The following is a 260277-nucleotide window of genomic DNA, read 5'->3' on the forward strand; positions in this document are numbered from 1 at the left end:
GGATGCTGCAGCCGTCATGAAGGAGCCCTGGTAGTGCAGTGGTTAGAATGCAGTATTGCAGGCTAACTCTGCCCACTTCCTGGAATTCGATACGGATGGGCTGGAGGCTGACTCAGCCTACCATCCTTCTGAAGTCAGTAAAATAAAGACCCAGATTGTTGGGGGCAATATGTGGACATTGTAAACTGGCCAAAGAATCCTGTGAAACACTATGGGTTGGTATATAAGTGCTATTGTATAAAATACATGCCCATATTTCAATCATGTGTCCTTGGGGATCCTGCAACACTTTTAAATGTGAGGATGGCTTCACTTTTTTCAGTGTCATAACTTCCAAAGGTCGCTAAATGAATGGTTGTAAGTCAAAGATTACCTATATATAACATGATTGGACTGGTCTTTAAAAAATGGTTATGTAAAGAATTGTTTTTCTTTTGTCTACTTGTATGTGCGTGAACCACCAGCAGAATTAGGCATTTTCTTACATTTTTGACACATTGAGCCCAAAAGGTTCACCCTCACTGTCATATGAAGCTTTCTGTGGAAATTTGGGTGGCCATTTTTGAAAGACAGAAAGCTGAATTTGGAGCACACCAATTTGATCCAGCCTATCAACTCTAAAAAGCCTGAATACTCCCACCATTAAACACATGTTGAACAACTTGGAACAACAGTGCAGTTTTATTACTTTTCAAATATTACCCTCTTACAGGTACCTGGTAATGTGTTTTAAGTATGTATTTTTTTAAAAAAAAAAATTATACTTGTACATCAAACACTGCATTCCTTTGGAAACAAGATGGAAGGAAAACTAACATAGGTACGCTAAAAAAAAGTAATAATAAATCTAGATGTACATTTGCTGGCGGCTGTTTCCCCAACGTTAACGTTGTGGGGGAGACACACGTAAGGGGGATGAGAACATGTTTTAACTATGCAAGAAGAAAGGCAGTAAGGAAAGCAATATATGTGTCCTAACAGGAACAAAGAATTGGAGAATTGGTTTCCACCAGGACGCTAAATCATCAGTGCCGTTCCGACTGTTGGCTTCATTTCATCCGCTTCCGAGGAGAGACATCTCCGTTGCTTGTGGCAGACTGCTGGGAAGGAAATGGAAGGCTGGAAGGGGAGGAGCATGGCATCTCTTGGCCATTTGAGGAAGTACCACTTGTGTGAATCATGCTAGGGCCTGGGAAATCGTAATACTGTGATGGATACGGAGGACTGTATGATGTTCTACCCCGAATGTCTTTCATGACCTCCAAGATGCCCTGCAGTACGCTGGTCTGGCTGCTTAGCTGCTCCTTCAGAGTTTGATCGCTTGATTCCAAAGCGCTCACGAGCCTTCCAATGTCCTCAGCGCTCTGCTCCATCTCGTCCTTCCTGGCCGCCAGGTCCTCCTTATAAGCACGCTCAAAAGAAGCCACCTCTTTATGTGTGAGGTCGGACAATGTCCGGACTAGTTCACTGGTAGCCTGGGAGGTGACTTCCATCAGCTCTTTCAAAGTATCTCCCCTTCTCTTTCTTTGCCGGCAACGAAGATTACGCATCCTCTCTGCAGCGGTCAGGGGCCGAGGGCGCAGATTTGGCGCTGCAGGAACAAAGATCAAAAAGAACATTTTAATTAAAAAAAAAAAAAAAGCTAGGGGCATCGTGGAGGCAAACATCGGTGTCAGTGGGTATGCTTATAAAAGAATATCCTTCGCCCTAAGAAATCCAGGTTTTATACCAAGGCTGCCCCGTTTATGTGAAAGAAGAGTGAGAAACTGGAACCCAAATGTATTATTGAAATTGTACCGTTGTATATCAACATTTGCTTAGTGCAATCATGTTCTGTTGTCTGTAGGAGGAAGAGTTAGGCAGAGAATGCACACGCTGCTGCCCTGAAGGAGGCAGTTTTACTCGGTTCTCTCTTAGGAATTCTGACATTTATCTGACGGTATTTCAAATACGACATTAAGTCACCTGCCTTTGTATCCAAGCTAACTGAAAAGAAGGCACTTAGAAATCCAGAGGGCTGAAACAACACATTATACAAAACCCGTTTAAAGACACACGGCAAATCCAAGCAAAACTCACCAGTAACTGAGTCATTGGATGGCAAAGGATCGGTGGGAGTGCCAGGACCAACACTACCATCCATGGAAATATCAGAATTTGCTGGAGACGCCACTTGGTTTTCCAGGTTGGCTTCGCACTGCTGAGATCCTGCTGGTTCGGGCAACAACAGACAGTCCCCGTCTGGCTCTTCAAAAGTCCCTTTGTCGCTCTTGCCTACTGGGGATGGCTCATAGGGGGCATCTTGCGCTTCTCTGTGCTCGCGGCGCCGGCGGTCCACAGGAGGCCTCGGGTTGCTCCCTGAAAGCCGTGGAACGACCAGATTTTGCTTGATGCAAAGAAATCGATTAAGTTCTTCGAAATAAGGCCACACGCGGCGTCCGTGGCCCACGTTGCTGTTCCCATCCACTATCTCTTTGAAGCCCCGTCGAAGGACCTTTGCACGTTCGCGGCATTGCTCCCAATCCCTGTTGTAACCCCGGGCTCGCATTTCATCCGCTATCCACTGGAACTGTGCAACTGTGCGATAGTTTGATGCCAGGGCACTCTGCACCGCGTCATCACCCCACACCTGGATGAAGGCCCGGGTCTCCTCGTCAGTCCAAACAGGCTGGCGCCTTGATTTAGTGGCAGAGGAAGAGCCCTGCGAGGAAGCCGTCAGTGTGCCGTGATTCGGCATGGGCACGGTCTCTGGAAGGGTATCAGACAACATGGTGTGCTCCAGAGATGACACGGTGCTATTGGCAGCAGGGGAATTTTACAATGGTAGCAGGAAACGTTTCAATTGATTTGGGCGCAGTAACGGGAGTGCTAGTGGGGAGGGTGCAACAAAGAAGCTCCTAATGATAGAGTGCGGATAGAGATAGATGGGACACTCTGTACAATGCACTCTATGGTTATGCTGGCAAATTCCCACCCCCCCACCCCCACTGACACACTGCATCTCACACAAATGTTACGAGAGACACGCATCTCGCATCTTTGTTCCCACAAGTTGGCCTGCAAAGAAAGCATGTGTGACCGCAAGAAAGTGACTCGGGGGTCTGCATATGAAAACAAAAACAAAAAACCCAAGAGCCAACAATGGTGCAATGCGCGTGTCTAGCGTAATGTGTGAAGCAGTTTTACAGTTCCATCCCTCCTTAACCTTCACTAGCCTAGCCCCTGACCAAAGATATACTTTTAAGAAAATACATCACTGTTGCATAGATATATTCCAATCACAAGGTTTCAGAGCAGATTTATAGACATGGCTGATTTAGTTTCATGGATTGACATGCAAAACAACAATTACTCACCTGTGTAGCTGCCATCTGTTGAAATGTAGGCCGCTCAAGGAGAAAAGAAAAACAGACAAAATTAGAGGCAGTCATTTTTAGATGTCTTCATTGCAAGAGGCCTGCATTCATAGGAAAAAAATAAAGCTGAATTTCTGTACCCATTAACCATGAGAATTGGAAACTTGGCTTTAAAAAAAGAGAGATAAAAACAGAGTCTAAAGCTAGATTGAAACTACTTTGCATGCTAGCCCCCAGATACAGATACAGGTAATATTATGACTATGTAGGTTTCATTTCTCTTGTGAGTCATCTACGTGCCATAAAGACATAAACGATTGACATAAATGTACTAATTTTCTTTTTAAAAAAATCAGATAATGAAAGGAGGAATGTCCCTCTTTACAGCCAGTAGCTCCCATGTTTTACCCTGAACTTCCTCAAAAATACAAGATCTACAACTTCCCCACTTGGAGCAAAACTAAAAAGCACCCAGTTGGAACCTCAGGCAAAAAACACTGTGGTAAAATCTCACTTGCCCAGAGAGGGGGGAGAAAAAAAATGGGAATCACGTCTTTGTTCCCAGTCGGCATTCAGAGATAAGAAAGCCAAGGGACTGAGAAAAATAAGAGGGATCAAAATGAAAAGGCCATGATCATCATTGTCATCATCATCATCAAAGGACCTGCCTTAAAAAAACCCATCCTTCTCAGTGTGGTTCTCTAACTGCTGCTCTTTCCGAAATGGATGTCAGAGGAGCCATTTACCACTGAGCTACTTATAAAGCCTTATCCCTTCAGTGAGTTACTTTTAAAATGTTGGTAATAACATTTCTTCCCTCAAATACCTCTGCTTTATTTTTTAATTTTTTTTCTTTGCAGGGAAAATATTCAACTTCAGGTCTGGGAGGGGGTGAAAAAACGCAACATAATTTGAGTCTACTGAGGCAAATGAAACGAAACAAAATGCTGCATCAGAGCCAGGATGGGAAAACTGAGGCCCTGGAGCCTGAAATGATATTTCAGCTAGTTTTACCTGTCTTTCCCCCTCCTACCCCAAAATTTCCAAAATTTTGAGGCAAGAACAACAGAAACGATAGCGTACAATCTGAAATTCAATGAATAGTGTAAAAAACCTAGAAAAATGGAAATTCCTTGCCCTTCTCATCTGCATGCTGCACTCCACCTGTTCGCATCAGCAACCTAACTCCCATAGCCTATGGGCTCCCCAAAAGGGTGACTCCTACGAACCCAAAAGGATGCTGATCTCTGTATTGGAGGAACTAATTACTGCAGGCACTGCAAAAACCTGGCAGGGATGTGGAAGATGGGTACCATAACAGCCAAGGAGCACAGGTCAAGCCTTCCTGGCCTTTTCATCTTGAAAAACAGGCTGTTCAATTTCTTCCATATTGTTGAGATTCCCTTTTAGGATGGCCTAGAGCCGAGGCATTCCCACCAGGTTTTTATACTTCAGCAGGATAACGGCTTTTTTGCTCTTGAAATTGCTTCAACAAGTGGGCCAGGTTTTGACAAACTGAATTAAGGTTACGGCATTCTAGGGTGCTCCTTTCAGATTTTCCTAATACCGTGTGTAAGTCCATAGAAATTTGGATTCGGTTGAGTTTCCCAAGCCAGCCTCTCACCCAGATTTCTAATTCAGTACTGTATTTCGTTTACAGGAGATAATTCAGACACAACAGAAAAGACTCAGAATTCCACAGCGATGGCCCTCTTTGCTGTCCTTGAAACCATCTTCTCAGTCTCTACTCCAGACAACTAACGGCCAAGGCAAACCAAGGCTGAAAGCTCATCTCTGCGTAATCAAAATAATGGAACCGGAACTAGATGCCCACAGAAATGATAAATTTGGGTCAAGAAACTGAACGCTCAAAACCCCTGGCCCCAAGCGAGGGTGCTGGGAGATAGACTATTACTTCAGAACCATCTCTCCCTTTCAGTTATTTTAACTGAATAAATGGCGGGATATTCAATCATTAATTGTATAACCTCGGGACTAACAGAGTCCTTGAAAACACGTAAGACAAGCAACTTGCCCTGCTCTCAATGTCAAGCAAGCATAATCTCCACTGCAACTAGAAGGGAAGCCAACGTTATCTGAAGGTTTACACAACATGAACCACAGGGATCAATATATAACGGCAAGCAATTGCCCAACTAACTAGATATATTAAGGAAATGACATCTTGGTTTCTTTCTTTTTGTTCTTAATTACAGCTGTGTGCAAAATTCTCAACAAAACAATCATTTCCCAAATCAGGATTACTTTTCCAGGCTAGGGCAACAGTGTTAGTACATCAAACTTAACCGCAAATTTAAGACATCTAATGGACCGTTACAGATTATCCAAAAACTGTAATTCAGGAACTGTATTAATCTTGTGCAGCTGATGGGATCTTTAAGAACTCTAAACAGATTGCACAACAATCTGTTCATATGGCTTTTTTCTCCCCTTGAAGAAGGAGTCTTGCCTCCCCACGCATCTCTAGGACACCTTTCACATGTTGAGATTATCTAAAAGCTTCATTGTTTTTTTTCTACTGGATTGCCCAGAACTGTACCTATTTAAAATGGGTTCAACCAACCCAATACAATAGAGGAATTTTTACTTCTGTGTAACCCTTGAGCTGGCTCAGTTAGGAAGCAAGAACTACTTAGTTCTCTTGAAACACCTTCACTGCTAATAAAGTGGTAAAGTAGAAAGCCTACTAAGGTATTTATCCAGATCAATGTACACCTAGCATAATTATGTCAAAATTACTTGGAGAGGGAAACAACACTAGACTTAACGTTCTCCGCCTCTGCTGGATCTTCCACCCCAAATTCCTACATACCCCTATTGAAGCAGCCTAAAACTATCTTTGCTAATTTTGCAGCCACATCTTGCTGCTGGCTCCTATTTAGTTTGTAATTAAATATTATTTCATAACATATTCACAAACACAATTGTCACATAATTTCTTTCTCCCTCCCAGACATATTTTCCAGTTCCCAACTTTTTGGGAGCACATTACTGAATGAAATGAGAATACACTCCTTTTTAACTTAAAAGAGCCCAAAGGACCCATAAAAAGAAGAGCCAGTCATAGCATAGTGAATGCTATACTCACTGCATCTGTGTCTACTGTAGTTCTTACCATTTTTTTTTAAAGGAAGGGGTAATTTGGTCACAGTGAGGGGTTTCACAACCAGGGCTGTAATAATTTCTTAAACAGATCTTAGCATTCAATATTAAGATGATAATCCAATGATAGAGAAGAGATCCTTACCCAGGGAAGCCACATCTTCACCATTTTCCTCCATGATCTCACTTGCTGCTAAGGCCTCCAGATGAATTCAGCCCCTGCAAAACAGAAAGCCAGTTACCCCCAATGCCCCAGCCACTAATGCAGCCATGAAACCTAGCAAAAAAAAAAATGAATCAAGCTTCAACATGAAGAGGAACTCACACCCTTTGATTCAAATGCAAAAGCAGACAACACCGTGCTACGTGAATGACGCCTCAAAAACCACACAGCTCACTTGGGGATACGCCCCATGAGCATAGGGCATGACGGGGCTGCAACCGACACTGTGTCATGATTGTCCGCAGAGGCGCTGCCTGTTAACGCTGTACCCACAAACTAATTAAACTCCAATGACTGCTGAACTGCTGCCCCAAATGGCACTTACAAAAACCTGGGGCTCTTTCTGTGGCTAGCAACCCATGTGAAAATGTTGATTACTAAATCCTTATAAGCACCCAAAACTTACTTAACATGCAGATGATCACTGGAATGATAGAACAGTTACAAAACAAAATGTAAGCTGTTCAAGGGAAACATTGAAAGGACTGGAAGCTAAAACGTAAGAAGAACAATTACAGGAACTGGGTATGTCTAGTCTAATAAAAAAAAAAGGCCTGGGGGAGACATGATAGCAGTCTTCCAGTATCTCAGGGGCTGCCACAAAGAAGAGGGAGTCAAGCTATTCTCCAAAGCACCTGAGGGCAGGACAAGAAGCAATGGATAGAAACTTATCAAGGAGAGAAGCAACCTAGAACTTAAGGAGAAATTATCTGACAGTTAGATTTAACTGTTAGAACAACTGGAATGGCTTGCCCTTGGAAGTTGAGAGTGCTCCAATACGGGATGTTTTTAAGAAGGGATAGAACAACCATTTGTCTGAAATGGTATAGGGTTGATTGAGCAAGGGGCTGGACTAGAAGACCTCCAAAGTTCCTTCCACCTGCTATTTCTGAGAGGCCCTACAACAAAGTAATTAAAATATGTCGACAATGACCAATTCCTGTAATTCTCCTAAGCAGATGGCAGCATCAAGCTCTTCGAATTTCTCAAAAGGTTAACGCGGGTCAGACCTTCCTAGACTTGGATGGGAGAAAATACAGGACCAGATGCTATACTGAGAAATAGAAGAAGAAAAAAATCCAGGCAAAAGGCAATGGCAACCTATTTCCTCTGTGTTGCTAACAAAACTAAATAAACATATGGATGTAGTTACCAAGATGTGAGCCAAATATAGGGAGTTTTTCATCTCTCAATTTAGTACAACACGAAAAGAGCCAAAATAAAGCTGGCTCGCCTATTCCAGTTAGACAAAAGGTGTCTTTGGTAATTACAGTATAATTGCATGGATTTAGGCACAAAAGTATCTTACATTTGCAATATGCACTATACAAAAATGACCATTCATTAGCCAATAATGCCGAACACCGCCTCTCATTTCCTATGTGAAATCCTGCCATTCAGACTGCGAATATCTAAATTTACTGCTTATTGTTCCTCAATTCTTCTTATTCCTGCTTTGAATTCATATAACATTCAGCCAAAACTATACCTACTTCTCATTCTTGCTCATCTCTACTAGGTTTTTATTCTCTGTGTTTCCATTATGTGGAATTCTAAACTTAAACTTCTATTGTAGGAAGGAGTTTGGGGATAATCCGAACTTGGATCAAATATACGCTTTTGGACGCAACTCACCCTGCAAGATGCTTCTATTATTGCTGTGTAAATGAGTGCTGATAATATCACCTTTCTTTTTTTGTACCTTCTGCATTGCTTGGTTGGCTCTCAGCAGATTACTCACCACTCCTCTCTCTAGTTCTGCCTTGATCAAGCGGGGTCTACCCCAGGCCAGCTTGCCCCCAGCTTGGCTCCCTTCTGGGACTCACCTCGCCCAGCTAACCCAGGCCCCAAACAGCGCAATGGCCTGCGCAATCAGGGGCATTGCCGTCCGGCCCATCAATAGGGGAGGGCAGACGGTTGCGGGAAAGCCGTCCTTTCCGGATGTCAACCTGCCCGTCCGCGTTATCCCCGGGGGTGGGAGAAGCTTTTTTTTGCCCCCGTGACCCGTTTCGTTTGCTGGACCCCCGACGAGGGAAGCGAACGGTTCTCAACATCGCCGCTTGTTGGACCGCGATGCCAAGGCGGCGGGTAGGATGACTCATCGCCCGCAACCCCGGCCGGCCCACCTCTCTCTCTCCTCTCTCCCCCGCCACTGGGGAAGGAGAGACGGCGGGGAAAGCCTCCCCGAAGCCGGAAGTGAGGGTGGCGGCACCAAAGTGGCCAGCCCACCCGGGGGAGAGGAAGCCGAGGCCCACCCAAGCCTCCCCTTCCCCCGCCGGGGAGGACCACCCCCAGCCCCCAATTCCCAGCCCCGGCCGGCTCTCCTGGTGCAAAGCCACCCTCCCCGCCTTGGGGGTCGCCAGCCGGGCAGGGGGGTCTAGAGAGAAGGCGGGGTGGGGGGAGCCCATCTCCTCTGACCCTCCAGGCTGCTCTGCCCGCTCCAGCCCCGCCGGGGCCTCCGAGCCCGAGTCCCCTCTCGACTCTGCCGCCTCCACTGCCGCTCCGCGCCCTGACCTCCCACCCCGCTGCCCTGCGGTTTCGGGGTGTGTGTGTGGGGGGGAACGATGGGCGGCGGGTCTAGGATCCCCACGGAAGACCAACCGTCGTTCGCGATCTCCTCCGCCTAATCCGGGGTGGAAGGCTGGCCAATCGGAGCGGGATCCTGCCCCGGGCAGTCGCCTCGTCGGGCGGCCGCAAGGAGAAGTGGCGCCGAGGCCTGACGGGCGGCGAGCAACCCCAATATGGTGGCCGACCAGCTGCAGAGACCGGATGTAGTCGGGGATGGAAGCTTCGGAACAAAGGAAGCGAGAGGAGGCGAGAGAGCGGAGGGCGGGGGGGGAAACCGCTGCTTTCCTAGGTGCAGAGACCCCTAGTGGTCGCGGCCGGGAAGACACTCCGCTGCTTGAACACGGGGGACTCCGGGGGAGAAGAAGGCCGATTAGTTAAAGAAGGCTCGCGGATAATCTCTTGCCTGGGCTTGGAAGCTAAGCAGGTGCCGACTTGGGGAATATTAAACTTTGAGAGGTCATCACAAAATCCCAGGATTAGAATGCTGACCAGGGTTCCTCAGACTTGGCAGCTTTTTAAGATGTGCGGATTTCAACTCTCAGAATTCCCTACCCAAAGAGGTCAATCGTTTGAAACAATGTTTATTGATTCTTTTCTTTTTTTTTTCATTTGGTGTGCTGCCAGACCGAAAAGATTCCTAGCAGCTCACAGCCACAAAAGTATTTTTTTTAATGTATTTAAAAAAACAAGTTACGATGAATGTAGCTGCATTTTAAGGATGAAAGTGCACACACTAGCATAAGATAACGTCCCCTTTCCGAGGTCCAGAGAAATAATTCTGTTTTGATTGACCCTTTGAATGAATTGTTGCTGGCCTGATCTCTAGGGAAGATGTGTTGTTAGGTACTCAAATGGGCTGTCCTGGGGTCCCTCAGATCTCACCTCATGTGGCCTGTCACTTTCTTATATGGGATGGATTAGTTTCACCTCCATCCTGAGAAGATTCTGCACAATTTTTTTTTTATGAACATCTTTTGAGATTGACTCCCAAAATTGTTACAGCTGGACAGTAGAGAGATAATAAAATGAAGCTGCTCACCCTGAAAAACATAAATCAAATACTTAAACACAGATTCTACACACCCTCGTATTTCTTTTTCTACAGTTCTGAGTGAGGCATCCTCCATTTCAGCGTTCATGGACTGAAATAGTGCCCATCAGCAACTATTTGGAAGACAGAGACCTTATTCCCTATCCAGTCACTTTCCATAGATTTTAGCTTTTTTAAATAAACAACAATATTTTCTATATAAAGGAGGGAGGGAGGGAGGGGGGAGGGGGGAGAGATGGAGCCCCTCTATGAGTGAGATGGGTGGTTAAGATGTTTGATATATAAATAATTAAAAAATAAAATAAAATTCAGTGCTTCTGGGGTTTCTGACATTTGTATGTGTCAAAAAGCCACTCTTACTTCTCAGGGATGTAGTTTATAAGTTTGAAGCTTGCAAGTTACATTCAGAAATGCAAGACACCACAAATCTGAATTTTACTCAGTCATTCAGAATTCCTTCACTCCCATTGACAAAACTGTTGACTGCACAAGTTTAGGTGATCCCATTTTTGGCCTCTTCCCCTCCCTATCTGCTATTTCCATGTGAAATTACCACCCTGCTCTGTTTATTAAACAATTTAATGTGTTTCATCTTGAAGGCTGGACTGACGTTCAAGCGAGAGATGAAGACAAAGCCACAACTCAAAAAACCTTGGGGAATGTTGTGAATGTAGCCAACTCAGAGTTACTCAACAAACGATCGTTTCAGATCAATACATAACTGTTGATCACAGATAACAAGGAACACTGTCTACTACCTTGGGTGAAATCAAAGTGTCAGCATTCTTCAAACCATCCACTAAGCCTCTAATTAGGAAATAAATCCAATTAGGAAATAAAATAAAATAAAAGAGTAACCAGTGTGGTTGAGGTTGTTTTTAATTCTGTCAGACAAGCAGCTTTCTTGTCAATCTTTTTAATGCCTCTAATGCTTCTTCCTCCTCCCTCACCTTACTCCTGTATTAATCATAGACTCATCAAGTTGGAAGGGATCTCAGAGGTCATCTTACCCAACCTTCCATTCAGTGCAACACTTGGTAATGCAATTTTGACCGCTTCGGTTTGAAGATCTGCAGTGAAGGAGAACATATCACTTCATGAGTCGATCTGATCCATTGATTAATACCTCTTTCCATCAGAAGATTCCTCCTAATATATAACTTGAATATACTTTCCTCAAGTTTCAACTCACCTGTCAACCTGCAAAACGACTTCAGGTGAAGCCATACTTATTTCTGCTTTGTTTCTTGGTTGTCATTCAAGGGGGAGAGAGGGACAGCATGGAGGGGGGAACTCGGGAATGTGGTGCTTCAGCCAGCTAGCCATAGCATCTACCAGCCAGTGTGAGAACCAAGGTCATGTCAATGGACAACTGTTGAACTGTTGAACTGTTGAATCTGGATTGATTGGCCCATGTGACTTGAGAGACAAAGGAAGGTGGGGAGGGCTTATTCTTTGAACTATCCCTAAGCGCAGGAATAATTTAGAGCTGGCTTTGCCTTTCTAAGTGCCAATATGATGTACTCAATAAAGGATCTCTTGAACCTGAACGAAGTGTCAGAGTCTTGGTTACCCTGAGTTCATTACTCGGAATGGACATCACTAGTTGTAGTTCTGCCCTCTGGTCAACAAAGAACAAGTTGGTTCCCTCCTCTAGGGGGCACAATGGCTCAACAGTTAAAGACATTGATCTTGACACTGGAGCTCTGGTTCAACACTCGAACTTCTGCCAACCTAGCAGTCTGAAATCAAGCAAATGGGAATTGATAAATAAGTACCTCTTCAGTGGTGGGAAGATAAAGAGTTTTCCGTGGGTCTCAGCATATAGCCATGCTGGTCACATGACCACAGAAATGTCTTTGGACAACACTGTTTCCCTCAGCTAAGAAATGGAGGTGAGCAATTGCCCCTTAGACACGACTGAACAGGGGAAAATGGGGAACATCATCAGGCCCAGGACAGATGAACTCTGTATCTATCACCAGCTTGATATGGATCAGTTTGTATGTATTTTCTGAGTACAGTCTTTCAGTCAGTCTTAGTTGCCACCTATAGCCTGTATGGATATAATGAAAGATTTTGTTGAAGGCTTTGTTGAAGTCAAGGGACACTATGTTCTGTACAATTAAAAGGTGGTAACTCTCCAGGAGATAAGGTCTGCCTGGCCTAACTTGTTATGACAAACCCATGCTGGCTTTTGTTAACTTTTGCATTCCTAGCTAGGTACACAAACACACTGTTTAATCATCCGTTCAAGGGCTTTGCTGGAGTGCAATGTCAACTGAGAAATCTGTAGTTCCCTAGATGATTCTCCTTCCATTTTTGAAGACAAAAACATTTGCTGTCCTCCAGCCTTCTGGGAACTCACCAATTCTCTCTCTTATTATTATTTACAGTTTAAGACAACACAAATATAGCTGCTTGATTGCAGCAGATGTTGTGCGTGAAGGTCACTAGACTCCTATGTGAGATTATGTTGTAAAACTTGCTGGAACCTAAGCCTTGAAGGGAGATTGGAAGGTGAAGAGGGTTAAAACTCTGTGTAGATGTATTATCTTTTTTTTGCAAGAATATGTCCAGGCATTATCAGCCATTTTAATAGCAAATGTTTTGGAGACAGCCTGTCTACTTGATTGTTAACATCCTATGCCATATCTCCTTTTATCTCTGCTAGAGGAATGGAGTGATGGGAGAAGCAAGCAAAATCCATTCAACAAACTTAACTCTTTAGAACAGGGGTCCCCAACCACCGGGCCGCGGACCGGTACCGGTCCGTGGAACATTTCCTACTGGGCCGCCGGTTTGCTGGGCGCCGCCATCTTGTTTGACGAGAAAGTGCTTCTGGGTGTGCTTTTCCGGTTGGAAAGTGGCGTTTGGGTCCTGAAGGAATCCTCGCCCCTTAGTTTCATTGAGGGGGGGCTTCGAACGAAACTAAGACGCGAGGATTCTTTCAGCACCCAAGGCAAGGTGAGCCGAGTGACCGTCCCGAAGCCGTCCCGAAGCGAAGCCCATTGACAAAGGTACAAAGGAGGAGTTGAAGGTGGCGGGGAGAAGCGGGGGACAGCTGGCTGGCCGGTCGCTCGGCTCGCCTTGCCTTGTCATACGTGCTGATGCCGGTACCGTGCCGCGGATCATTTTGTGATGCTGGTACCGGGCCGTGGCACAAAAAAGGTTGGGGGCCACTGCTTTAGAAGATAGAAATGAAGCTAAGGACGTTCAAAGAAAGATGAAAATCCAAGAAAACACTGAACCTTAAAAAGAAAGAAGCCTTTGGAGTTGTTTGGGTATTCAAACATCTTGCCACTTGGATAGCTTCACTGGATAAAAGACATTTTTAAAACAGGTTTGCTAATATTAATGCAATACAGAAGTCCAGATTTCAACATGCTGGGGACTGCCCGAGACAGTCTGAGGTAGATTAAATACAAATATTACAAGATCCAATCTGGTTCCATCACCGGGACCAGAAGTTTACTTTTCCACAAATATCATATTTAATATTTGCCTTTATAAAGCCCTTCAGTCAAGGATTACTTCAGACAAGGCTTTAAGGACGCATTCCAGTGTTGCTATAACTACAGCGATCATATCTTCTTGGGGGGAAAAAATAAAGGCCAAACCTGAAAAAGGGACGAATCTGAGATAGATTCGTTAGGATAAAAAAAAAATTGTTTTACAAAATAAAATTCGAGGGCAAACCCTAGAAACGAGATAATGGAATCCAATAAATGCAAATGACAGTTTTTTGAAATACAGGGCTAGAATAAAGGATATAGAGTTACTGTAGATGTTGCTACCCCCATAAGGGAAAGACTCAGGAAAACAACACCCTTTTGTCTGTAAGGTCGAATCCGTTCCCCGTCCCCCGCCATTGTGAAGGCAGAACACCTGAGTGAGTCAAGTTCGGGGCAGGGAGGCAGCCGGCCAGCAGAGGGCGCCGTGCTCTCACGACCAACGAAAGGAGGCGCCGCCTCCACCGCTCCGTCTGTCAATTACCGACCATTTTAGACGCAGCGCCGCCTGGTTGTCCCGGGCTGGAGGCGCTTCGGCTTTCCAGTCTGGATCGTTAATTGCTGCTGCAAAAAGGAGGAGAGGCGAAGGTACCGGGTTTAGTCAGGGAACTCGATGGGAAACTAGATTTGCCGGCTGGTTAAGGGCTCCTTATAGTCGCAAGCCGGGTTGATCGTGATCGCAGAAGCCAGGCTAGTCGGTGTGTGTGTGTGTGCAATGTAGTGGGAGGTCGGTGGAGGCAAAGGGGGGCGGGGATCCAAGCTATGGTTGCTTATTTTGTGCACTGATCGTGCATTAAACCTGGACTTTCCTGCAGGAGATGCACAAGATGCTTCTTCTCTTTCGCCTTTTGCACACAACAGCCCGGTGAGGTAGATCGGTTGGTAAAAAAAGAGGTTGTCACTGCACAAAGTGGACTTGAACCCTGCGTCTGATCCAGCACTTTAATTGCTCCGTACTCCCTGGCTGCGCTGTTGCTTGCTGGCTGCCTTGGGGAGCAGAAGGACAGCTTTGTGCATTTCTCCATTCTTTGCTTTGTCCCTCTTGTGTGGTTGCTTGTGCTTAAACCATTAATTAGCTGCCCAGAGTCACTGGGAGGTGTGTGTGTGTTTGTTTGTTTATTTAATGTATTCCAAAAGACCAAGATCCTTTTAACATGCATTAACAGCCAAGCCAAGTTTCCCCCATCTTATTATCTTCTAATCTAGAGTATTAGCCATTCTTTCTTGGGTTGTGTGTCATCTACAGATTTTTATAGAAATTCTCAATTATCTGGGTGATGGTTGTCCCAAAGATGCTTTTTCCAAAAGGCAAGGGTCCCCCCCCCCCCCACTTTGAAAACATTTCCCTTCTGAATCTGAAGGATTTGAAAGAATTGAACTGAAGAAGCTTTTAAGATGAGAAATGCAATGTTTTCAAAGGAAAAAGAAACCCCTAAAAAAGTCCAGTTCCTTTTGGGAAAAAGTACTTTTGGGTCATCTGCATATGTAATCTTCATCCCCTGAACCCATTCATCCAGGTTATTAGTAAAAAGGTTGAACGGCCCAGGGCACACAAGCCCTCTGGCAGTCCGCTTGATATCACTTTCCATTGGAGGTACTGTCCAGATGCAAACATTCAGCAAATGAAGTCATCTATCTATTATCTATCTCCCATCGCTCATATTTGACTCCTTTATTAATGAGAATATAATGATGTTATTTATAAAAAATAAAGGTGGGATAACAAATAAATAATAGCTCTGTCAGAAAAAAAGAAAAGATTAGTTTGACAAACCAAGCTGGCTCTAATTAATTATTGCATTCCTTTCCAAGGACTCAGAGGCCTTGTTTAACCGTCTGCTTCAAAACTTTGCTCAATATAGACATCAAGCTTTACAGATCTGTAATTTCCCAGATTCTCTTCTCTCCCCACCCCCACCCTTTTTTTTTTTTGAGGACAGCAACATTGGCTACTTTCCAGTTTCCTGGAATACCAGTTTTACAGAAGGTCACAAGAGCCACAGTTGGCAGTTCTGCTTAATTTCTGTATTCTAGGGAGTAATTCACCTGGTTCTGGAAAGCTGAAATTTGTTAAATTAGCTCAGTGTTCTTTTACCCTCTTGTGTACCTTGAATTGCAACTAAGATGAGGTAACAGATTCTACCTTCTTATCATAACCTGTTATCAGAGCTCAGTGTTCTTTTACCCTCTTGTGTACCTTGAATTGCAACTCCCTCTTTCCGTTTGTGGTACAATAACAGTGGCCAGTTAGGCCTTTGTTTTCCTTCTGAGAGATGCGAAATGTAAAAGATGAGGTAACAGATTCTACCTTCTTATCATAACCTGTTATCAGTTTTACTCCTTTCTCCCGGCAACAGGCTGACAGCCTCTTGGCCTTTTCCCAAATTTCAGCACATTCTGATTTAGCTGTATTGAAGTGTTCCAGTAATATTTGTTGACTGCCTTGTATCCTTTGGTTTTATGTCCTTCTTTCCATTTCCTATAAATGTGCCTTGAAAAAAATGCCCACACAGATCTCTTTAGATGTCTCTCATTTTTTTTTTTCCCTTTTATCAAGGATTGCTAATTCTGTCCCATGTTAAGTGGATATTTGTACTTGGTCCCCAGTCGAAGAGGTAATTATTGATGGGATTGAAGAGGTTTGGCATCTTTCTGTCACATCTTGCTCCCTCTCATCAGAGAACTAGCTACCACCAGAATACAGGTTTTTTTCCATGCAGGATTTTTCAGTTTACTGGGGCCCAAGCACCTTCTGCCCTATTAGGATTGATAAGACTTGCTTATGGACTGTAAATTAGCTTCTTGAGTAGTGTTTCTCAACCTTGGGGTTGAGAACGGGAGCTGAAGTCCAGACAGCTTCAAGCCACCAAGGTTGAAAAACACTGTAATCTAGAGCAAGCATCCGATACCGATTGCTGAGATTTATTGGACATAAATACTTTAATTTTTTTTGCTTCTTTGAAGAAAAGCCAATAAACCAGCTGTTCTTATTTGTAAATAAATCTTAAACCCATTGACTTATATAGTATACACATGTGCAATTCTGGATTCCTTGGGGGAATTTTCTCTTGTTTAAAAATCCTCCTTAGGCATCTGGGTTTGATTGTTGGAATTGTAGTATTACTATAGGACTAATGGAATTCATCAGCTGTGATATAATAAATTGTTTCTTCTCTAATTTCTGGGCAGATAAAAAGTTTCAGTCTCTGCTTCCCTGGAATACTTCCTGTTCTTCTGTCTGGCAAGATGGAACTTCCTCAGGTAGGTCGTTTTTAATAGGTCTTTATTTGGCTTTGTTTTGGAGAGCAAAAATGCCTAAGAAGGGAACACGGTGGCTGCCCTCCTTTTATCCTTTCTGCCTATGTGAGCAAAACTGGGCTCCACGGGAAATGTTCTTTTGGCTAAGAAAATCGATATGTGTAAACTAACCCCAGGTAAACTTATTTCATGACCCTTCCAACAAAAAGAGTGTATTTTCCATACACTGTGAGAATCTCTAGAAAATAATGTATTGCTTTAATAGAACAATAAATCCAGGGGTTCAAATATGACAATATGGAGCCTACGTTATTTTTTATTCAGCTACATGTACCCTGAAGATGTACTCCAGTAAAGTTTAACAGTGGGAATAATGCCAAAAGATAATAGATTTAACATTCACTAGAGGCTAGACAGTCATCCATTGGAGATGATTTTAACACGATTCCTGTACTGGAAAAGGATTGCCTGTGTTATTGTTACAAAGAGGTGAAACAGCTCCATTATTACAGCAAAGATTATGGCCAGAGACTGACGGTGGAACATACCAGAAACTGCTCCTGTGGAAGTTCCAATTCAAGCTAAATTGGAAGAACAAAACCAACTAGTTTTCAGATACGATCTAGAGCGCTGATCCATCATTTTCAAGAAGAGCATCAGGAATTTCTTTGAAGTCCTGAATCTACTTGGTCGGGAACAGGAAGAACTATGGAATGAAATCAAATAAATTGTTAAAGGTTGAAGGTGAAAAGAGGGAGTCAAAGAAAAGAAAAAAGAAAAGAAAGCAAACTGAATGTCAGGCGCGGGAGTGAAAATTGCTAAGAAGAGAAGGAAAACCAAAGGAAAGAAAGAACAATGATCTCAGGAAGAAACTTAAAACATTTCAGAGACTGTTAGATGAGGTTTATTACAACAGCAGTCCCCAACCTTTGCGGATTGGCAGACCTGGTTGGAGGGGAGAGAGGAATGGTGCCACATGAGTGGTGGGCTGGCACACACGCACGCACGCAGCTCCACTCAAGTAAGAGGTAAGTTTTTAGGGCGCCACTCATGGAAATGGAGCTGTGCATGCACATTGGCCTGCCTCTCACGCGGCCTGGTTCCAAATAGGTTCCAGCCTGGTAGTGGGCCATGGCCCAGGGGTTGGGGACTCCTGCATTACAACATCACAGACGGAAACATTCATGGGCGAAGACAAGGAGAACCTTGCAGAAGATCTCTGAACTTAGAAGATTCTGTTCTTAAATTGGCGTGCTAAGGACTCTTCATAAATAGATAATACTTGGTTGACAGAAGGTCAGACAAAGGAGTTTATTGGAATTCTGTGTACGGCAGTGGGAATGTCAACATTCAAGATATTCCCTGTTTTCCAGATCTCTAGTACTAAAAGACAAGGTTAAATCAACACTGCAGTCATTACCAAGTTGGAAGGCTAGAAAAATATGGCAAGCTTTCAAAGACAGGTCAAGATTCTTAACCAAACTCTGCCAGCATATCTGGACACAGTGGCCAAAGTCATGAAAGAAGTCAACACAAAAGAAAAGAGACTTAATATAGTATGTAAGCTACAGACAGTCCTTGACTTATAACCATTCATTCAGCAACTGGTCAAAGTTACAATGGAACTGAAAATTGCTTTTCACACACTTACAACTGTTGCGAGGATCCCCACACTCATGTGCTCAAAATTTGGATACTGGGCAACTGGCATGTATTTGTCATGGTTGTAGTATCCTAGAACAGTGTGATCCTCTTTTGCAAACTTCTGACAAGCAAGGTCAATGGGGAAGCCAGACTCACTTAACAACTGTGTAACAACTGCAGCGATTCACTTAATAGCTGTGGCCAGGAAGGTCATAAAATGGGCAAAACTCCATTTTTCTTGCCTAGCATGAGAAATTTTGAGTTCAATTGTTTACGTAAGTCAAGTACTACCTATATCAGAGGTCTCCAAACTTGGCAACCTTAAGACTTGTGGGCTTCAACTGTTGAAGTTGAAGTCCACAAGTCTTAAAATTGCCAAGTTTGGAGACCCCTGACCTATATTATACAATACGTTTAATTTCACATTCCAGCAAATTAATAGAAATATCAGTGAATAAGTATATGACTGCCGTGTTCTCTTCATGTTGGTGACCCATTTTTACAACCATCACAACCGATGACCTTGATGTATAGACTCCATTGTGGTTATCAGTCAAGGACTCCCAGGGCAATTATGTGATTATATGATTTTTTTTTTTTTTGTTATTCACTTCTACAGTTCTTAATTCTTAGTTCGTTCAGTTGCAAAGTATACACTTAATATCCTGCCTGTATCAGGATACAGCAAGATAAACAACCATTTGGCCTGAACTATATCTAAGCCCTAGCGCTTAACAGTTGTTTTCATAATTTTGCAAACTTCCGCAGTGGGCTGTGATTGTGTTAAGGGTAGGAATAGTAGCTCTTTTGTTGTGAAATAAAGATGTCATTTCTTTGTGGTGTAGGTGGCATTTGAAGAGGTTGCTGTGTATTTCACAGATCAGGAGTGGGCCTTGCTAAATGTTGGTGACAAAGTCCTCTACAAGGATGTCATGCAGGAGAATTTTGAACACGTGATGTCATTGGGTGAGCATGAGAATTCTTGTTGTTTGCTGCACCAGGGATTCTAGATCAGGGCAGGAGTGGGCTTCAAAAATTTTAGCAAAGGGTTCTCTGCCTGGTTGCTGAGTGGCCGTGGCCATGGTGGGCGTGGCCTAGTTGGCCTCCTGCACCACAGTGGGGAGGGGGACTTTTTGCCCTCCCTGGGCTCTGAAGGCTTTCCTTGAGCCTCCAGGAGGGCGAAAACAGCCTCCCAGCCTCCGGAGGCTCTGTGGAAGCTGGAAACGGGCCCATTTCCAACCTTCCCGAACTTCCGGGAGGCCTGTTTTTTTGCCCTCCTTGAGCCTCCATGCACGCCCTGCACTTACCTGCATCCAAAACAGGCCGCGTGGGGACTCCTGGGAGGGGAGGTGTGGGGTGGGCAGAGCCAGCCAGGAGTGGGATTTGGGGGTTGTTCGAACTGTGCAGAATCTTAGCTAGGGGCTCTCCCAAACCCCTGCAAACCCCCAGCAGCCCCACCCCGGGTCAGGGTTGTCAAACTCGATTTCATTGAGGGCCGCATCAGAGTTGTGTTTGATCTCGGGGGGTGGGGGTGGGGGGGCAGAGTGGGTGTGGTCAAGGTGGGTGTGGCCTGCTCGATGTCACTCATCGAGATTCCGTTTTCAACCATGACTGCTTCCTGCACTCCTCTGCCAGCAAAAATGGAGGGCGCAGTCTCTCCGGGCCTCTGTTTCTGCTGGCAGAGGGTTGCAGGAAGCCGTCGTAGCCAAAAGCAGCCCCAGGGGGGTGGGTTGTGCATCCTCCCTGAGCTCCATTTTTACTTGCAGAGGCACTGCAGGCGAGTCCTTTGCTGTTTCCAGGGTGGCCCTGCAGGCCAGATCTAGGCACTCCGTGGCCCGGATCCAGCCCCCAGGCCTTCGGTTTGACAACCCTGTTCTCTTTTAGAGAGGCATAGCTGAACTAGTTACTGTCTCGTGTTAATGTTTTCTGTAATTTCCAGGCATCCTTCTTGCTCTGAAAGAAAGCAAAATCGCGCCTTGTCTACTTTTGGTAACACCCTATTCTAGCTCTCTGGCTTTTCACCAGGTAGGCGTTTTATATATATGTGAGGCTGTACTTGGGAGAACAAAAATGCAAACACAAGATGTAGAAGAAAACGTGTGTCTCTGTAACATGCTTTAGTCATGTGAAAAATGTTGAAATGTGCTCTTTCTGTAACAAAACATAGTTAACCAGGCTCAACAATCTGAAAAGGAAACACTAGAGGATATTTTCCTTCCTTTGCGCTAATTGTTTTTTTAAAAATGGCAATTTTGGCTGCAGTCAGACCCTTTTTAAATAAGCCCTATTAAGCCCTATTATGTCCCAGGGGCTGCGTGTTGACCCACATTTCTGGAAAATGAGAGGAGAGAAAGTTAAAAAGTGCTGCTTTCTATGTTGCAGCATGAACACTACATAATGGGTTCTCTATTGACTTTTAAGCTACCTCCCCGGTAACTTAAAGTGATTAAAAACAGTATTTTTGAGGAAACTTTCAGTAAATTCACCCATGCCTCTTGTTGTTCTTATTATTTTTCCCAGCTTTGATTTTGTGTTTGCAATTTGTATGGTAGGTTGTTTAAATCATGCAGTTTTTGTATTGCGATATTGTGATTGCCAAGGATAAAAATAAATAAAAAAACAAACAAATAAATAAATAATATTTATCCATATATACTCTAATTAGAGCTTTGTTTTCAGCTGAAATCATAACCTTGATCCTTGGTGTTGTTGAATTTGTGGAGCAGGAGAGGGGGGAAAGGAAAGATATGGCAGCTGAACTATATTATTCAGTAATGTTAAAAGCAATTATGATTCATCTTCCAATTCCTTTTTCTGCTCAGAGCATATTCATTTATTTTTTTTATCTAGTAATAATCTAATATTACAGATGCACAGCCTGAGACTGGAAGTCCACCAGCTACATTTTAATTTTTAATATGATATATAATAAAATATTAAATACATGATTGGGAATTGATCTTATCTGTATTCAATTTAGAACATATGTATGAACAAATGAAATGCAGTCAAATAGAATTTTAGTCCTGGCTGCGCCACACTGTTTTTTTGTGGCCCCAAATCACTCAAAGCGTAGCCTCCAGCCCAGAAAAAGTGGATCATACCCTGCTGTCAGTCATTATGAGCAAAGAGAAAGATGCTGCTCTTATCACCCTACTGCCCAGATCGTTTGTTGGATGGAATCTTTCCTCAGTTCTTGGCCCCATTCCAAACTTCCCTGTATTTTCAGATTGGGTAATGTATTGGGTAATGTATGGCTGTGAACTTGCTGGAAGGGTCTCTCGGGAATTAAAGATGTGCCTATTTCCAATGTAGGTCTCATTTGAGGAGGTGGCCATGCATTTTTCTGAGCAAGAGTGGGCATTGCTGAATGTGAACGAAAAAGCCCTCTACAAGGATGTCATGCAGGAAAACTATAAGCATGTATTGTCCCTGGGTAAGTGATATATGCCTCCCGTCATCTCCTGTACTATTAAAACTTGGATTTTTTAAAGATTCTGTGTTACATGGTTTACATAAACAACCAATCAATCAGGCAATGATACACATGGACAAGATTATGAAGGACCAGGACATTTCAATTTTAACAAAGATCAGAACACGTAAAATATTGTTTTTTTCTAGCTGTAAATTATTATTTATTTTATTATGTTTTGAAACCGTCCATCTTCACACTTGGGATTGGCTGTGAAAGTTGGAGTCAGGGAAGGAATGGGAGAAATGAGATAATAAATGCCTTTGAATTATGGTTTTTTGGAGGTGATTATTAAAGCACATGGATTGATCGACAACTGTTGATCAACCGTTAATCAAACAAAGGCCAGTTGATCTTTCGAAGCAAAGATCAACAAGCAAAAACTCACTTATTTAGACAGATGATGTAAGGGAATGAAAGGATAAATAGGGTTATTATGCTTGACAGGGATGAAAAGACAAAGAGAAAAGGAAGACATCAGATAAAAGATCAGAGGTGTTAAACTCAAGGCCCACAGGCTGCATCCGGCCCTTGTGGTGCTTAAATCTGGCTCTAGGAGCTGGCCTGAAAATAACAAAGGACTGGCCTGCAGTGTCTCTGGCAGCCACAATGGGGTGTGAGGAGACCACGTGCCCCCCAATGCCCCTTTTTCAGTCTGGATGACCTCCTGCAGCACTGTGCTAGCCAAAATCAGGCACAGGGGGCCATGTGCCCCAACACACCCCATTTTTGGCCTGGACGGCCTCCACACTTTGTGCCCCCCCCCCCCCGTGCCCTGTTTTGGCTGACAAAGTGCTTCAAGAGGCGTCTGTCCCATTTCCCCCCCCCCAACTTCCTGGGCCAGTCCACAGGAGAACTACAGTGCTGATCCGGCCCTCAAAGAAATCCATTTTGACACCCCTGAAATAGACGATCAGGATCAAGAAGATTTTTGGATTAACTTTCAGATATTGCCAAAGGCAGGTTAAGACGGTGAGCATTTGGTCTTAGAATCACAAGGAGTCAAGCTTGCTTTGACGGCACCTAACTAACTTTATTAAAGGAAATGCTTTCACATCACTTTATATGTCCTTCCTGATCTTTTATAGGTCAACTGCAAAGTTTATTGATATTCCTCAGCAGTTCCTAATAATGTACGCTGTTTGCAAAGCCAGCTAAAATTGGTGTGTCCCGATTACAGCTACCGTAGTCCTCGACTTACAGCCGTTTGTTGAACGACCGTTCAAAGTTAAATTGGCACTGAAAAAAGTGACCAATTCTCACACTTACGAACACTGCAGGAACACCGCAGTCCCACAGTCATGTGATCCGACTGCTTGGGAACTAGCATGCATTTATGATGGTTTCAACATCCTGGTATCCTGGAATTCTCATTTGCAACCTTCCTAGAGAACTTCTGACAAGCAAAATCGATGAGGGAAGCCAGATGTCAAAAGTTCTGACTAAGGAACCCAACCAATTCAGCACTCAGAGACTTTCAACTTTCTCAAAGAATTGTTTTATTGAGTACATCATTTCGGCATGCATGAAAATAAAACCAGTTCTAAATATTTCCCGTGGTTTCTGTACAATTAAAGAATAGATAATTCCTTCCCCCAGTGTCACAGGTCATATCGTTCAATTAGACTCTATGGAGATTCTCAGTCATCCAGGTCATGGTTGCCCCAAAGGTGCTTTTTTTTTTCCAGAGGCAACTGGACTTTCTGGTTTTTCTTTGAAGACGGTTTTACTTCTCATCCAAGAAGCTTCTTCAGCTCTGACTGGATGGTGGGGAAAGGAAGGATTTATATACCTTGCAGACAGCTGGTCATTTGCATTCTTTTAGCGGGTCGTTCAAGTCACCTGGAGGTTTATCGTTAGGGCCACCTGATTTCTGCAAATGGGTGTGGAGCCTTCTTGGGACTGTTGGAAGGACTGTGTTGTAGATTGGAGATAGATGACGTCTATCCCTCCCCTGTGTTGAGAAGGGGCTGTTCAATTTGCAGATCTGTACATTGAGGAAACAAAACAGCCACTTCATAAACGCACGGCACAACATAGGAGAACAAACACACCAGGAGTAGATTCAGCAGCCCATCTGCATTTAAAAGACACAGACCACAAAGAAGACAACAAGTCCATATTTTGGACAGACAGGATCGCTGGTTTGAAAGAGGGGTTAAAGAGGCCATCTATGCCAAAATTGAACAGCCCTCTTTCAACAGAGGAGTGATATGACATCATCTATCCAGGGGTGGGCTTCAAAAATTTTAGCAACCGGTTGCTGGGTGAGCGTGGCCACAGTGGGCGTGGCCTAGTCGGCCTCCTGCACTACGGGGGGGAGGACCGTTTTCACCCTGGGCCCCAGAGGCTTTCCTTGAGCCTCCGGGAGGGCGAAAACGGGCTCCCCAGGCTCCGGAGGCCCTCTTCTGGGAGGCCCATTTTTCACCCTCCTCGAGCTTCCATGCAGGCCCTGTACTTACCTGGGATCCAAAATGGGCCATGTGGGGACTCCTGGGAGGGGCGGGGTGGGGTGGGCGGGGCCAGCCAGTCATTGGAACTACCGTTTCGGCAAACCGGATGTAAAATTAGCATCCGGTTCTCCCGACCTGTGCGAACTGGTAGCAGCCCACGCCTGCATCTATCTCCAATCTACAACACAGTCCTTTCAACGGTTCCAAGGAGGCTCCACACCCATTTGCACTATTCAGGTGACCCTGAGGACACAGATCAATCTCCAGGTGGCCTCAACGACTCGCTGAAAGAATGCAAATGACCAGTTTTCTGCAAGCAGCATAAATCCTTCCATTCCCCACCATCCAGTCAGAGCTGAAGAAGCTTCTTGGATGGGAAGCGAAACGTCTTCAAAGAAAAACCAGAAAGTCCAGTTGCCTCTTGAAAAAAAAGCACCATTGGGACATTGTCCAATTAGGTGTTCTGGGCATCTCTTTGGCAACTCCCTTTAGCCTCTGGCCAGCACCTGTGGAGATGACCTTGTTTTCCACAGGATGGTCTGTTGTTGCTGCCTGGTGTGACATTCCAGACCTCCCTCTTCCTTCAATGTGTGGCAAGCTGAGAAACGGAAAGATGGCTGTGACAGGCCTGATCCATTTCAAAGTTTGCTTAACTTTGTTTAACAACAGCACTTAACAACTGTTGTCATTTGCTTAACAACCATGGCAAAAAAAGTCATAAAATGGGGCATGATTCACTGAACAACTGCCTTGCTTCGCAAGGGAAATGCTGGGCTCAACTACCTCTAATGTTCCCACTTCCTTTATATATTTTATACTCTGTTTCCAGGACGTGTCCAGTGAGTTCCTGGTGGTGTCCCATTTAGGGGATGATTGGTCTCAGTCTTGCTTCATTCAGCAATATGACTGCCTTGCATGCCCATTTCAGAGTTTGTTCGTTAGGGTGGGATCTGTTTTGCGGACAGGGGAAATAGAGGGGGGAAAATCCTTTCCCATGGCAGTTCATGTCCACTGATCTGAAAACGAGTACAGGAGGTGGGTATTACACTGCAAAAGTAGACTAGCTCCCTCTGAGCAGGCTTCCCAATTGCTCAGCCTGGCATGGCTACCCATACAGAGCAAAGGGACGGGCTGTGGAAGTCAGACTTTCAGGACTATTGGAAGAGCCAGTCCTTGACAAAATTCATTCCAGGTGAGGCAGGGCTAAAATAGTTCAAAATAACAATTACATTTTTACTCCCTCTGTTTTGCCCTCATGCATGTAATAGAGGGGACAAGAAGAAACGTGCACATAGGAAAGTTATGGTTAAAAGTGCATTTTCATTCATTATAGGAGCTATCTGTGTATGTATATAAGGGGACAGTAGCATCATTTCTGTGCTATACATTACATACAGGTTGTAACCACAGTGAGGCCTGCCCAACTCGTAACTTATCATGGGTGTAAATCAGATGACCCACATGATCAATCCAATTTTATGACCTTTTTTTGTGGCAGTCATTAAGTGAATACCCCAGTCGTGAAGCAACTACATGGTTGTTAAGTGAAGCCATGGTTTGTTACGGGCCAGTTTTACTGAAAGTAAAATGGGGTCATGTGATCGTGGGACCCTGCAAATGTCGATCTATGCAACCTGGTTGCCGAGTGCCCAAAGTGCGATCACATGGCCGGGCGGGCACAAATGTTGGGACTTTGAATCTGAGTCCTCAGTACCCACTCCCAGTTAGGCCCCTTGTAACTTCTAACGGTCACTAAGTGGCCAGTTGTAACTTGAGGATTACAGCTGAATATGTATCTAGTGCAGGGGTGTCAAACTCACGTCGTCACGGAAATTGGGCGTGGGTGTGGCCAGCGTGTGATGCAGGCCTGGAGTTTGACAGCCCTGATCTAGTGGCACCTTAATTCTAGATAACTCTGGTAGTTGTTTCATTAAACAACATGGAGAAAAAAATAATACTTTATAGGATAGATATCAGAAGGTACCTTACTTGAGTAATACCCTTATTAAAATAAACAAACAAGGCACAGAAGAATGTGCAAGTTTTTGATTGCCTCGTGAACTTTATAAATAACGGAGTGGAAAAAAGCAAGAAAGAGTAAATATTAGGCCGGTTCTTCAGTCATAAAAGTTTAAAGTTCAAGCTTAGTTTCCAAATGGAGATTGTAGTCAGAGCATTTCATGGAGAAAGAAAGTAGTTGCCTCTCTCGTCTCTGAAAAGCCAAAAAGCAAGTTATCTTGCATGCAGGCAATGCTCACGGGAGTCTGGCAGGAAGCAAACAAATAAATATTTATATTAGCGATTATCAACAAAGTTGGAAGGGAATATTGGCAACATGATTGGATAAAAAGTAAGTTAAACCAAACTGTGAATTAGGATGGACCTTCAGGTGGTACAATCCTCTTAAAATGGTAGGAAGCCTTTGATGTCAGGCTCCATCTTGGTGGTCTACTTCAGCATTTCCCAAGATATAAAAATTAGTAGTTATTTTGATTCAAGAAAAAAGCTCTCCATAATTGGGAAGTAATCTAATTAAGAACAATTAAAATATCAGAAGAATTTGCTAGCTTTCCTCACCAGGTGGTCCTCGACTTGCAACCATTAATTTAGTGACTGTCCAGAGCTACAACGGCACTGAAAAACATGACTATAACCAGTCCTCACACCTGTAACCGACACAGCATTCCAACAGTCACGTGATCAGCATGTGGCTCCTTGACATCCGACATTTATTTACAGTGGTTGCAGTCATGTGGTCATCAATTGATGACTTTCCCAGCCGGCTTCCGGTTAGCAAAGTCAACAGGGCAAGCCAGATTCGCTTAAAGACCACATGATTCACTTAACAACTGCAGTAATTCACTTAACATCCCCAGCAAAAAAAGGTAAAATTGGGCTTAACTCATTTAACAGCCATCTTGTTTAATAAGATAAATTCTGATCTCCATTGTGGTTGTAAGTCAAAGACTATCTGCATGTATAATATCAACCTCTTCTTGTGATGCGTTTGGAGTCATGCTGAGTTATCGAAGTCCTGCCTTGCTTTATGTGAAAGCTTTATTTTCATCTGACAGTCTCTTGTAGCAGTGGGAAATCTTTGGCTTTTGGGTTACTGTTTGGTTTGCAAGTGTGCTGAATGAGGAAATGGGGTAGGAATGTTTTTGATCCATAAAGCTGGCCTCTTGGGCTTTGCGCATGGTCTAAAAGTCCAAAAACTTCCTTTGCAGGAGACATTTCTCAACCAGGAAGCCCCACTACCACAACACCATTTGGAAGATTGCTGGGTCATTTACAAGCCACGGACTCCCTGAACTCTGACCTTCATTACCACAGAGAGGAACTCCAAGAGGAGAATCAGATCGTGCTGGGAAGATTTGATGAAACTGTTCCTTCAAGAAGAAACATCCAGGCCCCAGAAGGCCCTCCGGCTGATGTAGGAGAAAGAAAAGATTCTTGCCTCAAATGTGGGAAAACTTTCTGTCACAAATCGGCGCTCACCGCTCACCTGAGGATCCACACTGGAGAAAAGCCATATCACTGCCAAGAGTGTGGGAAAAGCTTTAACCAAAGCTCGGCCCTCACTCAACACCAGAGGATCCACACTGGAGAGAAGCCCTACGCCTGCGTCAGTTGCGGCAAAAGATTCAGCCAGAGCTCTGCTCTGACCCAACACCAGAGGATCCATACCGGGGAGAGGGCGTACACCTGCCTCGACTGCGGGAAGAGCTTCATCTACCAGTCAGCTCTGATTCGGCATCGGCGAATCCACACGGGAGAGAAATGCTACATGTGTCCTGATTGTGGAAAAGGTTTCAACCAAAGCTCCAACCTTATTACGCACCGGAAAATTCATAAAGGCGTGGAAGGTTGGTGATCCCTGAGAGCATTGTTCTTTTTCTGAATGCAACTTCTGAAGGCCAACCATCCTGCTGGTTGGTTGTTCCAGTGGTAGAACAGCTTGCCTTCAGAAGTTGTGGGTTCCCTGGAGATGTTGAAGAAGACATTGGACAGCCATTTGTCTGAAGTGGTATAAGGCAGGGGTGTCAAACTTACGACAACACGTTGTCACATGACGTATTGCAACTTTCCCCCCCCTTTGCTAAAACGGGGCTGGGCGTGGCCAGCGCGTGACGCATCTGGTCTGCAGGCCACGAGTTTGGCACCCATGGTATAGGGTCTCCTGTTTGAGCAGGGGGTTGGATTAGAAGACCTCTAAGGTCCCTTCTAACTCCATTATTCTGTCATTCCTAGACAAGTAGTCTTTGACTTATGAAAGTGCATTTAGTGACCGTTCAAAGTTACTACGGCATTGGAAAAAAAGTGACATGGCTGTTTTTTCACACTTCTGACTCTTGCAGCATCCCCATGGTCACGTGATCAAAATTCAGATGCTTCACATTTATGACGGCTGAAGTGTTCTGAGGTGGTGTGATCATGTTTTGCAACCTTCTGACAAGCAAAGTCAGTGGGGAAGCCAGATTCACTAATAACCATATTACTATCTTAACAAATGTAATGATTCACTTAACAACGATGGCAAGAAAAGTTGTAAAATGAGGCAAACTCACTTAACAAATGTTTCATTTAGCAACATATATTTTGGGCTCAGTTGTGGCTGTAACTCAAGGACTTGTGTTTTTCTATTGCAGTGGCCTTCTACCTGGCCAGAGGCCCTTCAGATGAGGGGAATGCATCTCCCATCATCCAAATTGGGAATTCTGGGGGTTGCAGTCCCAACACATCTGCTGACGGCCATTTTAGGAAAGGTTGAGTGAACTAATCCCCAATGAACATTTTATTGAAGATTTTTACTTCATACGCTTGGCCAGTAGGTTATATAACCATGATAATAGCATCTGCCTATATCCCAGGTTCTTGGGAAGGACTTGATAGTTGGATAAAAATGCCAAATCCATTCTAAATACCTGGCTGGCTGTGTGACCAACCATTTTTTTTTTATTTACATACTGCCTGACTTGCTGAATGGCTATTGTTTTATTGCTGTTTTTAATATCATGTTCGATTAATTAATTCTCAGCCTTCCCTCTAATATCGAAGATTGTGGCTGATCTAATTAAGTCAGTGCCATTTCTATGCCATTTTATCCTCTAATTTGCTCCTTAATACAGAAGCCATCAAATGATATGGTAATAGCAATATACATTTAATATATTTGACTCCAAGTATCTGGAGCATTCTGCAGAAATGATTTTTTTTTCAGTTAAATTTTTATTTATTTAGAAGATGTACAAAGTGACCAAGTTGTGTAGTTACGATTCCAAGCTATGTACATCAAATCCAGATCAAAACAGAAAATGGAGATTACAAATAAGAAACCTTACAGAGTCAAAAGAAATTAAATCCTGTAACCAGCACAATAGAAATAAAATAGACTTCTTGGTTGCTATGAAAGGTTTTCAGGAAACTTACATCAATAGTGGATGATGTAATAGTGTAAGGGCAGTGCAGCCACCCAAAACTTTAGATCTAGTTATTTATTTTATTTTATTATTCAAATATCTCATCATTTTTACAAATACCTCAAGACAGCAAACATATATAATGCACCTTCCTCCCCTTATTTTCCCCACCACAACAACCCTGTGAGGTGGGTTGGACTGAGAGTGAGTAGCCCAGGGGTGTCAAACTCGATTTCATTGAGGGCCATGTTAAAGTTCTGTTTGATCTGGGGGGGCAGGTGGGGCGGGGGAGCATTTCTACCTCACTCATGTTAGGGGTGCCTGTGGTGGCCCGTACGCTCTGCCAGCGAAAATGGGCTTCTGAGCTCCGTTTCAGCTGCAATGGCCTCCTGCAATCCTCTGCCAGTGGAAACAGAGCTTGGGAGGGCTGTGTGCGGCCCCCGCAAGCTCTGTTTTTATCTGCGATGGCCTCCTGCAACCCTCTGCCAGCAAAAACGGAGCTTGGGAGGGCCGCACACAGCCCTCCCGAGCTCCGTTTTGCTGGCAGAGGCACTGCAGGCTGGTCCTTCGCTGTTTCCAGGGCAGCCTCATGGGCCAGATCTAAGCACCCCATGGGCCACATCTGGCCCCTGGGCCTTGAGTTTGACACCCCTGGACTAGCCCAAGTTCACCCAGCCTGGCTTTCATGGCTAAGGTGGGACAAGAACTCATCATCTACCCACTCTCTAGCCTGATGTCTGCTAGGCCCGTAAACCAATTATACGGTGGCTTAAGTGTAGTTTTTGCCAAACTGGATATTTATTGAATTCCCAGCCATTGTTGAGCATTTGATTGGAGGGGGAGGGTTGCTTAGCATTATGTATGAAGGCTTCATTTGGCGGTGAGATAAAAAAAAATTAAAAAGAAAGGATTTCCTAGCCCAAATCTCTCCTCCGCTTCCAAAAGGAGTGTTCTATGAGATTTCTTATATGAATCATCTCTGCTCTAGCAATAGCTGAACATTGGAAAGACATAAAAATCTGCTCCCCTTATTGTTTTCTCTTTGGAGTCTCATACAGTTGCATTTTTCACCAGTTCCTTGACACTGAACCCCAGACCTGCATGCAAAATGTGTCACTGAGAAGTGATTCTCATAATGAGCTGCTATTGCTCTATTTGCACTTTCTGTCTGGCATTATACTTACCTGGTTGTTGTTGTTTTTTTGTCTGTTTATCCTGAAGGTAATGGAACAGCCTATGGGAATGGCAAAAAGAGTGCTGAGCTTGAAAAACGTGTGCAATTAGAACCGCATAGCAACACTTATAGGACATTCCAGCAAGTTTGTCCTCAGAGTTCTCCTTTGGAAAAATGCCTTTTGGACTGGAAAATTTCCAAGAGAAACCCTTCAGATCAGGCCCAGGAAGCACCTGTGTCTAGCACGGGAAGTGTGATATCTCAGAAGGACACTGTAAGAAAAGTAGGCATTCCTAGGGTGAAACGGCCACTTATCTGTCACGTCTGTGGAAAGAATTTCAGGTACAGCTCCCATCTGGTCAACCACCAGCGGATCCATACAGGAGAGAAGCCTTACCACTGCACAGACTGTGGGAAAAATTTCATTCAGAACTCGGCGCTCAAAAGGCACCAAAGGAGTCACCGAGGTGACAGGCCCTATCGGTGCTCAGATTGCGGGAAAAGCTTTAGTCGGAATGCCCATTTGGCGAAACACCAAGGGATTCACACTGGGTTAAAACCGTACGAGTGCCTGGACTGTGGGAAGAAATTCAGTGTGAAGATGAACCTTGTGATTCACCAGCGGATTCACACAGGAGAAAAACCGTACATTTGCTTGGAATGTGGGAAAAGCTTTAGCCAAAGGGCTCATTTCATTATCCACCGGAGAATTCACACGGGGGAGAAACCTTATGAATGTCCCGACTGTGGGAGAGCCTTCCGTGTGAGCTCACACTTGGTTACACATCAGAAGATCCATATGGCAAAGGCTTCTTTCATATGTCCTGACTGTGGGAAAAGTTTTAATGGGAGCAAACAGTTCGTTCAGCATAAGAGGTGTCACACCACTGGAGAAAACAGGCCCCTGCCAAATTCAGGGGTAACTATTAAGTGTGAACCCTGAATTTCCTTATTAGAAATGAATTCTGGGTTCAATCAGCCCTGAAGTTGAAGAGGGCATTTCTATACGAGGGAATCAAAGAAGGCAAAACGTCTCCCAGCCGCCTCTTATAATGGCCAATTATGAGCCTTTTTCTGTGTGCATAGAGCTGGAATCAAGGCAGTTGATTCAGAGAGGAGATTTTTCTCAACTTTTAAACTGTTGGGCAGAACTGAAATCCAAAGACAGACAATACAATACTGGCATGGGTGTGGAAAGACCTGATTTCAGCCATAGGATTTCATTACACAAACTAATCTTATTAAGAAAATTGAGAATAGATGAAGTGGAGAGAAAAAAAAGCTTGGGTTTACTGTCTTTGAATTCTTTAGACCAAGAACGGAGTGCCACAAATAAGGTGCTGTACTATTTATTTCCAAAAGAGAACCATCCAGTGGAATCACCAGACATCTCCATCGCGCCCATTCTGAACAGCATCCAGGGTAGCAAGGAAAGGACAGAAGAACCAGGAACAGCTTGGTTTCCTGAGAGGACAGTTCTTATGATTGCACTGACTGCCAGCTTTGGAGAACAGAAGGCACGCTGATGGCATCCACCAAATCGGCCTTTGCATTGAATTGAAGGGTGCATTTGTGAAATACCACTAAGGCTGGCCAAGATATTTTATTATTTGAAGTGAAGAACAAAGTGTCTGGCCCTCATTCTGTTTATACCACCTAAATTTTCATAGCTGGATTTTATGTCAACCTTGGCAATTAGACATCTTTTTGTGCTAGGCCAGTAGGTGGCAGTCTAGCTTAAATGGCAGAGGAGAATCTGGGGAGGAGAGCTCCTTGCTGCCCCAATCTGTAGAATTCGTGCACTGATGACGTTACCTAGTTGGGTAATGAAACATCTGCAAGAAAACAACCAAGCTCAGAGAGCACTCAAGGATCCTCAGTCTGTAGAATGTGTCTCCTGAGAAAATCTGCCGAGCCTCGACTTTCCAGGTGTACAGACAGAGGCACCAGGGATGCATGTGTCTCACCAAAACCTAGCATATGCTTTCCACTTCCAACATTTGCCAACAGATTGCAACTGTTAGCATAACAGAGAGGGGAAATAATGATACGAAACTAATTTAATGTAATTTTAATTATATATAAACTGCATTCTATCCTATTTAACTATTGTCCTTGCCTAACTGTTGTCTTTTGGGCGTGGACGCTGAACTGCAACCAAGAAGCCAAGCACAAGCATTGGCCTGAGAAAGGGTGTGTCTCTCTGCACTGTACCTAATAGTAGTGCAGATCCTACTTTAATTTAATTATGACATAAATTGAAGTTATTTCTGTCTCATGAATTGGATTCAGAAGTCTGCTCCAGAGGAGGGGAAGGGAAAAAAAAAGAGCCTCTTTCATTTAGCATGACTTTGTATTTTGTCTTTACTGTCACCAAGAAGAGAAAAGTAGCTTCTATACTTGTGATAAAATGGAACTAATTTGGCTAACATTTAATCTGATTGGAATATCTATTCCCAAATCCAAAATGTTGTTTTTTAACTATTACTGTATTTTAATGTGTTGTAGGGTTTGTTTTTTTTTGGCCATTCAGGAAATCGTTGAGAGAATAGAATTTTGTGAAAATGATCCTTTTCAGATTTCTTTTTCAATGTTTGCATATGTTTCAAAATGTATTTGTGAGAACTTCATGTGGGTCTTGTTGATATATAAAAGGAATCAGAGTGGACAAATAACACCAACGTTTGGTGCTTATTTCAATGATTTCATAGCCATCTGCCTGCCTGCAATTTGGCAGTTCGAATCTCACCAGGCTCAAGGTTGACTTGTCCTTCCATCCTTCCAAGGTCGGTATAATGAGGACCCAGATTGTTTGGGGGGGCAATAAGCTGACTCTGTAATCTGCTTAGAGAGGGCTGTAAAAGCACTGTGAAGCGGTATATAAGTCTAAGTGCTATTGCTATCTATCATGCAGTGTACAACTTTGTGCAGCTCAGCCAATGAAATTAAAGGGCCAGTGGTGTAAGAACTTTATTAAACAGTCAGGACTGACACAGGCCAACTCTGCTCTAAAGGAAATTCTCAAGCTCCTTCTCATTGTAAAGTTGTCACTTCAAAGATTCCACAAGTATTACTATGACCTACTGAGAGAAGAGAATATTTGTAGCTCAGATTTGAACTGTTTTAAGCTTGTTTTTTTTTCTTCCCAAACTATCATTACCAAATTTGGTGACATCATCAGTGCACTGATAATATTACCTAATATGGCAATGAAAATAACCAGGCTCAGAGAGCACCAAGGACCCCACATCCCATGCCTTGTTAAAAAGAAAGCACGAGACTTCTATTGATGGCTATCAGTCTGAAAACTTTTATAAAATTATTTCCAAAGCCTTAGCCCTTCACAAATCCACAATCAAAGCTGAAAAAATGACTGAGACAATAGTCACTCTTATCAGGAATGGCTGTCCTGCCAACACATAGTCCTCAACTTAATAACTACAATTGGGATGGAATATTGTTGCTAAATAATTTGTTGTTGGTTTTACAACCTGTTTTCTGTCATTAAGCAAATCTGGCATCCTCCATTGACATAAATTGTTGGAAACCAGCTGGGAAGGTAGCAAATAGTAATAATGTGATTCCAGGATGCTGCAAATTATATGTTGGTTACCAAGTGTCTGAGTTTTGGTAGTGTGATCGCAGGGACACAGCATTGGTCGTAAGTGTGAGGACTTTTTTTTGATACCTTTATAATTCTGGACACTAAAACGAATGTTGTAAGTCAAGGATTATCTGTATAGAATGGCATAGCAGTTTTGTGAATATTTAAGATAACACAGTTCAGATGAAAATATTAATCATTGATTCAAGAACATATTTTTAAAGCTAGAATACTTGATTTATAATAACCATCAAAAGCAGCGGGGAAGTGAATTTGCAAAAAAAGAGAAAACAGCAACCTTAAAAAAAAACTTTTAAACTTTTAAAAGCATCCTTTATCGTCTGGCAAGGAACCAATTAAGAAATGGCCTATTTAGCGGTAATAGTTTTTAGCATTAGTGAACGAATTCCAGCAGGGTAGGCATGGATTGGCTCCCTAATGCAAAAATCTAAGGAAGCCTAACTAGTTCTGACAGAATGAAGTTCTACAGCATATTCTAAATGTTCCTCAAAATAGGTGACTTGTTTGTGGTGGCAGAAAACAAGATATACAAGAAGGGACATTCCATGTTTCTGTAATGGATGCATACTCCTCTGACTGAATTTGGTTTCATCAAGTATTCCCAGCCTGGATTATCTCATTTTTCTTGCTTTCAGATTTTACACCTGAATGTTGTTTAAGAGCTGCACCATTGCTATAATATAGATCTTGGCTGCAATTTTAACCAGTTCCTTTGAAAGCTAACACTGACTACAATATCCTTAAGGTTTCAACAACAATAAAGTTAATGCTTTTTGGATGTGAAGGTTTTTTTTTATGTTATGGCTGAGACTAAAACTGGTCTTGGCACATGTTCCTTCTAACAGACTGTGGCCCCTTTATTTGGATTGTTCCAATCGCAAAACAGGCCAGGTTCAGTGGTTTGCAGCTTTTGTTAAAATCATTTTTATTCATGTGTAGATTTATGCAGCCAGCCCAATCACGCTGTCTCCCCCCTAAGTGTTTCAATAAAGCAGCCTTTTCCTGTCAGAAAAATGGGTAAAAAAAAATGGTTTTGAAAACTCCCAAACTGCTGTTTCCCAGGTCATGATATTGAGATATTTTAATTTCTCTCTCAGGAAATCTTAACACCAGGGACTGACCATTGATAGAATCGCCTCTGTTTTTCAGCATTCCTTCCAATGTTTTGTCATCAGTGCCTGCGTATCCCTTGGCAGGTAGCAACCTTTCCTTCCTGGATTAAGTCCCAGACGGGTTGAAATACACCTGAGAAGGGAGGACAGTGGCACCTCTACAGAAGTTACTGAAAACAGTAGCTTGTGTTCTTGAACAAAAGGGGTAATTCATCTAAGCATCCAGGAAATCAATGCAATCAACACAGAACTGGAGCTGATTCAATGTCTGAGCAAAATCTGATTGGCAGTCATTCCTTAATGAGGCTTCTGATCACCCATAAAGTCTTCTTAAACTCAACTCCACTGCTTCTCCAGCACTGTCTCCCTTCCAAAAAACAAATCCCTTCTGACCCTGCACAGCTTCTTCTGAGATCATTCAAGGCTGGTAACGTGTTGCTACCTGCATGCTCATTGTATAGCACCACTTTCCCAGGAAAATATGCCCACATACTATTTATTCACATAGGTTCAAACAGTTCATTTAACCATAGTGTATTAACAGCTGCGGTGGGCGCAATGCTTAGAAGGCAGTATTGCACGTTGACTCTGCCCACAACCAGGAGTTTGATTCTGACCGGCTCAAGGTTGACTCAGCTTTCCATCCTTCCAAGGTTGATAAAATGAGGACCTAGGTTATTGAGAACAATATGCTGACATTGTAAACCGCTCAGAGAGTGTTATAAAGAAGAGGTCCTCAAACCCTGGGCCTCTGCCCACAACCAGGCCATGTAAGCAACAGGCCAGCAGGCATTTGCGTGCATCTCAATTCACGTGTGTGCTGGGCCGGCGTGCACATGCATGTGTGTGCAGTGCAACTAGTCAAGCTGTGTGTACATGCACATGGATGCCAGCCTGCTGCTTGCACGGCCCGGTTCGTTTCCACCCCACCAAACCAGGCCACCAGAGCTGCAAAGATTGGGGACCACTGCTATAAAGCACTATGGAGTGGTACAGAAGTCTAAGTGCTATTGCTATTAAACAAGCTACCATTGTCTGGGTCCATACGCCACCCTAGGCCAAAAGCAAACACATATGAAAGCTTGGCCCAATGTGTGAACCACATTATAAATGGTCCTTGACTCATAACCATTTATTTAATGATCTAAGTTACAATGGCACTGAAAAAAAGTGGCTAACAACTGGTTTTCATACTTATAACCATTGCAACATCCCCATGGTCACATGATCAAAATTCAGGTTCTTGGCAACTAGCATGTATTATGACAGTTGCATTGTTTCAGGATCATGGGGTCACCTTCCCAGCCAGTTTCTGACAAGAAAAGTCAATGGGGGGAGCCAGATTTGTTTAATGACCTTATGATTCACTTAACAGCTGCAGTGATTTGCTTAACATCTGTGGCAAAAACATCACAAATTGGGGCAGAACTTACTTAACTGTCTTAAGTCAAGGACTACCTATACATCAGTTTCTTTGCCATGATACCGTCAAACAAAGTTTTCCAATGATTTGATACTTTTAACAGCAACAGAGTTATCATTGTGTGTCAGCAAAAAATTAAGACCAAATCACTAGCAATTTGTTATATTTGTGAAATTAGGAACACTGGAATGAAATTAGTTTTGTAATGCTTAAGGCTACATAGCCCGTGAGCTCACAAAAATTAAAGAAAGCTAGGCCTTATTGGGGGACACGGTGACTCAGTGGCTAAGATGCTGAGCTTGTCGATCAGAAAGGTCGGCAGTTTGGTGGTTCGAATCCCTAGCACCACGTAACGGACTGAGCTCCCATTACTTGTCCCAGGTTCTGCCAACCTAGCAGTTTGAAAGCATGCAAAAATGCAAGTAGGAAAATAGGGACCACTTTGGTGGGAAGGGAACAGTGTTCTGTGTGTCTTTGGAGTTTAGTCATGCCGGCCACATGACCATGGAGACGTCTTCGGACAGCGCTGGCTCTTCGGTTTTGTAACAGACATGAGCACCGCCCACTAGAGCCGGAAACAACTAACATGTATGTGCAAGGGGAACCTTTACCTTTAGGTCTTATTAGGGATTTAGTTTGGGGGCAATTCATTTTATTTTGCACATCTTCATCTTCCTTGGTAGTTTAAATAAAAACTGTTAAGGTTCACACATTAGCCTACACTTTTGGCAGCCAAATAAATGACCATCTTTATTTACCATAACCAGCCTTCAACACTCAAGCAGCTTACAGCATAGGAGCTACAGCAGAACTAAATCAGGTATTTTAAGTTCCAGCAGTATTTTGAACTATTTGCCTCACAGCTGATTGATTGGCACTTCTTGATGACTATCCTAAACAACTGGAATCCCCCAGATGTGTGACTTTACAAAAAAAGGCCCTTTCCCTACTGCTACCGTATTTTTCCATAATTTCCATATGCTAGGTTTTCACAATATGTTAAAAATTAGCATTTTGCAATAGCAAGTAAGCAAGTAAAAGTATGCAAATATACATTTTTTGTGTTACATTATTTTGGAGAGAAAGAAAAACATGCTTGTTTCCTTGTTGCAGAATTTGAACTTAATACGTCTTCCTCATCATATTCCGTTCTTAAAAGAGAATTTTTTTAAAAAAATCAGGGATCTTTTAATAATGAAATCCTTTCATACAAGATATGGCATACAGGTAGTCCTTGATTTACAACCATTCATTTACTGCCCAAAGTTACAACAGCACTGAAAAGACTGTTTTTCACACTGTTGACTGTTACAGTATTCTCATGGTCACATGATCAAAATTGGATGCTTGGCAACTGGCATGTATTTATGACAGTTGCAGTGTCCAGTGATCCCCTTTGGCAACTTTCTGACAAGCAAAGACAATGGGGAAGCCAGATTCACATAACAATCATGTTACTAACTTAACTGCAGTAATTCACTAAGTATTGTGGCAAGAAAGGTCATAGAATGGGACAAAATTTGCTTAACAACTGTCTTGCTTAGCAAAGGAAATTTTGGGCTCAATTGTGGTCATAAGTCTAGGACTACTTGTACATTCTTTGCTATCTCATGTCTACTTTCATTTTTACCTTCTTTACTGCAAACATTTGGACTTTCTAGCAAAATTTCCCCAAATATTTATCTTCGAAGCATCTTGAGTTCAGAATCCCATCCACTGTGTTTCCTACTCAGAATATTTCAAGGACGTCTCTCTTTCATGGATTTTCCGATGCTTTGTAAGATTTGAACTTACACTAAAATTTTTACCACACTCTGGGCATGTGTAAGGTTTCTCTCCCGAGTGTACTCTATGATGAGTGATGAGATGTGAATTGTTTCGGAAAGTCTTCCCGCACTCGAGACACGCATACGGTTTCTCTCCTGTGTGAAGCCTCTGATGACCCACCAGGACTGAACTGTAAGAAAAGCTCTTCCCACATTCGGGACATTTATAGGGTTTTTCTCCTGTGTGGATCCTCTGATGGGTCACAAGGTGGGAGTTCGTGTTAAATTTCTTGCCACAGGCGTTGCACTGATAAGGTTTTTCCCCAGTGTGAATCCTCTGATGTATAATGAGGTCTGCACTGCGGCAGAAGTTTTTGCCACACTCCAGGCACAGGTAGGGCTTCTCGGTCATATGGATTCTCTGGTGACTCAGGAGGCCAGATTTCACGCTAAACGTTTCAGGGCAGTCAGAGCACTTGTAGGGCTTTTCCCCAGTGTGAGTCCGCAGGTGCATGACCAGGGTGGAGCGTCTTCCGAAGCTCTTCCAACAGTCCTGGCACTTGAAAGGTTTCTCGCCGGTGTGGGTCCTCTGGTGAGTCACCAGGGTGGAACTCCGACTGAAGCTATTCCCGCAGTCGAAGCATTTGTAGGGTCGTTCTCCCGTGTGAGTCCTCTGGTGCATGATCAGGTTCGAGCTGCGGCTGAAGGTTTTTCCACAGTCAGAACATTTGAAAGGGGGCTCCTGGGAGTGAGTCCTCTGGTGCCTGTTGAAGTTCAAGATCTGATTGAAGCTCCTCCCACAGTGAGGACAATAGTAGGGCTTTTCCCAGGTGTGGCTCTTCTGGTGGGCAATGAGGTGGGTGCTCTGGACAAATCCTTTCCCACACTTGGTGCATGTGAAGGGCCTGTCTCCCGAGTGGAGTTTCTGGTGTCGGACAAGATCTGAGCGGCGGCAAAAATTCTTCCCACAGGTGGAACAGTTGTGTTTCTTTTGGACCGCATGTTCCTCAGATGTGTTCTGCACTTCTATAAAGTCCTTTAAGTGGGGGTCGTGCTGCTGTACCTTCTCCTCTTCTTCCTGTTTAAAGGTCGTCTTGATTTCCTGGGTCAACATTTTGTTAACAGCTAAAGGGAAAATAGATGGAAGATGTTATTCTAGGAACCACAGTGTGATCTATCCAGTCCCACATTTTCTGATTTCAAAGGATTCTGAACATATTTATGTTCTTACTCCTCTGAAGATTTGTTCTTATCAAATCTGACACATACATTGTTTGGGCGATGTGGAATGCAGACAAAGTAGCAAATGACAATTATTCTCTAATTCAAAGTACATGAAAGTCAAGATGGATTTCAGCTGTTGAAAATGCAAGAGAGCAGAATTATGTAAGAGTTAGAAAAAGGAATTCACTGGAGCTGGTTTATAGATTGGGAATACAGGTAATTTTTGCATTACGACCATAACAGAGTCTGCCCATTATGGTCGTAAGTTGCAACGGTTAGAAAATGGAATGGTCATGTGACCAACCCAATTTTACACTGTTTTTTGTGGCAGTTATTAAGTGAACTCATTGTTCACTATGACATGCTTTTGCCAAAAACAAAGTGTCCATTTTTGGCAAAACCATCATAAAACATGGTCACATGACCATAGGATGCTGCAAATTGTGTCTATCTTGGCTAGACTATTGTAACAGATTCTGTGTTGGGCCACCCAGTAAACCACTCAGAAAGTTTTATGATATTTTTGAAAAGGATAAAGTACTGGCTTCATGTAACTATTTAACTATCATGATTTTAATGGCTGCCAGTTTCTTTGTGGGTGTTGTCAAATTACAGGAAGTGGTATCAATTCCCATGTGAATCTGCCTGTCTTTAAGATCACCTGTTGTGTCCTAACGTTGAAAGGGCTTTCTCTGTGACAGCAACCAATCTGCAGACCTCACTGTCTCAATAAATAACATTATTTCCTTCTCTGCTTGCATAACATCAGCAATCCAAGGTGTTTTATTTAAATAACTTTAAATGTCTTAGGCTTTTGTTAACACTTTACTGCCTGCTGGCCAATTTAATTTACTGCCTGTTGGTTTTGTCTATTTGTAGCACTTTTGATACTCCTGTTGTTGTCATGACAGATTACAGCATGATTCCTTTTATTCCAATTTGCAAGTTACCGCAATGATTGCTTTTTAAAAGGACAAATGTGCAACAGGTTTTCATCCACAGCTGATACCAACCCTGGTATAATTCTGTAGAACTTTTGTCACTATTTAGCTTAACTGATGTCTGGACTCAGCCTATCTCCAGGTTTCAAAGGTATACATGAAACAGCTGGCTAATGATACCTGTTTAATTGAAACATATCTAGGCTGTGGACCAGACCTGGATCCCCAATGAGATGATTTAGAAATTTTATATCTCTTTCTTCTAAATAAGAAACTGGTGGGTCATTACAATAAATGGGTGGCTTTTTAAATTTAGCACTGGGGCTTTTTAAGAAACTCTGTCCTCAACACTGGGCAGTATATTACTTACACACGTTAGTCAACTGGACCTCTTCATCTAATCACACTAAACCAAAATGGGGTTGGAAAGTACCTTGTACCCAAGCCTCTCATAAACTCTGACACTCTTTTCTGCACTTTCCAATTCCTCAATTTCTTTATGATTGTAGTGTCCAGAACTATTGGTAGATACAGTATTCCAGTCTAACCAATGTAGCATAAAGCAGAGCTAACCTTTCCCTTGATTTCAACACTGTAAATCGGTTGCTGCAGTCTAAGATTGCACCAGCTCTTTTGGCAGCTGTATCACCCTGTTGGCTATGTTTAATCTATGGTCAATGCCCAATCCTTCTCTTAAGTACTATTGCCAAGGAAGTATACTTACCTTGTTCTTGAAGATCTGGTTTTTCTTACCTAACTACAAAACTCTACATTTCTACCCACTTAAACTGTTCATGTTTCTCAAATGCTATTGAACTCCCAGCCTGTATTTTGCTGCATTAACCATCCTTTACAGCTTGTGTCATCTGCAAATGGGATAAGCATCCCTTATATCCCCTTGTCTAAAGGGGATTTATGATTTATTATTAAAGAGGATTTATGATTTATTGATTTATGAAACGTGGATGAGCTCCAGGTGTGAAGCCTGAGGTATTCTATCATTTACTTTCTTTGTGGCACTGTGGCAATCCAACCACTGCACTTTTAAAACCATGATTTATATGTTATTTAATTTATATCTCGAGTTTATTATTTTCAGCATACTTAATACTCCTTCCTCCTCCTATTTTCCCCATAACAATAATCCCGTGAGGTGAGTTGGGCTGAGAGACTGTGACTGAGCCAAGGTCAGCCATTCTTTCATGCCCAAAACGGGACTATAACTCAGGCTCCCAATTTCTAGCCTGATGCATTTAGACCAAACTGGTTCTGGTCTCTACCTCAAACATTGTTCAACAAATCACGGCTTAGGGAGATCAACTCCTGAAAGGGTCAGATAAGACTTAGAGAGGGCTGTTAAGCACTTATGAAGCGGTATATAAGTCTAAGTGCTATCGCTATCTCCAAAATCCCTCCCAATCTTTACATTCGGTGATTCTCGGAGAAGCGCAACCACAGAATGTCTATTGTCTCTCTGTATCCAGCCCAGATCAGATTTATGAAAGCGGTATGTGTTTATTTATAATTCTCCATTGTCTCTCTCCCCGTTTCCCGATAAAAAAAACCCCAATTTTCTGCCCAGATGATTCCTTACCTCTCGTTCGCCTTGGGTGTTCGACAGCCGCAGCCCGCCTACGCAACGGCGCAGGAGGAATTTAATGGCTGCCGCGGCCCTTGGCTAGTTCTCACTCCGGTCGGGGGAGGCGACGCCGCGGGACTCTGAGCAGACCTGCTTGCCTGGTGCGTAGGGCTCCAGGAGTTGCCGCGTACCTCCCTCCGAGGTTTCCTAAATTCCTGCTTGAAAACCTGAGGTCAGCCGCCGACCCGCCTGGGAACACAGCGAAGGAAGGGGCGCCTGGACTCCCTTCGCCTCCTTCTCGATATTATAACCCGAGCCCTCTGCTGGCCGCTGCCTGTCTGCACAATTATCTTGAGCTTCTAGAGATCCAGGGGGCGAGTCCGTTTCGCTAACGGAAAGACAAGGCCGGATTAAAGTGTCGGACGGATGCAGAAAGACGCCTGCCCTAATGCGGCACGGGAGCGCGTGAAGTGCAGCTCGACCCTTCTGTGGTCTGGAGCGACAAAGTCCAACCCTCGTTTTCTCCATCTAAAATTGCAAGATCTTTTGATGCCCGAAGTTTATTTTTATTTTGGGGGGAGTTGTTTTAGACTTCTCAATCATACCTACAGACTTTTGATCATCCAAGGACTAATCAGATCTGACCCTAATTAAACCTTATCAAGAGCAGCCAAAATTTACCAGAGGTTAACAAGACTTTTCAGCTTGTAGGAACTACAATTCTCAACTTCCCAGAAAGTCCAGGTATACTTCTGGTCCTGTACACCACACTGCACCAGTTACCTATTTCTGAAAGATGCTTAAACTAGACATTTCTTCTTTTCCAACAGAATAAGCAATGTTTTTCTTTTCTTTTTAACATAGTTTTATTTTTAAATCCTAACTTTCTAGCAAAAGATCTTCAAGGCAGTTTATACCTTGGCTCAAAACTATACAGCATTATTAAATCTGTATGAATTAAAGAACCAATACAGGACAATGCAGGAGCCCTGTCAGATCAGACTAATATCCAAAAGGTGCTGTTTCTTACCCTAGCCAACAAAATGTTTCTGTGAAGCTCAGTGTGCTTTTTCACACTCCTCCTCTCCTCTAAAACTGGTATTCAAATAGCCTTTTCTTCCACAAACTTGTCTAATTCCCAGCTAAAGCTGTATGAATGAGGGACTGTAACTTCACTATGTTTTGTGAGAAATATTTATCTTTGCCTGCATTGTCTTGAGAGGTTGAATGTCTTCAAGTCATACATTTTTACAGGGGAAAAGATGTGTTTGCTTTCTCCAATCCATGCATCTTTGGGTAGGCATTCACATTTCTCTGTGCTTTTTTCTTTTTTTCAGACTGAAAAGTTGCCAATCTCCTTATATCTTTGGTTGCTTTTCGTTGCACTAAGGACCCCCTTCAAAATTCAGCAATACAACTGCTGTGTTATGAATCTGTATAATGGTGTTAAGGATCTGCAATAATGGCACAAAGCAGTTTCATTTTTCAGATCCTTTCCTAAGGAAGTTTAATGAGAATTCATCTTTTTCACACTGCATCAATATTGCAGGTCACATCTATCACAACCTCTAAATCTTTTTCCTGCCCAGTCAGGAACTGCCCAGAGCTATCGCTGTGTAAATGAAATTTAGGATTTGGGGACAAAAGTATGTTGTTTTATAATCTCCTTAATCGCCATAAACTGCAATTGCCAGATAAGCTCCATTGACAAGTGGAGTTTGACCTTGGCTCACTCACAGTCTCTCAGCCCAACTCACCTCACGGGATTATTTGTTATGGGGAAAATAGGAGGAGGAAGGAGTATTAAGTATGCTGAAAATAATAAACTCGAGATATAAATTAAATAACATATAAATCATGGTTTTAAAAGTGCAGTGGTTGGATTGCCACAGTGCCACAAAGAAAAGACTCGTTTGAACCTTTTCGCGATTCCTATTTACTTACACTCAGTTAAAGAAAAGGGCGTTGCCCACAAATGTTCAGCTATCCTAGGCGCCTCTGATTTTATCCGCAAACTTGTGCGCTTGTCAATCCTTAAAGAGAGCGCTGTTTGTGGAATCGTGCTGGTGCCAAGGTGCCTTCCAAGTTTAAGCCCTTCAAAGAGATTCGCATTAAGCTTTTCTCGCCCTTTGCTTTCCAACGGGATTGGGATTCGTTGAAGCCAGCAGAGAGCAGTGTGAGATTGCACAGACGAGCAAAACGTATTCCGCTTCCGGAGAATTTGCACGGGCCTTCCACGGGGAAGGGAATTCTCGCGCGAGGCCCGCCGCCCTGCTTCTGACGTCACGCTTCTTGCAATCGGCAGCTGGTAAGATCCCAGGCGAAAGGCGATTGATTGCTCGAGTGCAAAGGCAAGGCTTTCTAGGAACAAGGACGCGCGAAGGAATGTGTGGGTCAGTGCAATCGAGCCCGTCGGCGGTTGGAAGAACCAGAGCGGCTTGAAATAACTTTCCACCATCCCGCACCCGAGGAACAGTTTCCTCCAAGCCGATGCCGTCAAAATGTACTGGATTTATATTGTTAAATCTGCCTTAGACGTTGCAAAAACAAACCTGATAGCGATCTGGAGATGTAGCCGTTCAGTCAGTGCCCTCTGCTTAACAATTAAATATATTGTTATTATTTTAAGGACGATGTGACACAGCATGTGTAACGCGGCGAAGTAAAAGATCCAGCAAATGCATTTGCACCATTTGTTAAAACTTTATTGTGTTAGCCAAGGTTCGTTCACCGCAAGGTGTTAGTGACTTGACTGGCTTGATGTCTGAATAGGTGGGGAACCATTAGGGAATTCCCGGAGTCGTTGGCTAGATGTAAACGTTGAAAAATGAAGAAAGTGAAGTTCACTGTCATAGCATTGTCAAAAGACAGCTGTGTGGAAGAGATAAGGGGGGGCAAGTTTGATTGGAGATTTATTGGACCAACCCAATCCACATGTTTAATTCATTCTGTAGTTTGTAAATCCAGAAAATGGGTTAATTAGATAACCAAGTCAATAGATTGTGTCAACATGGCCATTAAGTCCCATGCGTGCTGTTGATGCTACGTTATTATGATGTGACAGAATGGGGTTAAAGCCAGTTGGGGAGCTTTATCCTAGCAATAAACATAAATATAAATGTAAATGTGCACAACTCATAGCACAGCGCTCTTTTGAAGTTGGTAGAACTTCTCTGCAAATACAGGGAGTCCTCGACTTATGACCATTCATTTAATGATTGTTTGAAATTACAATGGCACTGAAAAAAGGGACTTACAATCAGTCCTCACACTTACAATGTATTTATGACAGTTGTAGTGCCCTGAGATCATATGATCGCCATTTGCTACCCGCCCAGCCAGCTCCCAACAAGCAAAATCAATGCAGGAGGCTGGAGCTATTTAATGACCATGTGTTTCACTCAACAACTGCAGTAATTTGTTTAACAGCTGTGGCAGAAAGGGTGGAAAATAAGGTGCAACTCATTTAACAACTGCCTTGCTTAGCAACAGAAATGATGATCTCAATTACTGGTAGTCTTTGGCTTACAACAGTTCGTTTAGTGACCGAAGTTCCAACGGCACTGAAAAAAATAATTAATGACCGTTTTTCACACTTATGATCGTTGCAGCATCCACCACCCCCACTTGTGATTTACATTTGGATGCTTGACAATTGCCTCACATTTATGACGGTTGAAGTGTTCTGAGGTCATGTGATCATGTTTTGCAACCTTCTGACAAGCAAAGTCAGTGGGGAAGCCAGATTTACCTAACAACTGTATTACTAACTTAACAAATGCAATGATTCACTTAACAACGATGGCAAGAAAAGTTGTAAAATGGGGCAAACTCATTTAACAAATGTTTCATTTAGCAACATAAATTTTGGGCTCAATTGTGGTCGTAAGTTGAGGATTTCCTGTCTAATCAACAGTGGACAACCTGTAAGGGTACCCTTAGTAAGAGGACTTGCTTTTCTCTCCTCAGAGCATTGTGGATAGAGAGGATTGATTGATCCACCAAAAAGCATACAGACAAAAGTTAACACATGTACAGGCTGTATTTATACAAACATAAAAGAGATGACAAGTCCCATCCAAGACCTGTGGGGTTACATATGGGGTTGATTAATTTGGTATAACAAGGACATTAGAATGATTCTAGCTTCCTTTAAATTCTTTGCTGGTATGCTTGCCCATGATAAAAAAAAAAACCTAAATTATCCCCGCATTTCTCTGCTGTGCTTGCTTTATACTAGGAGAGGCGCCTTACTCTGAAGAGTCTTCAAAAAATCTGATTCTCCTGCTATTTATTCTGCTTTAAGAATTCAAGGACAGAATTCCATGCTAGCTGTTAACCAGTCCCACGTACTTTTCACAACCAGCATGTAAGGTAGGTTGCTAACGAGGATTACCTGTACAATCATGCATTAGTTAATTCAGTATTCTTTATTATAGCCGTGATAAGCTCCCATATGCATTAAAAGCATTTCTTCCAGTTTCCCTAGAAAATTGTCAAACTCATGTCGTCACGTGATGTATTGGGGCTTTTTCCCCATTTGCTAAATTGGGTGGGAGCGTGGCCAGCACGTGACACATCCGGCCCAATGGGCCAGGAGTTTGACACCCCTGTTCTAGATGGTTCTACAGAGAGAAACAACTGAGCATATTTTATATTCAGGAGCTTTTTTTTTTTTTTTGCAAGATCCCAAGAATCAGGGAGACTGGAATTGACTGTGATTCCCCTCTCCCACTTTCCACCCCCTCCAGTTTACTTAATATCTTTTCCAGGTGGCCAAAAGCCTTAGAGATCCATCTGAAAAAGAATTCTATTTTTGTACAGTCAGCAAGTGGTGGTGCTGAGGAGACTCATATGTGTTATAGTTGGAGTTGAAGCAGATAATTTTGCACAGTAACTCTAGCATCTACCGGTAGTCTCTGCTCTTGAGGTTCCACGGACCTAGAAACAAATGTTAGGAAGTATATTGTGACACAAACTGGGAGACTTGTTTCTGTAGAATTGTCACCAATCAAATTTAGCTCTATGGAGGGTGAGCGCTGTTGAGGTGTAGGACCGGGTTTCTTCCTCTGGCTGTTCGCTTTTCATTTAATTTAAGATTTTGCTTTTGATCACTTTAAATCTACTCTTAATTCTAGGCAGTTGAGTGGGATGAAGGTGGCTATGCTAGTAATAGGTTTATAGAAAAAAATGGAGAGGATAAAGGAGAGAGTACTGTTAAGATGTGACCTGGATGTTGAACAAGTAAAATCCATGATTGGTATCTGGAGATTAAATTTCCTGGAATATGTCCTTATAGTCATTAGAAGTTAAGTTTGTTTCAAAGAAAATATTAATATATATCTATACACCGATTTAGGGACGTGGTGGCTCAGTGGCTAAGAGTAAGTGGCTAAGACTTGTTGATCAGAAAGGTTGGCAGTTCGGCGGTTCGAATCCCTAGAACCACATTATGCACTGAGCTCCTGTTACTTGTCCCAGCTTCTGCCAACCTAGCAGTTTGAAAGCATATAAAAATGCAAGCAGAAAAATAGGGATCACTTTGTTGGGAAGGTAACAGCGTTCCGTGTGCCTTCGGAGTTTAGTCATGCCGGCCACATGACCACGGAGATGTCTTCAGACAGTACTGGCTCTTCGGCTTTGTATGAGCACTGCCCCCTAGAGCCGGAAACGACTAAAATGTATGCGCGAGGGGAACCTTTACCTTACTTATACACTGCGTTATTCCCAATTGAGTAGAGCAGAAATAAACATACCCTAATACAAATTATGTATTTTGGATGTAATTCCCTCAATCCCTTGCTGTTGGCCCTGAGGGATGAAGCCGACAGGACTAAACCTGATTGCCTAAATAAATATAGGAACTAAGGGAATGTGGCAATGTATTTCAAATTAAATTGACTTTCTGAATTTTTGCCAATTAAGTCCTTTATCTGAATTTTCTAGCTTGGCAGGAGATCACAGAGGAAGGCATGTTTCATCTTGCCCCTTTCTGGCAACGGTTCTAAAGAGGCAAGAGAAGATGTAATGACCTTGAATGAAAGCTAATCAAACAAAGAAATACTTTGATCATGCTAGCCAAAGCGTCATCTTATTATTCTCCGGAAAACAACGCCATCATTTACTGATTCTTCTTTTTTATTTCATGCAAACACTTAATTTTTATTCCACATTTTTTTAAAAAATAGAGGAGAGTAGCTTCTTACCAATTTTTGGTACTTAGAATTGCATAACAATTGGTGAAGAAATTCACAAGGGATCCCACAATGGGAGAAAAATGCTTGCGATGCCCCAACTTTGGGGAAAACCTTTTGGGCAAGTCAGATCATTCCGAACCTCAGCAAGTCTGCCCCACAGATAAACTGTTTAAGTGCCTGGAATGTGGGAAATGTTTCACTCACAGTAAGAACTTCAGCACCCATCAAAGGATCCACACTGGCGAGAAACCTTACAAATGCCCCGAATGTGGTAAAAGGTACGGGGCCAGTTCAACCCTGAGTAGACATCGGAAAATCCACATGGAGGAAAAGCCTTACAAATGTCCAGACTGCGACAAGAGTTTCAGTTACAAAGCAGATCTCATCAAGCACCATCGTGTTCACACGGGGGAGAAACCTTACGTGTGTGGCGAGTGTGGGAAAAGTTTTAGTCAAAGCTCCAATTTTGTGACTCACCAGAGAAGCCACACGGGGGAGAAACCTTATGAATGTCCTGACTGTGAAAAAAGTTTTAGTGTGAGCTCGAGCCTTATAGAGCACCAGCGTGTCCACACAGCTGAAAAGCCCTTTTTGTGCCTGGAATGTGGGAAAAGTTTTAATCGCAGCTCCCATCTCAGTGTGCACCAGAGGATTCACACAGGGGAGAGGCCTTTTCAGTGCCCCGATTGTGGGAAGGGCTTCACCATTCTCTCCACCCTCAGTAAACACCAGAGAATCCACACAGGAGAGAAACCTTATAAGTGCCCCAAATGTGAGCGGAGTTTTCGGGTGAGCTCCATCCTGACCCAACATATTAGGACCCACACGGGAGAGAAGCCGTATGTTTGCTCCGAGTGTGGGAGGAGCTTCAGTCAAAAATCACCTCTTATTGCTCACCAGAAACTTCACAATCGTCAGAAAACCTGGTAGGTGAGTGTGAGTCAAGCACTGGACCAGGCTTTGAGTGACCAGATTACAAAAAAAGGAAGGCTGGGAGAGTTGACCAGTTTTATGGGATGAAATTGGCAACTTAAGCCAGCATAGGCCTTAAGGTTTCCATTTTGCCTCTTCATCTCCCGAGCCCCCAAAGCATTCAGAACAGGGGAAAGTAGAACTAACTCATCACAACAATGTTGCTCGTGGTCTGGATGTAGCCCATGGCTATACTTTTTGCCTACAACCCAATAACCTGCAGGCCAAAGTAATCCTTAAAGATGAAGGATGAAGGCAACAGAACTGCTCATCCAACTCCTATTGGGCCCCTACTGGGCCCCTACTGGGGTTTCAGGTGGGGTGGGGAGAGAGAGTAAATTGTGGTTCTTAAATTTCCTTGACTTTCTCTTTGATGATGGCCTCATCCTGGACCAATGGGAGACAAGGGATGGATGTTAACTCTGCAGCCAGTGTGCATCTCTCTTGTGAATGAAAGGTCTTCCATCTCCAGACATGTAAGAGTTATAGGGACCCCAAAGGTTTTTGCAGAGGATGGAAAATATTACCTGACGTTAGATTTCCTCCTCTGAAGGTCAACATAATTTTCCGCTCTTGGAGGTGATTAGAATTAGAACTGGGCCCCTGGAATCTTCTCCCATTAAACTGAAGAACTTCAAGCTAAGAAATGGTTGATTGTGGTAAGAGTTTGGGAAATGGAAAATTATAATCTGCTTTTCTTTTTGTCCTGTAGAAAAGTGTTGTTGGCTAAAAATGGCATCCTTTCTTATTACTTTAAAGCCCATCTACAATCCAGCTGCTGTGTTCTTGACTGAGTCCTTGGGATGTTAGAAGTCCAAATTTATTATGCCATGACAACCCAGGATGAGTAGGATAAGGAGTAGGAAAAATATACTGTATGTAGATTCTGACACTAATAAACATTTTTTGTAAAAAAAAAATGTCTTCAACTCCAACTCAGAAATAAATTAGTGCCTTTACTGAATAGTTTGTCCAGCAAGATCTGTTCCTTTCTTCTTCTCCATGTCCCCTTTCCTTTGTCTCCTTTCCTAATTCTCTTCCATTGCCCAACAAGATATTCTTGCCATAGTGTTAGATCCTACTCTTTAAGATTTTCCAGCTTGGTGCTTTCAGACATTTTAGGATACAGCTCCCATCATCCAAGCTCCAGAAGGCAGAATGGGAGTCATAATACAGTTTATTTGAAAGAAATTAGGTCAGGAAAATTTTAATTTTTTAAAATTTTAAATGAGTTCACAGACCATTTTTTAAATCAAAGGGTAACAAGGTTTGCAAACTTTGCGTGAATATACAGTATATGAATGTATATAAGTACAGGTCCTTTACAAAGTCTTTGGTAAAGCATTCACAGAAATGGAACAGATTTATTTATAACTGATAAAAGTATCGCAATTTTCAAGAATGGTGACTGAAAATGTTCCTAGTACATAAATTAGTATAAAATTTGTCAGATTCTAAAGTGGCATTTGTGTTGGTCATAAAGAGAGGATTGCACTGTGTACAGTTACTCTAAAAGAGCAACAGATTGATACTAGCATAGGCTGTTGTGGAATACAATTCACTTTGTAGGGAAAATGCAGAAAGGTATGCAATAGAATCCATATACTTCAGATTGCGTTCACTTTCAGCCTTTAATTTGTCTCTATGTGGATTTGATTTCCAGCTTGTCAATATGGCTATGCTCTGATATTCTCTGGAATAAGAGAAAATAGTTAAATATGTTCATACAGTTGAGCATTCATCAGCTCTTTCTCAGCTGTCTAGTCCTGCCAGAAGCATGTGAATCATTTCAGCCACATAGTTCTCAACTATTGACTGGTTGCTTAGTGTCTGAAGTTATGACCAAACTAGTAAAAGGGACTTATGATCCAGTTTCGAAGTTACGACAGTCGGGCCCCCACCACAGTCATATGACCAAATTTATGGCGCTAGTCAAAATGGCCATAGTTATGGCCATTTGCAGTGTCCCACAGTAACATGACCGTGTTTTACAACAGTTTTGCTTTTTGGCAAAATTCCGATTTTGGGGGAAAACTATATCCACAGTGAACCATTAGTTCGCTTAACAATCTGTGTTTGCTTAAAACTTTGCAGCATTCACCTAATGACCATCACAAAAAAAAGATATCAGTTTCATGACTATCACAACATGCAACTGAATACATGATAGATACTAAAGCCAGTAAAATCAATTGTGCATTCTGGGTTTTACATTTGAAGGATCCCTTTTCTCAGCTTGCTGGACTGGCCTTAAATAGTACAGGGTTTTCAAGTGGTGGGTTTAAAAACTAGAAGTAGTGTTCTGTGAGAATTTGATGCAGTTACGGCAAAAACTATATATAAAAAAAGTTCATTCAGATACAGCTAATTTTCTATCACTGGAGCTTTGCATCTTAATCAAGGATTGTGGGATTTTAAAAAAAAGATTCTAAAGCCTAAAAAAGATTGAAAACCAATGAACTAATTATCTATATTTGCTTTCTAATATAAGTACTGTAATGACTGTATTTCCCTTCAGTTCTCTGCTTTTTTATTGTTTTTGTTTTTTCATTTAAAGGGTTTGTAGGTTGTTTCAATCCACAGACACTGAGTGGCAGATAATTTGTTCAATCCTCAGTGTGGATTGCCATAAATACATAATAAAGATTTAAAAAGCTGTCATACAAAGAAGTTGTGAAACATTCCAAAAAGATATCAAAAGCTATTAATCTATCCCCCAAACTTGATGAAATAGCTACATGAGAAGAGCCTCATAGCTTTAGTTAAGGAGAAAAGTGACTACAGCTGCAGGGTGAGGGGGGAAAAGGCAGCAGTCAAGCAGCAGTCAAACCCGCAAGCCTTTTCCATGTTCTGGGAGTACCTCACATCTGGAGCTAAAACTATCTGGTTTATTTCTCAAGACCAGTCCTCCGATGTTGTCAGGACTTAGTTCAGGTATAACGAAACTAGCCAGAAGTATTGGTTATTTCGCTCGTCTCACTTTCTTCGTGCAATGACATTCCGTTGTTGTGCAGGAGGCCGCGTAACTGCAGGCGCAGCAAATCAATAGTTCCGCGTGAAAATCAGGGTGGCTGCCGATCGTTTTTCCTTCGAGATAGAAAAAAATCCAAGGTGACAGGTGAGAATAATACAGAATGAGAATCTTTAGGCTCGTGCTCAGTCCTTGGACTCTGGAATTCGCGCCTGGCCCGAAGCCGCTAGAAGGCAGTAGGCAACTCTTTCCCTCAACGCCCCCCCCCGCCCCCCCGGTTGTTGCTTCTGTTGCTAAGGTGGAGGAAGGGAGAAAGCGTCGGACCTGAGTGAAAACTTCACTCTGGCTAAAATCAGTTTTCGGAGTTAAATGGCAGAATACAGTATTGGCTGTTCCTGTGAAAACTTGATGAGGGTAAAGGAGGTCGAGCAAGGGAAAATATAGGGAAGAGGGGAAATGAAACATTCCCGTTGATGTCTCTTTTGTTTCTGCTCATGAATTGCAATCAAGGACAGGTTGACTGCTATTGTGAAACAAGGCGGCTGCCGCCCTGCGTGGTCCTAACTTTGGATATCGGTGGACTTCAGAGAGCCTCTTTTCCATATCCCGTGTTTCCTGGACATTAGTTCCTTATCAGAAAAATATAGGATGACGATAGAGAGATTCCATATAACTATCCCAACCTCCAAATTTGGTGTCTTATATTTGTAATTCTTTTTCCTCATCAATACCTTTAATTTTTTTTCTTTGTCATTTAAACTCATTCTTTTTGTGGAGGTGGATATAATCTATTAGCATCAACATAATTAGTGTAATTATTAAATTATTCATTTTAGTATTTTGTATGATGTCAATTGCGCTTAAAACTAAGTGAAATATAAAAGTCCAAAATTAAAAGTCCAGTCATAGGGGAAATAGGTGGCACAAAAATTTAATAAAAAACGTCAAAAAATACTAAAACAATATATTCAATCTGAGGACTGTATACAAAAATCACAATACAATCGAGGCAGCTCTATGATACAATAGTGGAACATCAAACAGATAAATGCTTTGCCGTCAATACAAATAAACTAGACTAGACCTTTATAAAACTTGAAAGGATGACCAGAGGAAAAGAAAGTTAGTGTCTTCAAAGGTCTTTTTTAAAATTATAAAAAAAAACACGAATAAATAAATTAAAATTCGTTGATATGTTTGGTTTTTTGTTTTTATTTTAATAATAAAATATTCTATTCTGCCAAAGTACTGCAGATTGGCATGAATACAGTACACGCTTCCACGTCTTGCTCGTCCTTGCCTTCCGGCTCTCCGTCGTGCCCTTGCCGAGCTCTTTCTCGCCGAGCTACCACGAGAGGGTTTTCTATCTGCTGGATCTGAGTTTCTGCGGGACTTTCAACAGTCTCTCTGCCTTTAACGTGGCAAAGATGCTTTCGATTGTTTGCTTGTCTTCCTCGTCAACATAATCTTGCTCTCCCCATGGCCAAAGAGAACAAAAATAAATAAAATATTCCGATGTTGAAAATTATGCTGGCCGCCAGAGGCCTCTCGATTTCAGCTAGGGAAGGCAAGAGGAAGTCTACTCTCTACTGAGGAACATCTGACTTGGTCAGAGAGGAAGCTGCGACAGCGTCGCCTTGGAGGTCTGTTTCACTTCGGCGGTTGCTGGGAGTACTTTGACCGACCGAAGTGGAGACTGAGGTCCTTCGCAAGCCGGGCTTGGAAGTTTCTCCCTGACTTAGGAACAGCCTTTGGTAGGGGAAAGAAAAAAGGTTGAACGGACCCACAGATCCTTGGTGGAGAAGAAGGAAATGCTTTTGGAGAATAATTAAACTGGAAAATTAAGGAGGATCGGTGTGTGTAAAGGGAAAAGGAAAGAGGGGAACTATTTTGACCGAGTTACATGTGGAGATGTAATGTGTTAGATTCTGTTCTGTTCTATTCTATTCTTATTCTTATGTATTCTCAGAGTCAAGTAGACAATCAGATCTCATACTTTTTATTTGCTAAATTGTTAGATTTGGGGTGGTGGTGGATGTGGAGGAACATTTGTTCAAAATCTCTAAGGTACTGGAAGCTTAGGGAGTAGGAGAGCAACAGTTATAATTCAACAAATCTATATTAGGAGGAGTTAAAATCAATAAAAATCAATAGAAGCACACTTTTAATCTATTGCAATTTTTTGCACGAAAGCTGAAGCGTGTAAGGATTGTTACTCTCCTGTCAAAATACGGTAATAGCATGCCTTGTAACATCTTAATTTATTATAAATGTTTTTGTGAAGTGTAGTCCATGAGATGTGATCCCATCCATATATTTTATTTTGTTTTGTCTTCGTTGGTAAGTTGGAATCATAATTAGTCATGAACATTTTTGCATGTACCGTAGATGGTTCTGAGTGTGATTTCTCACAGTTTCATTTAAAAGGGATTTTGGGGTACCAACTAACCTGGAGGGCTTTCTGCTGAAGACAAGATTAGAACTTATGGTTTCTTGGTCGCTGACCTGGTACTTTTAACTACCATATCAAAATGCTACTCCTAGTGTTACTGTACATAACCTCAAGTCATCTTTGAGCCAAGTTGAACTCTTGGTGTCTTCATGAACATGGCTATCTTATTTTCTTGGCAATACAGTAATACTGAAGTGATTTGCAACCACCTTCTTCCAGCATGTTTTTAGACTTCTCAGTCCAGTCTGCAGCCCTGAGATTTCCTGGCAGTTTCCCACCCAAGTACTGTTTAAGTCTGATTATGCATAGGTTTTTTTTTTTTTTGAGAGAGAGAGAGAGAGAAACAGAAACCAAGATCAATCAAATGCATTTTATTAGCCTGCTGCTGATCCAACTGTAGGGGGCAATACAGTCCATCCTGTGATATTGTCCTTTGTCTTTCTAAGTGCTGCATTTCACCCTTGTAGCTCATTCTCTGTATGCTAATTTTATGCATCCTACCACAGTAAGATTTAAAGGGGAACTGTATCAATCTTCATGGAAATCTCAGCTGGCTGCACATCATGCCAGACGCAGTACAGTATTCCAGTTTGCCCAAATCTAATAGCTTTCATGCATTATACAGTTAGAATTCCCAGCACTCCCAGCCAATATGGCCATGTTGGTTATTAATTTAACGAATCAGTAGAAGACAAGGTTAAGAAAGCATGGCCTTGCATAGTCAGGGGATATGGCACAAGCCAAAAGATCATCTGGTCCAAAGACAATCTCACTATTGTACACAGGGATCTAACAGCACAACAGTCGCTGCAAAGAAAGCACTTCAACTTATTTAAATAGGGGGAAAATGATGGCACTGAATCCGCCCTCAAATATTACCTAGACTTGAAGCCAATTTTATTTTACAGTTGTTAGCTGATGTTTGCAATACAAGCCTTTTGAAACACATCTGGTACAAAACCCTCAGTGATTCTTTAGCATAGAAGGAGGGAGTTGGTAAAAAAAAAATCTGATGTTTTGTTGTATAACAATAACAATAAATGACTGTTCAGCTGCAAAACATTCAGGATGAGTGTTCAAGTGATGGGACATGCTAATTTAATCCAGAGTGGAGAGTCATGCTGGGTCACAACATATAGAGGCTCCCATTATTGACTGAGCTGGTTGGGGTTGCACAAGGTTATAATTCAGCAAAACCCCTTTGTACTCTTTATCTTTAAATTGACACTTTTTCAGAACTAAAGATGTTATGTCAATTATATTCCCCTGCATGATACCTGTTTTTTTTAAAAAAATCAAAGGTATCTTGCCTGTAGCATTTTATTTAATGAGCTGGTTAGGGGAAACCTATCAGTTAAAATTATGCTCTTTTTAATTGTCAATGATCACTTTGCTTTTACCCATTACATTTCCTACAAGAATGGCTTGATTATGGTTGATCTAATGAAATGTAGTACTGTATTTAAAGTTAGAAGGCTGCAAATCACTCAGAAATTCATCTCTTATTTAAACTATAAACTTTTCAGTTACCATATCTAACTCTGGGTAATACTTAAATTGAGTCTGACCCAGAGGTGGTATTCAGCAGGTTCTGACCAGTTCTGGAGAACCAGTAGCGGAAATGTTGAGTAGTTCAGAGAATCAGCAAATACCATCTTGGACTGGTCCTACCCCCATCTATTCTCTGCCTCCCGAGTCCCAGCTGATCGGTCGGGTCTTCTTTTGTTGCCCTGCACAGGAGAACAGAGCTGAAAAGCAGGTTAGTGGGATGGGGACGAAATGGGATTTTGCAGTATCCGTCCCCTGCCACACCCACCAAGCCATGCCATGCCCACAGAACCTGTAGTAAAAAAAATTGAATCCCACCACTGGCCTGACCTGTTAGTAGTTGGGTGGGAGACTTCCAGGGAATCTTAAAGCTATAAGCAAGACTGGGGGTGGGTGGGATTTGTTTATTTGTTTGATTTTTGCAGAAGGTGGCAAAGACAAATCATTTCCAATGTACATGTTCTCAAGAATTGAATTTAGTTCATGAATTCATTTTGTACTGTGTTTTAGATTCAGCAGGGAGGTATGGAGGAGGCAATAAATTGACCTATTGTACAGATTTGCTTGAAATAATCACCTCTGGAATGTTGTATATAGTCCCCCAAGTTCAAGAAGATGCTTCCTAGATACCATTTATGATTTGCTTTCCCCCAGATAGGTGATATGATGTCAAAACTATTTATTTTTGCTTCTATTCCAGCCACTGGACAAAAAATGGAAAACACTTCCAAGGAGAAAAATCCAGGACAGATACAACTACACAGAAAAGTGGGAGGAATACCCCAAAAGAGTAATTCCCAGGAAGAAGAAACTTCTAAAAACCAGAAGAGAACAGAGAAACAAAATGTCAAAAACTCTGGATCCAGAAGAATAAAGTCCATCATATTGCAAGGAAACTCCAAGGAACAGCCAATTCAGCAAAAAAAGCCAGCGTCCAAGAAACAGCATCCATGTCCTGATTGTGGGAAAATCTTCAATAGAAGCTGTGCTCTCAGTGCCCATCAGAGAGTTCACACAGGCGAAAAACCCTACAAGTGCACTGAATGTGAGAAGAACTTCAGCAAGAGTTCACACCTCATTGCTCATCAGAGAATCCACACAGGAGAAAGACCCTACACTTGTTTGACCTGTGGGAAAAGTTTCAATCACTCTTCCCATGTGATTATCCACCAGAGAACTCATACAGGGGAGAAACATTACAAGTGTTTAGAATGTGGGAAAAACTTCCGATATAGTTCTGATCTCATCAGGCACCAGATTGAACATGCAGGTGAAAAACCCTTCCGGTGTTCAGACTGTGGGAAATGTTTCAATCGGACCTCCAACCTCCTTATCCATGAGAGGATACACACAAAAGAGAAACCGTACAAGTGCCTTGAATGTGGGAGAAACTTCAGTTACAGCTCAGTTCTAATCAAGCACCAAAGAGTGCATACCTCTGAGAAGCCTTTTAAATGCCCGGACTGTGGAAAAGGTTTCCATGTGAACACAAGCCTTCTTACACACCAGAGGATACATTCAGGACAGAAACACTATTCATGCTCAGAGTGTGGGAAAAGCTTCAGGTGGATATCACATTTAAGTAGGCATCAGAAGACCCACACTGTAGAAAAGTCTATATAAATTTGAACACTAGGAAATCATCTATGAGTTCTAATTTAAGATGCACTCTATTTTTGGATGCCATATTTTTCTTTTTTCCTCTAACCAAGATAAAATACATTGTTTTGATCTAATGTTTAGATTGTAAGCAACCTGTGTACAAGGACATTCTTTTATGAAGTAAAGTTAATAAGCATAACATTTCCCTGCTCCACCTTACTTTTTTAAAATATTTTTTTAATTAAAAAGAAACTAAATGGGAAACTGATAAAAGAAACTAACGGAAAGCTGATATTTTTATTTTAATTTTAATTAAAAAGAAACTAATGGGAAGTTGATATTTCTCAGGGCACCACCAAAGCTAGTAACATTCTAATTTGATGGAATGCCATGGATGTTATAAAAACTGTGAGCATTCTGAGAAAATAAATATACTGAGAGATTGTAACCTAGTTGTTGCTGGGCATGGGTTCAATCACTCCTCTTCCTGAGTTCTCATAACAGAATATAAAGTTTAAGTTATTTTACTTATCCAGTCTCAGACTGTTACTAAACTAGCTTCTGCCTCCAAGAACAAGGAAGTGTGGGATGGGGAACACACCAAGGAGCCCCAAGAATTTATTGCATTGCCTCCAAGATAGAGAAGTCATTCTAAACACAGCCCTTTGCACCTGCCTTGGCCTGGAAAACATAAATTGCTGGGGGAATATAGAATTCCCAATTTATTGGCTCACCCACAAATCAGCATTTCTATTCACAAAAAATGTTTTCAATAGGCAGCCAAGAGCAGCCTGCATAAAGTTTGCAAATTCTATATACTTATCTGACTGGATAGTAATTTGATAATTGCCTTTCCTCCCTTTTTATATGGATATAAATCTAACCATAGAAATCAGGAGACTGGCTGGGTGACTTTGGGAAGGTCACTCTTTCTCAGTCCAACCCACCTCAGAAGGTTGTTGTTGCAGGGAAATAGGTAGGAGTATATAGGCTTGCTGTTTTGAGTTATATATTAAAATGGCAGGATAAAAATATAATATAGGGATAATAAGTGCAAGGCATCAGACACCAAGAATCTTTGATATGCTGAGATTTTTATTTCACCACAGGGATGCATCCAAAAATAGCTCCTTCTAGTGAATATGGAAACTTCCTCATAATTCTACTGTCACATTTTAACATTCTAGATAATACTTACATATATAAAGTGCATTTTATATATAGTATGTTAGTAATATTAACATAAAGTGCATTTTATATATAGTATGTTAGTAATATTAACATATCTATGTAGTAATACAATATTATTTTACAATATAATAATTCCCTTTTCACCCTTATGGGTGGTCTGTGTCTTAGATCCTCTACCAGAGGCATGGAAGTTGGAAGGTTCTGCTTAGAATCCTAACTGTTTTTAGTACTTCACTCTTCTGAACAGAGAGCTTTGAGTTTGTTCCTGAAATATGTTGGATGTACACTCTCAATTTAGGAATCATAGCCACAGGAGCTCCAACCACCACTGGGATCGCTTTGGTCTTCTCGCTCATTAGGCCTACTGTTGTAGTAGCATCCATCAGTTCCAGATCTCTTGTCTTCTCCATGTATGGTTTTGTTCCAGTAGCCCAGATTGTCCTGGTTCCTCACAACACCTGACATGTTAATCCATGTAACATCTGAGCCAGCATGACAATCCTAGTTTGTATAGACATGAAGCATTAGGGGCTCTTGCACCAAACTCCCTTACTGATAAGGTAAGTACCTGCCCAGAATTTTTTTTAACACACACACACTATTCACCAGACTGGATAGTACATAGTACTTATAGCACATTCAAATGAAACATAATATGGATTTCTGAATAATCAGCATAATTTTAGAGGAGCCATGGTGGAAATTATGTTTTTGAATGTAGTAGTACCCTGCCAGTAAATAGCAATAAAGATCCCTGAAAATTAAAAACAAACATTGTGATGTGGAGCTGGCAAAACAATTTCTCTTGATGTACTGTACTTGCTTTGTACTGTACTTGCCCAGGGTGATTTTTGTACTCCTCAATTTGAAGAAAAAGGCATTGGTAATTTAAAAACCTTCTCCTGGGCGGCACCTAAAATAAGTGGTTTTTCGGCGTAGAAGAAGCTCCTCTTCTATCTTGCCAGGAGAGGGCTCTGCTTACCGTTTCCTAGGAAGTATCTGAGCTTTTCCATTTCGCTCCGCTGAGCCAGGAGGATGAACTTCCTGTAGTAAATAGATTTGCCGCCATCGTGAACGCTGCAAGATAGATAGGACCGAGATAAGTGGGCCAGCGGACATCGAATCAATGCTTCATCACTCGACCAGAGTGAAGACTATCATCAGTTCCGAGATAACTCCGAATTAAACTGGCAGCGGGTCAGGTAAAAGGCAGACTGTAAGGTGGAATGTAGGGAAGAAATACTTATCGCAGAAAACCTTTTATACTAGGGGTCGACTTGTATCCGGTATTTTTTAACCTGCCGCTCTGTTTGGAACCTGCACTCTATACAAATATTTTTATTGATATTTAGTGAATTAAACTGAAGCACGGAGTTCCTGTTTAATGACACAAACTGAAGCGATTCTTTTGGTTTGTCAGGTTGGGGGTTGCTTGAGAATACAGTATGTTGTTTTGAATGAGCCCTGTGAGCAAAATCTGTTTCATCTGGCATTCCAGCCCAGACAATGGCCAGCCAGTTGATTGTAGGCTTTGAAAGAAGAAGCCTGCAAGCAGAAAAATGAAATAACAGGTGCTGACTGTTCCTGCTTCCCTATGGATGGTGTTATTAATGGATAAGCAGTCGATGGTTCACTTGACATATCATCATGCAGACCTTGGCCGACCTTGTCAGGATTTGGAAGCTAAGCAGGGTTGGGTGTGAGAAATATTGCAGAAAATACTCTGGAAAATTGAAAGGCATCCCAATCAAATTACCTCCATGTTGTTGCTAAGAAAACTCAATCAGGAGTTGAGCTCTATTTGATAGTTTTTTACTTTCTCTAGGTCAGTGTAAACAAGCAATTTGCAAGACTGAAGCAATTAAGTTCAAGGGCTTTTGTTTTTGTTTTGCTGATGTGCTTATCTCCTCCTTGAATTCGCACCATATGTTTTTAGCAAATGCATGAGGGGTCCTTGGTGCTCTCTGAGCTTGCTTGTTTTCTTGCAGATGTTTCATTATCCAAACTAGGTAACATTATCAGTGCACCAAGGACTCCTCATGTCAACCCTGAGCTACAAATATTATCGTGATACTAATAATCAGCAACTGCAGTTGATGGACATGAGGGTACCATTCTAGAGACTAATACTTTAAGTATGCAAAATATTTATTTCACCAATTAGCTTCATGGAATAATAATGAATTATGTTATTGTATGAAATAATCTAAAATCTTTCTACCAGTGCATAGTTTTAGATATATCACGTTTTCTCTTATTTCCTTTTCCAAAGAATAGAATCTCTAGATTATGTAAATTTTCTCATAGAGAAAATAAATCCTGGATAAACCAGAATTATTTTAATGAAGCTTTCAGCTATTTGTAATGATAAATAGAATTGCGTGAATAGTGGTCTCTAGTCCCACATGGATCACCATTTTATTTATTTAATTAATTGATGGTGCTGAACTTAGTTATGACACTGGAAAATATACAATAGTTAAACAATTTTGAGACAAAACAATATGAAACAATAATTTCTTTTCTGTCATCAGGTCTGCAACAGAGGTGAGATCTCAGACTGGGAAAGAAACAGGATTATCTCAATATTATTGACAATGAGCTGATGGATATTCCATGATCAGCCTTTTTAAAAATTGATTTGAAATGGTGAAATATTTAAAAAGTCTGCACAACACCCCCAAAGCTTTAGTGTTTATGCAGTGGAATAAAAAAGATAAATCTGTTGTAGTAATTAAAATAAACTAAATGTGGCAAAAGAAAAAAAACTAACAGAAAAATCCATATAATATAAATAAACACAGAAAATTAATCCAGTTGTTAAGTAAATATAGGCCATATGACAACATATGCTCATCTTACTTTTAGAAAACAAAGGCTTTTCCAAAACAGGTAATTCACATCCTTAAAATCAGGAAAGTATGTTTCTGTCCAATTATTTAAAATTATCTTCTTTGCCTTACCTCAAGCTCAACATTCTTTATGAGACAACAAATCCCATTTTAAGGATATAATTCAATATCCCTTTGAGATCCTTAATATTTCTTCCCAATATTACATAAACATACTTTCGTAAATCTAAATACAAATAAGGCTGTGACAGAACAAGACCAAATCATATGCGTTAAAGGGTCTTCAAACATCAAGGAACATGTCTATCCTTTTTAAAATTGAATGGTCCAGAAAACCCCAAATAATGTTTTCTGATGAATATGCTTTATTTATGAATCATAAGATGTATATTTTGCATTTTTTAATTTTTAGACCAATTGATTTTCTAAAACTGGGTATTCCAATTTTTCATTCCAGCTTCAAATATTTAATTACCTGTGACTTCCATTTCACTTTTTCGGTTCAAACATTGCATCTTACAATGAAGCTAAACTTACAGGTAGCCCAGAGATTGTTAAAGCATTTCAGCCAAACCGATTAACATATGTTTCAACTGAATATATCATATTGCACATAGGCAGACACATCAATCTCAAAAGGCAATTTCTCAAAATAGTTAAAACCATCATTAGTAATCAACTGATTTAAAGTATTAATCTTTTGTGTAATCCAAGCATTCCACCACAAGATCTTCCCTTTTATTTTCACATTTGAGGTATTCAGTAATGTCAATTTCTTGGACAGAGTGCCATTCAAAGAACAAGAAGTTCAGACAATTTTTGGATTCTTCCACCCTAAAGAATTCATTAATAAATGAGTGTTAGAATTTGGCTTATACAGTTTGTAAGGTGGCATATTAATTTCTTAGCTTTTGGCAATAAATCTAATTATCATCTTTCTTTTGGAGTACTACTCTGCTACTGCATGTGTAACAGTATCTCTAAAGGTATAGCAGAGACATTTTGAAGAATACTGTGGGAAGAAGCAGTTGAAAGCGTTTGCTTATGGGCTTTTCAGAGGTGTTTTTCATACTGCCTCAGAATGAATTTTCAAAGGAAAATAGTACAGATGGGGAGAGAATTTCAGCTTTCCTTCCACGTTACATACATCATCCTCATCAAGTTGTTTCCTTTGTGGTGCAGAATTGAGATTGGATCACCTGCTTTCCATTTGTAGTCTGTTCCTATTATATACTTAAAGGAGTTAAAGCTGCAATAAACAAAGGCCAGTCCCTTGGGGATTTATGCTAATTATCCTCAGGATAGTTTCCAGTGACTATGTCCTTTTGATGTATAGCTAGAGACATGTAACTACAGGTAGTCTTTGCTTAATGACCATTCTTTTAGTGACTGAAGTTAATGTATGTACTGAAAAAAGTAGCTTACAACTGATCCTTGCACTGAAGGCTGTCAGCATCTTCATGGTCATGTGATTGTGGTTCAGGAGCTTGGCATCTGTCTGGTAACTATGACACTTGCATTATCCAAGCGAAGTGAGTAGAGAAGCCAGCAGAGGGTCGCAAGTCGTGGTCATGTGATGTCTTGTTTAAAGACTGCTGTTGATTTACTTAATGACTGTGGCAAAAAGTGTCAAAAATCGGGTAGTCAGATGAAGATTTGCTTAATGACTACACTGCTTAATAACAATTTTTCTGATCCCTATTGTGGTCATAAGTTGAGAACTTCCTGTAATGTAAGTTCTTGTTTGTGTCTCTCCCTGCACTTGCCTAATTTTGATCCAGGTTGTGCCAATTAACTATGTGATATTGGCTGTTGTTTAATAATGTCAAGTTATATATTTTTTCTAGCTGAACTGAGTGGCACATGTTCTTGCTTTGATGTGGATATAGGGATTGCTTGAGCGCATTCTGGGTATAAACTGGAAATTATCCATGTTTTCCAACACCACAGAATTGCATCCAATAAAATTTACTTACATTCCCCATGGATTATTTTAAATCTGATACTTGGAGTATGAAATTATGTGTACAGAAGTTTGTTTAGAAGATCCTGCTTAACCAGAAATGCCAGTTTCTGAATCTGGAATCTTAGATAAGCAAACATTCCCTAACAGTGTTTATTATTCTGGTTATTGTTTTAAAAAATAAATACAATTCTTTGTCTAATCGTCCTTCAGCGTGTGTCAATGGAGTACAATGGAAAGATGGTGTTGGCTTTCCATACCTCAACTTTATTTTCCTCAACGTATAATTGTGCATTTGAAATTTCTACTACTACTACTACTACTACTAATTGACATTGCTTTTGCTGTAACATAATTTTGGAGATTATTCTTGGGTTAGATTCAATAAGTAATGTCGTTTAAAACTTTTAATGGATTCCTTTCTTTAATTCCTATGTTATTACGGGTGGAAAAGACTGAAAGCCATCTTTTTTGTTTAAAATCTGGTTTACTTCAACAGGTGATGGGATGGCAACCAAAACTGAGAAGCAGACAACCATAAAAGAAGAACCAGAGCATGTAGAAATGCAGGTGATGTTTAGAGGAGGATCTAAAGAGAGTAGCTCTCAAAGATGTAAACAAGAGAGGGGGACTGAAAGTCACTACAATCTGCTGCCAGAGAGAAGAGAAAAAACTGCTTCTGATAAAACACAAGGCAAAGCTAGTCAGTGCAAGGATGGGAATTTAAAACGTCTTGACCAAATACTAATCCAGCAACTGATCCACATCGAAGAAAGTAAAATTACCCCTAACAAACAGGAAAATAGCTTCTGCCACAATGTAGGCATTAATAGACCTCAAATTCTCCATTTAGGAGAGAAGCCGTATCTCTGCATCATTTGTGAGAAAACTTTCCGCAATCACTCAGGACTTATGGTCCATCAGAGAATCCACACAGGAGAGAAGCCGTATAAATGTCCTGATTGTGACAAGAGCTTCAACCAGCGATCCCATCTCACTTCTCACCATGGGACCCACACGGGCGAGAAGCCATTTAAATGCTTTGACTGTGGGAAGAGCTTCAGTTACAACTCTGGGCTCATCATACACCAACGAATTCACACCGGGGAGAAACCGTATAAATGCTCCAACTGTGAGAAAAGCTTCAGCCAAAAATCTCATCTCCTGTCGCATCAGAGGACCCATATGGGAGAGAAATCTTTCAAGTGCCCCGACTGTGGGAAAAGCTTCAGTTACAACTCTGGTCTCATCATACATCAACGGATCCACACTGGGGAGAAACCATATAAATGTTCTGATTGTGGAAAGAGCTTCAATCAGAGATCACACCTTATTTCGCATCAAGGCATTCACACAGGGCAGAAACCATACACATGTCAGGATTGTGGGAAGAGTTTTAGCTTCAATTCTGGGCTTGTTATTCATCAACGGCTTCATACTGGAGAGAAACCATATAAGTGTCCCAGCTGTGGGAAGAATTTCAATCAGAAATCGCACCTTATTTCTCACCAGAGAATCCATATTGGGCAGAAAACTTAAATTCTAAAGACAATTCTGTATAGGTTATTAATATTAGCACCATCTTTGCTCTCTAAATAGTAGCCTTTTAAGAACAATGTGTGTCATCATCTGTATGTCCAAAAGTAGTGGACTTATTTTAGGATTTTGAAATTCTATTTGTACTTACATGTTCAGTATTTCAAAATGGGTAGAAAAAGAAAAGTCACAACCAAGAGCAGTGGATAAAACAAGAGGACTGAGGTTAGGGGTTAACAAGGCTACAATAAGTATAAAAAAGCCAGAAAGCTAAGACTTTAACATTCATTTTTTTAATTTTATGAGAAAATAATACTGTAGTTTGAAATGTAAAAGATTAATTAGTAATAGGAAAATGCTTTAAAATGAACATTAATATGTTAATATAGATTCTTTGTCTGTATGAAATATATAGCCCTCTTTCCAAAGTCTCACCAAGGCATAGAGAGAAAAAGGATAGTTGGATCCCCACTGCTGAACACATCCTTGATGCTTTGTTCCTTTTCGGCTTGGGAGTTTGCTATGCTTAGATTTGAAAGTGAAATCTTGTATTTCTGCAAACAAAAAAAGTCATATAACATGGAATGCTGGAATAGAGATGTGATACAGAGGTAGTAGCCATGGGTCAATCTTCGTTCCTCTATAGATACTAGACTATATTGTATGGAGGCAACTTTGGAATTTCAAAGAGTAGTAAATCAAGAATTCACCCTTGTTAATCTCTAGATTTTCTCTTAATGCTTTTTATAGGAGGTTGCCTGTGCAGACTTTAGTATTTAGAGAATGCATTAAAGTTACAAATGCAAGTTAAAGTATGGTTTGTGTAAATTAATACATAGCTTCAATTTTGTTCAATTTAATCAGTTAGACTTGCTTCTGAGCGTCATCCAAAGTGCTCCCAATTGGCTCTACATTATTCAAAAAAAATTGCCATATGAGGCTGTCCCCTGCAGTGATCCTGAGGAGTCCTGTTATTTGCCCTTGTGTGACACCAGTATGTGTAATTCCCTGCTCCAAGTGATCTGTTGACCCTTTATTTAATAGTGGTCAAAATTGGTATTTTAAAAGAAACATTTTGTTCTACTTCTCTTTCCATGCCTTTTGTTATTCTAATTTTTGAATATTTGATCTAGGTTCCAGATCGTTTATAAATGGTTGTTATTATTCTTGTTATTACTACATTGGATCCAGACTTAGTCACACTTAAACACCCCCCCCCCCCCACTGAAACCAGAGAGGGTTAAGATCACTGTAACTAACCTGTATCACTGATTTGAATGTGCTTATGTGTAACTATGACAAGTGTACGGGTTTCTTCACAGTTGCTGAGCTCCAATTTTCAACAGCACTTGGCATTACGGTCACCAGTGAGAGATGGTGGAAATTGCAGCCTAACAATATCTGGAAGGTCACTGGTTACCCAGTCTTGGACTACTTTAGTATTTGGATGCTGTCTGCTGCCTTGAGACCAAGGGGCTGAAAATATTAAATGTAAATATTAAGTCAGTTGTAAATATTAAGTCAGTCAGTATTACATTTTCAAACATTGATCATTACAGCTTAATCACAACTCTTCTGTACATATAACATTGCTGATTAGAATAGTGTATGCCGTAGTTTTTAAAGTACTGAAAATGTTTCCTTGCAATAAGTGGGGAGTATACAATGTTAAAATGCATTTTAAAAAGATATTCTGATCATGGTTGTTTGCTTAGATGTTTACTTTTTACCATTTTCTCTCCCTCCTGTTAGGCTTAGTCCAAGGTTGACAGAACAATTCAGCTGGAGTTCAGTGCTTGATTTGCTTACAGCTAATAGACAGAATCTTGCCAGACCAAATCCTTACTACTCTCACCTTAACAAATATACCTTCAGAGATCCTAAGGAGTGGCTATTCTTACTCTCTTCCTCTGTCTCCTATCCAGCCTCTTGGGCTGTGCTGCCTCTTGTCTCGCTCGTCTTTCTCATTGTGCTTCCTCCTTCCTGAGAAACTACCATTGCACTGTCGTCCATCACACTAACTCCCCCTTTGAGGGCACTCTCTCTCTCTCACTCCTCAAAATCAAATGTAGCCATTACAACCCTAAGGCAATTTACTTGCTTGAATTAATTTTTAACAACACAAGTTTAAAAAAACAACAACCACCTAGAACCATGCAGGAGAAGTCACTTTTCATGTGCCAGACGGTTGAAACTTTGACAAAGGTGAATCTTCAGAACAGCTTTTCCTGCTATTCTGAGTAGTCAAGTTCATAGCAAGAGAGGCGATCCCATAGATCAGGGGTGCCAAACTTGATTTCATTGAGGGCTGCATCAGGGTTGTGTTTGACCTAGGGGTCTGTGTGGCCAGGGTGTGTGTGTGTGTGACCAGCTCGATGTCACTTGTGTCAGGGGTGCCTGTGGTGACCTGAGTGCTCTGCCAGAGAAAACGGGCTCCTAAACTCTGTTTTCAGCTGCGGAAGGACTCCTGCAACCCTCTGCCAGCGAAAACAGAGCTTGAGAGGGCTTCACACAGCCCTCCCGAGCTCCGTTTTCACTGGCAGAGGCACCGGGGGCCAGTTCTTTGCTGTTTCCAGGACAACCACGCGGGGCCAGATCTCAGCACCCCGGCCCAGAGGCCTTGAGTTTGACACCCCTGCCATAGACTATCAAACCCTAAGCTGTGTAAGATTTTATGAGTCATTACTACCCTTGAATTATTCTTTAGTTTTAAACATAACTTTTATTAAAATCTTTATACAAGAATACCTTGAATCATTCCCAGAAAACGCCAGCAATTGTTGATCTTTATTACAGGAATCATATGATTCCTATACACTATGGTGGTCAGTAGTCTAGCTGCCTCGCCTGATAGTATTTGCAATTTCTAGACCCTTTTCAAGAATAGCCTCACATGCAACACAGTTAAGGCAGATGGTCAACTTTGCCACAGTCCAGCTGGCTCAGGAAGGGTCGCGGTTGATGCAATGGCTTGTAATTCTGCAAGCATTCTTCTTGCCAAAGTTGCTGTCTACAAGTCCGGTGACAGATGGAGATCGAGGGGCACTTCCAGACCCCAGCCTGCTCCCTCTGCGGGTCGCAACCCTGTGCTGAGCAAGCTTCTCTCCAATCCCAGAGTCCTACCTTTTTCCATACCAACAGCAGGTCCGATTTGTCTGGATTTAATTTCAACTGGTTTTCTCTCATCCAGCCTACTATCGGGGTTAAGCAACATTGGGGGTTACTGATTCTTTCCTTGAAAATTGGATACATTAGAGCATGATTTCCTTAACATATAGGTAGCACCTAATTTGAAGACTCTGGATGAATTCCCCGCTATAATTTCATGTACAGATCTTAGTAATAAGTCATTGTTTGACATTAAAACCTATTTTCCATCTATTTGAGTGTATGTGCGCGCACGCAGCTGAGAACAAGAAGTGCACTGTTGCCTACTGAATGCTAATGTATCTCAGCGTTTCTTTACTCAGTGTCATTTAAATCAGGGGTCCCCAACCACTGGGCCCCGGACCGGTACCGGTCCGTGGAACATTTTCTACTGGGCCGCCGGTTTGCTGGGCACCGCCATCTTGTTTTGATGAGAAAGTGCTTCCGGTGAGCTTTTCCGGTTGGAAAGCAGCGTTTGGGTCCTGAAGGAATCCTCGCGCCTTAGTTTCATCGAAGGGGGGGGGCGGCTTCGAACAAAACTAAGGCGCAAGGATTCTTTCAGCACCCAAGGCAAGGCGAGCCGATCGACCGTCCCGAAGCCGTCGCGAAGCCCATTGACACAGGTACAAAGGAGGAGTTGAAGGTGGCGGGGAGAAGCGGGGGACGGCTGGCTGGCCAGTCGCTCGGCTCGCCTTGCCATGCGTGCTGATGCCGGTACCGGGCCGCGGATCATTTTGTGATGCCGGTACCGGCCCGTGGCACAAAAAAGGTTGGGGGCCACTGATTTAAATGGTTGGTGGAATATGGAAGTTATAATTCAGCACATCTGGAGAATACCAGATAGGAGACAGCAGCATAGTAAATATTTCCTGACATAACATTGTAGGAGTCATACTAATTATCCTATAAAAGAATTAAACGAATGCCAATAGAAATATACATCTGGGGAGAGCATGTGATTACTTTTTAGCATTTGTTTTTTAATTCTTCAGTGCATGCTATCAATTTTAGGAGTCAACCATGTGTAGCAATGAGTGAAGAATCCAGGGTACTTTGACATTTATAAATAGTCCTTAATTTACAACCACAACTGGAATTTTATTGTCATAAATTGGATGGTTGTAAATCAAGTCATGACATGACCTAACTTTGACCATTTTGACCATGGTCGTTGAGCGAATCCTGCTTTCCCAGTTGATTTCTTTTTGTCAGAAATCAGCTGGGAAGGTCACAAATTGGGATCCCATGACTGTAAAATGCTTTACCTGGTCATAAATGTGGGGATAGTGCAAAATCACTTCCCCGCCCCCAAGGCTGTCTTAACTTGAAACCATCTTTAAATGAACGGTTGTAAGTTCAACCATTTACCTTAGCAAGATACTAAAATATAAGTGACTACATTATTCTGACCCTAAAGTGTAAACCCTTGGAAAATTAATACTAATTTTAAATGGTCTTTTCACTGTGTCTTGTCAAATGCAATGTCTTGGATATCTTGCTCAATAAAAATATAATTTCTTTTTACAGTGTTGGATTTCTTTGGCTTTTGTCTCTATTAGCTCATATCCAGTAGCGCTCTAAGTAAAGAAGTTGGTTTTGAACAAAGAATGGTCTTCTTGGAAGAAGCTAAACATACTGTATTCTACTCTTATCAGAAAGGCTTTTTCCTGCAGATGTAATCTGAATGATGCTGTCAATCCTCCTTTCTGTCTGTCAATCCTTCTTTCTGGTGAGGCAACTGTGAGTACTTTAATTTTCAGATTAGCTAAATGGGGCATCCGAAATGATAAAAACTATTTTTTCCTGCACACACATGTTCCCCAATAGATTAACTGGGTTAGGGTGACAAACCATTGCACGCTGCAATGAGATAAAATTTGTGTGAGCCAGTGTGGTGTGGAAACCCAGCTGTTGCCTTAGCATATTTATTTATTTAAGAAAATTTATATGGCTTCCCAAACTCATTCTCAGTGACTCTGGGCAGTTTACGAGGATAAAAGCTCAATACAGAAACAATAAAAAGCAATAACCCCACACATCCTTACGATAACAATCAAATGAACCATTTGACGGGTTTCCATCGAACTCTGGGGTACACCCAAGCCCATTGGCAAATCAGGACTCCAGGCCCTTATGACAGAGCAGGGGGTCCCCAAACTTGGCAAGTTTCAGACTTGTGGACTTCAACTCTCAGAATTCCTCAGCCAGATATGCCAAGTTTGGAGACCTCTGTGATAGAGTGTTAAAAGTGGAGGCTGATCCTATCATCTGTGGGATGATGTTCCACAGGGAAGGAGCCCCCACAGAGAAGGCTTTTCCTTTTGGTCTCACTAGATGGACCTCCTTAGGAGAGGGGGACCCATAATATTCCCTTGGCCCCCCACTCTGGTGGGGTTGGGTAGGTGTGTCTGTCCTTCAAATAACCTGATCCCAAGCCATGTAGGGCTTTAAAGGTGGCAACCAGCAGCTTGAATTGGCCCTTGAAGCGAATTGGCAGCCAGTGCAGTCCTTGCAGGAGAGATGACACATATTCATATCTAGGCCCGTATAAAACCACGTGGGCCACTGTATTTTGAACCAGTTGAAGCTTCCAGATACTTCTCAAGGCCAGCCTATGTAGAGAACATTGCAACAGTCAAGACAGGAGGTAAGTAGAGCATGGGTGACTATGAGTAGGGATCGTTGGTCCAGGAAAGGACATAACTGGCACACAGCCCAGTTGCACAAAGGGCCTCCAGCCACAACTGCCACCCTGCTCCTTGAGCTGGGGTCATGAGTTCAGGAGAACTTCCAGAATACGTACTGGATTTGTCTGGGGCAGTGGAACCTCACCCAAGACCAAAGGTGGCAATTCTCCATGAGCCAGACAACCCCAAACCCAGAGCCATTCCATTTTGACAGGGTTCAGCTTCAGTCCATTGCTCCCCATCCAGCCCTTAATATAGCCTCTAAGCACTGCAAGGAGATAACAGGATTGCTTAATTTACCATGGGCTTAAGATAGCGTCTTGACAGACTTGAACATTGGGTGCTATCTAATAAAATGAGATTCAGTGGTGAAAATAGTAAGGTTCTACATTTAGGCAAGAAAAACCAAATGCACAGGAATATAGTAGGTGGTACCTCGCTCAATAGTAGCAACTGTGAGAGGGATCTCAGAGTCCTAGTAGACAACCATTTAAGTATGAGCCAGCAGTGTGCTGCAGCTGCCAAAAAAGCCAACACAGTTGTAGGCTGCATAAACAGAGGGATAGAATCAAGATCACATGAAGTGTTAATAATACCACTTTATAATGCCTTGGTAAGGCCACACTTGGGATACTGCATCCAGTTTTGGTCACCACGATGTAAAAAAGATGTTGAGACTCTAGAAAGAGTGCAGAGAAGAGCAACAAAGATGATTAGGGGACTGGGGGCTAAAACATATAAAGAATGGTTGCTGGAACTGTCTAGTCTGATGAAAAGAAGGACTAGGGGAGACATGATAACAACGTTCCAATATCTCAGGGGCTTCCACAAAGAAGAGGGAGTCAAGCTATTCTCCAAAGCACCTGAGGGCAGGACAAGAAGGAATGGATGAAAACTAATCAAAAAAAGAAGCAACCTAGAACTAAGGAGGAATTTTCTGGCAGAACAATTAATCAGTGGAACAACTTGCCTCCAGAAGTTGTGAATACTCCAACACTGGAAGTTTTTAAAGAGACTGGACAACGATTTGTCTGAAATGGTATAGGGTTTCCTGCTTGAGCAGGGGGTTGGACTAGAAGACCTCCAAGGTCCCTTCCAATTGTGTTATTCTGTTATATACAGATGGGGTTCACCAACATATTGATATCTCAGTCCATGGTGGCAGATGATCTCACCCAGCAGCTTCATGTAGATGTTAAGCAGAAGTGGAGAAAGTACTGAGCCCTACAAGACCCTGCAAAACACGGGCCAGGCTTCTTGCTTCTTATCAATACCGACTGAGAATGACCTCAGAGGAAGAAAGGGAACCATGTTCTGTGAAATGGGCCATCACATTAAAACATCATATCGTTCATCATAGCAAGTTATATGAACACAGCAATTCTGTTTTTTTTTTTAATAACTTGGCTTTGGATTTGCTGTGAACTCAGCCCACAAGGGTTTGAAGAGAGCCACATTCATTGCTTACACATATAAGAGAGATTTGGAAGGAGAAGCTAAGCCAATTCCTTCCAGTCCAGCATTTTGTTTGCAAAGCAGCCACTTAGTTGCTTCAGGGGAGGTTATCAGTACATGTGAAGGCAGCAACGCTTCTCTATTGATGGTCTCCACTAACTGGTAGAAAAATGAAGCCTGCTCATGAGGATTTGGAAAGGAAGAGTTATGAATGATACATACCTAGCATATACAAACACATATACTGTAGGGCTGTGATGGCGAACTTATGGCACACAGGCCGGAAGCGGCACGCAGAGCCATCTCTGCGGGCACGTGAGCCGTCACCCCAGCTCAGTTCCACTGCACATGTGTGCACGCCTCCTGCCAGCCGATTTTCTGCTATCTGCTGCGCATGCGTGGGGGGGCAGAGCACATGTGTGAGATGTGTGCGCATGCGCAGGGGGGGCGGGGGAGCGCAAGGGGGTCACGTGTGCATTGCATTATGGGTGCAGGTATGCCAGGGGTGGGATTCCACCAATTCGCTAGAACTGGTTGTTAACATTCTAAGCAGTTCGGAGAACCGGTTGTTAGAAGAAATTACTGGCCTAATCCTGTAAGGAAGGAGGAAGGAAACATTCTGGTGTTGCTTACAGAAACTGCCTGTTAACCCTTATTACATTCTTGGCAGGACTAGACTTCCTGTCTCAGGAACTCCTCTGGAGTTTTTTCCCCCTCCTTTGCTGGTACTTTGCTTGTGTGGAGTGACCATTCAAAGTTACAATGGCACTGAAAAAAGTGAGTTATGACCATTTTTCACACTTACGACTGTTGCAGCATCACCACGGTCATGAGAGGCCAGGCGAGGAGATGCATGCCTTGATGTGAGTGATATTGGCCACACCCAGCCAATAACATGACCACCAAGCCACGTCCACCCAGTCACATGACCATCAAGCCACGCCCACCACCTAAGCCACGCCCACAGAACATGTTGTTAAAAAATTTGAATCCCATTCCTGAGGCACGCTTTCGGCACGCGACGACAAAAAGGTTAGTCATCACTGCTATAGGGAGTCCTTGACTTATGACCATAATTGAGCCCAAATTTTCTGATGCCAAGCAAGATAATTGTTAAGTGAATTCTGCCCCATTTTACGACCTTTATTGGAACAGTTAAGTGAATCACTGTGGTTATGTTAATAATACGGCTGTTAAGTGAATCTTGCTTCCCCATTGAATCTGCTTGCCAAAGATCATAAAAAGGCGATCACATGATCCCGGGATACGGCAACCATCATTAATTGTGAGCCAGCTGCTGAGCGTCTAAATTTTGATCATGTGACCATGATGATGATGATGATGATGCAGCAATAGCCGTAAATGTGATAAACAGTCCTAAGTCACTTTTCGCAGTGCCATTGCAACTTGCAACGGTCACTAAATGAACTGTTGTAAGTCGAGGACCACCTGTACGAACAATACTCCATTGTGAAAATATGCAAGCATTTTGTTCTCCAATACCTGCTCTCCAGAAAGAGCCCCAAATAAGCAGTCAGCTGGGTATGGTTGTCAAGGAAAAGGAATGATCCTATCCATAAGCTACTGTAATGTCTTTTCTAAAGTTTCTTTTCTTGTTCCAAACCAAACCAAACCATCTAGATGTACATTACCTCTGTTCCACAGGATGAGCAAATTGAGGGAGTAGGTGAACCTGGCTCAACCTCTTAAAGTTACTATTGAAAATCCCTGAATTTAGCACTTTAGAAAGCACCCTTTTTCCCCCCCCTCCCTTCACTTCCTCATAACACATCTTTCCCATTCAAGATAAAGTTTTATAGTTGAAAGAGAGACAGAAATTACTTGCTTTCCTTGGATTCCAAGAAGACTCCAGCCCTCACTTTCTGTGCAGGCTGAGAGAGTGGCAGCATCCTGCTGGCCACACGCAAGGCCTCTGCCACAGATGCCACTGCGTCAACCATTGGATGGAGGATATCCCTGGTGCGCTGAAGCTCGGCTTCAATCATACCGAGCTCCTTCATCCTAATCTCTCTCTCCAGACGGTTGTCCCTAATCCTAACCTCTCTATCCAGCTGGGCTTCCCTTGCCCGGGATTCACGGTCTAATTGGGCCTCCCGGGTCCGGGCCTCTCTGTCCAGAAGCATTTCCCTCAGCACTGCTTCACGGAAGTCCCCAGCATTGATTTCACTTCTCTCATGAAGAGCCTCCATGGTCTCCCAGGTCCTCCTGTAGTCACTCATGATCTCATGCATCATCTCCTCATGCGACCGCCTCTTCCTCTCCCGCATAGATGCCATCCTTTCTGCTGTCGTCAGGGGATGGCCAAAGGACTTCTCTCGCCTGCCTCTACCTGTTGAGAGGGAAATGGGTTAAGCATCCGGACAATATTACCTACTGCTTAATGTCAGCTGGCCCGGCAGCAGGGCAGCAAAGGTGACGTAGCCTGAGATTGCTGGATTCTCTTATTTTCCAGGAACAGGGGTTGAGGGCAGTCTACAATTTGATAAGAGTTCGAGTAAGTTGGAAAACGTCTTCTTCCTCCTTTTTCCCCCACAACCCTATGAGATGGGTTGGGCTGAAAGAGAATGACTAGCCCAAAGTCACCCAGCCAGCTTTCCATGCCTGAAGCGGGACTAGAACTCACAGTCTCCAGATCTCTAGGGCAGCATTTTAACCACTACATCAAACTGGCTCTCCATGTATCCATCACACAAACAATCATTTTGACAAAGTAGAACTGAGGCCGCAGGGAAAACAGTTGATTGCTTGCTGGAATGAAAAACTAACCACCTTACCAACTAATTTTTACCTTTTTTGATCTTGGTTAAATGGCTCTTGTCCTCCTTCCTTCCACTTTTTTTTTTTTTTAAAAGTGCATCAGAAAAACCACAGGTTCATTTGACTCGCTTGGCATACTGAGATGGGAAACTTACTTTTAGCCTGGCTCCTTCTTTGAATTTAAATCTCTGTCCACATTTACTGTATCTCCCCACCTGTATCTAATTTGGGCTTCTAATCAGGAGAAAATTCAGGTCATTTCTCTCTCTTTTTTTTACAAACCAAGAGCCAATCTCTATCTTTGTGGTATATCAGGCAAGCTTCTTAGAGATTCTCACAACTAAATTAAACCCAAGATCATAAGATGGCTGAAGAGCTAAGAGCACGAATTTAAAAACAAAATGCCATTGAGGAAAAATGGCTCTCGCTCACCAGTAGCCCTGAGGTGCCCATCTTCACTGCAGCCTGGAACGGGTTGCCCACAAAAGGGCACCGGCTTCTCTTCAGGACCTTCCTCAACTATTGTGGTTTCAATCACGTTGGGATCTACCACTGTCACTAGGCCTCGTATGATCCCCACGTTCTGTTCGGTTTCCGTGTCTGTGTCTGCATCCATACTTGAGAGGGTGTTTGGGGGTGTCATTTGGTTGCTCTCTTCCTCGGAGCCCTGGGCCTCCATGTCTTTTGCATCCTCTCTTTTTACCACCACCTGCATGGATCCATCCATGCTGGCCAAGCTCCGGTTGGTGGCCCTATCCATTTCGCCTCCAAACATTTGATCCAACTCTCGGAAGTAACGGCAAGACACGGGCTCAGCTCCAGCACAGATCTGGGCATCTTTGGCTCTCCGATAACTTCGCTTCAGATCCCGGGCTCGGTTCCTACACTGCGAAGCGTTGCGCTCGTGACCCCTGGCTATCATCTGGGCGGAGAGATCCTCGTAGATGTCACTGTTTGGGGGCCGGTTTTCAATCCACCTCAAAATCAGCAGTTCACCCCAGAGGGCAAGGAAATCTCGAGTTTCTTTCTCTGACCAAATTGGAGCTCGAGGCTGCAACCGTTGGCGAGGGGTATGTGGCATTTCTGCTTGGAGCCTGATTAATGCAAACTCCACAGTGCCCAGCTGATCTAGAAGCTACCTTTGGGTAGATAATAAACAAAGGTGGCATAGAAGTGCAGGACCCAGAGAGAAAGGCAAGATGGAACCTTTTGCCTAAAGGAGTGTTCACACGAACAGTTGTTAGTCAGGAGTAACGTCGTGGGCGGAGCTTCGATCCGGACTTGGAAGGGTCTGTTTTAGATACTCGGAAGAGCCAATCCCCGCTTGCTACGTCAGAACCACCGACCATTGAAGGGGTTCTTGTTCGGGAAGGGTGGAAACAGCCACGCCGTGAGCCAATAGACAAAGCGGGGAGGTGGAGGGAGCTGCTTCTGCAAACAGGAACAGGAAAGCGTCGCGGCCAGTGTTTCCCAAACAGCTCCGTCCACGCGTGGGGTAAATGCTCAGGCCTGCGAGGTGAACAGGATCTTTCACGCGAGGGGGCTGCCTGGAGAGTTTATTTCCCATTTCCCTACATTATGTGGTCTCTACTGGGCTTTCTCCAGCGTGGAAATGAAGATGGTTGTGATTTCGAATTGTTATCGAACTTTTGACTTTCGAAAACTCTAGGAATGTTCGTGCGTGGAATCCGGCCTGGCTTTGATCTATATTTAGGTAACAGCAGGGTTGCCGAGAGCTTTAAAATCGCGGTGCATGGTGAAAGGCTGTATTTTTGTTTCCACGTTTGAAGGGATTTGAGGAAAACAAAATATCGGGGGAGTGTAAGAAAGAATGAAGGCGAGTGGAGATGGTGCTTTTTAGAACTTCATGGAAGTATATTAATGCACGGGAATGCGCTGTTCCTGCTCAAGTCTCAAACTTTTCTGTGGCTAATTTTGGCTGTTGATACCGCGACTGTAACCAGATTGCCTCTGTTGTCGTACCTTGGGGTTCTCTTTAAAAAAGGACCATGGGGGGATTAGATGCCAACTAATAAACTACAATTATTTCTGATGGAACTTCCAAAACAAACCTTCTTTGAGAATAACTCCCCCCACTCCCCCGGGTTTATCAAACTTGTTCATTCAGAAAAATATACCTCACAAAGAAGAGCATATTACCACCTGCATGAGTCTTTAACTATAATATTTCTGCAAGAATGGATTGTTCTGAAATGCTGAGTTGAGAGGACTAAGTGAGGTCCAGACCTGCTTAAGTGTTTGGTTGGGAGACTACTAAGTAATCCCATAACTTTAGGTTAGACCAGAAAGTTGAAAAAGCCAAACAAAACATCCTATATTACTATGTTTTTATTCTACCTTTGTAATATATAACCCAGGGTGGCAAACATTTATCTAACTTATATAGCAGCCCAAGTGTGATTCTAGGCAGTGTACATACTACCGTATAACCTATAAGTAGGCTCCACTTGAGAGAGTAACTGGCCCAAGGTCACCCAATGTTCATGGCTAAGAACAATCTAGAACTCAGCCTTCAGATTTCTAGGCCAGCACCACAGTAACTAGTTTTCAAGAAGGCAGTGGCCTGCCTACTCCAGCAAGTGCTCTTCAAAGATAGTCCTACTGCTATCAATGCTAATAGCAATAGCACTTTATAGCCCCTTTTAAGCTGTTCACAGAATCAACATAATGCCCCCAATAATGTGGGTCCTTATTTTACAGACCATGGAAGGTTGAGTTTAATGCAGGTAGTCCTTCCAATAAAGGAGAATAGTCCTTCACTTTTGACTGTAATGGAGCATGACTTTTCCATTGTAAGTGATGACAGTTCTACATTGAAATATCCACATAATTGGACTGGATTGTTACCACTATTTTTGCAGTAGTCATTATGCAAATACCACAAGTGTAAAGTGAACATGGCAATCATTAAGCATTGTATTCCCATCAGTGTTTTTTGCCAGTTTCTGACCAAATAGTCATAAATTGTGGTCACATGATTAAAATGCTGCATTTAATGCTGTTTTCATAAACGTCATTGTCTTTATTCACCTTGTTAATTTTGTGCTTTTAAAGAAAATACAACCAGGCTAGATCAGCCAATCATACCATTCTATCCAGGAATCTGCTAGTGTGACCTGCTAGATGTATTTTCAAGCTTACAAGCCTAGGATAACAGCTGCTTTCCCAGCAGCTTGTATTATTGAAGGCAGCTGTGATTCACAACACAGTAAGTAGTTATCAATACTGGAAGTTATCAATATATCAAAACATAACTATCAATAACCATCAATACTGGGAGTCATTGATAGCCTGATCATTCATGAAACTGAAAAGTTTATTCCTCACTGACCACCATTATGATAACTGCCAGCAGCTAATTCCACAATCTATATATTGTGGCAATTTTTTTCTTTTTTGGGGAGGTGGGAGATTGCTTTACATTTGATAGCTGACTTTGATGGATTCTAATATTGGGCATGACAAAGAAACCTTAAATGTTCTATTGTTCCAAATATTATCATGTTTCATCTTATGTTCCCTTGATCTAACCTAGAGATTCAGTTGCTGTTTACAGTATTTAGATGTTTGTTTAAATGGATGCTACTCCAATCTATTAATATTTTGGTTGCCCTTTTTGCACCTAATATTTGTCAAAACAGCAGTGATTAGAAATGAATAAGTATAGGCTCACCATTGGTCAGTATGATAAGTGCAATTCCATTTTTAGTCCTCATCTGTGTACTAATTGTACCTTGATGAAGTTGAAGAAAATACCAGTGTTGGAAGGGACCTTGGAGGTCTTCTAGTCCAACCCCCTGCTCAAGCAGGAGACCCTATACCATTTCGGATATGGATGCCAATTTAAAAAGAAACAAACAAAAACAATGAACCCTGTTATAATTCAGGGATTCCAGATTGCACTAAAATGAGAGGAAAGGGCAAAACAGTCTGTGGCAAACGAGAAGTTGCCCTCGAGGATACTTAACTTGATGGATTGATTTATTATTTATTTAGAGCTAGAGAGCGTAACTCGGAGAAAATCTGTGCAGTCGCTAGAAATCGAAAACGACCCCATGGCGCATAATCAGAGTGTTGACTACGTAAATAAGCCAACTTCCTCAGTTCAGTTATCCAACTTAAGTCGAATTTGGCTGATTCAGCGAACAGTAACTCCAGGTTCATACAACCTGCCGGCTACGCCACAACGGAACGTCATATCCCGCCTGGGTTTTTAAGAACGCCGAGCGCAGGGCAAGCAGGACTCAGATAAGGGCAAGTGGCCTCATTGGAAGAGTCTGAGCGTGCTCAAGAGCAAGCGGGCATGCTCAGTAGAGCCCGGGCAGGACTTCGACACGTCGGGGGCTCGGACGGAGCTTCGCTTTAGGGCAACATGTGAGTTGCAGGAGACGGGGCGGTGCAGGGACTTCCCCGCCGAGGGAGAGTCCCCTGGGGAGGAGCTGCTTCTCGAGGGGGGGACGTGGGGACGGGAAGCGGCTGCTGCTGCAGAGCTGCACCGACCCGGGGTTCGGGGGTTACCAGTCGGGGGCAACGCTAAAGCAGGGGCGGCATATTAGGCTGCGATGTTGCGGGAGGTGGGAGGAAAGAAAACAGCCCTGAGTCCTGCGTCGTCCCCGCCCGCGTCGTTCCTCGGAGCGGTTGCTGGGATGGATTTGCGTGTTCTCACAATGGCTGGGTTCGGGACGACTTGTTTCCCCTGGGGTCGGGCTGCATCTTGAGTCCTGAAACTCATTTACCACCCGGGCTGAGGCTTACTCATAACATGCTAGTTTTGAGAATACAGACGCCTAGGAGGTAGTTGTTGGGGTGTCTTGGCTCAAGAATGTTTATCAAAAATGGCGATACAGACTTGTCGTCCCACAACTTTCCTGGGTTAGGTGTAGGTGTACACCTGTCTGCGTGGGTGCCTGCGTGCACGCGCACGGCATAGAGAAAATGGGAAAGTGAACTGTTCAGATGAGTATAATGTTACAGAACATAGAATAAGAGAGTTGCGAGGGTTCTGGGACGTCTTCTAGTCTCCTAAGTCAGAGACCCTAAGGTTTCAGGCAAATGGTTGTCCAATCTCTTCTTTAAAACCTCCAGTGATGAAGCATCCACAACTTTTAAAGGAAAGCTTTTTCACTAATTATTTTCACTGTCAGGAAATTTCTCCTTAGTTCTAGGTTGGATCTCACCTTGATGGGATTCCACCCATTACTTCTTGTCCAAGTGATTCGGAGAATAGGTTGACCCCCCTCTTCTCTGTGACAGCCCCTCAGGTATTGGAATACCACTGACATGTCACCCCTGGTCCTTCTCTTCCTTAAACTAGACCTCCCCAGTTCCTGCAACTGTTCATTGTATGTAAAATGTTTACTCCGTAGCAATTGAAATAAAAGACACTGTTTGATGCAAACAATTTTCTTATATTAATATATAAGAAATTATATATCCTTGTTGTTACAACCACAACTGAACCCAAAATTTCCACTGCTAAGCAAGACAGTTGTTAAATGAACCATGCCCAATTTTATGTCTTTTTTTTGCCACGGTTGCTAAGTGAATCAGGCAGTTGTTAAATGAATCTGACTGCCCCAATTGACTTTGCTTTTTGGAAGCCGCCTGGGAAGGTTGTACAGGGCCATCAGAAGCCCGGATGCTGTCAACTGTCATAAAAATATCCTAATTGCCAAGAGCAATTTTGATCACACTACCATGGGTATGTTGTGGCAATTGCAAGGGCAAGGACCCATCAAAAGTCATTCAGTGCTGTTGTAAATGGTCAGTAAACAAATGATCATAAGTTGAGAACTACCTGTATTTATGTTTGTCATTTTAGAGCTGTCACTTAAGTGAAATGGTATACAAGTCTAAGTGCTATTGCTATCCTAAATTTTAGATGCTACTGAATTAAAATTAAGTAATTTATTGTTTTGGTTTTAATACTTGGTAATTTAATAGTTTTAGAAATGCTGTAAAGCAATTCTGTATATTTTAGATTTTTAAAATCAGATTTTCTTAAAATATTGTCCTTTTGACTCCTAACCTTAATAAAATTAATTTAATGCATTTAATTATTTTGGCTCATTATATCTTTCCTGCTGTTTGGAATACCACTGCTGATTTCTAAAGGAAATTAAAGTGATGAACATAAATGACATTCTTAATAAATGTAACAAAGTGGTTATCTAATTCAGAAGTATATGTATGAAATGTGGTTTATTCTCACCTATCAGTATTTTGGATGTCTTAATGTCATATTTATTTTTTCAAGGCCTCATAGGACAGAACTATATCAAGATACTCCATCCACATGCTGGCCTATTGTATATTCACCAGATTACAACATTTCATTTCTGGGCCTGGAGAAACTGCATCCATTTGATGCTGGAAAATGGGGGAAAATAATACATTTCTTGAAAGGTAATAAAAACAAAATAGTGATATAAATGTTATTGGAAATTAAACTAGTCCTCTGTTAGAGAGGTCAGCTTGCAAAAAAGCAAACAGAAAAGTAATAATTTTTATATCAGATATTTTCAAATTAGAAAATAGAATATCTTCACATCTAGATTGTATGATATACAGACAGTACAGACATTCATTTAGTGACAGTTCAAAATTACAACAGCATTGAAAAAGGTCACCTATGACTGTTTTTCACACTGAAGGCCATTGCAGCATTCCACGTCGTCACAGGATCAAAATTTGGTTAACTGGTATGTATGACAGTTGCAGTGTCCAGAAGTCCCATGATCACCTTTTGGGCCCTTCTGACAAGCGAAGTCAGATAACAGATAATCAGAGTTGGAAGGGACCTTGTAGATCATCTAGTCCAACCCCCTGCCCAAGCAAGAGACCCTATACCATTTCTGACAGAGGGCAGTCCAGTCTCTTCTTGAAGGCCTCCAGTGATGAAGCTCCCACAACTTTGAAGGCAAGCAGTTCCATTGGTTGATTGTTCTCACTGTCAGAAAGTTTCTCCTTGTTTCCAGGTTAAATCTCTCCTTGTTCAGTTTCCATCCATTATTCCTTGTCTGGCCTAGAGGTGCTTTAGAAAATAGCTTGACCCCTTCCTCTCTGTGGCAGCCCCTCAAGTATTGGAAGACTGCTATCATGTCTCCCCTGGTCCTTCTCTTTACTAGACTAGCCAAGGCCAGTTCCTGTAACCGTTCTTCTTATGTTTTAGTCTCCAGTCCCCTAATCATCCTGGTTGCTCTTCTCTATACTTTTTCTAGAGCCTCAGCATCTTTTTTGAGTCAGTGGGGAAGCCAGATTCACTTAAGAACCATGTTACTAACTTAACTACAGTGATTCACTTAACAGTTGTCGCAGGAAAGAATGTAAAATGGATCAAAACTCAATTGTCTTGCTTAGAAACAGAAATTTTGGGCTTGACTGTGATCATAACTCAAGGACTACCTGTAATCGCATGGGAATTTCATCCTCTCCCCGGTATAGAAATCAACTCTTATGTTTCTAACAGATGGCCATTCTGTTTAAATACCAAAATAGATTTGCATTTATTAATTTTTTAGAATTTTAGATTACTTCAGTTGTACAATAGTTACATAATAATGAGTTCAGAATGTTTTGCAAAAAAGAGGTAGGGAATATATATTTGCAGGCTGTGCACATATTTCTGCTTGCTTCTGTGGCATTCATGAGGGAAAGTAGAGCAGGAGGAACAATAGAAACTTTCTGAGGCTGTGTTTGAGTGGCATTCATCCAATTTACTGTGAAGAAATGATATATTCATTATAACCATGATATGCTGTCAGTTGCTTTTCAGCCAATCCAGTTTATAAATGCTGGTCTGATCAAAAGACTGGATCCTGGAACCTTGATACTCGCCACCAAAAATCTGGCTAGGTACTCGCAATACACCAGGCTAGACTAAATGGAATTGGGAGATTGTGATGTAGAGTGTTAATGGGAATCCAGATGTTGCTTTAAGTAACCCGTTCACATTAAATCATAATATGGTTTATTTATTTGGGATTAGTGCATCATGTGAACATAGCAACTATGTTTTACATGAACACAGCTTTTAAATAAGAAAACCTGGTCCCTAAATTAGCTTATCAGTCAACTTAGTTGCCAAACATGGCACTGAACAGAAATTGTATGAAGGCCTGAGACTAAAATTGTTCCAACAAATCCTAAAATCATACTCTCTACATTTCCTTCTATTGTTCCATGATCTCCCAAATAAGTTAGACTACCGCTTCTTTCTTCCCTAGCCAGCTATAGGCATCATTGTCTGGGATAAAAGTGTTGAGATATTTGTCTGGGGAAATCTGTGGTATGCATTTAAATTATGATATTTAGGAACGATAGGATTCATTAGAGATCGTCTCCTTTGGCAGAATCTCAGAGCTGCCCTTGGAGAAGGATCCCTAACCTCCTAAACATTCTCTGGGAAGCTGCAGAAATGTGCTGCCAGGAGAATTCCAACCTTAGAACAGCCAAAAACCGAGCTGGCAGGACATTGGAGTCATTGTATTGGCAGGATCTTCCGTTTCCCTGGCCTGAAGGTCAACCCATGCTTAATAGATGACCTCATTTCTCTCCCGTAGACTCAGTGGGCAAGGGCTGTAGCGAAAAACACATCCCTCAAGCACTTAATTTGTAGATTGATCTATTGATTTGTACTGCCAACTTCAGAATGACTCTTGATGATTCACAGCAGTGAAAGTATAAAAGCACAGTGTCATAAAATCATGAATTAAAAAGACATTCGCTAATTAAATACACCCAAATAGGCCCCATCCTACAAGGGTAGCAGGTGAGCCATGTAAGACGCGAAGAATCAGCCTTCCTGAATATAATTGCAGGTGGGAGTCATAGGGATCCCTGGAAGGGGAGTGTTCAAGAAGACAGAGGCAACCAATGCCTACCTTTGGTCCCCCTCTCCCCAAAACTAATGGGGGGAGGATCTGAGGCATCCCCTTCATGGGGAGAATGCAAGTCACACACGTTCCATATGGGAGAGATGGCCCTGAAAGTGCCTGGGAATCGAGTAATAATGAGCTTTCAAGGATAAAATCAAGCTTTTTGAATAGCACATGGAAACCTGAAAATACAGAAACACCCGTGGTTAGGCAGGTTTTTTTATCTGATCCAGCACATGTTTTCTTACCTAAAATTTTTTAAAAAAATTAGTACGGCTTGGCTTTTAAAGTTTGAGAAGTGAATCTTATTTGTTGTATCATTTATTAACCCTTCCCCATTTTTGTTTTTTAAATTCAGAAGCAAAGTTAATTACAGATGACTTGATTGTACAGGCTCAAGAGGCAACCGAAGAGGATCTTTTAGTAGTTCACACAAGACATTACTTGAATCGATTAAAGGTATGGTGTCATCTTCTTCAATGAAACTTTTTAAAAAATCTCTCCTCCCTGACATATTTGCATCTCTCTCTCTCTCTCTCTCTCTCTCTCTCTCTCTCTCTCTCTCTCTTTCTCTTTCTCTTTCTCTTTCTCTCCCTCCCTCTCTCTCTCTTTGTTTCTTTCTCTTTCCCTCCCTCCCTCCCTCTCTCTCTTTCTCTCTCTCACACACACACAGAGAGAATCTCTTACATATGTACACTCTTACATGCATAAAAAACCATGGCAATTTTAAATTACCTTAAAAGAAATAGAGATAACTACAACAAAAGTATTTTCTTTCCAGTTCTCAGACTCTGATCTTCTTAGGGGCTAGAAATAGAAAGGCAGCAAGTAACATGCATGTACTACCCCTCTTAAAACTCTTGATAAATTGTAGATGCGCATGCAACTTCAGAACATTTTTGCAGAGCAGAATTGGCAAGAGACCTATGTAGTGCTTCATATCACACTTCAGGCAATGATGAATGGCAGAGTTTGCAGATTAATTTTGGTTACAAGTTATGCAAGATGTTTGAATACTGTTTAACTTGTTTTGCATTGCTTACAGAAGCATATATATATTGGAAACTTTTGAAGGGGTATTCTAGATCACATTGTGCTTTTGCCGTACAGTGAGAAGTGCCCTATCTTTAAAATGCAGCTGAGTTACTGGTATTTGTTACCTTGTCCTTTCAGTTGTGCTGTTTGCTACATTAGCTCCATCCAGCAATTGAAATCATTGTCATTATTCATTACTGCTCAGTAACTCAGTGTCTTTGCAGAAGGTTCTTGCTGTTAATATTTTTCTTCGCTAGTTAAACTCAGTTCTTGAATTATTTTATTGTAGTTGGGCATAAGGACATTGGATATTAAGGCGTAACAAACATTGTTCTAAGCTAAATGGTCTGTCTGCATGAAAAAAAAATTACATAATATAGTTGTGGGCTGTGTCAGGTGATTGAATAAGCAGAAGGCAGCTGAACTGGTGGGTTTTTTTCCTCTTCCTTTTCCTCTTCTTGTGTGGCTTCTTGGATGCTTATCTGCTCGATGTGGCTCTAGATTATATGGGGGCCCTCTGCAACAAGGGGGAGATGCAGGAAAAAAAGGGGGAATTATCTCAAATCAGACAAGGATTTTTAGACAGACATTACTACAGGCTGTCCTTGAGTTATGACTGTAATGGAGCCCTCCATTATGGTTGTTAGAGTGGTAAAAGGGGTTGGCCACATATTTGTGGGATTTTAGTTAAGTGAGCGTGGCATTCGTTCAGCAAATGCAGTGGTCATAAGTATAAACCCATTGTCCACTGTAGGTGTGATTTTGCAGAAAAGGGAGGGTTACATCCCCTTTTTCAGGTAGGATGTAACTTAGTGACTGGTCGTAAGTTGAGGACTACCTTGTAAGGGGAAGGATGGCTGAGGAAAGTCAGGAACTTAAGTCATCTTCGCAGGCAGCTCAAGAATCCAGCCTTAATCCACTTTTCTTGTTTGTTCATCAACATTTTACGTCGCTGTAAGAATGTTTTTTTTTTTTGTGGTGATCTACTTCGTTGAAATAAATAAATAAATGCTTTTCCTTTGCATATATTTCATGTATTCATAACTATGTTTATACTTATACCTGTTATCTTATAATCGTTTGACAAAATAAATAAAATAAAAATAAATATAGCTATAGTAATAATGTTACAGTTGATTTACTAGCCATTCTTATTGAGTTATCCCAGTTTGACTGGATTGGACTTACTTGGAGTCAGTACATTTAATGTATGTTGTAAGCAGGCCTGTCAATCTGGTGGCCTGCAGGCCAGATGCGTTATATGTAAGCCATGCCCACTCCGCAAAGGCGATAGGTCATGATATGTCATGTGACGTGATCAAGTTTGACACCCGTGTTGTAAAGGGATCATGTATGCAGGCTCTCATCCTACGAATGCTGATTGTGGATAAATCCCATTGACTTGAATAAGTGGGACTTGGATAAATGCATAAATGTATTGACAAAAATTAATCTTGAATCAGATTTGGATATATATTTTTCCTGCTTCTCTTCTAGTGGTCATTTGCAGTGGCTACGATTACAGAAATCCCTCCAGTCCTTTTTATGCCAAATTTCCTTGTTCAGAGGAAAGTGCTCAGGCCTCTGAGAACCCAAACAGGAGGAACGATAATGGTAAGCATGTCTTGCTTGGTTTGTAAGGCTGAATAAATCTGCACATTGGTCTGAGGACTCTAAGCAATAAGAAGGAAATGATCGACTTGATGAAAGAAACGCTTATAAAACTCAGATCTTGTCCCATGTCAGCTGATACTGCATTCACATGGCAGAGTGACCCACCAGTAACTTTATCATTGTTTTCTCAACTTAATCCAGCTTTCCTGATTTTGCATGACCCATTGAACCAGAAGTGAACAACAGCTGAATTTGATATGAATTATTTCTTATTCAGTGCATCATGTAAATGCAACCATTTTAAAATTCTGATTGCTAGTGGCTCTCCAAATTTCATCTACTACCTGATCTTTTTTTTAATAGCAGATACCAGAAGCATGCTGTTACATTTGTCACTTTATCTAGTAGTGTTTCCCTAATAATTTCTGCAGGTTTGATATTGTGAAAGTCCAAATTGCTATGTAGTTCTAAATAAGATAGAAACATCGTTTTGGTAACCCTTCCAAGATTAAGAGCACGGAGATAGCCATAATTCACAAGGAAACTAAATGAGCATAGGATTATACTTGGATTAGATTATATCAGATCAGATTAATTAGTTTAGGTAGAAAAGGCACACCGTGGGTACCAGCAGCTAAAGACCTGTGTTTGGCGAGTCCCAGTAGACATGCCTTCTCTGCCGTGACACCTGCCTTATGACACAGCCAAAATTAGATTAGCTCCATCCCTTTTAACATTCAGGAAGGTGCTCAAGACCTGTTTATGTTATCAAGTCCGGGGCTCCCAGGTTACTGGGATCATATTTAGATCGTTCCATTGCTGAGCTGGCTTTTCTTATCCTCTCTGCATCTAGGGTTTGTATCTCTCTCTTTTTTTATAATATTTACTTTTTAAAGTGATATTTATTTATGTTTGTTTTGTATATGGAGTTTTATCTGTACCAGAGTTGTCCTGGGTGAGATGGGTGACCATATAAATTTGATAAATAATTTTGGTATAGTGGTATCATGTTAGAGACTGGGAGACTGTCAGATCTGCCACTACTTTTTTTAAATTTTTTTTTAAATTTTTAACATACAATAAATCCATTCGATTTCAATCGTGTGTGGATTAGTACATATTTCATGTGCTTAACAATTACTAATAATATTCTTCTTAACAGTATAACAGTATAATAATAATCACATTCCCATATATATATCATCTAGGAATGGTAGTTGTTTGTTTAGCTGGTTGGTATTTATTTAAACATCTCATGGAACTAACAGAACACTGCTTAACCAACACATATTTCATATACAAAGGACAAAGATACAAACAAATTGAAGGAGCCCCTATGGGATCACCACTGTCACCCGTCATTGCAAACCTGTTCATGGAAGAATTTGAATCCAGAGCCCTGGCCAATGCCATCCACAAACCCAAACTATGGTTAAGATACATCGATGACCCATTTGTGATTTGGCCCCATGGAAAAGAAAACCTAAACAATTTCCTAACACACCTAAACAGCACACACCCCAAAATCAAGTTCACCATGGAAACAGAAACAAACAAACAACTACCATTCCTAGATGTACTAATCTACAAAAAAACAGATGGCACACTAGGACACACCGTATACCAGAAGAAAACACAGACTAACCGCTACCTCAACGCCCAATCCCACCACCACCCAGCACAGATAAACTCCGTGGCTAAAACACTAATTACTAGAACCAAACGCCTGGCAGACAAGACACACATTAAGACTGAACTATGCACCCTGACTAAAGTACTGACAGCCAACGGCTTCCACAAAAGCAAAATCACCGGCTTGATCCACAAAAACACACTGAGACATAATAGAGACCCAGAAGATGAACAGACCTATGGAACAGCTGTCCTGCCCTACATAAGAGGTACTACAGAGAAAATTAGTAAGATACTACACAGACATCACATCAAGACTGCCTTCAAAACAGACAGAAAAATAGCAGCCATCCTTAGAAACCCCAAAGATAAAATTGACCTGGAAAACCAAGGCATATACGAAGTCCCTGTGCATCATGCCCGGCCACATACATTGGACAGACCAATAGAAGAATAAGTACCCGCCTGGATGAACACAAAAATGCAGTCAAAAAGCTGGAACACACTTCCTCACTAGTCCAACACATGGAAGCCACAGGTCATAGCATCAACTTCAATGGCACCAAAACCCTAGCCACTATAGAAAACCCCAGCCACAGAATAATCAGAGAAGCCATAGAGATTGAAAAAAGATCAGAAAGCATGAATAGAAGAGATGATTCCACCAGACTGTCAATCATTTGGAAGCCTGCACTCACAAACAAAAAAATCTCCACACCACAAGTCAGGCAAACACCTGGGCACAAACAGATCCCCCCTGATACCTCCAGCTCAAACACACCCCAACCAGGCACCCAGATGAAACCTAGCTTCCTAACTAATGATAGCCGTCCATTTACCCGGAGCCAAGCTGCACTAAAGGCCTCCAATAAAGTAACACAATGTTGCCAGCCAATCAAGATACAAAAAGAGCCAAAAAACAGACAGAAAATATTAGAAACACCAATCAAGCAGAACACAGCAAACTCCAAGACCAATAAACACAGACCAAGACTCCCAACCAATCAGGATGAAGAAAAAACCATTCTGGCACAGCAATAGGCTGCCCCAAATTTAAATCTGAAACCACTGTAAAAGTCTGACTCACAGATGAACACTATACAGAAGCCTGATGATGGCAGATGAGATTCTGCCAAAACGTTGCTACAACTTTAAAAGCACAACTACAATGACGTGGGAAAATACCCGAACAAAGCTGAATGCCATACATACATACATACATACATACATACATACATACATATAATATTCAGTATATCTAGTTTCTCTTATTGCTTTGTAATTACGTCTAATTCCTTTTAATTAATTTTATTTTCTAGTCATTTATAAAACAAGTCCCATACCATGTAATATTCAGATTTTTCTTTTAATTTCTAATGTTAATCTCTTCATTTATGCACATTCAAATATTTTTTCAATTATTTTTCTCTCTATCGGTATCTTATCACTTTTCCAATTTTGAGCAAATACAATTCTGGCTGTTGTTAATACATGTATAATTAAGTATGTTTTTTTCTATACTGTAATCTTCAGATACCATTCCTAATAAAAATATTTCAGGCTTCAAATCTATATGTTATTGAATCATTAGACCTGCCACTACTTAAACCTCTAAATAGAAATGATCTTAGGCTCCAATTGCTGAGAAAGGTATAGTGTTATCAGAAGTGAAGTGTATTATAGTAGTGCATAGCCAGAACTGAAGCTCATGTGCCAAAATCCCTAAGTTCCACTTCTCCCTCCCTTAACTGCTTCACATTGCTGACACCCCCTCTCCCCATGACCAATCAGATCCAGATGTTTTGAAAATGGTCAATTCAAGTGTAGGTTGGTATATGCAGCTGCCTTCTTTTCCTAGCTGGGTGACCTTGAGGCAGCATCTAGAGGAGATACAGCATTTACTTTTGTTTTTCCCCAAGTATTCCCTCTCTCAACCACCCTCCTCTGTGTTCATGGTAGACTATCATCGCATGGTGACAAGGCACAAGTAAGCGTAAGGTGGCCAAGAAAACTGCAGGGACTTTCCAGGCAATTGCCTAGAATCAAAATTGAATCAAAGGTGTGAGCATACTGGATCAGTTTTAATATATAAGGCATCAAAGAAGTGTGAAAAGAGACCTGTTATGGCCCTCAGAGCTTCGTCCAGTGGGGGTGGCCAAAAATATTGTCTCCTTTTTAATATTTGGGGGTGTTTGAGATGGCTTTATTAAACGGAATGACATCTTAAATCTTGTAAAAGCTTAAGGCACCCATTGAGTCCTTAAAAATCTCTCAACTTCTTCCAAAAAAAGGTTAATAGAAATTTCACTTTGAAATTCAAAATCCCTTGCATTCTGGTTGAGTAAATAGCAAAGGTTTAATTTCATATCAGTGCTTAAACATTTGCAGAATTATTTGGGACTCTACTTCTCCTAAGCTAATTCTTTTTTTGTCTCTTTATCTTAAGGCAGGGAAACTGGCTATTGAGCGAGGATGGGCAATTAATATTGGTAAGTAGGACTAGATTTACTTTCTTTATCACAACTAATTATAGACTATAATCTCATTGTCTCTTATCTGCTTACAGCCATCTTGTGTGTGTGTGTGTGTATAGTTGTAGATATATAGATACACTTCAGATTTTCTACTTCCCTTTTCAGGTGGTGGCTTCCATCACTGTTCAAGTGATAGGGGTGGAGGCTTCTGTGCATATGCTGATATTACATTGACTATAAGGGTAAGCAAAAAATTGGTACTTGGTAGAAACTGTAAAACTGTGTCTTACATCTGTGGAATCTATAACTGATTTTGTTCTTAATAATTCATATAATGAAAATAATTATGGAATTTTTCCTCATCTTGGGGAGATCAGGAAATAAGATAATCCTTCTCTAAGGATGTATCTTTCCGCAAGGATTAAATTAATGTTTACATACTTCATTTCTCCGTGCAATATTATCTGATACAATTATCACATATTTATTTGACTGTTCATAGATCCTGGCTTGTTTTGGTTTAGTATAACCGTGAACTCAGTAATTGTAGTGTGTAATTTGGTTTTGGTTTAGCATTGTGTATGAATTAAGCCAGCATAAGTTGACCAACAAATGTGATGGAAACCAAATTTTGCAACATGAGTTAAGTCTTTGCGTGTGCTTATGATTAAGACTGAATGGTTTTATTGGTAAATGAAGGAGCCAGAGATAGTAACACAAAAGCTCCCCTCCCAAATCCTGTACAGAATCCAACAAAATTTTGTACTATAAACTAAAAAACCCCAAAAAACTCAACAGGGATGATTGAGGCAGTACCCATGACTAAACCTGCTCAGTTAAGTCATGGCTGTTGCTCTTTCGTTGTTCAGTTGCTAAGTTGTGTCTGACTCTTCGCAACCCCATGGACCACAACACACAAGCCCCCCCCTCCACTCCCCTGTCCTCCCGTTTCCCAGAATTTGCCCAAATTCATGTTCACTCCATTGATGACACTGTCTAACCATCCCATCCTTTGCCATCTCCTTCCCCTTTTGCCTGCAATCTTTTCCAACATCAGGATCTTTTCTGGTGAATCCTCTCTTCTTATTTGGTGGCCAAAGTATTTGAAAGTATATATAAAAGTATATATAGTGGTTTGAAATGTTGGCAGTGTTTTCAAATGGATATTCTGTATTATGGTGTTAAAATAAATAGCCCACAATATATGCCTTGTATGAGATAATTCTTTAACAGGATCATAGCTTGTTCAAAATGTATGTTTTAATTTTGAAATTTATTATCTTTCCTATTTTTTATTTATTTTGCTCAGTTTTTATTTGAAAGAGTAGAAGGAGTTTCAAGGGCAACTATTATCGACCTGGATGCACATCAGGTGAGTGATGAAATTAAAATGTCCTGAGACATACTACCATAAAGAAACTAATTGCTCAACCGGAAGGTTTTTTTAAGGATTATTTTTACAAAGCAAAACTTAACAAGTAACATTTAATGCAGTATAGATAGTCCTCAGTTAATTAGGCAGTTGGGACCAGAATTGCTGTTGCTAATAAGCAGTGTGATCATAAAATACAATGTGATGTGATAGGTCTTTTAATGATGGCAGTTCTGGCACTCCCAGTTGCCACCATTAAGCAAATTATCACTAGTTGTTAAGCAAGGACACCATGTGGCTGCTGTTGGCGACCTCCTGCAAGCTTCCCCATTGATTTTGCTTGTCAGAAACAAGCAAAGTAAAGGTTGCAAATGGTGATCATGTGACCCGAGGATGCTGTGAATGGTCGGAACGCCAAAGTCACAAATTCGAAAAGTTGCTGAGTGAGCGATCGTTAAGTGAGGACCACCCATAAGTAATTGTCATCTCCAGGGAACTTAAAAATTGCAGACATTGAGTAAAAATGATCTTATTAAAGTGTCTTAAAGGTGAAAAGGAGAAATCTAGGATGGAAGAACAGTAGTTCCCTACGCTTTTCCAGATTCATATTTGGGAAGTGTGCTATATGTGTCTACAGGCCTGAACATAGAAGCCAAACTAGTATTGCCTAATAATTCAAAATTATTAGAATTAAAATTATTCAGAGGAATCCTACAATAGCTACTTGCTGTAATTAATCTTGATTTCAGTAATGTTACCACACAATCACATTTTGTTATCATAAACTGCTTTGCAGTTCTTTTAACCCATATATTAAAAAGAGAACCAAAGATGAAATGATTTGGCCTAATTAATGGTTTTTTATTATTTTAACTTGTAGGGAAATGGACACGAAAGAGACTTCTTGGAAGACAGGAGAGTATATATTATGGATGTTTACAACAGGTATATTTATCCAGGAGATGGACTTGCTAAACGTAAGTAGATAATGTTTTTGACATTGATATGATCTAATTGGTACAATCTAATTTCTTTGTAACCATTAAATTCTTACACTCAAACTTTAATATTGTTCCCTGAGGAATGAAAGGCATCATTATAATTTAAGACTGCAAACCTATAAGTAGGTAGTAAAATTTACTGCAATCTGTGGGGGTTACTTCTAAGTAAATTCTGTAGGATTGCACTGTAAATGTTTAGAAACCTACACCACAGTATATATGAATAAAGTAAAAAACCAAAAAATCCTATTCACAGAATAAACCATTAATGTTTATTTGTAAAGTTACATTATTTTAAACAGTTTCCTCATAAATATATCTAAAAAGATATGTATCCTATGTATCAAAAGCTAATTTTTCTATCTTTATTCCTTATCCTTCCCACCCCCTTTTAATTGTTTATAAACCTTGTAATTATTAGGAGCCATAAAACGGAGAGTTGAATTGGACTGGGGTACAGAAGACACTGAATACCTTCAAAAAGTAAAAACTCATGTGGAAGGTGCACTGAATGAAATGAGACCAGACATCATTATCTATAATGCTGGAACTGATATTTTGGATGGCGACCCTCTGGGAGGCTTAGCTATTTCACCTGAGGTTTGTAGATCACAAAATATTTTTTAGGTTAGATTAACAAAGTTGGAAGGGACCCTGTAGGTCATCTAATCCAACCCCCCTGCCCAAACGGGAGACCCTACACCATTTCTAACAAATGGCAGCCCAGTCTCTTCTTGAAAGCCTCCAGTGATGAAGCTCCCACAGCTTCTGAAGGCAAGCTGTTCCGTTGGTTGCTATGGCGCCCACCTCATTATTTATTCTGATATCCTGGCACAACCCTACTTCATCTTGAGTTAATCTCATTTTTTAATATTTCCTTTTATTTGTTTCTACTCTCAACTATTGAATGTTTTTAACTTGTGCTACATACCCTATGTCCCCTCAATTATTGACTGGGACTGTGTAGTGCTCAAATTTTATTCCAAAAATAATACAAGAGCATGGGAACATAAGAAGGTACTTTGACTGCAACTCTTTAAAGCAGCTGTGTCTTTCTCCAGGATTCACACCTGTCTTTTGTAGTTAATATACATAGCCTTGGGGGAAAATGCAATTGGTTTAAGGAGTTACAGAAAGGCACTAGGTTTGTGTTGCTGCATGCTTTAACTTGGATTTTATTCTCAGAATTCTGGTGATTTTCCTACTGCTTTGCCTGGAATGGTTCTGGGGAAAAAGAATTTCACTGCTAGCATTTGTTATCTGTTAGATAAATTTTTTGCAAAGAAGTGAGATCTTGGTACAGAGATCTGCTTGGTACAGAGAGAATAAACAAAGTGCTTAACATTTCATGCCAGATCTGATGTGATCCATCCTTACTGTGTCAGAATGCACCTCATGTAGCTGCTGAAAGGACTTACTTTGATGCACTGAATGCAGCAATTCAATAATTCATTTTCAACTATTTCCTTGGCTGGCTGTTATTCAGCCCCTAGGTTTTTTATTAATGATAAATGACGCACAAGTTATCACAGCTAGTAACTGTTATATTTAATTCACAAAAGAGTTCAGTGTAAAGTACATGCAGTATTGTAAAACTGTGACCTGTACAATTGATTATTAGGAAATCCAATATTTGCTGCTTCAACTGACGTTGTAAATTTCCAGGGCATTATAGAAAGAGATGAAATTGTGTTCAGAGCTGCTCGAAAGCACAGAATCCCTATCCTGATGGTGACATCTGGGGGCTACCAGAAGAGGACTGCACGAATTATTGCTGATTCTCTCCTGAATTTGCACCACCTCGGTTTGATTGATCATGAACTTGCAGCCTAGGAGGCTGGAAGCACTAAGGTAGAACTAATGAGCAAGGAACATAAGGAAGACCATCTGGCCTCTCAGTAAAAGAGGGGAATTTGGGATCCCTGCATAATACACAATTATAATTGTTTAATATTTAAACCATGAGATGAGGAATATCCCAAGTTCTCATAGAATTAATACACTAATGGAGACAGATACTTAGTAGTATCCTACTTGCTTTCCAGGGACAACCTCATGAGGGTTGGTTGCCAACACAACTTCTTCCAGTTCTTTTAAATGCTGTTTTATGAACTTAACACTGCCCTAACATCTGGAATGGCTTGCTCTGGTCTAAGTAAAGAAATGAGCAGTACATTTTCTTACCTCACATAATCTGGCTCTTCAAATAAAATTCGCATTGTTTAAGGAAGGCAAGAATTTCTGCAAGCGATTAAAGGAACATTTTGAAAGCTAGAGAAGAATTACTTTCTGGAGGACAGTCAAGATAATGGAAACATGAACATACTGCAAAGCAAACTGAACATGTGTGTAGCATTGTAATGTCTTCCAATTATTTTTAAATAAAATTCTGGTGGGAAAATGGAAAGATTTAAATTCTTCATCTGAAAGGGTGGTCAGTATGAGTATCTTTTTGATCATCTGAAATATGATTATAATTCAAAACTACAGGCAAGATAGTGTAGCACTGCTAGATTTAAATCTATTCGTTTTTTCCACTCTTTCCAGAAGTATATAACAGAATAATGGTGTGTTTCTTATTTTCACTGATGATTTAGGATTATATGCACTAAAAATAACAAATAAATGTAAGAGTTTATCACTGATTTAAAATACAATACCAAGTAGCGCATAGATTGTAACAAAATGTATGAAGTAATTTGCTCCAGATTTAATAGCAAAGAGATAAAATAATTGCTACCACTTTTTTTAAACTGGTGCCTATCAAAATTGCATGATTGAGACATACTTGTTCGATAAAATCAAAGTTCAGTGTTGTAATATTCAATCATTATAGATTATAGATCTCATTGATAATAACTTGTATTTCTTTATAATGGTACGACTTCAATGAATTCTGGAAAAACTATACATGTAAAGTAAAAATTTAAATGTTTTTTTCCCCACTTCATTTCTAGAGAGAGTACAGATTTTTTTTAGAGGGATAGGACATGCAATAGTTTCTTTTTAAATTGCAGGAAGCTATTCTACTATGTAAACATTAAGTGCTTTCTTTAAAATGGCTCAACCCTTATCATTCAAAACTATTTTTTTTTTTGAAGAAGTAGTTCCCAAGAAGGGAAAACTTGCCTCTAGTCTCAGGAGCTTTTATTATTAGAGTTGATTAATGGTCAGAAAATGAGAAGCAATGGAATTGATTTGTATGTATGTCTACAGGTCCTACAGAACTTAAAGGCTCCTCTTGTGGTACACAAAATAATGCTGTGAAATTAATGGAAATAAATTATAGGAAAGGCGGAGGAGTATTTGAGGAGCGCCAAAGGATGTTAATTCTCAGTGGCTTTGGTGTTTGCCAGAGTCTGTACATCATTACTGAAATTGAAATGCAGTAAAAGCTGTGGGGGCGCAGTGGTTAGAGTGCAGTATTGCAGGCTACTTCTGGCTGACTGCTGGCTGACTGCAATTTGGCAGTTCGAGTCTCACCGGCTCAAGGTTGACTCAGACTTCCACTCTTCCATGGTTGGTAAAATGAGGACCCAGATTGTTGGGGTCAATATACTGACTCTGTAAACCGCTTAGAGAGGGCTGTGAAGCACTGTAAAGTGGTATATAAGTCTAAGTGCTGTTTCTAAAAGACATGCTGCAGATTCTAATATATTCCAAGCTCCAAATAAGCTAACATAGGTATTCTTCAAAAATGATAATTATATTAGTTAGGTGCTTAGTTAAACCTTTGCCCTGAAAAAAGATTAACTAATACAAAACAAAACAAAAAACAACCTGCCATAAATTTACTGGAATGATAAGAGCCGTGGTGATACAGTGGTTGGAATGCAATATTGCAGGCTAACTCTGCCAACTGCCAGCAATTTGATCCTGACTCAGCCTTCCATTCTTCTGAGGTCAGTAAAATGAGGACCCAGATTGTTGGGGGGCAATATGCTGACTCTGTAAACTGCTTAGAGAGGGCTGTAAAGCACTATGAGGTGGCATGTAAGTCTTAAGTGCTATTGCTATCTTGAAGTTGGAATGTGCAGTGGGAAACAGATAGAACTCTCCACCATAACAGCCATCCATGCAGTCATTCTATGAAATCATCTGCAATACTGTTGAAATTGCCAATAAATCCACTAGCCTGAAAAGATTGTCTGCTCCCGAAATACAAAATCAAATACATCCCAGTGCATTCGTTTACTGTAAGTGTCATTATGCTAAATTAGCTTTTTTTTTTCAGAATAGGCAACATTGCAACTGAAGTGCATCTTTTGGTAACAAAATACCCAGGTTCAATTTCATAGATACAGTGCATATAGCATGGTCATGGAATGTCAATGTATGACAAGGGTTAGAATAAATTGCTTGCAGGACTTGAGAAATAATGTAATAGAGCAACTCAAACGGAGTTAATTTTAAATCTCAACCAGAGGTACGTTGTAATAGAAAGAACTCAAATGTGCTAGGAATTATTTTCATTTAAGTAAACTTGATGCTCTGGATTAATATTAAATGGCAATATCTTTAAAAAAGCACTTTCCTCTAGTATTTTAAACACAAGTATGGAGATGTATTTTTTACGTGATCTAATGTATTTTAGAGTTGTTATATGAAATAATTTTTTACCATGTTTACATTTGTATTAATTTCAATCACTGTAATATGTACTAAATGTGATCATGTTTATTTTATTTATGGATAAAATTAAAATATTGTTAATTTTTCTCATCTTCCTCACTTCTTCAAACATGCACAGTAATTGTGGTCACATTTTAAAAAATGGGGTTGCTATTTAAAATTGTTTTTAGGAAAATTTAATATTAATTTTGGGGGCTTTAAGTTTGTGCATGCTTCTCTCTCTCTCTCTCTCTCTCTCTCTCTCTCTCCCCCCCCCTCCCTCCCTCCCTCCCTCCCTCTCCGATCCAGCAAAAGACCAGGAAAATAAAAATAAAAATTCTAAACTGATTCAATCACAGGATGATTGTGACAGCTGGGCATTGATTGATGATTTCAATCCTAACTTTGGCCAAAAGGATCTCTTTTGAATCATATCTCCTTCTGTCTACTTTTTGCATGGCAGAGATAGGTAGAGAGACAGAAAGATGGGCTTGTGTGTAAGAAAGTGTAAGGCACAAATAGCTAGCAGAAGTGTTTTTCCTATTTTTCAGATCACATAGATAAAAAGTGTTAAACTGGGACTAAAAAGGTTTGAATGAAGTGAGGATGAATAATAATGTTTTGTCCAATTATAATTAAATCCTTACATTCCATGCTAGCTTAAGTTTCTGAACAGTTTTGAATGGCAAGCCCAGCTATTGTCATAGTTAAGCTTCACAAAGATGACTTTCTCAACAAGTTTCCTGCTGTCCCTTATGCTTGGAATTGCTTTCCAGTATGCTTTTCCCCTTCCATCTCTCTTTAAAATTGTCTTCTTCATGAAATCTTTGGATCTTCCCCTTAATTTCTGTGCCTCTAGCCGTGCAATGGGGAATTTCCAGTCCTCGCGACTGTCTTCTTTGGTTTGGTTAACCAAGGTTTAATTTTAAAATAGTAACTCCCGGAATTAATCAAATAGATGTTATCTACATGTTTACAGAAATATATGTTCCTGTGATGACCCAGGGTGGGATACAAAACAAACACAGTCACAGAAAACAGGTGAAGCCCCTTTTATTCCTTCACTTTGCTTCCAAGTTACGAATATCTTTGACGGAAGACAAAAAATACTCCCACACAAACAGTTACACGAAGAAGGAAAAAACACAAGCCAGGCAAGACAAGGGCTGGAGGATGTCCACAGATAACATACACCGGGAAGGACGTCAAACTCAGAGAAGAACTACAAACTAGAGATATTTACACGCTTTGTTTCCAGCACTCGCCCGTACGCATGTCCGTCCTCTTAGTCAGTTGTCACAGCTGCAGCCCATGAAGAGGATCAAGGCCCTCTCCTCCCGAGTAGACCACATCTCTCCCTTATCCCCTCCTCCCTGCGTGCCCTAGGATGGAGAGGGGATAGGCCTGGGTCCTCCTCTGACTGCTCAGCCGGCCTCTGCCCTTCCCCAGCCTCCACCACAACCTCCGGAGTCACACTTCCACTCCCTGTCGGCTGTTCCTCCTCTCCCTCAGAGTCAGTCTCCACCAGGGGCATGACAATTCCTTTGAACAGTAGCATCTGGCACTTACAATACAGGTAGTCCTTAATTTACAATCACAATTGGGATCAGAATTTCTGTGGCTAAGTCAGGTAGTTGTTGAGTCACATTAGATTCTACAGTCTTTTGGTTGTTAAGTGAATTACTGCACTTCTCCAGTGAACTATGTGGTCATTAAGTAGCTTCCTCCATTGACTTTGCTTGTCAGAAACTGACTGGGAAGGTGGTAAATGGAGATCACAGATCACATAATCTGGTGATGCTGCAATCATGCCATTTGCGAATGCCTGAATGTTGGGGCTGCTATGAGTCATAAATGTAAGTGCTAGTCATAAATCTCATTTTTCAATGCTGCTGTAACTTTGAACAGTTGCTAAACATACGTTTGTAAGTTGAGGACTCCCTGTATAAAATACTCCTGCTGGAAGCTAATTTATTCTGCACCTCTTTCATGGTGCGTAGACAAATCATTTCTTATTTCTATGGAATATGTCCTTTATAAGAACACCTCCAACTTCGCAGTTGGGTCCACCAGATAATTAAGTGAAAGCTACAGGTAGATAATGAATACAACAGCATCTCCCAAAGGACAGGAGAGCCATCACTACTTTAGGAGGCGGAGAGCCTCCTAGTTTAAGGTGCTTTACATTGAGAAGTACTTCTTTTCTTTTTCTTTTGAACCTACCTTCTTTACATTTCCCTGGGTGCCACAGTTTCTGTTGTGTTGAAAAAGGTAGAAGAATCTTTGTCAGTTTGTTCCATCTCCCATTACTTTACATGCTGCGGTAGCGCAGTGGTTAGAGTGCAGTACTGCAGGCTACTTCTGCTGACTGCCGGCTGCCTGCAAAATTTGGCAGTTCAAATCTCATTAGGCTCAGGGTTGACTCAGCCTTCCATCCTTCCGAGGTCAGTAAAATGAGGACCCAGATTGTTTGGGGGGGCAATAGGCTGACTAGGCTGACTCTGTAAAATTGCTTAGAGAGGGCTGTAAAGCACTGTGAAGTGGTATATAAGTCTAAGTACTATTACTATTGCTACATAGCACATGTTACACACACACAGAAGCATGCAACAGTCCAGCACCACACATGTAAAAAGCTTTGATTTGCAAACAAGTGGACAAAATAATACTTTTAAAACATGAAATGTCTGAGATATAAAGAAGGTTGAAACACCTCAACAGGGCCAGCATTCTGTCTGGAAATTCAAAAGAAAGAAAATACTTACTTCTTGTATTCTGTATCTATTTGTACATAAATCTGCGTAATTGATTTATGACACATTTGTTGTTTTAGACATAAAAGACCCTTCAGCTGAATCTTGCAGCATCTCCACGAAGAAACGTTGCACCAAGATGGGCTTTGATCTCTACAGGAACAGCTGAGAGGAACCCCCCCCCACACACAATATTACCTTTATCTGACATGATCCATCAATAAAGTTACTTCTTTTACTCATTTGGCTATGCCCTGGGCCTGTTCTTAGCATTGACACATTATTTCCCATGCAAGAATGGGAATAAATATATATGTCAACCTGCTTTGCACTTGTCCTATATTTTTATATATATGTGAAGTATCTGGGGGGGTGCCCTTTAAAAATATCCAGAAGCTTCCATTTGGTTCAAAATACACAGCCCACATGTTTTTTTTGCAAGTCAGGATTTGCATGGATCACATCTCTGGCAGGAGCTGCATTAGTTGCCGATTTGCTTCCAGGTCCATTTCAAGGCGCTGGTTGTCACCTTTAAAATCTTAGATGGCCTGGAGGCAGGTGATTTCAAAGACCATCTTTTCCCATTTACATCTACCGAACACACCCACCAGAGTGGAAAGGCAGGGGGTGTTATAGATACTCTTTAAGTAGGCCTAGTGGGACAAAGAAGGGTCCTCTCTGTAGTGGCTGCCTCATCCTTGGAAAGGTAAGACTACCTCTCCCTTTGATAAATCTTTATGAAGTCCATGGATATGGTTTTGCCAGTAAGACTGGGGACCCCGGGGTGGTATGAAGCCCATCAAATGGCTTGACTTATCACAGGAGGGTTTTGTATTTGGAATTTTACTTCCATCAGCTACCCAATCACCATGAGTTATATAAATTTTCTTCATAACGAACAAAATCATCATCTATTTACCTACCTAACTAATCCATTGTTTATCTAATGCAACATCAAAATTGAACTGTCCATTTTAAAAAAATAATTTGAAGTATTTCCCTTATTACATATGAAATGAAGACAGGCATGAACTTAAAAACTGGTTGCTAAAAATACGTTTCTCACTAGCATTAAGACAGAATTCTCAAATGTTATAGTGATGCTCTTTCAAGGGATTTTTCAATGTCCTCCTTAAAATGCAATACCCAGAACCAGCATATTATTGTAGATGCAATTCGATCAATATGTTAATGCTACTATTATGGTAATAACATTGTTCTATTGTATATGCGTAAAAAAGATAACTAGATCAGATTAACAGAGTTGGAAGGGACCTTGTAGGTCATCTAGTCCAACCCCTGTCCAAGCAGGAGATCCTACATCATTTCTGACAGATGGTGCTCCCACAACTTCCATTGGTTGATTGTTCTGTCAGAAAATTTATTTCTAGGTTGAATCTCTCTTGTTGCTCATGTCTAGTTTGTGATCAACCAATGCCAATTCTTTGAGTACTGTTGTCCAGTATGTCATCCTGTCCACTCACCACCTATATGCATGGCTTTGATTTTTCCTATCCAAATGTTGGACTTGGCATTTGTCTCTGTTGAAATTCATCTTTCCACAAGTAGCCACCGTTTGAATGTTGCCCATGTTTGCAAAGAAACGTTTAGGCTCTTTGTATCTGTTTACCTTTTAGCACAACAGAATTTCAGGTTAAAAAAAAAATCCAACCCTACATGGAGAAGTCAGGAATTAAGGATGACCTTCAAAGGGGGCATATTTAAAGCCTACTGATGTTAAGAGATGCTGGTGACCAAGTTCTCTCACCACACCTTAGCCCCATGTGTTCCCAGAGCAATCTTTTCATCCAGGACAAAGTCAGAAGCAGAAAAGATTCCCCCAAAAGACAAGTCAGTTTTCTACCCAGTGAAGCAAACTACTTTATCCTTAAAAATTATTTTGACTCTATAAGAAAATCAGGTCTTCTAGTGAGAGGTCAGTGTAAGAAACTGGTAAGTAAAAATGCAGATAAAAGTTAAGGTTCAACTCTGAATTATAACTTGAAACAGAATTTTTATAAGGTGTACTTTTGGCATTTAATGCCTGATAAATTGTCAAACGTGTCAAATGTTGGAAATGTATGCAACCTGAAGGCATTTTTTATCACCTCTGATGGACATGTGAGAAAGCGAAGACTTTATTGGAATCAGATATGTGTTTTACGTCAGAGAATTCTTTAACTGAATGTATAACTGAAGTCAGAGGTTTTTCTTTTAGGTTTGATGGATAAAAATAAGAACATGGTACTTTGTTCTTACGTAAGACAACAGCAGCAAGGCTTCTCTTATGCACAGGGATGGAAGGACTCATATACCACAATAGAAGAAAGGTGAAATTAATGTAGTTAGTGGAGATGACAAAGACCGCTTTGATTAAAGAAAATACTTTTTTTATGTAGCTTCATTTCTACTTGGAAACCACTCTTGGATTTTGGGGTTGAAACTGAAAAAAAAAAGCCCCCTAATCTTAGGTACCGATGATTAGACTTCTTTATGATGATTCAAGTTACAAGTCAGGAGTTACTTTTTTATATACCTTTTTCCTCTGTCTGCACATCCCAATTTTGCTTTTTCCCTAGCCTCCTCACTTTTTAATTCTTTTCTCTTTGCATATTTTTTTCTGAAATTTAATAAAGGTTTGGTTAAAAAGCTGATCTTCAATTCAGTGATTGCCTATACTTACTAATTACTGGATTTCAGACTGTTGTTATTGGAATGTACATCTGAATGCCTCAAAGATATATTTTTAGAATTCCATGATACTGAAATGCTAAATTTCAGGATGAGCCCGAGCACATTCCTAGTGTTATTTTAAGGGTGAGAGCAGGTGACTATGACTATCTATTAGTGGCCTGATTTCCTGCTTGCAGGAACATAAAGATCACCTATTGGCCATGATGTGTTTTTACACACTTAAAAAAAAAAAAAGATCACAGAAATGAAAACCTTGTTACCAAACCTAACTCTTTGTTATGGAACTAGATAAGGTGAAGAGAGGGCTAGGTATGCAGGGACTTGAAACTTCAAGTAACTAAAAGTCATAGTCCAAAATCCGAAGCAGCAAAAACCAAACAAATGTTGTAATACTTTTATCAGATTTCATTACCTGCTTGTACACACTCTTTGTAAGAGTCACTGATAAAATATGACAAAAATAAGAAAAAATGCTACGAAGATTAGACCAAACAATCCTTTGTGATAGCCAGGCGTGGGATGCTACCAGTTCTGCCCGCCTCTATAGAATCGGCAGCTCTGAAGAGCAGCAGACACAGAACCGGTTCTGTGTTTGCTACTGTTTGGCCCAACCGCCCACCTAGGCTCTTACCTGTCCTTTATTTCCTGCTTTTTCAACCTCAGCTGCTTTGCACGGCACAGCTGAGGTAGAAAAAGCAGTAAAAAAGTGGTTTTTCAAATGCTGCGCACCCACAAGCAGCACTTATCAGTTGTCCGGGCAGCACAGCTTATGGTGTATTACATGTGCGCGCAGCAAAACGTAATTACCAAACCAGTAGTAATGCTGGTTTGAATCCCACCCCTGGTGATAGCTTAATTATTCTTTCTCTCAGGACGATTACAGTACTTCTTTGTTGCTGTGACTTTATCCACCAAAGTCAAGTTTATTTTCTTCTTAAACATTAGCTAGATTTGTTACCCCTTTATTAATACCTTCAACAAATTAAATCAAATATGGTAGAGTCCATTCAACTTTATTTAGAAAAAAAATAAAATTCTGTCTACAGAACACTAAAGCTGGGAAAACACACAAAAGCCCATAATTGAACAACAAAATTAGATTTCACATTTACTCATGCAAGCTGTCAGGAATTTTTATACAATTCTGATGGGAATGAATGCAGCATAGGTTTCCATTATTTGGTTGCATGAAAACAATACAGAAAAGCCTTGACATTAAAAATAAATTAAACACTTTACAAAAGATATGTTAAATAATTTAGTAAGTATGATTTAAATTTGCAAAACATACATTTTTACACCATTGTCAGAATCCTAAAAGCCTAGACAGTAAGTTTACTGCAACAAAATAAGGCAATATATGGGAAATGATTCTCACAGTATATTATACATACATTTTGGAAATAAGAGCTTGTCATGGAGTTTCTAGGTACAATTTGAGACACTTGGATTTTTTTCCTTTTTAAAAAAAAGTTAAAATGCCAACTTTGCTGGGAAATATGAAGACTATCTTCTCTATTTCCAAATAACATGGATATTAAAGTGTCTTGAATATTGAAACTAGGCCATCTATAAAACTTTCATTTAAAAAACACTTAGTAATTATCACTAACTGCAGCATGTTAACTATTGCTTAAAATGCATTTCTTTTCACTGCTTAAAATAAAAAGTTAAATTCATTCTGATTCCAAAAAATCTCTGTCTGCAATTTTAGTAAGTTTTAGGAATGATAGGTTTAACCAAAATACAACACGAAGTTTAAAAATTGTTTTCATAATAAAAATTGGTAGGGAACACAGCAATGGATTCAATTAACATGGGATATGTTGGTTAAATCATGGTCTTTACGCAAACACACCTGAACTACAATGATTGATGAACCCAAGAACAATTCTTTTTTGTAACTCTGGAAATAAAATTGTGTGTTTTATCATACATATGCTAATTACAGCGTTTTATGACAAATTCCTCACTACAAGATACAGAGCTTGAAATAAGACGATGAGAAATAGTTTTATGTTAGACTCACTTGTGATTGTTTTAGTTTCTTTCCATGCCCCTCATCTAGGGCTACTAAGGGTCTTATCTACATTTGACTTTTAACAAGCATTTGATAAAGCATGCTTATGTCATATTTCTACCTACCTTCAGGACATCTTAACAAAGAGAGGGCGCAAAATACACTAAGCAAAAGAGAGTATCAGAGAAGCAGCTACATCATCTCATTCGCTCAGTGGCCTGGTGGTAATGGTGACTAGGCCCAAGTAGTTCATTTTCACAACTTGATATTGTTTTTCCCTTCCTTCCCTCCTTCTTTCTAAAATGCCAAAGACTAGGATGAATCGGCAGATGAGTTATTAAGAAAGAGTAGTAGAGCAGCAGCAGCATCTACCAGTGTAGCTGCCTCCTTGAATGTACCCACTTCTCTTTGGGTCACTTGTGGAGAAAGAAATCCAAGGCAGAATTTAGGGTAGCCAAATAAAGAACTGCCCTTCTGCAGGGAACTTTCTCCTGTCCAAAGGGAAATGCTAAAGTCATAAGGAGGTATGCATATGTTTTTGCACTCCCTTCAGGAAGCTCCAGGGCCTAATCCTTCCTGCTGTGCTGCCTATATCTTGCTACACATTTCCCTCAGAAAGTAGAAAGAAAGCAGAAAAAGCAAGGAGAGAGAATAGAAGAGACTGCTGTTTACAGTGTTTTTTTCCCCTAGTTATTGGCTAATACTTCAGGTAACCGTTATTTCATTATTTAGGACCCTTAACTGTTTAGTACATAAAAGTAACTCCAAGGATCAATTCCAGTACTGCTGCAAGTTTTCTGTTTTAACAGTTGAATGTGATTTAGTACAAACAAGGAACAGGACTCATGTGCTTACACACACAAACACACACTCCTTTCCTCTGGCTAAATTGTCTGAATTGGGGCTTGCCAGGGTATTTTTAATACTCTTTGTTTATAACCCAGAGTTCAAACTTTGGAAATAAGGGGAGCCGCAGTCTAACCCATCTGGAAGGCGAAAAGCTGCTTTAAACTAACCAGAATTCCTTTCCACAGCTTTGTATCTCTCTTTCTCATTCTCCTAAACTCCTATTAAAAGAAGTTCCAGGTGTTACTGTATAAGCAGCTGCTTGGGCACATGTTGCACAACCCAAAACTGAATTCTGCTTTGTCATAATGTAGTCCAGTACAATTCAAAGAGTACGACTGAGTAATAGAGTTCTAGATTGTTGCTTTCCTATTTAGCTAAGGCAGCACTAGTTCTGTCCTGTATCAAATTGGCCTCCATCATACCAAGGATAAAAATACTGTAGAGCCAAGCTGATCTAACTTTCCCATAGCATGGGCGCACAAAGCTATGATGTTCTCAGCCTTATGTTTCATGAGAAGTTCTAGTTGTGGTTAAGTAATTGAGGCACTCCTTTTATAATTTATTTTCAAGTAACCCAGAGGCTGTGGCTGAAGAGTAGAGGAGCTGCTTTATACAATACCCCAATGTCCCAGGTTGATTCCCTGGAATCTCCAGTAAAACTGATAAGGACACCTGCCTGACACAACAAGGAATGTTGCCAGTCCATGTTGGTAATACTGAATAAGATGGAGAACATTTTGAATTAATAAAGGCAGCTTTCTAGATTCCTCTCCACTTGTCCCCTATGCACAAAATACACAGCAAAGGTGGTAAGAGATGTGAATCATCACCACTTGTAGAAATAAGGCTTGTGTTCAAATATTTGGCAAAACCTTTGGAAATAGATCAATTAATGCATGTCAATCATGTGACCAACAACTGACCAAGAGGGATACTTCCTGCATCTCAAACATGTCCCAAAGTATTAATTTTTAAGGAAAATTAACGTAAGGTGTTAACATAACATAATTAGTAAGGTGTTTACCAAGAAGAATGCTTGCTTGCAAGCTTTCCTACTGATTTCCGATTAACCATTTAGAATATAAAGTATATTATTTCGAGTAAGAACACATATTGTGCTGCAATGCATTCTACAACATACTTAAAAGGAGGTCACTTCTGAACTGAGGAAGGATCTGTTTCCCCAAAACAGAAGGTTTGCAATGCAAAAGCTTAGTCACTTTTAATTTACAACAGGCATAAATAAGTTGAGGCTACTGTGTAACATGCATATGACAAGGATGGGGTGGGGGAGGCAGAAGGGGAAGTATCAAAGAAGTATGAACATTCATTGTGTTTTATCAAAATTCTATACTTAAAAGTAAAGCTAGATTTAGTATAGCTCATTAGAATGGAAGTGAAAGGTGTTACTTTTAATGGAAGATTACTTTATAGTCATAATCCCTATCTACTTCCTAAAATTCTACCATCCATACAGCATTAATTTCCATTTAAGAACAAAAATACTAAATCCTAAAAGGAGGCTGACTTTTTAGAAAGCTAATTCTAAATTATGTAATTTACCTAGTAAAACATATATTGAATTCAGCATTTAAATTATAAATATACTATCTACGAAACAATTAATTAGTATTTAGGAGAGTGGTCATTCAACTGGTTCTAAGTAAAATCTTTTTTTAAAAAAAAATCCAAACACTTAACTTTAAAGAACAGTGTAATAGAAGTACACTCACATTAAAATTTAGCATGTTGCTGTTCAGTCTTTCAATGGGCATGATTCTTTCCCTTTTAATACATCTATCTAATCCAAGAAAGAATATTGCAAAACAAAAAACAAAAAAAAACACCTACAGTTGATACTAACAATGTTTTGGTGCATGTTTTGGAGATGATCACCTTAAATTACATCATGCTAAACCTGAAACATTTAATTGCACCCTACAAACCAAATCCAAAACACATAAGGAACACTGATCAAATGCAGTTCGATTTTATATGCATTGCCAAATTATAAGGTTTTATAATGCTTGGTGTTGGCAAAGCACTAAATTTGCCAATCCTAAGCATTATAAAGAATTTGCGAATGGTCATAAAACAATCTTACTATTGAAGATATAAGGAGCAGTACAGTGAAAAGGACCAACACACTACTCTCAATTCATTTGATCAGTGAGATTCAATGAGACTGTGCAATCAATCCACACTACAACCTTATAACAAATCAACGGGATCACTCTTGTTATATTCTGAAATGGATAAAAAGAGTGATCGGGTTTTTATACAATCTTGTTTTTTTCATGGAATGCTTAAAAAGGCAACATAAAAATGAGAACTAATTCAAGGAATGTAAGGGGAAAAACTGGTCCATTAATGCTCTAATTCAGTAGTTTAATAAGGGATGATCATTTGAGAAACTTTACCCAACCGTACTTTAATGGAATACTCTTTAAAAATTTTATTAGCTCCAACAGCACACTACAAATATGATCTGGTTTAAGAAATAAAAACTGTCTCCTTAGCAGCCAACATTCTCTTATTTTAAGAGATTGAGTTTATCAATCAATCAATCAATCTATCCCCTAAGGATAGAGGTAGAACATTGTTAACTACCAGAAAGGACTCTGGGACTGTTAGAACTGAAAATAAAATGGGGAAAAAAGAAAAAATGCACTATCATGGGTGAATTTTGTTTGAAAGCTGCCAATATTCAAAGCCAGGAAAAGCTCAACATGTCACTGAAACTCTAAAAGGAACCTTAAGGCACTCATGTGACTGTTGGGATTTAAGAGCCACTACACTCAGAATTTCTCAAGGAGAGAAAAAAAAGAAATGTCCCTCCTCTTGGTTTACCAAACATTTTTTTCTCTCCTCAAAAAGCTGAGTGTTCCTTTATCTTTTCAGGAGAAATCTCTGTTGCTCTCAACCAAGAAAGCTCTTGCAATAGTGCTAAATGAGGTTGCTAACAGCATGAATTCACATGAACAATGGCAGAATTTTGTAACATTGCAATGGCATTTTTGTAAAAGCACTATTCTTACAAATGCAATTACATAATGCAAAAATAAAAATAGAAATTGTCTAACATAATAATTGCCAATGAATTCATTTATGGGACTTATTCCAAACCTATGATGTTACCATGATGTAAACCTGTTGAATTAAAAAACATTGTATGATAAATCATTTTTAGTAGTGCCAAAAATGTCTCTTCACAACACAAAAGGCGTCTAACTGTTCACTTCTATTGTTTCAAAACTCAAAATGAAAAACAATAGCTTTTTACTTTCCTGGTATGAATTGGGAATTAATCATAGTTTGTAAAATAGACTGGGATTAAAATAATCAACTATAATGTTTTTATGATGAGTTGTTTTACTGAAGTTGTATTTTCTGACTTCCTCAAACCAGTGAGGTACATACAAATTTCTGGATGTTGCCCTATGCTATAAAGAGATTATTTCCAAGTTCTAAAAACCAAAAATATTTTAGGTGATTGCTATAAAGTACAAACCAATTATTAACACATTGAAATATAATTATAGACAAATGATTTTTTTTTAAAAACCCACCTAAACCAACCAAACTTCCAAGAATGCTGGAATTGTTTTCATATAGATATTGCTGTGTCAAATATTCATGTGCCAAAATAGTGTATCATCTTGATCAAGTAAAATAAGCAGTACCTAAAACTCAAGATGAATTCTAGTCAGTGGTAGATTCCCTTCTAGAAAATTTTAATTCATGGATTGGGTAACTGCATATTCCTTCAGGATACAATAATTACGTCCTTGTGCATAGAAAGTTTCTTTTCTGAGATTATTCTTTTTTGCTGAGGTCTTATGGTAAGCTTTGTTGCAGCAGTCTATTAAATATGCCACTATTGTAAACTTTACCATTGTATCCGAAGTGCCGTACAGTAAGTATAGGAGTTTATCTCAAGGCCACACTGTTGCACCACTGGAACAGTTTACTAGGGTGCAATGAACACTGGAACTGTTGACTCTGCAGTTCAACCTCTATAGCTGCCACAATGGTTTAAGGACACAACCTAGTCCCAACTTAGTATTCTTAGTCAATAGAGGTTCCATGAGATCCACTCACTTTCTTAGAGTTGGGAAGTCACATCAAAAGGCATCTTATTAAGATCTGCCTTTCCAGCCTTTGCCACACCACTGCTGCTTTGATTTCAGTCATATCTGCTGGCACTGTTTACAGCAGTAATTCTGAGATACATGGGTTTTATTTTTTTCCTGTCATCCTTTGAAACTGCGAAAGTAATGTCTGGTTTATACCACTGGTAGTTATACACACATTCTTGATTGTTCAATTCATTAAATCAATTGTACAAAACCGTTTCTGATGTTTTTACGTTTAATGTTTGGAAACTTAACACTGATGCCTGAATAAGTATTTCAACATGCTGTAAATACTTGCATTGAAACACAATACCTTGCATCAAAGATCCTTTCTTCATTCATGGCTAAAATCAGTTTTAGAGTTGACTGGAAATCTAAATGAACTCTTGAACACAAGGCCACGTCAAGCCTTGTGCAATTACATACATCCCAATTGCTTAAGAATAGTTTTGAAGCAAAACAGGGTTAGTATTGAAGGATCTAGACAGTTAAGATTATGCCTTTGAGTTTAAGACACATGCTGAATATTAAATGTCTATTATGGCATTTCCCAGCTGGATGCCCCTTATTTGTGTATTGCAACCAGCATAATTAACCACTATACCAGCTGACAAATTAGAAGGGGCACCAAGCTGGAGAATGTTGATGAAATGGATTAGAGAATGCCGTATCAACTCCCCTACTATGTGCTTCTTTATAGGAGCACCCAGATGTCAACAATGAGATAGTTTTATCCTCCAGTGAAAGACATTTATAGAAAGATTGCAGCCCTTCTGCTCTTCCAGTTGATATAAAAACAATATGTAATAATGCCAGAAAGGTAGAGAACCATTCAGTATTGTGGTGCTTTGAGCTTCAGCTGAAATTTGGCAATCCAAGAAGGGCACCAACTGCTCCAAAGTACCCCTGCGTTTAAAAGAAGATTTTACACAATTCAGTTTTTGGTGACACATTCATTATCTTTGATAATTTTGAAAAAATATACAGAAGTATGAGCAAAATCATTTTTCCTTTCCCTTGTATAAATATTTGGGACATTTGTGACTTCTTTATCTTCTGCACACTATCTTTCTGTCAAGATTACAACTATTAAGTCTTAAAAAGAATTAACCTGCTTTATTCAAAGAACTGTATGAGAGTACCAATGGACATTATCTTCCCTTTAAAACTCTTCTGTATATATCTATAGCTACTTTCATCTTTTTTTCCTACCAGAGATAATGTCTTAAGGAAAGAAATATAAAAAATTGCCCAGGACTTCCTTGATGGGCTATGCAAGGAATTCTGTCTGGAAACCTCCTTACTGTCAATTCTAAATTCTTTCCAACCTGTTTGGATATAGTTTAGAGGCTATCATGATGGTGACCGAGCTCAGTTTACTGCTCAATTTAAGAAATTGCATATAAGATTACATGAAAATCAAATCTGTGCATACTATTTCACTGTGAGATGTTGTGCTTTACAGGGCTTATAAGGTTGCATCCACTCCATTTTCATTTTGAAAGAAGTCACTAGAAGACAATCTCTGAGTCTTTTCTTTTCAACCTATATTTTCTCAAGCAACTGAAACATATTTTAATATAAGCCAATCACTTTGAATACTATTAAGGTTATCATTCTGGAAGTCCCTCAAAACCTTGTAGGGTCACCAGAGCCTCCAGCATCTAGGGAACTAGAGACATTCTTAGATGGCTCTGTAGTGGTGGTGAATATTTTTACTCTGTCTATATATTTTAAAATGCTAATAATATTTTCATTTTTAATAATGACATTTTATATGTTTTGGCATCTGCTTTTATGTATTTGTTGTGTTATTCAATTGGTGCACACTGCCAGAATCACTTTTTGATAAAAGGGTGAGCATAAAAGTGTGATAAATAAATGAGTTCAATTGTGACGGGGTTGCATCCAACAAGATTTTGAAGAGTATGATTCCAAAAAACTAATATAGTACACAGGTGAAGATTACAGACTGGCACTCCCAGATCCTAGGCTCACTGGTTAACTTTCGATCCGTCATTTGGTTCAACCTTTCTTAAATGGCTGTTGTGGTGGGGGTGGGAGGGGAATGGGAGGGTGTGAGCAGTGAGCTCCTGAAGAAAAGATGGGAAATAGATCTATCAAATAAATAAATACATGTTCCCAAACATACCGCTAATAGAGAAGTTTACTAAAACTTTGTAATGAACCCTACTGTTCTCTTCAGAAGTGTATTTCCCCCAATATAAAAATAACTACAGGATGCTGAACATTCGATATGTATGTAAAGATATGTAAAAAAAGGATATGATTGATGCATACCTCATGTTCAAGGAACAAAGCTTTCAACTGGCCTTTGGACCAGTAATCCAGTGCATAAGCCAAAAGCTTCATTGATAAAGTATTCACACGTAGAAAGTTACCAACAAAGACAACTCGGTTTATTTTCTAAAGGAAAAAAAAGCAATAGATATTTCTATTCTTGAACATAATCAAAAGCAATTCAAATTTTCTCTCTGAAGTGGAAGAAAAAAATTAAACTACAATTTCCAGTAACTATTCTCTCTGGATTTATTCATAGATAAATGTGCACAGTCCCAAAGTTTATGTGTTATATTCAGTAGAATTATTTTATTTTACATACTAAAATTATATACTGCCTTTTGCCAGGTGTTGTTCCAGGACAACCTACATTTTATTTAACTGTAGTAATTTATCAATTTATACACATAACAACCCATTTAAAGCACATGCAGACCCGTCAATGAGTTGGACACAGATATTTTCTTATTTGAATAAAAGCAGTATTTTCCTTCTCAGAAGTCTTTTAATCCCGTTGAGAGAAATTGAGATTTCTGTCAATTCTCCATCTCCCTCTATTCCCAGACCATATCATACTCTCTTCTATAAGTTGTCCCAAATCTCCACAGTAGATCTGCAGTTAGTATAACGGGTTGCAGGGAAGCTGAACCATGTAAATCTTTTGACACTTTCATATACTCTCTGAATAGAACTCAGCTCAGGGAATGCTTCTCCTGGTAAAAATACAGTTTGGATCCAATTTGAACCAGTATGAATATGAGAAAAATATCACTTCCTACTTAAATTGTTCTGGAATTTGTCCAGAAAAGAAGAGATATGGTTGTGGGGAACAGTATTTCATACAGCCAAGACATTTTAATTTGCTCAAACCTCTGAGTAACTCTTTGAGTCACTTTTAATTTGAAATTGCTTTATAAATTTTGGTTGCATTTTATTAAGTGTAACTGTACCCACAATGGAAGACCAAAGTAAACTTTGGGCAATGACATCAGATAGTTTTCACATATCCCTATAATCTTAATCCTGCATACACAAAAATACTATGGGCCATTCCTCAAATTCTGATGTATTAGGTTTAATACATTTCAACCATTGTTTACAGTGAAGCAGTACTTAGTGTCTTCATAGCCCTGTACAATGCTGCTTGATCCATATGCAACAAGGCAGCACTGTAAAGAAGCCAAAGACAGCAAGAAATATTCCCAATGAGCAACTAATTCCCTCTCCTATTGGACACAATTGGTTATGTTAAAGTTTTCCATGCATAAAAAACAGACGCAGAAATTCAGAGAGCAGCGCTTCAGAAAGCAGCAAACGTAGAAGTGTGTTCATCACACAAATTTCCTGAGGAAAGTATACTAGACAAAAACGATTGATTTACAGGACTTATATGGCTGCCTAACTCATACAATGACCCTTGATGGCCCACAACAATCCATAAAACAGTTTAAAACTAAGACATCTTTCTCCCCAAGCACTAGACCCGTGATGGCGAACCTACGGCATGCGTACCACCTGAGCCATTTGTGCCGGCACGCGAGCTGCAGGCAAACTTACCTCACTGTGCATGTGCACGCCTCACAGCTGATTTTTGGCCGGTTTGAGGCCTTTTTCGGCCTCCCAAAAACCAGAAGTGATGAAACGGGGCTAGATTTCGGCATACAAAGCTTATAGAAGTCTGCAGAAGCCTTCCTCAAGCCTTTGGGAGGCCAAAAAAGGCCTAAAACTGGCCAAAAATCACCTGTGAGGCGCAGTGCAGATAAGGGGGTGGCGGGATGGGTGGGTGGGTGATTGTGCGTGCATGCATAGGGGATGTGGGGGAGCGCATTGCCTTCTGGGTGCTGACACACGAGTGCGAGCATGCAAATGTGCGCACAAATTTTGGCACAGGAGCCCAAAAAGGTTAGCCACACTGCACTAGACCAAACATCATAATTAATATGTAGTTAGCTAATATAGTTAAATGGGCTATTGCAATAAGCTGTACATGGGGCTGTCCTTGAAAATCATTTGGAAGCTACAACAGTCCAGAATGAAATGGAACAGGCAATGGTGGCATGCTGACACCACTGCTCTACAAGCTGCACTGGCTTCAATCAGCTTCTGAAGGAAATACAAGATCTGTATTATCACCTATAAAACCCTCAATGGCATAGGGACTGGCTGACAGAATGCCTATCTCAATTGTTTCTTTCCACTGGTGAGATCAGGCAAAATGGAAGTATTCTTGGTTTTTTGATAGAAGTGTCATCTATCAGAACCCAGGAAGCATCCCTTCTCTTGAGGCAGGAGCTGCTCAAGTGAAGAGCATCCACCCAGAGGCCTGTGTGGCTCCCATTTGGGTAACATTCAGAGTCACTGAAAATTTCACTTTCTTCAAAGCTATGAAAAGAGTTGTGGTTGATCTTTGTGGGACATTTTTTTTTTTTGTTAAAGAGTGTTTGCCTTCTGGATACTAGTTTTTTTTTTTAATTGATTAAGCAACTCAAGAGTCATTTTGAATGGGACAATCTCTAAATTGTATGACACACAGCCAGATTTAAGTGCCAACCAACATTAGGATTACTTTGGAGTATTTAAATTCAACAAAAGAAAAAAGAAAAATCTTGAATAGAAATTATAATGAGAAGGAACTTGCTTGCCCTTAACAAAAGAATTGTTCCAATCTGCGTTTAAGACAACACAAAATTTCCACATCCTTCCCCTAACGCTATTTACCTCATTTACAGCACACATTCGTGCTATAGATCCAATGTTATTGGTGATAGTAACCAAAGTTGCTCTAGCCAGGTCTTCTTTGCTGACAGATTCCCGTTTCTCTTTGTAGATCATGTTCCCAAAGCTAGGGGGGAAAAATTACAATGTTGATGTTCATCAAAAAGTATATAATATCTCTCTCCATCTGTGATAAGATGTACTTCTTTATAAAAGCTGCTTACAAAGCTTGAAAGGACTTGTGTCATGCTCTGGAAGCAACAATAACTGCTCAACAACCTTGGAACTTGAGGCTCAATATAGTTAAGCCAGATGGTGCACTGCCAGAGATCATTATCTCTTTTGATGGATAGAAGCTTTTGTGAAAATCTGAAAAAACAGGTTAGGGACAGATTCTCAAGGAGAAAATCTATACGGTTGCTAAGTGTTGGCACATAATCAAATAATTAGAAAACAGAAAGCGCCGGTGTACTTATAAAAATAAACTTGCAAAATTCCCCAATTACAACTCTGGTACCTGTAGAAATGATTTCGATTTTGGGAATTTGATCCTTCTTTGGGATTAAATATTAGAATAAGAAGAGCTAAGTCTAGTCTATTAGAAGGATTGTAGGAAGAAAAGGCTGGAAACATCCCATGGTCATTAAATGCTTTTAGTATTTAGATATAAGTAGCAGACTTTATTTTGTGCCCAGGCTTCCAAATCACCCTTATTGATGAATCAATTTAGTTTTCTACTTAGTTTTGCTTTTCCCCTCTGGAAGTAGCAGGAAATTGGGTGACAATGAATGTATGCAGGCATTCTTCATTTAAGAGAAAGAAGAATCAGGTGCAGTCAAATATACGGTATATTTTACACTGTTAACTACTCTGTGAAGAAAAAAAATATTACCATGTATCAAATAAAAGAAGAGCTATTGTGTCTTCTGAAATCAAAAACTTCTCTGTTTTGGAAATTGTGAAAAGCATGTTCATCAGGCAGTACTGAAGATTAAGTAGTAGAAACATGAACAGGAAGCAGTTCTTTGAATTTAATTCTTTAGGACCAGATTAATTGCATCCTTGGACACTGAAGCAATTAATTGATAGTCTGGCAAAATGCTTTTCAACTGTATGATTCTTATATTTACTGCCAAGCAGTCACCTACCTATCACTGTTATCCAAGGAAAAAAACTAATGCAGTATAAATGAGCTAATTCTGTCATTTTTTTTGTCAAGGAAAAATATAGATTGTCAAAGTAGATATTGAACGGAAGCCAAACATAATTGTCAATGGAAAAGAACATTATTCTGAGCAACAAAGCCTTTGTTAAACTATAAATCAATCTTCTGTTTTCTAAGAAAACATAGCTGAAAACCTCTTCAATTATATTATTATGACTATGATTTCAAAGATATTTCAAGATATCAAGATATACATATTATATTGTTTAACTGACATTCTGGGGACTCTTAACTGAAATGCATATTTAAATAAATTTCAGTGGGCAAGGACTACTTGCAGGTTTGATGACAGAAGTCAGTTTACAAGACTTTAATGGGAACTGTTGGTGCAAGGCAATTAATTACAATTTTAATCAGATAACTCTATGGGTTATGATTTGATATATGCCAGCAAGTTGGTTTCAACTTGTAGTGACCGCATAGGCAGATTTTCTCCATGACAATTTGACTTCTAATCTGTTACAAGTCTCCCAGTGGTAGTAATCTTCATCCCTATAATTCAATCTATCCACCGTAACAGAATAACAGAGTTGGAATGAACCTTGGAGGTCTTCTAGTCCAACCCCCTGTTCAAGTAGGAGTTCCTATACAATTCTGGACAAATGGCTGTCCAACCTCTTCTTAAAAATCTCCAGTGATAAGAGCACCCACAACTTCTGGAGGCAAGTCATTCCATTGGTTAATTGTTCTGTCGGGAAATTTCTCCTTAGTTCTAGTTCTCTCTTTGGTAAGTTTCCAGGTTATTTCTTGTCCTGCCTTTAGGTGCTTTGGAGAACAGTTTGACCCCCCCTCTTTTTGCTACTAAAGAACCTTACTACCAATTGTCCTTTTCTTCTCTTTCCTTCCACCTTCTAGTGCTTTTCTTAGAAACTATGGGGCATGAGGAAGTAAACTTCACGTCTTACTCAATTTTATTCTACAAATCTTTATTAAATATTAAAATATATAATCTAATGAGTGGAGAGTACTATTAAAGCTAGTCTTTCCATGCCACCAACATACTTTACATTTCAAAAATTATTACTGTTCTGTATTTCTCAGATATTTATAAATTAATAATATAACGTAATGCAGTGGAAATATTACTAATGTATCACTTGTCATGAATTCAGGATCTGTGTTACTTTGCAATACCTACCTAGATGCCACTGCCCATCCTGGTAAGCCAAACCGTTCATAGTCTCCCCCATAAATATCCCGGACTAGCTTATCTGCTTGTGTGCTGTTGCCTTTGGATGCCATTTCTAGAGCTTCTTCAAAACTTTCACATCCGGTCAGTAAACTGCACAAACCAAGAAAGGTCCCACCACCTAGACTGAACATGGAACATTTGTAAAATTATACCTCTTAACTAATGCAATGATGATCATGTCTTACCTATTTAAAATTAGGAAAGAGGTATATAATATGATCAACTGAAAACGGAGAAAAACATTTGTAAAGATATAAAGCAGGAAGTGTATTTAATGAATCAACATATAATAAATACTTTAATTTCTACTATAGTCTGCCACTCCATAGGGTACTTTATGAACATTATTCTGAATGTAACAAGTACAGCTTAAGACGTCTATCTGGAAACCAATTCACTGCAGGTCTTTTAAGATGCTTATCTATATGTGACTAAAGGTAGTCAAACTCACACCACAAATAAATTACTGCAGCTATTACCAAAGGACTGATCATCAGCAATTGGGGCTTACTTAATCTTAATTATTTTCTTTCCTTTGATTTTTTTTACTTATGATGATTTAAAAACCATTTATCTAATAATTATCAGACCATAATATTCTCAAAAACAAACCTGAGATGGCCATTCAATATCTTTCATAAATACATAAGCATAAAAACTCATACTGTAAAATCAAAAGATATTTTGAAAAAAACATATTATCTGAAAGATGGTTGAGAAAGCACAATATTATCAACTTGGCATGCATATATATGTGTATGTACCTTGTTCCAGTCACTCTCTTGTAGTTGTCTTTGGAATGAACTGCTAAAATACTGACTCCTGAGCCAATGTTTACAACCAGCAAAGGGTATGGATCATCTAGGTTAAAAGGCATCTTTTGGCATCTTTCAGGTTCTGATGCATTTTCAAAATAGTAGCATTCTGCCTGGCCATTAAAACTGACAGAATCTATATACAACAAGCCTTTGACGAGACAATCAAGTTCATCCAATTTGTGCAGCTGGAGGTCTCCAATCTCCAAAAAGAAGAGGAAATACTGATCAGTATAACATGTTCCTGAACAAAACTAAAGAGGCTACAGGGCACCTGATCTTTCGTTCTAGTCCAGGGGTGTCAAACTGGCAGCCAGTGGACCGGATGCATTGTGTGCAGGCCACGCCCACTCCAGCTCCGCAAATGGGAAAAACATTGCAAAACATCACTTGACAGCAACGTGATGCGGCGAGTTTGATACCCGTGTTCTAGACCCTCTTTCTAGCATTGTTGTAAAATTTAAATCAACTATAATGCTCCATTTATACCAAATGAGATCTTGTCATCTTCCAGAAGTTGAACTACAATTATAGCTCTGGTAAGGTAATACTGGAAGCTATAGGTCAAAAGCCAGTTTGGGCTAGTGGTTAAGGTGCTGGCCTAGAAATCAGGTGACTGTAAATTCTAGTCCCGCTGTAGGCATGAAAGACAGCCAGTCATTCTCTCAGCCCAACTCACCTCATAAACGAGTTGTGGGGAAAATAGGATAAAGCAGTATTATTTATGTTCATCACTTTGGGTTATTTATAAAAATAAGGCAGGATGAAAATACTTTTAAAAAATTTTTTGGAGAGCCTGACCGTTAGATTTGGTATATTGATATATTACAGAGCGACATGATCTATTCACTATCAAAATATGGATGTCAAGTTTCAGTTCCACTGTATCAGTAATACTATCCTGACCACACCTAAACCTTTTATTAAAATGTTATAATCACTTTTCTTTAAAAAAAAAAAAGACTTTAGATTGCTGCAGCTGTTGAAAGTTATATTGCAACATACTGGAGCAGAGGGTTGTATACGTAATATGCAGTGCATGACAATTGCTAAGATACATTATATAAGCATATGCCACTCAGCTCACATGCCCAGCAAGTATATGAATTTGTCCAATTGCCTTCCTACTTTGCATGTAATAATTGGAACTGCTGGCTAATAAAGAAAAAGACAAAAGGAAACTGCCTGAACAGGGCAAGCCCAATATACCCACATACTACAAATCCCATCTACGTCACTGTATGTTAAATTTTTTTGCTGTAAGACTTAAAATAACAATCAGGGGAAATCTTGCCAGCTCCTTTGTGCAGGATTGCAAAGAAAACATGGAGTTATTTAGGAAGTTATTCCTCTCCACATGCAGACAGTAATTCTTCAGCAATCAAATTCCAAAGTACAAATCCAGAGATCTAATTTGCCCTTATCAAACCCACGCCTTATGAAAAAGAAGTGATTGCGCTGATAGCGCAGTGGTTAAAGGGCAGCATTGTAGGGAAACTCTGCTCACAGTCTGGAGTTCAATACTGATAGGGCTCAAAGTTGACTCAACCTTCCATCCTTCTGAGGTCGGTAAAATAAGGACCCAGATTTTTGGGAGCAATGCACAAATAATGATGATACTGTAAACTGCCCAAAGTGCTGTAAAGATTATGGGGAGATATATGTCTAAATGCTAATTGCCACATTAATGACTTTATCACCACAGACAATCAGTATACACACTCTGTCTATCAGAGTGAGAGAACTTGCACCTAAACTACCTACTGTGCGAAAATCTTCTTCAAATTTATAAGCACCACCGCCAGTGGCACAAAGCACCGTATGTAGCGTGGAAAAGTTTTTATTTCTTCCCATTTGAATAAAAGTAGGCAAGTCATGTGTTGGGAATCTGATAAAGTGCAAATTTCCCTTTCGTCCAAAGAGTATCAAGTCTTTAAGTTCAAGGTGGACATCTCGAATACCAGTGGACCCATAGGCCACATTTGATGTTAAATATTTGCGAATACTCTTTAGACTTTCAACCTCTTCTTGCTCTTCTTCTGCAGTAATATCTATAGGTTCAAAATATGCAAGTTTCACTAGCGTTCCACCAATGTCCATTCCAAACCATGGGAAAGCTGTGGAGACAGAGAGAGAGAGAGAGAGAGAGAGAGAGAGGGAGGGAGGGAGGAAGGGGGAGGGGAAAGAGAGAGAGCGCTTTATTGTTAGAAATACCAAATACTGTTTTATTTGCCAGGCCTCTTTATTCTGTTAAACAATTAATGGAAATTGCTTGGTGTTGATAAAAGCTTTCATAAGAGCAGAGGACAAGTTCACTTCTATGTATTTCTATTGATTCCCATATATCATAAAGATTTTGTCACACAATATTTTTTTAAAAAAAAATTCTGTTATTTCCAATGGCATGGTCAAGTGTGCATATGTAAATATGTGTGTATGTGTACAATCCTAAGAACAAAAACACTTCATTGTTTTTTTTTTTCAAAAGCAGCTATTTAAATTACTCAGAAATCAGTGAGTTGAAGCTAGGGCCAACCACAACACTTTCAGAATGGTTTAAACATTTGAAAACATTAGATGACAATGGTTGGGTATAGATTTGATATTGTTTTAAAATAGCACTTTGCAACAGGGTGATTCATTTGAAGAGTCTGTAAATCAGCATTTCCCAAATTGTGAGACATATACCTCACTTGGGGAAGTGGAAACAGAGTCCAAGGGAGGTATAAAGCATCTTTTAGTTGCACATTGTTACAACAAATTCACCCTTCTCTAGTTCATGTATATTTAGTTTGGGGTATTAATTTTTAGGGGAGATGTGGAATTCCTGCTTTAAAGCTTTTTACATTGGTTGCTTCATAAATTGTAATCAAGATGTTGTAACCCATACTTGAAACAAATATTGGAACATAAGTCACCTGTTTATAACTTTTTATTATTGTACAATAAAGTTAAATGAACTAAGAAAACTTTGAACATTCTTTCTGCCAACAGAACAGTAATAATTTTCAGCCTAAAAAAAATGAACAACCACATATTTGAAGTTGGATTTTATGGATTTGTTGGAAAACATGAGTTTGATTGAATTATTCTAAACGTCATTATGAGTGGCAAATTAGCTCTTTTAGTTTCAGAAAACTTTCTTTTGGCACATTTTTATTTGAAGATCTTAAATCTTCCAGAGTATATCTTTTTGTTTTTATGAAAGCAGAATTTTCTTTAACACAATTTCAGAGAGACATTTCTTTCACAGTCCTGCATTTCAAGGGATCTGTGTTAATTTTAATCATTAGGAAGGGAAAGCAGTAACCTTGAAAGCAGTAACCATCAACATTTTGTTCCCAGATCTCAGATAGAGAAGGCACACTGTAACCAAGGAGTACTATTCCATAATAGGTGAGGTATATTTTAATACAAAAGCTGTCTTGTTAAAACAACTTTTTACTAGCTGATTATGCATGTACAGCAGATTTTTCAGTCATCTTGTACACATTGTTCCAATAAATCAGAAAGCATTTTATCCCTGCAAATGTGAAGAATATACTGCACTGCACACAAAACTGAGGAATACAATTACACACACATATATAATCTTCTACAAATGTCAAAGTGCTAAATTAACCACTTCCCTTTTTTGGTACTTTAGGTATTAATACTGCATTCCAGCTATAGAAATAAAAAATACAAGTAGCATATTCTCAAATTTTTAAAAAATGTTTAGGTATAGGGCATGTTCTTATTAAGTTACCAAATGCAACACTTTGTTAGAACTTAAATAGTCTTGTAAAAACATTATCATGCCAAGGCAAACAGCAAGAGACATGTCACTTTTACAGGTATTCTGAAAAAGCGAAGTTTTACTTAGGAAATTGTATTTCCCCTTGATCATTTCTGCTATTCTGGCATTGAGTGCTGTACACTATAGGGAAGTATATAAACCTAAATACTATTGCTATTGTAAACATTTGTAACATACCTAATCAATTCCTCTCCACCCAGAATTTAGTTTCCTACATCCGTGCAACTAGTCAAAAGAAAACAATACCGATTTTTCTGAAAATGCACTATTACAATTGATGGATTGAAGGACACAGCTTAATTTACGTTTTGACTTAAAAAAAAAACACCACTTCCCCCCCCCCAGTACTAAGTTACATAAGACTCAATGGGACTTACTTTCAAGAATGCATGTATGCATTGGGTGCTTAACTAGTAATTGCCTATGCTACACGCACACATTTTCACAACCCATACAGATAGAAGCAGGAAAACCCTATACAGAAGCTACGTGGTGGAAACACCCACAGATACCCGTTTCTTTTTCCAAAGCAAAGCAAAGCAAAAAACAAAAACAAAAAAACAAAACCAAAAAGGCATGTCTCCAAAAGAGAGAAAGGATCTTACATGGTTTTTTGGCATCTTTGATCTTCATATCTCCGCCGCTGCCCTTGCGTGGGCAACTCCGCTCGGGCGCAGCCTTTCGCGTCTCGATGTTACTGGAGGAGGAGGAGGAGGAGGAGAAGCTCCGGGGCTAAAGGAGGCACGAGCGCGGCGCCGGCTTCGCGGCTTGTGGTTTCGTCGCGTGCCGGCAGGTGCGGCGGCGGGAGGAGGGGGGAGAGAATGGAGGTGGCACGCGCACGCGCGGCGGCCTGACAGCACCAACCGCTCAAGGAGAGGCGCTGGGACCGGAGGGAGGCGGCGGAGGAGGAGGCAGAGGCGGAGGCAGCCCAGGTCGGACTAGGCTGGGGAGAGGCCGGGGTACAACGTTAAAGGCACAAACGCCTTTAACTCCCGAGTGGCAGCGCTTCTTTAAGTCGCGCCGTCCCTCCGGAGCCGAGCGTGAAGAAGGCAGGATTGCCCCACCGAGCCGGCCCCACCCACGCATACGGCCCCGCCCGCCCTCCCAATCCTCCCCTCGAGGGCCGCCTTGCTCACATCGATGGCGGCGGGAAGGGCCTCTGGGCTGAGTAAATCCCCGGCTCCGAGTCACCCCGGCCGACGATCTGCCGCTGGATGCCGCAACGCCGCCTCCCTGCGCCTCCGCCTCCTCCCTCCTTCCCTGCCTGCCTCCCCCGCCTCCGCCCCAAGGCAGCAGAGGCGCAAGGGCCGACGGGAAGTGAGCGCGGCTCCGTTTGCCGCTCCTACAACTCCCAGAGTGCACTGCGCGATTCCATCCCCTTCCCCACAGCGTTCTGCGGGCCAGAAGCATGCAGGGAAGCGTAGTAGCGCGGCGGTCCGAAGAAGACCGTCTAGCTTGCCATTTCCCGTCTTGCAAAGCAGCGATGCTTCCCCCCCACTTCCCCGCGCAGCCTGGAGGCGAGATCCACCCCCCTCACCCCATAAGAAACAAGCCAATGACGAGCAACGGCTCTCCTTGCTCCACCCTCCCAGGTGTTGATCCGGGGCGGAGGGAGAAGAGAAGCTGCTAGTATTCGCCCGAGATAGATTAGAATTAGAATTCTTTATTGGCGGAAGGGAGAAGGGGTTAAAGTGCATCTGATCATTCTGGGGAAGAACGGAGAGGCTATTGTGCCCAGTTTCTCCTAGCTTGGACTGGGAAAGCTCTTAAATGCACGAAGAAGGGCTAAAAAAGAAGGGCTAAAAAAGAATCTAGAAGTTACACTCTTGCGCAAAGCACGGCTGGAAAATGCGACCGCGACTTGCAACTGTTTTTTGTCAAGCGGAATTTCCATTCAGCCCAGTGGAAATTGTGTAAAACCAAAAATCAGCACGAGGGCAGAATGACACCTAATTTTGAGAGAGGTAGCTAAATTGTGTAAGACTACTGAGGGAAAGCTGCTATAAAAGGCAATTATTGCACCACCTCACATAGACAGGAAAAGCACACCAAATAGTTGGATGCTTCATAAATGGGCTTTGGATTGTAGAAGGAAAGGTAGTGTGTGTGAACATAGCAATAACTGTAAATTGCAGAAGTTGAATATTTGAACTACTTGTCAGTTTGCTTGCAATTGGCCAATTGAATCCTCTTGCAGTGTACACATATACATCCGAACTAGACTTGTGTTGTTTCTCACTGTCATATATGTGGGTCTTTGCATAATTTATTTATTATGTTACGTTTTATGTAGTGTATATTGGAGATGGTGACCATTGAGAGCTGTATGCAAGGAAAATTCATTTTAATGTATGAAGATTACATTAAAATGTATGAAGATTACATTCAAAGTAACGATAACATTATTATAAGTCTTAAGAAGCATGTATTCCTGTTCAACCTACCAAGATAACAGAATAACAGTTGGGACTTTGAATGTCTTCTTATCCAATCCTTAAGCAGGAAGACTTTATACTGTTACAGATAAATGGCTGTCCAATCTCTTTAAAATCTCGTGATAGAGCGCCCATAACTTCTGAAGGCAAGATGAACAAACAGCAAAAATGTATGCAATATGCATTTTATTACAATGTTGCCCTTTTTAGATTTCTTCAAAAATTATATATTTTAATTACTTCAAAAAAGTTTTGACCTTCCTCTGTTCTGCTATCTTTTATCTGCTTCCATATTCTGCATCAGCTTATACCATCAGGAGTTTGAGCATCAAATTGTTATTTTGTGGACTCTTTATTCTATTATTTTGAAAGACAACCACTATATTTCATTTTCCATTTGCCTGAAAAATATTCTCAAAAATTATTTCAGAATATTGGAATTAGAATGAAAACACTAAAGCATTTTCAAATTTCTCAGTAACTTTTGATACAATAGACCATAACATCTTATAGAGTGGCACTGTGGTGTTATATTGGTTCCATTCCTACCCGTGGAGCCATTCCCCAAAAGTAGTTCTGGGAAATACTGTCCCCATAGTGTCAAACTGCAGATCCATAGGATCTAATCCCATTTTACTTAATATCTATAGATGAAGAAAAGCAGGTCAGCAGATTAAATAGTTAATAGACTCAAACCAAATCTTTAAGATGGGTAGATTGTCACTACAATAACAGTCTTAATGTATAATACTGATTACCTGCCTGTAAAGTCCTAATTCTGATTCTAGATACCAATATCTGAAAGATTACAAAATGGTCAATACTGGGCGAAGTAACCTAAACTGTTATGGTTCTACTCTACAAGAGGCTGTATAGACATTAAAGGGCCTTCTCCACAGTAGTACTATTGCTTTGGATTTTAAGAAAAAAAGGCTAAAGACTTGCTAATAGATAACAGATTATCAGAGTTGGAAGGGACCTTGTAGGTCATCTAGTCCAACCCCCCACCCAAGCGGGAGATCTTACACCATTTCTGACAGATGGCAGTCCAATCTCTTCTTGAAAGTCTCAAGTGATGGCGGTCCCACAGCTTCTGAGGGCAACTTCTGTTCCATTGGTTGATTGTTCTCACTGTCAGAAAGTTTCTCCTTATTTCCAGGTTAAATCTCTCCTTGTTCAGTTTCCATCCATTATTCCTTGTCTGGCCTACAGGCGCTTTAGAAAATAGCTTGACCCCTTCCTCCCTGTGTCAGCCCCTCAAATATTGGAAGACTGCTATCATGTCTCCCCTGGTCCTCTTTACTAGACTGGCCATGCCCAGTTCCTGCAACTATATGTATGTTTTAGCCTCCAGTCCCCTAGTCATCCTGGTTGTTCTTCTCTGTACTTTTTCTAGAGTCTAAACATCTTTTTTATAATGTGGCGACCAAAACTGGATGCAGTACTCTAGGTGTGGTCTTACTAAGGCTTTATAGAGTGCTATTAGTACCTCACTTGATCTCGATTGTATCCCTCTGTTAATGGAACTTAGGATTGCATTAGCTTTTTTGGCTGCTGCTGCTTACTTTGGTATTCCCTGAAACCTGAATTCAAATTGGCCAGAAATGTTTGGCTAATGTTTAAAATTATACTGCTGTTACGTGATTTTATAGGTAGAATCCACCCTGAACATCATCAGGTAGTAGGTCAAGGCATAAATCTAATAAAAGCAAGCAAGGCTGCTATTGGGTTCAATTTGCTAACTGCCTGCACTCTTTGTACTTGTTGTCATGCCCCTGGTGGAGACTGACTCTGAGGGAGAGGAGGAACAGCCAACAGGGAGTGGAAGTGTGGCTCTGAAGGTTGTGGAGGAGGCTGGGGAAGGGCAGAGGCCGGCTGAGCAGTCAGAGGGCCCATCTCCTCTCCATCCTAGGGCATGCAGGGAGGAGAGGATAAGGGAGAGACGTGGTCTCCTCAGGAGGAGAGGGCCTTAATCCTCTTCATGGGCTGCAGGTGTGAGAACTGCCTGGAAACAAAGCATGTTTTATTTTGGTCTGAAGTTATCTTGGTTGACGTCCTTCCAACAGACTGTGCCTTGTTATCTCCTTGAATTTGGTGAATATTTCTCTTGTTCCGTTGTGAGAATTTCATCATTGTAGTTTGTTTGGTTTTTTATTTCACCTCTATCTGCTTAATAAGTTCGGACTGTATTGCTTTCTTTTGAAGATTATTTTTGAGTACATTTTATCTCCAACTTAGTATTATTGAACAGTGGGACCAAATTGGAGGCATTAAAGGACATTTATTTACGTTTTGGATTTTGTTACGTTTGTGTTACACTCTGGGTCATCACACTTGTTCTCTTTGGCAATAATATTCTTACACTGTGATTAACATAGCCTATGCTAGGAAGGCAATTATATTAATCATATGTCTGTGATAAGGTATATATTGTGTTATATTAACATAATGGTTATTTAGATTATTATTTTACAGTGATATATTATGCTTTAACGTCTCATAAAAGTTACAATGGTATTCAAACAGCATTCTGATTCAAACAGCTTCTTGATCTAATGCTACTTGACAGTATTTCTAGAAGCAGAAAACCAAGTGGAATGAGAATCTAAGTCATAAATATCATGGAAAGTTCAGGAAATTCTTGAGGTGACTAAATTCAGGCTGAATTGAAAGACAGGTGAAATATCTGATGGCTCAAATATACACAGCTGTGTGCAGAATGTACTGTTTACTCTTGTGTACAAATATTGAGATCTGAAAGCCTGCTGTTTTCAGTCAGTGGGGAGATGTCCTAGAAAACTAAAAGTACTTGAGCATTGGGTTCTTAGTGGGTTTACATGCTATGAATTGCTGCGCTAACGGCTCACTAAATAAGCTGAGTTACTATTATACTACACTACTGGCCAGCTAACAGCTGATTTGGAGATAAAACTGAATTGAACATTCAGTGGTAGCAAAGCAACAGGGGAAATACTCAGAGTAGAGCACTGAAGCAGAAGAGTAAGAGAAGTTGCTGTTACGGGATCCGTGAGCTAATGAGAAGCAGCATAGTTTGGGATGCATAATTTCCTACCATGCCATGCTGAACTTGAGTTTTGAGTAATTTTTATGTGGGGAAGGAGTGGGTGGGTTGGTGAAGGAATCTGCTTGGCAAAGAGATCCAACCTTCAATTAGTGTGTGAAGAAGTAATATTAAGTAGAAAGTGAACTTTTGGTTGTGTTGTTACCTAATTATTGTTTTCTTTTTATCCAAACTCTAGTTTGGCTCAAAGCAACATGCAGACCCAATGTTCCTACCTTCTAATTTTCACACAACAATCACCCTTTAAAGGTAGGTTGGGTCGAAAGATATAACTGGCCCAAAGTCCTCTAGCTGCCTTCCAGGCCTAAGAGTGGACTAGAATTCATAGTCTCCTGCTTTCTAATCCAGCACCTTAATCATTAACACCAACTGTAATTTATTATTTTATGTATTTGGGAGGTAGGAGCTTTGTTAAGTTGTGCAAACCCCACTCTATTTGAGTTGGTTCCGCGTAATGTGAGTCAATGAAATACATGAATTCAACATGGACAAATTCAGTAATCTTTCTGGATCCTTTGAATTATCCTTGTTACCAAGTCATCTATAGTATCCTTTTCACCACTATACCACACCCAGGGGGGGAAACTATCCGTTTTTGGTTTCTTCTTCTTGTCAGACAATATTAGGAAAATGTTAAAAGTATGGGCTGAGAGAATGACTGGTCCAAAGTCACCCAGCTGGCTTTCATGCCTAAATTGGGATTAGAACTCACAAGTCTCCTGGTTTCTAGGCTGGTGCTTTAAACACTAAACTGGAAAAAAGTGAATAGAATATTCTTCCTTGGGATACCGCAGGATCTTACCTTGCTCATATCCACCAGTTGGCAGAAACACCTAGTATTGCTATGTCTTGTAAGAATGGCCAGAAGGAGCTAGTGTGGGTATAGAAAACCCATAGCCAAAATCCAGAGGCAGTTTGAGATTCTGCTGCCAGATTCTGTTGCTCACTCCCACCCGTCACCTCTAAAGTAGCCTCCAAACGCAGGAATTGGAGTCTACCTGCCAGTGATTTCAATGGGGAATGGGAATGGTGTTCCTTTCAGAAGCTTTATGGTCCAACATCTACAAATGTCTTCCCCCAAAATGCTACTATTCCTTTTAGACATTATCTCTGGATGGTCTGTTTCAGCCTGTGAAAGCTCAGGAGAGCATGTTTCACTCCATATCCCTCAAATATCTATACACCCCCATGTTACATGTCAGTGTTTTCATTTCAGAGCAGCATTGGAGCCAAATCTTTTCCAAGAGATACAGTCCAAAATGTGATAAACTGAGAGACAATATATTAATTACAGTAATTAGGCTTCAGTTGTTAAGGAGATGGAATAGTTATCCATATGAAATGCAAAGTTACTTAGCTTGGTTAATGGGAATGAACGTGCTACCTCTTTATCTCCATCCTCAATAGCTCCTTAATCAGGATGGAGATAAAGAGGTAGCACGTTCATGATCCATATTTTCCCATACTGTACCTGTAACACAATTTAGGGCAGCTGCCAATTTTGGTTCCCAGGATCTGAAAGGTCAATTGTCACTTTCAAATTCACGTATTAATTGGAAATGTCTACAGGTTGAGACATGTAGTTATGTGGAAACCACTGACCATAATTAAAGACTTGCATGAGACAAGACAAAGAGGATGCAGTTCTATGAACTTTCCTGGTTACCAGCCTGAGTGATTTATTATGTTTTGTGAACCAGGAATTTAAATTACTCCATTAAAAACCTTACAGTAACCATTTCTCAATCTAATCTAATTTACAAGATAGTTGTGAAGATCAAGTAGAGCTATGCATCCTGCCTCAAGGTACTTTTAAAGATGATAATGAAAGATAAATACAGAACTGACCAAAGTTTACTCTCAGGCAAGTTTGTTACAACTTTAAATGTTTTCCATACTGAGGCTTAACTTCTGAGCAACAATATTCTGAAGTTTGTATTTTCCCTTGTGGCTAGTTCACCTCTGCCTCTGGGCATATTGTCTGAATTTGCTTCAAGGGAAATGAAGTAATACTGCAGCTCATTTCATTTAGAAGTTGGTCGATGCTACCTCCTTTGACACGGCTTTGCTACAATCTGGTATTCCAAACAGAAATAGTGCTTGAAAAGAGAAAAAAACAGCATTATAGAAAATTTATTGAAAGAAGGCCCTTTCAGGGACAGTTGATTTGGAATTCTTCTAGTTTGTATCATTTTTTTATTTTTTAAAACATTTCATAACACTTTGATTAAGCATTTTTGGGTAGATGAATTATCTTGACCAATGAACTATCAGAATGAAATCTGGTATATACAATTGGCTCAATGCAGTACTTTAAAATGGACTAAAATACATTTGCTGTGTTCACATAACAAGCAATGCCCAACAACTTTGTTTGTTTTTAAATCACATATTGTTTAAAGTGGTAGTGTAGTTCATAGGAAACTAAGACTGTGCCTGGATTTCTACAAGATGCTGAATCATAAATTCCCCTCAACTATTATATCCTAGTCTAGTAAATTGTGTGGACCCAGCCATTCAATATATTATACTGTATGTCCACTTTTAATGCTAAGTGAGTATTCAATCCATATATTTTCAAAAGAGGAGGGAAAAATACTGTATCATGTCCTTTGGTGCTTGTAGTCAAAACTGGTATCTGAATTAAATGATAGCAGTTCCAAGAAGGTTCCACACCCATTTGCACTATTGCACCCTGAAGGCACAGATAAATCTCCAAGTGGCCTCAACAACTCTCAGAAAGAGTACTAATGACCAGATGACTGCAAGGAATATAAATCCTTCCATTTTCCACCATTCAGTCACAACTAAAGAAGCTTCTAAAATGAGAAGCGAAATATTTTCAAGGAAAAACAAAGAAAGTCCAGCTGCCTTTTGAAAAAGCACCTTTGGAACAACCATGACAACCCATGGATCTCCAGATATTTATCAGAATTAAAGCAGTGTGCACGTGTAAATTTCAAACCATAGCTTGATTTCTGTGCTCAGCTTTCAACCAGGATAAAGTACAGCACAGTGTGATAACCTTCCTTATGTAATACAGAAATGATATTTGCTATGTACATTTACCACATGGGCCTCCATTTAAATTTACATTCCCTTTGAACTCCTTAGTTCAGAAGTGCCAAACAATGCAAAAATAGATTATAATACAGTATCTTAAGTGAATCCAACACTGTGCTTTACTAGTTATTTCAAGTACTTTCAATGAGTATTAAGTACAACATCTACCTTATGACGCTTTTACAGAATTCTAACTAGTGCTTGAATTAGTCATTAAAAGCATACTTTGTTTTGGAAAAAGTTGGGAGTATCCAAAAAATGGGACTTAAGATTGTGTTGCAGAAAATACAAGACAAATGGAAGATGGTTTGAACCCTGGCCCATACCCCATATATTTGATACAGTTCACCATGTCCCTTGGGCACCAGTCCTGGTACAATTTGCTCAAGGGGTTAAATGTATATTATTTTATGTTACTATTATATGATGCACCCTCCAATTTTCCTTTCCTCAACATCAATTTAATTAACGCATTGTAAACAAGACTAAAATGATTTGCCACTTTCAATTTAAAACAAAACTAACTATACTATAGAATATTTGCTGCAATACATCAAAAATAGAAATATAGGATTGGGGAGCCTCAACTTTTTTTTAAATCTAAAACCATTCTATTTTTTGTGTTTGAAATACTGTAGCCTTCCTTCTTTATATACATATCTTTATATACATATCTCTGCAAATACACTGAACTTCTGAAAAAGCATGGATGAGCATGCACTGCACAACAGTACAAATCACTGGTAAGCATATGACATATGACATGTATATATTTTAGGAGTGTAACACATTATCTTATTTTGATGTTCAAGAACCAAGTCAAACAAAAGCCACAACACACTTTTCTCAATACCAGAAGTAGAAAACTATCGGGTACTTTTTGCAAGGTATAAGCAGAATAATACATCTGAACCATAATGGGATGGAGATCATTCTGATATAAACTGGAGCAGGGCTTTAAAGGGCAAAGAAGAGAAACATTCAAATACTACTTTATTTATTCTGCAGCCATCCAAATTAAGGCATCAGTCTTTTTTCTCCTTATTTCTCAGGAAATGAGTCTTCCATCTGCTCTTCAGCTGAAATTAGGGTCAGCTATCACAGTTGCCTCAAGGGAAGGCAAGAACTTCTCTTGCTCATGTTCAGAACAGATCTGTATAGTATTCTGAAATTTTTACTCCTCTGTGATTCTCATGTAGAGATTGGGGCAAGCCTATTACAGTCATCTTTCCTGGCTCCTCATTCTCCCATTGCCATAAGTTCTGTAAGCGCCAAGGAAGATTTCCATAGCGAGAAGCCCTCTCTTATTCTAATAAGTTTCTTTCAAGAAAATAATGGAAAACTGAAGATTTTCTGCTGTTAAAATTATCCCTCCAATAGGTCAATACTTGTTTTCCTTATGTGGGTTCTAATCTAGGAGGGACATCTTTATTTGCGTAAAGACCTTTCTAACTAGGGTAGCACTCACCAAAAATACAGGTAGTCCTTGAGTTACAACTGTAATGGAGCCTGCTTATTACTGTCAGCTGTCAGTATGATCTCTAAAGAAATTGCCTCATTAATGACCCCCCCATCTCTGTTTTTCCCCAATACATTTGTCATTAAGTGTCATTTAAGCGTGGGAGACTGGGAGGCTTAGTGCAGGCACAAACCAACCTGCATTGGGCTTCCCAAGGGCTCTCCCCACCCTGGTATCCCCGTTCCACTTCCTGCCCTTTGGGGTCCTCACAGTCCTATGGGCCTCCTCTTCATCTCAGTCCATCACAACAGCATGCTTACCTTTCAAAGATCCCCAGAGCTAAGGAGGTCTAGGTAGGGAAGGAGGCCAGGCCCAATCTGTTCCTGGTCCACGTGGCAAAATTAAGAAGAAATCCTGCCGTTTTCCTTTTATTGTTAGTCTTAGCTCCCCCAGCATTAGCTGCACTGGCATAAAACTAGCGTAGCTAATGCCTGGGGAGCAAAGACTAGCGATAAAATAAAAACTCTCAGGATTTCTTTTCAATTAGGCCACATGGCCTAGCAATGGCCCAGCAACAGGAGGGGCCTGTCCCCTTTCCCCACCCTGACTTCCTGAATTCTGAATCTCTTCAAAAAGTGAGCAGTGATGGGGTTGGGGTAGAGTGTATGGAGCCAGGTGGGGTGGCAAAGCAGGCCCAGGGTCTGTGGGGACCTAGCAGGGCAGGATGGGAAGGGGGAATTAGGTGGAGGGCTCATACTGCAGCATCTCTGCGTTTGGTCAGTCTGTGAGGGCACTGCAGGCATCGTACCTTTGGCAGGGGGGAGGGGCTGCTATAACTACCTCTATTAGAAGAACTCACTTGAATTTTCCCATCAAGGGGTGTGAAAATTATCCCACACCCAATGGAGAATGGAGCAGAGTTAAGCTGTTCAAGCTGCGTAACCTTTGCAACAATTTTATAAGCAAATAAGGGCTATAATCCCCATACTGCAAATTTCACAGGGTTGACTTACACCAAGAAAATACTTGCCGAAGGCCACCAAGCAAGAATCTCAGTGGTATCACTGAAACCAATAGCCACTATCTTATCGTCACTTGACAGAGAAATCTACTCCAAAATGTTTAATAAACTCCACTAAAAAGTAAATAAAAAAAATAATTGCATTGATAATTTAAACCTCTGATATTGTCACTACAAGCCTACAAACGCATGGTAGTGACCAGGCTACATAAGAGGCCAGATCGTTCTTCAGAATACCAAGGAGGGCCATCTGCCTTTTGTGCTTCTTAGGGTGTAACATGACATCCGTGGAGACAGATGCCAAGAACCGGAGCTCAGATCGTTCAGCTGTTTCACCCAGCACTTTTTATTCCAATTTGCAGTACTGTTCTATAGCAACAGTCTTTCCCCCTCATGTTACCCAAGATGTTTTAAGCTGAAAAGGCAAGGGATTAAATCTAGGGTCTGCTGCATACAAGAATGTGCTCTCAGCAAGTATTCTATGGCCTTCCCTACCCACCACCCACCTGCCAGCTTTGGGAACAGCCACAATGAAGAGTCGCCAAGCATAGGATGATCAAGTTTATATCTCAGATTCCAAGCAGTGAAGTTTCTATAGTCTACTATTAAAAAAATAAAGGTAGGTCATTGGGTCAAGCAAGTACACTAAATCCTGACCACTTCTCTGCCTTACAACAAACCCCATAATGGACAAAGTAAAGCAGGTTTTCCTCACATGCAGATTTCCATTGGCTTTAAACAGTAGCAGCATGAAACCATGAAGCAGTCCACTGGAGGATGTATGTCAATTTCATGTAATAATATATGCGGTTTTCATGTGCTACTGCATTACAAATAAAAGAGGTTGATGTCATCGCAGGGTTTGATAAAGAGTGCTTATTGTTTCTCCTCCACTGCTATCAACACAACCTTTCACAGCTTTCAATTCTTTCACTGTTGAAACCTGAGGGATAGTAGAAGGTTAAGATATTCTCACAATCCGGGAAAAAGTAAGGGCTGTTATGCCTGAAGGTGTTTGAAATGGGATGTCATTTTCAAAATCATAACAAGGAAAAGTATGGATATTCCAGGGAAGATTCTAAGGATCCTATTAGAATCTTGGATGGAAAGGAGGGAATCTAGAAAGAGGATCTTAACCAGTGCCAGAGAAGAAAACATTGCAAAGGCATCCTGGTAACATAGCCAAATCTTTTTATACTCTTGCAGGATAAGTTCAAGGGATTTGGACAAAAGGAGATAAGGAATAGATCACTGTTTGAGACATCCATAGTTACTTCTTCAGGGGCTGCAAGCAAGAGGAATTTGCTGAGAACTCATCTTTAAAAATTAGCCAACATGGGTTTTTTGATGCCTAGTCAGATGTGAATTCCGGTTAAATCTCTTCCCACACCTGAGGCACATGTAAGGTTTCTCGCCTGTGTGGATTCGCTGGTGCTTCTTGAGACATGAGCTTTGGCTGAAGCATTTGCCGCACTCTGTGCATTTGTAGGGCTTCTCTCCTGTGTGAATCCTTTGATGCTGGATCAGATCGGAGATCCCACGATAATTTTTCCCACACTCAGAACACAGATAGGGTTTTTCTCCCGTGTGGATTCTCTTATGAACAACAAGGTGAGAGCTTTGGGTAAAGCATTCTCCACATTCTCTGCAAATATAAGGTTTCTCTGCAGTGTGTATTCTCAAGTGTCTGATAAGATGGGAGCTGACCAGAAAACCTTTTAAACAGACAGGGCACCCAAAAGGTTTTTCTCCTGTGTGGATTCTTTGATGAGCAACAAGGTTAGAGCTCACACTAAAACTCTTCCCACAGTCAGGGCATTTATATGGTTTCTCTCCAGTGTGTATTCTCTGATGTGCAATCAGGGTTGAGCTTTGGGAAAAGCTCTTACCGCACTCGGGACATGTATAAGGTTTCTCTCCAGCATGGATTCTTTGGTGCTTCACAAGGGCTGAGCTGTCACTGAAACGTTTCAAGCATTCACGGCAAACGTAAGGTTTCTCTCCAGTATGGGTTCTTCGATGTCTGATAAGTGGTGAACAGCGCTTAAATATTTTTCCACAGTCAGGGCACTTATAGATTCTTCCACCCTTCCGGGCTGTGGCTTGGTTGGGTTCTCCAACAGTTCCTGCCCGTGGCATGGTTTTACAATGTCTCTTTCTTGGAATATAACCTGAGATCTCAGGACCGAGATCACTGTCACAGGGTATTTCATCCCCTTGGATTTGAAAAACATTGATTTCATATTCTTCCAGAAGGGAAGTTTCTTCTGGAAGAAGTACCTCTTCTTTTACTAGATTTTCTTCATCCTCTGGGAGAATCACCTCTATTTTCACCAGACTATCCTCATCATCTTCTTCTTCTTCCTCCTCATCTTCCTCCTCCTCCTCCTCCTCCTCAAATATTCTCTCTTCTTTCACCAGGTGTTCTTCATCCGCTATAACTGTGAATATTTCCTCCTCTTTCACCTCTTCCTCCTCTGACATACTTTCCTCCTTTTTTACCAGGTTCTCCTCTTCTCTCATCATCTTTAACCTGCTTGAACAAAATGATTCCTGAAATATACAAGCCATAGCATCAGCAAGTTGAAGTTAGGAAACAAGAGAATAAGGGAAAGGGGGAGGGGAAATTAGGTAAACAAAAGCTAAAAAATTTAAACAAGCAGAATTTCTATATTAAAGAAATCGTACTATGAGGTTTTATTCAATCAATCCTTACTATCGAAAGCAGGATTTAGCACCCTTCAAGTCTATTTCTTTCTTAAAAATGGGCAAAATTCAGTAGCATTGTACAGCACTTGAAAATAACTATTACGTCAGTAATTTGTACAACAACCCTGTAAGGTGGGTCTTTTGTTGCAAATAATGCGACTGACAAGTAATATTTTACCTAATCTGACTAGAAAAGCTGAACTGTCTTGAGCCCGAGAATGTGTTTGGCCTATTACAGGCTGACCAATGACTGATTATAGTAAATTTAATTAAAGCAATATTGTGAAGCGCAGCATTTTAGAATTTGCTAGGAAATTCTTGAGTCAAATATAAGCAAGCCATAAATTCATAGCCTTACAATCCCTTAAATGTGGTTGTAAATACTATAAAAAATAGTAGGACTTACTTTTAAGTAAGCATGTTCACAATTGTATTGTATTTGGCCTTATGTAAGCTCAAGAACCTTACTTTCCAAATAAGTATATTTGATGAAATAGTTGGTGAATTTTGATGAATATTTATAAACCATTACTACATTATTATTTACAGATGGGGTCATCCCAGAGCATACTGAAATTGTGCTAGTGAAATTTGGTCACAAAATTACCTGATTTCCAAGTCATGATATTTGACTTAAAAATGGAAATATGATTTTTAGGAAATAAGAAGGAAGGTAAAATATTCCTTTTTTCAAAAAATCTCAAAAGACCAAATATAATGAAAAATATGGTCCAAAAATGTTCAATTTTCTTCTTCCAGTGATGTCAAACACTTATTTGACCCTTAGTGGTTGGGCCCCCAATCTCTAAAGCTGCCTATTCCGATATTAAGGTACATGTTTTAGGAACACTGCAATCAGAAATCTAGTTCTTCATTGTTTTGACAAGGTCATTTGCAGGAAACTCTGTGTTTCAGTCCCTTGACCTTGAAAGGAATCTAAAAGAAATATCAGGGATATCAGCTTCTCTCAAAATATCAGCTTCTCTCAAAATTGACTTAAAGCCATGTCATATCAAAGGGGAATTGTATGTCCCAACCAGTGGTGGGATTCAATTTTTTTTTTACTACCGGTTCTGTGGGAGTGGCTTGGTGGGCGTGGCAGGGGAAGGATACTGTAAAATCTCCAGTCAAAGGTGGTATTTGCCGGTTCTCCAAACTACTCAAAATTTCTGCTACTGGTTCTCCAGAACTAGTCAGAACCTGCTGAATACCAGCTCCGGTCCCAACTTATTTGAACTCCCCAATTGCCATTTAGGGGCAATTTAAACAATTCCATAAAATGGAACCTTTGTTACAGAATCCTCCCCCCTCCCCACACACACAAAGTACAAATATGGGTTAATCTTTTTCAATCTGATGCCCTTCAGAAATGTTATTGCAGCTCACAGCTAACAATGACCACAGACTTTTCTGATGGGAAATCTGAAGCAGCTGTTATTCAACTCCTGGAAGAAAAGAGGTGGCTGGTTTAGGATGGCAGGAGAACTTTCATTCATCCATCTTCATGATCCTGCACTCTTGGGTCTTATTTATGTTCACTTGTTTAGACATTCTACTTATTTTAAAATAAGATTTTGATTCCAAACGAATACCTATGAAGATTGGAAGCATTTTATGCAACTTATTTATTGACTACACAACGGTGGAGTAAAGATGATCTGTATTCCCCCCCTTTCTTTTATATTCAGGGGTTGAGCCCTGACATTCAAGGTAACCTATCTGCCACTTCGTTGTCTTTGTTCCCTGAAATCAACGGGAAATTTCCCCCAGTAAGTGTGCCAGGACTGCAAATGAGGACGAAAACGAGCCTAAGCCGCCTGGTGGGTCGACGCAGCCTTCGTCACGAGCAATGCACCCCCATCCCTTCCTCTCCGTGTCTAACACAATAAAACCACAAAGTCGTATGTATTGAATTTGCCCCCACATCGTTTCCAAATCGTTACCTGTGGGTGCGCAAGAGTTAACGGCTGTAGTGCCCCGGGAAAGAGAAATGACCCCGAGCTGCGGCCGTCTTCACTTCGGTCGGGCTCCCGGTGAGCCAGCTCAGACCATCCGGGGCTGGGTGGACCTAAATCTCAAGGCTCGCGATTTCTGCAAGTACTTCGCGACGCACTTTCGACGTTTAAAGTAACTTAGGGGACTAAACGAGAAGATACATAAGCGAACACACGAGTGGAAGAGCGGGCCGCCTCTCTCCTTTTGTTCTTTCTTTCTTTTCCCCACCCCGGATCTATTCCTCCGGATTCGTCCGCCGTTGCTGGCCACGCACGGCTCCGCGGTCTTGAGCCAACCCCTTCCTGTGCCGTTACGGTTTCTAAGCCGGACTGCAACCATCTACGCTTCCGCAGCTGAACTGCGTCTCCAGTCAGCCGTGGAGAAATAATAATAATAATAAATTGGTTTTTAAGGAGCTGTACGAACGTCCTGGACTTGTCACAAACAGATTGCCGCTTCACACGTCAGCAGGTTTCTTTTAGTGGACGTGTGTGCGAATAGAAGACAAGGTTCGCGTGCATTTTAAAATCGTGCTTCGTTAAGCAAAGACGGGCTTCACATACGCACACGAAACAAGTTCACTTTTTTTTTTAGCGCAGCGTATGAATCCAACCATTAGAAAAACGCGGTAGAACCGGGTTAAAGAAAGGAGGCAAATGATTTCCCCGTTGTAAGGATTCTCAGGTTATCTCTCCTCTGGGGTAACAAGATTTAGAATTTGTTTTTGGTGACTCTTCTTGTCAACTTTCAAGGTCTCCCGTCTTCACTTGAGTGAGAGAAAAGCTTAATTCATCATTACACAGTGAAACAACAGACTGTCTGGAATTTCCACCGTTCCAAAATAAATTAGAAATTGTAAAGGCTTTTGAAAGTTTTGCATGCTGTAGTAGGGAAAATCAGTAGAGAGACTTCATAATTTTAAGACTTGCAATGGGTTACATAAAGATGCTCATCATTAATAAGAGTCTTGGGCAAAATAATATCCCTCCCAATTTTCCTGCAGAATAAATATTTGGAAGGGTTCCTGTGTAGTAAAGCAGCTTCCAGTAATTTCCATTTTTTTCCTTTTGTGCTTTAATATTCTTTGCAAATGATTTCCAGATTAATGGATAGTTTATGCAATTATATCAAATCTGGGCATTAACCTACTATAATGACCTATTTGTTATTCTTAATATATAGCAAATAAACTGTTTATTATCTGTTTATCTCCACTTACTGTTTTCTTCTCTACTTTATGTACTATGAATTTATGTTATTTGTTTTATAAGTGTTAACAAATAAAATGGATTAATGGATAACATAAAACACTAGGTCCCTCAATTTATCAGTCAGGAAAAATAAGAATCTTCATTCTTCTTTTTTGTCTCCCTTTCTATCAGGCAATGCTCCCAAACTTGAGCAGTTTCCTTGTAAGGAAAAATCTGGATTATCAAGAGAGTCTTAATTACTTGATGCCATTTCTTGAGCCATTAATCTTTCAGATATTCAGGTTAGGGCTACCATATCTGGGCAGCTGTAAATAAATGTTTCCCATTGAAGAGATGAAAAGAAAGTACAATAAATGCCAGTTGAAGATTATAATTACTGCAGCTCCCAAGGCAGTCTGGTTGGATAGGGCAGGCTTGATGGGAAAAGGTTAAACTGTTCTAAATGTGTCTTTTATTATGAAAATGAAGCCTGCTTCTGTTCTTGGGTTAGGGAAGGGGCAGGGAAGCAAAAGGCAACACGCATCCTGCTTATGATTTGTATGTGTGTATGGGAGAATCCATTTTCATTTTAGAGAATAATTTTTATTTAAACTGAGTATTGCAAGCTTAAGATTTATAGGAACTGCTTTGCAGAGGTTTTTGTTATTTCTGCCATGTTCTGCTCTCTAAGCATTTGTGAAGTGGTTCCACATATGTGCATCTAAAACCTACCCATAAATGCTGCTCAAGAGCAACTTCCACACTGGCTTAACCAGAGATTTTTAAAGTATCAGAAGCTGACTTTAAGTTTGGATGTCACAAATTCTTGGAGTAGCTTGTTACAGCACAGTCCTATGCATATCTACTCAGAAGGGATTGCAGAATTGGTCCTAAGGAATTACCATTGTCCATTGCCACTCTTCTTCCCCTTCCCTGGCTATTCATGTCAAAGTGAAGGAGGGGACACTTTATTCATAGGGAGGGAAGCTTTTGTGTGAGGAATGCTGACTAAAGTAGTTTCTACTCTTTCCCAGTGTGAAGGGAAGCAGTGGAAGTCTTTCAAGACTTCACAGTTTTATAAAATCTTGGCTGCAGTGCTGTAATTGTTCACAAACTCTTTGCCTAATCTCTTTTGGACATTGACACCAGGGGGTCTGTTGAATCTTTTGTGCAGTGGTCACTTCTAGTCTCTGCCTAACTCTCTTGAGTTATCTCAGTTGGGACAACAGGGTGGTCCCTTGTAACCTTTTCCAATATCTAATTTGTGATGAGCTCTGTTGGCTCTTGTATTTTTATTCCCATCTGTTTTCTTGCAGCTGCCAGCAAAATCCAGTTCTTAATTAGCACAAAAAGCAGGCACCATACAAAAATAGCCATGTTTTTGGGTAGATATGTGAACTCTCTGTTCAAAATATCTATTACCACAACGGCACAGGGATAGAGATACAAATAACCAGTCATTCCTAAATCAGCATTAATACCTAAACACTATTGGCAAGTTCATCATCTCAAAAAGAACATAAATGAATGGCTTTAAATCTCTGTCCAGACATGAAATTTACTGGACAACCAAATTCTTCAAATGAGAATATCAAATATAATCCCGAACTTTTTTTTCAGTATTTTGATATCTACCCCCACATTCCTATTTACTGGGCCATTGGTTTTAATACACAAAAACCAAAGGATGTTTATATTGACAAGAGGGTACAAATCAGAACAAAGGGGAGGTCACTCAGATGAAAATTATGTCCTGGGGCTCTAAGGGGTCTTTAAAAAGTTCCGCCATGGCTATGCTGGCAGGGAATTCTGGATGTTCTAGTACCAACTCATGTGGAAGCCACCAAGTTGAAGAAAGCTGATGGTGCACTCCTGAGCAGAGCTTCTGAATAGGGGCTTGCATTCCACCATAATGGACAGATTAAACAAGGGGTTCAGCACAGCACGATAGTTCAAAACAGCTCAATATGGCTACAGCCATCTTGTGACATGGGCCCCTCATTTGCTTATTATTTATACTTTTTATTAAATTTTTATGCCACTCATCTCCCTACAGGATGACTCTTTTCTGCATACAGTAAATCCGGAGCTTGTTTTCTGGTGGCTTCTATTTGGACAGCAGACAGTGAAGTGCTCTGCTACTTATTCGAATTGACCAGAGCTACTGCATACATTTGTATAATACTGTACTGCAAGATTGCAGTGCATTGGCGGGGAGCGTTAAATTTGAGTTTGCAGTATAAAAGCCCCTTGAGATGATTTGTAGGGAGGGAGTGTAGTTTTTTTTTTAACAGAATAACCGAGTTGAAAGGGACCTTGGCGGTCTTCTAGTCTAACTCCCTGCTCAAGCTGGGAAACCCACTATCATTTTAGACAAAGGGTGTTTATATATTTGTTTTCTTCCTGTGTGTCCTTTTCTGAACCGCAGCCAAGACTGGGACTTGCATGAAGGAGCTGAGCCAATCCTGGCTCCGAAGCAGAGCGAAGCTGTGGAGGGCTGCCGCTCCAGAAGCCTTTGCCTTCCTCCGATTCATTCGGACGTGAACAAACCAACCTATGAAATCACACCCTTTCCCCACCCACCACCATTGTAAGGCAGCTGAGTCCTTAAGCGAAATCGAGAGCGGGGGAAAGTAAAAAGGCAAGGACAGGAAGACAGTCATCTTTCTTTCGATTTCCGGGCTCTTCTAGGAATCCGAGCACTGTTGATCTCACCCTCGACAATTTTTCGAGGCATCCGCAGCGAGAATTGTAATCTCCGTTCTACGGGTGCAAGTTCTCCAAGCATATGATTATAATAACCTGTACTGTAGGAAAAGAGGAGGACGCTGTCCTTAAGGTTTAGATTCTGATGCTAAATTACCGCCCTTTCCAGCACAGGCCCTCCAGATGTGCGGGATTACAATAATTCCTAATAGATGTGCGAGACTGGAGTGGAGGATAAGAATGGGCTTTCCAACACATCTGGAGGGAATGAATTTGTGTGAGACAAACTATTATGCCTCTATTGCTCTTGGCTGTCCCAAGTTGTGCAAGAAACTGTTTATAAATTGGATATATCTGGATACTATTTCTTTCCTGTGCTTTAATCACATTTCTTCTTCCCAAAGGCACATTAGGTACATGTATAGGTCTTACTAAATGTTTAAGCATTTATATATTTATAAATATATTACCTGAAGCTTATTTCTATTGTACATCACAAGTGATGAGTTTGTCTTAATCTCAGTAGACGTATTTCAGGTCTGTTACCTACTTGAAATGATTTGGCTACAGCCTTTCTCTCTTTTGGGGCAAAATCTGGTGGCAGATTCTTGATAATCTGTTACTTTGAAAGAAACAAGATGCAAACTTATTACAATAGAGATGTAGCCCATTCATGTCATTCTCTTTTCTAATAAGCATTACATTCTATGTTCATCTTTTTCATGGGGGGAGGGGGGATCTCATGAAGTGTATATCACTGTTTCTAAAAGTGTGGTCCTTGGAGGTCCCACAAGACATGTTCAGGTCTGTGAAATCAAAGTTATTTCCCAAATCTTGAAGATACTTGCAAAAATATTTTTAAAATGTGCCCTATTTAGTATTTTTAGAAAGTGTCCAGAGAGCAAAAAATGAAGAAATACTGGCAACACATTACATGATTTGCAAGTAGAAGATCCCACATTCATCCCCAATTCAAAGAACTAGTTCCGATGCTTTGGATCAGGGGTCTTCAAACTTGACAGCTTTAAGACGTGTGGACTTCAATTCCCAGAATTCCTCCTCCAGTCATGTTAGCTCAGGAATTCTGGGAGTTGATGTCCACAAGTCTTAAATTTGCCAAGATGGATATATATAAATATATATAAATTTGCTTTGGATGGATATATGAATATCTTACTAAGGCATGGCCATTTCAGTGAAAGCTTAAGACCATTGATAAAAATCTCAGAATTAAGAATCTTTTCCAAGAATATCTCAAGCAAATGATTATCTTGTCAATGATAACCAAAAGGAAACCCAATGTAATGTTGCTGTTTTTAAATTAAATATACTTTTACAGTTCTTTTAAATTTTATGGATCACTTCATCACTATTATTCTGTCTGATTTACATTTTCTGTCTCTTGGGGTCAGCATGGAAGCCACCATTTGCTGAACTATTCAAGTAGAAAACTATTTAAGTAGAAAAGAAACTAAACTGTAAGAAAACCAATTTAATATAGGTAAATATGGAGAATTGTTTTTTTTTAAACTTTCTGTTTTTCCCATTCATTCCCATACTTCTTTCATTTTCCAGAAAGGACTCCATGATCAAACATATGTAGGCACAGTGTCCTTAGTTGTGATTGAAGTTTTACAAGTCTGCACATTTGGGCCTTATTACTTATGCAATCTTGTACAGGAATTAACATTCAATTTAACATTCAGATTAAAATGAGCTGGGCTGTTTGTGGTTTGGGGTGGGAACCCCGACTTTGTTTTGGAATGTTGTGCAAACTGGACCAATCCCATTAAACCACATTATGGTTTAACTGGAGACTGCAATCATAAAAACAGCAGTTCAGTTTTGTCAGTTGGGCTTGTGGTTTTGCATGCTATGTAAACCAACTACTATAGTGTATTGCCTGTTAACCTCTAAATTAAAACATATTGTTGTATATAAAGACTGGGAATGAGGAGAAAGTTGGTCTACTTTTAAAAGTATTTTCTTTAGAAGAGCCTATTTCATAATGCCTATGAAAATCCAACACTATCCAATATAATGCTTATGAACATCCAACACAAAACTGAGATAGTTATATAAATGTATTAGAAAAATACATGTACTTGAATAATTGCATTAGATAATTATACCTATATAGCTAAATTTTATGTTAGTTATTTTTGTTGTATTTTCCCCCTTAAGACATTTTATGTGTTTTTTTCTTTGACAATGTATATATTTTTTTGGGGGGGGGGGTTAACATTTTTCTGTTTCTCTGTCATTTTAAAAACCACAAAATAAAATAAAAACAACAAAATAAAATAAAGGAAATGCAGAGAAACAAAAGACATTGCTGATGAATGCTGGAAAATTGGGAAAGACAAGTCAGTGCATGCTTCCTTGATTATAGAAAGGCCTTTGAAATGGGGTTGACCATGTCAAGCTGTGGAATCTCCTTAGAAAAATGGAAATTGCAGAACATCTCATTGTCTTCATGTGAAACCTTTACAGTGTACAAGTCAGGAAACTGTACACTGCATAGAACATGGTGAAACAAACTCTTGTATATTTTTTTTAAAAAGGCAGAAGTCAGTAGTACAAGGATTTGGTTTCAAAATCTTCACTTAGTCCAGAAGGGGTTGGAGGGGGGCGGGATACTTTTTTTTTTTTTGGTACTGATTGAGGATTGTGCTAGAGATAGAAGCACCATCAATTCAGGTGTCTGGTTCAGGGTCTTTGCAAATGTTCTTTTCCTAGCCGCAGGCAGTTACATGGAGCCCCATTTCTGATCTAGCTTCTCTTTCTCCTTGTCAAGCCTTTTATTCCTCTCTTGGCTACTACTACTCCAGCTCCATTTTTTTGGCAGAAACGAGCACCTTGCTACAAGTTCTGAAAAATCACAGTGAGGTCTGGGGTGAATAGCAAGGTGCAGCAGTACCTCCACTGCGTTTGAACTGCTAATAATTGTAAAGAGGGTGTAGGAAGCTGTCAACTCTTTTGCACATTCAAGCAAGCCTGTAGAGTATGCATGAAGAAATGACATTGTTGCTAGCCATTATAAAAAGTACCACTTATCTTTCTGACGCAGGTTTGCACACTTTATAGATTTTGTAATAAAATTCAGTTGGTTATTTAAAAAAAGGTGAGTTGTAAAAATTAGAGCAGGTGCCAAACAGAAATTACAAGTGAGGGATTAATTCTGGGTTTTTCCCCCCCTCCATATTTTGTTCAATTTCATGTAGATACTGGGCCCTGAATTCCAGCATGTTAAGGCACTAAGTTTCTTTATGAGCTGACAGTGAAAGTTAGTTATTTATAGCCCACATTTAGTTAGTTAGGTAGTTAGTTAGTTAGTTAGTTAGTTGATTGGTTAGTTCATTAGTGGTAGCTTCCTCCCACCTGTCCTTATTCTGAAATATTTTTCATCAATAAATTGACTTGAATATAATCCTGTTTTAAGATGACTTCAATCTCAAAGTATGCAATTCCTGTTTACCAAAAGCACGTTGAACTAAATTGTCTCCATTTTTTCTTTACTCAGTTGTATTTACTCAGAGTATTTGGCCAGTCAGGTTTTTGATGGAATACTGTGATTTGCAGGAAAATAAAACTCACTTTTTGCAATAAAATGCTTCAGAGTGAGTAGCAATATTCTTACTGGAAGCAAAGCTCCACAGCCCTCTAAATGAGCAAAGTTTAAAACTGGAAGTGGGGAATAAAAAAACCTATATCTCTCTTTTCGGTATTTCTTAAGCTGTTTGTCCAGATCTTTAAGTAATGTCATTACCACTACAAAAATGTCCAGATGCGGTTGTTATACATCCTCAATTCATAAACCAGTAATTATAAGTTGCTCCATTTCCCTCAGGATGATTCTTCTTCCTCCTCCTCCTCCTCCTCCTCCTCCATGTTTTTCTGCAGGTATAGGGTCTGCTTTTTGAGTCAGTACTCCCAGGATAAATACCCCAGTTTAAGAACTACCACTCTATACAATCTGGAATTCTACTTAGGTAGTGTCAACATATGACCATAATGGACCCCTTTTTTGTGGCAAACGGCATTTGTAAAGTGGTGGTGGCAGTCATTAAACAAACCAATGGTTTGCTATGAGTGTGGTTTTGCCAAAACTGAAAATGTAAAACCATTGTTAAACATGGTCATAAATGCAGCCATGCACCCAAAGCATGGTCATGTGACTACAGAGGGGGCCTGACTACCAATCCTGGTTGTAAGTCTTCTTTTCCAGGTGGGTCATAATTTGAAACAGTCACTAAGCAACCAGTTGTAAGTTGAAGACTATCTGTATAAGGATCCTCATTCTACATAAATCTTTAAAAAGGTGTCTGTGTCAAAAAAATTAAGATGGCAATGCATTTTTAAAAAAGGACAAGGCCTTGAATGTATCATTGTGATCACCATCTTGGAGTTCTACCTCTTCCCTATGGAGATCCTCTGGTTCTTGCACTCAAGTGTATCCAAAGAAGGGCACCTCTATATACCTTTGAGTGGGCATGGTGTACATGGGGTATGAGGCTGACACCACTGTGTGCCCCCCTCCCGAGTTTTTATGTGTTTGGAAACCCGCATACATGAGATAAAATGTACATATATTCGCACCTGCTGATCTTCTTTATGTATACTTGACAGTCCTTCGGATTCAAAGAAGACACACTGTTGTGCAGTTCATCTGTGGACACAGAGGTGGCTTTGTAGTCCCAGCCCAGCAGTGCAGTCTAGCACAATTTTTATTTATTTGATTTATTTGTTAAGCATGTGTTAGATAACAGATATAAGTATAAACATGATTATTAATACATGAAATGGATACGAATAAAAGGGAACATTTGGACAGGGATGGTACGCACGCTGGTGCACTTATGCATGCCCCTTACAGACATCTTAGGAATGGGGTGAGGTCAACAGTAGACAGTCTGAGGTTAAGGTTTTGGGAGTTTTGGGAAGAAACCAGAGTAAGTGCATTCCAGGCATTGACCACTCTGTTGATGAAGTTGTATTTCCTGCAATCGAGTTTGGTGCGGTTTACCTTGAGTTTGTATCTATTGTATGTGTGCATATTGTTGTGGTTGAAACTGAAGTAGTCATTGATGGGTAGGACATTGCAATGGATAATTTTATGTACTACGCTTAGGTCAAACTGAAGGTGGCATAGTTCTAAGTTGTCTAAGCCTAAAATTTCAAGTCTGGTGGCATAAGGTATTCTGTTGCAAGTAGAGGAGTGGAGGACTCGTCTAGTAAAATATCTCTGGACTCTCTCAATTGTATTAATGTCCAATATGCTGTGCGGGTTCCAGACAGATGAGCTGTGTTCGAGAATTGGTCTTACTAGAGCATACAAAATGTTTTGTATGCTCTAGTTAGCAGTACAATATTACCGGAGAAAAACCTACGCAGGATTAGGTTAATCCTTAATGCCTTTTCGGCAATGTTGTTACTAATGGAGACACTGGAAGTCCATTGTTGTAAGAATTGTGACCCAGCCTGTGCAGTATGCCCGAAGAGCAATTCTGCTGACATCAGTTTCATTTACTGCCAAGAAAGGATGCTGATTCACAAAGGCTGTACTGGCAGAGCCCGCTGGACCCCAAAGCCACCACATTTTAGGCTGGAAAGTGTCACCCGCCCGAACTAGGAGGATCAGACGAGGAGGCAAGCGAGTTGCGCGCATCCAGAATTTGAGGGTTGAAGGTATCTGGCCGTATACCTAATCCCACCCAATTAATCCCGGTCCGGGCATCCAACCCTTCCAGACCCCCGACGGGGACTCTTCTTTCGGGGGTCCCCGATGTGGGCTGTGCCCGCCAGAGGGCTCCTCTTCCTGTTCAGAAGGGGAAGCTGCTCCTTTCTCGGCCGTGGCCGCCGCTCGGCAGCCCCACATACAGAGGCGGAGTTTCGCGACTCAGTCGCCGCTGCACATCCGGATTAATCTTAAGTGGTTGCTGCTGCGTCCGCCGCCGATACCCACCGCAATAGAGGGACTTCCCCCCCCCCTCGTCCCGCCCCACCTGCAAACTTGCTGGAGCCGCACCGCAGGCTGATTGCAGGTGATTCAAGGCAAATCCTGGAGGAGGGGGGTGGGGCCGTTGGCATCCGGGCCTGGAGGATTTTTTTTTCTTGTTTTTTTGCAGGGGTTGGCTCCGATGCCCCTCGCCTCGGGGTTTTGTGTGTGTGTGTCTGTGTGCAATGGGTAGGTGGGGGAGTCATTGATCGAAATAAAAGCGACGCCGTGGTGAGGGGATTTGGAAAGAGGAGAGCCCCCTATTGACTATCTGTGGGACGTTCTTGGGCTGCAGGGGGCAGTGGGATGGGGGTGAGGGCGGGTGTGTGTGTGTGTGTGTGTGTGTGAGAAAGAGAGAGACATGGGCCCTTGAAGTGGGTAAGGGAAAAAGAACCGCACTTAGAGGGGGTATTTCTTTTTCTGTCCTTTTTAAAGAAAAGAATCAATAACTGCATTGGATTGCCGCCCCCCTCCTCCCATTTAAAGTCCTGGATTCAAGACCTCTTAGGCTGATCAGATTTGGGGGCCAATTTGCTGCTCCCGGATGGGGTCATATGTTGCAGTGGCATACACCCCTAATTAATTTTCAGGACGTCGGTATTATAGTCGCCTCTTGATTCAGGAGCAGGTGGCATATTTCAAAGTATATTCAGGAGCAGAAGTTATTTTGTTATTAAATGTGATTTTAAAAAAAAACCCCACACCATTGGCCTCTTTTTGAACTATAGTAATAGCATCCTGAATATACAGAAGTGTAAAGGTATTGTATTTATTTTCCTCCCTTGTTATTTTCCTGCCGGTTCTGGGGATGCCCATCTCCTGTGTCAAGATATTGCATCTTGCCACTTAAATCTCCTGGGTGGCTTATCGAATCAATAAACTGACCTGAAATGATTATCGATACTGTTGTGTACATTTGATTTGTTGATGAAATGGTACAGTTACACTTGCACAGATCTGGGATAAAAATGACAGCGTCACTCTGCAAAGTTGAAGAAGCTGAGTTTATGTTAAAAGGCTGTGGTTGGGACAAATGACCACGGTAAGGTGTGGTCATTAAAAAAAACCTCTTTTGTGTTTAAATAATGAAAGAAGCCTTGCAAAAAGATTGTATTTCTGTGTGCATTTATCTGGAGGTTAAGTAAAGCTGGATTCAGTAGGACTAATCTCTGAACAGATCTGCATAAGATCATACAGAATGGCTTAAAATTTCCTTCCAGGGCTGAATGAATTTCTTTCTCTTTAAATGTATTTTTAGCTCCTTTGCAAAACTAGGGTTTTCTCACAGTAGCTTATGATACAAAGGCAAACCGGTTCAGTACCAAGAGGATTGTAAAAGCTCAGACATACAATTTCAGAATGTAGATTTTGTCTCTTTCCAACCCGATTCAGAGTATGTCACATTGAGCAAGCTAAGTTTACCCATTATTTAGCACTGGATCAGGATTTGATGCGGTGCTGGAAATGAACTTTGATAGGAGAGAATTTAAGTTCAGAGCACGGCATTGCTTAGGAACCTGCTGACTGCAGTCTGACAGGCTATTTGCTAAAAAAGACTCAAAAGCCAGCCTCTTTGCTGCAGGGGGCTGCAGGAATCTGCAAGGAAAGAAGGATAGTTCAAAATAGCCATCAGGTTCACATTTATTGTCAGCGGAGCACTTTTTCTTCCTGGGAAGGAGGTGAAGATTCTGCTGCTACTGGAAAGTTATGTAGATTTAAAAAAAAAAAAGAAGTATTTTTTTAAGCTGCGAGAGATGAAATAAGCCAAGCTGGAAAAAGAAAGCTGTGATGAATGTTAAAAAAAATAATTAAAATCTGCAGATATCACTAGCGGTAGTCCCAGGGGAATGAGTTTGCTTCAGTCCTTGCCGATTTCTTGGCATTATTTTTTCAGAAATAGTTTGCTCTCCCTTCCCACCTTCCTCCTAGGGCTGAGAGGGAGGGAGGGACTGGCCCAAGGTCACCCAGCTGTGTTTGTGTCTAAGATACCACTAGAACTCATGGACTTTTTGCTTTGTAGCTTAGTGCCTTAACCACTAAACTGCTTGGGGAAATGGAAAGGATGGAGGAAGCTCCCCCACTTTTGGAAAAGTCTGGCAGATCCTGCTTTTGCAAAAATGCTGGGGATTCTTGCAAGTCTTACACACACACACACACTACACACACACACCCCCAAATGTCCTTGGAAGGATAACATCCAAGGTCTCTTTCAGAGAGAGGAAAACACAGTTATGGAATCAATGTAAGCCTATAATGTAAAAGTCCTTCAAGGCCTGTGAAACCTTTTCTGTATTGAAACTGGAAGCCATGGCAACCAAGAATAGCGGCCTGGTCCCCAGATGCCTGCAAGAGTCTGGTGCATGAAAAGCACTTCAAATGGGCTTTTACCCTGGGGCCTTGTATGGGAAATTCTCTTCTGGTTTTAAGGGGAAGCTCTCTTTCTCTGCGTATTTATGGTTATATGTTTTATTGGCATGGAGAGGCAATTACTCCCTCTGTCCTGCCCCAAAATCCCTTTGTGGTAGGGCAGCTGTTGCTGTTTTAACTGGCTACTTCAGTACGTTATTGTTCCCCTTTGGCTTGTTTATTTTTTATTTTTTTTAAAATCAATCTAGAAGCAGATAAAATATGCTTTATGCTTACGGAATATTTTGTTAACATCGATCAAATCAGATGCAATGATTGCTACAAGTCTGGGAGACCAAATCAAAGATGCGGAAAAAAGGCAGCTGGGCTGCAAAATACAATGGGAGGGCTCCAAGTAAGGGAAGTCTGCTTCAGTGAAATCCATTGCATTTAATTTGTTTTTGACAGGTGCTGGTAAGCCTCTGAGAACACTATTTGGATCATGGAGCCATGGGTGTACCTAGACCAGCGTCAGAAGGCTCTGTATCGAGATGTTATGCAAGAAAGCTATGAGACTCTAATGTCTCTTGGTAAGAATACCCCTTCCCTTTTCTTCTATTTTGGAGTCACTGTTCTGTTTGCTCATAGTTGTATTTGATTTCTTAGGTCCAATAAAGACAGCCTCTTGTCATCTGCCATCAGTAGCATTTAACTGATGAGACATGTGACGAAAGGGCTGAGTCTTTGAACTGTTCTTAAGACAAAGGGGTATGCATCTCTCTAAGGAAATATTTAAATAAACAATCTCTCTCACCTCTCCCCCACCACCTCCAGAACTCTACTCAATATAAAGCGAGCTGGGCATTATTGCATATTTCTCAGTTTAGACGCATAAGGGTGTCACAAGAATGAAAGGGATGGGTAGAAAACATTTGGGATTTGCTAGAAGCCCTCATACATGTGCTGAAGGATGACATAGCTTCTAACATACAAATTGTTCCTGGGTATTCTCCCAAGACTCCTGCATGTATAAGAATGCCTCAGGCTGAATGTTGTTTCATTTGATGTCAGGATTCTGCAGAAGGAAGAGTGACTTCCTATACTGCTTTTGCATTGAGAATGTGAGGTAAGATAGGGGGCCACTGCCAGTTTGGAACCAGGATGCGGAAGTGGTGGGTGAATGTGTGTGCATGAAGTTGCGCTTGTGAAAGTGGTGCGTGGGCACGCACAAAACCATCTCCCCCCCCCACACACTCCCAAATCTGCTGAGCTGGAAAGGTTGGAGATCACTGATGTAAGAGATCATCTCCATCTCTTTTGCAGTTGGAAAAACGGTGGTTGATCCCATGGATATCATAGTAATACATTAAAGTGCTGTATTGCAGTTCTTCTTAAACTTTCTCAGATATGAAAGCAAAGATATATGCCCCAGGATAACGTTGCACGATCCAGTCTGGGTCGGTCACTGGGACCAGAGGTTTAGTCTTCTGAGCTTTCGAACTCATACTGGAGCCCATCCTCGCGGAAATTCCCTCTACCAGAATGTGTCTTTCTTAGTTTAAAAAGCACACTGATTTTCTTCAATTCAGTGTTTTAAATAGGAATGATTTGATTGATGGGGGTTGTTCTCTGGCCACTTAATGGACTTATGAGGAGGGGGAAAGATAAACGTTTGTGTCCTGGATCACCATTTGTGACTTTAGGTATAATGATTGGTTGGAACATGTAGATTCCCAGATCCCTGAAGAGTAAAGAATCTGGTGTCAGCCATGGAAGCCATATTTTTATTAGCCATATATTTTCTTAGAAACTTCAAGGCTGCCACAATTAGTGCCTGGGAATTCGGGAGGGGGGAATTCTTAGTGAGTAATAGATTAGACTCAGCAATGTTCTTCTTACAAGTCAAGGACATGTTAGCCTGCACCTGGATGGGAGTGGGTGAAGGTTTGGCTTCAGATAGAATGACGTTTGATTGGGCCATGTGATGGACAGATGGGTGCAGGGGATGGATCTTTGATTTTCACTTGGGGAAGGGAAAAGCCAGAAGTTTCAGATTCGGGTTTTCCCAGATGTGCCAACATGACTTTTTAAATAAATTCTTACTTGGATGGACTTTGTCTCTGAGTGTTGAATTGAAATGGGAAGTTTCTTTGGAATGCTGACATTTAGTTGAAGGGAAACAAGCGCACATGCTTTCCAAAAGAATCAATATCAGACTTCTTAAGCATCAGCACAGCTATAAGGTTTAATTGGACAGTTATCAGAGAGCTCTGTTTTGGAGTGATTTTCAGTCTTGTTTGAGGCTTTGGCCAGAATCCAGGGCACTTTTTGGGGCATTGTGTACATCATTGCATCTTCGGAGAGACGTGCTGAACAGGCTTTACTCCAAACAGTTCTCAGACTTGTTGAGCTAGAAATCCAAGTCCAAAATGTGTACATTGCCTCTGTACTATTGGTTTGATTTACTTGTGGATAGTGTAGCAAGAGTAAAAAAATCCTGCACCTTTCATGACTCAGACTGGAGCTTGTTAGCTCTTTATATCTAACAGTCCTTCTAAACCACTACTTGGGTCATCTTCCTCACTGTGTTGGTCCTTCAGATGTGATTGTGCTGGCTGAGGAGTGATGAAATGTTTGCTGTGAGGAGTGATGAAATGTTTGCTGTTTGCTGTGATACCTGCCATGGATTTCTGTCATTATGTCAGGATGCAAGTAGGAAAGCTTACAATTTGCACCTTGATTTCGCAAGGTCTGTTTTGTCCCTGTAATTTGTATCAGATCCCTATGAATACCAGCATTCTTAGATGCCTACTGGAGGAGATATCTGATGCCTTCAAATGAATTCGGCAATAGCAAGCAAGTTGTGTGAGGCTATGGCGCTGGAGACAGTAGTGTGTGTCTATGTATGGATCTCCATATTGACTGCTCTTTGCTCATTTCATTGAGAAGGTGGCAAAGACAGAATAGAAAAGATTATTGTGACCACTTCATTGATTCAGAACTATCATTTTTCTAATGAAGCTGCTTAATGAAGCTGCGCAGTTCAGTAACTTTCCTGAATCTTACTAGCAGGTTCTGGTCCTGCCTCATAATCCTGTCTCTTCTGCATAATTTGCAGTTAGTAAAATAAAAAGTGTACTCCTTGAATAGGTAATGTTGGCCATGTATGGTTATGTCATTCTAAATGCAAGATTCTAGCTAATGTAGCTGCAATTGTCAGGTTTTTGAGTAAAGGAACTTAATTGTTTGGAGTTAACCCATCCTCTGCTTGGTTATTCCAGAGTTGAGATGAGTTGTTCCAAAAGCCAAATGGATCTTGGTTCCCTTCATTCAACTCCATCTAACATCTCATTTTACAGAGATCAAGACAGTTTTCTGGATTCCAATCACACAATCTCCCTCATAAATAGCCTTGGAGACTTCTGATCCTGTTCTGTACAAGTCTGACATCTGCAAATACAGAAATTTTAAATTGCAATTTCAGACTGCACAAAAAAAATTGTTGCAAGATCTACATAAATGCAAATTGGATGCTAAAGATCATACAGATTTGAACAACTCACCCAAGTAATCAAGTGAAGCTTCTTCCTGTCTTTACAGTTCAAATTCCACTTTCTTTACTTGGAAGTAACTTCCAAACAAACAGGAACTGAAATTGATGTTCAGCCAAAACAAAGATGGAATTGAAATCCCATACCACTGGTTTTTGTATTTAATTGTTTGATTTATATCCCACCTTTCTACTCAAGCAAGAATTCAAGAGGACAAAGAAACTATATATATGTTAGAAATCAAAAATATTTTTTAACTCAAAGCCTTTCAAATGTAATTTCTTTAGCATTTTGTAGGCGGAGCTTACACAATAGGATAGAACTTTCTTTTAGAAAGGGGAAAATATGAACACTGATATGAGAGAATCAAAAGCTAGGCTAAGTTATCCTAAAGGACCAAGAGACTAGTTTTTTTCTCAACGTGGTATCCTCCAGAGAAGCCTATACTATAATTTCATTATCACAGCCAACATGGCTAATGAGAGGCTGCAGGTTGAGAAAGCTGGCTTACAGGTTTAAGAGCTTGCTTTCTGTTCAAGACAACAGAAAGCCATTATCTAAAACTGTTACCCATAACTTGTTCTGTTTTAAAAAAAAAACCTACATAGTAAGATCTAGAAAAGAGACACTTTTTTGTAGAGAGGGAGGGAGGCAAACCAGAGGTGGTATTCAGCAGGTTCTGACCAGTTCTGGAGAACCAATAGCGAAAATTTTGAGTAGTTCCGAGAACCAACCTCTGACTGGCCCCGTCCCCATCTCTTCTCTGCCTCCCGAGTCCCAGCTGATTGGCTGGGCTTTCTTTTGTTGCCCTGCACAGGAGAACGGAGCTGGAAAGCAGGTTAGTGGGGGGTGGCGAGGGAATGGGATTTTGCAGTATCCTTCCCCTGCCACGTCCACCAAGCCATGTCCACCAAGCCACGCCCATAGAGCCGGTAGTAAAAAAATTTGAATCCCACCACTGAGGCAAACATGTTAATGTCATGGTCACTCCTCTGGAATACCTTCTTCCCTAGGACTTTTCAGACCCCACTTGGTGACTAGCTTTATGGCACATTCATTCATGATGAAAAAAAACCCCATGATTTACTCAATTAACATTGAACTAGAAGCTGGAGACTGACAATGCACTAGGCAGAAATCTGATTGGCTTGTTGTGAGTTAACCAGACTTTCCACTTAAAAGCTGGCTGGAAGTGGAGCGGATTTTAACTTTTGTAGTGTACTGGCTTTCATGCAGACTTTAATAGTGATTTTTGTCCCAAATGAGATATGCAAATCACTGAATTTTTTTAAAGCCACTCAGTGAATTTCTTTTGAGTACTTATCCACTAACCTAAGCATTCTTTACTCAGCTTTACACGGAGAAGTAGAGCTATTCCTTGGGTGTTGAAAGCTAGAGAAAAAAAGATAAGTCATTTAACCCTTTATGGGAAAGTCTTGGATGGAGCTTGTTGCACTAGTGGGAGCCAATGAGTGTGATAATGATGGCATTGTCACACTCACAGGCAGTCATAGGCTACTATGGCTCCTCACTCACATACTAACAGCCCGACATTCTTTGTTTGATTCAGGTGACATGTTTGTCCCTTTGTTTCCCTTAAGGACTGGTTTCCTTCTTATCTACCTCCCCTGAAGGGATCTTTTAGACAAGATTCCTGCCTTTTTTGTCCTCTCTGTTTATATGCCTGCTCTCTCTCTCTCTCTCCCTCCCTCCCTCCCTCCCTCTCTCTCTCTCTCTCTCTTTAACCTAGTCTCACTGTATGAAACCACGTTTCTCATTGTAGTTGAATGCTGGGCTCATTTTTCAAAAGTCAGGTGTGCTTTCCTTTAGACCAACTATGGCTATTACAAGTCCTGTGGATTTCAACTCCCAGAATTCCTGAGCCAGCGTAGAATTATACTTTAGATGGGCACATATCTCGATTTGTTTTTTCCAGACATCAAAAGTTTAAATGCTTGGGATCCCCTCTGGTGTCCCTTGAAAAAGCCATACAAGTTTTGGAAAACCTGTCCCACCCCTATATCCTCCCTCCCTCTCTGAGTTTTGACTCCTCCCATTTCCTCTGTGGGAGGTTTTTTTTAAAAAAAAATCAGGTGGGCTCCACCCATTACAGGAATAACCATTCCCTGGCCTAAAGGTCCTTCAGTCTTTCCCTGACTGTCTTCTTGGAGGAGAGAGGAGAATAAAGCCTCAGCTAATGGCAGAGAGCAGAACGACAATAGCTGCCCAGGAAGCTCTCTTCTGGATACTTATTGGTCCTGGTTAGTATTCCTGGTCAGTGGGGAAAAAAAGATGGGAAGTAGGACAGGTGGGAAAGCTGAGGTGTTCCTTTTCCTTGGAAAGGCTATTTCATAATTTTCTGTCTGGACTTTCTGCATCCTATTAGCTGCTTGCTACGCCAGTTCTGCATTGTTAACTACACTTACGTTCCAAAATGGATGCCCTAGACTACCTTCCCTGTGCCCTCTGCCCCATCTTCCTTCCTTGTATCTTTTACCTTTCTTTCTCCAGGATTCCCATTTCTTTTTCTGGTGACATCCTAAATCACCCATTTGGGTTGCTCCCCCCCAACACCTGTTTTTGCCCTCCATATTAAGCAAGGAGTGGGGGACAATTATGGCCTCTTTACAACCTAGGGACTTCAACTCCCAGAATTCCTGAGCCAGCCACCATGACGTCCACAGGTTGTGAGGGAGCCATATTTGCTCACTCCTGATTTAAGTATTCCTCCTTGGAGTTTGCACAACCCTATTTCCTTCTCAGTGCATTTTCCCCCAATTCCTTTTCTCTTTGCAAACCTCATATTGGCCACCTGGCTTCAAGCCTTTTTAATTCCTTTAGCCTTTAGCGTATCCCAAGAACTTGAACCATGATTCTTAGTCTGTTTGGTGTATCTGCTGCTTGGTGGGAATGGATTGGAGATGGTGGAAATGTTACTTTTACTTAGAGGGTCCAGGAAAAAAACATTCCTTATGCAGTGAAAATTGTTATAGTATAATTGAAGTATAATTGTAATTGTAATCTCTAATTGGTAGCTACTGTAACTAGGGGTTAGGCTAGTTGGCCCAGCATAACATTGGAATGGTGCTCCATTCTTATGGTAATTTCTACTTTAGCGCCCTCTAGTGCATTAGGCTATAACAACAGTAATACATTTGCTAGTTTGGGAAAAGTGCTAAGTATATGATAGAAATTGTGGTCTGACACATATGAAGAGCACCAGGTTGGGGAAGGCTGTGAATTCATTTGCCAAATTTATATAGTTTGCTTATTTAAAATATTTATATAGCCCCTTTTCCTTTTTCGTTGCTGCTCCTAAAGCACTATTAAATTAGTACATGATAAGCAAAAGTGAAAATAGAATTATTTTGCTTTTGTAATATAGGTTCTCCTGCTTGAGCAGGGGGCTGGACTAGAAGACCTCCAAGGTCCCTTCCAGCTCTATTCTGATTGATTGATTGAATTTCAAATGGTTGCTGCGGGGGTGGGGGAGTAAACGTCTTCTATAGCCTTATTTTAAATATTATGACTTGTTAATTTCTAGCTATATGCATTCCTTTCAGAAGTAGTAAATAATATATTTGTTTCTAATGTTTCTTTATATAAACAATATATATATATATATATATATATATATATATATATATATATATATATATATATATATGTATGTATGTATGTGTGTATATATATATATATATATATATATATATATATATATATATATATATATATATATATATATATATATATATATATATATATATATATAAACAGCTTTTTAAAAAATGAAGTTATACTTATGACATTTGCCAGGAATTTGGATGTTTCAGTGATGAAAACACCAAATTAAAAGAGTTGGTATAACATGGGCTGGGTGTGATGTTGGCCAGGAGTTTAACTTTTTTGCCTTTGTCTTAGCAGCTAATCAATTGCTAAACAACAGTAACCATGACAACGAGGATGAGGAGGATGTGGAAGAATTGCGGCCAGGTACCTCTCAAAGCGTGCCCAGAAAGGTCAAGCCCTTGACGAGACGGGAGACTCCCAAGCAGCCAAAGATCATTCCTGTGGTGAAGAAGGACAAAGCCACCCAGCGTGGACACGCATTGAAAAAAAGCCTGGAGAGACGTTGCTCAGATTGTACGAGGACCCTTCATTCCACTGGCAGAGGCCGTCAGCGGAGCGAAGCCAACGCCGCTCGGGAGAAACCGTTCCAGTGTAGCGACTGTGGGAAATGCTTCATCTGGAGCTCTCACCTAGAGCGACATCGGCGGATGCATACGGGAGAGAAGCCCTTCAAATGCCTCAACTGTGGGGAAGCCTACAGCCAGAACTTCCATCTCTTGCAGCACAGCTGTGCCCAGCTGATCGAAAAACCCTTCAAGTGTTCTGAGTGCGGGAAGCGCTTTGCCCAGAGCTCAGCCCTGGAGAACCATCAGAAGGGCCATACCGCAGAGAAGCCCCATAAATGCTCGGACTGTGGGAAGTGCTTCATCTGGGCTTCCCATCTGGAGAGGCACCGGCGGGTCCATACCGGAGAGAGGCCTTTCAAGTGCCCTGAATGTGGAGAGTCGTACAGCCAGAGTGCCCATTTGGCCAAGCACCGGCGTAACCACATGGGCGAGCGCCCTTACAACTGCCCTGCTTGCTGGAGAAGCTTCGCTCAGATCTCTGAGCTGGAGGAACACAAGAAGACCCACCTGGGCTGCAAGGACTGCGGCAAGGTCTACCGGAGTCGGCAGACCCTGATGCGGCACCAGCGGGGACACCACCGTGAACGCACCCATCTCTGTGAAGAGTGTGGGAAAGGGTTCGTGTGGGCATCCCATCTTGAGCGCCACCGTCGGGTGCACACTGGGGAGCGCCCGTTCCCCTGCCCCATCTGCGGGGAGAAGTTCGCCCAGAAGGTCCATCTCCTCCATCACAACAAGACTCACTCTCATATCCGGCCCTATAAATGTGGGGACTGCGACAAATGCTTTGGGGATAGCTCTGCTTTCCTAGCTCATCAGCGAGGTCACGCCATGGAGAAGAACCACAAGTGCCAGTATTGCTCAAAAAGCTTTGCCTGGAGCTCCCACTTGGAAAGGCATCAGCGAATCCACACGGGGGAGAAACCCTACAAATGCCCCGATTGCCCTGAGCACTTTAGCCAGACTTCCCAGCTCTTCAAGCATCAGCTCAGTCACCTAGGCAAGAGGCCCTACAAGTGCAGCGAATGTGGGCGCAGCTTCAGCACCACCTTGGAAGTCCTCATCCATCAGCGAACCCACTTTGGGACCAAGCCCTTCCGGTGCTCCAGCTGTGGGAAGGGGTTCACCCGCCGAGCCAACCTGCTCAAGCATCAAAGGTGCCATGTGAAGGAGTCCCCCCAGGAACATTTAATTGAACTGAAATGTGAAGGCAACGGGTTCTCCAGTATTTAACAGCCGAGAACCCCTTGCAAGAGAAGGCCATTGCCGATGTTCTGAAGTTGTGGAGACTCCAGTACTTCTTCAGCTCTTGCAACAGGACCCGATGTTATAAACATGGTGGGAGAGAAGAACATTTTAGGAACAGTTTAGGAAGCTCACAGAAAAGTCTTGGTGGAGGGGTATGGCTTTCACCAGCATATGAAACAAGATCGGTCAATAAGACAATAATAACCATGTTCATTGGTGATGAGGATCCTGATTTACAGTCCATGCGGATGACTTTATTTCACATTTAGTTGATACTGTACATATCAATGTGCCCCAAGGTTGTGGGGAAAAGCTTTATTTCCTGTTCATCTTTATGTTGTAGATCGATAGCCTTGCCTTGGATAGACCAATTATCTCCCCTCACAATCCTTTTTTTTTTTATTTTAAACTCTGGATAATGAAGCTTTAACAAATGCTGAAGACTGACTTCCAGACCTTAATATGCCTGACTGAGACTTTAGTAAATGCTGTGGAAATCTGCATGGGGGCCTGAAAACGAGCATTTGTAAGCTTCTTGAATGTGGAAAAAAAAGCTTTATTGACTAAAGAACCTAAACATCTGAGGCTTTATGCTGGCCAATTGTATTTTAGTGAATACCATAATTAGAAGGTACTGTAGTACCTGAATATCTAGAGACTATCTTAATATCAAACTATTCCATTCTTGACACATAGTTTGGGGGGGGAGGGCTACATGGATAAAAACCCTCCCTATTTTTTCTTGGTTTTTGGAATCCTAGCTGTTTAGTTTCTCCTTAACTAATTTGGAGAGATGTTAGTGCACCCAGAAATATTTGGATTTCTTTTCCAGCATTAACTGTAGAAAACACTTGACTCTCCTATAGTTACGTGGAGTGTTGGTTTAATAAGTCCCAGTCCACCAGGTACATTTGGTTTTGGTGCTTTAACCTGGGTGTTCTTGATAGATTGGTCACAGTGGTTCATTCTTAGGCAGGGAAGTGGCTTTGCTTAACCAAGGGAACGGAGTGGGATGTCGGTTCATTTGGGTTGAGATGGCCCAAAGGAGTAATGTATGGAGGATAGACAATAGATAGATTCCAGAAGAATCCAGATACGGGAATGAGGAACATATATGTGGATGGTCTATGGATGATGGAAAAATTCAGAGGTGGCCAGCCTTTTGTTTTTCAAGAAAATTAGAAACCGTTTCAGGCATTGATCCTGGGTCCGCTGCATAATTTTTGTGTCAGAATTATAAGTGGCGTTTATGAAGGGCCTATTGAGAAGGTGTTGACAAACAGCTCCTTGTGCTATAAAAAGGAAAGGAACAAGGATACCCAGAAATTTTGGATTGATGCGAGTGTAAGGGGAAAAAGAAGCAGAACATGAATTTAATCTAGAGAAGAGCAGGCTAGAAATATAACGAAAGGACATAAAAACTCGGAGGGAGGGAAGAGCCTCCTGGATGTGCAAGGTTAACATTTAGCATTTATCACTGGAGCATGATGTCCCTAGAATTGGGGAGGAAAAAAAGGTGCTGGCGAAACCTGAAGAAGCTTGGAGTTTGAGAAAACTTTCTTGAGAAGAAGTGATTGCTGGTGGAGGCTATGGAAAGCCAAGTTGTGCATCAGGGAGAATTCTAAGCGTGGGGGATAGATGGGAGAGGCCTCAAGCAAAGCCACTTTTGAGTCCTGATGGTCAGTGAAGTTTGATAAAAATAGAGGGAGGGTTGTCTTCCCAGTTGCTGAGGTTGTAAATTATTTCTCCAGCTGCTGTACGATCCTCAAATTCTACCTCAGATTTGTGTTCCAGAAGAATCCACCTGGAAGAATCCATCTTGCCCTTCCCACTCTGTGGCATGCTTACTGAAGAGATGCCCACAGAGGACTGGAATCCTGGCCTTGGGGGGAGAGTGGAGTTACTGCAAACATGCTGTGATTCTGCACATCCACAACACTCTTTGAAACACCAAATTGGAGGATTAATATTATAGATGGACGATGTATTAGTAAAAGGTCTTGTAACCCTGTCTCTTTCTCATCCTATCTGCCTGTGTTTCCCAACCAATTTCCTTTGCTTTACTGTCATGTTTCCTTCAGAATTTCTGTTGCTTTATTGCTTTTGAGGTACCTGTTTGACATGATATGCTTCTCTCGATTTTGCTTTTGTCCTATTCCCCCATTTGTTTTTGTCTAAAGCAAACAAGCATTTTTCTGTTTTAGGACCCCTTTCCCCAACTGACTAATAGAGATGAAAAAGTTTCTAATCTCTGATTTTCTTTGTTGATGGTTAGGAGTAATCAAATAAAAAAATTGTAGCTTATGTACGTCTGATTTTTCTACTATGCGCCGTGCTGTGGGGTTTAGTTTTATCGTTTCAGCAAGCTTGCTGGATGTTTTCAGACGAAATTCTAAAATAGAATGGCTATGACATATATGTATGTAACCCATGGAGACCATATAGAAGCCAGCTCCATAATGCTCACTTGAGTTAAATTGGACTTTCTTTCTGGAATTCTGACTTCCAGAAATCTCAGCCAGCACGTTGCCTGGCCTATTCAGGGATCTGTAGTCCCGATATTTATGGAAGGCATCAGGCCCAAACAGCTGAGCTAAAATATTTGTGGCACTTTAGTTGAAAAGGAAAAATAATTAGGGGGTATGGAAAGAGATTTGTAAGATCAGATAGGGTGGGAAGGAAGTGCCCTTCCTCAGATGTTTGGCTTCCCCCAAACAAAACATTTTGTGGTATTCAGCCAATGTGGCCATTACCCAGTGAAACCAATGGATTGTAGATGTTTAAGACTGGTAAAATCAAGACCAGCTGCCATTCAGTGTTACAGTCTGTAGTGTTTGGTGGCTTTAAAATGATCTAGACTGCTTCACTGAGGATTGAAAATTCTAAACTATCTCATTTATTTTGCTGAATCCCAAAATTACTGAGGGAATCAGGTGTGAGGTAGTGTTGTCTTGCCCCTCATGTCAGGCATTCCAGAAGCTTTTGCATATCTATTGTGGGAATGAAGGAATTAGTCTAGCTAGAACTATGGTCTGATCCAACAGGGATCTTGTGGCAGGTTGGGAGTCTTAACTACATTCCCACCCAAGCTGACTGAAAAAAATACCTGAGGGTGAAGGGAAGAGTAGGGTTGGGGCAGCATTGAAGTATGGGTGGTGCTACAATTTCCCTCTTGGTTTTTTGGCAAGTTAGGACAACAGTACTTCTTCATTTTTCTGATAAGTGGTCCACTTGGAAGATACCAGTCCTCATTATCACTGAGCAAATGGCATTGAAGTTACAAAAATTGTAATCTTCGTCACTTTCATACTGTAATGACTTCTCCAGAGATGGTATACTCTCCAGTTGATTCAATGATCACAATGCTCTTTTCTCAATTGTTCTGTCAAATCCAAAACACTAAACAAAAATTCCTGAGCGGACTCTGCCCTCTAAGTATTCTGTTCTTAAACTTTATTTTCAATATTTGTCTCTATCCCTGAGCCATGATAGTTTTTCATGGTAGTCCTGTGTCTTTTCAGAATAACAAGAGTTGAAAGAGGTCTTCTAGTCCAACCCCCTGTCAAGTAGGAAACCCTATGCCATTTCAGACAAATAGTTGTTCAATCTCTTCTTAAAAACCTCCATTGTTGGAGCACCCACAACTTCTGGAGCAAAATTAAACCTGTGATGAGACATTATTATGGTCGATGGGATAGGATTTCTGGCTTGAGAAACTATGTCGATCTTGTTTGTATACCTGGGGTGTCAAACTGGCAGCCCATGGGCTGAATGCATCAAAAATTCAATTTTTTTTACTACCGGTTCTGTGGGCGTGGCTTGGTGGGAGTGGCATTGTTTGATGGGTGTGGCATGGTGGGTGTGGCAAGGAAAGGATATTGTAAAATGTCCATTCCCTCCCCACCTCACTAACCTGCTTTCCAGCTCTGTTCTGTGCAGAGCAACAAAAGATCAGCTGGGACTCGGGAGTCCCAGCCGATCAGCTGGGACTCGGGAGGCAGAGAATAGATGGGGACAGGGCCAGTCAGAGGTGGTATTTGCCGGATCTCCAAACTATTCAAAATTTCCACTACTGGTTCTCCAGAACTGGTCAGAACCTGCTGAATATCACCTCTGATGCAGGCCACGCCTACCCCAGCTCTTCAAAGGGGGAAAACGTCGTGATACATCACATGATGGCAATGCAACACTGCCAATTTGACACCCATGTTGTGTAGACTGTAATCCTGCATGACTATGTGAAAAAGGGATTCTCTTTTTGGGGGGCTAGGGCAGGGAATTCTGATTGAAAAGCCCTTTTCATGATATGCAAGCTACTCTCTGGGGAATAACCCCCATCAGAAGCAGCAGCCATTATTCTGCAGGTCATACTTTCTGGATCAAGAAGCACCAGGTATTTGGGCTCAATTCCAAGTCAAGGGAGACCTGAGCATTGTCCAGCAACACCAGACCTGCACCTTCAGTTTACACAATAATCTTTAAAGGTGAAGGAGCTTGTACATTTCCCCACACTACTTTCCAAAAGAACACATACATACATAAATGCAGAGAGGGGTCAATATCCCTTCTCTTCTTTTTTCTTAAAAATCTCTGAAACTGTACCTGCTGAAAATGTCATGTTCCTAGCTCCCCCTTGACAGAACGCTTAACATATTAAAGAACCAAGGCATCCAGAAAGCTATTAGAATTTCTTCCCCCAGCCTTTCATTCCTTGGGAGCAGATCTTAAAGAGGAAAATCCACGGAATGTTTGCCTGCTATCAAGACAACAGTCCTATCATACATGGACTCAGTCAAGGGGGAAAGAGTGTAATGCTCTCAACTGAAACACAACTGTCTGGTCTAAATGTAGGTTAAATTGTCCCCATCCAGTTGATCTGCAGTTCTTTCCAGTCCTTTATAATGTGGTTGGTGTGGTTAACACTGGCACATACTGTATGACTAGCCCCTTCACCTCCATTTACATCTCTATGGTTGGTATTTGAAAGCCACAATAAAACAAATCAATATACATTAATAGGGCAAATCATGTAAGAAATTAATGTTTTCTGATTGTTTTTCTCTCAACAATTTGCATACACATACACATGTATGTTTAAAAGTCTGTAGATTCAGTCATCCAGGTCATCCAAAGGTGCTTTTTCAGGAGGCAACTGGACTTTCTGGTTTCTTTGAAGACCATTTTCATTCCCCACTATCCTGTCAGAGCTGAAGAAGCTTCTTGGACAAGCAGCAAAACATCTTTGAAGAAAAAAATAAAGTCCAGTTGCCTCCTGAAAAAGCACATTTGGGACATGTGTATGTTTGTTTTTCAACTTAGTATGGTCCTATGAGGGTTGGACTGAAAGTGTCCTAAATCCGCATATACCAGCGAGGTCTAATATCCAGGCTAAAACTGAGGCTTTCGTAAGCGCCGCATGTTTCCACTGGTTGAGCCAGATGGCTTCCAATTACAGTACCAAGAGGCTCTGGTTGATTGATTGACTGCTGGTTTCAGTAGTAGTCGCAGCAGGTGAGGTCAGAGTTCTCACTCCGGTCGGGTGCTTAAGAGAAACCGCCGCCACTGGAGCTGGACGATTAATAAATTCAAATCTCTTTTGGGTGCAGAATTTCACAGCGGAGGCAGCTGTTGCCTCGAGCGCCCCACAATGACACAGAGCCCGGTTGATCTAGGAAGTTCAGCCTCCTGATATCCTGGTTAGAAATAATAGAGGTTGAGTTTGTGGGGAACAGGCTCTCCTGCTTTAGTACTCAGGGCCCTCTGGTGGTGGTTGTTGCAGGTGCATCTTCTCTGAGGTCATGTTTAATTAGATAGACAATGATGGTTTTAGATGTCAGTCATAAATCCATTGGAATTGTGCAGCTAATACATTCAAATAAAATAACAAATATCTAACCCAGTTTTCTGTTCAGAAATTAAGAAAAACAAGAAGCAAGAAATTCCTTTATTGAATGTTGATGGGATAATCTATGCTTCCCTCATTCATCACCAGTAATTATGAAGTTGCTATATTTGTTATGTACAATTTTAGGGGTTATTACTAACATCTAAATAAAGGTGATACTAACATTTTAGCATGATGTTTATGCCTCCTTTTGAAGTTTAGAAAATGATGTTTTTCTTTGAGCCAAAGTAATTTCCTTTCATATGCAAAAAAGTAGCCTTTTCTGAGTCAATGATGAGAGCATTCAAACAACAAGACTGTATTCTTCACATTGCCTTGTGCTCTTTCTTACCTGACCTGAAAAGTCATTTTGTTCTTCCAAAATCTGGAGGTGAACAATAGTTTCTTGCTGGATTCTGCTTAGCAAAGACCTGTTCTAAGCTGGAGGGTAAGTCTGGATACAGAAAGTGCTGGAACAGATGTGGCCCAAAAGTACACCTCCACTTTTCCCAAGGGAATCCCAATTGAAATAAATTCAATCTGACACAATAAAATGGTATCCACCATTCTTTATTCCATAATCCATAGAGGAGACACCTTGTTTTTTATGTATGACCTGTTATTGTAAATAATGAGACAAATGAAAATGGCATGGACATAATTATTGGTATCTTTAACCTAATATTTTGTAGAATATCCTAGATTAGAGACTTTTTCAGGCCTGGGATAGCATGGGACAAAACTGGGCTTTAGCTGGCTTTGCGATAATCTGGCTACAGTGTGCCTGAACTGGCTGTTGCTGTTCTTATCATCATCAGGGAATGCTGCATCTGGAATGGGTGGGATTAAAGCTATTACCTGGTCTGCATTTTTTCTTTCTTCTGAAAAACATCATACTATAAAGTCTTGATTGGCATTGATGAATATACCTAGGGAACTGAAATTTTGGATTTAATTATGAAGGAAAAGGCTAAAATATGTAAGGGGTATGAATTGGTGGACCAGAAGAAGGACCATGATGGACTAGATAATTCTGGAGAACATCTGTCTACTTGGTCACTAAGACCTGGTACTGACATAATCAATCAAGATTGTTGGGAGATATGCATAGAAACAAGGAGAAATTTGGGAATTGCATTTTGCTAATTGACATGAATGGATGGATGAGCATGAAATGGGAGTATAGAGAAAGTAATTGGGTGTTCAGAGACTCTCCAAATGAATGAGAATCATTATTGTTTGGTGAATTTTTGTTTATTTCAGATAAGGGAATGCATGCATTTGTATAGCAAATAAATATGATTAAATTATGATTGATTTGATGGTTTAAAATGACGGACTAAGATAACTAGTGAAGGATACAAAAATGAAAACAGGGTTTGAGTGTGGGATAGATAATCAGATTAGAAATACAGTACATTTTTACTGTGTTAAGAGAGACAAAGATAGTTTCAAGGAATGTGGTCAAAGAAAGTAAGGAATCATTAAGAGTAAAAAAAAGCGTGGAGAAATTCTGGTGATAAAAAAATAGTTTCCTGAGCTTCCAGCTTTTCCCAGTAAGAATAATTACCATCTAAATGATGCAATAACTACACATGATTCAGCACTGCTGTGACAGTACTTGGTTCAGCATTCTTCCCAGATGCTCCCAAGACTCTCAGTCAAGAGATCTGGCTGTTGCTAGGCAGCAACTCCTGTTATTAATAAAGTGCTAAGTATGGGTAGCCTTTAGCAACCACAATTGGGACTGGCAACTTGGTTGTTAAGCAATGCAGTTGCTAAATGAAACTGCGACTGTGCTTATGGTCCTTCTTTAGATTTCCTTTGCTTTATAGACCTGCGAAGAGCATAAATGTGGTTTGGGTGTAAAATTACTTCATTACTGTTGCAACGGCAAACAGTTGCTGAATGAGGCAATTGCTAAATAAAAATTGCTAAATAAAAACTATCTAAATATTTTGTCCCAGACTGTTTTTTAAAGAAATGGAAGATAGCTTGGAGTGGCAGAGGGGAAAATTATCAATATAGTTTTTAGTTTCATTTTTGAAATCTGTATCCCACTGTTTAAATTCTAGTTTTCCCAGCTATAGACATGTTCATATGTGGGTGTTTTGGTAATAATAAAGAATCAGTTCATCACTGGAATGTTTTTGACTTTCCATTCTAGCCTGTCATTCTGTCATCCATGTTATTATCTAGGCAGATACTTCTTAGTTTTTAAACTACGATTTGGTCAGTGAAAGTAATATTAACTTGGATACCTTACTGTTTACTATTTACTTTAAAAAAAGAGATAGAATCCTATTTTCAAAGGAATTTTGGTTAACACCTAAGCTGCAAGAACATTATACTTAAAAGAAAGTTATATGGAGTGAGCTAAGGGAGATAATTTCCTCATGTTAAAATACATATTTTAAAAGCTTCCTTTTTTTCTTCCCTTTTTTCTAAAAAGGGTCAGCCTTTATTTTGCTTCTCTATTTGCATAATCTTTTCCCAGAGAAAATTTTTCTGACAGATATTCCTTACCATGTTATGTTTTGTGTGATAGAAGATCAGTGAGAGACCATCTTGTTTGTTTCTGAACATGGGGATTATAGCAAACTGCTTAAAACCTTTGTTCCATGCTCAGCTATCAATCCACTGACACACAAAAAAACTTTCATTTTATTACTATGACCACCACTGCTTCTTTTTGCAGTTTTGAAAAGTTTAATAAAAATGCGACTACTGTATAAATAAAGGCTACTTCTAGAAATGGGTGCTTCCAACTCTGTAATTCTATATTCTGTCAGTTTGGGAATTGAATCTTTTCTTCATGAATCTCCTGATTCATGAATTGGGGAGAGATGCGGAGAATTTGCACCTTTTTCAACATTCAGGGATGAACACAATTTAGCTCTTACATTGGTCTATACAGATTTCCCTACTTGTTTGACTTCAGTGGCTTTAATATAGTTACAAGAGTGCCCAGGCTGAGCTTTGGTGTTTTGGGAAGGATCTTCCAAACCAGAAATCCCACCTTCACTTTCAACTGTACACTCAGAGAAATACCCATTCTGGAGGCTAGTTACAGTGGAATGCAGGCTGGAAATGGCTGCCTTGATTTCTGAAATATTAGCAGCCACCTGCTGCAGCACAGTCATTATCTGGCTTAAGGTAGGCTCAGTAGCCATTTTGTCTAGAAAGGGAAGAGGAAAAGATCTCTCCTGTTGTTCCATTTGGGGGGAACTTGAAAAGAAAAATCCAGTTGCAGAAAACCTCCTTATGGTTTGCATAGCCAAGTACAAAGCTTCACCTATTTGGGTGTTAAGTGTTACAGGATCAAACTTTGGGAACTGTTTTAAAGTAATTCCTGATTCAAGGAGCCAGGTTCTGTTTTGTTTAAAGTAATGCCTGTTATGCCTAATCAAGCGTTTCTGGAGATTATTTCTTATGTGAGTTCTATGACGTGCTCCAGATTGGAATTTCAAATTTCTCCTGCTGAAATATTTTCTGTCCACTCTCCTATGTTTTATTAAAGCTGAAAGGCTACTGATGATTGCCTCAGGATTGGAACAGGCATACTGTTTGAAAGAATTAAAATGTTTATACTTAGGAGATGTAATCAACTGTCCCCCAAAGCTGATTTTGGAAGTGTCACCTTCATTACTATGACTGGAGTATCTGTACTCGGCTTCTGAGTCTTGTTGAACATCTGAATGAGGAATTTGTGTTACTGGTTCCTGTAAAACACTTCCAAAAGAGCTGAGTTTCTCCACCCCTCCTTCATTCCCTGAACTATTAACAAGACCGCTTTCCAGAATGCTCTGGTTTGCACTGGTCAAATCCGTACCTTCATTCAATTCAGCAGAACATATTTTTGAGCAAAGGAGCATTGGATCTGAATCAGGACTCGGAGAAATTCTTTCCATAATCGTTTCCAATGAATTATCTCCATATCTAAAATCTCTCTGACTGTTGAGTATCAGTGGTTCAGTTTGTTCTGCATCATCAATGGTTGCGCACACAGCATTCCAACTTGCTCTAGTTTCATGGCGGACTGGATCTCTCCAATGGCCTCCATAATTTTTTTCTTTCTCTGACTGTTGCCTTTCAGTATCATTCTGTTCCTCTCTGATTAAATTTTGCTTAAAATTCCAGGGATGTATCTTTTTGGATATTCCATATGAGCCTGTTGGATCATCTTCTTTCAGGCTTTTCTGATCATTGATAGGTATTACACCACCTTCCCCATAATCATTATGTATACATTGACTCTCCAGCCCTACTTCAGAGCCTAGAAGAATGATGTCTCTGTCTGGTCCCACCACATTTCTTTCAGAACCAATGAATATTTCTTCCTTCTCCAAGGTTCTCTTTTGCTGGTTCTTCAGACAGTGACAAACTGTATAATTCAACTTTTGTTCAGGATGTTGTAAAATTGTCTCCTTGGATTTTTCCAACCGCTCCACTGCTGGTTCAAAAACTTCCTGCAAAGGGTCTTCCTTTTGGCTTTTTCCTTTGATCTGATCACTTGCTAAAGGAAAGAAACAACCAAAACATTCCTTAAGCCCAACTCTGTTTCAATAAATTAATCATAATGTTAAATACAATAACTTTATAACACCTCTACATTCTAAGTAGAGTAAAAAAATTAAAGTACCTATGGGTAGAATTTATTAAATTTTTATACCACCATAACCTATTCTCAATTATTCTGGAGGGTTATATTTGCTCTTTGTATACAACCAAATATTTCAGCTTACTTTTTAATATCCTGCTGTGTACAGGTAACCCTCAATTTATGACCGTAATAGAGCCTATCCATTACGGTTGTAGGTCATAATGGTCATAAAATGGGTCACCCACATGAGGGACTTGATTATATGTCCTTTTTTGTGTTTGCAGCAGTCATTAAGCAAACATGGCAATCATAAAGCAATCACCACATTAGTTAATTAAACCAATTGTTTGCTGGCTGGTTTGAAAGTAAACACTGGTTTTTGGCAAAAATGTTATATGTCACGTGACATATAATGCTGCAAACGGCCATAAATGTGGACTGGTTGCCAAATGCCTGAATATGATCACATGACCATGGGGGTAGGGATGGCTATTGAAACTAGGTCATAAATACTCCTAGGGAGATCTGTCATACCTTTGAAGCTCAGTATCAGTCAGAAGTCAAGACTACTTGTAGCCTCTCATTAATTCAAGAAGCTCGGGGCAGCATGCAAAGATTTGTGAAAGCACCAGCTAATCAAAAATTCTGGATAAACTCTGATAATATCTTTTTACATCATTCAGAATTTAGCTTAGTTCCAAGGTAAATTAATCTGAGCCTTTAAAATCTTTGGCTCCAATTACTTGACCCTTGTAAGCTATGGGAATTGTAGATCAAAATATCAAAAAATAACAAGTTGCCTCAACAGAAGATCTCTGTTCTAGGAATTCCTCCGAATTCTTACCCAGACAGGCTATATTTTCAAAATTTTGATGCATGACATTCCAATAAAGGTTTTTTTCTTTATGGTCGAGTAGAGTCCATTCTTCCTCATTGAAATGAATAGATACATCTTCAAAGGTTATCATATCCTAAAATAATCAGAGCGGTTAATCTGCATGGTATTTTGCAAAGACTTCAAGCTGGAATTACTGATCAAATATCAGCACTATCCTCAATTTCTTTGATTATCCAGATCAAGTCCAATTTTATTCCCAGTTTGTAAGAGGGGAATAAGCAATGTGCTACGTATGATTAATGGATGGCTAGATATGAAATGCAAACAGAAAATAATAAAACAATGAAAAATTATCAATATGAAAAGTAAAAATTTCGTATTTTCCAAATTGAACTGCTGCCATCTAGACAATTATGCACTTTGCTAATGTAACTCACACATAAAACTCTTTTCTCCAGCTACTGCTTTGTTTCAGAGCAATTTGCCATAATTGGCAACTGGTTTGGATGGCTCAAAGAAAGGATTTAACCATTTATGGATTACAACAAGTCTAGCAACATCTATTAACCATAATAGCTAACAGGCTCCTCTAAATCAGCACTTTCAAAATCTGGGTAAATTACCTAAAATTCTGGGTAAATTACCCAAAAAGAACAAAAAAAATTTCTTTGGATAAAGACACATACATTGATTACTACATAGGAATATTGAAATTGTCTTTGCCACATATATTTAAACATCTGCTAAAGTACTGGTATTCATATTAAGATGAAAATTGATGTAATTGCTAAGGGAAATTTGTTGAAATGACAAAATCATTCAATAATTTTGTTTTACTAGCTGGATACCCATGCTTCACTACAAAACTATGTGATCGGGCATATTTTACGGAGGACAATGTTGCTGAGAGGATCAATAACCCTCCAAAAACAACACTTCCGGCCTTTTTTGAGCTAATATCTCTCCTGCCCTTTTAAGTTTGGAAGTGATTCCATAGGTGGAAGGCATAGACATTTTGCTTAGGTAGCAACATTTAGTACTGTAAGGAGTGGAACATCTGCCAGTTTGAACTGAGGTAACGGAACGTGAGGCAACTGGCAGTTGGAACAGAGTTCTTTACTTCAACTCCCAGAATCCCCCAGCCAGCATGCTTTAAGAGGGGAGTTGGTCATCTCCTCTTAAAGCATACTGGCTGAGGAATTATGGGAGTTTAAGTCCACCCCTCTTAAAGCATGCTGATGGGGGATTCCGGGAGAAACCATCTTAGTGAGTTAATTGTGAGCAGAGAGTAAATTGTGGAAACCTGGTTTGTTAACTCTGCTGAGATTCCTTGGAGAGAAGTCCTGGCAACTTTCTGAGGATATCGGCTAGGAATTTATCCTAGATTAGGATGATCCTAGCATCTTCTTAGGATGCTTCTAAATCCAGCAGATTAAAAAGACTGTGGTTGGTAATATGAGCAGGGGGTTAGACTGGATGACCTCTGAAGTCCCTTCCAGCTCTATGCTTCTATTATATTCTGTTCTATTCTTTTTTATTCTGTTCCCTTTTATGTTCTATTCTATTCCTTATTCTATTTTCTATTTTATGCAGTTCTGTTTTCTATTCTGTCTTATTTTCTATTCAGAAGCAGTTCCATAAGTGGAAGGCGTAGACATTTTGGTGAGGTAGCAACGTTTAGTACTGTAAGGAACCCCAGACTGCTCCTGAGTGAAGGAGTGGAACGTCTGCCAGTTTGAACTGAGGTAATGGAATGTGAGGCAACTGGCAGTTGGAACAGAGGTCTTTTCAGGTGGGGTGGGGGAGTAGGACTACTTAGCATCCGAGCGTGTTAATTTCTATATAAGAAATACTAATGATCTGATGGTCATTTTGAAAAATCTATAAATATGTAAAGAATGCACTATTTTTGTGTGTGCCCCTGCCCAAATGCTTACCTATAACAGCCTGGCAATTTGCCATTTATTCATGGGAATACATATACATTTATTATATATATACTTATTCCAATACTTATTTTACTGAGTTCTAATTTTATTTTAGCTTCAGATCTTCCTCCACTGTTCCAAATTTTAGCATCTAGCATCCACATCCATATTTCTTTGCAAAAATACTGAATGTTTGAAGACAATGACTGTGGAACTACACATTTACTAAAAAGCTGAGGATTCAGGGCAATCTTTTTACTGCATGTCTTTGATGAAAGACCCCACTTTTTGCATATCAGCAAAGATATCAAATCCATAGCATCCATGTTGGTTATACAACTAGATTACATATAGCCAGCACAATCTGTGCATGAATCTACAAACTGCCTGTATCAACACATGGACAGAAAGTATTTTCTTTTTCCAATATACATGGGTCTTTGAGAGCAATAAAAGAAGTAGGATAAAAACATTTCTTTGCAATATATGCATTCTAATCCAGCTTTCACTCTACCCAATTTCTAAATGAAGAAAGCAGACAGACAGCAAATTAAGCCTGCCTATTTTAGATGATAGATGAGTCATCCCTTGCTTTTCTGAAAATCTTACTCCAGATAAAGCCTTTCCTTCCTTAAGCTGCAGACCTCAAATAAATTCCTTGTACTCACCAGGCCCCTCCCTTCCTTTTCAAAACACTTCCTTATGGATGTTCTAGCTGTAAGTTAAGGATTACAGCATTAGAAGCTCTCTGGCCAGAGATGCCAGACGTTTTTCTCCATTCACCATTGCCTGCTCTGCTCCCTGTGAATTCAGGAGTACCAAGGGCATCACTAGAACTTCCAGCATGTTTAAATATCAACTACATTGACAGTTTTCCATTCTAAAGATAATGTCATTCCAATACATCTTTAGTATATACCCCATTCCCCAGCACCTGAATGGGCTTGACAGGTTCCTGTTTATGGTAGGCCAGAGCCAGCTGAATGGCCTCCTTGCTGCTGCCTGGCTCCTGGGCTTTCAGCCATTTCTGCATGTCCACTGGAAGCACACTGAGAAATTGCTCCAGGATGATCATGTCCACAATCTGGTCCTTGCTGTGCTCCTGAGGACAGAGCCACTGCAGAGCTGTGGTATTCAACCGGGACAGAATCTCCTGTAGAGATTCCCCAGGTAGGAGGGTGGACAGGCGGAATCTCTGTCGACCAGCTTCCCGATTAGCCTGGATTGAAGGTGAGTTCAGAGCGTGTTTCTCTTTACAAAAAGCAGGGTTTGGCATGGAAGTTCTGTCGATAGAGCTATCAGCGAACTCCTGAAAGCCAGGAGCTGTGAAAGCTGATGGTATAATTGGCTCTTTAACAGTCGTTTCAAAAGCAGTGACAGGTTCCCGTAAATTGGGTGAAGGTTGGCGGGTTGCCTTCAAACATGCTCTCAAACGCTGTATTGTCTGACTTGGATGGTTTGTACACCATTTCTTGGTACGAACTTCTGACAATGCATTACAACTCGCTGTATTCATTTTAGGGATTGATTCTGGACCCATGGTGATTTTTTTCATGCCATATGGCACTTGGTCAGGTTCCGTTGGCATCCTGGTGGGAGGATGAAGATGTGGCAAAGACTTTATAACTTGGTCGTGGCTGGTGTGAGCCCTTCCTGTACAACAGTATTTGCGGTATTCAGCACACTTCCAAAATGTTTTGTTCCCACTTGCACGCACTTTCTTATACAGATATCCCTTATAAAACAGCTGATCCTTACCTTTGTCATCCTTGATATACTGCAAGGACATTTTCACAGTGACACCGTGTATATGTGGAGGAGCAGAGACAATGGCTTTACAAGTTATAATATAAGACAGAGGAAACCAGACATGTAACGAAAGAAATTCCTTGCTATAATGATGTGCACAGATAGCTCTTCCGGAGAGAGAAAAATCAAATAGTTACCGAAGAATGAAAGACTTCCTTCTGGTCCGCTCAGGCTTTCCCGTTACCCCCTCAGAGGCGAACATGAATCATGCTGCTCCCATTTTCCCCAGGTCCAAAGGTTGACAGCCGAACCAGATCTATAAATTGGCTCCTACTCCTTGCAGAGCACAAAAGAAGTTGCCACCACCTTTCGATGCAGCCTTCCTCGTTACGTGTCAGTTCTTGTTCTCCGTCACGTTAGTTAATGTCACGAGTCTAGCGCTTTGAATTCTATTTGGAAATGAAGAACCTAAAACCGGCTAACGGTACTCCTAACAGTTTTCATTCTGGTCCGAATCTATCGCAATTAGCTGAATAACCGGAGATGCCTTATTTAGCCACGCCTCCTTCCATTTTAAAGGAATAAAGGCGGAAGTCCCATCACAGGGTGTTGCCTATCTAGCCGTGAATACTGTATATGAGCGACTAGAAGTAATCCTGCGCGAAGGAAAATTTGCCTGGATATTTAGTTTTAAGGGCCTCCTCGTGGGGATATTCCGTAATTGTACGCATTTACCTTTGAACAGATCCGTTGAACTTCAGGCTTTAATTTTTGGGAAAGATTATATTGGATTGTGGCATAAACCTGCTTAGGATCACATATTGGCCAAACCCAAGATTTGCTTTTTTGGTTTAGTAATCATATGACTAATATTTTTTTCATCTTTCTTATTCCTTCCTGTAATTCTTAGGATAAATACACGATTTAACACTAAACATTTTAGATCAATAGGTAAGTAAAAGGACCAAAACATTTGTTTATTTGCAAATATCGCTCACTGTTTTATTTCATTCTTATAGGGGAAGATCCATTTATTTGTTTATAACCTTCAAATCTTTCATATCCAAAAGAAATCAAAACATCATCATCTCCTTTTGGCACTGCAAAATTTAGAAATGCAGAACTTTTTAGCATTTGTTCCACCTCCATGATTTGTAAATGAAAAAAAATCTCAGGAATGTAAACAGCTAAATCCAATTTTCGAAGAATCTCAGCCTTCTTATCAAACATACTAGAGTTATGAGACATAATACCTATGCAATGTCTGAAATAGAATACTTTATTGGCCAAGTGTGATTGGACACAACAAGAAATCCCAATTCAAGGGAAGCAGCCACAGAAAGCAGTTGTTACTCTGCATAGCTTTCCCAACCTTTCCCGTAATTCGCAGAAGTGAAATATTTTGCTAAACTGAAGTTTGTCAAAATAAAATAGATTTCAGTAAATTTGGTTTTAAGCCTTTGATCATTTGTTTCCAGTAACACATAGAACACAGCTGTAGGAAGTGAAAACTCTTGGTCTCACTACAGCTGCTTGGTAAGAAAACTCCTTAGATTTAGATCTATGCATTTCTAGGACTCCAGTATTGATGTGTTTGGCATGGCTTGACATAAAACTGGGCAAAACTCTCCAAAACCATATGAAATTAAAACACAGTACTTATAGATACACTGGAGCATATTTCCCAAACTTATAAAAGCTGAGTTTATTTTATTTTATTTTATTTAAAAGAAAAATGAGACTGTGAGGAATCGCTCACTCCTATACTCCAAATGAGTCCAAAGGAGGTATACTCAGAACAGGACCTCATACAGAGAAGCAGCGGAAGTATTCCTGTCATGACAGGAGTTGCATATGCTGCCGCAATGGCACCATTACCTGAGGAATGTTCAGAGCCCTCCAGCAACAGCCCTTTAATACATGTATTTCTCTCAACGTCCTAGAAATGAGTCAAAGGAGTATAATAGATTAAGACATATGAACTTTCCCAAATACATATCTTCTGGGCCTCTTGAAAAAGGAGAAATCTAGATCCTGTGTTTTTCAGGGGATAAACTTCCTCATGACAAAATGTTTTGTCTTTCAGTGTTAAATAATCCTGAGTATGAACAAAGCTACCTTTTAATTATCACCACTCAATACAATTCTTATTCTTCCTCCATGTGCAGAGAGCTCCATGTGCTGGAAACTGACTTTACCCTAAACGTCGGGGGAGGCATATCCAAAACAGGTAGGAATTGAAGCCGATGACTACACAGTTCAAAAATGCAGTTTATCCGGAAGGAAGAATCAAGGTTCGAACAAATGCTAGATTGCATCTTGAAATGGCAGTTTCCTTCCCTCCATTTTTGACTTGTAAATTATTTTTTTGGCTCCTGGTTTGACTAAAAGACTGTTCTGAATGGCAGCATCCTGTTTCCAGAAGTAGGGAAGTGCAGCCCTGCTTGGCAAATATGACACATCTTTTTGGCTCTGTGGAGCACAACAGCGAAAGCTATTCCTATTAATGGCTGTTACTACCATTTAAAACCTGGGCCAGTTAGACAAGAGTGGAAAGTTAATCGATATAATATGCATTTAATAGTGACATACAAATAGAAAAGTAGTAGCATTATGAAATTGTCCGTGGAATACGGCCTTCCAAGAAACTCAGTTTCCACTTAAAAAGTATATTTAAAAATCCCTTCTAATCTTTTTTCATGCAGCCATAGGCTTCAACGTTCATGAACAATGCCATGTGGCTGTCAGAAGTTCTTACACACCATTTCAAGTAACCGGGGCTAAGATTTATACATTTGACATGATATTTGGCCTCTGGCAAAGTCGATGGCATAAAATATGCATATCTCCATTGCCCTGTTTATAAAAATTGCATCATTTATGCAGGCTGCAAAACATAGTTCCCAGAAGCTACAGCAGAACCTTACACATCTTCCACAATCACTGCCTGACCAGGCTATAGAAAATCAGGACTTCACTTGTGTTAGCTGTTCTCCATGTCTCTGTAGCCCCTCCCTTTACACTCACAATCTACATAAAGGTTTGGTAGCCAATCGCCACAAAGGATAGGCTTCTGAAAGATTCTGATTGGGCTACAGGCATATCCACAAATATTCCCTACTTTGGCTCAAAGAGATCTTCCACCTTGGTCTTTGACCAGATTGAATGATGCAGCCTTTTTTCTCACCCTTGAAACTTGCTGCAATGTCACATTTTGTGTCTCAGCAGATCTTCCCTGCTCCTGTTGACCGATTTTGGTGGCTGTGAACAAAGTCCTTCCATGGCCATTTCATTTTGTGCTGTTGGACTGACATGATGACAGGACCAAATTCCTGATAAGATCTATGGAGATGCAAATGCCCCCACACCTATACCCTTCTTAGAGATGTTGCAGTGACCTCCTGGCCAGGGTATTTATTTTTTACAGAGTTCTGAAAGGTAAGTCACCATACAGAGGCTCAAATCGACTGATCAAAGGACCCTGGGGAGCAGCTCACCTGTCAGACTATGTAAAACAAATATCCAGACATGGAGGTGGCTCGGCTATAGTTTGACAAGCAGATTGACCCAGGATCTGTAGAGCAGTACTTACACTGAAAGGTGCGGATAGATGGCTAAACTCACTGCTATACCCATTCATCCAAACTTGTCTCCTGCGCCCAGCTCTAGCACCATGTCACGTTGAAGGGCATAATTAATACAGTCAATGTTTTCCCCACTGGCTGAGAAATCCCCCAATTCTTTCAGTTTAATAGCACCATTCACTGGCCTCATTCACGAAACAGGTGTGACCAGCTGTGTAGACAGAGCAAATTATGCCAGTGTATTTTTTCACCCACAGATGGAAGGAAAACACATCAAACTGACATGCCGCACCACTAGACATTCTGGAGCCAGCCAAGGCAGATTGCCAAGATTGTCCTTTTATTCCAGAACTGACCCCAGAGGAGCTGAGAGAAAGATTGTGATTGATGGGACCTTGTTTTAAGAGGCTAGGGCCCATGTGTCTTTACTGATTTTGCAACCTGCTGACGTAATGCAACTGGCCTACAGGAAATGTCAGGAATTCTCTCTACTCTTGCTTTTTCTCCTTCTGCTTGGTCCCCTATTCAATGATGACGGTAATTGCAAGGGCAGGAGGCTCCACCTTTTCCCCCATGTCACACAGCTGAGCCTGAACCGGGTTTGCCATTGGCTCTTCGGCAAGTGGAGAGCTCAGAGGGGGAGGCTCCTGCGTTGGTGGGGGAGGCCCAGTGGCCCCCTCAGGATGGCTCCTACTCTTGTGCGCAGTAACATTGTCCTTCTTCTCAAACTTCTTGCCACAAAGGTCACAGGAGAACTGGTAGAAGGAGTCGGCGTCATGCTTTTTCATGTGCCAGTTCAAGGATGCTTTTTGGCGGCAGGTGAAACCACAGATCTCACACCTGTGTGAAAAGAAAGAGAGGGGGGATTCACCAAAGAGGAAAGGGGGCTGCCAGAAACAGATGATAAATCCAGCCTTGGCTCTCCCCACCACCCTCCTCACAACAGAGAAAGATTGTCTGTGTACAACAGGTCAGGCAATTCTTTCGCTGGCTCTGGCTGAAGCAGAACAGAAAATCAGTACAATGTAAGATTGTACTGGTTACCTCAGGAACAGCCATCAATTCAAATATCTGCTCCCTATGTGGAAGATAGTCGGTTGTCTTTTTTTTTTTTTAACCTGTTAATAGAGTCACCATAAATATGAATATTGCGGTGATCATAAGTCAAGGACTACCTGTATTCATGACTGAAGCCTAGAGAGTGAGGTTGAGAAAACCATCTGTTTTATGATTTACTGGGAAGGCTTCTCAGTTGATGATTGTGAGAAGGAGGCTGGATTTCATGAGAGTGATCCAGCAGGGCCCTCTGATTGTGCTTAAGTCATTTCTGCAATAGGGAAAAGCATTGTGAGGGCATACTCACTGTAGGGGTTTTTCTCCGGTGTGGATCCGCCTGTGGATAATTAAATTACTGCTTGTTCGGAAGAAGCGGGCGCAGAACTCACATATGTAGTCCCTTTTATCTGCAAGTAAAGAGCACAATAAGTCACTGGCCAGCCTGATCCTAAAGGCACATCCTTCATAATAGATATGGGCAACCTATAGATCTTTTCTCCCCAATACTACAACCAGGGCTGGTCCAAGACATTTTGATTTAGTCAGACTGCAAGGACAATGAAAGCTATCGTTCAAAACTTTTTACAGGCACTTTTAAACACATTAGAATTAAAGGAAACACAAAGAATTAAAGGAATTGTACTACTAAAAGACCCCAGAAATTTATAATATAAAACCTAAGTGGTAGAGAAATTTATGAAGTTATTACCCTTGGATCATCTAAAAGAATAGATTGATTAATTTTGGAATGTAAGGACTCCTGGAATTATAGTTTCAAAAGAGATTCTGGTTTGAAAAAAGTTTGTTGGATAATTAGACAGATGAAATAGAATAAACAATAACAAAGATGAGTGGAATATGTAAAGAAATTGTGTTGGAACTGCAGAACATAAAAGACACTATGAATAGAAGATTTGAGGACATTTTGAATAAAATACAGAGCATGGCAGAAGAGCTGAAAATGGAGACCCAAATAACTGAAAGAAAACAAGAGATCCAGGAAGAGGAGGAGCCAAATGGAAGAACAATCAGAAAAATAGAACAGATGGAACAACAAATAAAAAGAAAGGATAAAAAGGAAATAAAACTTAAAATGATAATGATTGATGCAATAAATCAAAGGGAGAGTATTTTAAGGGAAATGCAACAGGGAATGAAATTTCAGGGATAATGTTTTGAGAGGATAGTGGTAAAAGTAGATAAGTGGAAAAAGAGACAATGGAATATAACAGAGAAGGGAGGAATGTTTAAGAGGAATGATCAAAAAATGATAGAAAATGGGAGACAAGCTAGGAAGTGATTAATTAATGCTTTAATGAGAATGAGAGATGATGGCTGAAAAGGAAAAAGATAATGATTCCACATGAATGTGTGCACTATTACACAAGATATACAATAGTTAACTGTAATAAATATGAAACTAATATTTTATTATAGGATTATTACTAAAGATATATAAATGCTAACTGTAATAAACATGAAAATTAATATTGTGTTGCAGGAAATGAAATAACCTGTGGAATCTTATAGACAAAAATAATATAGTGAAATATAGTATTAGATAAAAGTGATTATATTATTATTAGAATTGTATAATTTGCTAAATATAAAGAGGATGAATATTATTTTGTTTGTATTATAATGAGACTAGAAAAGGACTTTGCTTCAAATATAATAGTAGCACAACCAAGAATCAAAAAGGGGATAAATATTGGAAAATACAAATTAATATGAATTTATGGTTATTATAATTATATAATTTGTTAACAACTGCAAATATGACTATTAATATAGCATTTATAATAAAAGAAGTGATGTCAAGAATACAGAGATTGACACAAAAATAGCACATGGGAACACTGAATAATTAAGATTGATAAAATCGTATTAATATCAAAATATACAAGAATGTTAACAGTATCAATATGAAATCATTGTCATGTTTGTTCTAAAATGTAAAACACCCTGGAACCACGCTGTTCACAAAATGATATGTTTGTAGAAATAAAAAATAAAAAATGTATTATTATTTTTTTAACAATGTGAAAGACACATTGTTAAGACTGCTCACCACTGTGCAGTTTCTCATGTTCCTTGAGATGTTTCTTGAAGTTGAAGGATTTGCCACAACTTGGATCAGAACAGGTAAAGGTCTTTTGGTGAACATGCTGGTACTTCTTATGGTGCTGGAATATGGAGGAAAAAATAGCTCAGAAGGAATATAACACTCTAAAATCTGTACTGCTCCTTAGCTCAACCTTTTCTTCATTACGGATTCCCTTAAAATACCTTTTGTGGCCACGGACCCCCAAGACTTAAGATTAAAATCATAACATTTCTTCAAGCCTTGGTGGATCCCCTGTAATGACATTGCAGGGTCCCCAAGGATCCTGGACCAGAGGTGAGAACCACTGGCATAGATAATCCAAAAGAATTTTTTTTTAAAGTAACATATGGCATACAGATGAGATTCTATAGTAGCTGGATCATGCATCCCTTCTATTTCTCTGGATGATGCTTCTAAAGTAAACGGGGAACTTTTCCTGGTATCAGTTCTAAGATTAGTAGTTTTGTATTAACTTCAGTACTCCTGGTCCAGCAGATGCCAACAAACGGGGCATAACCCTGTTGCTTGCCTTCAAAGTATTGACACTTTGAAAAATTTAAATGAAACATGGAAGTTCTGTCAGTCACCTGTATCCAGCCCAAAAGACTGGTGACCACTGTCTTTTCTCCATCACTTACATTCAAGTATTGGCGATTGGAGAAAATTTTCCCACAACCATCATAGTCACAAAGGAGAATTTCTCGCTTGGCTGCCTTCCTGTGAAGAAAGGCGAAGACAGAAGAGACAAGGAAGCCAAAAGGAAGAGAAAACATGTCAAATCTCCAGGCTGAAGATACACAACAGAATCGTAGAACTATTTAACACAACCTTTTGGGTACTTTAGCTCAACATACAGAAGAATTTTATGGATATCTCTCCCACCCCAATGGAAACAACCGTGGATTGTTTAGAGATCTTGATGGGTCAAATATAATATGGACAAAGAAAGTTAAATATCTAATTTTACTTAAATTGCAGCCAGTGTGATTTTAATCAAATTCATTTGATAGCAAAATAAATTAATTAACAGTTTTGGGGGAAGCAGCTTTTCCCAAAATATTTCACGACATGGTTTTAGTCTGTAACTCTTGAAGTCTCCTCGATTCCAAAGAGAAGGCAATTACAATAATCCATTATGTTTTTAACAACTTTTGTAAAGGTGTCCTGAAAAGCTACAGTGGGCCTTCCTAGCTGCTCTTCTCCTTCTTTGGATGTTGTAGTTGTTCCTTTGGGTGCAGCTGCTCCATCTTATTCTAATGAGCAAGAGCCATGGTGGTGCAATGGCTGTAATGCAGTATTGCAGGCTAATTCTGCTGACTGGCTTGAGTTTGATCCTGATTGGCTCTAGGTTGACTCAGCTTTCCATCTTACTGAGGTCGGTAAAATGAGAACCCAGATTGTTGGGGGCAATATGCTTGGTAAACCACTTAGAGAGGGCTATAAGGTACTATGAAGCGGCATATAAGTCTAAGTGCTATTGCTAGTGATGGCTTTTATTTAATGATGCATTGTTTTTGTTGTTGAAAAACTCTTTTGAGCTTGTTGGACTAAACAGCATATAAACTGCTATTTGTAAGTAGAATGGATGGATGGACAAACAATAAATAGATAAAGAAGCCAATTATCCTTTCCAGTCTTGCAGCTTTAATCAACCTACCTAAACTTGCTATAAGCTTCCCTTTCTACTTTGGGCCCATGTTGGCTGAGGATATCATGAGCAACCACGGACCTGAACTTACCTGATTCTCTTAGGACCAATTTGGGACATGTCTTCATCTCCTGGCTGTGCCTGCTTCCTGCAGCTAGAAAGAGAGATTGGGATTGGTTTTTATGAAAGCTGGGCTAAAATGGCAATAAAAAAACATAGAATCAATCAATGACTCAAATCAGTCAATCATAAAACAAACATCTCTACACAAGGGCTTTGGGCTGACAAATATGATCTTGACTGTTCTTAAAAGACCCAGTTATACTTGAATGGAAGTCTATCAAGAAATCCCAGGACTGTAAATAGAATGGGAAGTTTTCAAAATATCCCAAAGGTAGGCAGTGCTAAATCACTTTTTGCCTTGCTATTGATTTATTTAATTTTAACTGGTCTATATTGTTAAAATCACTTGTCCTGAGTGTTCATTTGAGATGTTCTATTCCAATGTTTCGCAGCCTTGACAACTTTAAGATTTGTGGACTTCAACTCCCAGAATTCTGGGAGTTGAAATCCACATACCATTAAATTGCTAAGATTGGGAAGAACTCTTCTATTCCATAGGTTACCTGGTAGGAGTTGCATATGAAGTGGTACACAAATGATTAAAGAAAGTACTTCCTTGTTGATCTCTCATTATTCACACTGAAGTGGACTCTGCTGTATTTAAAATCTTCTAATTTTATTACCTATCCAAGGAAGGCTGATAATTTTCATCTCGCAGGTCATCCATGTATATCATGTTATCTTCCTCTGTGAAATCTTCTGCTTCCTCCTCCTCTGGTGGACCAGACACTGATTCTGGTGTCTCCTCTAGCAGAGTTAAAATCCTGAAGAAAATACAAAACATGAAAGGCCAAGATTCAGTCCACAAAGAATCCTTCATTCAGGATGAACCTTGGCTTTTTTAGTTTGGTACATTCCTCCTTTTCAGCCAAGAATGGTAGGAGTTATAAGTCAAGTCAAGCCTCACATTATTTTAATTAGAGATCTGAAGCAGCTTTCCCCTAGTGGTCATCCTCCTATATGGACTTCAACTCCCAGAATTCCCCTGCCAATATGTAGTCACTGCTGAACTTTCTGAACTATCTAGAGAACACAAAGTTGGGAAAGACTGAGGTAAAAAACTAAACCTGGAATCCTTCTGTCAGAGATGCTGTGAGCAGCAGTACCTGGAGGATTAGTTTTTATTTCTTACACTAGCTTTTGAAGCAATTAGAAAAATTATTAGGTTAGTTCCACTCCTACCTTCCCCCATTGGTGATAAATGGGGGATGGAAAAAATCTGGTACAACTCAAATTCTGCTATACAGCTTCATTGTGGCAAGGGTTGGTGGGTTTGTGTGTGTTCCTGGGAAGGATGAGGAAAGAACAGAGACAAAATGCCAAGATAATATATTCTTAGCACGATTACTCAAGACACGAAGATCATCCTAGTTCCCAGCTAAAGCAAGCAGGACATCAATACAGGCAGTTACGATATAAAATGCTGCACCAGATTATCACTTTAGTGACAATGGCAAAGGCATAACTTAGTACTGCACAGGATAAGGCAATATTTTCTACAAAGAAAATCCCATAAACAGCAAGATAAAATGATTGATGATGGGTTTGTCATGGGTTTGTCATGTCAGATGGCACTTAATATATTATGAGAAGTACTGATGTGGCAAGATTAAAACCTTCAAGACTTAGTTGTGGATGTTGCCATACAAAAAAAGAAAATCTGGAATTATAAAGATAGTTATGGTGAGAATATGGAACATAAGAACCATGAAAAACTCAATAAAATGAATGATGAAACAAATTGACAACATACACATTGACACCATTAGTTTGAAATGGACCAGAACTGGACATTTTCAGTCAGAAGATTACACTGCTTGTTGTTCAGGGCATGAAAACAAAGAAGGCTTGGCATAGCTTTCAGAGGCAGGAAGGATATAGCAGTGTAGTCGATGACCAAATAATAACACTGAATGTTGGAACAAATGGTGGAAATTGCCGAGAAGAGATGTCCAAACCAAGAGAATGAAGATAGCATTAAAAAACTTAAACAAAGAATTTTATATTGATGTTAGAAGAGGCATGAAGCCATATTACAATGATATCTAGAAATAGAAGATGGAAATAGATACGATAAAATAAGGAAAGACTTTCAAAAGTCAGACATATTGAGGTTGGATATATTCATGTATTGACTGTAGTAATGAGTGGACAGGCTGAGATCATTCTGGAAAGGTCTATGTATATGATTGCTAAAAGTTGACCTCAACTAGAAAGCACAATCAATCATTAAAAATGTCCAAACCCCAATCATTTAAGGATATACATTTAAAAATTTCAGGAATTTATTCTACAATAACAACAACAACAACAACAACAACAACAACAACAATCACACACACAAAGGAAAACCAGGAATATATTTTTTATACAGAATGGTTGTGGAGGTTCACTATGAGGCCTGAGGTCATTATTCTTCCTCAATGTTTTTCCAAGATGTCTTTTGAACCAGGTTTCTTTGGCAAATGTCATTTTTACAAAAGACACTGTCAATCTTGTAAATCTGAAAGCCATTTGCCCTCAACATCCAGCATGGCAAGCAAGTTCCATTTTGAACCTTGCTATGATGGCATGAGAGAAGAAATGTACCTTTCTGGTCCTGGAGCTTCAGTGCTATCTGGAATCTCATCTGGTGCAGCTTCTACAAGAGAAAACACAGCAGTGTCAAATTGAGAGAAGAGAACCTGCAGTCTTTTTAAGGTAGTCATTTAAAAAGAGCTTGGATGCTGAAACTCAACAGTGGACATAAAATCACTTCCAAGACTATTTCTCTAGCTCATATTTCTTTTTTAAAAAATATATCTACTTGGTTCACTTTTAATAGTCTTTTGCCTGGTTAGCACTGGTGAGTAAGAATCTCCTTTAGGGGATCAGACAGAGATGTTTTTGAAAACTACAAAGGATTTCCTTAGGTTAATATTCCCTATAAGTGCATTTGTTTGGTTTTTTATTCAACATCAGTGACGTTCCTTCCAGTCTCAATATATCCCATTTCCAACTTCAGGCTGCCTTTCTTTTTCAAAATGCATCTCCCTCGCCCTCAGTGTTGTAAAAACTAAAGTCTTAATTTTAGTGGGGGGAGGAAGAAAGATCTTGATTCCTCACTGATATTTTGCAGGGTTTTCTCTTTCTTAGTAATTCTGGACTAAGATTATTTAGGATTACTGGACACACAGTAAAAGTATTATTGACAGGCTCAAAACCTTCATAGAAATAAACTTCTAGCCACAACCCAGATATCCCACAAGAAAAACCTAACCCCGGCCCACTTCTGCCCCTCCTGCATCCTTTGCATATCCTACCAACCGGTTGCCTTTGCCCAACACAAGTCTAGCCTTCCAGATTCCCAATTCCATCAGTGGCTCCTCCACCGACTCTCCTCACCTCTATCATCCGAATTTGTATTGCACACTAATTCTGTCTCCTTGTCCAGACCTGGCAGGCTGGCAGGAGACAAACACATCGTCCTCTCTCTGTCTGTAACACATTCCTCGTCCTCTTGGAAAGATGGTTCTGGCTCATCCACAGGACAGGGTGAGCTGGAAGCAAGTGCTAACGAAATGGCATGGGCTGCTGCTGCCTTGCGGAGGGAGCGCCGGCATCTGGTGACCGGAGAGGGTGGGGAGCTAAGCTTGGTAGTGTTTGCTTCCTCCTCTTGCTCCTCTCTGCCACCAGCAACTGTTTGGCAAAAGGGTGGCGGGCTGATCTTTGAGGCAGGGGGACTCCAGGTGAAGGTGTGACCAGCCAGGCACTCCCATTCCAGCTGACTGCAGACTCTCTCCTGCTCCAGCAAAGCAGTCTTCACATTAGGGATGAAACCACATTCCTGGCTGTGATTGTGAGAAAGGACAACCAGACGTTGCAATGCCTCCGAAGGAAAAGCGATGGGATCAGCACAGGAGCTGTCTGATCCTGAAGGAAGAGAAGAAAAAAAAGAGACTCAGCTTTAATGGGGAAGCAAAACTTCAGTGTGAAATTCCCCATCCTTAAGTTCTCAGTTCTATTTTTGATCTCAAAAGGAGAATAGCAATAGCACTTAGACTTATATACTACTTCATAGTGCTTTACAGCCCTCTCTAAGAGGTTACAGAGTCATGCTATTGCCCCCAGCAATTTGGGTCCTCATTTTACCCACCTCGGAAGGATGGAAGGCTGAGTCAACCTTCAGCCTGGTGAGATTCAAACTGCCAAATTGCAGTCAGCTGGCAGTCAGCAGAAGAAGCTTACAATACTGCATTCTAACCACTGCACCACCATGGCTCATGCAAACAGAAACTGAATTTCAGTTCAAGGAACTATATAATTACAGATAGTCTTTGACTGATAACATTCAGTGACTGTTTGGAGTTACAACAAGCACTGGAAAAAGTGATTTATGACCATTTTTCCACTTACAACTGTTGCAGCATCTCCATGGTCACGTGATCAAAATTCAGACATGTGCCACTATACTCACATTTATGACGGTGGCAGTGTCCCAGGGTCATGTGATCCCCTTTTGCGATCCTTCTGACATGCAAAGTCAATGGAGAAGCCAGTTTCACTTAACAACTGTGTTATTAACTTAACAACTGTTATGATTCACTTAATAACTGTGGCAAGGAAGGTCATAAAATGGAGTGCAACTTGCTTAACAGCTGTCTTAACAACACACAGTTTGAGCTCAACTGCAATCATAAGTCAGAGACTACAGGTATAAGCCTGTTCTAGACTATAGATAACCTGTAAGGACATTTACCTGTTTTCAATACTGAGGCATGTGAACTGTACCTACAAAAGATAAGAGGAAGAGTGAGCAGATAGAACAAATTATGCTCATATATGAGCAGTAATAATCTCTAAACCACATCTAGCATACAAGACAATTTTAATATAAAAATCAGCAGCACTGGAACCTTCTCAAATGTGGAATTTCCATGGATTTCAATTGTCAGAATTCTGAGGAGTAACTATGCTACCTGTGGAATTTTGGGAGTTGAAGTCCACTTATCTGACAGCTACCAATTTTAAGAAACACCAAACATTTCCTACTGTTTCTGCCAGCTTCTCTTTTAAAATTCCCCATGCCAATGAGAATTAGAATTAGAATTCTTTATTGGCCAAGTGTAATTGGACACACAAGGAATTTGTCTTGGTGAAAATGCTCTCAGTGTACATAAAAGAAAAGATTAAAGATTGGAACAAAATAAGAACAGGAAGAAGGCGTTAGAATATCCCAAAATGAGAATGGGAGTGGCTGATGATGAGAGCGACTCTTCCTCTGTGAGCTTATTAATATGTTTTCTACACTGTGAAATCTCAACTTGATATTCTCTTCCTCTAAAATAGCAGAAAGATTGCAACATTTGCCCCCAATCAAGCAGTTCAATCTCCCATTAAAGTAGCATGAGGCATGTCATCCAGCCCTTCACTTAAATTCATAGACTCTAATGAATGTTTACTTAATATTTGGACAAAACTAACAGAAGTAGAAATAATCATTGCTCACAAAGTCTCACCTGTCAAGCAGATATTTAGCCAGCTGGGAATGGAGAGAAAAACCCAGCTGCTCTTTGAGCTGACACCACTGCTCCAGCTGGCTTCCGATACGGATTCGGCACTTACTGCGTCGGGCATCCAGCTCTTTACGTTTCTGCTTGCGAATAATCTCAGAGGCCCGCTGGCGGCGCTGGCGTCTATGCTCCATCATCTCACTGAACTGGACAGATGAGATTAGGAATCTGCATAGAATAATCACTGGATCATAAGTACATTACATGCCCACAAAGAGAGATTTGTCTCCAGCCATAGTTGAAAGGTCCAGTGGCTCTGGCGAGCATGGACAGTTCTGCCTTCCGTTTCAGTTGTAGATATTCCAGCTGTGACTCCAACATCAGAAGACTTTAGATGACACCACTGCCTAGAAAAAGGTGATCAATGGGCAACCTAAGCTGAGGAAGAGGACAAGATGTTATCCCATGTTCCTGGTCGCACATAAACAGCAAGATCTCTGTTCCATATTGTAGACCCCAATTTTGGATTTTTGTCACTAATAATTCTGAGTTAAGAGCACCCCATGCTCATGGAAGAGAGCTATAGTATCACAACATAAAATGTGTTCCTACTTGGGTGCACATATATGTACGAAATTCATTTTGCAGCAAGCAAAATGCAAATCTCTGGAGTAATGTGCTAGGCAGATATGGCAGCCAAACTGTATTATTTTTCCAAAGTCACCAGTATCACTTCCATACATTTATCTGATCCCACTTTTTTCAACGGTAGATGAATCTTCAAGAAGTGTCTAATAGTAATTGTCAGCAGCCTCTTTTTTTAATTAAGAGTGAGCTAAAAAGCAAAAGACAAGAAGTTGAAAAGGATGTTCCAGCACCTAGTGGAAAAGCCTCAAAATCTTTATCTTAAAATAAGGTACACTAGATATTGTGAGTTTTTACTATTTATGAAGGACCACGTTCTACTGACTCCATCATTCTTTTATTTTTCCACCCTCAGAGGCATATTTAACTCAGGAACAACAAGATCGACGTAGTTAAACCTGAGAGCCTAATCAGGAGACAAGATTTTAACTTGTACCAAGAGCTACTAACACAAGCAATTGAATATCAGTTCTGCGCTTGTTAGTATCAAATCTCGGCGGTCATTCCGGTCCTCTCCTCTCTCCCTTTAAAGTGGAATTTGCACCACCAGCTGGTCGCTTTGGAACACGCAGCGCGCGCAGAAGTAGACGGGGGGAGGGGGTGAAAGAGGGGGAAGGAGGCAGTTCTTACGACTGCAAAGCCGGAGACGCACGGGCAGCTTTGGCTTTCCACTTCGTTCCACACGTTTCCATGAATTTACACGCGGAAATCCCACGTTGTCCCAAGACTCTCCAGCGCCTTGCCAGGCGAGCGTTCCTCTCTTCGGGATAGTTTCAAAATGCCTGGCTGGGCCACGCGTGGCTCCTTTGCTGCTGAGCGAGACGAGCGTGTCAGGAGTGAGCCGAGATTTCGCTCATGGCAACCTCGAGGATGTCAGTCCAACCGTCCAGTTCCTTAAGGGTCAGGTTGCAAATCCCGGATAGACTGGAAAAGCCGCTGCACCGCTGATGCGGAGGCAGTTGCCGCCCGGCTTGGAAACGGCAACGGCACAGGAAGGGGCTGGATCAGCTCTCGGTCAGAGCCGTGCGCGGCTTGCAACGGCGGGCGAATCGGAAGAAGCGGCAAAAGGAAAAAGGCGGCCCGCTGTAAATTGAGCTACGGGGGCGTTTAGTTATCCATTAATTTATTCCCCTGGAGAAGTTCCGCCGCCGAAGGACTTTTCCACGGGTCCGATAGCTGCTTTCAACCGCGAGCCCGACCAGAGTGAGAACTTCCGCATCCTAGACTAGGTTCGGATTGTTTCAGCACTCTGGCTAAGTCGTGACAGACTTAGCAGTCGAAGCTAACATTTAGAAAGGAGGAAAGAGATCGGAACCTTGCCTTGACAAGAGCCATGTCCTTTGGTGTAAACCGTAATATCCTTTCAGGTGGAAAAGGCCACAATCATTAGGACTTTCTTGGTAGTCTCTTTTCTCTGTATTTTTTAAAATCAGGCTAACGTTGATGTCTTGAAGTATACAGTCACTGAATCCATTTTTGAACTCAAGATATTGGTCTTATTTCTTTTTAAATGTAACCATCAGTATCCAACAAGCTCTGCTTTCATAAATGATTGTATGAAAACCTCCCATTTTAGTTCACTGTTCACAGCCTTTCATAAATGGTGGCCAGAGGTGGTATTCAGCAGGTTCTGACTAGTTCTGGAGAACCGGTAGCGGAAATTTTGAATAGTTCGGAGAACCAGCAAATACCAATTCTGCCTGGAGATTTTACAGTATCCTTTCCCTGCCAAGCCCACCAAGCCACGCCCACATAACTGGTAGTAAAAAAATTAGAATCTCACCACTGATGGTGGCGTGTATGAAAAGTCAACTTAGGGGAAAACATTTCATCATAGTCCTCAAGTTACAACCACAGCTAGCACCAGAACTTCCATTGCTGAGCAAGGCAGTTAAGTGAATCATGCCTGATTTTAGCATTTAGCACTTAGACTTATATTCCACTTCACAGTGCTTTTACAGCCCTCTCTAAGCAGTTTACAGAGTCAGCCTATTGCCCCCAACAATCTGGGTCCTCATTTTACTGACCTCAGAAGGATGGAAGGCTGAGTCAGGATCAAATTGCTGGCAGTTAGCAGAATTAGGCCTGCAATACTGCATTCTAGCCATTGTGCCACCACAGATTTTACCTCCTCTTTTGCCATGGTTGTTAAGCAAATTGCTGCACTTAAGTGAATCATGGAAGTTATTAAGTGACTTTAGCTTCACCTGCTGACTTTGCTTGTCAGAAGCTGGCAAACTGATCACATGACCCAGAACACTGCGACCATCATGAATACATGCTGGTTGCCAAATGCCTGAATTTTTATCAGGTAACCATAGGGACGTGATGGATGTAAGTGTGAGGAGCTGTCAGAAGTCACAAGTGCTACTGTAACTTTGAATTGTCACTAAATGAAAAGTTGTAAGTTCAGGACTATCTGGATTTTTAAAATATTCTCTTGTCATCATCTTGCACAGTGTTATTTGCAACAAAACAATTCTCATATCTAGTCTTAGAAGTCTGGAGATGCTCAGTCATACAATAGAGCTGGTATGTACAAATATTCAGCTTGACTAGATGCTTTTCACTGTAGGGTGGAAGGGCAGTTTCTACTGTTTAGAAGGGCAGAGATTTTTTCCTACATAGTTTGAACATTTTTATAACTTCCTTTCCGTGACATTAATTTTAAGAATTCTGACTTATGACCATAATGGAGCCTGCATATCTGACCCAATTTTACAACCTTTTTTTGCAGTAATTGTTTAAGCAAACCAATGATTTGCTGTGGGTGCAGTTTTGATGGTTTTGCTGAAAACCAGAAGTTTTCAGCCAATTGTCGACAAAACCTTGTAAAACACAATTATGCGGTCATGAATGCTGCAAATGGCTGTAAATGCAGCCGTGTTGCCTAGTGCCCAAAGTTTGGTCATTTGACTGGAGGTGGGATGACTGTTGGAATCTCAAATCCAAGTTTTAACTATGTGCACTTGAAATGGATCCAGTGCTAGATGTCCAGATATCTTTTCCTGCAATTCAAATCTTTCTCCAATTTTTCTGTCTTGTGTTTCTTTTTTGTTGTATAAATTGAGATTAGTATGTTACTTGTCAAAAACTGGTGTTTCCCATAATTTTGTTTTCTGTCTGGCTATGGAACAATGCCCTTTCAAGATCCATAATTTCAGATGGATGATAAGCAAGATGTGGAAAAATTATGGTTTTTGCTGCTTATTGTAATTTTTGGAAAAGTGAAAACATTCCGCTGTCATAATAATACTAATTGTTGATAAGAAAGATTTAAAAAGTCTGAATAGTGGATGTGGCAGTACCTGGAAACAGCAGAATAGAAGAGAAAGAACTATTGAAGATAACAAAATACACAGACTTGCAAATACTGTAGAAATAGAATGGCGGTGGCAAAAGAAAACAAAGGAAGTACCAATAGTAATATGTGCCTTGGGTGCAATCCCAAAACAACTGCAACACCACTTGAACACCATGAGCATTGACAAGTTCACCATCAGTCAATTGCAAAAAGCAGCTTTAAAGGTATCATATGATGATACCTTTAATTTAATCAAACATTCACACCTGTCTATCCCAGTTCCTTGGGTAGGACTCAATAGGTGGACAAAAATTCCAAATGCAGTCTGAATATCTGGCTGTGTGACAAACAATAATTTATTAAACAACTCAATGATTCTACAGTGAAATAAAGTACAATAAAATAAAAAAATAAAGATTAAAAAATGGCAAGCATGATGAAATAAGGGGTCTCACTCTCCCACATCAAAGGCTGGAGTGAAAGGGCAGGCCTTCTCGGCTCTTCTAAATAACAAAGATGGCAGGGGGCTCACACAAAGTTTAGCTCAAGTAAAAACTTTGCATAGTGTGCAGGGATTATATAATTTTCATAGAAACATCTTTCTACTCAGTCTTTCCTGAGCTGCATGGATTTAGAAAGATAGTAATTTCACTTTTTTTTTTCATTGAATATGCGTCTTAGAATCTGGGAAATCAGCATTAAACAATGTTGTTTCTCAGTAAAATAAACCATGTTTTATTCTATTTTCAAATATTAGTCTGCAACTTGGGATTTCTAGTTCAATTCTGAAGTAGAATGAAATTTGCAATCTGGGAAGAAGGTAGGGAAGAAGATAGCTCAGTGATGAAACATGTTCTGCTTGCAAGTCATTCTCAGTTCAAATTGAAAATACAACCCTCTTAATGTAATATTTATATTTTACTACTTAAGCGTCTTTAAAAAAAACTCTAACATTATACCATAGTTTGGTTATTCATTCTTAGGGGAGAGTTTTGGAAACTAAAAATTAACACTTTATGATCTGTGAAAATTGATGCACGGTGATTAACATTTCTCATGGTCTTGCTTGAGTTTCATCTTGATCCTGCCAAGGGCCAATGAGCAGCTAAGGTGTCACAATGTCTTCTGTTGGCCCCTGTCAAAGAGAAAGCTTAAGAAGTACATTATGAGGTACTTGAACCTGATTGGATATCCTTCCTACATCAGAACTTGCAACTCTTAGTACACCAGCAGACTATCAGTGGGATGAAGAGCACTGGAGCTCCAGACGCTAAATGAAACCAAAACTCAAAGCCACAGTGGCTTTCTCAGGTGGAAAAAACTGAAACAACTTGGAGACATTGGGGCAATGGCTGCTGCTCGCAGACCAAAGTGCAGGGCCCGGTTTCCAAGGAGAAAGAAGCAGGCCAGAGGCAGGAAGAGAACACACCGAAAGCTGTTGCCAAAGTGCAGAAAGCAACGTAGAAAACAAGGCAAGCAGGGCACAATAACGGTGAGAAAGCTAGGTGGGCCTCAAAAGCCAGGTCTGAAGCGACCTTATGATGAGTTTGTTTCTAAAGTCCTGCGTCGGCTGCATCGGGACAAAATACCCATATCAACCAAAGCAAAGGGAAAGATGATCTCCTTCATAAGGAAGTTCTACAACAACGTGTCTGAGAAGGCCCAGTGTAACAAGAGAGTCAAGCAGAGCTGTACCATCGGCTCCAAGGAATTACAAAATGCATTAAAGAAAGTGATGCGCAAAAAGCACGCCATGGATTTGGTCCAAACTATACGCAAAGAGCCACGACGCTATTAGAACTGCTCCTTCCTATTTTCTTTGGTTGGCCCTTGTGACATCTAGAAACAAGAGGAGGGGAGAGTGAGCCAGCCTTCAAAACAACGCCCCCCACCCCAACATCTAGTTTCCACCTGATGAAAAGTCCAGACAATACTCTAAAGATACTGATAATCTCTTCCTTTTTGAGGAACATCTCACACAAGCACAGGAACCAACAACCTTCTGACCTGCAGAAAACTCCTCACATCACTGGAAAAAAATCTTTGGAAAAGAAACATCTTATTCTTAGGAGTATAATAAAATGGGGTTTTATCAGGTCATTTAATGCTCATGTGGTTTTTCTTTCCTTTTAAATAATGTCAGCTATAGTGTGACTTGAACACAAACCCTCTTGCACACTGAACATTAGAGGGCAGGGGAAAAAAGGTAGATGTAGCACTTCTGAAAATCGTTATGAGATTTGGAGGTTAAGTTATAAAGTCACCACGTAGTGAGTTTATGATGATTACCCAAATGGAAGATTTCATACTTGCAACATAACTTGAATATCTGGGTTTGTTTAGGAACAGGAATGGGATTACCGGGTAACTACGGTACTGCTTTGAGCCCTTCAAACCCTATTTGTGAATGAAAATGATTGGTGTGTCTCAGAAATGCCAATGTTCTCCTTCCTAGGAAACAATCAGGGCATCAGCCATTTTACGTGGCTTCTTGAAACAAACAAATTTAGATGCAGATTGTTCAGTCTATTGAACTGAGAACGAGGGGTGTCTGCAGGGGATTAAAAAAAAGTCAAGATGGTGAGGCCCTTGCCTTTTATATGAACATAGTACATGTGTTACCAGTAAAAACAACTACATTCAGGTGGTTTATGGGATGGGTGGGAAACGGTTGAGGATACCTTGACTCCAAGACAGAGGCCATCTTGATCACAATCCATTTATTGAATTGATTCTACCTTCCTTAAATCCAAATTCCATACCTGCATGACCTTGGACTTATTCTGAAGCTATAACTAATTGCTAATATATCTACCTCATGTTTTTTTATTACACTTACATGTGTCTACATTAGTTACCATTGTATAATCAGCACATCTTTTCAGTCTTTGTACCCAGACCAGATTTCCAAGTTAAATCACACACCATGGGTTTGAAAAACATGACAAAAAATGGTTTAGATTGGGGCAGGACCTGGCAATATGAAGAAAACAGGAAGCTTGTTAATACTGTAGTAATTTCCTAGTGGCAGTGCCACTTCAATACTTCCTGTTTGAGAGTTAAAAACATAAGGGTAGCAACCTATTCATGAACGAATAGCAAAGTACGTTGTGGCCTACAATGTATTTTAGGATACATTGATGAAGGGGGTGAAACTGCACTGTATTATATCATTGTATAGCAATGGCTGTCAAACTGTTGATCATAACCATTTTAATGTAACAATGACACCTTAGCTATAACAAAGGCAAAGATAGCCAACCAATCAGGTTTCCCTGTATAGCCCCATTTGCATGATGCTGCCTATAAGTGACATTGTCTCAAAAATCTGACAACATTTCAAGCAGACGCTTCAAGAGAAAAGAACAATGGCTGCCAGACAGCAAGGCAAAAGGAAAGCCAGAGATGCAAAGAGAAAGAAAATCCAAAAGAAACACCAACTAGCTAAGCGGAAGCAGAAGAAACTGCAGCCTAGGAAAAAGAAGAAGCACCAGGCTCGTCCTAAGCGTCGGGTCAAGCAATCCTCTGCCGCCAAGCCAGCAGACAGTGGTCCAGAGAGGATCTGCTCCCCAAGGCTCTTTGCCGCCAAGGTCTTTCGGCAGATGCCCAAAGTGAGGATGGAGATCAAGGCCAGGAGCCTGATGAAGACCTTGCTGACCGATGTCTATGACCACGTGGCCACAGAGGTGGAGAACTTGAGCCAGAAGAATGAGCTGTCCAACATCAGTGGCACAGATGTGCAAGCTGCCTTGAAGGAAGCCGTGACGAAGGAATTGGCCAAGCACTCAGCAGAGCCCATCAGCACTGAATGTGCTTAGAGAAACATCTCCCCTTCTCCCCTCCCAGGGAGCCAAAGGGAGAAGATCGAACATCTGTAGAAATATCCAAGAAACTTTAACCTATTTTCCTGCCCTTTTAAGCATAAGAAATCCTGCAGTCTACCTTTCCTAAGGCACTATCTTTAACCTCCACAATTGTTATTCCGAAAAATAGGAAGGAAGTTAAAAGTGACGAGTGGACAATGGCCTGTATTTTTGAAGACAATTTCATCAGCCTCTAAGCCAGAACCCCAAGGCTAACAAAGATGAGCCATGGTTAAATAGATGTTTGAAATAATTGTGAGGTGTTTGCAAAAAGAGAAAGGAACATCATATTATGTACAATATGTATGTATCGCCAATAAACCAGGATTTTAGCAACTATATTCAATGATTGCATGTATGATTTTTTAAGTGTTTTCTTCTCTCTTTAGGGGATTTGTCTCTGGGTTTTTATTTTAATCAGCTACCTAAAACTTTGACTTAAAGTTGATTTAAAGTTTGATCAACTTTGACTTAAAAGTTGTATCAAAAGGATAATACTAGGAATTCGCAATAATCATGCCACGAAAATGAATTTTCGTTGAGTTTGTCCTACAGCCTGTCAAATTACGGCTGTGACCAACTTTATAATAATAAATATCAGTAAATTAGGAAGTGGCAGCACTAAGGATTATTTTTAAAAAGGAGTCTTAATTTTACCAAAAAAAAAAAAAGAACCCAGTTGGAACCGGAACTATTTGGCCCCAGGAACGATAAACATCGTCCAAACATCTAGTGGCTTGATTGGATGTTTAATTTACCAATTGTGATGTAGTTATGCTTTGTGGCTGCCTAAATATTTACCGTGGCGTATTAATTTTCCGAGGAAACATGAAGGAATCTGCATGTATCACAACTGATTTACAAAAATCAAATCTCAATTTGTGTGTTTGCGGAACAAAATGGAAGCATAAAGGGCCTCTTTTCAGACACTTGCCATGTGAGTGTCAGGATGGCCGAGTGGTCTAAGGCGCCAGACTCAAGGCTTCATTCCTTCCCTGTGCTGGGTGTTCTGGTCTCCGAATGGAGGCGTGGGTTCAAATCCCACTTCTGACAACTCCCTTTTTTCTTATATTATATGGAGCTTTTTTCTCAGTATATGTCCAACAAAAGCGTATCAAACATATATGTCGAGAAAACAAGTGAAATATACATTTTAAACATTTTTTCATCCTGACCGGACGCATTCACCTTTTATTTCATTTTCACTTTCCCTTTGCTAGCGAAGAAGCATTTTGCGGGGTAGAGAATTTAAGGTCGGATGCATAGAAAATAATCCCGCTCCCCATTTCCCCTTTTCTTTTAAGATTCTGATCTCTGAATTTTAGAAATGAAAATCGCCAGCTCTTCCTGAATTCTTTATCCTAGCGTTTCATAGAAAATAAACCTCAGGTTATATTTCTGCTTGCTGGGAAAAACCCAAGTTTAAAGTTTCTGAATAATACTATATTTCATTGGGTCTCATTGTAATTTGACAGAAAATAATTGCATTTATCAGAAGATATAGAATGCTCCATTTGGACTATGTCAGGTCTAAAGAAAAAGCTTACTACAAGTTCCCTGGTGGTCTAGTGGTTAGGATTCGGCGCTCTCACCGCCGCGGCCCGGGTTCGATTCCCGGTCAGGGAATGTTTTTTTGCTTACGAGAAGCCTCTTATTTTATTTTTAAAAGGTATATTTTCATACTTTACTATACATTTCTAAAAAACTGCTGTTACCAGTTGCCTCAATTTCAGCCAAAAGAAAGCAAAAGAAAAACAGAACCGATCACTCCTTGTCCTTCTAGAAATAATACGTTAATTTTCTTTTATTCTTACAGTTTGCTATCCTTTTAACCAGTATCCATGAGATGACTTATCAAATTTTTTTTAACACGAGTGAATAACAATAATGTTTGAAAATTCCTCAAATTTGTATTTAAAACTTTGTATTTATATTTCCTCAAGAATAGAATATATTTTAAAATGAAACATATTAAAACTAAATATGAAATGAATGTGTGCATAGCAAATAGCTATTTTAGTAAGAAAATCCTTTAAATATCTTTAAAAAAGGAAAAGCTCAACATTAAGAGATTTAATATAATAATAATAATAATACTAATAATACTAATAATACTAATACTAATACTAATACTAATAATAATAATAATAATAATAATAATTATTATTATTATTATTATTATTTAGTATTTAATTATAAACATAATATATACTTTAATATTTAAAATAGCATTAAATGCTTGATGATATTGTTGCTCAATGACATTTGGCTCTGCTTCCAGTTTCTACTCATATCAAAAGTCCAGTTAGCACAATTTTAAAAAAAAATGGTGTGAAGCCCATGATTTCAAATAAGTTGATTATTACATTATTGTGTGTTTTATTTATATATGAGTTTTCTATAAAATGTAAGCATACGCTTGTAAGAATTTCTGTAAAAAATTGCAAGGAAACTGTACAACACTCAGATGTAGAATAAGATTATAGTCTACTGCTATTAAGATAAACCATAAAAAGTTTGATAACATTCTGGTTCCTGCCTCTGATGTCTCATTTAGATTTTAATTTTTTTTAATGTAGCCATGATAGAAACCTTATCAATCCACAACTTAGCTGTTATGTTAGAGTTTGTCATGTTACATAATTATATTTTGGCTAGTCAGATTAAATAATAAGTTTCTTATGTTTAAGCTTGTTTGTTTACTCCTGTAGATAAATGCAGTAACCTTAGCTGTGAGGAGCATTCAGGGTTTTTTTTTTTAATAAGCGCTAAAATTTATCTCCCCAAAAATGTTACACCAAAAACGTAGAACTTTATCACATGAACACCACAAGTGAAAAAATGACCTTTTCTTGGACAATCTGTCCAACATAAGGAAGAATAATTATGAAATATATGTGCCAGCCTTATAGGAGCCTATATAATCTTCCACTGCATTTCTTGCGTTGGAACTGAGGTAAATCCTCCTGCTTTCCATAACTTCTGTTTATTTGTCTCCTGTGTGGGATTACCAAGATCAGTTTCCCAAACTTACTTTAAACTGTATGGTGGATCCAGTGTTTCTGATTGCAATAATAACCTATACATTCTTGAAATTGTTACTTTTGATAGTTCTAAATAATGAAGTACAGATAATCCTCGACTTACAATAGTTCATTTCGTGACTGTTCAAAGTTCCAACAGCACTGAAAAAAGTGAATTACGACTGTTTTCACATTTGCAACCATTGCAGATCCCCATGGATCAAAATTGAGACACTTGGCAACTGATTCATATTTATGATGATTGCAGTGTCTCTTGGTCACTTGATCATTTTTTGCAACCTTCTGACAAGCAAAATCAATGGGGAAGCCAGATTCACTTAAACAACCATGTTACTAACTTAACAACTGCAATGATTCACTTAACAAATGTGACACGAAAGTTTGTAAAATGAAGCAAAACCCACTTAACAAATGTCTCGCATAGCAACAGAAATTCGCTACACAAATGTCAAGAAGCTTCTTTGGTTTTGACTGAATGGTGGAGAATGGAAGGATTCATGTCCCTTGTGGTCATCTGGTCATTAGCACTCTCACTTCTTCAAGGAAAAACAAAAAGTCCAGATGCTTTTTGAAAAAGCACCTTTGGGACAACCATGACCTGGATGACTGAGAATCTCTGTAGACATTTTGAATAGTATTAAAGACTTCAGTGATTTCTAAAACAGAAAACAGAATAATCTTCTGGAGCCAATTCTGAGAACATTAATGTATTTAAATATTGATTGATTTCTAATGGTGATAGGAATATATTTGGTTGAGGAATATATTTGGTTGGATATACGTGGGTGTGTGAGTGTACATGATTGTTAAAAAAATTGATTTCTTGACTTATACCTTTAATTTTAGTATTAATTTTATAGAGTTGGAACCGTAACCTATATTGCTGTGAGCCACTCAGCTGTGACATCATAAGACTTCATAACTGCCCAGATCATAACCACACCTGGAGTGATAATGGTTTCTTTATTAAGCGAAGGTTTGAACTGTCCAATCAGCACTTTCAGTTTAATTCCTTCATTTGCATACTGTTGCCTATAAATGGCTGCGCTCACATTGGGTTGGTGACATTTGAAGGCAGGGGCTTGCTGAGAGCAGGGCCAAAACAATAACGTAAAACAAAAAAAGGAACAATGGCTGCTAAACAGCAAGTGAAAAGAAAGGCCAAAACCATGAAGAGAAACCAGCTCCGGAAGAAATATCAGTACACCCGGCCAAGTCGAAGAACTCGAAATCAGAAGAAACTCCATTCTCACCTGGAACATGGGGTCAAGCACGCATATGCCACTAACACTGTCAGCAGCAAGGTGGTGAGATTCAGTTCCCCTAAGCTGTTTGCCTCCAAGATGGTCCGACAGGTGCTCAAGGCTTACATTGAAGCCAAAACCAAAGGCCTGGTCAAAACCTTACTAACAGATGTGTACAACCACGTAACCACAGAAGTGCAGGGCCTGAGCCAGAAAACCCAGCCCTTCAACATCAGTTGCACAGATGTGCAGGCTGCTTTGAAAGAAGCCATGACGAAGGAGCTGGCCAGCCACACAGCTGAGCCCATCAGCAGTGCTTAGAAGAAACAGCCCTCTCCTCTCCTGGGAAGGGCCCCGAGTAGGGGCGAAAAGGAAGAGGATCATTTCAAGAAAGACCTAAGGAACATTACAATATTTTTGCTGCCTTATTATATCCAAGAAATCCTGTGATCTCCCATTGACTAAACTTCTGGCTTCACTTACAACAGTAGCTTAGAAAATGCAGTTTATGGGATGTGCTAAACAACATTCTGCATATTGATAATCAACTGAACTACCTGGTGAGGAAACAAATGTTGGACTGCTCTGTCTGTACTAGAGATAATTCCATACTATAAAGAAGAATCAGAACAATCAACCTGATTTCAATTATTTGTGAAGTGGTTTCTGATAAGAAAAGGAGCATCGTATATTATGTATCTTGTTTTTCCAATAAATCAGGATTTTAGCAGCTTTAATCGCTCTCATGTGTATATTGTATCTTTTATATTATTTCTAGTTTAAAATCTTGTACACTATTTCCAGTTTAAAAATCTTGAATGGAATGACTTTGAGATTAAAATGTTCAATTAAAACAATAGAATCTAAGAGTTGTGGGCAGACAGATGATGATGACAAGCCTAACTATGTAACACACTGATGGTATAGCTATCAAAAGAGCAAAATTATCTTGAAAAATGGAATAAAGGTATGTGAAATCTTGTAGTTCTTTTGCCTTGGTCATGAAACAAAGAAAAATTCATACACAACAATACTAGCAGTCATTTTTAGCATCAACAAAGCTTTGCTAGATATACATATTGGGTGTATTCAAAATGATACAACTACAATATTTGCTAAAACTCTCCAGAAGCTGGCTCTTATACATGGTATAATGAAAGTTGTAATTACATTTTCATATAAATTACCTGATGCTTTTGGAATTTCTATGGAATGCTTGCTCAGATCTTTGATGTGGTTATTTGAAATCTCATTGTAGCTATTGTTCATCTACAAATTAGCATATTTCAAATGCTGAATTGAAGTATGGAAACTTGCTCTTCGTAGCAATTAACAACTGGAAAAAGAATAGGAGGTGGCTCAAGCCTGTTCTGAAGTAAATAAAGAGAGCAATTATTCAAACCTTGGCATATAAATTGTCTTGGAATTATTGATTTTTTAAATATGTCTGAATAATCACAGCAGCTTCTATCTCTTATTTTCAATTCCTCATGAAGGGGGAACAAATACCTTTCTTGGAATTTTCCAATGTGAAAAATTGTTTTCTGTGGATTTTACCTCTAATTTCTTTCTAAGAAGATGCTTTGTCTATTGAATATAGCAAAGACATTTGGTAAAATAGCATTCATCCCAAATATTAGGCTACTGCAGACTTCATTTGCAGCGAGCCAAGGAAATGGTAAACTTAAGTTGTAAAGATGCCTATAAACTCAAAGTATTATTCTGTGTTTAAAGATAATCAAATTGATTTTGGGAATAAGAGTAAGATTTGAGGATGAAGATCTAGAAACTAGGGTATTTAGTGATGGTAAAAATGAATTTTCATTGCAAAATTTAAATATGGTTAGGAAATCCTTGAAGCAGGAAATGGTGGCAGAGTTAAACTTTATTTCTTGATGATTACAAAAATTAGATCACAATCCTGTCCTTTGTAACAATGGCTCCATGGATACGACAAAGGTAAGGCTACCCAATCAGCACACTCCATACAGGTGTCTCATTTGCATGTTATTGTCTATAAGTGACTTTGCCTGGCAAAAGCCTGGTGACATTTCAAGCAGGAGCTTCAAGAGAAAAGAACAATGGCTGCCAGACAGCAAGGCAAAAGGAAAGCCAGAGATGCAAAGAGAAAGAAAATCCAAAAGAAGCACCAACTAGCTAAGCGAAAGCAGAAGAAACTGCAGCCTAGGAAAAAGAAGAAGCACCAGGCTCGTCCTAAGCGTCGGGTCAAGCAATCCTCTGCCGCCAAGCCAGTGGACAGTGGTCCAGAGAGGATCTGCTCCCCAAGGTTCTTTGCCGCCAAGGTTCTTCGGCAAATGCCCAAGGTGCGGATGGAGGCCAAGGCCAGGAGCCTGATGAAGACTTTGCTGACTGATGTCTATGACCACGTGGCCACAGAAGTGGAGAACTTGAGCCAGAAGAACGAGCTGTCCAACATCAGCGGCACAGATGTGCAAGCTGCCTTGAAGGAAGCCATGACGAAGGAATTGGCCAAGCACTCGGCCGAGTCCACCAGCACTGAATGTGCTTAGAGAAGCATCCTCCCTTCTCCCCTCCCAGGGAGCCAAAGGGAGAAGACCAAAGATCTTAAAAAATACCCTAGAGACTTTAAAATATTTTGCTGCCCTTAGGAAATCCACTCAATCCTGTAACCTATCACTGTCTAAGATGCCCATCTTCAGCCATCTTCATAGACAACACAAATGCCACATTTATGGTGATGCCAGCAAATTCTCCCCATTGTTGAATGGAATCCACTGAGCAGAGAGACCATTGCTCTGGACAAACACACGTGGAAGATGTTCGTGAGGGGGCTTCCAACAGAGAAACGAAATGTAGTATTGCTTTTCTGGTCAACAGGATTTGAGTGGCTTTATTCATGTCTTCCAATAAATCGGGCTTTTAGCAGCTTGAATTCATTGTGTTTGTTTTTTCTTCCTTAATTACTGGAAATCTATACTTATGCTGAAAGGTAAAGATGACTGCTGATTGATCAGAAATAGGAGCAAGACGACTAACATTTAATTAAAAATAAAAGCCTGTTTCAAGGGGTCCTCGACTCCTAGGGACGGCATGGACGCATTCGCTTGGTCTGTTTGACGACTTCTTTGACGTCCTCATACTGAGGCATAAACGTACAATTTTAAAATAGGAAATGAGAATAGGAAATATAGGAGAGGTATGAAATGGGAATCATAAATGCAAGTCTTAAAATACTTTCAACGTGTAATATTGAGAACATTTTCTTTTGAAACTTATTTGGAATTCGGTTTTTTTCTTCAAATTTATCTTCAAAGATAAGCGTCATCCCCATACGGTCCACGTCTTTCTCGATCCATTTCCTGATCTATATGGGAATGGATGTAGCCGCATTCTAAAAAAATAAGCAATCTCCGGGATCGATGAAAAAAAGCATTTCTTTCCGTTAATTTGTAGGTTAAAGTAATAGTCTCAGAAAGAAAGATAGTGTTAGTTAATCTGGTGAGTTTATTAAACTATCAATGCCTTGGTTTGAGATTTATTTTGTTACGTACTAATACTATAAAAAATTGACTTTGGGGATGAAACGAACGTTGCCACCAAATACGAAACTATTTATTGAAAAGAAAGTGTTTAAAAAAAAAAAAAAAGGCAATATTGCCTGATAAGACCTTTAAGAAAACTATCGTTCAACTTCCCTGGTGGTCTAGTGGTTAGGATTCGGCGCTCTCACCGCCGCGGCCCGGGTTCGATTCCCGGTCAGGGAACATATTTTGTTCCCTGCATATCTTCATTGCATAAATATACTCATGCCCAAATGAGTATATTTATGAAATGAAGATAATCCTTCAAGACCTTCAGCGCGTTTTATAATTTTATAAAGTTATAAAATTACATTTTATAAAACATTTTATAAAATGGAGTAATTCTTCGAGGTGCTGTTTTCATAAATGTAATCGTTGCTTTTCAATTTTTTTCTTCAAGTTCAACTTCAACAGATTTCTGAAGAGTTCACTTGTTAAATGTATACATTTTCTACACATGGGTTACTTAATAGATTGTCTTTTCCTTACTCAGCATAATTTACAATTTCTATCACTCCTTTGTGCCAGAATTCACCACACAAAATGAGGCATCAAGATAAAGAATCCAACACCAAAACAAGAGTACTTAATAGTCATTTAATATCTAAAAGGAAAGGCCAGATAAAACTATAGCCGGGTTTGCATACAATGCATGGCATTTTTCCTGTAGCAGGCGATCTTACAAGAGTATACAAATAACAGTAATTCCCCTTGCTCAGTAGTTCTAGTTTTTCTGCTTCAATATAAGCATGAAAAAATGATCAAATTGCTATATGTGCATTGCGCTGACTGATTACAAATAACAGCACGGCAAAACAGCAACAACGGTGCACTGGAATATATGGGTCACTTTGGGCAGGTTCTCTCTCTCCCTGCCTCTCTCTCTCTCCCCTCCCCCAATCCATCTTATAGGGGTACTTGTTGTCTTGGGAAAAACAGGAATAGCAAAGAAAGAATTGGAGAAGATAATAAAATGCAAAAACCTGCAAGCAGAACCAGAACAACGGTGGCAAAAGAAAGCAAAGATAATACCAAGAGTGATAGGTGCCTTGGGTGCAATCCTAAAACTTCAGAAGCACCACTTGAACACCATCAGCATTGACAAAAATCACCATCCGTCAATTGCAAAAGGCAGCTTTACTTGGAACAGCTTACATCTTGCAACGATACCTTTAACATTATTAAAAAAAAACCTGCCTATCCCAGGTCTTTGGGAAGGACTTGATAGGTGGATAAAAATTCAAACAGTCTAAACATCTAGCTGACTATGCAACGAACTCTAATAAATTTATATACTGCCTCTCAGTGACTCTGACCAGTTTACAAACTGCTAAAAACACAGTTTAAACAAAAAACAACACAACAAAAGAACAATAAAAGAACAAAAGTGACAAGTGATAACAAATGCAGAACAAAGGAAAAGAAAAGAAAAGGGAGCATCAGTCATGCTTGCCAAAGGCCTGGAGGTAGAGCCAAGTCTTCAGTGCTCTCCCAAAATTGAAATGATGGGGTCTATCCAGATCTCAGTATTCCAGAGAGCAGGTTCCGCTATAGTCCTGATAGACAGCATTGTTTAATTGAAGGAACTGAGAGAATGCCAACCCTACCAAATCAGTACTATGGGACTGGTGGTCATGGCCAGGTCTTAGGCCATGTAGGACTTTATAGATACCAACCAATACTTTTAACCGATTGCATATTGGCAATTGCAGTGAATAAATGAATTCAATGATCGCTATTAGATGCTCAAAATTTGTCCACTTCTTTTTTACCCTTGTTGATCTCAAGTCATTCAAAGACACTAGAACATACGGGAAGTTTTTAAAATGGAGTAGCTGGTATCCAGGCAATAAATTATGTATCAAGGTGTTGTCAAATGACACGAGCAGCTCCTAACCAATCTTGGCTAATCCCAGGTAAGCTAAGAAAGGTGGGACTTGATGAGTGTTTGGATGGGAGACTACTGAAAAATCCCAGAAAAAAGGGGATAAACCTCTTCTATAAAGCTGCCCCCCAAAATTACATGGGCTATCCATATAGTCAAAACTCACTTAACAATAGAAATTTTGAGCTCAATTGTGGTTGTAAGTCGAGGACTACTTGTATAGGGTCACATTTACATGCATCCTGCTGTAGGAAGTTAGCACCCACCCGTCTCCTAGAAAAATGAAATATCCTGGAAAATATTAAAAAGGCAGAATATTTCCTCTAAAAGAGAGTAGAAACTCAAAAGCAGAAACTCATCTCAGAAGTAGAAGCTCACCCCCGCCTTTGTTAAAGTTACTTTGACGTAAACTGCACTCCCCTATCGGGTATAATTCTTCTAGGCACTCCATGTAACGGATAAATATGTTGTATAAACAACTGTGCTAACTTTCTAACTGATGGTATTCCTTTGCAAGGTACAAAATATGCCTGTTTCAAGAACAAATCAATAATACTCCATATCACCATATATCCGTTATTATCTGGTAGATCAACTATGAAATCCATCCCAATGTCTTGCCAAGGTTTCGTTGGTTCAGATACTGATTGCAATAAACCTGTTGGCTTTCCTATTTTCGTTTTATTTACTATACACACTGGACATGATTTCACATAAGTTTCAATATTCGATCGCGTGCCTAGCCACCAAAATTGTCGTTTTGCTAAATGTAATGTTTTTAAAAACCCATAATGTCCTGCCTGCTTAACATCATGACAATCTTTTTAACACCACTGATCTTAAAATGTTCGGCACATAAATTTTAGTTCCATGCCTGGCAATACCATGTCTCATTTCTATTTGATTTATGTTGTTTGTTAACCATTGATCTTCTGCTAACAACACAGGCAGATCTGGTACAAGTATAGTTGTTCTTAATGACTCAGATCAGTCAATTATTGGTATGAGCGGTTAAATTACATTCTCATGTTGACTATGATATTGAGTAAGTCGGGATAAAGCATCCACCATAAAATTCCTTCCTGATGGTACGTATTTCAATGTGAAATTAAATCTTCTAATAAACAACACCTAGCAAACTTGCTTTGGTGATAAGCGATGTGGACTCTGGAGGGCTTCCAAATTTCTATGGTCAGTCCATACCTCAAAAGGTTTTGAACTACCCTCCAATAATACCCTCCATGTCAATAATGCCCAACGAACCACAAAAGCTTCCTTCTCCCAAATCGCCCAATTACATTCAGCTGAATTGAATTTCCTAGAAGCATATGCACATGGTTGTAAAAACCCTTCCACATTCTTTTGCAGTAACACAGCTCCCACTGCTACATCACTGGCATCTGCCTGGACAATAAATGGTAAATTTACATCTGGATGTTTCAACACGGATTCTTTTGCAAACAAGTCCTTTAGGTTATTAAATGCCTTTTGACATTTATCTATCCATGGTAACGTAGTACTTGTTTTTGGATTTTTAATTCCGATAGATTTGGTCTTTAATAAATCTGTTAAAGGTAAAGTGATATTGGCAAAGCATGGAATAAATTGTCTATAAAAGTTTGCAAATCCCAAGAAACTTTGCAACTGTTTCCTGGTGGTAGGGGCTTGTCAGTTTAATACAGTTTCTATTTTCCTGGGGTCCATCTCAATACCTCATTCAGAAATATGGTAACCCAGATAATCCAGCTGTTGAGTATGAAACTCACATTTTGAGAGTTTCACATAAAGTTGGGCATCTAATATTTTTTTGAGCACTTGTCTTGCTAATTGAATGTGTTGTTCAGAATTAGAATAAAACAAAATATCATCAAAATAAAGTAAAACACCTCTATACAAATGTTCATGTAACACCTCATTTATCAGCTGCATGAATACAGCTGGAGCTCCGAATAGCATCATGTTGTAGTAATAACTACCAAGTGGACAATTAAACATTGTCTTCCATTCGTCTCCTTCTCGAATTCGTACTCTATAATATGCTTCTCGTAGGTCAAGTTTTGTAAATATATGGCCTTGTGCTAATGTAGTAAGCAAGTCTTTCATTAGTGGTAACGGATATAAAGGTTCCACACAGATCGCATTTAAATCTCGATAGTCTACACATAGTCATAATCCACCATCTTTTTTCTCAGGTACTGCCATATGAGACCAACCTGGGGTAATAAAACCCCTCTTTAAATTTTTGTCAATATATTTCCTCATTTCTTCTAATTCTTTTTGAGTCATAGAATACATTTGTGGCTTGGGCAATGGTACTCCTACAATCAATTCTATGACACAATCCGTTGGGTGATGCGGCAGCAAACAATCAGTTCCACTTTCCTTAAATACATCAGCCAAATCCTCATATTCAATTGGATAGAATCATACTGGTAATAGCTGTGATTCCTCTTTCAATACATGTTGAGATGCTCGCTGTATTTCATTATGACTTGGTGGATGGGGACCAACTACCAATTTTAGCTTGCCAGGCTAAACCCAGAATTAATGCTTCATTCATAAGAGGAACCACCACAAAAGAAATCCACTCCCAGTGCTCACCCATCACCATTTTAACATATTCAGTTCTGTGGGTTGCCAGAACCCCACCTAAGATAGACCCATCCACCTGTTCGAATTTAATGGGAACCCCCAGTTTAATAACTTTTAAATCTAATTTATCCACCACCACTTTAGTTATCAAACACCTCGTGCACCCAGAATCAATTAGTTTCCCCACTTTGATTCCTTGTTCATACCATTTATTCAATAAGGAAACAGGTATAATAAAAGGATGGATAGGTTTACTTACCATTGGATCATCAGGTATCTCACCTTCTAATTCACTGTCAACCAAAACTGTAGTTGGCATACTGGAACTGTCCTCTTCAATGTGAACATCTGGCAATTTGCCTTTTACACCCCTCACTTTCTCTTGTCCACGCCACTCACTTCTAACTGATTTAGTTCTATTACTCTCTGGACCAGTGCGAGGTGTCCTGTCCAATGTCAAAGGTGGTATAGGACATTCCATAGCCCTGTGTCCCGGTCTATCACATCGAAAACATTTCAGTATGCCCCTACTAGTTGGAATTGGGACTCCTCTAGTCTGAGGTTTGATGACCAGATTCATAGTCTTACGTGCTTGTATAACACCTTCGAGTTTTGGTTTCAAACGCTGAAGTCCATCATCTAATTCTATGGATACTTGATACCAATCAGTTAGATTAACATGTGAACCACTATAAAGGCAAGCTTGATGTAATTTAGGATCCAGACCTTCTTTGAAGAGATGTATCAACAAACTTTCTGGTAATAAAGGAAGTTTACTGACCACCCGTTGGAATTCATCTACATATTTCCTAGCCGTTCTTCCTTTTTGCTTCACAGCCAGCAAATCTACTGCTCGTTTATCTGCAGTTGTATCCTCAAATTGAGTTCTTAAGGCAGCTAAAATTTGTCCTATATCCCCCTATTTCGCACTTCTGCCCTAGTGCGAAATAAATCAGCTGCCCATTCATAGGCTTTCCCTACCAGTACTCCAGTACCAGCAATAATCATAGACCAATTGGACAGATAACATTGGCCACATAGTTCGAAATGGTTCAATATTTGACCCAAGAACACAGCTACTTTATGCACAGAACCATCAAAAGTAGCTGCCAGGGGAAGTAGTCCCCACCTCCCTTGTGTTTTTCCTTCCCAACGGGGCCCATATTCCATATCTTGTCTTCCCATCGAACTAGGTCGCATGGAATAACTTTCGGCCCCTACACTTCTCTCATCCAATTCCCTGGAATGTAAGTCCGACCATTCCAACCCTCTCCCAACATCGGATTCTCGAAACTCCAGTGAGCTAGATATGTTAAAAGAACCACTGTCAGAAGCCAAGGCTTATTTACGAACCAAAGAGCCGCTATCCGTCCGCCCTCTCAACGACATCTCCCCAAATTGATGATGTAGAAGTTCTATTGTATCACTTCGTGGAAACATCCACCAGCTTTCTTCTGATCCAGGCCACCGTTTGACTTTCCAATCTAATGTTTGTTCCATTTGTTGAGGATATTGCAACTTATCCCCTTTAGGGACAAGTTCACTCAATCGCACTTCTCTGGTTGTTTTTGGTCTCACTGCTGGCTGCGCTGCCTCTGGTATAGACTCCTTCTTCTCCCCCATGTACTCATGTTCCTGTCTCTTCTCACCACTATCTTCAACCTCCTCATCAGTTGGAATTCGATGAAACTTTAAAAATAAACCACTTTATTCACAGTTCCGTTGTGACAAGATGTTCTGCCCAGCAAACAAAACACCTCCCCAGCTGCCGCCCCACCCCGTAATCCATACCGCCAGCCCCAGCCCAACGAAGCCGAAAATCCCTGTGAAAAATGTGAAACGCCAAACCGCTGATAAGCCAGTCTGAAGGTAGGATCAGTGCTCCACTCAGCCGTTCGCACCGAAAAGAAGTGCTTTGCCTGGAGCTGTCAATCCTCATCTAAACTGGCCCATCTCGGGATTGTCAGGACTGGAACACTCGCCCCTAACCATGGCAACATGTCAGACTTCACTCCGTCGGGGAGTATAGTGGCGTCATTGAAGCCCGACACCCAGGCACTTTCAGCATATCAGCCCTTTTTTTCTTGATCTCTTCCTTCACCTTGAAGCATGTGATCATCCTTCCTTTTCACTCTGGAGGTCCAGGCCATGTGGTCCTGTCCACCATTAAACCTTTCAAACAGCCTCCATGTTTCCAGTGTCTTTTTCCCCACTTGGAACTGAACCCAGAAGGATAATTCTTCCAACACTGCATTAGAATGTTTGTATGGCCAGGGTGGCTACTTTGTGCTTTTAATAGATATACTAAACTTTATGTGCCAATAAAGACAATTGTTCCAGTCATGATTTTGTGGTTCTTATCTGTGGTAAATAATGGCAGATAAGGACCATGGAAACATAATGATAACTGCAACAATTGTCTTTATTGGCATATAACGTTTAGTAAAGAATAATTGAGAAATAATTTTGTCGAATTAACCTGCAGAAACATAAAGAGCTCTTCCAAAACAAAGGAACTACTTCGTGAATAGTTCTTTGCCGTTCTTCATACAGAAGATCAGATAAAATATCTATTAAAAGCACAAAAATAGCCATCCTGACCATAGAAAATTTTTTAATGCAGGGCAATAACTTTATTAGAAAAACTCACAAGTACAATAGCACAGGGGTGTCAACTTGCATCACCACATTGTCATCACGTGACATATTGCAACTCCCCCCCTTTGCTAAAAGAGGGGTGGGTGTGGCCAGCACATAACACATCTGGCCCACGGGCCATGAGTTTGACACCCCTGCAATAGCATGTCAGCTTGTTCAAAAGTTGCTCATCAGAAAAGCTAACATGGTTGAAAGTTAACAAGAAGATACATGATTGTTTGAAGAAGCTTCAAGGAGATAGTAGCTTCCCCTATTTTAGCTGTTAATTTCTGTCTACTCCTGGGAATTCTACAGTTGGTCTGCACAATTGGATTGTGAAAGTTGACAACATGCAGTAGCAACCAGATGACATTATCTTTTTGAGACTGTAGACTTCATTCATTTAAGATTTCTTCCCACCCATACACTATTCATTAGTGTTGGAACTCATTGTTGGAATGTATTTTATGCAACTACAGTAGTATTTAGCCAGTAGATGATAGTATTTAACAGTTTAGATCTATGGTATATACTCTATGCTCTTTTGGTCTAGGAAGCGTTTCCTATTACAGTTACATAATTGAGCAGTAAAGCACATGTTGACTGTACTGCTTGTTTGTTCTTATACAGAATTTCTAATAATTAGCAGTTCTAAATGCAAAGCATGTTGCATTTTTTAAAAAGTGGTTTTAATTTTAAAAAATAATTTAATTTAAATTTAAAACCAGATTAATTTAAACTCGTTTAGCTAGTTTAGAGTCCCAGGGATTTCTCCATCTCTCGGCCCAAGCCAAAGCAGAAACAAACAAACAAATTGAAGAGGCAAGGAAAATTATAATGTATGTTTTTATTACCATTTTCTGTATTCCTGGTTTTCTAAAACTCTAGTCACAGGAAGGCTGCAAACTGGAGAAGTTACAAATTACGGTTGTCTACAGGCCTGCTTGATGCCATAATGTGCTTTCTTCCCCATCAGTGACACTGTAGCACTGGCAATTTTTGACAATTGCAGGAAATATAGAATCAAAGCTTAGGACCAGTAGATGCTTTACGTATCAAAGAAATATGGTCATACATATGAGATATTTTAAAATGAAGTAGTAGCATAAACTCACAAAGCCACCTTAACAACAATTGCCTGTTTCTTTTCCTTTCCTTTTTGGAAAGGGCAACAGGAGGATCCTGTTTTTATTGCAGCACTAGACAATCCATGACTTGTTGGTCATCCCTTTAGAAATAGTTCTTTACTAGATTCCTCAATCACATGAACAATGGCAGAGCTAATGTACTACCTTCACTGAAAAGTTGGGACACTTTCCCAACTTTTGTATCTGCCTTGAAAATAGTGCATGGTGAACTGTATAGCACAGTAAAACATCAGCACAGTAAATGTTTTATGGCATCTTGTATTATAACAGAAGCTGTTTTTATGATACTTTTTATTGCAGGATAACAGAGTTGGAAGGGACTTTAGAGGTCTTCTAATATAACCTCCCACTCAAGCAGGAAACTGTATCATTTCATAAAATGTTTCATAAAATTTGCCAAATTTTACTTCCAGGAGAATCATGGGTTCTGGATTTTGGATGCATTTTGTAAGTTAGCCCACTAGAGGTATTTTTGGTTCAAAAATTCTTGCCCTATAATGCACTGTTTCGCCCAGTTAAAGGTTACAGAAATGAGAGTTTTTGTAGTATATATAGATTTTCCTGCGAGGATTTCCTTTCCAAATTGGGGTGACATGCTAGTAATCCTTTTCATTCTGTGGTTTATTTTTGTTTCCCCTAAAATGCTCTTAGTTTGACATGTTTTGGCTGATATAATTTGATAATTTAGTTAGGCCAAATCAGCTTACTTCCCCCAATTCCTTCTAGCTCCAAACTCCTGGGACTACAGCTTCTAGAATTCCCAGTTGGTATTTTGGAAATTTTAGTCTGAAACACCTGGAAGTTGCCAGAATGGGGAAGGTGGCTGTTTAGGATTCTCCTTGTGTTGACCTCCTTCTTAAAGTTGATTGTCACTGATCAGCTGGATTCTTGATGGCTTCTGAGAAGCACGATTCACATCTCTTGCTGCTGTCAGCCCTGACTTAATTGTGCTGTCCAACCAACCATGAACTCTGGCAGTGTACTCCCCTGCAAAGTAGATTCTGCCTACAGGTGCAGCGACTGTTTCAATAAAATTTTGAAACTGGTAAGGAGCGAAAGAGGTTATAGAACCCATAGCATATTTATCCAGGCTCCATTTTTTAATCATTGAGGGGTAGCAGAGGGCCTGGATCTCTTTCTTGGGCAGCTGATGGATGAGTGAAAGGTCATTAATGACAATATCAGCACTGGTCTTGATATCAAGAGCTTGAAAGAAATCGGCATCATCAGCAAGGGTATAGGCCACAATAACTCCAACGCCACTAGTAAAGTTATGGTTAGGGTAGTAGATGAATCGAGATGGAAGATCAGTTGTGGACTTCCCACCATGAATGCCATCAGCCTCCCAAAACTTCTTAGTGCAAGTGAGGAAGATCTTGGTGCCACTTTTGTAGTGGATAGACCGCAAAGCGTGTGCTTTCTTTGGTGGAAGGGGAGGTTCAAAATAGATGCGACGGGCGGCCCTTGATGAGGAGCATACAATGACATAATCGGCTGTCACATATGACAAGGTCTTTGCTGGAGTTTGATATGCCACTCTGACTTCCTCAGCATTATGTTGTATCTTGATTACTTGAGCATTTAAATGCACCATTTCCGCAATGGCTTGATACATGGATATAGGCAATTGATCAAATCCACCAACAATTTCATCAAATCTGCAAAACCAAACAGGACAGAGGAAGTAAAAAACTGCTCTGCTAAAATTGGATAATGATATTAGTGAATAAAAAGCCATTTAGTCACAGGACAATGAAATGAAAACAGTTCTGAAAAGAAGTTGACAGCAGATTTGAAAGAAAGCAAAAATATGCTTTATTCTTACTTTGCTATCTATTATTTATTATTTTTTCTTATCAAATTTATTTGCCACCCATTTCACCATGAGGTGTCTCTGGGTGGCTTACAATGTTACAATATCTAGTGATACTATATCAGGGATCTCACCTGGAAGGGCCATTAAACAAAAGATATTACTATCATAATGCTTTTGTTTAATTCTTAAATAAGCAGACATCTGAAATATGAAATAAGTTTGATTAAAAATGCCTTTCAAATTTATTGGCAATATCATTTTATCTATACAAATTTATCCTAGGAAAATATATATTGATAAAATATTTTTACATTTTTAACGTATTTTGTGTAAAAATATTTATTTTTGGAAGAAAAGATGGCATTATCTCAAGTTGTCTACTCAGAAATATCTGTCAAGTATGACTACGTAAATCTGAGATGAGGGAGAATATAAAAAGGGAAATTTATGCCTGAGTTGAAATGAACAACTTAGTTCCTATTGAGTTGTGTATAGTTTGGATAAGCAAATGCTATACAACAAGCCTTGATATAGAAACTGACTGTGTGAATATTTGCAATTCGAACAAAGTTTGCAAAATTCTGATACTTTTTGTCTATTTTAGAATTAATTGTGTTTTAATAAAATACAAAGAGTAATACTTTGTGCCTTGTAGAATGATTTAACATAAAATGCTATCTTTACAATCCATAATGTTAGTCCCAAGTTTTGGTTTTCAGGATGCTTCAAAAAGGATATCTGGCAACCTAATGATTTAACTAAAGCAGAGGAGACGTTACACATAGAACAAGACTGCAGAAATGACAATCTACTTCATATGCCATTTCTAACTGATATAAAAATCAATATCTACCGATAATATTACCATTACTGATAATTGCCATTTCTTGCAACTGCAATAGTTAGTTTTGGTTTCAGTTGCTAGCTTGTGGTTTGGGTTAATGTTGGGTTATATCCAACATAACTGTGCCATGACTTTATTTGGCAGCAAAGAGTTAAGGGTTTGTGTGCATTCCCACACCAATATAGGGAGGATTTGACTGGGACCATGTGCCTGCCCTCCTGCAGATTTTTATCTCCGGTCCCTTGCAGATTCCCATGGATCCTTCAATGGATAAACAAGGATTTAATCTTTAAATTGGGACAATGCAAGTGATACAGGTTTGCTTACCTTTTTTCGTAAGAGAAGAGATCATCACTTGTCAGGCTCTCAATAAAAGACAGGTAATAGCTAGAATCTTCATTCAGTAAGTCTCCAATCATATCTACAGCTCCGCGGCTCAGATTTCCTTCTTTAATTAGATACTCCTGTTTGGGGAGAGAAATCCTTAAATTTGTCTGCAATACATTGTTCAAAAACATCATTTCAGAGCAAGCAGCTTGATTTCAGATTGTAACTGGTGGGCTGCAAATAGGACAAATTCTTCTAATTCTGAGGAGATGTTGAGTTAGGGGTTTAAGCACAAAGCAGAACATACTGTTATTGTTCTAATTAATGACCTCCAGGGAATAATCTGTCTCTTAAATAACTTCCATTTTGTTGAAAGCAATTTACAGATAGTCCTTGACTGATGACCACAACTGAACCCAAAATTTCTGTTGTTAAGCAAGTCAATTGTTAAGTGGGTATCCCATTTTACGACCCTTCTTGTCATAGTTGTTAAATGAATCACTGCAGTTGTTAAATGAATCTGGTTTCCTCATTGACTTTGATTGTCATAAAGTTGCAAAAATTGATTTACATCACCCTGGGACACTACAACCATCATAAATAGGAGTCAGCTGCCATGTGTCTGAATTTTGATCACATGACCACAGAGATGCTGTGGTCATAAGCAGTGGTGGGATTCAGTTTTTTTTCCTACTGGTTCTGTGGGCGTGGCTTGGTGGGCGTGACAGGAGAAGAATACTGTAAAATCTCCAGTCAGAGGCGGTATTTGCTGGTTCTCCAAACTACTCAAAATTTCTGCTACCGGTTCTCCAGAACTGGTCAGAACCTGCTAAATACCACCTCTGGTCATAAGTGTGAAAAACAGTCATAAGTCACTTTTTCCACTGCCATTGTAACTTTGAATGGTCACTAAACAAACTGTTTTAAGTTGAAGACTACCGTTACATTATGTTCAATAAAGGGGATAAAGCTTGAGATGATATGACCAATGCCTGGAGAAATCTCAAGCAGGGTTATAAAAGGAAGGTAGTCTATATTTTAAAATTTGTAGTTGTGTGTCCATGTATATGCCTGCATTTCGATGCTTTAACTTTGCATATATACATTTAATTTAATGATACACTTATAAAAGTGTATATGCCTATTAAGATCTACCCATACAAAAGAAAGTATTGGCAATTCTGACCCAGAATTTGGGAGGACAAAACAGAAGGGGATTGTTCATTGAGACAACATGGTAGCTTTCTCTTTAAATTAATTATATTCCATCTCATTCATTAAATATAATATGGCCTCCCTCTCCATTAGACCAAATCCTTTACAAATTGTAGTCCAAGTGGCTCAGACCAGGCAGAATGCTCATTAGCCAGTTTAGAGTTAAACCAACATGAGCACAGAAAAGTTAAGCATATAGTGTAATTACTGTTCGTCCTAAGATGAAAATCTGGTATTTCTATGATGCCCTTAATGCCTTTTTTGTTGTGCTTCACTACATTTGTCATCAACAGTGATGCTTTATGGCAAGCATATCGGTTCAATTAGTATTCAGATTGATTTGGGGAGGGTCAGGTTCTCACTCATCACTTCAAGAACTAAATTCAAATAGGCCAAACAGGCATTATCTCTGACTGTGTCTGAGTCAGGCTTGGATACTTTTTAAGAAGGCCATTGCATCGCTTTAGGGGAGACACAATCACTTGCCGTCAATCCTGCATGACAAAGAGGCCCCTCCAACCTGTGTTTTATTACAGGTATCTTGCATATGCAAAATAAAAACCTCATAAAAAACAGGTGGATGTTCAAAGGACACCATTGTCATTGACTTCCATCTTGCTCTTTGGATCACAACCCATTTTAGTATTTGAAGTTCTAAGATGGCTCAATAAGTGATTTGTCTCATATTCTAATAATACTGTAAGAAAAATATGATATCTTAAAGATTACTCTCCACCCTGAACCCTCCTCCCCAAACTGTACTGTCTGGAGATATGGTTTCAGGGCAAAATCCAAATACCTTTGTTGAGTAGGTGTCATATTTATTTAGTATGTAGCTGCAGTTAGTCCTTTTCAATTCTTCTATAACCTGAGAATGATTTGGAAAGGAGAAAGGAGACATAGGAGAAAGGAAGCATTTAGTTAAAAATGTATTACATGAAACAAAAGAAAAAAGACACGCCTAAAAAGGACAAGTGCAGAATCAATACTGATAGATTATTATATTGTACAGATTATAACTAGCTTATGACAAATGGGAAACTTATTAAAATCAGTATGATATAATAAAACTATAGCACTATAATGAAACCACATATACCGCCAAAAGTATGGATCCAATATGAAGATAACAGCTTTGTCATAATAAAAAAGAAACAAGTAGAGAATGCACATGAAACATCAATAACATATTCCAAGGAATAAAATTCACATGAGGAGAAAACAACCACAACATGCTATCCTTCCTGGATTTCCTCAACAGCACAGGCAATGATGGCAAATTAGAAAGCCAAGTCTATTGAAAAACAACTAATACTAAACAAGTGATCCATTATTACAGTAACAATCTCACCTCCCATAAGAAAAGCTGTGTAAGAACACTATTTAGTTGAGCACAAACATGCTGCAGCAACCTTGAACATCAGGAAAGTGAACCATCTTCCAACTAAATGAGTACTTGTGCTATTTTTATCAAAAAGTGCCTGACCACTCAACCCACCACAGCACAACTGACACAAGCTGTGAAAAGGATAACACTACCATACACTAATAATATCTTAGAAACAACCAACAGACTATTACAACCACATGACATTGCCATAGCACACAAGCCAACTAAAGCCCTTCAAAAACATCCCAAATAAAGCACAAGATCCAGTCCAAGCACAAAAAACAGGCATCACCTACAACTTACATTGTAAGGACTGTTACAGCCAATGTGTAGGACATACAGCCAGGAGACTAGCAGAGCGCATCCGTGAATACCAACTAGCAATCAGAAGACACAACAAAAACTCCTTAATCTTAATAGACTGACTCAATCATATTTTCAACTAGGAAACTATCAGCAGCCTAGACCAAACAAAACCCAAAACTGCTAGGGCAGTGGTCCCCAACCTTTTTTGTGCCAGGGACCAGTTTCACGCGAAACACTTTTTCAAGGACCGGGAGTCCGAGTTTGGTGGTTTGCTTGCAGACGTTTCATTATCTGACTAGGTAACATCTGATGTTGTTACCTAGTCGGGTAATAAAACGTCTGCCAGCAAACTACCAAGTTCAGGCAGCGCCAATGCCTCCTCATTGCAACCCTGAGCGACAGATAGTCCCTGCAGGATGGCTGAGAAGCCCCGCCTCTCGGCCCTGCCTTCCTCAGCCCCATCCCTCAGGTGTCTCCCTCCCTCCCTCAGCCTCATCCCTCAGGTGTCTGTCTCGTTCCTCTCTCAGTTGCTCTCTCGCTCCTCCACCAGCCCAGGAAGAAACTGCTTCAAAGAAGCTGGCAGGGTGGCTTTTCCTGTCGGCGCAGCTCCCGAGCGCCCGTTCACCCCACCCACCACCAATCAATCCAGGTTCAATACAGTGCTCCATTCTGCCTACCTGCCTGCCTTCGTTTGTTTCGGAGCAGCTTCGGCTGAGTAAAAGAGGCGAATAGTTATTATTCTCAGCCAAGCTGCAACAAACAAACGAAGGCAGGCAGGCAGGCAGAACGGAGCACTGGATTGAACCTGGATTGATGGTGGTGGGTGGGGTGAACGGGCGCTCGGGAGCTGCGCCGACAGAAAAGCCACCCTGCCAGCTTCTTTGAAGCAGTTTCTTCCTGGGCTGGTGGAGGAGCGAGAGAGTGACTGAGAGAGGAACGAGGCAGGAGGAAACCAAGCCACTGAGCCAGAGAGTAGGACAGGCTTTGGTTGCTTCCTCCCTCCCCTTCTTTCATTTGTGTCCTTGATCCCTGATCCCAGCAGCATTCACCGAGGCGAAGAAAGCCGCCATTTTTTTTTTTTTTTTTTTTTTTTTTCTTTGCGGCCCGGTGCAAAGTAATCCACGGACGTGCCGGTCCGTGGCCCGGTGGTTGGGGACCCCTGGCTAGGGAATTCCTGGAAGATTGGCATTCTACAAATCAGCTATCAGTAGACACATAGACTTAAACCACATTTACATACCGTTCAAACAAAAAAGCTGAAAAAGAAATAAAAAAGACCAGAACATATCCTGTCCAGCAACCAACACTCAGATAAGCAGGTATTAACACCAGACCAATAATCAAGCAGAAAAAAACCCTAATCAAGGAGAAAACCACAGTTTTGCCAATACTGGCAGGACACAGCACTGTATATAAACAGGGAGCAAACCACATACTCATTAGCACTGATTTTACCTACATATTACCTAGTCAGGTAATAATGCAAGCAAATAACCAAGCTTAGAAAAGACCAAGGATCCAACATAGCTATTACAGGTAGTCCTGAGTTAACCATTTCACTGTTTGGTGACTAAACTTACGTGTAAGTTTGAAGAGTCACTGAAATGCTGAAAAAGGTTACAATAGGTTCTTACACTGGCCACAGCATCCTTGCAGTCACTTGATCATGATTTGGGAATTTGGCAACCAGTGCACATTGATGACAATTGCAGCACATAAGCCAATGTATACAGGTGGGAAATCCAGCCTTATTTCATTTTTTTTTCATATTTATGTAAACATAGCTCATTAAAATAACTTGCTTTTCAAACATCAAATTAAAACCCATTCAGAAAATGGATTAATTCAGCAAGTGGGTCGAGAACTGTGCAAATACCACTGATGTCTGATTGAATAACTTTATCTATGTCTGGTCATCTTTTAATCTGCTGAGGCTACAAATAGCAGATTGTATTGGCATTGACTGACACCGACCCCCTAACCTTTCTCTGTGAGTCTTGGAGACCGATATGGAAAGCAGTTGCAGGAATATTCTGATTAGAAAAGGGAGATGAGCCTTTTTAGTTCATCCCAACGGCAATTAAATATTGCTCAGGGTGTATTTAGGATGCCATAAGCCTGCAAATGGAAGGTGGCGTTGTATTTTCAAGAGACGCCCAGGGCTAATGTTAAAAATCAGGCGGAGTCTGATACTATCATTTCAGACTAACACATTTTATTAAAAGGCATAAATCCATCAGATGCATGGAGTGGCTAGACCAGAGTTTCCCAACCTTTACAACCTTAAGAGGTGTAGAAATCCCAGGTGCTAAGGCCTTAGCTTCTGAATGCCATTTTTCTTAGTCCCACATTCAAAAGCTGTTTTTTACTAAGGGTTATTCTGAAATAAAACAGTTTATTCATAAGAAGGATCTCTCAGAGCTCTCTTGAGCAAGATTTATTAAAAGAATGTAGTATTGACACATGCATTCTAGCAAGGGTAGCATTTTTAAAAATAAGAACCAATGTATTATTAGTAGTAATTTTTTATTTATTGTTCTATTTATACACCACCTTTATTTTTGTACAGCTCAAAGCAGTGTATTTAATACTCACTCCTACTTTCCCACAACAACTTTGTGAAATGGGTTGGGTCGAGAGAGAGGAGCTGGGCCAAAATCAAGCAGACGGGCTATTCCTCTGTCATGGTTCCGAGCAATGAATCCAATTGAATCAGGACTCGGAAGTTCCATTCAGGCTTTGAAAGACCTTTTACTGAGTACATCATAATGGCACTTAGAAAGGTGAAGCTCTGGCTTATTCCCATGCTTCAAAATAATAAGAAGAATAGCCACTTCTCACCCCGCTCAGATGTCTTGGGTCATGTTAACCAATCAGTCTGGCAGTAGCTCCCCCTCGGTTTCAGCAGATGTTCATTGCCATGACCTTGGTCCACATGCCTTGTCCGGTAGATGTTTTGTCTAATGGACCCAGGCACGGCATTCCAGTCCTTTATAACTCCCTCTTCCCCCCAAGAGTGGCAATTAAGAAACAAAGCAGAAGGAAATATGGCTTCCGCTGAAGTCGTTTCAAAGTTGACACCTTACTTACTTAAGTGAAATAAGTAGCCCAGAATAATTCTTTCCTAGCAATTAACCTCAAGAAGCCAAAGCAGGACCAGATAAACTTCAGCAAAGAAGAAACAATAGCCCAATCAAGGAACTATCAAGGAAGAAACCACACCCCAACCGTTGATTGGTAGGGCTAACTACCATCTATTATCAGCCAACAAACTCAACTCTCCCCTTGCTGTGATCAGGTTACCCAAGTTGGTAACAAAGCATCTGCAGGAAAACAATCAAGAATTCAACAGCTATCATTTTGTCAAGATGGGAACCCTCCATGCACATTAAAAAAACAGGCAGAACCGCAATCACCCCATTATGGCCTTCATCTTGGCTTTTTTACCATACCCTGAGGACAGCTCTGGATGATAGAGGAAACTAGTTTTGGAGAATGCTTTTGGTACCGTTTTGTCTATGTAATTCACTGCTCAAAACAAGCCATAGGATAAATTTCCTGATTAAAGATAAATTTTACGACTTATCTGAACCTTTTTGAGGGATTCTCGATATAGCTGGGAAGCAGATTTGCCTTCTTCTGAGGGCTTCACAGGATATTTGAAGACGCCGGGGTCTTTCTTGACTTCCCATACTCTCTTCCTGATGTTTCTAATAAAATACCAGGCATTCTCATTTTCCTGAAGAAATTCGTTCAACTTGAGACCAAATTTTCTGATATATTCCCGGATAATCCTGGGGAGAGGAAAAGAAAGAACAGTGAAAGGAAAAAAAACAATAGAATGTATAGTTCTGTGCAGAAAATAGCACTTAAAAGTATTGTATCTGATTATTAAGAGAATTAAGGTGCAAATGTGAAGATGAAATAATTATTCTGCTATCATTTCTGGAGTATCGCTGTCTCTCTTTCACTTTGCTTTACATATAGAAAGAAAAACTGCACACATTTAGCCAGAATTTCCAGTTTCAACACAGGTTTTTCTGTCCGTAAAAAAAGAAAGAGCTACCAATTAAAAAGAGGGGGGAAAAACAGCACAGAAAAACAGCAACAACTCTCAAATTGCTTGACAAACTCTTACAAGTCATTTGTCTTATGAAAATCATATTTTTCTCACATGAATAGACACTTGGAAGAAAAATAAGATCAAACAAAATGATTCCAATCCAAATTAAACTTGTTTTATTCCCAATTATTTGCCCTGGCTTTTAGGATGCTTTTTTAAAAACTTCCCACTAGAACCTACAGTTTAAGGATTTCCTAGAAGTCTCCCATCCAAATACTAAGCAATATCAGGTTGGGCCTGCTTAGCTTTCTGAAAGCCAAGGTAGATGTTTCCACCTAATTTGCCATCTTAATTCTAAAGGGAATTAGCTTAACCAAACCTGTGAATGCTCCGGCAGCAATACTCCATTCTATTCCTCATCACATTTGTCCTGTTCACTCAGTATAAATTGCTGTAGGCTCTGTTGCCAAGCTTTAAATGGCTACTGAACCACCCTTACAAATATGTGGAATTTAATGTTGGCTGGCGTTCCCAGAGTCTAAAATAGCAATGTTGTTTCGGGACATACCTCCACGACCCTCCAGGTTTCTTGGTATGCAAGGAGAAGAGATAAGTAAACATTATCATCTCACATCTCACCTGTGTCTCTCAGGGAGACGCATGGGTCCCAGATTGACATACCAGCCTTCCGTTTCATTTCGATAAGTGTTCACTCGTCCTCCCACACGTTCACTAGCTTCAAGAAGCGTCACCTGGAGGCAAATAGGAAAACCATTCCATCATTTTGACAATTGTTTCTTATTAAATTTCTCTGCTCTGCTGCTTTATGACTTATTTTAGGGAGTCTTCTCTTCATAGCATGATTGATTTGGCTTTGAGTTATCAGTATTGTATGGCTGTTGGCACCTCTTCCCTTCCCTTCCCTAAAGTTCCTTACCGCAAGTTGGCATTTGTCTATGGTACCTGCTCTTCTCGATATTTGTCCTCTTTCCCTTCTGAAACCCAGAGACCTTTCTCATTAGTGTTATTTGAAGCACCTTCCCCCAATGGAGTCCTAGCAGTTCAAATAGCAGAACTGCAATCTTGGAATGTATTATGCTTGACGATTACTGGAAGTTCTATAACACGGATTTGCTTTCCACCCTTATTTTGCGCAGGGAATATTTTGTGTGGAATAGCATTTGATTTTTGGATGTCTCACTTGATTATGTCTTAGAATCTAAGACGATCTATTCTTTGCCATCATGAGGACTTTTTCTTTTCTTTGTCTTCATTGTTTCAATTTATTTAATCTATTTATTTAGTAACCTTTTCTTTATTTATTGAAAAAGTATTCTAAACAGCATGATGACAGTTGCAGCCATTGTGCAATAGAAACTGAGACTGAGTTTCTTCTTCCTGTGAAATTCATAGCCCACGTCAAGATTGACCTCTGCAGCCACAAAAAACAAGGTTCCATGCTAAAACCTCAAATTCAGTCACAAGCAGGGGTGGGTTTCTACCGGTTCTGTCCACCTCTGTAGAACCGGTAGCTCTGAAGAGCAGCAGACGTAGAACCGGTTCTATGTCTGCTGATGTTTTTGCCCACCCGCCCGCCTGGGCTCTTACCTGACCATTATTTCCTGCTTTTTCAACTTCAGCTGCCGTGCGAGGCACAGCTGCAGTTTAAAAAGCAGGAAAAAAGTGCTTTTTCAAAGGCTGCTTCTCTGCACGCAGCGTGCTGATGACGATTGCAGGGAAGCACATCGTAAATCACCGAACCTTGTAAATCACCGAACCGGTAGTTAACCCTGTCGGATCCCACCGCTGGTCACAAGACTCTACACTTAGCTGTGGTCAGATCACCTTATAGTCAAAATGTATTATCCTGGATCTCTGCTAGTTAGGATGCTCTATATTTGAATGGTCTATGTCCATCTAATGGATCTACAGGGTTTTCAGAGGATGTTTTGCAACTGAAGACACTTAGAGCATAAATAGCACAAAAATAAAAGTGGATATAACGGAGTCTTTTTGAACCCACACTTGAATCATTGCTACTAAGAAGAGCAACTCATTAATACTTCTTTGTGCTTATTGCCTCTGGAATTTTCTGATTGATAATCCTTTCAGAGTGACCTAATATCTTTAAAAATGTGGTTGCAACATATGAGTTTGCAGGGGTTTTTGCAGATAATTGCTTGATTTTATTTTTGGATGCCATTTGGACAATATCAAGGGAAAGCAGCTTTTTGCATTATGATCTGGGATACTTTTGAGGTTGTGGAACCCAAGGAAATGAACTGGGTTCTCTGTAGCATAAGTTCTTCTATTTCTCAGCTGGATCCATGTCCTTCCTGGCTCTTGTAAGCAACCAGGTGGGTAGAGGTAGCTGGATTTAGGAGGTAGTGGATGATTCCTTGTGGGAAGTTGTTATGCCATTGTCAATAAAGGAGGAGGTTGGTTTGCTCTCTCCTAAAACAGTTCGATTGATTTCGCTATATGTGATGGCTTTTGCACTATCTACCACCTTCCCATTGTGAGGAAGGTTGTTGAACAAGAGGAAGAGATTAGTTACATAGGATCCTAGAGGAAATTGATATCTGTATCTGTATCCCTTTCAGCTGGGCTCTAGGCTCAGGATTGTGACAGAAACAGACTGGATTTCTCTAAAGTATAATTGCTGGGACCTGGGAGGGGAGAATGCAGCTTGTTAAGTATGAGGCATGGGTTAGAAACGGAGACGAAACTGCTTCTCGTGAATTCAGCTCTTTATTCACAACATGTTAACAGAGACAAAAACCCGGATAGCGGCCGCCTTTTATAGAGTGAGCCGCTATCCGGATGACAATGGGTGATGTTATAGGGATTGAATCTCGTCCGTGGGACTCGGCCCGCCAACAGCCAGTCAGATTGCTTGGAATGGACCAATCATAACTTGCCATTATAAGGGCCAATAGGACGTGCAGGATTACGATCCTGCTAGGCAAATGAATCTTTATTAATTATATTTCTTTAGTTCACAACACCCCTCCCCTTGGGTTTTGTTTGACGGCCGTGGTGACGTAATCACGCAGGTATGCAGGTCGCTTTACCTGCCTATTTGATTTCCACTGTTCCACCGGTTTTTGTTTAAGGTTCGGTTCGTGGAACGCAAGGCTCGTCTTCGCCCGAGGTTGATTCCGCGGTGCTGTTTTCGGCACTATCAGGGTCCCTTAAGTCCATTCCTGGATCGGGCGGCACGCTCCACCACGGTGTTCCTCCGTGGGAGGATGCCCCGATCCCGGACCTTCTTCAGGTGGCGCGAGAGGTATCGCTTAGCCGGCCGTCTTTCGTCCTCGGCACGCCGTCGTCTATACGGCCTCGCCCCTCGGTATTCCCTCCCCCTTGAGTTTGGAAGTCAGAGGGGTCGGATATTTGGTTGTAAGCGAGATCGGAGTTGATCAATATGGCGTTTCCATATCTTGCTGTCTGTCGCCTTAAGGCGGTAAGATTCTAGGGCCAGTGAGGTAGACTATGGTGGCTGGGACCCACAACGGTTCGCCGAAAGGTAGTTTTTATGCGAGACCAAGTCGCCACCTTGAATTGGCGATAATGCCCGCTGGATCCACAAGGTTTCTTCTGGCGAGTAAGACGGGTGTAGTCGGTCGAGGTGGGAGCGAAGCTTCCGCCCCCATTAAAAGTTCGGCTGGGGTCTTGTTGGTGACACTGTGGGGGTAATGTGTTGTAGTAAGAGTATTTTGTTCAATCTAGCCGATGTCCCCGGATCCATTTTTGGAGTGTCTTTTTAAGGAATTGAACCATCCATTCCGCCCTACCGCTTGCCACAGGGTGATGGCCACCCATGCGTCAATCTAACTGAGAGAACTTTGCGAGGAAGAGTCTCGCTTTTGTGCCGGGCAGCGATATCTCTTGGCCGTTAGTGGCGGCGGTAGTTGAGGGTTTCATGGCAGCGTATTGAGGGTCGGAGCTGGTCGCTGACGGTTTCCAGAAGTGGGGAACGGCTCAAAGCGCCAGTGGTAAATGGCTTTCCCGGGCGATGCTGCAGTACGTAGTTGTAAGCTGCTAGGAATTTGACCAGCGAGTCATTCTCTAGGCGACAATATATATGGGGGTTGGTTTATCACCTGCTAAAATGCCAAGTAGAGGCTTGGCTCTGTAACTAGAGTAAAGGGTCGCCCGTACACATATTCGTGAAATCGCTTCTGCCGGTCGATACAATATAATATTTCTTTGCCGGTTGGCTATAGTTTCAGTTTCCAGCCTTTGATAACGCAAGCGGAAAAGTACGTAATAGTTCGTTCCCGCTTTGGTAACACGTGGCTCAAAAATGGCCCAACCCCAAACGGTGACGCGTCGGACGTAATATTTAATGGCAAGGTCTCGTTGTACTGCATTAGCACAGCGTCAGAGGTTAATAAGTCTTTCACCTTTCTGAAAGAGCGTTCTTCTTTGTGACCCCAAACCCAAATAGCTTTCTTGTCAAGAAGTCGATGTAAGGGTTCGCTACTGTTGCCTTGTGAGGCAAGAAGATGTTGTAAAAATTGATGAGTCCCAAGAAAGCCTGGAGATCAGCCTTACTTTTAGGTCTTGGAGCATTTTTAATTGCTTTGAGTTTGGTCTCGGTGGGGTGAATCCCTTGTCTATCGAGGAGATACCCAAGAAACTCCACCCGCTCAGTGCACAGTTGACACTTATTTTTTTTCACCTTGAGGCGGCGGTCTTTGAATCTATGCAGAACTAGTTTGAGACGCCGCTCGAGCTCTTCTTTATTAGGGGCAGCAATTAAAACGTCATCAAAATATGGCACAACCCCTTTATGCCTTGCAAAAGTCTCTCCATTAGACTCTGAAATATCCCGGGGCTACACTCACTCCGAACTGGAGTCTGTTGCATTTAAAGGCACCACGGTGTAACGATAGTCTGTGCCTTCTGCGGTTTCCGTATCAACGGGTAGTTGTTGATACGCTTGCGCTAAGTCTAATTTTTGCGAAGATCTTCCCGCCGCCCAGGGAGTGGAGAAGGTGTTGAACCACCGGCACTGGATAAGCGCTCTGTTGGAGTGTGTGGTTTAGGTGGGCGGTAGTCTCCACAAATTCTGATCGACCCATCCGGTTTGATGGGGTTACGATTGGGTTTCCCAACGGGCATGGTCAATAGGCTCCAACACCCCTTGTGCTATTAACTTATCAAGTTGCTCGTCGATTTTGGGTTTAAGGGCTTAATGGCACCCGACGAGGCTTAAGGCGGATAGGGGCTACTTCTGGATTGAGGCTAAATGATATAGGGGTCCCCTTGTACTTGCTTCAAGTTGTCCGAAAAGACATCCTGGAATTCTCGGACGATGCCTTCTTCCCAATCGTTGCTCTCGGCATGGTGAATGCTGGCTATTAAACCCTAGTGGGGTGAACCATTGTAGGCCTAGCAAGCTGGCAAGTTACCATCGACAACAGTCAATGGAAGTGCTGCACTACGCTTTTTGAAAGTTACTCGGACTTGAGTCAAGCCGGCGACTGGAATCGTATTCCCTGGTAACCCTGAGGATGATCCTCTGGGTGCTGAGATCCTGACGACGGATGGCAGGGATGAGTTGTTGAGGGTCTTCAGGAGACCATCGAGAGGGAACTGACCCCGAATCGACTTCCATTTGGCACGGTTGGTCTTCTATGGCGACTCTCACTCCGGATTTTCTGTGCGCCTAGTAGCCAAGCGGCAGCCGATGGTTGTCGTTGGTGTGCCTCTTCCCTGCTTTGCTTGAAAAGCTTGGTGCCCTGTTTCTGTAGGAGTGGTTGTTCTCTTGGTTACCCCAAGCGATGCCGATTTACAAGAACGTTTCTTGCGTAGTTGTCGGAGGTTGCTCTCCCTTCGGTTTGGGTTGGACTCTCTCTTGCTTCTGCAGGCCCGTGTGATGTGGCCTCTCTTTCCGCAGGCGTGGCAGAGTGCATAGCAGAATTTGCAGTTGCTTCTCTTATGGTTGGCTCCGCAACTTTGGCAGAGTGCGTAGCGGAATTTGCATTTGTGCGGAGTCCTTAGAGTTTGTGGGCTTTGATTGCCCAGGTTTCTGATGACTTCTTCTTCATTACTCTCCGGATTTCGATTTTTGTGATGGGTTGTTGCCGGAAACTTCTCTAAACCAGGTGAAGTGTCATGGGCGAGTTGACGAAGCGGTGCGTGGTTGCGGCGCCTTCGAGCAGCCGACTTCCTGGTTTCTTCTGCTGCAGTAGCATAGGGGACGGCCTTTGGAAAACTGACGTTGTCTTTCTCCCTAGGCCTTCTGAACCCGTGTGGTGCATCTAATCCCAGAACGATGCAGCTCTGGCTTTTCTGTTGTTCCCTCTGGTAATATTCGTGTCTTCGGGCCAGTGTTGATGCAGCGGATGCATAATGAGCCCGCAGGAGAGGTGCGAGTGTGTCCCAATCCATTTCTTTTACTTCAGCCGGTTTTGCAAATGCTTTAGCCACCCGAATACGGCAGGTCCGCAGTGAGCCAGGAACACTGCTCTTTTCTTGCTGGTGGAAACGTCCTCTAAATTGTTGGTTTCCAAGAACATCTGGAACGATCCATATACGACTCCCAGTCTTCTTTTTCTGGGTCAAAGGAGCGGGTGGTATAGCGCCGCCTGACATCCTGTCGATGTAGGTGCGCTCTCAGCCACGTGCTTCGGTTGGTGCTCTGTAGGGTTTAGCCAGCTCTATTGTCTCCGAATCCCATCCTCGTCGCCAGTGTTAAGTATGAGGCATGGGTTAGAAACGGAGACGAAACTGCTTCTCGTGAATTCAGCTCTTTATTCACAACATGTTAACAGAGACAAACCCCGGATAGCGGCCGCCTTTTATAGAGTGAGCCGCTATCCGGATGACCAATGGGTGATGTTATAGGGTTTGAACCTCGCCCACGGGACTCGGCCCGCCAACAGCCAGTCAGATTGCTCGGAATGGACCAATCATAACTTGCCATTATAAGGGCCAATAGGACGCGCAGTAGATTACGATCCTGCTAGGCAAATGAATCTTTATTAATTATATTTCTTTAGTTCACAACACAGCTCTCATAATTCTACTAGACCTTTCATTTACTTTTGGTGCAATCGTATTATCCCTCTGGATTACCCAAGAGTTGGGAATAAGAGGCCCCATTCTAAAGTAATTATGCCTCTAAGTGCTTTCAGTCAGTAGTCACAGGGGATACACAATTCCTGTTTATATCCATATGTGATGCCCCAGGGATCTCCTCTCTTATTTAATATCATCTCTGTTTAGGATGAGGGGTCAGCAATATGCAGATGGCACTTAATTATCCACCACAATCCTAGGCTAATATGAAGACGCTGTGAAAATGTGGAACTAATGTTTGGAGGTTGGATGGGAAGAAATGGCCCTATAGAGGAGTGTGCTTCTATCCACTTTGTTCTATTGAAATCAGAGCAGGCTATGTCAGGAGAGATACAAAAGTTAAATGAAGCAGGAAAGAGAGAGAGAAAATACGGGTGGATTGGATCAAGATGAATGACTGATAGAAGCACAGGGATTGTATTCAAAAGGGGATGACTGGAATGGAAGAAGTCTCATGAGATGGTTTGATCATATAGAAAGAATGAACTCTCAAAACCAGTATTTGAATGAAGAGTGAAAGGGCTGAAAGGGAAGGTGAGTCTGGGAAAATTATGGTTAAATGGAGTTGGAAAGGTCCTCAAAAGGAGAACTTGAAAAGTTCAAATAACAGAAGGTATGTAGGAAGCAGCATATGGACTGGATGAAAATAAAGACATAAGGAAATAAGGCAGGGAGAAGTATAATGAACAAGGTTGAAATAAACTAGAGTTATTTTTTCCTTTTGATATCTGGATTTCCTTTCTTTTCTGCATTTTGAAATTCTGAGGAAGTGCATTATAGACATAGTCTGTAATTCTGTACCTTATCATACCGCTGGGGCGTCCACCTAATATATACTACAGAAGTGAGGATCTGCTTCTCAAATTAGATTAGTATCTCTGTCCAGAATACATTTTCTCTTACGGGTGGATGCTCTCAGATTCCTTGGAAATCATATCCCAAGGAATTATCTGTGATGGTGAGGGTGAGAAATTCTGCTAGCTACAAGAGTAAAATGAAGGGAGCAGATGCCAAAGCTTGCTGAGCCTATGAAATGTCACCTACATATTCTCTCCACTGAGGTGCTCATCAATGGGACCAGGGGCCAAAAAAGTCAATATGGCATCTATGATTGTGCAGTGAAAATCTATCCTTTCCTATTTGCATCATGACGGACATCAAATTGATGGGGCTTCAACTGCATGATTGTAGGTGCCAACTTGTCTTTTTGCTGAATGGTCCTGTTCTTTTCCAAGCAAATTGTTGATAGACAAAGATCAATGGCTTACCTTATGTCCAGCTCCTGCAAGAACGTAGGCTGCACTAAGCCCAGCCATTCCTGCACCTACAACCACAACATGTTTTGGATTTGATGTCTCGTTCAAACCATTCCTGGCGATCTCTAGAAATTCTTCATAATCAGCTTCATGGAAGCATTCTTCTAGGGGGTTTCTTCTGTCATCTGCACAGCTTTCCAAGGCAGCCAAGAACAGCAGTGAGAAAATAACTGGATAAACACATACAAAAGTGGAACATGTATGAGGGTGACATTGTCCTGGCTTTTCTTATTCTGAGTTTTTTGACTCTTGCTTTGTTCATTTGTTTCATTCTTTTATATGTGTCATTGAACCAACTTCTAACCAGAGTTCCTAAAGTCTCCTGCATTACATCTAAACTGCAATAAAGCAAGCAAAAATGGACACCCAGTCATTTCAATCTCTTCTCTGGTCACACAAAGGACCTCATAACAAATATATCCCCTTCAACCTTAACTCCTTTTGATTTCAATGCCCATCTTCTTTTCTTGGCAGCAATGTGATAGGGGTTGCTACTTGGAAGGGGGTTTGCTTCCCAATTTAGTCCACTACCCAAGGATTGTCTTGGTGGACTCCTATTCAAGTTCTTTCTTGCTTAGTTTTTTGAGATAATCCTTCTAAGTAGCTGTTATAACACCTAAAAAGAAATCAATGTGGCTTGAAAATGATGCTCAAATAGATGTTAGTGCTTCCCAGGATATGCTTCCATATGTGGAAAACTCCTCTGTCATCTTTTCAGGTTTTTAACTGAAAAGAAGAGACACTAAGAAAAAAGTGTTCTTCCAAAGCCTTTCCCTTTGTCTTCAGACACAATATTTCTTAATAATTGGATTACAGAAACAAAATCCATCCATATGCTGTAGGACCAGGCATTTGCCTCTGATAGGCTCCTATCTTCCTTATGGAGGAAGGAACCAGGTTAAGGAAGGTTAGTATGGATGCTACAGCAGAGAAAAAGTACAACTCCAAATATATAGATCTATGTCAGGTTTCTATCACCTCGTACCCTCAGGATGGGTTGGATGGAGTAGAATCAAGATCACATGAAGTGTTAATACCACTTTATAATGCCTTGCTAAGACCACCCTTGGAATATTACATCCAGTTTTAGTTGCCACGAGATAAAAAAAGATGTTGAGACTCTAGAAAGAGTGCAGAGAGGAGCAACAAAGATGATTAGTGGACTGGAGGCCAAAACTTATGAAGAACAGGTGCAGGAATTGGGTATGTCTAGTTTAATGAAAAGAAGGACGAGGGGTGATGTGATAGCAGTGTTCCAATATTTAAAGATCTGCCACAAGGAAGAGGGGATCAACATATTCTCCAAAGCACTCAGAGGCAGGACAAGAAACAATGGGTGGAAACTAATCAAGAACAGAACCAATCTAGAACTAAAGAGAAATATTCTGACAGAACAATTAATCTGCGGAACAATTTGCCTCCAAGTTGTGGGTGCTCCAACACTGGAGATTTTTAAGAAGAGTTTGGACAACCATTTGCCTTGAAATGTCATAAGGTTTTTGCTTGAACTGGGGGTTGGACTAGAAGACTTCCCTTGAAGTTCTATCATTCTGTTATATCTGGAGGTTTGTTAAAAACAGATCATGCCAAACCAATCTTATTTCATTCTTCAACACAGTGACTAAATTAGTAGACCAGCAAAATACTGTGGACATAATATATTTAGATTTCAGCAAGGCATTCGATAAAGTAGACCACAACCTACTTCTTAGTAAGCTAGAAAAAAGTGGAATAGATAGCACCACCACTAGATGGATTCGCAACTGGCTGGCAACTGGCTGGCAACTGGCTGGCAAACCATACTCAACGAGTAGTCCTTAATGGGTCTAAGTCTACATAGAGGGAGGTAAGCAGTGGGGTGCCACAAGGTTCCGTCTTAGGCCCAGGACTCTTCAATATCTTCATTAACGACTTAGATGAGGGAATAGAAGGGGAACTTACCAAATTTGCAGATGATACTAAGCTGGCAGGTATAGCTAACACCCAAGAAGATAGGCTCAAGATCCAGATGGATCTTGACAGACTAGAACACTGGGCCATATCTAATAAAATGAAATTCAATATAGAGAAAAGTAAAGTCCTACACTTAGGCAAGAAAAATCAAAAGTACACATATAGACTGGGTGAAACTAGGCTCAATAGCAGTAGCTGTGAGAGGGATCTTGGAGTCTTAGTGGACAACCAGCTAAATATGAGCTAGCAGTGTGCAGCAGCTGCCAAAAAAGCTAATGCAATCCTAAGTTGTATTAACAGAGGGATACAGTCAAGATCAAGGGAAGTACTAATACCACTCTATAAAGCCTTAGTAAGACCACACTTATAAAGCCTTAGTAAGACCACACTGCATCCAGTTTTGGTCACCACATTATAAAAAAGATGTTGAGACTCTAGAAAAAGTACAGAGAAGAGCAACCAGGATGATTAGGGGACTGGAGGCTAAAACATACAACGAACGGTTGCAGGAACTGGGCTTGGCTAGTCTAGTAAAGAGAAGGACCAGGGGCGACATGATAGCGGTCTTCCAATATTTGAGGGGCTGCCACAGGGAGGAAGGGGTCAAGCTATTTTCTAAAGCTCCTGTAGGCCAGACAAGGAATAATGGATGGAAACTGAACAAGGAGAGATTTAACCTGGAAACAAGGAGAAACTTTCTGACAGTGAGAACAATCAACCAGTGGAACAGCTTGCCCTCGGAAGTTGTGGGAGCGCCATCACTTGAGACTTTCAAGAAGAGATTGGACTGCCATTTGTCAGAAATGGTATAGGGTCTCCCGCTTGGGTGGGGGGTTGGACTAGATGACCTACAAGGTCCCTTCCAACTCTGATTATCTGTATCTGTATCTGAGGTTTTCTTATTGGCTAGGTCTCATGCTGCTACACCACCTGGACAATTTCTGACTGGCTAGGTCTCATGATGTGCCATCTAGTGTATAATACTTGAATGTTGATTTGTGGGAGAATTCTGATTCTTAGATGTCTGCAAAGATTACAAAATTCAAAACATCATTCTACTCAACATATTTCTTGCCAAGTGGATATTTGGCTACTCTGATACTCCTCCAGTACTATTGTTGAAACTGCCTATGCATTGATACTAATTGATTTTGAACACAACAATTTTCTAGCTTTGTGCTACCCTTTTTAAGGGGTAATAATCAGAAATGTACATGACATACCAAGTGTGTTTTCTTCATAGATATATCCAAAAGTATTATTATACTGGCAGTTATATTTTCAATTCTTTTCCTAACAAATCCCATATATGCAGTTCACCTGGGCTGATATTTTCATTGAGTTGTTAATCAATATCCCTTTTCTGGTTAAAAAAAGTTGGGAATATTTGCCTTAAAATTTTTCCCCTACATTGAACACTTACTGACATCTCTCAGAAAAGATTCAAAGGCATCTGGATTTTATGTTACCCACAGACCAGATTTATTTATATAAAGCACTGATATGGATGGGTAACTCTGGGAGATGTACAAAAAACATCAAACACGAAACACAAAAGAAAACAACACACAACATCAAAAACTGAAACAATTACATGTAGATTGGAACTGAAGTATACTATAGACAGTCCTTGTCAAGGTTATGATAGACCCCCAAAAGAGACTTATGACCTGGATTCAAAGTTCCAACATCTGCCTATTCCCATGCTCACATGCCCACGTTCTGGGCACACGGCAACTGGATGTTTTATCTTTTTGGTTTGAAGCGTTTTGCTGCTTGTGCAATTAGCTTCTTTAGTCACATACTCCCTTTATAAGCAAAGTTAGATGGCAACTGGCTACAAACTTAAAGAAGTTTGCCAGAAAATTGCTGCAGGCTCCAACTGATGATCTGACTGTAAACTGAAATGATTATTCCTTCTTGTTGCTGATGCCTATTAACCCAACTGCTTTCTAAAAATAATTTCATTAGAGGCACCTAGAATATGCCAGAGCTGGGGAAATTACCTCAAAATCCCTGAGGAAGATATTTCTATAAAGGGTGGTTATGTTTTCTGCTTTCTTCATCTTAGAAACTTTATAATTGCACTCCCCACCCTGTTTCCTCATGTTCTGATGTCTAAATTCTTTTCCTGACTGTTGATTCTAATCATCACCCATGTCTGGATGAAGTGTCCCCTCAACAAAGCACAGAAACTTTGTCAGAATGTAACTAAAAGGAAAAGAACTTTGGGATTTGAAGTCTATTCAGTTTCTGGGATTATATTAATTGAGTAGTGCTTAATTGTAGTCATGTATCATATTTATTTTATTATGTAGCTTATTGCCCTTTTGTTGCATTGACTGCAAGAGTTGCTTTTGTATAACAATTAGAATTGCCTTACTGAACCAGTTTCTACATTCAATAAATAAAAATTAATGAATAGAATTGAAGATTCCATTTTGAATCCCATTTAAAACAAGATCTCAATTCAATTCAATGTTTGAAAAGGATCTGCAGGGATACCTTGCTTTCAGATTTTGGGCACAAAGAACACAGGCAAAAGGCTGAGGGTGAGGAAAAAAGGAAAGAGAAAAGAAATTTTAAAAAAGCAGAATTCACACTTAAGTGGCTGTCCTTTAGAGGTAATAGCATCCAGTTATGAAGCTTAGTGGATGTTGTAGGCTGTCTTTCACTGAATAATCTACTTAACAGAATAAATCAGTTCCTCAACTTTATCAACTTTAAAATGTGTGGACTTCAACTTCCAGAATTCTCCTACTCCTGGAATTCCATGCTGGCTGGGGAATTGTGGGAGTTGAAGTCCACACTTCTTGAAGTTGCCAAGCTTGAGAAATACTGGAATAGATGCATGGCAAAACTGGAGGATGGCTACGGGTGACCTCAAATGACTATGAATGAATAAAAATAAAGTAAATATCCTTTAAGCTGCATTTACCCTATTAACAGAACTGTAACACTATGGGTGCATTAAAAGACTTCCTGCAAGACTGGTTTGATTCTTCGGCATAAAACTGGAAATGTGGGAAACAGAATCTGAAAACAGCAGGTACAACATTGTGCGGATGATTAAATCTTTTCTCTGTCAATTGTTTTTCTAGCTCAGTTTGAAGCACTACTCTAAAAATTTGATTTAACTGTCCGAAATGTAATTTGTGAACAGGTTGCTAAGCCATTTTACTTTTAAGGGATCCCTTGTTCAGTTGATGCTCATCAAAGAATGGCTTTTTAATTGTTCAGAGGTCCTCACTTTGCAACCACAACTGAGATCGGAATTGCAGTTGTGAGTTGTTGTGGTCATTAAGCAAGATGCCCACATGACTGCTTTGCTCAACAATCACATTCCTAAAAGTCTATGGAGATTCCCAGTCATCCAGGTCATGGTTGTCCCAAAGGTGCTTTTTCAGGAGGCAACTGGACTTTCTTGTTTTTTATTGTTTTTGCTTCTCATCCAAGAAGCTTCTTCAGCAACCTTCCATTCCCCACCATCCAGTCCGAGCTGAAGAAGCTTCTTGGATGAGGAGCAAAATGTCTTCAAAGAAAAAACAAGGAAGTCCAGTTGCTTCCTGAAAAAAGCACCTTTGGGACAATCTCATTCCTAGCATTTTTAAGCGAGCATGCAAGTTGTTGAGCAGGGTTGCCTCAGACCCTGGGAGGCCCGGTGCAGACCAAGCATGAGATGGAGAGGTGCTGCAATGCAGTACAAAGCTTCAGCTGTCCCAGACTGGCCCTGCAGTGCAGCACTTTTGGTGGAAGCACTGGGCCTAGCCCTGAAGTAGAAGCATGGGGCCTTCAGCAGTCAGTTCAGCTGCCATCACCCAGGCCTCGATTTCATTAGTCTTAGCGTCACCACTGCCGTTCAGAAATGCCAGCTCACATTGTTCTCCAAGGCGTCTGACCATTGGGGAATAGCATGATTGGCCCCATCACCCCAGTGCTCCCAAGATTATGCCAGACATAGTTTACCTTCAGGTGTTTTTCTCCTGCTGTTGAGAGTCTCAAGTGGCCCATCCAATGCAGCTTCTGGTTGCACCAGGCCTTCTTCCCCAAAGCCGCCTTTGGAGCCAATTCCAACAGAGCTTTGAAAGTATTTTAAAGCATCAGATAGGCCTACATGAAAATCTCAATAGCAGGAGCAAACTGACTGGAATGTCCAGCTGATCTTGGGGAGGGTTGTGCAGTGGGGACAATTGCCTAGTTTTCCAAAGCTCATGTGTCTTGGAAAATGGCATAATTGCCTCGGTTTTATGCTGCCTACCTTCAAGGGCCCAAAATTTTAGCACATGACTGCAGGGCTGCTGCAATATTGTAACTCTGGGCAGAATAACAGAGTTGGAAGGGACCTTGGAGGTCTTCTAGTCTAACCCCTGCTCAAGAAGGAAATCCTATAACATTTCAGACAAATGGTTGTCCAATCTCGTCTTAAAAACCTCCATTGTTGGAGCACCCGCAACTTCTGGAGCCAAATCATTCCACTGATTGATATTCTAACTGTTAGGAAATCTCTTCTTAGTTCTAGGTAGTTCTAGGCAGCATAGTCATCATTCCCTATCACCTTCATAATTTCAAATGGTGGTTAAGGGAGGTCATATGCACCACCAAAGACTTTGTGACAAACCTAACTAATGAATTTTTAGTATGCTCTTCTCTTATTACTACAACTATTAGAAATGTATCAAGGCATATTTACTATAACCCATCTTATTCATTTGCATTTGACCACTTGATTCAATGGCAATGGATTTTAAATGATAAAAGGTTATGAAATCTTGAAATCTAATCATGGAATAACAACAACAACAACAACAATAACAATAATAATAGTAATAGTAATAATAATAATTGACAAATTCATTGTCAGTCAATTGCAAAAGGCAGCTGTACTCGGAACAGCTGACATCCCGTGACGATACCTCTAACATCATAAAACATCAGGTCCTCAGGAAGAACTTGATAAGTGGACAAAAATTCCAAATACAGTCTGAATATTTGGCTAACTGTACGATGAATCAATAATTAAAAATGTCTAATCCAGCCTAAACATTTGCCTGACTATGCTTCGAGCTATAATAGATCAAAAAATGCATTCCATTCAAGCCATAATTCAGTTAGTCAGTCTTTGGCAAAAAGGTACTTACTGAAGACATTCATCTTGTTAGCTTGTAGACTGTCAATGGCAATGCTTGGAAGAAGATTTACTGATGCTATGCAAAGTGCTCTAAACACTTTGATTCACTTGTTGAGAGGATGCTTTGGAGAATGCTTTTATACCCTAACCTTCTCCCCTACACTTTTATCCTCTCCTCCCATTCTAATTATACAAGGAACAAGGAAATCAACTCTCTTGAATTTACACCAGGGGTGTGATTTAACCGGTGTAACAACCAGTTCAGTGAGTACATGTTTTGCGTGCGTGCATGCCAAATGGGTGCTTTGTGCACGCGCAGAGGGTTTGCTACTGACTTTCTCCTGCAATCCTGCAATCCCCCTTTGTGTTAAACAACTGACGCATGGCAATCCGCTGTGCTGCGCGAAGCAGCTGAGCTTGAAAAACAGGAAATAAAGGTCAGAATAGAGCCAGGGTGGGCGGGCGAGCCCAGCAGCGGATCGTCGGAGCGAATCGGTTGGCTTGCAGATGTTCCTCAGAGCTACCAGTTTGGCCAAACTGGGCCGAACCAGTAGAATCTCACCTCTGATTTATACCTACAAGGAACCTACATGAAAGGTTCTGAGAACTATTCAGGAATTTTAGATGCTGCTTATACATCTGTACCTTATTTGTTTCAGCTGACTATCATTTCACATCCAAAATCCTCTTGCAATAGTCTAAATAGTTTTAAAAACTTGATTAAACAAGATGGCTGAGGAATTCTGGGAGTAAAAAGTCTGCACATTTTAAAGATGCCAAGGTTGAAAAACATTGATCTACAAGAACCTTTCTCAACCTTTTTATCCTAGAGGAACCCTTATAATAAATTTCAAGTTTTAAGGAACCCCTGTATAAAGGTCACAAAACTATAAAAGCAATACAGTTAACTTCTAACCTAAATAATACATATTTTACAAGAGTTACAACACCAGCATAGTAACAGGCTAGCAGTTAAATTATAGCACTTAAATATGTCCATTAGAGTGAGCAAGTGTGCAAAGTTTAAAAAAATCAGATTTACAGGCTTTTTCTGTGACAAACTCTTGCAGAATCTCTGGATCTGAGGAATTCCAGTTGAGAAAGGCTGAAGTATTAATAACCTATGAATTCCCACCAAACTCCCCCTTGAATTTTCAGATTGGGATTATTCGAAAATAAATTTAGTATATTGATAAGGGTCAAAATTATACAGCTGTTCCAATATCCTCCAAATATACTTTGTAAACCTTAATATAAATATAATAAACCTAAATAGAGAACAATTTTGATTAAATTCTGACGTGATTCAAGAGAGGTCCTACAATATATTTAACTGTGTCCATAGTGGGCTTTGGACTTAATTGCTTGGATTTTTTAGAAAAATACAGGTCATATATATGGCCAATGAAAAAAAAAAGCAAGCTGGAAAGATAAAAAATCCTGTTATTGTATTCTAGCTATAATTAAGATAAAGAAAATTCAATCGTTTGTCATTCCATTAAATTGATGGCACATAATTAATCAATAAATCAATATGGAGATTCCTCCAAATCTATACATACCAAACATTTATTTTACAACTTTTAGCTTTTCCCAAAATCTCACTAGATTTTAACCATTTATTTATATTTAAATTAATCTGAGACAGTTTGAAATAAAGGCAATTTAAAACATCAAATAAAGCCCCAGTTTTTAGATTTGCATAGATATGTTAGAGACCAGAGGAAATTTTGTGTAACTAATTATCTGAGTAACCTAATAATATGCCAAAGCTGTATCAATTTATTTTGGTATGGCGCATTTATACTGGAATATAAATAAGACTTAATGTATTATTGGCATACAGAACAATCTGTGATCAGCTCAGCTTTGTTTATGCTCTGGGCAGCTTTGGTTCTCTGATCAGACAAACCAATATTTGATTACACATAAGTTAATGTTGATAAATATTGCAATATTGAACATTTATTTATTTGTTTATACATATCCTGCCTTTAATATTTTTATAAATAACTCAAGTCAGAGAACATACCTAATGTTCTTTTTTTGTCGTATTTTCCCCACAACAAAAATCCTGTGAGGTGGGTTACTGACAGGCCCAAAGTTACTCAGCTGGCTTTCATGCCTAAGGCAGGACTAGTACTCCAGTCTTAACCGCTAGACTAAACTGGCTTTCTAACATAAGCATATTAAACATGAGAGGAGATTGAGAGTTTTCTTGATAATGAGACATCTTAATTGGTCAGTAAATTATCTTGATTAAAGGATTAGAGTAATATGTTTTAATCCAATTAATAAAAATAGAAAGCTCTCGCTATTTTGTTCAGAAATATGTCTTGTATCTAACAAAGCCACTAATAATTTCATTTTTCCTGAATGAAGATCAAAATTGTCCGTTTGTATTATATGAAAGTTGGTTTCCTTTTTTTAAAACTAGATTGCACAGGATGGATAAAGAAAGCTTTGCCAAAGAAAAATGGAAATTAGAAATTAAATATATGAACATATAAGATATATATATTTTCTCTCTATATGTATATAGAACATATATGAATATATGAATATAGAAGGGAAGGAGTTAAGAAGGGGGTGGTTACAACGACAAGATATATTATATATACTAGTTCAAAATAAGAATGTAATGTAATTGTTGTTGTTATGGTAAGGAAATTGTATTAACCAGAAATATTATTCATAAGATATTTGTACCAAGATGATACACTGTATAAAGAAAAGATGGAATGTTTGTAAAAAAGGGAAAAAAAGAAAGCCTCGTCAAAATGTTGGCATTTACATTTAGAAAAATCAGGCAGCTAAAACTCTACAGTATGATTTTTCCAAATCAATTATTTAATGCATGTCAAGATCAGAAAGTCTGGCTTAATTTTTAAGTGTATTTATTCATTTTATTTTATTTATCAAACATGTACAAGATAATAAGTATAGGTATGAACATAAAACAGGAACAAAGGAAGTAAATACAGATAAATGGGAACAGTAAGACAGGGACGGTAGGCACACTGGTGTATGCTTATGCACACCCCCTTTAAGGACTTCTTAGGAACGGGGTGAGGTCCAGTTTGAGATTGAAGCTGTGAGGGTTTGAGGCTGTAACAATGGAGTCGGGTAGAGCATTCCAAGCATTGACCACTCTGTTGCTGAAGTCATTTTTATTTTTTTATTTATTTTGATTTGTCAATCGCTTACAAGATAATAGGTATAAGTATAAACATAGTTAGGAATACATGAAATGGATACATATAAGAAAAATAAAAAGAAACAATAAGACAGGGATGGTAGGCACGTTGGAGATTCTCAGTCATTCAGGTCATGGTTGTCCCAAATGTGCTTTTTCAAGAGGCAATTGGACTTTCTTGTCTTTTCTTTGAAGACGTTTCGCTTCTCGTCCACAGTTTCTTCAGCTCTCACTGGATGGTGGAAAATGGAAGGATTTATACTCCTTACAGACAGCCGGTCATTTGCACGGGGCAGAAAATATCCTGCAGATAGCACAGCTCCAACTTCTCAATGAAAGAATTTGTATTTCTTGTGGACAGTGGTCATTTGCCTTCTTTTAGAGAGTCACTGAGGCCACTTGGAGGTTTATCTGTGTCCTCAGGGTCACCTAAGTAGTACAAGTGGGTGTGGAGCCTTCTTGGAACTGCTGAGAGGACCGTATTGTGGTCTGTCTTGTTCTTTCATTGAGAAGTTAGAGCTGTGCTTTCTGCAGGAGGTTTTCTGCCCTGTGCAAAAGACCAGATGTCTGCAAGGAATATAAATCCTTCCATTCCCTACCATCCAGTTTGAGCTGAAGAAGCTTCTTGGATGAGAAGAGAAACGTCTTCAAAGAAAAAACAAGAGAGTCCAGTTGCTTCTTGAAAAATCATCTTTGGGACTTCTCCAGTAACCTTTGACTTAGTATTATAAAGTAAAGAGTAACAATTAAAGAATACTAATGCATCAGATCAGAATCATTCTATGATGTATGTTTTCCTTGTGGGTATTTACTTATCACCATAGTACTGTTAAAGACACCAACTCCTAAGATTGCCTGGAAATCTCTTATCAAATACTCATCAGACCTATTACTGCTTAGTTGTTTGAAGAAAAGCCAAGATGAACTCAGTGAATTATCAATCATACATCTCTCAATGCGTAACACCTTGCTCATTTGCAAAAGAAGCATTGGGTTGTGGCAATCATTCCTATGACTTTAGTTATAAATCATGGGCTATCTGTAATCCAGAGCACCAATCTGCAAGCATCTCAAACTACAAGAAATTAAACCCTGGGAAGAGGGATTGGGAGAACAGCAAGTATAGACACTTCACCAATCTCTGCAAGGTAGGCCAGAGCAGATGGAGAGCTAACTCTCTTGGTCCCAGATTCAGACCACAGAATAATGAATTTGAAATGCAGGGAGGCAAATTTTGTTGTTGTTCAGTCACTACATTGTGTTCCACTCTTCGCGACCCCCATGGGCCATAGCACGCACACCCCGCCATCCTCCACTGTCCCCCAAAGCAATCTTAAATTCATACTCATTGCGTCATTGTCACTATCTAACTATCTCATCCTCTGCTGGCCCCTTCTCCTTTTGCTTTCGTTTTGTATTTGAGCTTCGGCTTCAGTATTTGTCTTTCCAAGGACTGTCAGGCTCAATTTTTCTTTAGGAAAGGAGGCAAATTAAGGGGGGCGAGAACCCCAATGCGCTAGCAATAAAACCATTTCCCAAATGGAATGAATTGGGGGTGAGCTCAGTGCGTTCCAGGAGAGGCTAGAGAGCCATCGGTTGCCATGCACTGGGTAACTGGTTCGTTATCTTATTTTGTTTCAAAAAGTTCCTAAATCCGGAATCCACCTTTTCTCTCTCTTTGGAAAAGAAGGTAATGAAGCTCACTCAACCATGCATATTCGGGGACAAAATGGCCGATAGAGTTGCCTCCAGATCACTTCCCCCCCCCCTACGGAACGCGCCGCTGGGATCAGTTGAGACGAGCGAATTTACAGCTTGTTAAATCAACCCTCGCCGGAACGAGAGTTTTCAGCTGTTATATCCGCAGGGCTGGTGGCTTTCTTTGGCTCCCTCTTTCCTAAATCGAGAGTCGTTTTCCCGTTCGAGCTTTTTGTTAAATAAAAAGAGAGCAACAGTCGGCGGGCATGATCGGGAAATTAAAATACCGTAGCTTTCTTTGGAAACGGAGAGGCTGCGCAATGGCGTTTGGGAGGAAGTTGAGTCTGAGGCGAGACATTTTGAGGTTTTAATGTTAAAATTTTCCGCTTGGGAAGAGGAGAAACGGGTCAGATCGTTACTGGCGCTTGCTTCAGAAGTTTATAGCGAACCCTGAAAAGGCGAGATTTGTGGGGAACAAAAAAGGATCATGTCAGAAGTGGGATTTGAACCCACGCCTCCATTCGGAGACCAGAACACCCAGCACAGGGAAGGAATAAACCTTGAGTCTGGCGCCTTAGACCACTCGGCCATCCTGACATCTGGGAAAATAAGTTTCTGAAAGTAATTACTTAATTGTTCCCATGCTAATTCATTTGTGTACGTGCTTCGGATCTCCTGTAATTTGGAGTCGCTCCCCTTCCTTGTTACAAGGCGTCGCCTTTGGGGATATTAACGGGAAAAAAGAAGCGCCTATGTTGCACAAATCAAATCCAGTCACTTCCTTGGGAACAAAAGTGGGAAAAAGTGCGCCCTGCCTATCCGTTCTTTCCTCTTACTTAATTTATATATAATTGCAAAATCAAAATTATATATCAGATATTGAAGATGTTTGCAAAAATGTAAAACAAAGCCGCTCTTATTATTAGTGTTAAAAAATATAGGGTGTACGGTTTTATTTCAGTTAATAACTAATGATTTAATGTTATTGTTTTTACACAATGCAATTTCTCTAAATGTGTCAATTTTAACTTTTAATACAATAAACATTGATAAATGTATTTTTATTTGTTTGTCAAGCATGTATAAGAAAACAAGTATAAGTATGAACATAACATATAAACATAAGTATAAACAGGTATAAGTATATACACATTAAATGAGTACAAATAAATGGGAACAGTAGGACAGGGACAGTAGCAGAGGTGGTATTCAGCAGGTTCTGACCAGTTCTGGAGAACCGATAGCGGAATTTTTGAGTAGTTTGGAGACCTGGCAAATCCCACCTCTGACTGGAGAAGATTTTACAGTCTCCTTCCCCTGCCACGCCCACCAAGCCACAGAACTGGTAGTAAAAAAATTTGAATCCCACCACTGGACATTAGGCCCGGTGGTGTGCTTATGCACACCCCCTTACAGACCTCTTAGGAATGGAATGAGGTCCACGGTAGACAGTTTAAGGTTAAAGTTTTGGGGGTTTGAGGATGTGACAACAGTCAGGTAGTGAGTTCCAGGTATTGACCACTCTGTTGCTGAAGTCATGTTTTCTGCCATTGAGTTTGGAGTGGTTTACTTTGAGTTTGTATGTATTGTTTGCCCGTGTATTATTGTTTATTTATTTATTTATTTTATTTATTTGATTTGCCAATTGTTTACAAGATAATAAGTATAAGTGTATACATAGTTGTGAATACATGAAATGGGTACATATAAGAAAAATAAAAGAAGAATAAGAGAAACAATAGGACAGGGACGGTAGGCACGTTGGTGCGCTTATGCACGCCCCCTACAGACCTCTTAGGAAAGGGGTGAGGTCAATAGTAGACAGTCTAAGGTTAAAGTTTTTGGGGTTTGGGGAAGAAACTACAGAGTCGGGTAGAGTATTCCAGACATTGGCCACTCTATTGCTGAAGTCGTATTTCCTGCAATCAAGTTTGGTGCGGTTAACTTTGAGTTTGTATCTATTGTGTGCTCTTGTGTTGTTGTGGTTGAAGCTGAAGTATTCATTGACAGGTAGGACATTGCAATGTATGATTTTATATACCATGCTTAAATCAGACCGAAGACGGCGTAATTCAAGGTTTTCTAGTTCTAGAATTTCAAGTCTGGTGGCATAAGGTATTCTATTGTGGTTGAAGCTGAAGTAGTCGTTGACAGGTAGGACGTTGTAGCAGACAATTTTGTGTACTAAGCTTAGATCAGACCGTAAGTGGCGTAGTTCTAGGTTGTCCAGGCCCAAAATTTCAAGCCTGGTAGCATAAGGTATTCTCTTGCAAGCAGAGGAGTGGAGTACTGTTCTTGTGAAATACCACTGGGCTTGCTCAGTTGTATTAATATCTGTTATACAGTGTGGATTCCAGGCAGATGAGCTGTATTTGAGAATTGGTGTATGTAACACACGCACACAGAGGTTCTTTTTGGCATCCTCCGTCATTTTTAAAATTGGGAAGGGTTCCTGATAAAATATATATTAAATATACATTAAGAAACGCTGCTCTACTTAAATACTTGTGATGTCATTCTTTGCCAGAGTTGAACTTATAGCCACACACACTTGAATGGGTGAAGAAACTCATATTAACCCATTGTTGCCCATTACCAGTCTTTTTCCTGATAGGGAAAAAGCGATGGCAACCTCTGTTTTCCAAGGAAATGTATGAGAAAACCTAGCACTGTTTTCCATGTTTCTTAAAATGTGGGATAAGAGGAAAAGATTATGTCAGCATTAGTATGGATGACTTGAGTGTGTCCCTCTCATGGGTTAGACATGGAAGGTCATGGCATGGGGACTTATAGAAGAGAATAGTTGTGGCTCAGAGTTGAACTGTGGGCGTCCCTGGTGCTCTTTGAGTTTGATTCTTCCCTTGCAAATGTTCCATTACCCAACTAGGCAACATCCTCCTCCACAAGAAGTAGCACTGATGGTGTTACCTACTTGGGTAATGAAATGTCTGCAAGAAAACAACCAAACTCAGAGACCACCAAGGACCCCATATGGGGACTTAGCAGGGGGGAAAAAAACGTTGACAGGGAAAGTTGTGCCTGGGTTAAGTACAAGTAGAATCATCACAGTGGACCTATTGATTAAGTTAAATGTGCCAGAATGTTTTAGAATAGTTTTGTCCAGATTTTTAAAAAGATGAATTTGTCTGTTTTGTTTTATAATTTTTTAAATTCCTGTGGAATGTTTAAAAAGTTGTGGCTATGGTTATATTGATCCAACACTGGTTTTTAGTAGTTTTTTTGGGGGGGCAGGGTGTGTGCGGCTGGTGTGTGTGTGTGTGTGTGTGTGTGTGTGTGTGTGTGGCCAGCCCGATGTTCATTTTCGGCCCTCCCAAGCTCCATTTTTGCTGGCAGAGGCACTGCGGGCCAGTTCTTTGCTGTTTCCAGGATGGCCCTGTGGGCCAGATCTAAACACCTCTCAGGCCAGGTCTGGCCTGTAGGCCTTGAGTTTGACACCCCTGTTCTAGAGGTAATAAATAGCCACTAAGTCTGGTAACAACTGATAAAAATCTCCTTGATGAAGATATGGATTTGCCTAGTCTCTATAAGATAGAGTTAGAGGCTTCATCAATTTAGTTCAATTACGGACGCGGTGGCTCAGTGGCTAAAATGCTGAGCTTGTCGATCAGAAAGGTGGTTCGAATCCCTAACGCCGCGTAATGGAGTGAGCTCCTGTTACTTGTCCCAGCGTCTGCCAACCTAGCAGTTCGAAAGCACGTAAAAAATGCAAGTAGGAAAATAGGGATCACTTTTGTGGGAAGGTAACAGCGTTCTATGCATCTTCAGCGTTCAGTCATGCTGGTCACATGACCATGGAGACATCTTTGGACAGCGCTGGCTCTTCGGCTTTGAAACGGAGATGAGCACACTGCCCCCTAGAGCCGGGAAAAAATGAGCATGTATGTGTGAGGGGAACCTTTACCTTTACCTTATGTTGTTTACCTGGCAGAAATATGGACTTTGTTACTGTGTTCTTTCAAGAATCGTTTCTTTTTTTTACTTTTAGCTTTTTCTGACAATCTTCCATTCAAATACTACAGGTAGTCCTCATTGGTTGCTTACCTTAATCCCCCCCAAAAATCTTGGATTTGAAGTTCCAACTTTCACATATCCATCTGCCCTGCAGTCATATCACCACATTTTTTTGGGGGGGTCAATAACTGCCCTGCATTTACAGCCATTTGCAGTGCCCTGTGATTACACGATAACTATTTATGATGGTTTTGCCAGAAACAGGTGTTTACTACTGGTTTCTGGCAAAATGTGCTCCTTAGTGAATGATGAGTTCACTTAACAACTATGATGTTTACTTAAAGAACACTGCAAAAAGGTTTCTAATGTGATGTGACTTTATGAGTCATGATTTATGATTGAAATTGTGGGGGTCAAGGTTAAAGCTGTGGACTACTTGTAATTAAATTCTTGCCTGCTTAGCTTTGAAAATGACTAAACTGTTGGGCACCCTTACCCATTATGCAATTAATTTCACAACTGCATTGATTGGGTGGAGAGAAAACAGTGTTTAAATGTTTCAGCTGAAAACTTCAGCACCACCTTTGTTGCTGCATTCTGCAGAGGGAAGAAGCTTTTTCACTGCAAGGAAACTTATGCTGGATCTCAGCTGTGACAAATATGTAAAAAAAAATATGATGCAATTACACAATTATCTTTTTTGCAATTATTGTTGCATGTGGATAATATGCGGAACAATTATCCAAGAACAATAGTTTAAGGAATGGATTATATACCCTTTATTTACCAACATCTACAAGGAGAACAGGACTAGTACTTGCTAAAATATATTATCCTATCAGTAAGAATCATCTGTTTCTTAGAACTTTAGACCCAACTTTTAGATGTATTTAGCAGAAAATGCCTTAGCTAAGATGGAGGATTGAAAAAAAAAGAGGCTTTTTCAAATTTTAGAGAATATAATAGCAATGTTAATTGTATTTATAAACTTAGGCTCTTTATAATTGTTAGCTATTTTATATGTTTCATGCGCAGGCAGATAGGAAATAAAGTATCAAAATTCTAACTCATACAATAACCTTAGACTGTCTACTATTGACCTCACCCCTTTCCTAAGAGGTCTGTAGGGGGCGTGCATAAGTGCACCAACGTGCCTACCATCCCTGTCCTATTGTTTCTTTTATTTTTCTTATATGCATTTTATGTATTCATAACTATGTTTATCCTTATACTTATTATCTTGTAAGTGATTGACAAATCAAATCAAATCAAATAAATAAATAAAAACAAAAACAAAAAAAACAATGATTTTGCATTGCATACCAAATTACAAATGCAGAAGAAACTGCTAAGATATTGAAGGTATTGGTTCTAAATCCCACTTTATTAGTTTTTGTTTAGTTTAATTGTTTAATTGTTTTATCTTTCTCTTGATGGAAACTTTCTTACATGCTGGGTAAGATGGGAAATCCAACATCCTTTGAAACAATAGGATTTTTCTTCTAGTGAAAACTAGGATTCCTCTGGTGATTGAGCAGTTTGTAAAATCTTAAGGCTGGCTATGTTGTTTAATTCTTTAAGAAGTGGGCAAAGTCATTTTTTTTTCCTTCCAGATGCTAGACTTCTTGGTTCCCTGGATGCAGGGTGGATGATGGGAAGATCAGGCTGGCCAATTCTTCTCTTATTTAGACCAGCCAGGGAGCCACACACAGTTAAAAAGGAGAGGCATTGGGATCACTGGCAAACACACATGGTATCAACTGACGAGGCACCATCTCGTTTCCTTCATACTGGAGATCCTTAGAGCTAAGAGTACAGACATTGCTACCCATCTTGCCACAGAGAGCTGGAGAAGGCACTGTGTTGCTGAGAATGCATTGCTGTCCAGCTTGCCACAACTGGTTGTTGAGGGAACTGTGTTGTGGAGTACACATTGTTGCTGGCCAACTTGTCATGGATGCTTTGCCAGGCCATATCACTGCCGGGGTCCCAGCGCTGGGGCCCACAGTGGCTTGTGAGGATATATAGTTGCTGAGGAAACATTGCTTCTGCCCATCTTGGGCTGTGAGGATACAGCGTTGGGTAAAGGTTGCATTCTCATTGGCCTTAGCCAGCTGGGATGCTTTTCCTTGGCACAGGTTTTGCAGCACCTTAGGCACAAAGCTTTTGGAAGGATGTTTCACTTGCTTTGTGTTCAACTTGCTCTGACGTTGCTTTTTCTGCGGCTTCCTTGGCTGCCGTTTCTTCCTTTGCTGTGGTTGCTTCTTCTTCTGGTTGTGGGTAGCAGCCATGGTTTCAATTGTCTATGTTCACTCCTGTGACTTGGTGATGAATGCCTCTATATCTCCTTTACATTTGTTATGATATACTGGCTTACATTCAAATGAGGGACTAGCTCTTGGCCTTCTGATTGGTTGGCTAGAACAATACTCTGTTTTGAGATGTAACCATAGTACCTGAGCAGATAGGATCTCCTCATAATATGCCTCTATGAGCCGTTTCTCTTTGCTATCTGTGAAGGTGGGTGAGGTGAGGACATAAAACTTGGATTAAACAGGAATAATAAATTTGATAGAATGTCATTTCAGAATCTAACTGCTATTAAACCATAGTCTTTCTGCATAAAATAATTGGGTGGTTTTTGTCCTCTCTTGTCTTGCATTCATTGGAAGAAAGCAGATCCTGGTCTTTGCATGGCATAATGCAGGGTTGGCAAAGCTTTTTGGCACTGAATGCCGAAACGGAAGCATGTGGGAGCGCCAGAAACTGGAAGAACAGTTCCTCAGCACATGCATGGGAGTGCCAGAAACTGGAAGAGTTGCTCCCCAATGTGCATGCGTGCGCCAGGAAGCTGAGCTTCCAGTTTTCGGTGCATGCATGCGTGCCGGCTACTTGGTTTTCCAGTTTCTGTCAACGCACGCATGCACACTGGGGAGCTGCTCTTCCGGTTTCTGGTGCTTCCGTGTGTGCGAAGACCAGCGGCTGGCGTGCCTGGAGAAATGGCTCTGCATGCCCCTTCCGGCACACATGCCATGGGTTTGCCATCACGGGCACAATGGATCCCAGTTAAAATCAGCTTCATTAAATCTAATTTCTACAGGGTTTGAGAAAATGGAGTGGACACTTCTTTGTTCATTGAATAAACACTTTTTACCCAGATCATAAAATGTAATGAATTACTTATTTGGAGAACAGCAACAGCTTGAAGAAGCACTGCCATCTCCATTAGATAGACCAGACCAAGAAATCAACTACATTTTTAATGGAGATTGGCTATAATAGAATTTTGCTCTACCTCCTTATATTTCAGTGAATTAAGGATGTGTCTGCCTGAGCCACTGCCAAATGTTATCTTGTTTTCGATTTGAAATATGTTCCTTTTGCCCAGGTAATGGTTTCTGCATATTTGCATGAAGGTCATCTTCCTTGCTTTCCACAAACAATTATTACTCAAGTTCCTTGCTGTAGTATTGAGGGAATTTTCCGGAAAACACTGTGATATTATGACACTCAAGATAGGATTGTTTATGGTTAAAAGCTCACTTGGTAATTTAATTCCCTTCATTAGAAGGGGAAATTCTGGAGTGCTTGAAAGCCACATATTCAAATACTGGCACAAATAATGACAGATTTTAAATGATAAGATATCAGTCTTGTCTTGTAATTAGAGACTGTAAGAGAGAAGCATGAGGTAAAGAAGCAAAGATGGAAGGGAAGAGAAGAAGATGACCAGCAGCACAATGGATCGACTCAATTACAGCAGTGATAGGTACAATATGAGAAGACCTGACAGACCAAGTTAGGTACAAATTGTTATGGAGAAAATCTAAGTGTACTGTACACTAAGAGTCAACACTGACTTGATGGCACATAATCCATCCGTCCATCAATCATTACTGTAATATTCAATTAGATTGTTTGGAACATTTTTCCCCATTTGTCCTTGGATACACTGTGAACTAGGTGACTCTACCACTCAGTTTCTCAAAATCTTCCTATTATTTCTTTAGCCCCAGAGTTTGAGGTTTTATAGAACCAAAGGTTCAAAAAAATGCTGATTGTAAGTAACAGACCCCTTCTATAATAAACCCAAAGGCCCACTGCACTAGGAAGACTCTGGCAGACCTGTCTGGTTGGAAAAACTGCTCCAGTTTGAAGGAAAGTGGGACGGGGTGTTTTTCATAGGCCCTTCTGTAACCCCTTGTTTGTAGCAATTCTGGTAACAACAGGGAGTAAAGGTAAGAGGACCCAGCAATGACCTTTCCAAATGAAGATTGTTCTAGCATGCCCTTGTTGGAAGAAATATCCTTCTGGCTTCAGTTCCAACTGGGGAAAAAGACACTGGAAATATGGAGGCTGTTTGGAAAGATGGCTTAATGATGGACAGGACCACATGGCTTGGAGCTCCAAAGAAGGAAGGATGATCACAAGCTTCAAGATGTTGGGTGAAGGAAAAGAAGCGAGGGCTGAGATGCCGAGAGTCCCCTATATACCCTCTGTTGGAATTCGAATTTGAGCTTGTATTCTGATTGGTTGTCAGACTCCCATGGGGCTATGCAGGGGCAACTCTGTAGGCTGTCCTTAGTGCCAGGCTTGGGTGAGCCTTGCTGGGTGGTGATGTAATGAAAGGGCTTTGGGCAATTCCTATTATAGCTCTACCTGGAGATCTTTGTTATGTAAAATATTCCGGCCCAGGTCTTAATAACAAAGGTGGGGGTGAGCTTCTGCTTCTGAGATGAGCTTCTGCTTCTGAGGTGAGTTTCTGCTTCTGAGTTTCTACTCTTTTTAGTGGAAATATTCTGTCTTTTTAATATTTCCTAGGATATTTCATTTTTTCTAGGAGAGGTGTGGGTGCTAACTTCCTACACCCTCTAAATTTCTCCTATTTGTATTGCTGCTTGTCAGACCTCAGTAAAACCATGACTGATGTATATGTTAAAGCACACTTTATTTGTGTAAAGTGGCAACTTGTGGAGCGGCGGTAATAACCTGAGGCAAAATTCGGAGCAAACTTCAAACTGTAACTTTATTACAAGAATAAAGGATTGCTGCGGATGCCGAGCTAACAGGGCAGTCAGCTGGTGGCAACAGCTGATGCCGTTTGACAGCTCCTTTTATAGCTGGCTGTCAAATGGCATCAGCCAATAGGAGCGGTCCACGTTCCCGCTAGAAACACGGACTGGAGTGAAGACTGCGGGTTAGTCCATTGAACGCTACACTCCTTTCCCCCAGAACGGAGCATGCGTAGTCTTTAAGGTAGGCTGGGCGCTTGCGCAGGCAGCCGGATAGTCTCAGTTCAGGTGGAGCTGCCGCGGGAGAGAAGTCCTCCGCTTGCTGGGCTGCTTCTGGAGTCGAAGAAGCTGGAGTCTCGGATTCGGGCGACCCTGGGCGAGGGACTGACGGCAGACCTGGTAGGCTTGCTTGCTTGTAGTATCTAAAGGAAGTCTCTGCTTGCTGGGCTGCTTCTGGAGTCGAAGAAGCTGGAGTCTCGGATTCGGGCGACCCTGGGCGAGGGACTGACGGCAGACCTGGTAGGCTTGCTTGCTTGTAGTATCTAAAGGAAGTCTCTGTGTGTGCCGGGAGTTCTTTTTCGTTCGGGCTGTAACAAAGGGTCGTCTGTAACCACACTCCAGTGTCTTCTAAGTTGGTCAATGTGCCGGCGCCAGATGCGTCCGTCTTGCAGCAGGACCCTGTAAGACTTAGGACCTGTTACTGCCACAATTCGCCCTGGCACCCATAAGGGGTGACCCGCGTAGTTTCGGGCATAGACCCGGTCATGTTGTGGGAACTCCCTTGTCTGGCTCTCTGACCCTAGGGGGTGACTGGGGCATAATGAGGATGGAGCCTGTCCAGGGTGGTTCTCAGACGTCTGCCCATGAGGAGCTCAGCTGGAGACTTATTAGTGGTGGCACGGGGTTGTGTGTTGGGCCAAGAGGTACCTAGAAAGCTTAGAGTGCCAGTCTATAGGGCCAAACCTTTCCAGGGCCTCCTTAACTGACCTGATTGCCCTTTCAGCCAGGCCATTTCTGGCAGGATGAAAAGGAGCTGTGAAGGCGTGCCTTATCCCTAGGTTGGCTAGGAAAACCTCGAACTCACAGGAAGTAAACTGGGGCCCGTTATCAGACACAATGGTGTCAGGGAGGCCATGGGTAGCAAATACCCTAGTTAGAGCCTTAGTAACAGCGTGTGAAGTTGTGGTGGTCATTAAGGTCAGGTCTATCCATTTTGAAAAGGAATCCACTATTACCAGGAATGTACGCCCATGAACAGGGCCAGCTAGATCAATATGCAACCGGGACCAAGGGCCCCCAGAATCTTCCCACCTGCCAGGAGTGGATGTGGGTGGAGCAGGCCTGGTAGCCTGGCATGGCTGACAAGCGTTCACCCAACTTGTGATTTGAGCATCCATGCCTGGCCACCATACGTAACTGCGAGCCAGAGCCTTCATCCTGACAATGCCAGGATGGCCTTCATGCAGGACCTCTAAAACTGAGTCCTGCAACTTGGAAGGGATAAGATAAGATCAGGGGTGAGATTCTACTGGTTCGGACTGGTTTGGGTGAACCCCTTGCTCCGAAGATTAGCTGGCAGCAAACCAGTTAGCTGCGATGAGCATGTGGGCCCACCTGCCTGTCCCTGCTCTTTCCTGTGCTTTATTTCCTTTGTTTAGAGCAAAGCTGATTTGCGCAGCAGAGCGGTTTTCATTTATTTATTTGTCAAGCGATTATAAGATAACAGGTATAAGTACAAACATAGTTATGAATACATGAAATGGATACATATAAGAGAAATAAAAAGAAACAATAGGACAGGGACGGTAGGCACATTGGTGTGTTTATGCCCGCCCCCTACAGACCTCTTAGGAAAGGGGTGAGGTCAATAGTGGACAGTCTAAGGCAGGGGTGTCCAACCTTGGCAACTTTAAGACTTGTGGACTCAGCAAAGCTGGCTGAGGAATTCTGGGAGTTGAAGTCCACAAGTCTTAAAGTTGCCAAGGTTGGACACCCCTGGTCTAAGGTTAAAGTTTTTGGGGTTTGGGGAATAAACCACAGAGTCAGGTAGAGTATTCCAGACATTGACCACTCTGTTGCTGAAGTTGTATTTCCTGCAATCAAGTTTGGTGCGGTTTACCTTGAGTTTGTATCTATTGTGTGCTCTTGTATTGTTATGGTTGAAGCTGAAGTATTCATTGACAGGTAGGACACTGCAATGTATGATTTTATGTACTATACTTAGATTGGACCAAAGGTGGTGTAGTTCTAGGTTTTATAGGTCTAGAATTTCAAATCTGGTGGCATAAGGTATTCTGCAATGAGTAGAGGAGTGGAGAACTCTTCTTGTGAAATATTTCTGGACTTTTTCAACTGTGTTAATATCAGATACGTAATGTGGGTTCCAGACTGATGAGGTCAAGTATTGGTCTAGCAAATGTTTGGTATGCTCTAGTTAGTAGTGTGATATTACCAGAGAAAAAGCTACGTAGGATTAGGTTAACAACTCTTAATGCCTTTTTGGCTACATAGTTACAGTGGGCTCAAGCACTTAGATCATTAGAGATGAGAACTCCAAGGTCCTTGACAGAGTCAGCTGTTTTAGAGCATGCGATCACTGAACTGGTTGTTATACCAGTGGAATCCCGCCCCGTGTAGGATCCTTTTTTCTTATAAAATAGGAACCCAATGTTTGTTGCAATCAACATGGTTCTGAACCTCAGGAGAGCATATCTTTCTCTTTCTATTGTTGAAAGGTGTCAAAATGCCTTTCTTCCGAGGATTCGATTTTTCCGCTGGGAGAGCTCCGGCACAAGGATACGGACAACTGCTTGAAAGCTGGATCTTTTTATTTTTCAGGAAGGCAAGAGATAGCGAGAAGTCTGCGTTCCTGGGCTAGCTACCTTCGTATGGTAAGTCCCTGATTTTTTATACCATTTTCTCCTTTTGTGTGTGAGTGCTTGTATTTGTATTTTAATGTTTCAAATCTTGTCAGGGTTTGTCTTTATTCCCATTGGAGGGCAAACTCCGCGGGGTGCAGAAGGCGAACTTTGCAGTGTGGTTTGATCGTATTATCGGTTTCTTCCTAATCTCTTTAAGCTTTACAATGGTTTCTTATATTTGTTTTGGGGCAATCTCCTGTCTGTCTCCTTTGTAATTTATATATTTTTTGTGTCTTTTGTCTGTTTGTTTTGCTGATTTGGCATGTCTTGTGTTTGTAAGGGTTTTCTTTTATTATTTCTCTAGTTTTCTTAATTATTTGGGCTTTTGTCTAAAGGGCTTCTTTAATACCTTTTATTTGATTCCTTTTCCTATGTAAGTTTGTTTTATGGCTGGCCTGATGTTACCTTTGGGCTTTTCCTGCTTGAGTGACACCACTGTCTTTGTGAAGTTCCCTTTCCATAATCCTTCATTTTTTAATATTTTTTTTAGAGGGTGGTCTCTGATTGAATGTCTGGGTATACTTGGTATTTGTGATCAATCTGGATTATCATCATGGCCGCCTATCTCCCCTTTAATTTTCTCTTCTGAGAGGGAATACAGGCCTTTTGGCAGCTAAGGCAGGGTGGTATGCATTGACAGAGGCAACACATGAGGGCTCCAAAGACACAAATGGTGACTATGGTTGTTATAAGGATTTTGAGCCAATGGAAATCTGGCATCCACAAGAAGAGCCATGAAAAATCCAGGAATGATTGCTCATGACCAATATTCTGAGATAGCTCTTTCAGGTGGTGGATGTCCCTCCCTACGAGTTCTGAGGTTTCGTCTAGATTGAAGCAACACATCCCGTGGAATGTTTCGCAGCCATAATTATGCTTCAAGAGGAAGAAGTCTATTGCTGCCCTATTCTCCAGGGTGGCTTCTCTGACCTCCCTCAGTTCTCTGTTAAGGGCATCCAGGGCATGGGAGGTCGAATTCAAGCCTTTTGCTAGGGTACATGGTAGGCTATTCAAATTTCTAGAATTTCGCACTGCCAATCCAGGTACCCCTACCAGGGATATTGCCAATGTGACATATTCTGTTTTGGTGAGAAGGGAGACTTTGGAGTCACAGTCTGCGTCTAGGGTTTGGAAGGCTCTCCTGTGTCATCTCTGTAAGGATGGCATAAGCATGGTTAACCTTCCCACGGTGCAGGGGCCATTGGTGGCATTTGCAGGAAGGTATGAGTAGGCTTTTAGGCCACAAAGGAAAAACCATCCTGGTGGGAGCTTCAGGTAACTATATGAGAATGATATGGTCTCTGTGTAGTTGCATTTTAATTCTGTGTTGCTAAGACTGGTGCATTCTGCGACCCTAGGTGTGCTGCACCGAGTGACATTAAAGCATCTCTCAGAGGTGGTTACTGCAGCGATGTGTAGGGTGTACATGGTGTGGTCCTTGGTTTTTGTAGAGTGGCCCCAGCTAAAAATGCTTTCGTAGGAGTCAGGAAGGTTTCTAAATGTGGTGTAGTTAATGATGTTATGTGGCCTAGTTGCCCACTCCCATTAGGCATGTGCTTAAGATGTCCTTGACTGATTTCCCTCCTGCTAAACAAAAGTTAGTAGTGTTGAGTATTTCTCTTGCTAAATATTCCCATACGTTTCCTTTCTCTCGGATAAGCTTTGGTTCCAGGAACGCAGTTGCTTGTGTTACAAGTGTTACAATTGTTACAGATAATAATACATAGTATATATTGCATTTCATGTTCCCCATGCTAGATTCCCTTTCTTCCCTCCCTTCCCCCCACTTTTTTATTTGTACAAAATAGCAATGTAAAAAAAAAGGTATAGGTCAAGTATCAAAAATTATTTAAAAAGTCTCTTTTTGTTTAAAAAAAATACTAAGAAAGAAAAAAAGGAAAAAATTGAGAAGGTGGGAGAAAAAAAACAATAAAAAATAAAACGGAGTTTTATAACTCAGCACCTGGGAGTCCAGTTTTGTGTAATTCAACATTTGCACTTGGTTCCTCACAGTTGTGTGGTTCAACAGTGTTGAAGAATGCTGCAAGCATCCATTGATCTGTGTCCCGATCTTTCTTGAGTTTGATGGTTGGGATTGGTTGTGGTGGAGTTTGGCTATGGTCTATGACTGCTGGCTTTGCATGTGTCCAAGTGTATCCAAGAGTCTCATTCTGCAACCTTTATGGCGGTGTGTGTAGTTAGTAAGACTTGGTAGGGTCCTTTCCACCTGGGTTGTAGAGGTGAGGTTCTGGTGAAGAACTTGATCCACACCCAATCTCCCAGCTCATATGGATGCAGGGCTTCTTCCAGGGGTAAGGTCTGTGTCAGCGCATTCTGGGTCCAGAGAGTCTGTAGTCTCTTTTGCAGGGCTGCAAGATAAGAAGAGAGAACCATATCCCCCCCTATCTAGGCAGAGGGAATGAGGATCAAGGCCTTGTAGGGTATCGGGGGAGGGGGCGACCAAAAAGGATCTCAAAGGGGGAAATACCTATGTCCTGTCTTGGTCTAGTTCTGATATAAAAGAGAGCAATTGGGAGCACTTGTGGCCAGGAGAGGTGTGTTTCCTGACAGAGTTTGCCCAGTAGGGTCTTCACCTCCTTGTTTGCTCTCTCCACGGCTCCTGATGATGTCGGAGAATAGGGCACATGGAGGTTTTGGGTAATGCCTAGAGCCTGGAATATATGTGTGAGGACTTGTGCTATGAAATGTTTTCCCCTATCCATGTCCAGAATGGTGGGGACCCCAAACCTAGGCACTGTGTCCTTGAGGAGGTGTCTGGCTATTTCTAGGGCAATAGCATGGCAGCATGGGAAGGCCTCTACCCAGTGGGTTAGTTGGTCCTTGCAGACAAGAACATATTGATACCCATTTACCTTAGGTAGTTGTATATAATCCATTTGGATCTTTTCAAATGGTTTCTGTGCCCAGGGTCTTCCTCCTTCATGAATAGTTTTTCTGGAGGTGGTATTATTTGCTTGGCAGGTTTGGCATGTTGTGGCTATTCTTGTAGCCTCACTATAGGCTCCAGGTGCATACCATACCCTCCTGATGGCATCCACCATAGCTTGCGTGCCACAATGTCCCTTTGTATGTAGTCTTTGGCAAATTAGCCTAAGGAGACATCGTGGGGCTATAGGTCTGCCATCTGGGACTCTCCAAAATCCTTGCTCAAAAACTGCTGAAAATTTTTTCTCCCATTGTTCAGCTTCCCCTTTATCTAGAAATTGTTCGTATGGTATTTCTGGTTTCGTTGTTAAGGCAGGTGTCATGATGGTGTGAGGTAGAGGTTTGGTTGCCACCCATTTGGCTGTTGCATCTGCATATTGGTTTCCTTTTGTTATTGTAGAGTCATCTGTTTGGTGGGCTTTACAATGGATGACTGCTAGTGTTTGTGGTAATTGGATGGCTTCTAACAGTTTGGCTACTAATGGTGCATGTACTATCTGTTGTCCCGCTGAAGTTAAAAAACCCCGTTGTTTCCATAGAGCTCCTGTTGCATGGCAGACTCCAAAAGCGTATTTGGAATCTGTATAAATGTTAGTAGATCGGTTCCTTGCAGCTTCGCAAGCTTTTGTTAAAGCTATAAGCTCAGCTGCTTGGGTGCTGTGGGAGGGAGGAAGGGGGGAAGCCCAGATGATTTCCTGTAGGGAGACTACAGCTGCTCCCATTACTCTTTTGTTCTCGTGTATGTAGGAGGAACCATCTGTGAAAAGTTCAATGTCGGGGTTTTGTAGCGGGGTATCTGTTAAATCGGAGCAGGGTAGTTCAGCGTCATGCACTTAATGGGGGCAATCATGGAGATTACCTTCTTCCTGTTCTGTGGGGAGCAGGGTAGCTGGGTTTAGAGTATTACATCTCTCAAACGTAATGTGATCAGAGGTAAAAAGTTCAGCTTCATATTGAGCCAAACGCTGCTGAGTAAAGGCTTGTGTCTGGCTCTTTAAGAGAATCGCAAAAACTTCATGGGGGACTTTTAGCAATAGTGGATGTCCTAGTACTAAATCCTTAGATCGTTTCACCAGTTCGACTGTAGCCGCCATGGCTCTTAAGCAGGGGACAGTCCCTTGTGCTACCGGATCTAGGGTTACAGAATAGTAAGCGACTGGTCGATGTGTGTGTCCAAAAGGTTGTGTCAGAACGCCAGACGCAACACCTAATTTTTCATGGATGTATAAGGTAAAAGGTTTCCTATAGTCAGGTAGCCCGAGTGCTGGGGCTGATGCCAGGGTTTGTTTTATGGTCTGAAGTGTTTTGTCCAAAGGTTTGGACCATTCAATGGGGTCCGGCATGTTTTTGCCTGTTAGTTGAATGAGAGGTCGGGCTAATTCTCCAAACGAGGGGATCCATGGGTGGCAGAAGCCCAGTACTCCCAGCAAGGCTCTGACCTGTCGTTTTGTCTGGGGTGGTTTCATGGCTAAAATGGTTTCTACCTGGTTAGGGGCCAGTCTTCTAATTCCTGGTGCAATAATTTAGCCCAGATATGTTATTTCTTGTTTTAAATATTGCAATTTGGAAGGGGAGGCTTTGTGCCCTCTCTCTGCCAGGGCTTCAAGTAAGTATAGGGTGTCTGTTTTACATGCTAGCTTGGTTTGAGATGCCAGCAATAAATCATCAACATATTGGATCAAAATGGACTGTTGTGGTAGGGAAATGGAGGAGAGGTCTGCCTTTAATATTTG

The 260277-nt window shown here is 40.5% G+C and overlaps 14 protein-coding genes and 4 non-coding genes across 31 annotated transcripts; 9 read left to right on the forward strand and 9 right to left on the reverse strand.

Annotated features, from left to right (window-relative positions):
- Positions 1-662: 662 nt before the first annotated feature.
- LOC113422205 (uncharacterized) lies at positions 663-10177 on the reverse strand. Of its 2 annotated transcripts, none has more exons than XM_087953772.1 (5): positions 10153-10177; positions 6625-6698; positions 3357-3389; positions 2080-2748; positions 663-1591 (listed from the first exon to the last, which is right to left on the reverse strand). In XM_087953772.1, exons 2-5 carry the CDS (start codon positions 6656-6658, stop codon positions 1050-1052), a joined length of 1278 nt encoding a protein of 425 aa, XP_087809898.1. In that variant the 5' UTR covers positions 6659-6698; positions 10153-10177; the 3' UTR covers positions 663-1049. The 2 variants fall into 2 exon arrangements, with proteins under 2 accessions (XP_087809898.1, XP_026538784.1); XM_026682999.2 differs by lacking the exon at positions 10153-10177 and adding an exon at positions 9304-9479.
- Positions 10178-14303: 4126 nt separating this feature from the next.
- Positions 14304-33932, forward strand: LOC113422235 (uncharacterized). 4 transcript variants are annotated; one of them, XM_087953761.1, is made up of 8 exons: positions 14304-14421; positions 17023-17094; positions 19581-19701; positions 20675-20760; positions 22051-22171; positions 25742-25855; positions 27891-28529; positions 31305-33932. In XM_087953761.1, exons 2-8 carry the CDS (start codon positions 17080-17082, stop codon positions 32198-32200), a joined length of 1992 nt encoding a protein of 663 aa, XP_087809887.1. In that variant the 5' UTR covers positions 14304-14421; positions 17023-17079; the 3' UTR covers positions 32201-33932. The 4 variants fall into 4 exon arrangements, with proteins under 4 accessions (XP_087809887.1, XP_087809884.1, XP_087809885.1 ...); XM_087953758.1 differs by lacking the exon at positions 25742-25855; XM_087953759.1 differs by lacking the exon at positions 25742-25855 and having other exon boundaries at positions 14309-14531.
- Positions 33933-38140: 4208 nt separating this feature from the next.
- Positions 38141-43412, reverse strand: LOC113422208 (uncharacterized). Its single transcript, XM_026683002.2, has 2 exons — positions 42943-43412; positions 38141-40308 (listed from the first exon to the last, which is right to left on the reverse strand). The coding sequence occupies exon 2, from the start codon at positions 40295-40297 to the stop codon at positions 39143-39145; it is 1155 nt and encodes a 384-aa protein (XP_026538787.1). The 5' UTR covers positions 40298-40308; positions 42943-43412; the 3' UTR covers positions 38141-39142.
- A 1788-nt stretch (positions 43413-45200) lies between these two features.
- On the forward strand, positions 45201-67927 carry LOC113422213 (uncharacterized). Its single transcript, XM_087953786.1, has 6 exons — positions 45201-45430; positions 47168-47301; positions 48874-49967; positions 58007-58672; position 60704; positions 65529-67927. Exons 3-6 carry the CDS (start codon positions 49194-49196, stop codon positions 66212-66214), a joined length of 2127 nt encoding a protein of 708 aa, XP_087809912.1. The 5' UTR covers positions 45201-45430; positions 47168-47301; positions 48874-49193; the 3' UTR covers positions 66215-67927.
- A 2786-nt stretch (positions 67928-70713) lies between these two features.
- LOC113422212 (uncharacterized) lies at positions 70714-77547 on the reverse strand. The gene is made up of 2 exons (XM_026683010.2): positions 76711-77547; positions 70714-75850 (listed from the first exon to the last, which is right to left on the reverse strand). Exons 1-2 carry the CDS (start codon positions 77357-77359, stop codon positions 75339-75341), a joined length of 1161 nt encoding a protein of 386 aa, XP_026538795.1. The 5' UTR covers positions 77360-77547; the 3' UTR covers positions 70714-75338.
- A 167-nt stretch (positions 77548-77714) lies between these two features.
- Positions 77715-101909, forward strand: HDAC11 (histone deacetylase 11). Of its 3 annotated transcripts, none has more exons than XM_087953777.1 (12): positions 77715-77899; positions 79354-79507; positions 80296-80673; positions 82556-82704; positions 85534-85634; positions 87708-87824; positions 91903-91945; positions 92096-92172; positions 93240-93302; positions 94183-94279; positions 94725-94903; positions 95969-99021. In XM_087953777.1, coding segments are annotated over exons 3-12 (996 nt in total). In that variant the 5' UTR covers positions 77715-77899; positions 79354-79507; positions 80296-80671; the 3' UTR covers positions 96137-99021. The 3 variants fall into 3 exon arrangements, with proteins under 3 accessions (XP_087809903.1, XP_087809904.1, XP_087809905.1); XM_087953778.1 differs by lacking the exon at positions 77715-77899 and adding an exon at positions 101748-101909 and having other exon boundaries at positions 95969-96154; XM_087953779.1 differs by lacking the exons at positions 77715-77899; positions 95969-99021 and adding an exon at positions 95365-95652.
- Positions 101910-105358: 3449 nt separating this feature from the next.
- Positions 105359-124932, reverse strand: LOC113422210 (pantothenate kinase 3). Of its 3 annotated transcripts, none has more exons than XR_015747204.1 (8): positions 124019-124932; positions 121379-121731; positions 119564-119817; positions 118746-118922; positions 116386-116509; positions 113668-113793; positions 109868-112272; positions 105359-109836 (listed from the first exon to the last, which is right to left on the reverse strand). XR_015747204.1 is itself a non-coding variant. In XM_026683007.2 (7 exons), the coding sequence occupies exons 1-7, from the start codon at positions 124044-124046 to the stop codon at positions 112222-112224; spliced, it is 1113 nt and encodes a 370-aa protein (XP_026538792.1). In that variant the 5' UTR covers positions 124047-124932; the 3' UTR covers positions 105359-112221. The 3 variants fall into 3 exon arrangements, 1 of the variants encoding a protein (XP_026538792.1); XR_015747205.1 differs by having other exon boundaries at positions 105359-109809; positions 109841-112272; XM_026683007.2 differs by having other exon boundaries at positions 105359-112272.
- A 6116-nt stretch (positions 124933-131048) lies between these two features.
- On the reverse strand, positions 131049-139465 carry LOC113422206 (uncharacterized). Its single transcript, XM_026683000.2, has 2 exons — positions 139126-139465; positions 131049-137026 (listed from the first exon to the last, which is right to left on the reverse strand). Exon 2 carries the CDS (start codon positions 136997-136999, stop codon positions 135800-135802), a length of 1200 nt encoding a protein of 399 aa, XP_026538785.1. The 5' UTR covers positions 137000-137026; positions 139126-139465; the 3' UTR covers positions 131049-135799.
- A 9460-nt stretch (positions 139466-148925) lies between these two features.
- LOC113422204 (uncharacterized) lies at positions 148926-162716 on the forward strand. Of its 2 annotated transcripts, none has more exons than XM_026682997.2 (3): positions 148926-149117; positions 151886-152007; positions 158890-162716. In XM_026682997.2, the coding sequence occupies exons 2-3, from the start codon at positions 151920-151922 to the stop codon at positions 160395-160397; spliced, it is 1596 nt and encodes a 531-aa protein (XP_026538782.1). In that variant the 5' UTR covers positions 148926-149117; positions 151886-151919; the 3' UTR covers positions 160398-162716. The 2 variants fall into 2 exon arrangements, with proteins under 2 accessions (XP_026538782.1, XP_026538783.1); XM_026682998.2 differs by having other exon boundaries at positions 148927-149117; positions 158893-162716.
- Positions 162717-166850: 4134 nt separating this feature from the next.
- Positions 166851-176003, reverse strand: LOC113422199 (uncharacterized). 2 transcript variants are annotated; one of them, XM_026682989.2, is made up of 3 exons: positions 174600-176003; positions 171744-171870; positions 166851-170812 (listed from the first exon to the last, which is right to left on the reverse strand). In XM_026682989.2, the coding sequence occupies exons 1-3, from the start codon at positions 175452-175454 to the stop codon at positions 169206-169208; spliced, it is 2589 nt and encodes an 862-aa protein (XP_026538774.2). In that variant the 5' UTR covers positions 175455-176003; the 3' UTR covers positions 166851-169205. The 2 variants fall into 2 exon arrangements, with proteins under 2 accessions (XP_026538774.2, XP_087809873.1); XM_087953747.1 differs by lacking the exon at positions 171744-171870 and having other exon boundaries at positions 170543-170812; positions 174600-175969.
- A 667-nt stretch (positions 176004-176670) lies between these two features.
- ZNF692 (zinc finger protein 692) lies at positions 176671-191028 on the reverse strand. Of its 3 annotated transcripts, none has more exons than XM_087953766.1 (11): positions 190700-191028; positions 189431-189831; positions 188671-188702; positions 187317-187844; positions 186522-186573; positions 184556-184696; positions 183901-183963; positions 182800-182878; positions 182126-182240; positions 180362-180461; positions 176671-179838 (listed from the first exon to the last, which is right to left on the reverse strand). In XM_087953766.1, the coding sequence occupies exons 2-11, from the start codon at positions 189619-189621 to the stop codon at positions 179520-179522; spliced, it is 1620 nt and encodes a 539-aa protein (XP_087809892.1). In that variant the 5' UTR covers positions 189622-189831; positions 190700-191028; the 3' UTR covers positions 176671-179519. The 3 variants fall into 3 exon arrangements, with proteins under 3 accessions (XP_087809892.1, XP_026538781.2, XP_087809893.1); XM_026682996.2 differs by having other exon boundaries at positions 190722-190981; XM_087953767.1 differs by having other exon boundaries at positions 189431-189862; positions 190700-190981.
- A 5458-nt stretch (positions 191029-196486) lies between these two features.
- On the forward strand, positions 196487-197577 carry LOC148131929 (putative histone H2B 4). Its single transcript, XM_087953785.1, has one exon. It carries the CDS (start codon positions 196742-196744, stop codon positions 197189-197191), a length of 450 nt encoding a protein of 149 aa, XP_087809911.1. The 5' UTR covers positions 196487-196741; the 3' UTR covers positions 197192-197577.
- Positions 197578-198179: 602 nt separating this feature from the next.
- TRNAL-CAA (transfer RNA leucine (anticodon CAA)) lies at positions 198180-198289 on the forward strand. The gene is made up of 2 exons: positions 198180-198217; positions 198244-198289. It is a non-coding gene; the product is annotated as a tRNA-Leu (tRNA).
- A 501-nt stretch (positions 198290-198790) lies between these two features.
- TRNAE-CUC (transfer RNA glutamic acid (anticodon CUC)) lies at positions 198791-198862 on the forward strand. The gene has a single exon. It is a non-coding gene; the product is annotated as a tRNA-Glu (tRNA).
- A 4727-nt stretch (positions 198863-203589) lies between these two features.
- On the forward strand, positions 203590-204416 carry LOC113422238 (histone H2B.1-like). The gene has a single exon (XM_026683046.2). It carries the CDS (start codon positions 203606-203608, stop codon positions 204053-204055), a length of 450 nt encoding a protein of 149 aa, XP_026538831.1. The 5' UTR covers positions 203590-203605; the 3' UTR covers positions 204056-204416.
- A 782-nt stretch (positions 204417-205198) lies between these two features.
- TRNAE-CUC (transfer RNA glutamic acid (anticodon CUC)) lies at positions 205199-205270 on the forward strand. The gene has a single exon. It is a non-coding gene; the product is annotated as a tRNA-Glu (tRNA).
- Positions 205271-213033: 7763 nt separating this feature from the next.
- Positions 213034-239165, reverse strand: LOC113422237 (L-amino-acid oxidase). 2 transcript variants are annotated; one of them, XM_087953768.1, is made up of 7 exons: positions 238810-239165; positions 231671-231888; positions 223950-224062; positions 222840-223041; positions 218351-218419; positions 216337-216473; positions 213034-215007 (listed from the first exon to the last, which is right to left on the reverse strand). In XM_087953768.1, exons 1-7 carry the CDS (start codon positions 238820-238822, stop codon positions 214206-214208), a joined length of 1554 nt encoding a protein of 517 aa, XP_087809894.1. In that variant the 5' UTR covers positions 238823-239165; the 3' UTR covers positions 213034-214205. The 2 variants fall into 2 exon arrangements, with proteins under 2 accessions (XP_087809894.1, XP_087809895.1); XM_087953769.1 differs by lacking the exon at positions 231671-231888 and having other exon boundaries at positions 238810-238999.
- A 5016-nt stretch (positions 239166-244181) lies between these two features.
- On the reverse strand, positions 244182-244290 carry TRNAL-CAA (transfer RNA leucine (anticodon CAA)). Its single transcript has 2 exons — positions 244253-244290; positions 244182-244227 (listed from the first exon to the last, which is right to left on the reverse strand). It is a non-coding gene; the product is annotated as a tRNA-Leu (tRNA).
- Between the last annotated feature and the right edge of the window lie 15987 nt (positions 244291-260277).

This window comes from Notechis scutatus, chromosome 2, assembly GCF_049901735.1.
Source record: "Notechis scutatus isolate UNSWTSFEM ecotype Mainland chromosome 2, rNotScu1.2, whole genome shotgun sequence".
In the NCBI taxonomy this organism is placed as follows: Eukaryota; Metazoa; Chordata; class Lepidosauria; order Squamata; family Elapidae; genus Notechis; species Notechis scutatus.

Coding starts and splice junctions, on each gene's coding strand:
- LOC113422205 (XM_087953772.1), bottom strand. CDS start 6,658: ATGGAGGAAAATGGTGAAGATGTGGCTTCCCTGG. Junction 3,390..6,624: donor TGAAGATGTGGCTTCCCTGG/GTAAGGATCTCT, acceptor TTTCTCCTTGAG/CGGCCTACATTTCAACAGAT. Junction 1,592..2,079: donor ATCCAATGACTCAGTTACTG/GTGAGTTTTGCT, acceptor TTGTTCCTGCAG/CGCCAAATCTGCGCCCTCGG.
- LOC113422235 (XM_087953761.1), top strand. Junction 25,856..27,890: donor CTTGACAAAATTCATTCCAG/GTGAGGCAGGGC, acceptor CTTCCTTTGCAG/GAGACATTTCTCAACCAGGA. Junction 28,530..31,304: donor AATTCATAAAGGCGTGGAAG/GTTGGTGATCCC, acceptor TTTATCCTGAAG/GTAATGGAACAGCCTATGGG.
- LOC113422208 (XM_026683002.2), bottom strand. CDS start 40,297: ATGTTGACCCAGGAAATCAAGACGACCTTTAAACAGGAAGAAGAGGAG.
- LOC113422213 (XM_087953786.1), top strand. CDS start 49,194: ATGGGAGAAAAATGCTTGCGATGCCCCAACTTTGGGGAAAACCTTTTG. Junction 49,968..58,006: donor ACACGGGAGAGAAGCCGTAT/GTTTGCTCCGAG, acceptor CCAGCGTCCAAG/AAACAGCATCCATGTCCTGA.
- LOC113422212 (XM_026683010.2), bottom strand. CDS start 77,359: ATGCCACATACCCCTCGCCAACGGTTGCAGCCTCGAGCTCCAATTTGG. Junction 75,851..76,710: donor TGGGCACCTCAGGGCTACTG/GTGAGCGAGAGC, acceptor CCCTCTCAACAG/GTAGAGGCAGGCGAGAGAAG.
- HDAC11 (XM_087953777.1), top strand. Junction 94,280..94,724: donor AGGAGATGGACTTGCTAAAC/GTAAGTAGATAA, acceptor TGTAATTATTAG/GAGCCATAAAACGGAGAGTT. Junction 94,904..95,968: donor GCTTAGCTATTTCACCTGAG/GTTTGTAGATCA, acceptor GTAAATTTCCAG/GGCATTATAGAAAGAGATGA.
- LOC113422210 (XM_026683007.2), bottom strand. CDS start 124,046: ATGAAGATCAAAGATGCCAAAAAACCAT. Junction 118,923..119,563: donor AAGAGAGTGACTGGAACAAG/GTACATACACAT, acceptor TTCCATGTTCAG/TCTAGGTGGTGGGACCTTTC. Junction 116,510..118,745: donor GGATGGGCAGTGGCATCTAG/GTAGGTATTGCA, acceptor TTTCCCCCCTAG/CTTTGGGAACATGATCTACA.
- LOC113422206 (XM_026683000.2), bottom strand. CDS start 136,999: ATGATGAGAGAAGAGGAGAACCTGGTAAAAAAGGAGGAAAGTATGTCA.
- LOC113422204 (XM_026682997.2), top strand. CDS start 151,920: ATGGAGCCATGGGTGTACCTAGACCAGCGTCAGAAGGCTCTGTATCGA. Junction 152,008..158,889: donor TGAGACTCTAATGTCTCTTG/GTAAGAATACCC, acceptor CCTTTGTCTTAG/CAGCTAATCAATTGCTAAAC.
- LOC113422199 (XM_026682989.2), bottom strand. CDS start 175,454: ATGTCCTTGCAGTATATCAAGGATGACAAAGGTAAGGATCAGCTGTTT. Junction 171,871..174,599: donor AACCTGTCAAGCCCATTCAG/GTGCTGGGGAAT, acceptor TGATTATTTTAG/GATATGATAACCTTTGAAGA. Junction 170,813..171,743: donor TGAAAATATAGCCTGTCTGG/GTAAGAATTCGG, acceptor TCTTTCCTTTAG/CAAGTGATCAGATCAAAGGA.
- ZNF692 (XM_087953766.1), bottom strand. CDS start 189,621: ATGATGGAGCATAGACGCCAGCGCCGCCAGCGGGCCTCTGAGATTATT. Junction 187,845..188,670: donor TGCCTCAGTATTGAAAACAG/GTAAATGTCCTT, acceptor CTCTTCCTTCAG/GATCAGACAGCTCCTGTGCT. Junction 184,697..186,521: donor GAAGCTCCAGGACCAGAAAG/GTACATTTCTTC, acceptor TATTTTCTTCAG/GATTTTAACTCTGCTAGAGG.
- LOC148131929 (XM_087953785.1), top strand. CDS start 196,742: ATGGCTGCCAGACAGCAAGGCAAAAGGAAAGCCAGAGATGCAAAGAGA.
- LOC113422238 (XM_026683046.2), top strand. CDS start 203,606: ATGGCTGCCAGACAGCAAGGCAAAAGGAAAGCCAGAGATGCAAAGAGA.
- LOC113422237 (XM_087953768.1), bottom strand. Junction 224,063..231,670: donor TTGCAGGAGCTGGACATAAG/GTAAGCCATTGA, acceptor ATTTGCCTCCAG/GTGACGCTTCTTGAAGCTAG. Junction 223,042..223,949: donor CGTCTCCCTGAGAGACACAG/GTGAGATGTGAG, acceptor TCCTCTCCCCAG/GATTATCCGGGAATATATCA.